The following is a 242,465-nucleotide window of genomic DNA, read 5'->3' on the forward strand; positions in this document are numbered from 1 at the left end:
CTAGGAACGTCCCACTAACTGCAGTCTTGCAAAATATTCCCTAAAGGGATGACCCTGGGAAGCCAGTGCACCGTAGCTTTTAACACTCATATAGCACTCCTTTCCTGGATCCTAATCTGTGGTCATGAATGAGGTTACACAAATTGCCACAACTACGACACTTGTTGACGAGCTTCTCAGCAGAGCTGCCAGCTCCCCTCCACCACGCTGGAGCTGCAAGAGGTGCAAATCCCCACCCTCCACCACCGGATTTAAACTTTTGGGGCTTGGAGCTCATGGGTGGCTTGCAACAGCACTAAGCAAAGAAAATCTGGTTCAGACTCTGATTTGATCAGAGCACCTGAGGAGAGAAAAGCAAAGACGGCTGAGGATATTGCACAGCAGCAGTCTTATTTTACAACCAAAGTAATCCCTTCACACTCAACAAGAAGAGAAAATATTACCCTAATGTTATAACTATTTCTGAGTGATCCACATTGCCTGGAGGTAAACAATACCAGTCTATTTTACTGAGCTTGTTAGGTCCATGTACACCAAACATACAGTGGATGTGTTGTGCCCACTGTAAATACCCCTCAGCTTTAAGATTTGTGCTAAGGAGGCTGAAAATGCTGCGGTGAAGCAGTTTCCCTGGTGCAGACGACTGTATGGGGAAGCTGCTGTGAGGAACCCCAGCCATTCACCATCCTAATTAGGCACTACCTGTCCAACTCCGGCATTATAGCCCATCTCCTGGTCCATTGTGACCATCCGTTGCATTGTCTGCTTGCTTGGTGGGAGAAAACAAGTATCAGGCCAGTGGGAAATATCACTCCAGCCCTGGAAACAGCAGCTCTGTAGCTAGTAACATTGAACAACTGCATTAAAACCTATGAGGCTCTCAAGGAAAATATGAAGGGTAGATGGACCATCTACCGATGTCCAAAAAAGTTTGAAAAGTCTACAGTCTACAGAGTGTGGCCATGCTTTACTGGATTCTGGATCCTGAGGCTGCCAGGGTCCACATTAAAGAAACAGTAGGGAAAAGCATTTCACAGACTCCTCTGATATACACCAGCCTTCCCAGGGACAGCCTTTCTCTACTGTGTGCTTTCCTCATGGGCTGCCTCTGAAAGATGATTTAGTCTGCCAGGCGCCCGCTGCCTGTCCCCAGCCTGCGGTGGTGCGGTGCCATTTGAGAGCGTGGTACCCCACCGAGGCCCACCTCCAGCCGACATGGAGCGCTCCGCTGGGAAGTCTCCCTCCAGGGCTCCTTAGGAGAATGCTTTCCCAGGCTGTGAACCAGCACACTCAGCAGCAGTCATCTGTAGCTGGTAGTCTTTAATGTCTCAAAAAAGCAAATTACATGCAGAAACCAATCTGGAGAACTGTTGGGGGCGGGGGGGGGAAGCATCCTTTTGAGAGTTGAATTGTCATTTTCTCACCAGATGCCTAGTTTCTTTCCTCATGATCTTCACCAATATTTCTAGGAAAAAAATGCTTGTTCTCTATCCTCTACTTGGAGAGCTCTGAAGACGTGAAGAGAGAAGAATACCAGGGAAGTTTGGGGCATGTCTTCTCCAAACTCCTTTCTATATGGGGCTCTATTCTTCCTTAATAAATTGCATGTGCTTCCTCTCAGAGAAGGTAAAATCATTAAAATACACAATGGCAATGTACCATGTTTGTAATGTAACAGCAAGAAAGTGACGAAGCTATTTTCACTGAGGTTGTCCTATCTGCCAAAGTCGGGATGGATGCAACCCCAAGCAATGCTGGAAAACAGGTTCAGTAGCTGTTTGGACACTTCCAGATTATGTGGACGGGAACCTCTGTTAGCATCCAGGGATAATAGTAGTAGTTAATTAGCACAATAGTAGTTGTGCTAATGGTAAATTATAGCAGAATTCCCTTAGCTCTCCAGTAAACACATGCCTCCATCTATTCAGCTACATTACTTCATCCTGACAAGGGGAAACCTTACTTTCCCAGCTCAGTGTCCAAATCACTGAAGACCAGGCTTGAAATATTTAATCCCAAAAGATGTCAGCCCTGCGTATAAACTTGTTTGCAGAGTGAAGAACACTAGAAAGTCCCGAATCAATTTTAAATGGGTCAGACTGCAAATAGATAATTCCACATGCTGTCAGAAAGATGTTCCTCTCTTTTGGACCTGGCTAGCCCATAAACTCTATAACATCCTCCACGCGGGCAAGCATTTTCACTGCCCACGTAAAATTCCTCTGTCTCTTGGTCTGCCCGTTTAAGCCATCGGTCCCCTCTGCAATGCAATGCCAAGGATACAGGATAAAAAGATTTGTTGCCCTAAGTCAGCACAGTAACGGACTGCAGCAGATAAACTTGCTTTATCCCTGAATGTTCTGACTTTGTCTGTCTGTCCCCCCATTTATCGCAAAAATCACAAGAAAGAATGTACAAGATGTGGAGCCAGTTAACTGCATGGGCCTACAAAACTGAAATGAGCTGCAAACACTGGATTCCAGGTCATAGAAAAATCTCTCCTTTGCCCTGTCACCTAATTGAAAATACTTCCCACAAACAATATGGAGTGTTGGCCGCTGTGTAAACTTCAGCTGCACTAAAGGGACACAATGATTTCTCTGCCACTTTCTCCAGCCTTTTGGCCAAAACCAGAACACTAAAATGTTGTAAGCCAAGTTCAAAAGGGTAACGGAGCTTCAGTACGTAGCATTCTCCAAATCCCTCCTTACTTCCCCCCCAAAAGCCCAACAGCTTTGTACAAAGATGATCCTGAAGAGCATCACTGAAAGCACCATGGAGATGCGATCTACGAACATCCAAGAAGATGCTGCAGGCAGACCCAGGGAAGTTCCCTTCTTTGCTAACAGAGAGGCTGCACCAGGTTCCTATCTCCCACAAGCAGCTCTGGAGAGCAGCGGCACAACCATGGGCCAGGATATGTGAGGACACCCATGGCTGAGGAGAAGGTTGGCACTCGCCTAAAACCTACAGAAATAAAGTAGCAATGGGGAGCTGCTTTGGATGTAGAAGTAACGTCCTGTTCCTGGGAAACGGGCTGCTGGGATCCCATCACTCTGCATTCACTATTCAATGCATTTCAGATACATGCTGGAAAAGGTTATCCCTCCTTTTGCCACAGAGGCCTTCCAAAATTGTCTTTCTTCTTCCATATGCACTTCCCCTCCCACTCACACATCCATGTGATCTCCTGCCAGTGATCGGTCATGAGGATTTCTGAGATACCTCTGCAATGAGTTGATCTACAGATATATAAAATATTGGTATCATATAATACATCTAATGAACTATAAACAAATGTCCAGAGAAGGGAAACAGAAAGGCTGCTGGGTTCTGCTTACATTTCCTTGTCTGCCCCCAGGTTACTTAAAATGCACCAACTGTTCTTCCAAGCTTAATTTATCAGCACAATTTTAGGTAAAGAGCTAGCCAGCAACTGTTCAAAACCCTCCACGTAAGATTGCTCTCCTGCACTTGCAAATTTCAGTGGGAATCAAGCCATAGAAAACTTTTCCAACGACCTGCGCTACCTGGCATCCCACCTTTGCATTAGCCTTTCTGTATGGCGTGCTGACCTGACTACCAGCTCCCTTTCAAAACAAAGTGTAAAACACCCCACCTCTTCTTTAGAGAGGACACCAGAAGACACCACTTCGCCCTTGGCATTTCATACAGCTTGCAAGTATCTTGCGGCAGCTCCTAATCTTCGGGATCATATTTTTTTTTCTAGCAGTCACTGCAGCTGAACAATTGAAATCTGTAGAAAGCAGTTGGCAAGCTGTCAGTAAGTGAGGAACAACTTCTACAGAAAGTTATTCCTTTTGTTTTTGATACTATGGACCATAGATGGTGGCACAACAGTAACTCACATCCAGCTAAGAGAAATCAAGTAATAACCCCCTTCCCAGCTGCAGCGCAGAAGAGCAGCCACCATGCTCTGCTGGCACTGCCAGGCCCAGTGGTCTGAAACCGTGGACCTCCAGGTCCTCTGAGCATGCCCAGACATCATGCCTAAAATACAGTCTTCATCACTGCACCCTTCACAGGTGTGAATCCGGTCCTTTGTAAGCTGCTCCTACCTAGGTTCTGTTTCAGTGCCCCAGCAAATCTGCATTGTACATGTTGTCATCTGGCTTGTCCCTGTGAGGTACCCAAATTTCTCCCACTCTCCTGTTTTCCACACTTTTCCCGCATTGACTGGGGCACCTGTCCAAGTGATCTGCCTCCATCTCCTGTGTTTCCCCTGGAAATAAGTCTGGATGAATTACTGACTGTAGTTCTTCCCATGTGCCTGTTTGAGATATGCCCAATTTCTTCGCCTCTCATTCAAGGCAATTCCTCCTTTAGGAAGCATGATGTCTTGGGAATGCCCTGTCATTCAGGCAGCTTAAAGGCAACTTCTCCATCATTGTGACCCTGGCAGGTCCCTCAGCTACTCTCCTTCTCTTTCCAGTTTGAAGAGCTTTTCCATTCTCCAGTTTGCATCCTTCCCAACCACACCATATGTCTAACCTCCTCTTCCAGCCTCACATCTGAGATTCCTGTGCAATGATGAGTGTCTGTAGATGTTCCTCCCCATTTCTCTTTGTCCTGTCTTGTTTTGTTCTCAATCCAGCGGTTTCTCCCCCCACACATGGATTTTATCCTGTGGTCTATCCCATCCCAAATTTCATCGCTTGCCATTCCTTGACATTGAGTCATTCCCATTCCTGGACAAGGGAGGAGCAAGACTTGCCCTTACACTGAAGGGTGGAAAGGCGGATCTCACTCAAAATGAAGCCCTCTTCAGCCCTTCAGGCTGCTTGAAATGCTCTCCCCTTTTAATTCAGGGAAGGAGGAAATCCCTCTGAGAGACTGCAGGTGAAACCTTTCCTTTGAGCTCCCAGAGCATCATCTAGGAAAGTTACCACTACTCATAAAGTATTTAATTTTATCAAAAAGCAGCATTTTTCATCCTTGGGAGCTTTAGATTCTTTACTGGGCTCAGAATTGAGTTTGTGACTATTTATGATACCTGGGGTAAACTTTAGTATCCAGACAAAATGCAAATTTTCCATAGAAGCCACACATTTTCAGTACAATGAGAAAACCAGCAAGGAACACATGGTTCATTTTGGAAAATAAAATGAAATACAAGATTAACAGCGGGTTGAATTTAAAAATTGCTAATGCTGTCAGCCCAGTGCTGAACTTCTTCCTGATGACAGACTAGTCCAAGAGAAATTCCAGCTCAAAAACTTCCAATGAGTTATTTCCTATCTAAAAGGTGAATCATTTTTTTCAGTCGTAGAGGAAAAGTTCCTAAAAATTTTGGTAGGAGAGCCCCAGGCGCAAAATCTTGAGAAACACATTTGTTCATGCCCTTTGCAGAGCCCAGCTGGGTTACACGGGAAGTGGTTTCTCTGGGAGGATCCCTTCCCCATCTCAGCTGGCCAGGACAAATGGGAGCGGGTCCGCCTGTCCAGGCAGACAGCTGGAAGCTCAGATTTTGACACGGTTCTTCCAAGCAACATTTTGCACCTGGAAAGAGCACCTGAAAACTTGAGGACCGTGGCTTAAAAATTACAGTGTAGACTTAGGAAAAAGACCCAGAAGCTCATGCTGGAATCCCTACGTAGGGCAAATCTGGATGCTTTTCTGCACCTTCGCATCAGCCCAGGTGCAATATTTTACTTCTATATTTACCTATTCATATATGTGTATGAGTTCATTTTTTTCCTTTTGCTTATGATACATTGGATCCTAGTTCATGGTGATCCTGTGATGTTTGGCACGCGTATTACCGGAAACCTAGCAGATTGAAATGATCATCTCTCAGCCTAACAACTTGACAGTTGGTTTCTGAAAGTGAAACTGGCACAGAGGTAAAATGTCAGTGATTTTAGGCACAGTTCAAATGACTGTTCCTCCTTTCCACACGGAGTCCAGTTCATTTTCACAAAAAGAGACGCGCTTTCTCTTAACAGCTACTTCTTCCCAAGAGTAAAGACATACGGTCAATAGAACAACTGCTTTATCAAATGCAAACAAATCCAGCTCTTGGTCTCCATCTAATCATTAATACAATGTTTATCCATCCCATGTTGCAAGAGCGTAATATGTTCCAAATGGGAGTTCTTGAGAAAAAAAGGACTTCATCGCCAACCCTTCCCCCTCCTCATGGCGAATACTTTCGTTAAGAGCTTCAGGAATTTCTCTAAGCAATGTCCTATCAACACAATCTAGCTCTCCCCCTCCACCCCCTGCCCCGCACACACATTTCGATTAAAGTTACAGAAATCATGTGTTGCACAATGCAAAGACACTTGACTTCTCTCCTTTATAGTATGTGCGGAGGAAAGCCCCTCTCTTGCTTCCCCTCATTCCAGCTTCAGCCTTAGACATTCCAGTAAATAAATCCAGTATTCACATTGGAAAGGGATATCAAACGTCTTCAAATGATCCACCCTTTTCTTAATTATTTTGTACCCAAAAGGTCGATGAACGCTTTTTTTCTTCTATGGCTTGAGGGGGTGTTTATTAGTTAATGTTTATTGAGTAATACCACATTTCCTGTTCCTGAAATCTTCCCATTCTTGCAATACTTCTCTTAGTATGAGGGTATGTGCCGCCTTTCCTCAAATCTCTATCGGGCAGCCAGGCAGGAGAGACACTGCAGGGTGAAAACCAGTGTATGACAGTGAAAAAAGAAATTTCAAGGTTGAAGGACATGAGCGATACTGAAACAGGACATAAGACCACAGTTTTCCTCCTTCTGGTGGAAGACCTTATATGGTTAGACGGGATTGACTTTTTGCCATTCTTTTCCGTTGCCTCATGACATGGTGCCAAGTGCATGCTCCGAGCAGAGGGAACGGGAGAGAGGAGCTGCTGTGGGTCAGCTTTGCAGAAGGCTTCCTCTTTGCCAAACTATGAAACAGCCTGAGGGGGGACAAAAATCCTTCACTGTTTAATCTGCAAACTGCTGAAGGGTTCAACCCAATAGTTTTGTTCGAGAGGGAATGAAACACAATATAGAGAAACACAAGAGACCTCTTGAGTCACACAGTCTCATCCTCTGTAGTTGCAGGCACCAAGCACAGATTGATTTTCAAAACACGCATAAATCATCTGCTTTTGCTTGCAAGGGAGATAGGAATTACTAAAATGTTGCTCTTAAAAAAAAAAAAAAGATTAATGATTATTTTTCTATTGCAGAGAGGAATGTAATCTATGAATAACACTGCAGTTCCCCAGATTGCTCAAATGAAGTGGATTGTTACGCTTATTCTTAAAAACGTAACCTTTATTCCAGCTTCAGATTCTTAAACTTGACCAGTCAGCCGAGTGTATTAGTCTTGTTGAATAAATGAGAAAAAAAATAATAAATCAATTATACCAGATACTTCCTTTTGATCTAGATTTTTATAGGCAAAGATAAAATCACTTCTTAACCTCCTTCAAGGAGTATAATATTTGTTAAATGGAAAAGTGGGTTTTTCATATTGCAGATTTTTTTATTATTCTAGCTCTTATCCGACCCATCTGTAATTTTTCAGCCTCCTTCAACCTCTCCAAGCACGGCTAGCAGAGCCAGACTCAATATGCCATTGTGATTCCCACCACTGAAGTTCAAAGAAGTGCATCCTCTCTGTGCCCTCCTCTGTGCCCTGATTTCCCCACACCACAAGGACAGTATAGGCCCTTTTTTTGTGAAATTGTCACATTAGGTCATCATATCCAGAAGTTAATCTATAATTATTCCCATGTCTTCCCCAGATTACCATATTTCAAGATGCCATTCCCATGAAAGTGATGCGTTCAATAGGCAGTGATGCGGCAGGAATAAACACCATACAGGTAAATTTTATCTTGGTCACTGAAGGAATCCGCTGGCTAAAGCAAAGAGTTACAGAGTCAATAAAGGAAATCCCAGATAAATCCCTACTTCCACCAGTCTTGTCCAACAGCAGCAGTCAAGAATACGCTAGGAGTCCCAGTCTTAATTCTCAATCTCACATTTGTCATGCTATTGCAGAATTTAAAATTACTATGATCTATTAGATCACCTTAAAACTCAAGCACTTCAGCTAGAGATTGGAAAAATAACATGGTTGAACCCAAAAGGTTCAGCAGACAAGGGAAAAGACAAATCAGTTTCAGAGCCTTCCTCCTAATAGGCTTAGAGAAAGAGGAGGAGTTGGGTGGGACGTGGCTTGCCAAAAGGTGAGCCATGAGGGACAATAGTGGGAAAGGGAAGACTGTGTCTTCTCTGAATAGCACAAAGGCATCGCTTTCCCCCAGGAAATGATGCAACTCTGTACAGTGGTGGTGTGTGGTGACCTGTTATGTCTGCTACAAAAAGGATCAGAACAGTGTTCAACCTGTGTAGGCCTAAAGACACTCACAGTAAAGCACAATCTTTCTCTTGCAGATGATGTAGACTTAGGTTCACCACGCTCATCTCTCTGTCCTCAACAGCCAGTCCAGGGGAAGGATGAACTTTCTAGTGCTGGCATCTATGTCTGACAGGCAGTGGTTGATGTTGATGCCATCGTGGTGCCAAGAAGCAGGAAGACATTGCCAGTTTAAAGCAGGTCCAAGCCCAGTGTAAAGACCAAATTTACTCTTCATCCACACTGTAAATGCACTACCCTGGGAGAAAAGGTCTGGAAGGAGCACTCTGGCCTCCAGCTCACTCCTCACTCAGGGGAGAAATCATGGATCCCATAGGGCCAGCACACCATGCCTTGTCCTGCTCCCATACCTCCTCTCCACCTCCTGCTGCGGCACCAGCCCCAGTGATTCTTTGCCCACAGGTTTCCAGCCAGTCTCGCATCCTCCCGCACAACCCACCTGGGGACCCGGAGAAGCCAGGGTCATGCTGCCAGGGGCCTCCAGAAGGCTGGGGATCCTGGCCCCATGTCCCCGTGCTGATGGATGCCGTGGTAGTCTTCTCACTAGATGGAGCTAGCGGATGGATGCTGGCAAGGCTGTCCTCCCTCCTGGAGGTGCCCCACAGTCAGCACCACATGGAGAGGGGGATGCGATCCCATGCAGAGCCCCTGGCTCCTCAGGGCTCCTCCATGGAAAGGAGAGCTTTTGTTAAGCGTGGAGGAGAGGCTGTTTCGATGACTAATGTTTTGGCTCATGCAAATTCAGAAGAAGATGTGAATGAAGTTTTCACAGAAGTTCTGGAGGCAATGGATTCAAATGAAATTGGGGAAAAAATAACACTGCTGCAAAGCCAGCTGCCTCTGGTACAGGAGGAGCCAGACAGAGGAAGATCCAGAACGGTGCTGGAAACACTGCTGCCCACAAACATCCCAGCAGCAATGAGGTAAAGCTCTGGAGTAAATTTCCATTGTCTTCCAAAAGCAAAGTAAACAACTGGGGGATTGCTCAACACCAGCTCCGCATGGACAGGGAGAGAGCAGAGGTGTGGTACAGGCCCAAACCAACGTATCTGGGGTGTCCAGAGATTGCATGTAAGTTCAGTCACATTTAAACCTGTTGCATATTATGTGCTAGAAGGTGGTGGAGGTGAGGGATCCACGGGCCATCTCCATCCCTGGCTCACAACAGTGTCTTGCGAAGCAGCCTGGTCAAACACCCCAGTAACACCCAGAGTACGCATCCCGCTCCTTCCCCCTTTAGTGACTCATGTCCCAACCACCCCTGCTCAGCACCCGACAGCCAGATGTCCCTCCCCGAGTGCCTGTTCCCTCCACCCCAGGTCCCACCACTGGCCCAACACCCTCCTCTCCATGATGGTGCTGCAGTTACTGCTCCAAATCCCTCACCAGCTGAAACACTTCCATATTGCCATCCCCACCACTCTGGTAAATCCAAAGCTCTGAGCCGTGCTGAGGTTTCAGCCCTTCTGCATTTGCAGTGCTTTGGTGAGCGCTGGACTTTTCACACCTTTTCACAGCTTCTGTTCATCATCTCACAACCTCACTAATGCAGTCGTGGTCTGCTTTGGAAATCAATGCATGATCTTTGTTAAAGTCTATTTGCAGAGGGAAAAATGGGAGTCAATAGACATGTCTTAGCAGAAAGCCATGTGAAAAGCTACAGCTCAACTCAGAAGGATGAGACCGGTAATCAGCTCAGAGAAATCCCACTTCCTACCCAAGAAATCTGTTCTGAACACTGACTCATTTGTTACTGTGGCCTCTGCACATGTTTTTTTGGATGATTTATGAGGAAATGTTAAAATTGGTCAGGGGGCATAAATTGGTGACTAGTACTAAAAATGCAGCACCAACCCCTTGCTGATCATGAAAGACTGGCGAGTACTCCTGGGACTGTTCTTTCTCAGATACTCAAACACCCTTGCGGGTTTCTGAAAGGAGTCGGCATTTTATCAAGGACATATGATACATTGGGTGTTAGCCAGACTTCCGTGAAATGCACATTCAGCTCTGATCATTTTTTAACAGATTTTGGGGGGGTTTTGTTTGCAAGTACATGCCCCAGAAAGGCAAGCAGGTGGGTGGCTGTGGGCAGAAGGGTGCTGACCTTGCTCAACACTGGAGTAGCAGCTTAATTCTCAAGTTTGGCTTCCCTCCCTTCACGGGCGTCTGTGTGCTTTCTGCATCACAGGTCCACAGAAGAAAAACAGGTCACCCCTTGACAGGTTGTCTTGGAAGCAGTGGAGTTTGGCTATAGGAGCCAGTGGCTCTTATTCAGGTGCATCCTGCAGATACCTAACTTGATCATCAAATACTTAAAGGGTGGGTGTCAGGAGGATGGGGCCAGGCTCTTCTCAGTGGTGCCCGGGGACAGGACAAGAGGCAATGGGCACAAACTTGAGCATAGGAAGTTCCACCTAAACATGAGGAGGAACTTCTTTACTCTGAGGGTGGCAGAGCACTGGAACAGGCTGCCCAGAGAGGTGGTGGAGTCTCCGTCTCTGGAGACATTCAAAACCCACCTGGACATGTTCCTGTGTAACCTGCTCTAGGTGACCCTGCTCTGGCAGGGGGGTTGGACTAGATGATCTCCAGAGGTCCCTTCCAACCCTATGATTCTATGATTCTATGATTCTATGATCACTACCAGTAGGTCTCTGCCTCACCTGCAAAGCAAACTCAGGTCTGGCAGCATCTAAATTAGGTGAAGGTGTCTACCTTCAGCAAGGGATCTAAATACAAGCTGATGTGGTTGATAAGCTCAGCCTGCTAAGCCCGCACAGCCCTGCTGGCCTTACCATCCCTGGTTTCCATCACAGAGGGATTCCCACACCATTAAGCATAATGCAGTGCTGATGTGTCCCTAGAAAGCATTTCCTTGTGGTTTGAGTCCAGAGGGTTACATCCCCGGCCTGCCTGCTGCTTCTGCACATCCCTTTCCTCCCCTGCGGAGAGGAGGCGATGGTGCAGTGGCAGCGGGTCGGGAAGCACGGGGTGATGATGCTCCTACATGCCTCTCCCTTCCCCAAGCCCCCCAAAAAGCTGTAACATGAGAGCCAACACTTCCCAGGCAGTTCCCAACACCTGCAGATGGCCGCAGCCCTGAGCAGCTGGGTGCAGTCCCACAGCCAGAAGCACCCGTGGCATTGCTGGGCGCCCAAAACCCACTCCAGCACTGCAACCCCAGCATCCTGCCGGGATACAACAATAGCTGTGCCCTCGGTGCCTGCTGAGGGAAGGCGGGGGCTGGAGCAGGTGACACGCTTCATGCTCCGCTGCCAGACGCTGGCAGACCCATTTCAGGCTGTCCCTTTCCACGTGTCCCCCTCTCCCTCTCTCGCCCGCAGGCCGGCGGGGCGGCGTTGTCCCCCGAGCCCAGGCCTGTCGCTATTAGTCCCCTGGCATATGGAAGCTGCGACGTCCCAGGGCGCCGCTGCCCGCACGCGGGGCTTCCCTTCTGACACTCCTGCATTCAGCCCGGCCCGCGCCGCCGTCGCAGGGGGATTCTTACAAAGGGGAGAATGCTTCCTTTCAGTAGCCCGGGGTCAGCGCAGGGCTGCTTCGCTCACAGGGGTCAATCATTAGGATGCTCGGAGATGGCTGGGATGCTTGGGAAGGGCAGGGTACTCTCCACCCCCCTGCTTCTCCCAGCGCTGCGCGTTGTCACGATGATAAATGAGAGAGCGAGGTGGGGAAGCTCTTGACTGCGCGTGGCCTGGGCCCCTGGGGGTTCACAAACTACTGCAAAGCGGCAGCTGATAAAATGGTAACTAATTCAATTAGTGAAATTTAATTTAGGTGGGGAGCGGATGGTGGCTTTGCCAAGACCATATGGGAAAGCAGTGGTGTTTCCATATAGAAGAACTTAATTTAAACAATGAACTCATGGGTCTTCATAACCCAGCAGCCAAAGAGCCCCCAGGAAGCCCTGGAAGGAGTTGTACTGATTAACCAGACAAAAGCCTGGCGAGACCGGGACAGGCGGGAGGAGGCGAGGGGGAGCGGGTAGCAAAAATGATCCAGCTTCAGGTCGTGAATGTGGCTGAGTTGAAAGAAATCCCTCCCCAAGGCAGAAAACAGTGTTTACCTCCTCACATACCCCCCGCCTGCTTCCTCCAAACAATGTGATCCACGACTGAGCCCCTGCAGCCCAGTGGGAGACGGCGGGAGGTTCGGACGTGCGAGGTGAGAAGGAAGAGCTGAATACGTGCTCCTCATCAGTGGGGAAACCGCTCCGAGGAGAAATGCCAAACTCCTGCAAAGACTAATTAGAGTAAAAGGCTTCCTGTCCGTCACGGCCCCGCGCCGCTGCGCTCCCTCCAAGTGCGCAAGGCACCTGCTTTCAGAGTGCCTGACCTTTCGGGGAGGGAAGGCACTGGCTGGGTGGTGGAGTGAGAGGAAAAGGGGGAACCTCATGTCACCGGTGGTTTTGGGAGGAGAAGGAAACAGCAGAGCCAGAGGGGAAAGAACCAGCAGTGGTGGAAGCTGGGGTGGGGAGAGACTCCTTGCCTGCTCTAGGGGAATCACACTGCAAAAGTCCATAGGTCATAGCAAATCTCACCTTTCCTAACTGGAAAGGGATGCAAAAAAAAACCAGGGGTTTTGGTTTGGTTTTGGCTTGCTTTACTTGGCATCTGGCCTCGTTCTTTGGAAAGAGTCCTGTGATCGAGCCCTGCTAGCAAGAGCCTTCCCGGCACTGATACTGTGGGTGTAAACCTTCATGGAAACCAATTTCTAGGTTTGAAAACCTGGGAAGTCCTGCTGAAAAGGCTGGCTTGCGCCTCCGATGAGGGAACAGAAACACCACCATGTGATGAAAGCCACCAAGCACCACAAGCAGACAACATAAGTAGCAAATATCAGACACTTTGAGAGAAAATACTTACAAAGAAAAGCACAAGGAGTTGCCTATGACTGTATCTCCATGGCACCGACGTCTGTTGGGAGCAATTAGGGCTCAGCAGCAGGCTGGGAAAACTCCAGGAGAAATTCCAGCTCAGTTCCTACCGCAGCTTAGGTTCTTAGGGAGAAGGCACATCCTGTTGCAATACCCGTGCACTGAAGAGGCCCGCTCCAGTGTATGGCTGAGACCCAGTGAGACACGTCCAACATGGGGCAGGAGGACCCGCACACCTCCCAGCCAGCGGTGAGCTGGTGCTCCACTGCTCCCTCAGGCAGGGAGGGATCTGAGCGCTCGCCTTCGTTGGAACGTGAGCCTGAGAAGGAAGCCTTCCACAGCTGAAAAGAAGGATCCAGGACTTCTAATCTTTTTCGTCCGGTTTTGTCTGCAGAAAGTTAAGAAGCAGAGACATCTGGGGTTGCCTGGTAAACTGTGAGACAATGTAAGTGTGCTTGGGTAATAACCACAAATCATGCGTTCAGCACTAATCCTACCCCTCTGTACTCTCTCAGTTCTAACGCTGAACTGTTCTCTTTGTGGGTTGCTGTTTTGGACACCGGTCAAAGGCAATTTTTTAACAAAAACATATCCACTGAAAAGGTTTTCATGGTTTCTTTTTCCTTTTTAAGGGGGGTGTTAAAAAACATAGAAAATTCTGCAATACTTCTTTAATACTTTGCTATTTACCCCCAAAATAGCCAAAGTGAAAAGCTCTTCAGCAATGGCGTTATGCTGCAGAGCAGGGAATGAATGAAGAGAACAAGAGAGCCGCTGGCCTCAGACGTGACATAGGGGAAGTTTAAGTGAGTCCCCGAACTGAGGAGGAGGTGCTGTGTCCCACAGGGAGTTTGGCAGACAGGAGAGGACAAGATGTCCTCAGTGCTCGCAGTACACTTGGCCTCCAGAGGCTCTAACGTGTGCAAACAACATCTGTCCTTTGATCTGTTCGAGCACTTCCCTTTGCCACCCATCCCGCGTGGTTTCCCAGGGACATTTGCTCCCACCTGACACTGACCTGCAATGAGCTTGTGCCCAGAGGAAGGTGGTGGCTGTGGCACATCTCACACACCATGCGTTAGCCCAAGCAGGGCAAGGAGTGTCACTGCCTGTGCCGAGATATTCCTGCAGAGGAAGGTGAGGCTTAGGAGAAAGGTGAGGAAAGAGGTCAAAGAGAGGTACAAAGGGTGAAGAAAGGACTTGTTTGCTTTCCCATTCCCCATCTCATCATTTGCAGAGAGCTCAAGTCATTCAGCGCTGGTGGTGTTGAAAGCTGTGGCAAGGCCTGACCTTGTAGGGAAGATGAGGAGGTAGCAAAGGCATATTGGCCTCAGCCCCAGCATGGCCCCTCCCAACACTTCCATCCCTGTCTTTCCCCCATGGACTACTGTGTCACTGTTGTGGCTCTTCCTGCTACCATATTCCTTTGCCAGCCACATGCAGTTGCCTTAACCCTCCCTGAACTCCAGTCTCGGCTGTTACAGCTTCTTCATCCACCTACTTAGGCTCAGGAGTCATTAGTGGGAAGGATGTACTTAACTTCACATATGCCATGGAGGAACTTCTATGGACCCCTTCCCCCAGGGGCACCACAGAAGAAGATGTACCACAGGACAGCTGAGACCTGAAGTTGTGGAGAAGGACCTGGAGGTGCAAAGGAAGGAGATAAGGCTAAAGATGTGCCACTAATGCCTAAAAGACATTAGTGGCTGAATTATATGAGCCCACAAATGAGCGGGCACACAGCAGAACTGCAGGATTTGTGCTCTTTCGTACTTTGGGATGTTTAGGTACCAGACAGATCGCTATTTGTGCTGGTTACTCATGCTCTCAAGGGCTAATCTGGCTACTCAGACTTATCAGGACACAAAGATGTGGCTACCAATCAGCTACATGCCAGAGAAGCAGAGGAAGTTCTACATAGGTATTACATCCCCAAAGGATCCCTTGCCAGGAGGAGTCTTCCTTTGAGTGAGCTCATCGGCAGGCGGAAAGATGCAATATACCTGCAAAGGCACAGGGTGGGGCAGAGGGTAAGAGCTGTCCTTCTTCAATATAAAATCAATGAAGAGGCGCCTCAGGAAACTGAAATGGGACAAAATGTATTGTGATCATCTGCTGCCGTGTACAGACAATGAGAAAAAAAAGAAATATGTCACTGCAATGGAAGCCCTGCAAAGGAAGTACGGTGAAGTTTGTCTTCAGCTACTCCCTCCTGGGCTTTGAGTGCACCAGCAAGTGAAAGGTGGGCAGCTCTTCTTGGACACCAACAGAACCTGCGTGATAGGAGGGGTGCTACTAACCAATAACATGATGGATTTGAGACTCACAAGAGAGCAAGGGAAAGTCCAGAGCGGGGTTTTCTGGGGTTTGTTTCTTTTATGCACCACTGGAACCAGGAAATTTATCAATATGGAAGTTTAGAAATGGTCTGAGGTTTCGCAGAACTTGCATCAGAGTGGCCCAGTGCCTGATGCTACCATAACTCACAAAGGTCACACACTGAAGTGCTGGTTTCAGACAGTGTCTCTGGGAATTTCAGAGAACTGTTTAAAGGAACACTCCAAGGGTTGGCTGAGGTACTGACCAGACCGTGCGGGAATCTCACTTCACCCCACAGATGCATAAAAAGTCAATTTTGTTGTTTGTGAACTGCTCTGCAACGAATGCAGAATTTTTGTCTGTGCTCGTGAACTTTTTTGTCAGAGCAAGCTGTAAACTTCCTTGGCTTATCTGGAGAGTCATAAACTTTTTGAGATGGCTGTTGATGGAAAAAATTCAAGTTTTGACTGGATTCACTAAGAAGTGAGATACGGGGAAAAGTGAGATGGTCCTTTTCCAGTGTGCAGTATTGACCAGTCACCCATGTTCACACCAAGGTGTTCTTGATGGTGATGCACCAAGACAGCACCTGCACTTGGCTTTCCTGGAGCTCTGTGCACCAGTGTAGGAAAATCTGCAGTCGAGGGACCACGGGCTCCCTACATCAGACAGCTACGTTTTTACTGCACCTTCACATTGAGCCTCGCTCATAAGAAATGAGATGTCAGGGTGCTAAACTGCTGGTGGGCAGCCTGCAGCAGCGCCAGTGCCATTGTTAGCAGAGGGAACTTGCTCTGCGGAAGTATGGAGAAGGCCAGTGCATTCACAGAGACAAGAATAAACTACGCTACAATAGGATTTGGCAACAAATGCGAAGCATTGTTCACTTTGCTGTTGTTGGGGGTGCAGAGGAAGGCACAGTTTCTCATAGAGAAGCAACATTTCATCTCAGTTCTCTGATCCAGATGGAAAACCCACAGCCAAATAATGCTGTACCTTAGCCTCTGGGTTTCTCCAAATTGGGTTGGCTTCGTTTTGTTTTCAGCTGCATCAGAAGCTGACCTTGTTGTTGTTTAGCTTCATCATAATATATTTATTTTAGCTATAATATGAAAATGACAGGTTCTGCCGGTCAAAGCCTCACATTAGGCATTGCTGGCAGCTCTGTCCCACCCTCCAGAGCCACATGTCGTGGGATGCACCTCCTTGGGTGAGAATCCAGGTTCTGCCTGTTTGAACTGCAAATTTGGGCAGACAGGCTCACATGAAGGTTATAGGCCAAATTTTGAAAAGCATGTGCAACTGCAGATGTAATATTTTAGCCTGCTGAAATAAGGAAGAACAGTTTCTGCCTGCCTCAGTGGCAGGAGATAACGTGTTATTCTCTAGTAAGTCTCATTAAATGCACCATTCAGTTGAGTCAAGGCTTATTATACGCTCACACACCTCCAGTTTGATCTATCCGTGTGTCTGCCTTGTTCATTGTTGGGAAAACTAGCCTGTGGGGCTGATCACTCTTGCATGGTGCTTTGCAGGACAAGCACCAGTTTGACAAAACCAGAATTTTCCTTTCATGGAAACTGTGGGCTGAGTAAGAGCCTCCGCCGCAGCAAATTCTGCATTTTTAATGGCCTGCGTGATTTAATGACTTGTTTAAACTGCCCTGAAAGCCTGCGTGCTACTGACAGAGCTAGGAGCCAAGCAGCCGGCGTGGGCAGAGGGAACACACGGAGGGAAGCAGAGGTGGGGCTTTCCCACAAATGCCCCATGGAGGACAGGAACCTTTTCTGATGGGGCACATGCGCTCAGTAGCCTCCGTGTTATGGCCAGGCTGGCATGCCACATATTTCCCCTATTAGTTTTGCCTTAAGATAACCTTTCTGAATGCAGAAGACAAGATTCCTGATAGGCATACTCATGGACGCAATGCTCACACCCTTGCTTTTACTGGTTTTAAAGAACAAGGATATTGCCAAGTCATTGTGTTATTTAAATGGCTACTGATGACGGAAAGCAAGAATCAAACTCAGACATCTTAAGAAAACTTATCTTGATCATTGTATTTTACTAAGACAACAGTTTCCTAGTGGGCAGGACCACGACTGCCCGCAGAGCACAAGCTGCCTGTGCTCTGTGCTTTCCTGGTAATCTGGTTTTCCATACCACACACTCACGGGGAATGCATCAACTCCATCAGCTTCTTGAGCAACTCTGCTCACTCCTCCTACTGAGGAGACTTCAGTACTGCACAGGTTTTTACCAGCGTTTTCCCCGTGTGCCCTGTCTCCCAGGCCTGGTCACTCGTCGCCAGGCAATACAAACCTTGCACAGGTGGCAAAACCTTTCTCTTGAAGTGACCTCACCACGCCAAACAGCAACTGCTCTGGTGTGATGTTCAGAGCATTTCCTGAAACAAAAGGACATTGTCATAACCAGAGCCTTGTACAATGCACTCCACAAAAGGAGGGAAGGAAAGTAAATATAGAAAATTGAAGAGATATTCAGCGTTGTGAGAGACACAACGCGAGGAAAACTGCCAGGAAATGACTCTACAATGAGGCCACATCCAGACTCTGTGGTCCACAACACTTATGCAGGCAACCCCCTCCACTAGCAGCTAAACTGTGAGTGCACAGCACCCTTGGAAATGGGGACAACCCCAGCCAGAGATTAGTGAGAACCTTTCTGCTGAGTTCTACAGCCATGGCTCTTATTTTAATATCTAAGCAAAGCCTTTAGGTTGCCAGCTACAGGCTTTCAGTTTTGACAGTCTGAGCCTGGCTGGGTGCATTTAAAGCATCCTTCTCTGCAGATATTAATAGACATATTCATATTCACATATTCATTTGCACTGGACGCAGAACCAGAGGAGATGTCAATACAGACCAAGCCCATTTACCACCTTGTCATCCGGTCCAGGCCAGTCACCTTTGCACTCTCTAAAGTCAATGGAGAGAGAAAGAGAGGTATTTCCAAAGGATAATTCATCCCTTCACAAGATAAATGGTGTTAGCAGGGGGAGGAGAATTTAAACTGCTATTTGAAGATGCCTCCATGACCTACCAGGAGGCATAGATAACTGACATAGACTAAACACCTATCTGCTAAGCAAAAAAGGGATGAATCCCACTATCATGGTCTAAATCGATAATATAATGCAGAGCAGTAGAGCGGTAAGTGACCAGATGGTGAATTTATCATACTACAGTGTAGTTTCTTATAATATAAACACAGGCTGATGAAATAGTTGATTTGCTCAACAGGCCGCCTCAGCTTCATTACAAAAGCTGGTCTGGAACCATTACAATTTGTCACAGGGCCCTGCGTATATTTTTAGAAAATATTATGGTCTGGAAATAAAAGATTATGTGCAAGCAACAATTTTGGGTCAATTAATCTAAGGTTCTCTGTAATGAAAAAGGATCCTAGCGTCCATTTTTTCCACAATGTGCACAAATTATATTTAATGCCAAATTACATTTAAATGAACAAACCCACTACAAGACTACAATACATTAAGACTACTAAAGATAGTCTCTCCCGTCTATTCCCCTGTGCCTCAGAAGCAATGGTTTATATTTTGAACTAGTAAAGCAGATTTTGCTTCAAGCCTCTTTGGGTCAGGGGGCTACCAAAATGCTTCAACACAGTTATTCCTGGTACTGTGGAGACACTGAAAATAAAGAAGAGGGTGAAAATTAAAAAACAAAAACAACAAACAAACAAGCAACCAAAAACAAAACCAAAAACCATGGGGCCTATGTGAATCACCCTACCTGGCAGGAGCAATTCCCTCACAGCCTGAATATGGGCAGCCCAGAGGCTACATCTCCCAGGGCAGGACATGAATCAGATCCAGGCTGATGACTCACTGCATCTCCCTGGTTGCCCAAGGAAGAGTCACGGCAGATCCCACTGTTTCCCAGTCCTGCAGTGCACATCTGTCCTGTGGCCTCGGCTGCCCCACAGCTCGGAGTAGGCATGGTGATGCCAAGACCCGCTCACCTCTCTGTGTTGCACACAACAAGCACGCGTCTGTGATGCCACCTTCCCCACACAGATACAGGACGGTGCACAGGGACAAGCCTACTGGAAAGCAATGTCCTGGTGTGGATGATCCCAGGGGACTCCAGCATGACCTCATGGGGCTGCAGGGAGACCTTCTGGGTAGGGCACAGGTTGCCTCCAAAATACCAAAGGAGATGTCCTTCAAGAGAAGTAGTGCCTTCAGTGGAAGATCCTCTGTGAACACAATGCCTGGCCACTTGTGGGCAGCTCTTTCAGCAAAGGCCAGCCCAGCTCTGACCCAGACTTTGATTAACCCCTCTGGGCAAGTGATGCAGAGCCAGGTCGCCCATAAATGCACCTTCCCCAGGTCCAGCCTGCTTCTGGGAAAGGCTCTGAAGACGTGCATGCTCATACGGCATCCACAGAGGATCTTTTTTGATATATGCTGTCTGCCCAGGGACTTTTCCACTCAAGGAATTTTTTCCAGCTGTGTGAAAAACCAGTAAGAGCAGGCATTTATCCAGCATTTTCAGAAAAAGTTGTGCCTGCGTTACTAGCTGGCATTGCTTCATAAAAGAAACATCGAGTGGAAAATAGTGTAAAAATTCTTTGGTCTATTAATCATTTAGTTTACATAACTTTGACGCTTTTAAAGGTTATATGCAATGCCAGAGCTCAGAAAAGTGACTCTTCGAGGGGAAATGCAAATCAGTAATTCAGGTAACTGCTGATCACATCTCCTGAGTCATGCCTTTCCACTGAACCAGTGACCCTACTGCTCTTGCTTTGAGTCTGCTCACGAAATAGCCTATCCATTCAAATTTGGCCATTCTTTCATATCTCTCTGTCCCCCCTATGGAGCTTTTCTTCATAATAGCCCAAAGAGGAAGAGCCTAGAGGACTGTCATGGTGGTAAGGATGCAGATGTGTTGGAGATTTCAAAGATAACATTTGAAAATCAGGGGACATCTGGGCTACATAACATGGCTGTCAAAACTAATGCCCTCCAAAAGCCATTCTAGTCCCTGGGGGCAGCTCCCACTGCTACTTCTGTTCAGACCATCTCTCTACTACCGCTGGTGTCCCACGCCTGACAGACCTGGGACTCAAAGGAAAACTCCTTTGGGAAGTTTTTTGTGGACTTTCTTGCTGTGGGATGGCTGGTTTGGGGAAGCAATTTTCTTCTGGCCAGTGGATGCCTTGAAGGGTGAGATCTGATTGTCCTCTTGCCACAGGCATTACCAAAGCAACAAAAGGACCTGGGCTTTGGTTTTTTCTTTTGTATGTGTGTTATCTTGACCTGCAAGTTTCTATGTGGCAGGAGAGCTGCTGAGGGCTGCTCTAAGGGGTGGAATTTGGATGGCAGGAGGGGGAGAAATGCAAAGAGAAGGACGATGAAGAGCCAGAGTCTACTGTTAAAAGCATAAAAGGGACATAAATGGCTGGTCTGAGTATTACTCCCAGTTCCTCCCTGATCTTCATCTGGCTTATGCACATTTAAACAAATGTCCGCTCTTTCAATTACCTCCTGCTACCAAGAATTTTCTAAATTAGAGACAGAAAATATCTTGAGACAAAGTGGCTTAGTCTCAACCCAGTAATACTTCTTTGGACGCTATTTTTTAATATTTCCACCGGAGCAGTTTTAAATGACACCAACACCTTTCTCTTTTTGAAACTGTCCCATATACATCGCATGCCTGATGTCAGGAGGAACGGTTAACCTCCATCATCCATGTCAACACATCCTCTTTGCAGTCTTGCAAACAGTCCAGTCTATATTTACACATCATTTAGCCAAGCTAACAATAAAGTACACAAATTATAATTAATTACTGTAATTGTCTCTCTCATGGCTTCACTCCCCTATTGGAAACTACCAGTGTGCAGGGCCAGGCACGGGGCCGCAGAGCTTTAGACACACCACAGCAGAGAAACACTTCAAATGTGACTGTTTAACCTCATGCAACCTGCTGACACCCCGCTGCTTCCTGCAGGGAATATGGGAAAAGGGAAATGACTCCTGTTCTGGTCAGCCGGTTTCATGAGACAGCCAGCTGCTCCCTTGGCTCTCGCATCCCCACACAACAAGAGTGTGCTCCCAAACCAGCTCCCATGCACCGTGTGCCCAGGAGGAAGGTGAGCAAGGACTGACACCACAGAGGTGGTTTCTCCACCAGCAGCATCCCCTGAGAAAGTCCATGAGTGTCACTCGGGCTCCCTTTCACCGATACCAAGAGGTCATTGAAATTGTTAAAAAACCTATCTGGAGGGGGAAGAAGCGTGTCCTTCTCCATTTCACTTACAGAGGCAGAGCCCAATGACACCTTCAGGATGTGAAGCAAAGCCACCTTTCCTCAGGGCTGTCCTCCTCTTCTTGCTGCGCCATTCCCAGGAAGAGAGACCCCAGAGCACAACAGCGCTGGATGAGTCCAGCTGAAGGCTACAGAGGAAACCTTTCTCTCCAGCTTCTTCCCTCTTCTGTCTTGTTGACCCTTCCCAAACCCTGAAGTGTGGTCTGTGCATTTCCCTTTTGAGATGGATCGCATTTGTATTAATTTTACAGTAAATCACTTCCCCATTTCCTTTGTTTACGCTAGGTGGATTCGGTGGTTTCCATCTCCGTGTGACGCAGCACTTGGCACATGAGCACAACCCATACCATCGCTTCATCCTATGCATTGCTGACACTCCAGCTCTAGGAAAAGAAGGTAAAAGGCCTGGCTCCCTTCACCCTTCTGCATCAGTTTGAATGGAAACTGCAGCCTTGCGTCCCTCGGTCCCTTCTCCCTTCAAGCAGGATGGTCCCAAGTGCTAGTGCAGCACAGCTCAGATGTGTGCCTGCCAGACAAGCACCGCGGCTTACTGAGTACAGCTGCTCCATGTCTCGTCTGCTTCAAATGCCATGAATCTTGCGCTTTGTCTGGGATAGTACTGCAGCTTGGAAAGGAGGAGTAGCTGGTAGTGTGAATATCTGAACCCAAGGATGATGGTTGTACCTGCAGCGCGCTGGCTGTGAGTAAATTTGTGGTTAATAGCCTGGTCTTCTCGCTGTGCAGATACCCCCTGAGACCTCAAAGTAAGCAGCCTGAGTCTCACCCTTGAGCAACCACAGGCTCAGATCCCTCTCCGCTTCGCAGAGCACAATGGCTACAGGGTGCTCAGGCGCGACAGTGGCTGGCAGAGGATGAACCCAAAATATGAACAGGTGAAACGCACACCAGGGCACACATCCTCACTTTCCCCAGGGCTGGAAAGGGAAGGAGGCAGGGAGGGAGGGAAGAACTTCAACTTCAGTGCCATAAAGCAAAGCCATCAGAGCTCAGCTGCAGGTATTAGTCCAGGCCTTCCCCAGGGGCCCAGAGCAGGCAGGGAGCAGGCAGTGGTCTTGCCCATATCCCCGGGCAGAGGAAGAGGTGCTGTCCCTTCCTCAGGGAGAATCACAAAATTGCCATCTAGTCCTTTATCCTCCAGCAAAGTCTCTTTCTCTATTCTCACATCTCTCACACTTTCGAGTATTGCTCCAAAATAATAACAGTAAGTAGAAATGCAGACAGTACTTTCTGCCGCCCTCAGAGAAAAGGAAAGCCACCGCACTGTCAGCCCAGGCAAAGGCAGCATCCCCTCCCTGCCCTCTGCCCACCCCCCCTCCTCCCAGGGCTTTGGGTCTCTTGCTGAGAGCAAACAGCTGGCCTGCACTTTTTTAATTTCTTGGCTTTCTATGGCTCGGGTCCCAACCTTAATGTTGTTTCAATGCCATTTTTCTTGTGCGCTGAATAGCAGGCCTGGAAAGCTCCACCTTTGCAGCGAGGATCCTGCCGTGCCCGTGCCAGGCGCTTTTCTTCCTAAGGACCCCGACAGTGCCAGTTCCCGAGGGCACCCATTGCAGCAGGTTGTGTCTCCATGGAGATCTCCCCAGCTCTCTCTCCGCAACCACTCCCTCCTCTTAGAGCTTTCTGTTTGTTGCAAACAGCATGCCCATCTCGGCTGGAGCTGGTAGCTCTCCACTGCGCCCTGGTCACCTGCCCACCCAAGTTGCCTCGCAGCCCGCTGTTGCCTGGGAAAACAGCAATGCCGCCCTTTGAAAATAACCCGCATGTGACAGAGGGCTCTTTTCATTCCTGGGTTGCTTTTTTTTTTTTTCCCCACCACCCTATTATCAGATTTGCCTGGATCTCTCATGGCAGCTGCAGCATCACGCTGCCAATGAGGACTGTGCGTTTGTGCATGAAGGGAGTGTTCAGGAAGAGCTTTTAGGAGGAAGGTGGGGGGGGGGGTTCTGCAACCTCTAAACCCCGCTCCTTCCTCCAGCCACATCGTCCCATCACAGGAAGGGCACTAGTGTGCCCAAGGCTGGGCTATTGGGTAGCTGCACAGCCCTTCCCCTCACCCACAGCCCGAGCTTGCCTTGATCCACCTGAACAATCAGGAAAGGGGTCAGAAATTTGCCCAAGTCCCCAGGATTCACCCGCTTCTTCAAGTTCCATATAGTCCAAAGGTCCCATCTCCCATCCAGTATCTACCATCCACCCTCCGATGCCCACCAGAGGCGGGGGAGCCCCCATGGGGAACAGCTTTTCTGTCGTGCCTCCCCAGTGGCACTACAACCCTACCTTGCCTCAGTGCCACCATGAAAAGCACCCATGGCTGGGAAACAGTGTCCTCTCCCACAGGATTTTTTTTTAAAGAGATTTGGGGAAAAATGTTGAGGAGTAAATGCACCCATGTTCCTTCCTAATCTATCACCCTCCTCTCTAATGCAGACATCTGGCACGTCCCCAGTGTATTGCTACAGTTCCTCTGCTCCTGACACTATTTTGAGGCCATATCTTCACACCAATGAACCGTTCCAAAACAATTTCTCCAATGTATTTGGCACAAATAGACTTTTCTCTGACATGCCTGTGCAACAGCACCTACTGCTCATTGCCCGGGCATTTTTTGTACTCAACCCTGAGGAAACCTGCCTCTCCCTTTCTGCAGGAATGCCTCTGACAAGCTCGGGTCCCTGCCCTTCTCTCCAAGCAGGGGAGGAGTGCTGGGGTTTGCGACACGAGGCTACGGGAGGCCATGCTGGGAAGAGTACATGCACCTACTGCCCAAGTTGTAACTGGTCTTCAGGTGGCCTTGAATCCATCACTTCATCGCTTGGTGCCTCAGTTTCCCTCACTCAAGCATGGAAATGACACTGATGTCCTTTCAGAAGTATTTTGATGCCTTTAGCTAAACACGATACAGATAAGTCTCTGTGAACGGATGAGAAATTGCATCTGTAGTTTCCTATAACAGCCAAGACGGTCCATCCTCAGAGCTTGTTACCACCATAGCAGAAAGTAAAACCTTTCTAAAATTGCCGTGGGACAGAGTTTTACCACCCAGCTCCTCCTAGAATATCCCAAACCAGTAACATCAAGCATGACTTATCATTCTTTACTGGTTCAGTCTGCTTTGCATCATTCAGCCAGCTCCCAGAGGGACCTTTGCTGCTTCTGACCCACAAGCGTGTTTATCTCACCTGCGCACAGGCCACAGAAGTGCAGATTCACAAAACACGGCTGCAGGAAGACCTGTGCAAACTCCTGCCCAGCAGCTGGCAGGAGAGGGACCCCTCCCAGATCCCTCCTGGCTCCTGGCACACACCACATGTCCCCTAGACCCTGAGTGTCACAGGTGTGTAGGAAGTACCACATGAAACCTGACAATGATAAAATAAAATCTGTGTGACAGGGATGAAGCCCCTCTGGTCACTTCTGAACTGTGACTTGCACAGAAAGACATGCTGACAGACAGAAATTGAGATGGAGGAAGGAGGTGCTGGTGGAAAACAAAGTTCTTCCTATAAAACAGTTTCAGGAGGACTGGAAGAGCCTATCCACCTTCAGCAGCTACCTCCATCTAAGTCAAACAGAAACATTCCTGCTTATTTCATCTCTTTTGTGACCAAAAGATTCAGTGATAAGTTTATGTGCTTCAAAGCTGCAGAGGCCCAAGTGCTGCAGGTCCCACTGAGGTGGTGGGTGCAGATCACAGTCTCCCAGATCACCGTAAGAGGCAGATGATCAGAGTCTGTCACACCACTGACAAACCTGGGGGTAGCTCTCCCTTCCTGCAGCCTGAGCAGTCTTTGAGTACGTACAAACAGCTCAGGTACTCACGCAGTGACTCCACACCCTTTGCCAGACCCGCACATATCCCACTTGTCCCAGGACAGTTGCCCGTCACTTCCTCCATAACATCCACTCTACAAAAGCTACAGATGCTCCCATTCAACACCAAAAGGGCAACCAAGACGACACAGCACCAGCTACAAGTCATGTGGGGAAGCTCCTCCAGATCTTTGGGGGAAACGCAACACTGCTTTTGGAAGAGTGATATATGAAGGTCTCTCTTCCATCTTCCATTCTTGCTCCTACAACAGTCTCACCATTGAGGTTAAGAAGCATTTCCAAAGAGGAAAGAAAAAACCGAGATCTTTCAGTTCCTTTCACCTCCCAAGTCAAAAATAAGCTTCCCTACTTTTCCTGTTCAAGGCAGATTTTTCCTGGCCTTTAACCAAGTCTTTTTGCCTGATCTGTACTCAGATCTATGACGCATGGTCAACATGTTCAGCGAAAGCTGCATTTTACTGTTAACAAATAAAGGCTTTTAAAGGAGAGTGCTTGGGTGTGGATAGCAAAGAAAGCAAGACCCAGCATTCCATAGTGTCAGAAACTGACTTTCTTTGGCATTAGCTGTCCAAACACCTTTGATGGTCTGGGCAGGCCTTTTCTCTCCAGGGAAGTCCAAGTCCATAATGATAGTGCTCCAAGTGCACTCCTAGGGCACCTCGTACAGCATGAGCTCTGCTCAGCCGATGCTCACACAGACCTCAGTAAGCCTGAAGGATGTAGTCCTCCAAGTTCTGTGTGATACTCGGGACAGTCAGAGGCTTTTCTGCACTGGTGCACTGCAGCTTATCCCACAGCCTCCCCTCGGGAGAGCAGCACTCAATGGAGGTGGTGGGAAGCAGGAGAGCCAATGCTGACAAGTACAAGCATTGATGGCTGGGCAAGTCAGGTCTTTCACTTGTTTACAGCAGGCCTGGAATCTGGTGCCTGACGGGATGTGTGTCTCTCCTGGCCAGTGTGAATGGAGGGCAAGTCATTCTGCCTAATGCGCTAGCCTGGTTGATCACACAGGCTCCAAACTGCAGTGTTTCGTGGAGCAATCCCATCTGTTGTACATGGAGAATTATTACCTTCAAGCAGAGAAGAAAGATAAAAGAATGGACATACAAGTGAAGCACAGGTACCAAAAATGGTGAAAACTTATGAGATCATCTTGTCCTTCCCCCACGCTTAGTCAATACAGGATTGTTCCCTGCCGGCCTCCAGAACAATGCCACTTAACCTAGATGCAATCACTCTGCAGGAACTGCCAAACACAATGCAATGAAGAGCAGAGAATGAGCTCATATGAGTTAATCCAATTCCTGCAATAAAACAATCCAGGGCTCTGGTCTCCGTCCTGCACCCTTCTCCCGAGCCAACCCTTCTGTACATATGTGCTAACACTCAAACAAAAGCTGGAGCCACTGGTGGGCCGCTGAAATGACCTGGAGCTGGGAAAATGCAGCACAACAATATCAACAAATGTTCTTGCTACTGAAACCATTGCTTTGTTTAGGTGGAATCCATAAGCCTTGTTATTCACAGATATTTGGGGGGCAAAGCTTTATTTCCAAGAATGCTCGTGGAAAGGAAATCCATTGTGTAGGCCAACATGAATAGACCTCGCGTGTGCAGTTTGTATGGGAAGCATCCAGGTGGCTAGTGAGAAAATAGCTTCTTATCCAATAAAGTAATGCATTACAAACAGCTACCGATGATTCCCAAGCAGTTAGAAGGCATCCCCATCTGCGAAGCATACGTCACCCAAACCGGAGTGCGGAACAATGCCGCATAGCAAGCATTGCAGGAACGGCCAGCCGCAACGCAGCAGGTGCTCTCCATGGCCCACAAAGTCCACCGTCAACCAAAGCGTTCACACTCACTACCTGCAAGGCATGTCTGGAGCACATTCAGACAGTGAAAAGGAACATCCCAAATATTCCTTGGACTCGTATCTTACAGTTGCCTTATAAATAATAGACCGCAAAACAAAGGGTTAAAATGTCAGCGTAGTGTCCACCAAAACATTTTCCTGGAACCAGCCTGGGTAGCAAACCCATCTCCTCCTCCTCCTTAAAATCATGTAGCTGATAAAAAGCAGAAAGGCTTTCATCGCTATTCTGTATGCATAATTAGGTTTAATTTGCAGAGCAATGAGTTCTTAGCAAGTGCACACACACACTCGTACACGCAGAGCTTGTTCATTTATGTGACTGATACCCAGAAACATAATTCCTCAGCCAGGGTTTGGGCAGCAACTACGAAAATGCATTTTGATAATTTTGATACTGGAATGCAATAGCACGCGCAATAATATGTCCACCAAGTGCAACATATTGTAAACAGGAGCATAAGTAAAATAAACAAATACTTGTCATCTCATCTGGGTCACAAGTTGACTCAACATGACATTTCCTTTTGTAGTGAAGAACATTGGAGAAAAGAGAGCCTATTTATACATACTGGAATATATTTGGGTAGGTTTTTTCCTAGCTCTCTTGTCTATTTTTGCAGTTAGCTGGTCAAAGAGTTTAGAGGCTTTTCCCCCTTTCAAGGTCAAGGTTTTCTTTCTACTTGATCTCACAGGATCGTTAAGTCAGAGCCCTGCGTCCTTAAAAACGACATCGTTGTACAGCTGCGATCAAGGCCTTCAGCCATGTGATTTTGCCAGAAAATCAAATAGGAGAGTAGGCTGAAAACAGTAGCTCTGAGTTCAATAGCACCAGCTTTTTAAAAGCATCTGAGACAACCTCCGTTTCTCCCATGTTCGCTTTCTCCTCCTGAATGATGCTTTGCAGCTGTGTCTCTTCCAGCAGCGAGGCAACCAGGGCTCCCCCGGGAGCCCATTTACACTGTTGCTCTTGAACGGCTGAAGTGGGAACACGCGTCCTCTGTGTCTCTAGACACACATGCTTGCGCACACAGCCCTGTGGAGCCCTGTGGCTGGTTTTCATGAAAGACAAAACTTTGGCTAAAGCTTCTCTTGCTTTGCCTGCCTCATATGGAGCGAATGCAGTGCTGATCTCCGATGTGTCCCTCGTGGTCCCTGAGCTGGGCATGGTGCTGTGGTCAGGACTGAACGCACACACGGAGACTACCTACCCCAGAGCAGAAGGGGAACAGTGATGGCTGCTCACCTCCTTGTGCAGGTTTCCATCCAGAGCACTCAAAGCACCGTGCACAGGGAATAAGAACCACAGGGAGGTAAAGGGAGGAAAAGAGATTGACCTAGTTATCCAGCAAGCCAGCTGAATGCGCCTCCTGGCTGCAGGGTACATGTTTTGAGCGCCAGGTCAGGCTAGAAGTGTCACAGCATCCTACGCAAAGTCATTCATTTACCATGAGCAGCAGAGTACGGCAAGCACAAATAACACATGAAATCCTACTGAGAAAGCCGAGCCCTGCTCTGGGCTAGGCATCCCTCCGCAGCCCTTTGGGAAGGTGGCAATGCAAAGCCAAGGCTCACTGCGGAATATCACGTTATCTCTGTGTTGAGAGGGTAGGAGGAATCAAGTAGGCTTTTCTTTTAACAAGGAGATGAGGGAACATTGGCCAAGGCAAGCAACTCTCCAGAGCTCCCTGTCTGCACAGAGTGACATTGCAGCACTGAGCAAATGAGATTATAGTCATCAACGGCTCATCAGTCCTGTGAGAAGGCCAAGAGTAATCAACTTTGCTTAACAAACAAGGGACCTGAGACAGGTCAAGTGCAACTACATCAGTGCTGGGAGCAGCATAACAAGTCTCTGTGCCGGGTCTCCAGAGTTCGCTCTAGGCTGGGCCAACAATGTGGTCCACCAGCTTCGGTCTTCTGGCCAAAGCCATCCCTCTGAGCCAGTCAGCTGCAGACACCTAGCAGAGAAGGATGCTGGGAGCAGGACCTGCACTTCAAAGCCCTTGGCTGTGCATTACCAACTCAGCTCAACTCCTCGCATCACCCTGATGCTTCCTTTTGTGCCCCTGGCAAGGGGCTCCTCAGGCTCACAGCTCTCTGTGGCTGCAAGGTTGGCAGGAAAGGCTGACCTAACCCTGCACCAAGCAGGCCCTCAGACCTATTGTCTTGAAATCAGGGTAATGATGGATGCCTAGGATGTTTCATCATTTCCCAGCACTATTACAAGGCCCACATTTAAACCTCATCAAAACCTTTTTGGTTTCCTTCTGATTTTTATGTGCCTGGAGTGCTGGCCATACCTCCCCCAACCTTTGTTCTCCTGTTACTAAACAAGTGGTCCGTTTTTCAGAGAATGAGTAGTACTGTAGACCAAACCCATTAATTAACCACTTGCATTAATGACGAGACCCCAGTGAGGTGCTTGCCGCTTGGGACGCGTCCTTCGCATCCTCTCCATCCCTCTCCCCTATCCACCCAGGCACCATCACTCCCTTCTCTGCTTTTTCCCACACTTGCCACAGGGTCAAACAAATGAAAGGCTGGATGAGTCAGCAGCAAAAAACAGGGCAATGAGCTTCTGAATGCCTTTGACAGAGAGGTTAAGACAAGAAGGTTAAGAGGCCCTGGGCTGGGCTTAAATAGAGCCCCTGGGCACGGGGAGGCCCCAGGTGAGGCTGGTCAGGGTCACTGCAGCCTGGTGGTACCCTCAGGGGCTGGCATGGTCACCGGGTGGATCCTCCTTTGGACGGGAGCAGTGTGTCCTCCCTGTGCAAGGGTGGCCTGCGCTGTGTGCCCTGTGCACACAGACCGGCACAGCATGATTTTGATATTTGCCCATCTTTGTTTTCCATAATCCCCTTCTGTTAATACGTTTCCCCGCATTTGTGCAGAAATTAATACCCCTGTGTTCCCAGTCTTGACCAGGACTTTTCCATTAGTGCAGCAATAAGAGCTTATAAAAATAGTCGTAGCCATACCAGCATCATTTGGAAAAAAAGACTGTGCGCAACAACTTGCATGTTTCGTTGGCTAACGAAGTAATGCGGCAATTACAGCCCTCCTTTGGGTCTGGTCCAGCTGTTTGTCCCAGAGGTCTCTAGGTACAGCTGTTCTCACCACTAGACCCAGATCCTTTCAGTTACTGCTGAAATTGTGCCACAATCCTGCTTACAGATTTTGTTTTTCTTCCTTGAAAGCACCTGCTCAAGGTGCACGGCCGGTTTTGTTATTATTAGATAGTCAGGAAAGGCAAAAGCTGAATCCTGCCTTCAGGCATTTTGTGGAGGGAGACAAGCTCTCACGTTGGAAACCCCTCTCTTGCAAGCTCTGCAAAGAAATGCGTCTCTGTCTGCTCCCCAAACTTGCCTTCTACCTATGAGACATTTGAAATAGCATGAATTAACCTGCCTCACGTATATGGGCTGGCTTAAGAAAATGAAGATCACTGCAGCAGTGAATAAAATGTAAATATCTATAGGAGCTTTGGCAAATAACTCAGATAAACCAGAGAAGGAGAGCATATACTTCCCTCCAGAAAATGGGATTTTCTCATCCTCTCTGTGTTTTTGACCCTTAGTACGAGTTTGAGTTATTATTTGCACGGGTCACTAAAAACGCGTGAAGGAGGGAAAAACTGGTGAGTCCAGCAGGGACTGGAGCCGCGCAGTTTGGGAAGAACAGTGCTGCCATTCAGCCGAAAACAACCCATGCGCATACGATCCTAACGCCACCGTCGGCGTTGCGGGAGCAGCAGGGCCTCCCCTTTGGAGCGGGAGGAAGCGCGCCGTGGCTGCCGGCGGAGGCAGCGCGCTGGGGTCAGGCGGCACGTGCAAGCCTGTAACGCCGGAGGTCCCGGCGCCAAGAAAAATATCTCGGCCGTGCTTCCTCCGTGCCGTCGGTGGGCAGGACAGCCCCGGGGGTTTCCTCCAGACCGGTGGGTAAGAGGACAAATGGGGACGTTTGTTGCGCTTGGACCCGGCCGCCTGCCCACCTACTCCTGCCCGATGGCACGGAGCTCTGTGGACATTTGCCAAGCAGCGGCCATGGCGCTTGCTGGCAGTGCCTGGGCTTGCCCAGGGGCCAGTGGACCCCTTGTGCAGGGTCTGGGCTGGCCTCAGCCCTCGTGGCCAGTCTGCCCGTGGGCCTGGAGGCTGGGAGCGGTGGTGGGTTCATGGCTGGGAGGGACGTCCCCAGGGGTCTGCTCCTCTGGCAGCCGCTCACCAGTAGTGCACAGCACAGCTTCTGGGGTTTATACCCAGAACAGTCAATTATGACTCCTTTTTTTCCCCCCTCCTATCCCCTTCATAATTATGGCCTTTCTCCTTTAAAGCCCCGCAACCTGATTTCCCCTTGCCTTGCTCACATCCAGAGTAGACCACCAGCCTGAAGGCACCGAGAGTGTTGCTGCCTTTGCAAAGCATTGAATAGTGACCTCAGCTGTGAAGGAGAAGGGGCAGGGTACCCGGGGTCCTCATTCCCAAAAGTGAGCCCGGTCAGCTGTACCTCAGCTGCCCTTTTACACACCTGCACCTCGCTCACGGAGGCCATTTCTTTCTTATTCTTTTTTAAAAGAGAACGGGAGTCACTTCGAACAATCCTCCTAATATCGGGGCTGGATGGACCTACCTTCTTAAAGCTAATTGCAACAGGTTTAGAATAAACAAATCACTTCAAAACCACCAAATAAAGTCGGTCCCTCTTGCAAATGTGGCTGTCGTTGTTCAGCGGACATCGACGTGCCGTGAAGAAAACTCTGTCACGTGCCACGGCTTCAGAAAAGCATGCGAAAACACTCACAGCGTTCCCTTAGATAAGAAGCCACAAACAAATCAGAAACAACAAGTGAAAATTCAATTCAAGGTTTACTCCAGGATGGACGTCTTGCTACGATAAATTAAGGTGTTTTTCATTATTAAAAATAAACAAAGCAATGAAAGTGAACCATGTCACCATTCATACGCTTAAAAAACATCTTTAATCTGCTTGGGAAAATCTTTTTTTCCCCCTAACAGGAAAAAATATTAGTTGTCCAGATAACAAGCAAAACAAAATCAACCAAAGGGCATCAAGAGACTTCCTGAAATTGAAAAAACAATGTTTTGTGTAACAAGTTTAAAAAAAAAAAAAAACAAAACACACGCAGCAAGCAGAATGATTCCTCCAGCTTCTTCAGGTTGTCAGTAGTTTCAGGAACATGAGGAAGAAACACACAAGCAGTCGAACGTTTTATTTAACCTTGCAGCATTTTACAGCTGTCCTAAGCCTCTTCCCTTCTCCCTTCCCCCCCGGAAACCATTTGTCTTTCTAGTGCCTTATTTTTAACAGCTCAGCTCAGCCCCGAAGGGACATGTGTAAAAACAACGAAAGAACCTAATCCGGCAACTTTGGGGTTCCCAGGACTGAAATAGCAAACCTGATGCAAATCAGGATTGAGGCCGGTTTGCAAGAGGCAGCGATACCACCTCCTCCTCCTCCTCCTCTCGCAGAAGGGAGGGATGGAAGGAGGCAGAGCGGCGACGATGGGCAGCCCAGCGGACTGGGAGATGCGGGCAACGCTGGGCTGGGCTAGCAGGGAGGCTCGGGGACCCCATTCATCCCGTGGTCAATCAGCCCCTGGAGATGCATGGGGAAGTTTGCACAATGTCTGCCCAAACTCTGGCTGGATCCCCGCCAGGGCTGGGGAACTTTCATTCTCATGAAGTTCACAAATTCCACCTACAAGAGCCTGATTAAAACAATACGGGAGGCGGCGTGGCGCTCCCCCCCGCGTCCCTCTCTCGGTCACCGCGCTGTGAAACCACAGGAAATCATTAGCTGTGCCTGCTAAGAACTTCTGGATCCCAGCAAATTATTCACATTTGATGTATTCGGAGCTTTTTTTTGTGTTCTTGTTTAGAGTTATTTATGGTTTCCACAGGTTCATTTGTGATGTTGATTTATGCAGTTTCTGATGTTTGGCCATGTAGATTAAGCATAGCAACGTAGGGTTCAAAAGCCTCCCGTGTTACTCTGGTTTTAGGTTTTAAGTAACGCAGTTGCTTGCAATCAGGCAATTAAGCCATGAAATTATATCTGCTCCCTAATAAATACACACAGAAGCAGTTCCCACCCTCACACATTTCTGAGCCAGTGTCGAACGTGGTCTCCAAGATGCTGAAAGACACTTTCTGTGAATATTTACGGCAGAAGTCAGTCCGTTGAATGTTTGCAAAGAGTAATCCCTAGACAGGTGTAGTACTAGCCAAAGCAAATCGATTTAGAAATGTCAACATATATTCATGGGTTATTTGCCCAGCTCAAGCACTTATAGTAAAAGTCAACAGATCTAGGAATAGGCTTCGAATTGCTGGTTAAGGAGACGTCTAGCCTTGCAGCAAACACATGTATCACAACGGAAAAGAAATACAAGCCTGCTGACCGAAGGAAACCCCCCCTGAAGAGGGTGATGGGAGAGAAAAGCACAGTCAAACCCACATCCACATTTTCTGGGGCCATTCCGACAAGGAAAGTTTGGTAATCTGTGGTGCTTTCAGCATATCTGATCTTCCTTGCCAGCACAAGGTCCCTTTGTTCAGCAGGGTGGTTCCCGGCAGCCCAGAGCCAACTTCCGAGGCAGCCACAAGCCACCGGGAGAAAGGGGCACATTTCCCATCTGGACACGCAGCACATGGGCATCTGGGAACATTCCTAATGCTCACATGGCATTAGGTGACGCTCCCACACATTGCCTCCTCCACCAGACACAGCACTTGCCCGTGTTCCACCAGCAGACCGATTCATCACGCCCGTCTGCCGAAACTCTTTAATGGATAAATCCAGCAATATATGCCATGTCTGCGCTGCATCCAGCACTAATGCTACGCTCCAGGGGCCTCCACGCCTGCAAACCAGAGGATTTGCCCCTACCACCTTTTAGAAAAAAACTGTCTTCAGGACAGCAAAGCAGCTGGGGGTTTGATTTCAAAAGCTGCCCAGCACAGAGCTCCCTCCCAAGACGGGCAGCTCTGGGCTGGCTGTGAACTACTCCGTCCCCTCTCCAACCTCTCCCTCCTCAGGCAGCCTCTCCAGGGCAGGCAGCAGCCCCAGACTGGGAACTCATGTGCACAAAAGGGCCGTGTAGGTGGCTTTTGTAGACCTAGGACACATATCCTGTCCTTGGACACCGCTCCAGGAGCACAAAGCTGCCCCAATGCTGCCCGGGGTGCGGGCAGCCGTGCTGATGCCATCCCTGCGGGGAGCAGGCTGATGGCTGCTCACCACCTCACCCCAACACCCAGCAGACGCTTCCCTCTCTGTCCTCCTGAGGCTCGTTACAGGAGAAGAAATGTGCCAGAGGCCACAAACCTCCACAGAGGCCACAGTCCCTCCGGCAGCGCCGCTCTCGGTGTAAGCCAGCCTGGTGCCGATTGTGGCTCTTCCCTGGGCCCGTGGCTCCGATCAGCCACAGGAAGGCTGATTTTTAATCTTACTGACACCCTGTTTACGCCGGGGAACCTGCTTTGATTGCAGCTGGCTTTCAGCTTGCCTCCACCAGGCTTGCCTCCCACCCTTCGTCGCAGATGCTGTGGGAAGCCTTGCCCTTTCCCCTGGCTGCAGCCTCCAGCTGCCGGCAGGGACGGGCCACCAGCGAGCCATGAAGCACCTGGCCAGCAAGGAGATACACGGCCCAGCTCCGCTGGCTCTGTCCACTCGACATTCCCCATTGAGGGCTTCATCCTGCAAAGTCTCCAGGCCCATCTTGAGCCGAAACGCGCTTGCTCAGCCGCACCATATCCTGACAGGATGTCAGCAGTAAACAGTAGGTAAATACTCATGCTTTATCATCGGTTAGTATTTGTTGTTTTTAGAGACCTGGACTAAAATTCCCACTGAAAGAAAAAAAATGCATATGACAAAAGTAGCTTCTATTTTCTTCCCACAGAAGAGCCATGTGAAGAAAGCCATTTCCTTCATCGCTAATTCCCCACACACAAAAAAGTAGTTGGATGATGTTTGCATTGGGTTTTTAGATCTTTTGCATCCATCTACTCAATCCTTGGGAAAAAATTTGATTTATTTACAAACTTATTTTACAGATCAACGAGGAGCTATCCTTGTCCCCCACAAGCGTTTGCCTTGGGCAATGTGCGGTGAAATGAGTCCGAAAGCCCCGCGACCACCACCGAGGGGCAAAGCGGGCACCCACCCCTGGCATGACTATGGCTCACACAACTCAAATTTGCTTTTGGCAAAGAATTGCGGGTGGCATTTGGAAGCGAGCTTTCTTTCTTTCCAAAAACCACATTCCTGCAAAACGGAAGGAGTAAGGGTGTACAGCAGGCAAACCTTTACTCCGGCATGACTAAAGCATAAACAGATATTTGCTGAAAATCACCGGCAGCATTTGCTCAGCAAAGGTTATTGTTAGAAAATATAATTGATATTAATGTCTAGGGTTATCTCATCTGATTGTATCAGCAAAATATGGTATCACTCGGTAATTACTTTTAACATGATTTTCGCAGAAGAGCAGTCGATGCTGGAGAACAGAGTTGTCTTTTTAAACGCAGCAAAATACCGCCTAATTATGAATTAAACCCCGGGCTGAGGCAAGCTAGCAGCCTCCGTATTGAGTTTGAGCAAGCAGCACTTTCCCATTAAACTTCGGATGAGTCTTATAATCATTTCTCCATGGAAGTAACACTTTTCTGAAAAAATAATGTTGTCAGCCTGCAGAACATTGAAATGATACAATAGCTGCCTGCTTGGAGCTCACTCGCCACCTGCTTTTCCTTGTTTTGTTTTCTAGCCCCTAATTACCGAGCAGAGTCAATTCCTAATGAGGCAGTTTGATTTCCTGTTTTTCATACTTCTTGAGCCGCTTAAAGAGCCCCTCCAACATAAAAGGAACCCTTTTCTAAACAGATTTTAAATTAATTATAATAACCTTGGTGGTGGTGGTTGTTGTTGTTGCTCTGCGTGTGTGCCTGTGTGTGTGTGTGTGTGTGAGCGCATCTGAGTTTTCCATGGCTGTGTTTCTCATTTAACATTTCCACACGAAACAACCTTTTTTTTTTTTTTTTTCCTTCCCCCCTGTTCTGTTCCCCCCCCCGCCTCCCCCCAACAATGCAAACTGGAAATTCTTGTCCAGGAAATTGTAGCCACAGAAACACTGTGTCTGGGGCTGAGGAGGAAAAGGTGGTGATGTCATGAATAATTGGGCTGTGAGAAAAAGTGGAGCATGAATAAGGAGGGAAACATTCTGACGTCTGTCTTTAAAGCTGGAAGATAAACACTTGTTGTGAATGGTACATGCTGGCTTCCAAAAGGGCTGGTAGGAAGAAGAGAACGGTATTACATGACCGCTCAGAAATATATGAATGATGCTAATGAGGTCTCTCAGCCCTCTCCGAGCCCCACCAAACACACGTAACGCCTCTCAGTTCGTGTCTCGGCGCTTCCCCTGTGGGTAGCGGTGGCACTGGTGAGCTGCTGCCATAACTGGGATTTACGGAGGTCTTAGTCATCCTCCTCCTGCCTCTGCTCCCTCCTCACTCCGTCCCTGCCTGCTCCCCAGCACCCTGTGGCAGGGCAAGGGGCTGCTGCGGGCTGGGGCTGCAAAGGCTGCAGGTACGAGGTGGCCACGAGCTCTGACCTTGCCCAAGAAGTCCCACTGGACACTGCTTCTCTCTGGCTGGCCACAGGGATCTCGCGGACAAGGTGCCTGGGTGCAAGGATGGTACGAAACACTGCCAGGCAGAGCCTCCTGGCACAGCATCGGCTCCTGCCATCATCCCCCCGCATTTCCCCAGCAGCCCGACACCCCTCGCTCCAGTCCCATGGCAGCATTCCCTGGAGCCACTTGCGGAAGGCACCTAAGGACTTTGCTACGGTGACATCACCCTGCTCCTTCTGTCCTCTGGCCCGGAGCCTTCCCAGGGAAATTTCCCACGGGATGCTTTATGTGGAGTGGAGCCCTCTGCCATGCCTCGGTAACAGGCACCACAGCATTGAGAAGGTGGCCGATGATGGCTGCATGTTTGCCTGAGAGCAGCTCAGAGGACATCCAGTCCAGCCAGGACCATCGTGCTGGGCTGCTCGACAAGCGCACAAGAGAAGGGCACTCCCTGTTCCAGAAGGTTTGGAGGAGAAAGCAATGGGCTTGCACCAGCCAGCCCCTCCTGGACCTGCTACATTTCTGAGCGCTGGAGTTTCACTGTGGAAACTGCATATAAAGCTCATTGGAAAAAAAAAAAACAAAAAAAAAAAACCCAAACACCCACAACCTGCTGCTAGAAACATAGAGAAAGCCAATCCATGCTATAGCTCTAAAAATTCAAGTGAGCCTCGGCTGGGGAGGGCTGCATTCCAACCCCACCCAAATCATAAAGCTGAGAAAACTTCAATGGGCTCTCGCTTCTGGATTATTATTATTATTATGACAGGGTTTTCCTCTCAGGATTCAGACTCTCTCTAAATGGTGGGAAAAAGGGTTTTATACAACCTCCAGTCTCCACTTGACAAAGTGACTGCCTATTCCTACAGTCGTCTGAACAGAATAGACGGAATAAGCTATTGTCTGTGCTCAGAAGTCAGCGACTGCACCGGCACTTGATTGGTCCAGGATGTAGAGGAACAAAAAGGTCATTGAATAAAAGAAGAACAATACTTTTCATGAAACAAATGAGCTTTTGCTAATTTATAACATGTTTGGTTTGGGTATCATATACATCAAAATGATGTAATTAGTAAATGTCATTTTCTGGAGAGAGAGAGATCAGCAAACCCTTAATGATGGGAATTTCCTGCCCCGGACTGGAGTCTCTGGACTACCAGGGCATCATAAAGATGCTGTATTTCACTAATAATTAGAATGGGCACGAAGTGGGACATAGATGTGTGACAAAGGAAAAAGGAAAAAGTTCACCTACTGCAAAGGTTAGTTGCACCGGAGGATTAATGAGAGAAATACAATGGACTGAAGGCTGATTAAGAACTGTCTTGCACATTCCACACCCAGTGTTTGAAACCTGGAATCTGAATTGGTCCTACCTCCAAATATCAACATCGCTCAAAACTGCCACCCTTTGGCTCCGGCCCTGACCACTCGGCTGATGATCTTTCCATCATGGGCACGATCGTAAGTTTAGCTCCCAAAGCACCTCAGTCAGAGGAACTTCCAGACCAGGACAGAAGCTTTGCAGATTGTGCAGCGTTCTGCTGAACACATTAAATTGCAAGGGCGATTTTTCAGTAAGAGACCTCCATACGCTCAATGCAAGCTTCAACTTCGGAAGTTTTGAGGGCGTTGCTCCCCTGCACACACGCAGACGCACACAACACAAGGCAGGCTCACACCAGAGGTTACACTTTCAAGGTCTGAAGGAAAAGCTGCTCTCGTGATGCCCTTCATTCAGAAGGGAGTCAGAAGTACTAGAGACCTCATGTAGGAGACATTTCTCAAGCAAGGTCGTTCCAGGTTGTGTAAGACCATCTCTCAAGGCTCATGATGCTAACAAAGCCATACATGAGGGACCTAGGAACATATAGAACCTTCTTGATAAGGAAAACAGTAAGCATTTTACCCTTTCTTTGCAAATTAGGCTTGAAACTAAGCTGAGGGCAGACTTGTCCAAGCCCACTAGAGAGAGCAGTTGGCTGCAGCAGTGAAAGTCAAAATCTCTAAACCCCCTCCTCAGATATGCGCCTGCCCTCTTCAAATAAGCATATCAGCTCCATCTGGGAGACAGCCAAAGAACCTCCTTGCATCTCTTCCTCCAGGTCCTGAAGCCAGTTCTGAGCTGAATGTTGTTATAGTGACAGAAAAAAAAAAAAAAATTATTTCTGCTTACATTATAGAATCATAGAACAGTTTGGGTTGGAAGGGACCTTTAAAGGTCATCTAGTCCAACCTCCTCTGCAATGAGCAGGGACATCTTCAACTAGATCGGGTTATAAGGGATGAAGAGACATAGCAAATAGCTAGGGGTCTGCCTCTGCCAGACTCAAGGGGTCTGCCAAAAAGGCTATGCCCTGACCTAGCTGCTCAGACTTGGGAGACGACAGAAATCCACTGATTTGTTTTCATTTCCTATGTTGTTGACCCTTTTCCTCCAGGAGTTTTGCACCAGTTTTTGGAACCAAAGCTCCTGCTGATGCATGAAGATCCTCAGGATGCCTCAAGTGCAGTGCAGCGTGCTCTGTTCCGCAGGGCTCGCTGGAGCTCAGCCACCATCAAAGTGACACTGACAGGGCAGGGCACTGAACTGAGTAGCCACCTAGAAAATCTTTTCTCACGTGAAAAATGCAGTAAGCAAGTTTCTGAACAGAAATCTCCTCTGGCAACGGCCACAGCATTCTCTGAGCTGTGCGATAAATATGTTATATTAGTTCATGTTTCCTTCTTTGCAGGAATTACTCAGGCACATGCAAAACAATAACACGATTTGGGAAAACTTCCTTGATCGTTTGTACTGCAACTTTGTTCTTCGCGGCAAATTAAATCTATGTGGGAACTAAACTGAAGGCCCAAAGGGCCAGCAAATACTGATCGCAGAGCCTCTTCTGCCAGTAATGGGCATGTTTGAGCTGGAAATGTTTAACTGTTAGGGATTTTCACCTCTCTACTAGAAAAGGAAGGACACCTCTAAATGTGACATTCTTCTCCCCAGGAAATACCCTTACATTCTCTGCTAGCTGAAAAAGGAAAACACTCCACTGCAAATAATTTACTTCACACCCGCTTCTTTCCTTTACTTTAATTTGCTTTTTCAAAAATTCCTTCTGCTGCCAATTTTTCTATCTTTTATGAAGATTAACCCAGCAATTCCCACATTTGTGAGCAGCTCCAACGGAAATCTGCTAAATGAATAATCTTGAGTCAACAAAACCGTATTCTGACGGGCCCTGGTTGAGCCAACTGCATTTGTGTGACTGCGAAAAGAAAAGCATAAGTTTTCTCCTTGGAGGTAGAGCTAAAAAGCAGAAAAGGTTACCACACATCCATCGATCCACTGTACATACATCACTGTTGCTCTGCTCCCAGCAAAGCAATGTCAGTATAACCCTCTTTGTACAGCTGATGCGCTCGCCTCCCCGAGAAGCTCCACTGTTGGCCGGGGCAGGGCCTGAGGGCACATCAGGCAGCAGCACTCAGCCCTTCTGGCTGTTCCCAGAGGCTGGAGAAAGCTGTACGCTGTGGCTTTCCTCTGGCCATGGGACCATGTTACAGGACACACGTGCAATCCTGCTTATGTGCTGGGCTATTTCATAGAATCATAGGATCGTCTAGGTTGGAAGGGACCTTTAAGGTCACCGAATCCAACCATCAACATAGCACTGACAAAACCACCACTAAACCATATCCCTCAGCACCACATCTACCTGTCTTTTAAATACCTCCAGGGATAGGGATTCCACCACTTCCCTAGGCAGCCTGTTCCAATGTTTGATAAGCTTTTTGGTGAAGGAATTTTTCCTAATATCCAAACAAAACCTCCCCTGGCACAACTTGAGGCCGTTTCCTCTTGTCCTATCACTTGTTATTTGGGAGAAGAGACCGACCCCCACCTCACTACAACCTCCTTTCAGGTACTTGTAGAGAGCGATAAGGTCTCCCCTCAGCCTCCTTTCTCCAGACTAAACAACCCCAGTTCCTAGTTTCCCTAGGTTATTTTCAGGAAAGTGGCTCCAGGTTAATACTCCTGACCTCAGGCAAAGCAGGAAAGCCGGAGACACCGGAGCACCCCGACAAAGGCAAGGGCCAGCAGAATGGCAGTGCTGCAGAGAGCGGGGAAGAGCGAGACACTTGCCCAGCTCCTGCAGCCCTGCCACATACAGTTACACATGTCCATATTTCAGTACTACCAAGCAGTGCCCGTATTTCAGGTCTACCCTGCCTGCTGGCAGCTCTCTTAATCATAAAGGGAACAAGGATGCAGCCTTTCCTGCGCAGCTGGGCAGATACCAGTGTATGACACACCAGGACAGCAGGTAAAGATGTTGACTCACAGGCAACCCACCTTTTTTCAGCAAACTTCTAGTTTACCGTAAATGAGTGCATACAGCCCACTTTCAGTTCCTTTAAGAGGCACTCCAGTTTAACTCTGCCTTGGGCTCCCCAGGTGATAAAAACATGTCCATAATCTCAAGATAATATCAGCTCGCTACAGCTATTATTAAAATAGCTGTATCACGCCACAAGCAGGATTCAAAGAAATCAGATTAATGGGCTGTGTAAGGAGTGAAAGAGAACTTGCTTGTAAAGATGACTGGATGTGGGTGTAGAGACACGTGGGTGGCAACGCACCAAAGAAATGGGTGGCTCTTGTTTATTCCAGTGGTTTCCTATATTTTTGATGTCTGGATGGACAGAAGCAATAAAGATATAACTCCGGTTAAACATTCATTTACTGTCTACTTAGAAAATACACCACTGAGCTAGCCAAACAGTCTCTTCTCATCATATCAGTCCAGCGTCATATATATTGCCAGCAACTGCATTGTTCAAGCCTTGTCTTTGGATTTGGTAGAGTGTATGTTCTCACAGGTCCCTCACCCAACTGCTGGTAGATGAGGAGGGAGCCACCACTCTGCGTCCTCAAATATTTTGTGGCCCTTTCCTGTCCCTTCCCTATGGATGGAGGGACGAGAGCTCTGTGCAGAGCTCCAGACACGACAATATTGACGATCTGAATTGCGAGCAGTTGAGCTTCATCCCCAATCCCTGTGCTAAAAAATCTTCTGACGTTCCACCCGCCCGTTCACAAAGGTAGGCGTGAAAATGACAGCAAGTATGAGAAATCTTGGTCTATCGAGAGCTTCACAGATTTTACGGGCAGAAGTGACCACCTTCTGCATAACACGGGGCCATCAAATGTCACCTGGGATTCAGGCCCTGCCTGTGCACAGAGCAAGGGAAGGACTTTTATAACCATGCAGTATGCAGTAGCATCCTGGAAGAGTAGTGAGCTTTCAGCATGGATGAGTACATGGCATCGATGTGGTGAGGGCCTCTGCATGCTTTTGGAGTAAGAGATCATCGAGAACGGACAGATACTCAGCGTTAGGTGTTACCAGCAAGCTCACAACCAAACTCCGCAGAAATCATCACATACCTATGAACCGCTGACAACTTATTAAAGCAACTCCCTGGTTTGGGGAGAGAGAAATCATACATTAACCACTGTTTAACCAAAAAAAATCTCATCTGAACACTAGCACGCACACTCCCACATGTCCACACATCTGATTTCCAGGGAAACAGCCATAGAAAAGCAGTCATTGCTCCCAGAGTTTTCGTACTTCAGTTTTCTCTGATCTGTGGGCTGGTTTCCTGATAAAGAGCTGGCACAAATTGCCAGCCATTATCTCATCTCTGCAGAAATAGCTTCCTTCACCAGACGAGCTTTCAGCACTCATTCACAGCCACTGGACAGCTAGGTCCCTGTGGAAAACTTCTTCCAAACCTCAAAAATAAACCCTCTGATCAATGCAAAACACTGATCCTGATTTGCATGTTTGAATTAGGCTCACACCCTGCTTGGTGCTGCTCTGTTCCCTATTGTCCCAATGCATCACCTCTGCAAATGTCCCATTGGCAAGCAGTGGCAGTCCAGCACCCCAAACACAGTAAGATCTCACCTAGATGGAGCAAAGTAATAGGATCTACCAGGACAAATCCTGATGGGGAACACTGCCCTGAGCTCAGCCAAGGAAAGTCTTCCCATTATTGTGGCATGCATTAGGACAGGATAGAGACAGGATAAACTCCAGAAAGGAAGAGCTTTCCGGGGTATGGAAAGCTTTACTGGGTATGGATACAAACTTAGCACTCTAAGCTTCAAGGACTTCTAACACAGCAATGACTTCTGTGACTTACTAGCCTTTAGGACAACGCAACGTAGTTTCACTTGCATCTGTTAGCAACTGGGAGCTCCACACTTCATCCAGCCCTGAGGCTTTCTGAAGTACAACCCCCAGCCGCTGCTGGAAATCAACAACTCAGCAGTCTCTGGCAAAATCACCAGCAGGGCCTGCTGGCTCAGGGAACTAGTTGTGGCTTGTGGCTTCTCTCCACGTCACCACCCAACACGTTACTGACCAAGAGTCAGTAGTTGACTATAAGTTGATAGAACAAGAGGGAATGGCTTTAAGCTGCAACAGGGTAGGTTTAGGCTGGGCATTAGGAAAAAATTCTTCACAGAAAGAGTGGTCAGACACTGGAATAGGCTGCCCAGGGAGGTGGTGGAGTCACCATCCCTGAATGTGTTTAAGACTCATTTAGATGTGGTGTTAGGGGATATGGTGTAAGGGAGAATTTTGTAGACTGGAGTTGATGGTTGGACTCGATGATCCCAAGGGTCTTTTCCAACCTAAATGATTCTATGAAAAGTCACTGCCATCTATGTGTACTGCCTGTCTCATATACAATAAATGGGATGGTTTCTGCCTCCCTGACAATGGATACGCCATCCAGAGGGACCTGGACAGGCTTGAGAGGTGGGCCCGTGCAAACCTCATGAAGTTCAACCAGGCCAAGTGCAAGGTCCTGCACCTGGCTCACAATAATCCCAAGCACAAATACAGGTTGGGCAGAGAATGGCTTGAGAGCAGCCCTGAGGAGAAGGACTTGGGGGTGTTGGTGGATGAGAAGCTCAACGTGAGCCAGCAATGTGCGCTCACAGCCCAGAAAGCCAACCGTGTCCTGGGCTGCATCAAAAGAAGCATAGCCAGCAGGTCAAGGGAGGTGATTCTGACCCTCCATTCCACTCTGGTGAGACCCCACCTGGAGTACATGCCCAGCTTTGGAGTCCTCAACACAGGAAGGACATGGACCTGTTGGAATGGGTCCAGAGGACGGCCACAAAGATGATCAGAGGGCTGGAGCACCTCTCCTATGAGGACAGGCTGAGAGAGTTGAGGTTGTTCAGCCTGGAGAAGAAAAGGCTCCAGGGAAACCTTATAGCAGCACATCAGTACTTAAAGGGAGCCTACAGGAAAGATGGGGAGGGACTCTTCATCAAGGAGTGTAATGATAGGACAAGGGGTAACGGTTTTAAACTGAAAGAGGGAAAGTTTAGTTTAGATATTAGGATATTAGATATTCTTTACTGTGAGGGTGGTGAGATGCTGGAACAGGTTGCCCAGAGAAGCTGTGGATGCCCCATCCCTGGAAGTGTTCAAGGCCAGGCTGGATGGAGCTTTGAGCAACCTGGTCTAGTGGGAGGTGTCCCTGCCCATGGCAGGGGGGTTGGAACTAGATGATCTTTGAGGTCCCTTCCAACCTGAACCATTCTATGAGATCAAGCCACATGCAAAGCCTGCAAGCCTCTTTTCTGATCGGTGTAGTACAAGTTCTCTAATGCTACTGGCTACCTCTCCACATTGGCATGAAGGAACATTAGATGCGCAGCACAGAATAGCTTGCATTGCTGCTGCTTGTGCTGTAGTGGATTCATCAGAAAGTATCAGCCTGTAAAGCTGAGTGACCAAAATCTCCCAGCAGCACTGCATTCAAGAAGAATGAGTTTGGGCCATCACAGGAACCTGGTCTGAACTGTGACCCACTAACACAGAATTTGGTGGCCGCTTTCGTTGGTTTAACAGCATCTGATAGGATTATGCGCAGCACATTTCCAGGCTAGCTAAGCTCTACACAGAGCACTACAAAAAATATGGCAGTACTGAGTCTATTAGAGGTATCTGAGGAATCCACAGCCATACAAGGCTTAGACTCTTCAGCAGACTTCTAAGCAACAAAACTTATCAATTTCTGTTATTTTAGGAGTAAACTGAAACCACTTCGGTGTTGATACACCACAAACCTCAGCCATACTGTCATCATTGCTATGTTTTGCTAAGAAGGATCCTGCTCTTTAAGTGTTATACTTGTACAGTGGCTTTTGTTGGTATTTCCTCACCCAGGCTGCAGTCACTCAGAGTACGGTGATTTCTATGAATCTTCTAATCACCCTTGCTGGCTGCCTCTGAATGACTGTACAGGTAGAAGTAACATGAATGAAAGTAATTCAAATAGCAATTTTAAGATGGATCTTGATTTCACCAATTTACCTATCTGGTAAATAAGAAGAGAAACAAGAGTCAGAGCTAAGAACCTGTTCTGAGAACTGATGCCGACCAACGCACAGCAGAGGCATGCAGTTGTTGGTTGGTTTTTTTCCCCAAGCTGTTGCCTTCATAAAAGCAGATACACCCATATCTGGGATATCACAGGCTTATATGCTAAAGCAGGCTTCCTGGGAACGTCTTCAGACCCAACCCCCTGCCCTCTGTCTCACCTCCTTCTCCAAACCATACAAAGAAAGGACCTCCGTGCTTTTTCTCCTTTTGCTCCATTCTTATGTCCTCTTTCAACTTACCTTCATTCCTTACGCTGAGATCTTTACAGCCAATGTCACCTTACCTAGCCAGTGCTTATTCTCCCCTTAAACATCCATCACATCCCACAATCTCTGACCTCAACTGCAACCTCCAAGAAAACTGTACCAGCAACAGGCCAAGGATGAGCTTCTTTCCCATCACACAGCTTGCCTCCCTCCACCTCACCCCTCTTATTCTGCTATAGTGCTGGCTAACGACAGAGCTCAGTGCAGTGTTTTCCGTCATGAGGAACACCTGCACCTGAGCTTCCTGGGCTGCCTTGCCTCAGGTGAGCATAGTGATGCCACCATCGTTAAGAGCCTCACGAGAAGCACAGAAGTCCATAAGCAGGTAGATCTATTTCCTGTCTTAAACCATTTCCCCACTGCTTGCAGGATGAAGAAAGACTTTGGAACAGGTCCATCAGAGAGGATATTTTGTGGGATTGTATGGCTCCTGCGCCACTCCCCCTAAGTGTAATAGTGAAGTGCGTCCCCCCAAGGCAAGCACAGCAGGCAGGAGGGAGCAAGCAGAATTTGCTCTAGCCGTCACACCCCTGCCAGGCTTTTATCTTCTGTCATTGCTTCCCTGCTAGAGCTCCACTGGTGGCAGTCGCTGCTGGAGGACTAACATAGGGGAAGCTGTCCCTGGTGATCTTTCTGCCCTGTCATCTACACTTGGTCTGAGAAAAAGCAGATATCATGGTGGTTAAAATTCAAGGTGACAGGACATAGACCACCCTCCCGTTCCAACACCTGCTACCATGCCTGATAGGAGAAGGAATGGGAAGCAACCAGGAAAAAGGCTCATAAAGGCCTTGCCAAAAATCTCAAATAAAAAAGCTACATCTAGGAATACTTTAAAGCTGGAATTAGCCCTTGCAAATGAATGATCACTGTTTTCATCAGTTTGAAGAGTTAGCAGAAATTAATCAACTGTGAATTGTTTCTAAAATGAGACAAGAAGCAGCACTCATCCGCAGGGGGGCTGCAGCAAGCATGAAATGAAACACAACATGAAAATGTGGCCGAAACTCTCAAACGGGAAAACAGACAGGCACCAAAATAAGCAGTCATACAACATATTGTGTAAAGTGACTTTACTGGACAACTCATCCTGAATAGAATAAAACATTTCCCAGTACATGAGATAAAACATCCCAGTTTGGTGATATTCCCCAAAGACTTGAGCTGCCACTGTGTGCATTTCAAGACTGACGGCTAAAGCCTCTGCTAGATCCTAGATAATAAACACACTGGACGTCGACATTGTTATATATCTTGGCATTTGACCAGCAAAATGTCCATGTAAAACCGTATGCCAGTAAATCTGCCTTCTGCTTTTAAGCTGATTATTCAAGGGTTAACTATGAGATCCCCTAATGAATTAATAAAACCCAGACATATTTTTAAAGCTATGGATTCATCACTATATCTACTTGGGAGCTTTCTGAATGTATAATTTTCAGCTGTACATCCCAAGCACTGGACAGTGGCCGATGCTCAGAGACGCCACCCTTTGCTCCCAGCTCTGACACAGGCGGTTGCGCATCAGGGCAAACGGCACCGTCCCTGCTCTACTCAGGCACTAAGGAAGGGATTAATCCCACCTCGCTTTAGCTTTCCAAAAATTGGGCGCCTCACCTAATCTAGTCATGCGGGTTCCTCTGGAGTCAATGGAGAGAGAGAAGGTTTTCTGCAGGTGATGATTCATCCTGTCTAGCACAGAGTCCCCTCCCAGGATGAGCGATAGGGTCCCATCTCTCAGTGTTGACTCAAGAGGAAATGTAGATAATCGACACAGCCTATTTACCTATCACATGGCTAAAGCAAGGTAAGACAAATCCCATCCTAAGCTCTGAGAAGAAGTGTTTCCCACTCTGGATTTGTGTACGTACATAGAGGAAGACCCACACGGAACACCCCCATGCCTCACCCCAGGATATGGAACAAAATAGCACGTGAGCCTTACCCAACCATTTAATCCCTCCATCATTGTAGCTACATCCCCTCCAGAGTGGGATGGATGCTGCTGTCTGCCCTCTCACAGCTGATCTGGTCACCTGGAGAGACTTTAGTGGTTGTCTCCTTAAGCAGCCTCTGACAAAGGGCACCCAGTGACAGACTTCTTGATCCCTCCCTGCTGGCTACGGGTGGCAGCACAGCCCTAAGAGCATTAAAGAGCCTGACGGGAGTCCCCCACAGTTGCTCAGCTCAAGAGAGGCCCCTGTGTAGGGTGTGAGGGAGCACCTCCATGCCTGTCCGAGGGCTGCTGTCTGGGCGTGAAGCGGGAGGAAGGAGTCGGTACCCATGCCCTCAGTGTACCACTGTTTTGCATCATTTAACACTGACAGATGAAGCGTTTATTGCTCATCCGTTTGGGACTCACTATGTGGTCAAGTACCAGCTTTCTTCAGTCTGATAAATTACCTGATGAAACTTTTGATTGAAAGAATACAGCCGGGAGCCTGGGGAAACATAGCTCTTGCCAGCCAACTAGATCTGCTGTCACATATGACTGACAAGATATTTATGCTGATGGGTCAACAGACAGACAGATTCATTAATTTTCTTCTCCCTTGTCCCATTATCTAAGCCCCTGTGCCATCCACAGCCACGGGAGTGAATGTTCATTTCTATTCCATTGTCATACTAACTACTGCTCTAGTTTAAGTATTCTTTTGAACCCCAAGAACAATGTGCGCAAGGCGCAAATCCATCCCGCTCCTCCATGGCTAAGTAGGGCCATTAGACAGGAGAAACAATAGAAACGCAGCGGGTGCTCTGTGTTTGCTCCCTGCATGGCCGCACACAAAGACAAAAAGCGAGGAGGGCTGGATGGGCCAGGGATGAGTATTGGATACCCTGATGCACTCATTTTCCCAGCATCCCCAGATCACAAAGGAAAAGGGGTTTTGCTTGGGCCTGCAGAGGCTACATCAGTCACTGGGCACAGGACCTCATTGTCTGGTTTGTTTTGTTTCCCTGAACAATATGTCACATATTTACTTTCCTCTTGGAGGGCTGATGCTAGCATAAAATCATCACCACGTTATGTCAAAATGTCAGCATGCCGCATCGCCACATCTCCACATGAGGCTGCCTCATGGGCCCCCACTAGGATTTCTGCATCCAATCATTTCCCATAAGTAGTGTTTGCAGGATGTGAGATCTTCTTAAAATAGGACAAACCCAGAAATCCTGGAGCCGGTGGCAGCCCTCGCTCATGTCTCTGTCTTGAGTGACTCCATCTGGACAATCTAGGATTGCTTTTGATGGGCGGTGGAAGCAGCTGCTCCTGGTTAAAGTCTTTTTTACTAGAAATAAATATAAATGCTACAGATAAAACGCCAGGATGGTCTTTTTCTCTCTTCAGTCATTAGCAAGTTTCACCTCCAGTGAAGGGATTTTAAAAAGGATTTTCTTACTTAAGTGGCCAGCTGCATTTTAAATACCTTTAACTTTTACCAGTGTGCAGCTCCGAGAAGTTACATCTGCCTTGCTGCAGCTTATCGTGGTGCACAAGCAGGTGCAACTCCGCTGAGCCCCACAGACCTTCTCCTGCCAACGCTGGCCTCCACATCGCTCCAGAAATTCAGTCTTGGGCATTCAACAGCTTCTGCCCAACGCTGGGCTACCAGGAGACTGAGGAAAGCAGAAGACCTCAGCAAGAACCCGCCGCAGCCACCACGCTGGATAGCAGCACACCCCCAGCTACAAGGCACCAGCCTCGAGGAGGTAGATACCACCGGGGTGACAGGGTGTCATCGTCCTGTGACAGATGCAGTGTGGGATGCCGTCCACCCCTGGCCACTCCAGAAGCACTTCCCAACACCCTCCTCCGCTCTGCTCTCGGTCCGGCCTCGCTGGGACAGCCTGTGCGGTGCCTGCGCCGAGGCCCTACGCCTCTGACTCCGGGACTTGCTCTGCCAAATCTCACATGCCAGAGGTCTGAGGCTTCTTCCTCCGACTCTCTGAAGCGAGCGGCACAATGCTGGGCCCCTACCAAACATCCCGTGGGCTCGGTACGGGGGGGACGAGAGAGGAGGGACTGGTCAGGCGGAGCGTGGATCCACGCCACTCCCTGGGGGAAGGGTTAAAACTGCCTTTTACTGTTTTTCTGTGACAGATCTCTTTACTCAGTGCTATATAATATAGCCCCAAACATATTCTAAGTAGCCAAGGGCTGCCCGGCCATCTGTTTGAAGACAGAGACCTTCTGATGCAGGAGTTCCCAAAGCCTGGCCCATGGGACATTTACTATGGAGCCTGCAAAAAGGAATTTTTCCCCTTTAAGAAGGCAGCCTCTACTTGTTTTGTTATGCTGCTTCAGACCAGCGTCCCATCCATGAACATCAACCCGTACATGACTTGTGTATGAACAAAAACATGGGAGCCTGTGCTCCAAGTGAGACATCTATGATTCTACGATTCTATCTCCATACTCTCCAACTCTCCCCTGCCAATCTCACCCACAACTTTGAGGTTCAAAAAAAAGAGGAAGATTTGTTCATCTCCCAGGTACCTACTCTCAGTTCCAGCCATAGCTTGCAGGGATGGTTTTTATGAGAAACCCCAATTTTATCCAGCTATCTCAGGAGAACGTGTCAAATGACTGCATGACTTTCTTGCTGACTTTCAAGGAAATCGGGCTTTTACAGCCAGCTGCATTTGCAAATGGTATCCATGGCCTGCACTGAATTAAGAGAGAAACAGACCCACAAAGCATACCCAATGCGTACGTATCTATATTTTTGTATTACACATTTCATTTTATGTATTTATTCAGATTTAAAGCAATAAAGATGCCTTTCAAAGGCACCTTTCAAAAGCTCTAGGCACTCCCAGCACAATAAATGATACAACAAACACAGCCAACCAAAATCCCAGCAGTACCGAAATCACCTCCTCCGGAGGAACTCGGCCAGCCCGGCGCTGCTCCCTTCCTCCATGAGGAAACTGCCCCGTAACTTCCCCCATGCTGTATTACTCGCTCCACTTCCTCATAGCCCCAGCAGTGCTGTTCACCCGCCCCTGAGACCTGCGGGGCGACATCTGGAGCAATCCACCTTTCTCCCTCAGCCCAGCTGGATGCCGCGCGTCGTGGGGTGGTCAGAGGGAAACCCGAGGTTTGTGGGGCAGAGCAGCGTACGGGCAAGCGCCCACCTCGCTTCGCTCTTGCTGCCGGAGAGCACAACATCACTGCAGCTCAGAGGTCGGGGGGGTCGGCAAGGTGGCCCCTCAAAGAGGGCTGCCCCCACCCACCAAGCAAGTAGAAGAATGGGGCTCCTCATCCCACAAGGTCCCCTTGAGGGAGACCCAATCCAGCCTTGCCCCATGCCGTGGGGTGATAAGCCAGGCAGGCAGAGTGTCTTTGTGTCCTTAGAACACGACATCCCTTAAAACACGCAAAGTATGTGTTGGCGGGTAAAATAAAAGAGAAGCAAAAATGTCACAAACTGCCCTGATGCTTGTGACCTGCAGGAATCCCAGAGCCACGTGTACACCTGCCAGTGGGCTGTGGGTCAGCCGGGATATAACTCCCCAGGCGCTCAGAAACCGCAGCGGTAAAGAAGGTGGTGAGATCGGTGGGGTTAGTGTTAAAATATGATTAAATAAATAAATAAAAGTTAAGAAATCGAATTTTAAAAAGCCCTTTTTAATGTTTTCTTTACTTTCCAGCTCTGCACGGTGCCCCGGCAGAGGGTTCCTGCGGAGGCGCAGCCCCGGGCCGGGCGGCTGTGCCGGTGGGGCGCGGGGCTGGGGTGGAGGTTTGGAGCTGCTGTGGCATCTGGCATGAAAAAATGTCCCGGGAAGCTGTTACATTAAATGGCCAAATCGATTTATTGAATGGCAGGTGTTAGCTACAAACAGATGGAGAACATAAAGGCATAAGCAGGCATTTGTATGGAAAAGAAGCCATCGATTTGTAGCGAGAGAGACTCAATAGTGATCGTTATAGCCTTTAACAGAAATGTTCTTATTTTGTACGGGCTGGGCGCGGAGGCTGCGCGGGGAGCGCAGACCCGGCGGTGCTGTCGGAAGGCGGGGGGGGGGGTGTGTGTGTGGGGGGGTGGGGGTGTGTTTCTCCGGCGTCGCCCCGTCCGTGTGCCGCCCCGCGGGTGCGTGGGGCGGCGTGTGCGTGTCCCCCCGCGGCGGGTGCCGCGCAGCGTGGGCGGGCGGCCCGTGGCAGCGCCCCCGCGGCAGATGAGGCACGCGCCGGCCTCATTACAATGAGAATGGGCAGGCTGGAGGAGCCATGTGGCAGCAACAGTTTGCAAATCCCCCCTCCTTCTGTGCAAATCGGGAAACATTTCCAAACATTTGTACCCCAAATCGACCACATTAACACCCCTCGGAGCTGCGCTCCCTGGAGGGATGCTCCGCGCTATGGACATTTAGGCAGAAACAAAACAAGCAAGGGGGATTTTTTTTTTCTTTCTTTTCTTTTCTCTTTTTTTTTTCTTTTTTTTCTTAGAGGCTCTCGGTGTGTGTCAGCGCTGAATCGATGGCAACTTTCTAGCTAAGGGGTTTAGAAGCCATCGGGGAATCCGGCTCACAAAGTAGGGCTGGGCACATGGAAGGGCTGGCGAGCGCTGAATCAACGGGCGAGTCGCTAACTTAAGGGATCAAAAAGGCGATGAGCGGGGTCAGCCCCAAAACGCAGCAGAGCCGGAAAGCAGAAACGCTACCGAGAAGGGCGCGCAAGGTGCACAATAAAATATCCCCCTCGCCCAGGCGCTGGGGATGCTGCGCTGAGCGACAAAATCGTTTTCACAAATTTGACGGAGCGCGGAGCCGCCCGGGGGGCTCCGGGTTTGCCAGCAGCCGCTTTGCGAGGGATTTCTGGGCTCCCCGCAGCCCACGGCCCCGGGGAGGGGGGGACGCGAACGGGGGCGACTCCCTGGGAAAGGCGGCTGCGGGGCATGAAGGTGCTGGCGGGCTGCACCCTGTCCCCGCGGCCCCCTGCTCCGCTCCAAAAGGAGTGGGGAGAAAGGGGGAGGCGGCGGGGGGGGTGGTGTCTCATCCCCCAGGTTATGGGGAAGGGGAAGACGCGGGACGCCCCGGGAGGGAAGCTATGCCAGCTTGGCTGTGGCTTCGTGTGGCTTCCAGCCCTGTTGCGCCCGGCCGTGCGGGACAGAGGAGGCAGGGGCAGCCTCCAGCTCGGCCGTGTCCCCTGCCAAAAACCCCAGGCCGCAGGGACAGGCGCTCTGCGTCTGCGGGACCTCGGAAGCAGCCCAGCAGGAGCCACGTAGAAAGCCCCCCCTGGCTGCCACACCACCTCACCCCCGTGGGAGCTTCCCCCGTGGGACGGGCGGGCACGGAGCTGCCCGAGAGAGAGAGGGGCAAAAGCGGGGCTGGTGGCGGGGGCGCGATGCAGGCGATCCTGGCGGGGTTTGTGCTGGAGATACCGAGCCCTTCGCAGCTCCCCCCTCCCCCCCCCCTTCCCGGGGTCTGCAGCCTGAGAGCAGCAGGACACGGGTGGCAGAAATCGGGCGGCGGGGGGGACGGGGACTCTGACACGTCCCGTGGGGGAGCGCTGGACGTCCCCCACCCCCCCGGGAACGGAGGAGGGCATCCTGGCACGGGGGCTCGGGGGGAGGGAAGGCTTGGGCAGGCTGGCAACTTTCGCCCGCCCGGAATTAATTAACGTTGTCTCGTTAGCGAGATGCGTTTGGCCTGGCCACGCGTATGCTGAGCCGGGCCGGCCTGGAGATAAACCGGCAGCAAATGGGGCGCGAAAGGGCGGGGGGGGGGGCGGGAAGCGCCCTGACCTCGGGAGGGGAGAGATGGGGAGCAGGGTGGAAAAGGATGGGGAGGCGGCGACCAGCGGGCACGTCGGGCCACTGCCCAGCATCCCGGCGGGGGCCGCGGGCACCTCGGCAAAGCCCGGGGCTCTGCGGGTCGGGGTCCCCCCACCCACACCCCGGAGACGGGGACCCCTCCAAATGGGCCGAGAGTGCTGGGCAGACGGAGAGAGGTTGCCTCGCTGGTGCTCTCTGAAGCGACCCGGGACGGTGCGTCGGGCACAGGAAAAGTTTCATAGAATCATAGAATGGTTTGGGCTGGAAGGGACCTTAAAGATCATCTAGTTCCAACCCCCCGGCCATGGGCAGGGACACCTCCCACTAGACCAGGCTGCTCAAAGCCCCATCCAGCCTGGCCTTGAACACTTCCAGGGATGGGGCATCCACGACCTCCCTGGGCAACCTGTTCCAGTGTCTCACCGCCCTCACAGTAAAGATTTTCTTCCTAATATCCAATCTAAATCTACCCTCTTTCAGTTTAAAACCGTTACCCCTTGTCCTATCACTGCACTCCCTGATAGAGTCCCTCCCCAGCTTTCCTGTAGGCCCCCTTCAGGTACTGGAAGGCTGCTATAAGGTCTCCCTGGAGCCTTCTCTTCTCCAGGTTGAAGGAGTTTGCCGGAGTTGTCACTTCTAATCCACTCTCGGTCGACTTTCAGGCTCAGCTGTTTGATGCTATTAATGCAACTTTTTTTTTTTTTATCTGAACTCCGTGTGCGTGTGTGTCAACATGCAGCAGGTGGTTTATTATATTCCCTGGTTATTACTTTATTACGGGCTCTTTTTATAGCTGGAATCACAATAATGCCCTGGAGTTGCGAGGAGGATTTTACGTCTGTTTTGCAGCACTCGCTTCAGCTTCTGAAAATATTTGGTTTGGGGTGGGGGACGACGACGACGACACGTGGAGAGCTGGAGCAATGTCTGCTCCTGCCGTGAACGAGGGAAACTAGGTGCAAAGTTTGACTTGAAAAATAGCGGCCACCCAAGGGCGGCTGAGCGGGCTGGGGAGGACTTGGGGGGCTTGCACCCCTCTTGACAGGTTTTGGAGGTGGAAGTGCTTTCGCCAGCCACCAAGGTGCACGCCGCCAGGATGGCAGAGAGGTTTGGCGGAGCTGTGAAAAGCAGAGATCAGCTTGTCTTGCTTTAACCTACATTAGCTCCGGGTCCATATGGTAGATGCTGCCTGTGGATCCTCAGCACCAAAGCGAGGCCTATTCTTGCACGCCGCCCTGCTTGTGCCAGATGGTGCCTGGACCAAGTGGCCATGCGTGGGGTGGCTCTGGTTAGCCTAATAAACGTCCAATACAAGTCAAAAATCAAAACACACACATACTAACATCTGCTAGAGCCTGCAGTACCCAGCTAGCCTTTCAATACTGAATTAAAGAGCCCCACAGCCCTTCTGTTCCCCTAGGTTAGACACTCATTACCATTTATCAAGCACTGATGTTATCTGGCCTCTCATTTTATTTAGTACCGAAGCTATTAGCATCAGATTTGATTTTGACAGTTGACGCTGCTGCTGGTAAAGCCGGGATCTGGCCGGGCGGATCGCTGCAAAATTCCGAGTTCATCAGCGGCGACACATTCCTCCTTCCCACTTGTTTACGAGGCCGAGACAAAAGAGCTCCTTCGCCTGTGCCTCTGCCTTGCGGTTTCTCTCCATCACGGAGACGGCTCCCCTCCGTGCCCGCCGAGGCCACGCACACGCACGAACATGCACCGCTCCGGACGGAGCCCAAGCCACGGGCGCCCGGCCCCGGGGGCAGCCCCCCGGCATTGACAGCCCTTGTGCTCCCCCCCCCCGCGGCTCCCGCTTTCCCCGGCGCAGCGGGGCCCAGGAGAAGTTTTAATCCCCTTTTGGCGGCGACCTCGATTCCCGGCCTGGCCCCCTCCCCAAACCCGCCCGCACCCACGCACGTCGGTGCGACGGCACCGTTCGCGGCGGCGGCCGTGTCCGTGGGCTTCCCCCGCGGAAAGCTCAGCTGTTTCTCCGCGGAAGCCGTGCCCTGCCCTCCCGGCCCAGCCCCGGGCGTTTGGCCGCACACGGGCCCTCACCGCACCCCGCACCAAAGCCGGGTTCTAGGAAAAGCCGCCGCTTTGCTGGAAGTGGACGGGGAAGCGGGACGGCCGGGGAAGTTTAGCCGGGGTCCTTCCCCACCGTCCTGTCTCCAAACAAGCCAGCCCCCCCGGCTTTCCTGCTTTATTTCCCCCCAAAAAGAGCCTGGGCTGGGGAATTAACGCTGCAAGAAAAGAGCCTTTGGGAGAGGACCGAGGGTCAAGGGCGACTTGCAGCGCGCTGCGCCTCGGCGCTGCTCCCCAGGTGATCCACGCCGGAAAGGTCCACAGCCCTGCGAGGCGAGCGCTGGCATAAAGGTGGCAAGACCTCATTATCATACAGCTGAGGGTTTATCTCTCCCTCCCTTCCCCCCCCCCCCCCCCCCCCCCAACTCACCCCCCTCCGGCCTCCCATCCATTTAACAAGCTGAAATAAAAAGCCACATGAAAGGCCTTCTCTGTGCTTGGCTTTAATGAGGGACACGCGACCCAACAATAAGCGCACGCTGCAATCAGGCCAAGGGCTTTACTGGCACACGCCAGACCGCAGCCCGGCTGCAGCCCGGCACCGGCCACTGCCAACCAGCTTGACACAGCCCCCGGCCCCCCGCGGCACCCGCTCCCGCCCCGCCCGCCTGCGACCCCCCGAGTCTCCCCCTTGCCCGTGTTTTTCGGGGGCCGGGGGCAACAGCCAGGACAGCCGGGCTCCCTCCCCGCCGCCGGCCCGCCAGCCTCGGCCACCTCGCTTCAGCGTTCGTTTGCCACCACCGATTTCGGAAGGCAGACCCCCGCCTTGCCCGTCTCCCCGCCATCACCCGCGCCGCTTTGCCCCCTTCCCTGAGTGCGTTCCGCCGTTGGCCGGGGTCGGGGCTGCTGCGCCCCGGGGGCGGCGGCGGGGCTGTCCCGGGTGCCCGCCTGTCGGGCAAGCACCGTTTTACTTTTACTTTCCACCCAGGGCCAGCCCTCGCCCTGCGGGGCAGGTCCTGCCTGCCGGGACGGCCGCGGCTGCGGGGCGCAGCGCCGCGCTCTCCCGTCCCGTCGCGTCCCGTCCCGTCCCGTCGCAGGGAGCGGCTGCGGTGAGGCATGGGGACGGACGGACGGACGGACGGACACATTGCGTTCGGAGGGGGGAGTGAAAGAAGCAAACGAACAAGCGTGTTTTTTAAACATTTCATCCTCTATTGTTCGGGCGCTCTGGAAAGCCGCTGTGTGGAGGAGAGGCGTCTGATTTTCGAGGGAACTCTCCCAGTGCGAGCGCCGTAAATATCTCAACAGATGCTCGGCTCGCTGGTAATCAGCTCGGCTCCTCGCCGGTCAGCGCGGCAGCGGCGGCGGCGGGGTATTAATTCTGGATATATGAGGGCTCTCCGCAACATTTGGTTCTCTTTTTCCAGAAAGGAAAGATGGAAAAGGGGAGGGATCGGCCGTGAGTCTGACTGACAGTTTACATAATGAGCTTGTGAGGATGCGAGGCAAGTATATAAACAGCGCGAAGGGAAGCAAGTTTTCCATTTACTGAGCGCCGCTAGCACCGGGGAAAGGAGGAGCGGTTCCACGCTAAGCACTCCCCTCCGCGTCCCCCACCAAACCCACCCGGCTTTGGAGTTTATAAAGGCGACGGCCAGCGATCAGAGGTCGGCGGCTGGCTGCAGGATTAATTCCCAGAAGGGGGACGGATCGACACCTGGATTTTACCTTCCGATTTCTGCTGGTGCTGGGGGAAATATTTGGAAGAGCAGGTTGCTACAGGAGAAGCGCCGTGACCGCCTACTCTTTTCTCCCTCGACCGAGAAGCGCTTGCTTGAAACATTTGAGGAATACAGGAGGAAAACTAAATCCACTAAGAACTGGAAGCTTGAATAACACAAGGATGACAGCCTTGCGCATCTTTGGCTTGACGTTTCTGTTAGTGATTTTGCAGCAGGTAATTGCACATCGCAAAAAAAAAAAAAAAAAAAGGGTTGGCGAAATGTAAAGCGGGTGATGGAAGCAAGTTTGCATGGCAAAGCCGGGGTAAGGTCTGATTTGGCTATTTTGTGTGTCTCCCCTTTGTGCAGAGGGTGTCCGGCTCTGGCGTCTTCCAGCTGGAGCTGCACGAATTCGTGAATAGCCACGGGTCTCTGGCCAGCGGGAAGCCCTGTTTCCCCCACTGCAGGACCTTCTTTCGAGTTTGTTTGAAGCATTTTCAGGCAGTGGTCTCCCCGGGCTCCTGCACTTTCGGCAGCATCATCACCCCGGTTCTGGGAATAAATTCCTTCAGCATCAAGGACACGGAGAGATTTGACAGCCCCATTAAGTTGCCCTTTAACTTCACGTGGCCGGTGAGATCCCGCTTTAAACCCGGTTTTAAAGCCGACGGTGGGGCAGGGGGGCGGCAGGGGAAGGCTGGTGGCAGCGCGCTGTTAAGCTGTAATGTAAACAAACTACTTTCGCCTTTAGACTTATTTCCAGAACTTCCTTTAAAGAAAGAAAAAGAAAAAAAAATGTCTAAAAAAAAAAAAAAAAGCCCAGAAGCACTTGGGTTAATAAGTGTTGTTTATTAAGAGAAATAAAAGCAGCGCGGGGTGAGAGGGGGGTGAGATCGGCGGTCTGTAGGAGGGCGAGGGGGAAGGGCGTCGCTGCCGGGGGGGGGGGGGGGGGCCGTGCCGATGCGGGGCCGGGCCGGGCCGGGGGGTGCCGGGGGGAGGTCGGGGGGTGCCGGGGAGGTGGGGGGGGAAGGGTGTCGGGGGAGGTGTGGGGGGGTACCGGGTCTGACGCTGGTTTCTCCCCTCCGCAGGGCACCTTCTCGCTGATCATCCAGGCCTGGCACGCGCCCGCCAACTACCTGCCGGAAGGTGACTACGGCCGCGCGCCGCCGGCAGGGGGCGCCCTTCCCTCGGTGTCCCCCCCAATCCCTCCACACCCCACCCCCCCCCCCCGCATCATCCCCCCCCCCCCCCCCGCATCATCCCCCCTCCCCCCCCATCCCGAGACGGTCAACGGGCGCCCCCCGCTCAGCTGTTTATACCATAACGGCGGGGCCGGCTGCGTCCCACCGTCGGGAGCCAGCCCCCCCCGGCCCCGTTCCGCCCCCCCCCCCCCCCCATCCTCCCCCCCCCTCGATATCCATCAGGGGCCGCTTTGATTCTGCCCCGTCCTAATCTCCAACACAATTGCGTTTCCTCCGGTTTATTTTTGGCGTGGGAAAGCGAGGCGGGCTGCGGTGAGAACGCCGGGAGGCTGCCAGCGAGCCCCGGCCGCCTCTTCCTGTATTTTACACCTTGCTCGAATTCCGCCCTTTGGAGAGGAATAATGGCTTTGGGATGTTTTTCTGAGCGGAGAGGAAAAGGATATTTCACGACAGCCCTCGCTTTCAAAGGCCTCTCCGCTGAGCCCCCCTCGGACGGGGTTAGCACTCCCACCCTTACATACATATATGTGTGTGTATATATGCGCACACACACACACACGTGTATGTATATGCGAGCGGGGGGACCTCCAGCAGGGCATGGGGTGCTCGGGGCGGTGGCTTTTGCGGCGGTGGGGGGGTGGGGGGGGATGTTGCGCAGGGTGTTCGCCGTCTGCTGACGCTGGTCCCGCTCTCCCGCAGGCTCCCGGCCGCCCTCGGAGGACTGGCTCATCAGCCAGATGTCCATCCAGCGGTCGCTGTCGGTGGGCGAGGACTGGTCGCAGGACGTGCAGAGCGGGCCGCAGACCCAGCTGCGCTACGCCTACCGGGTGGTCTGCAGCGAGAACTACTACGGCGAGAGCTGCTCCCGCCTCTGCAAGCGCCGCGACGACCGCTTCGGACACTACGTCTGCGAGGCGGACGGCAGCCTGGCCTGCCTGCCCGGCTGGACCGGCGAGTACTGCACCGAGCGTAAGTGCCCTTGCGAAAGCTCACGGAGGCCTCGGCGCTTTCGGGAGCATCACCCGCTTTGGCTTCCCTAGGCCCTCGTCTGGGCTAACGGGTCGTTGGCCTGGGATAGGGATGACGCCCGAGCGGCCTTCAAGAAAACGCAACACCCCCCCCGCAAGGCATCAGGGAGCTTATTTGATGAAGGGACCTGGAACCCAAAAGCACAGCCTCTTGTCCAGTTCCACCCGACCCTGGTTGTAGCTGGTTTTGTGGTCAGTCCTTAAAAAAAGGGTGGCTGCGACAAGGCTGTAACGAAGCCTTGTGCCCGGTTACCCGGTAGGCGCTTGGGGCCATGTTTTCATGCCGACCTTTCCACTCCCTGCCTGGAGAGAGAAAGCTCCACGCTGAGGACTTTGCCCTCTTTGGCTGCAACTACCAACACTGTTGTTCACCTCTGCGAGGGTTAGCAGCAGAGAAAGAGCTCGCAGAGAAAGGATCCTGGCTGATATCCCTGAACCGGCGATATCTGTTCCATGTTAAAGTGCTAGCAGCTTGCCCACACACATGCGTCCACCGGTCCTGCTGCCAGAGGAGATGGGACAGGTGTAGTGGCGTAGTAGTGGGAATCCTTGCTGTGAGATCAGGGTCCTGTTGGGTTTTTTCAGTCTTTCATTGGTACCAGCCAAAGCTGCCTCCTCTTGCTCCTTTTCTAGCAAGAGTTGCAAGAGTTCATGTTTGTTGTATAAACAGAAAAACTAAAGGACAACTTGTCAAATGTTGGCTTTCCTTGTTCACTTCCTCCTGCTCCAGAACTCCCCGTACTGAGAATTTTTAAAACAAAGCTTTGAAAGTGCAAAACTGGTTTTCAAAGTATTATTTTTTTAAAAAGCTGGCATTTCCCCTTTTAAAAGTGTATTCTGTAGTGCCATGTGTATTTACCTAAACATTTCTGCTTTTTTGCGTTCTCTTTACAGCCATCTGTCTGTCTGGATGTACTGAACAGAATGGATATTGCAACAAGCCGGGAGAGTGCATGTGAGTAGACGGCAATTGCAATCTGAACTTCAGTTAAAATGTCACCTTGTAATAGAAACTTAAACTCTTTTCCATGTCATTAATGTTTTAATTTGGCTTTTCTTCTAGCTGCCGTCCCGGTTGGCAAGGCCGCTACTGTGATGAATGCATTCCCCACATAGGCTGCCGCCACGGGACTTGTAAAACACAATGGCAGTGCATATGTGATGAAGGATGGGGTGGCCTCTTCTGCGATCAAGGTTAGTTCTGAAGGTTGTGCTTATGGCTCTAGGCTGGGTACTCCTCAGTACTGGGCTAAGGAATCTGACCCATTGGATCCACAATTAAATTGCCGCAAAGTACATCTTCACAGGCATCCGCTTGTACCGCCGCTGTCTTAGATGCCACATTTGTAGTAAGTTTGTTGGAAAACAAGCCAACCTTTTTTGGTAGCTGCAGTTTTTTCTCTCAAAAAAAGGCTTTTCTCTTGGAAAAAAAACCCCAACAACCTGGATGAGTATTGAACAGGCAAGTTTTCTGCCTGATCAAGTTAAGTTTAACTTATTCCCTGTCCAACTATAACAATTTACTAAACAGTTTCCAGCAGCAGTAAACACCATCATTTGGGCCTTCCTTATTTTGCATACAAGGAAGTTAACTCATGTGATAAGTCTGGAGCATGAGAGAAAAATCATGTAAGCAAGAATGAAAAGTACAGGTTCCATTTTAAGGTACACCAGACCACTTCCACCTATTCAACCCATTGAATCACTGAACCGTAGCCAGCTGAGCAGTCATGTCCTCAAGGCCATATATGCACTGCTGGCACTGAGATCATTAAGTCCTCAAAGCAAGCTAAGTGTTTCCAAGCAGTTATAAGACTAAGATGGTGAAGTCTGAATTAAGCTGGAAAAGTAAAGTTGCAGGTTTTTTTTTTTCTGCTTGTAGTTATCTATTAACCAGTTGTATTCCAATTACTCTACGGTATTTATAGAGACAATAAAGATTTTCTACTTACGTCCTATGAACTTGTGTGCTTAACCTCTGTCTCAAATTTAAAAAAAAAAAAGCTTGGCAGAGCTTTTAGACAGTTTAAACTATTAACATTCATAACAAGAGAGCATGGTAAATAAACAGTAAAATAACTCTAGTGTTTGTTTAAATCTCCAAGCCAAAACCTCTTTATTTCCTCCCTGCCTCCCCAGAATGTGCCTCGGAGCACACCTTGTAAAGATGGGGCTCGCTGTTTTAGTACGTGACGTTGTGCATGAAGAGCCTATGGTGCCGTCGCCTCTCTTGCAGAGAACTCATGCTTAACAAGTACATTTTCCAACTTGGCACCTAAATCCCATCACAGCTAACGGGTTTATGCATGCAAAAAAAGGGAGAGTACCAAGAAAGTTAAATTTTTGCCAGGTCTCTCAAAATTCAGAGCTCACTTATAACAGCGATGGACGTAAGAGGAATATCTAAAATCAATGAGAGTCTGAAACATCTGATTAGTACTGATAATAACCTGGGCAATCACCTCCAGTATTCCTATTGATAGCAAAACGAAATATTGCATTGAAAATTCTATCTTTTTTTTTTTTTTTTGGTTGACTAAAGGGGTTTTGTTTGAATGTCTTTTCCCAGCTGTCAAAGACGTTTTTCTCTAACTCCTGGTCTCTTTGCAGATCTGAACTACTGCACTCACCACAGGCCATGCAAAAACGGAGCGACTTGCATGAACACCGGCCAGGGCAGCTACACGTGCTCATGCAAACCCGGCTTTACCGGGGTTGACTGCGAACATGAGATCAGCGAGTGCGACAGCAATCCCTGTAGGAACGGCGGCAGTTGCACGGTGAGGGCATTTTAAATGTAAAGTCTTTGTGTGAAGCAAGCCCCGGTATACCTTTTCAGAAATGGTTCTGTAACAACATAATGGGAATTCGATAGTGCACAGGTTCATTACCAACGCTCACAACTACCATACTGAAGCCTTCCCGAGAGGTGTCAGGGGAGGAAGTCTGTTACAGGAGGAGATGTATCATCTAGATTAGAACTGGTCAACTGATCCTTAGGTTTCTGTGGCAGCCATTATGAGAGCCTGGCAAGATCCAAGGCTGGTGAGGCAGCAGATCTGGAAAAAATAAGCTTCACAAACCAAGGTTCATGCAGAAATGTGCTAAGTCTGTATTTTAATAGCAAACGAAAGAAAACTTCTGCTTTCTGCTGTGGGAGCGTAGCGTCAGGCAACATGAGGGCAATCAGCTGAAACGCTGTCTGTGAAACAGGGCGCTGCAGTTTTAGTTTCCTGCAGTCTAGTGTTTCAGTGGGTTTTCGAACCCAGTCAATGATTGATTCTACCTGTTGATAAAGACTCATCGATTATAGATATCAAACATAATTCAATGCATGTTTAGATTAAAGCTAGTGGCGCAAGACCCTAGCTCCCTTCTCCCAAGGCGTTGGACATACAGTACTTGGAAAGAAAAGACAGTTTTGTTGTGATCTAGGTGGTGGGATTTACCCATGGCAAAGCAATGTAAGTCCTTATAAAGAAAAAAAGGGCTCTCATGCCGAGGATACATGGCCTGATCACAGCTGTGTAGGTTGACATGCGCCGTTCTGCTCTGGGAGGACCTCGGGGATCCCATTAGACCGTAGTGGTGTTAGTAATGGTTTTGTCTAGCTGTTTGTAGGCTCCCTGCAACTGCATCTGCTCAGCTTGTGTAGCTGCATGATTACTCCTGCATGCCGAGTACGGCCGGTTCACAGCTCTGTCCCTCACAGTCTGGCCTGCAGTTATTTACTCTCCAAATGTTGCTTTTGCCACATCAGAGTGTGGATGGGAAAGGAATGAACAGCGCGCCCGTGCGCACTGCCGACCAAAAATAAGCGTGCGAGCAGCTATTGCTTGGTGCCATCAAACAACAGTGTCCTGATGTTGTGTTTTGCAGGATATGGAGAACGGTTATCACTGCCTCTGCCCCCCTGGCTACTATGGCACTCACTGCGAGCACAGCGCTTTGACGTGCGTAGACTCCCCCTGCTTTAACGGTGGCACGTGCTTGGAAAAAGAACAAGGGGCCAGCTACACTTGCGTTTGCCCTTTCGGCTTCACGGGGTCAAACTGCGAAAAAAAAGTAGACAGGTGCACGAGCAACCCCTGTGCAAACGGTGAGTCCTTTCCACAGGAAACCTCCTGTCCCTGACGCGTTTGTGCTTTTCAGTGCAGAAGTGATAGAAATCCAATCTGACCTCCACTCTTCCTCTAATACATTAGTCCCTCTCCCCCACTGTATTCCACATCTACCCTAATTTTAGTCTCTTGCTGGGGGGTGGGAGCTTTCACTGGCATTTTCTGTGCAATGAAACAATGTGCAAGGTTTATCATGTGATGGGGAAGATGGCAGAATTAAGTAAATTAACTTTATTACATATTTAGAAGGGGCATATTTTTAAGGCATGGTAATTAGGTAAATGATAAGGAACTTTTAGATGTGCGGTTGTTTTGTAAAATAACCTCCCTCTTCTTGAGACAATATACAACGCTAACTGGGGAGAGGTTTAGGTTTCCGAGTGAAGTGCATTGCAGACTAATTTTTTTTAATTTTATTTTTTTCCTCAGATGGTAATTGCTTTTACCTTGGTCAGATTCGCGTGTGTCGTTGTCGGGCTGGTTTCTCTGGTCAGAAATGTGAGATAAACATCAATGATTGTGCCAGAAACCCATGTTCCAATGGGGGAACTTGTCAGGACCTGATCAACGATTACACCTGCACGTGCTTGCCAGGCTTCAGTGGCAGGAACTGTGACATCAAAACCAGAGACGAATGTGCTTCTGGGCCATGTGAGAACGGAGGCACATGCTACAGCGGACTTTATAGTGCCAACTTCGTCTGCTACTGTCCTTCTGGCTTCATGGGCAACCGTTGTGAATTGCCAGTTTATCCAGTGCCTGTTACGCTTCCTCCTAAACCAGTCCCCTGGATTGCTATATCCATGGGGGTCGGGCTGGTGGCTTTGCTCATACTGTTCTGCATGATAGCGATGGTCATCAGGCAGATGAGGATGCACCCAGAGCAGGACTTGGATCCAATGAACAACCTGTCTGACTTCCAGAAGGACAATCTCATTCCAGCTTCCCAGCTCAAAAACACCAATAAAAATAAAGACCTTGAAGTGGACTGTGGGCTGGAGAAGTCAAACTACAAACCCAAGAACCATAAACTGGACTACAATCTGGTCAAAGACCTGACAAGTAGAGGGACACAGGAAGATAAATATTACAAAAGTGAAAAGTGTTTAGGAGAAAAGTCTCCCCTCAGACTACACAGGTGAGAACGCAGTCTTCCTTCTAGTCTTTCTTAAGGCCCCTCATCTTCATACCAGTCTAGAAGCAGATGAGAAAATATGGGGGGAAAAAAGAAACCTCGAGCAGATAATATACATAACAAAACAGCAAATCCAGGCATCTTCATGCTGGAGTATGCATGTCACGGCCAAGTGGTATCCTTAGCTAAGTCAATGAAATCGAGTGTTTGGGCAGGGTGCTGCTAGTATGGGTACTGTGAGGGGGAACGGGAGCAGCTAGGGGCAGTGGCGAAAGTAAGAAGTGTCTTTTCTTCCTCAATAGATCTTGGAGCAACAACAGTTAAGGCATAGAGTGATTAAAAATAAGTATTTTTGCTCATTAAGAAGGCAAAATGGTCTGCCTACTAAGAAGAATGATAGAGTAAAAATAGCTACTCTTTTTCAAAACAAGAAAAGGGCAGGTATTCGCTGGCTCATCAGTCTCCTGATAGAGGTACTGAAAGTCTTGCCTGGGATCTGATTGCGGCCGTTACACTGAGGGATCCTGGGAGCACGCTATTAGGTTGGACATGGCAGAAGCATAGGAAGACAGGAGCTACTCCTTACATCCACTTTCCTAGTATAATGTCCTGCCATCATATAGAGCACGTGAAACTTCATCCTCTCCGCCTCCCTCCTCCACCTTCGTGGCTATCTCATTCCACCCCTCCATATTCATGGTAGATTTTGAGAGTCAGGCTTGTTAGTAGTCAGCTAATGTTCTTTTCTCTCTGCCCTGCCTCAGTGAAAAGCCGGAATGTAGGATATCAGCGATATGCTCTCCGAGGGATTCAATGTACCAGTCCGTCTTTGTGATAACAGAAGAAAGAAATGAGTGCATCATAGCCACAGAGGTAAGTCAGTCCACAGGTGGACAGGCATAAATTCGCAAAGTAAAGTGGTAAATTATCCTCTAGAATTGCATCTGAGAAGGTCACTTTATTTCCAGGGATCCCGATGCTTACCAGCATTCACCTCTCCTCTTCTGTGGCCCACACAGAACATACAGTGGGGAAAATCAAGAAATTAGCAGCTCTGATTTTATTAAACCAGGGATTTTGAGCTTAGATAAATCAGCGGGAGATGAAAACACAGACCATCAGCCCATCACAATTCAGCACATTGTAGGATTATTTCCTCTTAAATAGGTAGTCAGTAAAAATGGAAATAATAATCGTTCATAGGCCCATTCGTGTAAAGCCACGTTTTTTCCCATGACTACGATGGATAATCTGTGTTCCATGGAAACGGGCAAAGCGATAGATTTCCAGCAGAAGATGGAAGGTGTTAATGGATAGGCATAACAGTTAGGAAGTCTATAATAAGGTAATTTCAACCTCTTGGTGTTTAAGCTCCAGCTATATGTTTTGTGACAGAAGTTAACGCTGTTATTGATAAACACATCTAGATTTTTCTATTATATTGAAAAGTCAGAGAACAGATACATGAAAAAGGAAGGGCCTATTGAGGAACCAACAAACAGTTCCTGAAGAATTACAGACCCTTTGGAAAAAGGCTCAATGGAAGTCAAAGGCAACTTGACGTTAGCCAATACCTGCCTTCTTCAGTGTCACCAGCTTTAGGAGTAGTTTCAGACTCCAGGAAAGAGAAGCTTGCTGTGCCATATAGCACTGATCTGTGAGGTCAGATCTGCACGATTCTGTCTCCCTTGCCAGGGTGGATATCAGATTTCCTCTTGAAGGCAAGGTGGAACACAAGTCAACAAACAATATTAAAAGTTTAAGTGAAAGGATTTTCAAAAATACAAATGACAGCTAGACGCTTCATTCCCACTAAGTGACCTCAATACCGTATCTTCCTTTGAAGATTTTGCTGACCGGTGCTAGACTTCCAGATTTACATCAGGCATCGCCAGAATTGTTTTTATTTTTGGAATGACAGCCCCTGAAACCTCTCTCCACATCATTCAGGCTTAATGCTTCTGAACACAAGCTATCTAACTTTAGGTCTTTTAAAGAGACCTAATGTTAAGCACCCAGATTTGTAAGCGTTCTTCCCCTCGGCCCAGGTAGAGAGACTACTCATCATACAGATGACTTTGGTTTTTTGCTGGTGATTCTTTGTCTCTGGACTCAGCCAAAAACATTGAAGGCTGATAGTTAAACTGCAGTAATGTCTGGCTTAATTTGCTTTGGTTGAATTACAGGTTGTTAGTTCTGCAGTAGTCTGTATGCTGTGCTTCCTTCTCATTCCCGGTATTATTTTCTATCCTGGCAGGTATAAGACTGAAGATCAGCCCATTTGCACCTCAGATTTGGTAATGCCAGTAGATGGACGTTCCTGCTGCATTGTTTACAATTCAGAACTGGATCGGACTGTTTTTAATTACATGCAACTTGCTGCTCTCAGGCGGAGGATGGAACTGGGTGAACTGGACAGACTGTGAATTTACTGAAAGATGCAATACACCTTTTTGTTCTTACTGCCCTTGTTTGAAGTTTGATACCAGAAATCTCATTGGCTATAGAAGAGGGGAGGCAGAGGGAAAAGAGAGGGGTTAAAAATGTTGGTGTTTTAATTTGTTTTTTTAAAAAGATACTGAGGCCAGTTCCTCACGGACAGACCCCTGGCTTTCCAGAACTCTGGTTATGGGAGGTGCCGGTAGATGAGGAGGCACTTAACTATCACAGATGTTGCCATGGAAGGTGTGAAGAAAGACACATTGCTATGCAGATAATGGATACAGTATAAACGAGGTCTCTATATTTTATTTTTTTTTCTGGGTTTAAAAGTGCCTAAAATGTGTCAAGAGAATCTAACAAGCCCAAACAGAGACTTGACTGCTCTTTTTGCAGTTACCTGAACAGTATTGGGCAGGGGTGGTTGATACGTCCTGCTACACATCTATTTGCGTCTCCTCCCTCCTGCTGCATGTACTGGAGACTGTGTAAGGGGCGAGAGGAGGAAGGAAAGAGGAATTCCGAATTTACATGCCATCTCATTTCGTGATGCTTTGGAGAACTGATTGACCCAGGCCACAATATGGGACAGGATCTTTGTGGATTTAAACATTCGAGAGGGAAAAGTTGTGATAAGGAATGTGTTCTGCCTCTTCCCCATTGATAAGGAGGAGGCGTGATCCCAGCTCTATTTAAAGCCTTACAAATGCGTTTAAAATCAATCAGCTCCTAGAACCTTTATGTGCTGAGCTGTCTCAGCTGTTTTCATGCCCTTTGCACTACCAGTGATTGTGAATAGACATTACCTTTCTCTTCTCCTTCCTCATTCTCTCCCCCCCCGCCTTATTTTGACACAAATTTGGGGGTTTACGTTGTGTTTCTGAATTAGGTGCCACCTTCTACTGCAAATAGTCTCAAAATTGCAGCTGTTACTTTCTGAAGGAGAAGCAGCAGTGTGACTCCCCTCCCTATTTCTCCATCTGGTTGCAAAACTCTGACTCCTGTCCTTCATCCCAGTTCCAAATGCCCAACAGCGAAGCACCCACTGAGACACCCTCTGCCAAGACAGGTGGAGATTAGAGTTAGAAGGTTCTAGGCTCGTCTTGTTTCTTTCATGCCCACCCACTGCTAGGCAGAAAAGGGGAAGCCTGCCCCTGGAAACCAGAGGTGTGCAGAAGCTCTTTTCTTATATCCGTATTTACAGCAATAATACCGGACACCCCGGTGGAAAGTGCTGTGATACTAATGAGATGAGACCGTGGGGTGGGGCAGAACGAGGAGGGAGGAAACAAGATCGCTTCGAAGAAACCCAGACCGTGCCGTCTCTCCGATGGCGATATTCCTGCCCTTGTAAATCCTGTTGTTGGACTAGCCCACCTACTGCCTTGAACTGTGCAGACAAGACCCCTTCATAATGTCCACTACTGACCTTCTGCTCTGACCACGTAGGACCATTTTGAAGATGACCTTCAGAAATCAATAATATGGGTTTTAGTTTGTCTGTTTGTAGTTTATTTTGAAGACTAGTATTTCAATAATTTAAAAAAAAAATCAGAAGCACTGAACTTTCTACGTTTTATAACATTATTTTGTATATAATGTATATTTATAATCAAAACAGAAGTGTAAATATGTTTATTACTTCTCATGTAATGTTTTTAATGTGATGACAAAGTTTGAATTTTATTTTTTTTTTCAAGCAATGAAAATACTTTCCTGCTACTACGAAGTTTACTGTGGTTTGTCCTTTTACACTTCGGGTTCCATGAGTCTGTGACAGCCAAGGTTACCCGAAGCCCCAGAAGTAAGCCTGGCTGCCTGCTCCCTGCAGCCAGCCCTACGTTTACATTTTGCACACCAACTGCTGTCGGCTGCTTTTTATAAAACAGTTATACTGTTAACTGGTGTCAACAAAGTTGTTCAGCCGAGTGGCATTCTTCTGACAGAAAAGTTATACATATTTATATTGTGATATATTATATAATATTTAAATTATATATATGCATATATATATTCTCTTGCTACGGAGTGGGACTGAACTCTCAGGAAAGTTATTTTTATTAATGTTTCACATGACAACTTGTGGCATGGAAGATGATACAGATTTAATACCGTTTTGAAGCGACTTAATAAATGTGCTGGCTTGGGGTTCACTTACAGAACAAGACACGATTACTTTTTTTTTTTAATCCCATTTCTTCAAATACTTTCAGTAAGACCCAGATCTTGCCCCCAGGTTAATCCTGCACAGCTTCTACATCTACACTTGCGAGATTGCATCCTTGTTTGTTTGATTGCGATGGGTAAGATTTGTCTTTCACTTGTAGGATTAGGGGGAGTTTCAGGCTTTCTCCTCCTGAGTTCCCTACGTTACACCAGCAGCCGTGTCCTCCCAGGGCATCACGAAGTTATTATCCTCCACAGCCCTTTTGGAGGACACTTCCACCAAAAAAAAGCAGTGTAAAAAGCAGACTTGTATAAAACACTCCCAGCAGGTTTAGTAGCCTTTGAAGCACATACATTTACAGACAATTAAATCTCTCACTAGATCAGGTAGGTGCCATACAGCCAACATCTGAATGCACAAAAGCAAAAACTATAAGAACAGGAAACCACTGCTGCTCTACTTTAAAACCAGACTTTTGTTGTTGTTGATAAAATGCCAAAAAAGCATCTCAGTGTTGGATGCCTTTCCTATCTTTCCCCCAGATAAAATCTAACCAAAATTTTCTAGTTTTTCAAAAAATACAAACCAAAAAAAATCCCACTGGCATTAAAAAAGCACCATAAAAAATTGTTTTTACTTTGTCATTAAAATACTGCAAATAATGGTCTACAAGGGTCCCTCTGAGTATATTATTAAGCTTACATAAACACTATTTACTTTGGATGGTTTTGTTTCTCCCTCTTTGGTTCTTTTCTTAGTGAAATTAACTTTCAAATCCCAGCCAATTTCCCTGGCTACCATAAAAATAAATTTAAGATGAAACTCAGAAATAAAAAGCCACCTCCCCCTCCCCAAACACTCACCCTGTAGAGCAAATTATGAAAAACAAGCCATTGACAAAAAGCCGAGCAGATGCTCCCTGCTTGCAGTCCTTCCTCGGCAATGTGAAATAAACCCAACAGATGCCTCTCTTAATTGAGCACATGGATTACATACACACATGCACTCTGTCCTGCTTAAAACAAAACACACACAAAAATCAAACAGGAAAATAGCCAGAGAACTCTTCCCAAAGCCTAGGCAAGCAGGAATGCTAAGACCAAAAAAGACTCGGCTCTTCCTGCTCAAAACGAGACAGGAAACGGTATCCATAGACAGAAGGGAGTTGAAATCCATTAAAACCCGTGGACCTGATTATGTAGATCCCACAGGGTAAAGCAGGTACAACACATGCCTTTGTGTATCCACACAGGAGAGAGGAAAGAAAAAAAAGCGTCAGCTTACAAGGAAATCTGTGAATATTTACTGGAGGCAGCGCTGCACTACGCGGCTACCAGAATAGATCACAGATCCTACACAGGAAAAACAGGAGCGGTGCCTGCTTCCACACAGGAGGAGATGGAAAGCATATGTGGATCTACGCACGTGTGCACATCCCCAAGTCCTTGCCAAAGAAACTACAAGCAAATTAGCCGCACACATAATATGACCTGGATTTAACCCACATCTTTGGCCAAAAATTTCCTTACCGAGGGCTGCTGCGCACCGACTGCTCACCAGTCTGCCCCTCCCCGAGGTGCGAGCATCTCTGAGACACGCTGTATGAACTCACTAGGAGGAGCTCTGAGAGCCTTCTGGGCTGTAAAGACTCAGCCTGGATTTCAGAGATTCCTCTTGAGGACCACGGACGATGCCAGGACCGTAAACATACCGGCAAATAATGCCTTTTCTCTTTAACAAGCTTACAGAGTTCTCAGACCCAACTCTATGACTAACTTCTCTCAGCATAATTTGCAACAACTATGGCAAGATTCCGGATTTGGCTCGAGGACTGCACCTAAACTTGGCTTTCAGTTTTAAAAGACTGCACGAAACTCACTTAAAAGCAATGTGACAAAACAACAATTTTAAGAATGGACTCCTGACTCTCAGAGACTCTCCGGTGTTTCCTTGTAGTAGCACCTGATAGAAACGATTTCACAGCCACTCAGAGCCCTTCAGTCTAGGCAATTCCAGAGTTGGACTGAGTGAGAGGGGTTGCTGCTCCGTGCGACACTTTGCTCGAGTTCTTCCATGTTCGGCTCCATCCCTTCATCATTTACCTCTTTAAACAGTCCGCTGATGAGGGGAAACAGATGCCGGGATATACCCGTAACTCTAGCACCCACTGGTGCTGAGACAACACGCAGCAGGGCTGTGCTGCCGATGAAAACGCAGCACAGGGCACGGAGTTCCATTAGGTTAGCGAAGGTGAGGGATGCTTGTAGAAATTAGGCTTGATACAGGCGGGATAAAACTCAGAATGCATTTTATTACGGACAATACTTGTCCAGCAACAGCGCTCAGCCTTGAAAGAGCTGCTGAGAAAACCTAGATTGGTTATTGTGCAATTGCAACCATCTCGTCCAACAGATGAAACCATCTCTGTAAAAACGCATTTCAAGTATTTTCATTGCTCCTCAGTCTTTTTTCATTAGTGCATGCTAAAATGAGAAAGGTACATCAGGTCACTAACAAACCTCTACTATAGTGGCTTAAGCGACAGTTACATATGTATGTTTGCCTGTCATTCCCTTATCTCACATACCTGATCCATAAATAAATATGGATTTTACGTAGCAGATATGACAGTCCCAGTACATTTTGCTCACAATCCAAACTGCAGTTGTGGAGAATTGTCATAACTTGGTGGCCTTCCGCCACGCTTCACTATTTTCATAACTTCAATTTTACAGCCTCTCTGGAGAGTCAACATCAAGGTTTCCCTCCCCCCCAGTCCCCCGCCTTTTAAGTTTTGCCAGCTCAGCTCCCAGAGCTTGCAGGCAGTGACCCTGCTGGCTGGTAACGCCCAAAGCAGTGCGATTTCTCCTCGATCGCTCTTGCACCTGCTCTAACCCTGCCTCCCCTGCTCTCAGACCTGTCTGGGCAACAGCGTGACTCAGCACCATAAAACTACCCTTTCTCTTTCTCCTTCCTCTGCTGGTCTTATCACCACCACCGTCCTCGCTTCCACTTCCCCCTGCGCAGCTTTGGGGCACATTTCTGCAGCTCGGTGGTCTATCATGCTGCAGGTAAACGATTCGGATACACCAGGTAAACGATTGTGTACAGAGCAATAATTTCAGGTGCTAAAGCAGTTGTCCCATGCACAGCATTTGATTCTGGGCACCAGCACGTACCTTTGTCCCTTCCCTTTTAAATGTTGATGGCAGACTGTCACCTTCCCAGAGGTGCTCCCTTCTCCACAGATAGACCAGCCTTCACTTCCAATGAGCCATTCAGCCCTTGGGAGACACCAGAGGGAAGAGACACAAAGCTGATCTGCTTTCAAGGCTCACCCAGCAGTCACTGCCACTCAGAGGTCTTCACCGCCTTCAAGCAACCCTCCGCACATGCCCCCAAGGGACTCAGTGGTGACGGGCTCCGTGCAGCTCTCCATGCTGGAGGAACGCACCCCTGGGAGGGAGAAGAGCAGGTAAAGTTTAAAAGTGCAGGGCATGGAGTGGACTGGAAAATAACTCCTGCTCCCAAAGTCTCCATCTCATTGTCCTCCCCTCTGACTGGGTCACTCAGGGCTTCTGAATGACACGTCATGTGAGAGGGGAGACCTAACAGCTAGGGCAAATAGAGTGGTCCGCATCCGGAGATAACATAACCCTGGATGTTACGTGACCTGCATAACACAAATGATCCCACGATTACTTTAGCTCTTCCATATACTGTAGAATAGTGGCAGACTTGCCTTGCATATAGGTAGCAGTGTAGTACGTAACTACTATAGAAGGGCTTAATTCTTCTTCATCTCTTCTGCGAGCGTTGTGTCTTTCCTCCTGCCAACCAAGACGGAGAGAGTGCTCAGACTCTGTCTGTCCCTGCAGCCAACCCACCCTGCAGGCTGCTCTCCATGAAGACCAGGTCATTCCCAGCAAGAGTCCCAGGTTGCGAAACAGCACCTTGATCATAGTCATGTTTTGCAAATACACAGATAAATGAGGAAAACATGCAGTTTGAGGGGAGGCTGTTTGGTGATGGTATCTTTTATCTGTGCTTTACGACTTATTTGTTGAGTCGTTGCTGGCTTCAGAGTGGCTTTGTTGATTATGTTTTTAACTAACTGCCTAGAAGGTCACAGAGGCACCATATTTGTTTTTATAAATTAAATTAAATCAACTAATATTTAACATCCAAACAGATCTGCTGAGAGCTAGGTTTATAGCCGGAGAGGCTGTCACCAGTCAGAACAGGATTCGACCATTCCTGGCACCAGGCAAGAGCTCTGACGATCCCTGCGCTTGGGCACACGGCTCCCACGATGGTTTGTGAGCAGGGTCAAAATTCCCAGTGCAAATATTAATCACCCTGCGTTTGAAATTCCTTTTCTATTAACACTGTTTAACATTTGCCTTACATTTTCTGCTTTGGCAGAAAATGCCAAAGCACTGCCAAAGCATTTTTGTTCCTGCCCATAAAGTCATTTGTTCTCTGGAAGATTGTCAGCAAAGAAACACAAGACAATCTGAACAAAATGTATTGGGGGGAGGAAAAACTCACACAGGATAAAAGTGTGATAATTACAAAAGAAATTACCCTGCTCTAATCCCCTCTTTCAATTCAGCCCACCAGGCCCTGGTGTTAACTTCTTCATCAATAGATTCTCCTCCTCTCACGTCTCCTTATAGCACAGAGGCTCTTTTCTTCCTCCAGACCCCCTCCCTTCATGAAGATTACACTGATTTTCACTCTATTAATGCTATTTAGGTTTGTCATAAGTTGCTTAGGAGGAGGTTTTTGAAGTTCTCCAAAACTCTAGATACAATTCATAATGCATGGCCAGGTTTCCGAAGAAAGAGTTCACTTACATCCGAGGAACAGGTAGAAATGCTCACGTGCTTATAATTACAAAAAGCTCCTTTTTCATGGAGACAGCGCGGTTAAGCCCTTACATCAGATACACATTTTTCATACATGGGGAGGAAGAATTTCCTTGCCGTTCTGGCAGTTGCTCCACAATCTGCTCTCAGTCGTCTTCGGCAGACGCAGGTTCATCTCACCTCACCGCAGCCATCCAAGCGTGAAGCGTCTAGTTTAAGCCAACTGTGCGGCTTATCTTAGGGTTCACAGAGAAAGGCAGACCCTTCCAAGCGTTCTCCCTTGGAGAGGCATCTGAAAGGACTGGGAGTGAAGAGTGACTCTTGGAAGGGTCAATGCCATTAACTGACACCTGACAACTGCCTTTAAGGTTGTGCAAGAGGCATCCACAGGCATGAATTTGAGGAGCAGGCAATGCTTCACTGAAGGGAGTGGGATGCGGATGCTTAACCCCTACGTGTCCTTGAGAAAGCCTCCCTTTTGAGGGCTGCCCGTTCCCCTCTCCTGACACTGGGGTTGTTAGTGCTAATGTGACTCAGAAGGATGTTGTGAGGACTCATTCATATTCTTCAAGACTCCTTGCGGCTGCGGAAGTGCAAATAAGCCTTTACCGGTCTCTTCTTATTGTTTAAATAGCCGCTCAGTGTAAACAGCATCTGTGCACACGGAGCAGCGGTGCGGCGGGCGCGGGAGCAGAGGCCGCTGCCACCGCCTCCCCTCGCGGCGCAGGAGCCCTTTCCTTCGGTCTGAGCCCAAACCGCTGCGCTGTGCTGCCATCATCGCTTCCTGTTTGTTACCTCACGACTCCGTTTCCCGTTTCCTGACAGATTAGGACCGTGCCAACTGTTTTTCCCAAGCCTCAACCAGCTTCCCAGCACCCCCCCTTTTCAGCTCACACAAAAATACCACCAACGACACCGGCCTGGTGGCAGGGGGTGCTGGCAGCCCTCTCCCCCCACTGGCACCTTCCCACTCCCTGCCCCCTTGGGTGCCCAGTCCCAGGCTACAGAAGCAAGCCTCACACATCCCATAAAGTGGGAAGGAGAGAAGGAAATGAGGGGCTGGTAACCCCCGGGGTTTTATTGCGAGCAAGCGCAGGGCAGCAAGGTGCCCTGCGAGGTGCCTGGGTCGGCTGGAGGCAGAGGGTGGTGATGTGAGGGACTCACGGCGCTCACCTCTTCAGACACCCTCCATGTCCCAGGGCTTTCCGTTTACCCTGCAACCTGGCACTGAGCATTCAAAAGGAAATCCTGCGGGAAAGCACATCAAGGCATCGAAGTACGGGGGATTAATGTGTCCCCCAGTAGCCAGTCCCAGTGGCTCATCACCCCCATTGTAGAAACGCTTCCACTTTTGTAGCTGAATTTGCTTTCAGCATCCAGCCCCTTCTGGTTATGCTTTTCTCCGCTCTATTTGGGGCCTTTCAGCGTGTGGTATTTTCTCTTTACCTGTAATCAACTGATGTCCCCAGTCCTGTTTCAGTACGTGAGGCAGCTGAGCCCTTTCAGCCTCTCCCTGAATGGCAGTGTCTCTGACGCTGAGGCGAGCTCCCCCTTCCTCCTCCTACTCTCTACACCCTTCTTTAAGCATCCAAGGACCACACAGACCCCCAGAAGGGGTCCCTTTCCCACACCCCTGGAGGACTGCTGTCTTCTCGCCAATCGCCTGATGGTGTATCCGAAGTCCTAACAGGATCCTGGAGACCTCTGGGAGACAGGGAGCAGCTTACAGGCTGGCAGAAAGCCAACGCTCTGCAGTTCTGATTTTTAAGGGGCTGGGGGGAAGGGACCCACGGGAGAACAACCCGCATTTAACACCAGTTCATACTAAAGCACGCGGGAGCCTCCTAGGAACCATTACGTAGTTCTGGTCTGTGCCTTTACCTGCTCTCCTGCGGTCACAGCAGCAATGACCTGTCACAGCTAGATTAAGCGAATCCTCTTTAGCATCCAGTACCCGGTTCAGGGCCTCACCCAGATAATACATATTACCAGTTACTTACTGTGTCGGCTCACCACCTTTCAAATACGAAGAAAAATAAATAGGCTTTGCAGACATGCGCCAGAGGCACATGCCCATTTAAGCTCAGCAGAATGCCAGCGAAACCATGAGCTGGCACTTTTATTTCCTCACATCTCACCTACAGTGGGGAAAACAAAAAAAGCACCCCCGTTCCTTAACCTTTTGCCTGCCCTGTCTATTTAAACTGTAAACTATCTGAGGAAGGAACTGCTCTTTGCTGCAGCTTTCATAATATTCAGGTGCTTCTGAGACGCAGCACAGGAAAGACCCAGGACATCCTGAACTGCAGAATGAAGACATCAAAGTGGCAATAACCGATCTACAACAAAAAAATGAAAGCTGATTTCCCTGGCTGACCCTAAATGAATGTGACATATGCATGCTTTGAACTAGCTGTTTTCGTACTAAAACACGTGAAATAAGACTGGAAATAAGGCAACCAGTATGAGTTGTCCCATTGCAGTATAAAGCTTTATGGCTATTCCATTTGAGTGTTGGCAGAAATCCAAGCAGGCAATGGTAACAGGGCATTTTCTGTACATTAACTTCATTACAGACTGCCCCACCATGAGTAAGTGTGGGGCACGCTGCTGGGAACAGGCTGGAGAGGAACACATCATACCACGCAAATCCAAACTGGCAGCATGTGGGAGTGGTGAGAGCTCCGGTGTCGAAGGAGCTCTTCACCACGTACCAGCTATTGCGCTCACATTTTGTCTTTGGAAAACCGAGTAGGTTCAGCTGTGCCGGAGGGCAGGGAGAGCAGTGGGAGAAGGGAGTAAGTATGTACACCGGTTCCGAAAGCCTCACCCAGGCATGCGCATAGAGAGTCTCGCAGTCCCTCAGGAGGCAGAAATGCAGCATCCCTGAGCAGCGCTGTTTAGCCAGTAGAGGTCTGTAGAGTAGTCGCAGCCTGAGACTGCAGCGCTGAGGCTGTGAAGGCTCAGGGTAGGTGGCAGACTATGTCTGCCTGTCACAAGAGGTACCTTCACCGAGTCGAGCTGTAGAGTCTTTTGTAACTGAAGACACAGCAGTGTTCTGTCACTGCGCGCTCTGGTTAACGGGGAATAGAGCAGGGGCTAACAGAGTAAAACGCCCTGTGCTGCATGGCCACAGGCACATACTCTTACTGTGAGCATGTTTTGTGGCTGCAGGGATAGCTTACTAATACCGGGAGTACAGGTGCATCATTGCACAGTCACAGATGAAGACGCCTGGACAAAGTGCTTTTTTAACAGAGTTAGAAGGTTTTGCACAGCTCTGGGCCCGCAATGGCAAGGTCACAAGTGACCCTGTAAATTAGAAGTCTGTATCGCCATGGGAAGTGCACGGAGGGATTGCTAAAATGCTGTCTGCAAGGACAGCTGCCAGGTCGGAGTCAGGGGAAGAAGGTGTGCAGCACTGAAACCCACGTTACAGGACAGACAAGGTAACAGAACAGGCCCCTGCAGCCAAGGGGGGCAACTTGGGCGTTTTCAATGAGACTGAAAGCTAACGCCCTCTTCTCCCAAAGCTCTAAGAGACAAAACAAACTCTACCCTTTGAGAAACCCACTGGGACTGGGGAATTTATACCCTGCCCTTCAGTGACTTCTTGCTGCGTGGCACATGATGCAGCACACCAGGTAACTCACATGAATGCAGCGCTGGCGCGCAGGGCTGAGAAGGGCATCTCTCTGACAGTCACTGCTCACGTTTCAGCTTCAGACTGCAGCTCCACACAAGGAGCATGACTGCAGAACAGCAGGCACGGGGGGAAAGCAAACAGCATCGTTTCCCTTCGGTATCAGCTTCCCACCCCAGCAGCCTCCCCCGCTGTTCTCCCCGGACACGAGCAGGATCCCCGGGCTGCAGCTGTAGCACCAAGAGGAGTACTTCAGCGACAACAGACAAGCTAACAAGCAGAGAAAGAGGGTTGTGTGGGAGACAGCAAGTTGCATCTCTCCCCAGCCTGCTATCACAAGACTCACTGAAAGTAGCCGAACTAAAAGGCTGCGGAGTAGTCACCCTCTGGTGGCTCTGCCTTGTGGGGGCAGAAAGCTTTCTGGTTTTCTCAGTTGTCCCTTTGCTTTGGGGGACACCTGTACACCAGGCTCAGCAGCAGCAGCGGGGTCCCTGGTACCCCTCAGGGAGCCAGGGACCAGCTCCAGCCCCCCAAACGGCAGCCTGTTCTGCACAGCATTGTGCTTCTTGTCAGAGGATCGTTAACATATCAATATTTAATCACTGCCACTAGGGCACAAAGGGAGAGGGGCCAGGGAGCGCAGGGCTCTCAAAGGTTTGCAGGAGAGGCAGGAGACGTGTCAGTGGGACCACAGGCTGGAAAGTCTGATTCCCAAGGCAGCCTGGAGGAAGGTGGGGAGAGCAAGCCATGTGCTTCTCTAGGTTTGGTTAAAGATGTCCCTGTGTCCCCTCAGGGACCAGCAGTTAGTCACTTCTGCAGCATTGATGCTTTGGGGTATGGCTGGTTGGCTTTTGATTCCTCTTTCTCAGGCTCACACACACGCTGGAAATTATACCAGCAAAAGGGCAGTTAGAGGAGTTTAAGGGCTGTTTGTAAACCTACAGCAAAAGGCATCAGCACGTCACGGCAAGCAGTTGCACTGCGTATGCTTGCTGCAAAAAGGATTCCGCACCGTCCACCTCTGCTTTTCTTTCACTCCAGCTCCTGTTTAATTTCTCCAGGCCCTGCCACCTCCTTCCTGAGAATAACTAAGTGCAGCTCTCCAACCTTTCTGAGTCATTTTCCAGAGAGGCAGAGGCATTCACAGCACTGCTGTGCAACCACACAGGATACTACAGAAGACCCCACCCCAGACCTGCAGAGATCAGCCATTTCCCAGAAGGGTGGATGCCGTCCTTTGTATCTTTCTAACCTAATTGTTCACTTCCATAACCACCACCTTCATTTGAATGCTGTTAGTCCAGCTGCTCCGCCGTGTCCTGTGGCAGTTAATGCCACAGGGTTGCAGCTGCCAAATGAAAGGGAATGCCTCTTCATGCAGGTGTGTGGCTGCCTTGAGGGTGCTGAATAGCCCCGGCTGTAATTTTCTAGGGATGGATGATTAGATTCAAAATGCCTTTGCATTAATCTGTGCAATATTTGATGCACACAACTTGTGTTTTCCTCTTGGCCTTTGCTGTTTTTTTATATATATAAAAAGCATTGCTGAACAGCTGCAGCATCCAATTTCCTGTAACCTGGATGGAGCGTGTTCTGGAGCATGACGAAAGCTTGTGCAAACAGTACGAAGAACAACTGGTGAAGAGACATGGAGCTCATTTGTTATTTCTTAGCCAGCTTTCCTACTAATGTAACTGCACTGACTCCAACCGAGTCACATGGCCGTAAATCAGGGTTGCAAGAATTCAGGGTGAAACATCCATTCCTTCTCTCCTCTCCCAGCTCCTACAGTTCAGGGCCTGCAGCCACCCTCTGCAGAATTCACCATCTTTCTCTGTCCCTCACATTCTCTGTCAGGTATTTTTATCCACTGTAGGTTACAGCAGCTGTTTGTACAGTGCTTTGAGATCCTCTTTCAGTGGAGGCTGTGTTACCATTAAAGACAAACACCTCCCTTCAGTTCTGCCCTCCGCCTTGCTGTCACTATCACCTTGCAGGATGTGCCCGAATGAAGGGCACGGTTCCTGTATTGACACAAGCTGAAGGCAATACCGAAGAATCTCCTTTTGGCTGCAAAACCAGAGTGCCAGAGCTGATTGCTTGTGCAGAAGGAGGTGTTACCACACCATGGCGCTGTAGGTCCTGTGGGCAGGTCCTCTGGGCACTCCAGTTCCCCCACTCTGAGCTGAAAAACATTTATACTGTAGAGGCAGAAGAATTAAGAGAGAATAATAAGTGTTGGTCTTTTATCTGATGCTCCACTAGGTTCAAAAGGTTTCGGCATGGGTTCATTTTTTGCCCCTTCCTCCCTGGGTCTCAACAAAAGGACTAAAGATCCTCACACGGATATTTTCACATGTAAACGTGAATGATGTCTTCACAAAAAAAGAAACAAGAACTGTGACATGGAGGACTGTTTTGGTGCATAGCCATTTACGCTTGCCTGGCAGGTGAGCAACACACACGTTTCCCATTCACGACTACCTCCTTCAGGGAACGGTTAAGCTATGCTTTTGCTGACATTTTCCTCTGGAGCCATGGGGACTGCTCAGAGGATGAGAGAACGTACGCCTTAGTGCTGTTAAACAATCACACGAGCCTTTTGAACAAGCCTGTAAGGAATTCACCCTTCAGTTCATAATTAAGTGTGTACCGTGGGGTTTCCAACAGGCCGTTCTCACTGCCACAGGATTCATGCTCTCCAAGTCGTGATGAACGCCATACAGAGACAGCAAGGTCTCCTGTATGGCTCCTGTTGGAATTCTCCAAGAACAAGTCACTGCTCAAGTACATAATCAGCTCTCTACTTCTAATGTTCACTTAAAAATTCATCTGCCATAGAGGATGTTCACAGAGTAAAGGGACACCCCATTATTTCCAGCTATGATTTACCATAGACATAGTACAATAAATAGGTACTTATTGGAGTCCACTCCAAGGCGGGAGCAAGAAAACAGGATGAGGTGTGCAGCAGAGGGGTTGTTTGTTGTCGTTGTTTTTCTTTTTAATGAATACCTCATTACTTCCATGCTTCCTCTTCGTATTTCAGGTCAGCAGCTGATGGTGAAGTTTGAGAATGACTGTGAAGGATGAACCTTCATGCTCTTTGGACCACAGAGGAGCTCACTTTTGATCTCTTTAAACCTACCCACTCACACTTTCTTGCAGAGAAATTCCTACTAGCCCAGGACGACATTTCTGCCAGACTCTGAATGTCATCATATGGAGATCTGCTCCCACACAGAAGGGTGCAGAAAAGATGATGTGCTAATGAGCTACCTTCTTATCCCTGCTGTCAGTTCAGTGACTCTCCCTCCTCCTCTTCCCTTCCCTTGAACTGCAAATGTAATTGCTTTCCAGCAGCACTGTGAAGAGCCCAGTCCATCTGCAACCCTGGAATCCCTCCAGAGGGCAAAGTCTTGGCTTTGCGCTTCAAATTATCTTGTCTTTTCTCTAGAGAAGAAGGAAGGAAATACCGACCAGGGCACTGATGCAGCCAGACTGAGCGGTTGAAATAAGGCCAGCATCCCTTTTGCCATCGGACTGCCCAGGCTGTCCTCCTGCCAGCGCTCAGCAGGCCAGTGCAAGCCTGTTGCCATCATGTCACTAGTACTGTTACTCTGCTTGGCAGTGCAACTCGTGCCTCTGAGCCTGCTCCCTTCATGCCTTTCTCGATATATTACCTAGCACTCAGCAAGCAATATAATAGCTAACACAGAATGGATAGCCCAGCGCTTAACTTATCTCCCATGTTCCATAAGGAACTTTACCATTTCTGCATGCACAGGGCTCAGGCAAACAGGGTACTCTCACATTGTTCACACCGGTTGCCTCTTAAACTTGGGCAAACCACTTTCCCCTCCCACTCTTCCGAGGTGTGAAGTGGGGCTAATACTTACTCATCTGCCTCTACAGGGATAGACTCAATTAGCCAGAGTAAGAAGTGTTCTGCACGTTACTAGAGGACACTGATGCAATGTCTGAGCCTGCTCAGGCAAGAAGTGTGCTCAGGCTGGAGGCAATGAACACAGAAGGGTTGATGCTATGGTTCCATGGTACTTGTGGTCTACTGAAGGCATAAAATAATTTGAAGTGTCATGGTTATCAGCATCTTTCTTTCACATCATCTCTCCATATGCAGATTAGCGCTTGCTGAGAGGCAAATGGTTCTGCTTAGCGCCCTCAGAAATGTGTGGAATAATTACTAAATTGGCCAAACAATACAAAAGTACAGCATTGTTCACACATTAAGGAAAGTCATAAAATCAAGAGGCAATGAAGAGAATGAGAGATCAACAGAGGCAAAAAACTTGTGAGAACACTGCATAGGAAGAAGAACAATTTGCCTGCTCAGTTTTCTTAGAGGATCCATAGGTACAACATTTGATAAATAACAGTGTCTAAGCAGTTGCTTTAATTTCTGTCATACAAAGGCAGCACACCAGGAAAGAGACTTGTCTATAAAAATTTTATGACAACCAATGATGGTCTCAAACTGCGTTGTTCCCCAGCTCCCTTGTTTATGAAATCTATGACAGCCCTTTTTATCTTCTTCAGTTTAAAGGATCATATTGAGAAATGAACGCTGTTTTCTGCCCTGACGTTGTTTCTCAGTTTCCCATTTATAGCTGCCTTTTGACTGGCCTCATCACAAAGTATGAAATAATTTGTTTTCAAATCCAGTGAACTTGGGTGCTCAGCAAACACCACAGAAAAGCTCAGGGATTCAGCTTGTAACTGTTGTGATCCAATTTCTTCTGGGAAAAGCCATACATAGCCACCAGCTGACCTTTCCACCTGGATTTCTCCCACTTTAGGGCTCTTTAGATGTTCTTCACTGCTAAAGCTCATCCATCTGATGCAACATATGCTACATAACATATATCACCAAAAGTGTAACATGGCACACGGACCCTTCCACTCCGGTACTGAGTCCTCTCACCTCACAGTGCATTCCAGCATGAGCAATATGGAAAACACGAAGCTATTGCACAACCATACCATGACACCTTTCTTCCATTACCACCAGCACAGCGTCTTGCAATTTCTTTAATTGCCCTCGTAATCTCCTCTACCACATATATATCTAAAGAATAGCCAAAAATAGCTCAGAGAAAATACGCAAATTCCATTATAGAAAAGTGGCTGAAGTTTGACAGGTTACTTCTCAGACAGTTTCACAGAGGATGCTTTAGAGTCTAGTTCTGACTGGTGCAGAACTCTCTGGTGTGAGAGAACTAGAAGACCTCACACCTGCTGGTGTTTGAAAGAAGATGCATGGTAGAACTATACTTACGTTCAACATACACCAAGTCACTCTGGCTCAAAGGGAGGAAGATAAGATACCCAGGTCTTGGCTTCAATTTGCTCTCTCATATTTGTATGTCTTGACTGCAAGAAGTACAGTACATAGGCTTTGCATTAGATGAATGGAGCCCTCTTCAGCTACACATCCATCACCGCTTTGGGCCACTCCATCACCTTACAGCAAAATCTAAATCTGTGCTGCTGTTGCACTTAACCTGCCTACCCATCTGTCCATCCACAGTTACCCATTCATAGCCAAGCCTTTGACATGCCACAGCTGTCTGCTCCCCTCCCCTCTGTCTGCTCAATCATGGATACCCAAGGGCTAAGAAAACTCAGGGGTTTACTGTGCTCCTTCGCACTACATGGCAGCACAAACTTGGAAAGCCAGTTTAATGAGGCAGCTAAGGGGAAAGAGGAACGCTTGAAGTGGATGTGCACTCTAAACTGCTATGCCATCAGGTGTTGGCTTGACCTGTTGAATAGCGGTTTGCTTGCTCTGCTCATTTAGGCTAAAATATATACACACAACCCTGCCAGCAGGTCTGGAGGGGGAGTGAGAAAAAGCTGGCACAGACCGAGTGCAGTGAACTTTCCCACCAGCTGAATCTAGACGAGAATAGCCACCCACAGCCTTCGTTCAAGGAGATTTCATATTATGGGCTCCCATTTCAGCACAGAAGGTAATGAAGTGGGGGATAGGAGAGGAATAGGTGGCCAATGATTCAACTAGAGATGCAGCATTAAACGGTCCCTGGACAACAGTTTGATCACCTCAGCCATCTCCAGGATTGGAGAGAAAAGGCACTGGCAGATTTGGAGGAATTCTTCGTGATTCTGATTCTGAAGGCATCTGTTATGCATAGACTCAAATTGAAGGAATCACTAACTGCTTAATCTTAAGTCTTGCTTTGGTAAGATCCTTATTTTCTTGTGTAAGCTTTAAAACATGATGGGGTGGAATATGGAATAAAGCTAAAGATTTTGGCATTAGCCTGCAGTGACAGACTTGAGGAATAAGCCTCCACCAACCAAGATCCTAGAGAGCCGAACACTACTGTCCTCTCACCCTGCATCCACCTCCGCACTAAGCCTCTCCCCCCGAGACAGTGCCGAGGCGCTCCAGTTGACACTGCAAGCTATCTGCTGCTAAAGGCTGGGATCTTGGCAGCTTGTACCCAAGAGCCACAGGACTGGAGGCTGTGAGATTAGAGGGTGATTTAAAAAAGAGAAAATGATTATCCTAAAGAATCATTAGCCTCTTGAAGGGCGATAAGAGAACAGGCTTCCCATCTTACCTGGCACAGGTTTCCTATAATGGGACTTCTACTAAAGAAAGAAATATATTGGAAAGGCCCCACGCAGCATGACATGTATGTGTACCCCACAAAATTACGAATGGTCTGTGCACATCCCAGCACTGCCGAGAGCAACTTCACATTCACCAAAAGCTGGAACACAAGCAGCTGTACAGCCACGTTGTTATAATTGTCTGAGTGCTCTGAGGTAAGAGTTTCTTTATTTTCTTACAGGAAAGGTGGACTCAAGGAACTGGTGTCTATCCAATAATGCAGGCAACAGGACAGAGAGTCTTTTCTCAACAGTGCAATCTGTACCAAGCTGGGGTTCACACATCTTTGAGGGTTTGAAATACCACGTGTTAGCTGAGAGTTGTGAAATCTTATACCAAGGATACCATCAAGGGAACATTTCAAGGTTTTTCCTTGAAATGAGAGGAGGAAAATACCTATCAAAAAAAAAGCTGACATTGTCAGCTGTTGTCCTGGCACTAGTCTAGTATTCCCACCTCACAAAAATCTGGCTGTGCTGTCCTTAGTCTGATGTAACCTCAGGCTATGTGTAACACCAGAGTTAGTAAACAGGCGGTGACGATGCCTCTGCTTGTGTACAGCATTCCAGTCCAATCATTACATCACGTACCAATCACTCAGGTTATGACTTTGATATTCCACTGACACATCAGCATCCGTGCTACCAGAGTGCCCGCAGCTTTAGTCTGCCTCCGGAGAAGATTCCCCATAGTCAGCACTGTACACAGCTCACTGTACACAGATCTCATGCTGGCCATTAAACAGGGAGGGTGCCCTGGTAAAATCTGGATCCGTATTCATCCAAACTACATCGCACTTCACACTGTGTTTTTATGACTGGATGGGTGGCTCTGGGGGATGAGTGCTACAGATGAGGTACAGGGATGCAGGTGGAATTCAGATTGGATTAATTTAGGAAGATTACTTGTAAAAAGCACATAAACCACATCAACCTCACTTCTCCCTCTTCTCCGTCTCCCCTCAAAGAAGTCCCATTGTTTTTCAAGACCCCAGTAGGCCCAGATGTCTGTATCCCTGCACCCACACTACCCTTTACTCCAGCCAAGGCAGATAAACTGCACTTACATTCTAATCTGGTGACGTTGTCACAGTCACCACACACAGAAAAAACTACACAGGGTATTTGACACTGGGAAGACACCACAGCACCTCAAACTAACAAAAAGCTGCTGAGAGCTGACATTAAAGGGGGAAGAACAACAAGGAAAACTCCAGTCTTGATATAAATAGTTGAGGCGACTGAATTCAGCATGGCTAAGTTTAGCTTCTGCTCTTAGGTCAGTTCCAAAAAGCTCAGCATGTAGCAAGGTCTGAGATAAAACAAAGTTAGGAACATGAGAAGAATTAAAGTCTGCAATAGAGAGAATCACAGAATGATAGGGGTTGGAAGGGACCTCTGGAGACCATCTAGTCCAACCCCCCTGCCAGAGCAGGGTCACCCAGAGCAGGTTGCACAGGAACGCGTCCAGGTGAGTTTTGAATGTCTCCAGGGATGGAGACTCCACCACCTCTCTGGGCAGCCTGTTCCAGTGCTCTGCCACCCTCAAAGTAAAGAAGTTCCTCCTCATGTTTATGTGGAACTTCCTATGTTCAAGTTTGTGCCCGTTACACCTTGTCCTGTCCCTGGGCACCACTGAAAAGAGCCTGGCCCCATCCTCCTGACACTCACCCTTTAAGTATTTATAAGCATTGATAAGATCCCCCCTCAGTTGTCTTTTTTTCCAGGCTAAAAAGACCCAAGTCCCTCAGCCTTTCTTCATAAGAGAGACATTTCAGTCCCCTAATCATCATGGCAGAGATGGAAAGGGTTAGTGCCAGGTCAGGATCAATAGCAGAACCAGAGCAGATGGAGAAAAACAAGCTCATAAGGCATATCGATAGGTCAGTCAACCAAGAGAGAAGCAACATCAGGACATAGTGAGTGCAGGAAAAAGTTCAGACTATGCCACTGCAGCTACATACACAGAGGAGTTACCCAAGCAGACATGAGAACAGGCTAACTATAAATACCTTGTTCTGTCAACACTGGATGCTGGTTTTGGCCACAGGAATTAAAACACTGGCAAAGCATGACAGCTCTTGATGGAGCAGAACTCTATTTCTGGTGCCCAGAGGTCATTGATAGCTGAGGAACTCCTAAGCGGAGCTCAAATGCCTTCACTAGTGTTCTTAACCAGCCAAGAGTTTGGTCGCTGCCAGCCAATATCATCTTGCTGTCTATCTCACAGCTACTCTGTGGCCCAGCGCCTGTCCCTCGAGTCACCATGTTCCCTGCGCAGAAGGGGATGCAATGTCACATGAGTCACTTTCCTGTTGCCTCCCAATTGGCAGAACAGAGAACAAACCACCGAACTGCACTGTCAACACTTCCCACACACAGCTTACATGGCGAGGAGAGGCAGCAGGAACACCTTCCCTGCACCTAGAAAAGCTGTCGAGTTACCCTTCCTTACCATGCATTTGACAAAAAGCTGGCAGTGTCCTTCTCACATTTACAGTGGGAGCAGGGAAGCTGTAACTGGTTAACAGACCACCTGTTTAGGGCTGCAGGAGCCCTGCCTGCTTAGGGGTTCAGACGCAGCATGACGACACAGCTACCATTTCATGCAAAACGCACCCGTGCCTTATTATGCCCAGGAAGCAAAAGCAAAGGACGCTGCCTCTGCGTAGCGACTTCTTGTTTCTGCCTGGAGAAGGGAGGTGAAGTCAGTGCCTCCAGCTACAGGCATGTCTAGATGACACAAAGCTAGGGCAGAAACGCCACCGACCACAGTAAGCCCAGCTGGTACAGCCATGAGTCCAAGGCTCTCTGCATTGACAGTGCCATGAGTCATGAGCAATAGAGGTGGAGCAGCCCAGCGGCTCCTGGTCTTCATACGTGCCTGGAGTCAGCTTCGCCAAAACACACCCCCTTGCACAGTGCAGCCACAGGGAATTCACCCCAATATATGCTAGTGCTCTGACTCACCCTGTTGATCAGCCTCTCTCTTCGCAGCCAGTATAACAGCAGTCTTGGCCGGGCAGTCAAGTGCCTGAAGCCTGGCCACTGGTGTTCCTCCTACCTGCCTTCTGTTACCACCACAGCCTGTGACTTGATGCAATATGGCCTCATGAGCCTTCTGTTTCCATCTAAGTGCAGGACTGCACAACCATTCTGCCATATGGCCCAGGTTTTTCATACGGGGCAGAAAGGAAACTTTCCCTCCCCAAAAAGAGCACAGTAAGACACACGTATGGCTGTTTTTCTTTCTAAAGCCAAACCCAGACTTCAAAGAGACTGAAACCAGAGCCATTGCCAGTCTGGTAACAAAACACAAAAATCATGACTTCTCTTAAAAAGAGAATGCATTTTATTTCACTAGAAAAATTCTGGCCCCACATGGGCTACAGCTGCACTGTCTGGCCTCTCGTTCCAGAGGGCTTGGGAGCATCATATCTCCTAAACTGAACTGAAAGATGTTTAACGTTGAAATGATTTTATCTTCATCATTTTTAATAGTTTTTAAGTATTTGAGAGTCATGATGTCCCCATGATGGAAGTGATAACACCAAGCTTTCAAATATTGCTACAGTGAACTGCCACAAAGGTTATGAAGCATGGAATGCACCAGGACCACCCAGGACGGGTCACAGCCAACACGCACAACAGCTCTGTCCAGGCAGATGCTTCTGTTTTGATCTTGCATGTGGTTGAGCGTAGGAGGACAACGCTCATTGCTAGCCATACAGAAAATCCAACAGCTACTGATTACTTTTGAGCACTCTCAGCTGTCCAGCCATGCAAGTTCTTGGTGTCTCCACATGGAAGAAGGTGGCAGACACCTGACTCCACAGAGCAGCATGACTGGCACCCAGGTCACAGGCAGGAGCATATCCAATTTCGGAAAGATGCTCAAGAGCTGACCGCTGGCCCACAGCATGGAAAGGATGGTCTGGACAGACTGCTGGGCAGCACACGTTACTTATTTGCTTGTGCTCCAGGCTGAACAACAGTGTTTCTGTGGAACCTGTGCATATTCACGCAAGTCCTCCGTGCCTGTTATCCTGGCACTCAGTTTTGTCTTTTGGGGCAGAGAGACAGCCTGATCTGACACACAGATGCTCTCTCTGAATTAAAGAGCTGGCAGAACTCACTTATCATATTTGCCAGGGCACCACAAGGAAGACAGGCAGTGCTTAGCAGGTGTGCGAGTCATTTCTTGGCTTATTAAGTGTTTTTTCCATAACATTTTGTTCTAAATAAATAGCATTGTGCTTTAAGGAAGGTTGTGATCATTGGCATGTTCTGCTCCTCATCTTTGGGAAGAGCACCTGTAATTAATAAGGACAGATCTTCTGATCTGCTGGGATAATCACAATAAGATTCAGCAGGGGAAACTGCAGACCTAGGTTATCAAACTAAAGGGAGAAGAAAGCAGGGTTTTATTTTGAGACAGATGAGAACTAAGGGCCCAAAACCTAAGTGGACATCATTTAGAAAATCACAAAAGGAGTGGAGTTACTGTTGAGCCAGAATCTATCCTATTAATACCACAAAATCAAACAAGTTAGCTCACATACAACACATCTACAGCTATTTTTCAAACCTCAAATAGTTCTCAATATAGGTACCAGAGGTACTAAAATATAAAGAAAAATATTTTCAGCTGTTTATTATAGGAATTCTCCCCAGGACTGCAAATTCCCTCAGACAGAGGCATATCTTACCATCAGAACACAAAATTCTGCCCACTGTGACCATGTTTAAAGCAAAGTCTTTTAGTATTTGTCACTAACAATAATTTGCTTGGTATGAGCCACAACTTCAGGACCATTTAGGGATTTTTGTCACAGCAACCAGGCTTTTAGTAATTCTAGAAATATGCAAATCTCATTTGCTGATACAACAGCATAAAACATTTTGTCTTCCTCTGCGTTAAGCACCACATTAGTTAGCTCAGTTGCTTGCAGCAACACCCAAATGTTCAAAAGAGTGAAATGCAATATAAGCGAGGCATACTTATGCATTAGAAACTGTAATGGAGAAAGGATCCAGCGAAGGCCCAGCTTCTTATCAAGCTAGCTACTTATCTCTCTTTCTCCACACCAATCCATAAGTCCCACATGGTGAGTGGTTGGTTTATTACTTTGATTGGACGGTCAAGACACATCTTCCTGCCCTGGAGCAATCAAGAGTCTAAACAGAAGCACTGTTACTGTCCTCCTTTTGGCCTTGATAAGGATTTGGATGAGTGGGTAGCAAGTGAGTTTCCTTTCCCTCTCAGGTGAGGACTGTTAGTGACTGCTGGAGGTGCAAACCCTTCCCTCTGGCCACAGCAAGGAGGAGCAGGGCTGTTGGGAGACTGGCTGCTCTCCTTACAGGAGGGTGATCTGGGCTCTACCAGCTGGCTGGTAGAGGGAGGATTTGTTACCTCTTTGTGCTGCTTAGTCTCATCACAGTCTTCACCCTTACTCTCTTGCTACAGACCTTCCTCGCATCTCTTTACCTCTGTGGTTTACGGGCTTTGTTCCCAAGGAGAAGCCTCTTCTGCCATTACTCCATTTGGGAACCTGCTGCTTCCTGTCTTCAGAACACGTGCCGACTACTTCTGGTCCTTTCTTAAAGCATAGTGACAGACCTTGTAGCTCACTTCTCTGCTGGCAAGTAGAACATGAATTTCAACCTCCTTTCACCCTTCAAAATTCTAGATGATTCCCATCCACAAGAAGGGCCGGAAGGAGGATCCGGGGAACTACAGGCCAGTCAGTCTGACCTCGGTGCCTGGGAAGGTCATGGAACAGATCCTCCTTAGTGCCATTACACGGCACATACAGGAGAACAGGGTGATCAGGCCCAGTCAGCATGGGTTTGTGAAGGGCAGGTCATGCCTATCAAACCTAATATCCTTCTATGATAAGGTGACCCACTTAGTGGATGAGGGAAAAGCTGTGGATGTTATCTACTTGGATTTTTGCAAAGCTTTTGACACTGTTTCCCACAGCATTCTCCTGGAGAAACTGGCTGCTCATGGCCTGGACAGGTGTACTCTTCGCTGGGTAAAAAACTGGCTGGATGGCCGTGCCCAGAGAGTGGTGGTAAATGGAGTTAAATCCAGTTGGTGTCCGGTCACAAGTGGTGTCCCCCAGGGTTCGGTGCTGGGGCCGGTTCTCTTTAATATCTTTATCAATGATCTGGATGAAGGGATTGAATGCACCCTCAGTAAGTTCGCAGATGACACTAAACTGGGCGGGCGTGTTGATCTGCTTGAGGGTAGGTTGGCTCTGCAGAGGGATCTGGACAGGCTGGACCGATGGGCTGAGACCAATGGTATGAGGTTCAACAAGGCCAAGTGCCGGGTCCTGCACTTGGGTCACAACAACACCATGCAGTGCTACAGGATTGGGGCAGAATGGCTTGAAAGCAGCTCGACAGAAAAGGACTTGGGAGTGTTGGTTGACAGCCGGCTGAATATGAGCCAGCAGTGTGCCCAGGTGGCCAAGAAGGCCAACAGCATCCTAGCCTGTATCAGGAATAGTGTGGTGAGCCGGACTAGGGAAGTGATTGTCCCCCTGTACTCGGCACTGGTGAGGCCCCACCTCGAGTACTGCGTTCAGTTTTGGGCCCCTCGCTACAGGAGGGACACTGAGGTGTTGGAGCGTGTCCAGAGAAGGGCTACAAAGCTGGTGAGGGGCCTGGAGGACAAACCTTATGAGGAACGACTGAGGGAGCTGGGGTTGTTTAGCCTGGAGAAGAGGAGGCTGAGGGGAGACCTTATCACCCTCTACAACTACCTGAAAGGAGGTTGTAGAGAGATGGGGGCTGACCTCTTCTCCCTGGTGACAAGTGATAGGACGACGGGAAACGGGTTCAAGTTACGTCAGGGGAGGTTTAGATTAGATATTAGGAGACATTTTTTCACTGAAAGGGTTATTAAACATTGGAATAGGCTGCCCAGGGAGGTGGTGGATTCACCATCTCTGGAGGTGTTTAAAAAAAGGGTAGATGGGGCACTGAGGGACATGGTTTAGAAGTGGCTCTTGTCAGGGTAGGCTAAAGGTTGGACTCGATGATCTTAAAGGTCCCTTCCAACCTCAACAATTCTATGATTCTATGATTCTATGATGCTATAACGTCAGCTTGAGTGTGGTTTCTCAGTAGTCAGGGGATGAGATGGTGCTTCAGGGTTTGCGTTTGTTATGCAGCTTTTGCTTTGCCATTATTACATCAATCAGATATTTAAGAACTCTCAGTTTATGCCTGCTCGGGGCTTTGTGGTCATTCTCTGTCTAGCTGTGTCTTGGGTTTAGTAGAAAATGAATCCATAACAGCTAGGTTGCAGAGAAGCAATGCTTGTTATGAAGAAACTGTGACGATGTGGGCAAGAACAGCTGCAAGCAAGTCAGGACAAAACCTTATCATTGCAAACTGATGAAGCCTTCCAACACCATAAATCTGTGGAAATTCTGCAGCTTGGCTCCAACTGACTGAGGCTAAACTCCAGCTGTTTCCTGTGATGCTCCTGAAATGGAAACTTTCTGCTCCTCTAACAAGAGCATTGGATGGAAAGGCACTGTAGGTAAAAGATATAACGACATCACATAATCTCTGTTGCAGTCAAATCTACATAAAGCAGTTATCTTTTTGTTATTGGCTCTTCATCTGCAGGAGTAGGGGGTGCAATTTTAAAAACTTGCTGTTCTGCAGGCTAGGATATTCTTTTCAATCTTCAGGCTACGCCACTCATGTCCAGTTAACCCTCATATGCTTTCGTGCCAGTTCAGTTTGAATAACAGTTCCATTCTCCTCCTCTTCCCCCCAGTCACCAGGATAAACCCCATGATGTAAACCAGTCCCATTTCCCTGTTTACATATGTCCGGACTAAGCAAGTGCAGCACCCTCTGGGAGGGAGGGCTCTTCACCCCCTCCATCAGCCTAATAGCTCTGCCCTGTTCTGTCCATGCTTTCAACTTTCTTTTGAACTGTAAACAATCTTTCAGTTGTGGCTTCAGCAGGGCAATGCGCAACAGCATTACCTTGTGTTGATTTGGCAGCTGTTCCCCTCACACAGCCTGGAACCACGCTGGCATGTCTCAAAATAACAGCACCCAGTCCAGTCAGCGTCCCCCAGTTTTCCTCTCTTATCCAGTGCGGTCATCTCCCCTTTAACAGTCCCTGTCTGCATCTCACCTAATAATTTGTCATACATTAAATACTTTGCTGAAGCCTAGACAAACTACATCTGCACATTCTCTTCTCTGCAAAAGTCAATTATCGAAGACAGCTGTGAAATTAGTCTGCAGCAAAGTGTTTTGCTAAGCCCGTTGTGTATTTCAACTCTATTTGCATCCTGAGTTATTCTTTCTGTCAAAGCACATAATAGAAAGATTTATGTGTTATTGAGGTCAGGCTAACAAGTCTTCAGTTTGTTACATTGCATTTTATTTTTCATGTCTCAAATACAGGCACTGCTTGCTATTTTCCAGTCATGTGGTCCCTGTCCAACTTAGATATATTTACATTCCTTGCTAATAAACCCTTGGCTTGTGTCTGTTCTTTCACCTCCCTTGACACAAGCACCAGGAGTTCTTAGAACTGTGCTTTTGCTTCAGATGTGGTAATTTTTTTAAAGCCTCACAGCAATCACCGTTCTGTCTTTTATTGGTTTACATGGTTTACATATCACTGCCTGTTCTCTCGCTTCTTTCTCGGCCCTCTTTTTATTTCACTAGAAAGCTTCTTACTGAGTTTTAAACTCTTTGCAATAAGTAAATTACCCCTAACTCCTGCAGTTCTTGCTTCATTCCATAGCAAAGTGCCAAAACAGAGGTTTCGCTTTTGCATTATTCCTTTTGCATCCTGTATGAGCTCCCTATTATTTCTTAAACCCTTTTTGAAATCAGCTGGTTACTTCCCTAAACACTTGTCCTTCCCTGCTTAGGATGCAGATTGTAGATGGCCCTCTAGCTTTGACTTAAAATTCTGAGGGTCTTCCACATTTCTGTCTTTGGACTCTTCATTCTACCTCCTTGGATCAACCAGTTCCTTCAGGTTTTTCTCAAATCCACGTTGTTAAAATTCTAGCTACAAACCCATTTTTCTTCTCTTTACACTGGAAGTGAAATAAAATCACCTTCTGAAGTGAAACTAAATGACAACACTGAATCAGCCCAGATAAGGTGCTGACATTTACAGTCAAGGCTGAGGTTCCCAGCCCAAGCCATGTGAGACCATGCCTCCTCCGTCTCTGTCTCACCTTAAAGCTGCCAATGTGGACATCTACACAACTCCTCAAAATGCCCTCCTAGGTGTCAGCGTAGTGTCTAGGCAGCGGAGTAAGGCCATGAGGAGTGAGAAGCAGAGGGTTACACCGCACCAAAGGATGAGTCAATCTAGTTCACGACTCAGCCCAGCACTCAGAGGAGCTCCTAGGCTTGGGATGCTGTGGGCTCAAGCAAAAGGGGTTTCCAGCAGGTCTGCACTCAGCTTTTAAAAAAAGACAGAATTCCCTAAGCTCCTGCTACAACCCTCCACGCTGTCTCCTCAGTCTCTACTCACTATGTCTGCCTTTAACCAAGACAAAATCCAGTCTGACATTGGAGTTCTGATGCTTTATGGAAAAATTTTTTACAGACCAGTGTTGGGGGGACCTCAGTATCAGTCAGCAACATGGAGTGTGACAGAGGGGAAGAGTGACCAGAGCACCCAAGGCCAGGTCCTACCAGCAGAGCCAAAACTGCCCACCAGCTTGAAGCGAGAACAGGAGGGGAAGTCAGCAAAAAGTATAGCGCAGCAGATCACTTTGGTGTACAAGACTCAAAAAGATAATGCTGGGTTTTCTTCAGAGAACTTCTCAGTCAACCACCACTGGGGATTAATGCTCTTAGGTCTATGATTTTTTTTTTTTCCGTAACTAGTTCAAATACAAATCAAGTTTGTCATGGCTCAAATCAAGTTTGTTGTTCCCATCTGTGGGTGTTCAGTAGTCTTTGCGATATGAGTATTGAAAAGTACCAACACAACTGACAACAGTCAGAGCTGTAGCAGCCATAGGGGTCCACAGACTGGACATGGAGTGTGGCAGCAGCAGCTTAAGTTCTGTCCTGCAGGACTCCTCAAACTATTAATCCTATTATCGGTGCTGACACGCAGGCCACGTAAACGTGGAGACTGCCTTGTTTCACTGCCTTGTTTGGTTTCCACCTGAATGGTGCTTTGTATGCACAGTTTCGTGTTGTGCTAGATATGCAGACTTTTGTTTTTCAGTCTGGTGTCGCTACAGTACTTAGATTTAGGGTTGTTCTCCTTAAAGTACTAGACTGTCCATTTTTCTCTTCTATTCGCTCGGGACTGTGTTTAACCCCATAAGTTAAAATATCTAACAATGAAAGTGCATTCCCTTTGGACATAGCAAACAATTCCCTGCCTACTGTTCCATACATCATTCCTGATCCCCAAACTTTGACAATGCTACTTGTCTATTTCCATGTTTGAAATAAGGATGACTGCATATTTATATGGTAAGTCTGCACGTCTGGGGGAGATTTGTAAATGCCGTAAGAATTGGATTCAACAACAGAAGTGAGTAAGACCCTTGGTGATGCACATGGACATGGCATCATGAAGATCAAGGAATAATACTGGTTTACATTGCTTTAAAATGTCTGTGGCTTTGTGTGACCTTCACCTCCAATTGCACTAGCTGTAATCTTTGCTGAAGCCTTCGGGAAAAGAGGCAGCTTTATTTTTTAGATTCTCCCATCTGCTCACTATAGAGAGAGGAAAGCAGTGCTGAGCTGTTGGAGGAAGATGTGGTGGTACCTGGAAGTGAACTGGCAATCCTCCTGTCCCCAGTCAGTATTTTCTGAATAGAACAACTTTTGGTAAAACCCAGTGTGCACCCTCAGCAGATTGAAGCAACATAAGAGACTGAAACACAAGATGAAGCTAATGACGGTTTCAATCCACTGCTACGTGTCATGCCATCCCTGTTGTTGGTTCCTCTGGCTCTGGGGTGACTCACCACTATCCTGAAAAACAGGCAGCTCTGGCAATGGGTTAGTCACCCAGCACTAAAATGGGAACGCTGGGTCTGGGGAAGCAGAGCATATACTACTAAAGAGAAACTAGCTCCTCCTCTTCCCGGAACCCGGAAAAACTAGTTTCAGGATGTAACAAATAAAGCTACGATTGCCGCCTTCTCCTTCCTGAAGGTTTAGAGACCAAAATATTCTTACTGCTGTTAAGCATTTTTTTAATTATAACAGAGTATGACCATTATCTTCCATTCCTTTTCCCCTTAGTCACTTTTAAACTGTTGAAGTCCCATGTTTTTTTCCATTTCCTTTAGTTCTACTTCTGAATCTACATCATGTTCCTTAACAGTTAACTCCATTGCCACTCCACATCCTCCCTCACACCTATTTGGGCATTCCTGTGGTTTAGTTTGGCAGGCTGTTCTCCTTGCCTTATGAACGCAAGCTCCAGCAACGCTAACAGACTAATCCTCTCCTTAGTATCCACCTGCTTTACTTGCACAGCCGCATCTATACCGTCTGCAAGCCCTTTAGCCCTGGTGATCCTCTTGCCCTTTGATTTATTTAACCAAAGTACAATGAAGGTACAGTTAATAACAAGAAATGGATTGATGAAAGCTTGAAGCCAAAAAAAATAAAAAATTCTTAACCTCTTGCTGTATATGCCACAAGTTCTATAACCGTCTTCCCCCAGGCTGTGCTTCTAATGATGGAGCAATATCCTGATGTCTTTAAATGAGAAAATCAGGACTGGACTTCAAAAGGAGTTTCTAACCTCATACCTAATTGACCTGGATCTGAAAGCACTGAAGGGAGCAGAGATCCGTAGCATTTAACTGGTGCAGGATCTGAAGCTGGTCCCCTAAGGCTTTTGCTTTAGGCATCAGCTCTCCATTGCAAATCTGGTCTCGCTATGTGGCAGAGTCCTCTGGCAAGGTAGGACATTCAATTGAGACAGCTCTGCAATGGAATGGAGCAATTTTCCTCCCCCCTGCCAGCAAGCACGCAGTCACTTCCTAGTATCATATTCTTTATTTCTTTATCCAATTTTCCTTAGCTTGTAATAGCAGATAAGATATCTAGTGCTTCATTTGTGAGACATGCATAGTCCAGCGCATATCTCAGATGGATAAAATTCACACCCTGGGGACAGCTGAAGAAAGAGGCTAGATTTTTTTTACTGGTATCACTAAGACCAGAACCTAGGAAGAGCTTTGTCAGCTTATCTTTTAGACACTGATTTGTCTCCCCCTGTTTGTGCCCTTGCTTGATAAAGATGATAGAGCTACAGCCAAATGTTTTAATGCTTTTATTAACTACGTATTGGGGTTTTGCTCAAATTTCCTTGATTTTAGTGGGAAAAATCTGAAGAACTAAATATGAAAAATACACACTTGCCGCAACAGGACAGAGACGACTGGTTTGATTCCCAGACAAAACCGGTTTCATTCGATTGAAAGGTCACATTATTTTAGCATTGACAAACTGCACGGCGAAGGCAGGAGTCTTGTATCTTAGGAGCCAGGATCCACAAAATTGAGAATGTAAGACTAGAGATTTATTTCTTGTTTTAACAAGCAGAGGTTTTGATACAGGCAGCTGCTAAGAACACTTTCCAGAGCATGTTCTTGTCTGTGACTAAGGCCTCCAGGACAGCAGCTGTAGAAACGGGATGGATTCACATTCTGCCTGTGGAAAGGGACTGGTGGGGAAGGCTGCAACCCTGTAACAGCACCAGTGTGCAGCATGAAGGGCGGGGAGGATGCAGAGCCGACCCCATACCTTTGAGCCTGAGTAAGACAGAGAAGGTGACGGGGAAAAGTGCAAGTGGAGAGGAAAATTAATGAGCTTTGGGCTCTGTTAAGGCTGACCTTGTGAAGGGTCATCCAAGGTGACAAGTCAGAGAGTCAGTCTCTGCGCTGGGCAAGAGGAAAAGGCATGCTGTGTAAGGGACGGCACGGCACGGCAGATGTGAGTGCCATGCAGGCTGCTGATGTCACCTGCGGTGAATGTGCCAAGGTACAGGGAGCACCCACCAGGGTCTGTGTGCACTGCAGCTCCAACGCCCTGCTAAGTGGAATAAAAAGGTGGGTGCTGGCTGGACGGGACCCAACAGGAAACTGAGGAAAAGACTGTAAATACACTGTTCGGAGTGATTAGATGCAGAGGACAAGAACAATCATGAGAAACACTTCTATAAAAATATCTCAATGGTTTTGCTTCTTATTCTTCCCCTCCCCCCCACTACCAAAAGAACAACTCTGTAATTTGAGCACACGTACTTTAGCAGGGGCTTTTTAGCCATCAGAACCAGCTTAAAGCTGATTTACAGATGGGTCTCCAACTCACCCGCAGACAGCTCTTGGGCCCATCTACACAACAAATGTTACCTATTGCAAGCCCACACTCCAGCCTGGATTTAGTACAAGCGAAAACAAACCCGACGGGCCAGATCCAGCACTGTTTCCTTGCATTTGTGTGGCTTTTCATAGAATCATAGAATGTGTTGGGTTGGAAGGGACCCTTAAAGGCCATCTAGTCCAACCTCCCTGCAGTAAGCAGGCACATCTTCAACTAGATCAGGCTGCTCAGAGCCTCATCAAGCCTGCCTTTAAACGTCTCCAGGGGTGGGGTCTCCACCACCTCTCTGGGCAGCCTGTTCCAGTGTCTCACCACCCTCATTGTAAAGAAATTCTTCCCAATGTCTAATCTAAACCTACCTTGCTCTAGGTTAAAGCCATTGCCCCTTGTCCTATCGCTACATGCCCTTGCAAACAGCCCGTCCCCAGCTTTCTTGTAGCCCCCTTCAGGTACTGGAAGGTGCTATAAGGTCTCCCCGGAGCTTTCTCTTCTCTTTTATTGCTGTTTCACCTATACACCTTACGCCTCAGCCCTCTTGACGGCAGGAGCTGTCGCTTCACCCAGTTTAATATTAAACCGCTGGGTTTTCCAGCGCGGCAGCTCGCGTTTTTGGACGCAGCCAGGCCCGGGAGACCGGTGGGGGGGGGGGGCTGGTCATGCCACCTCAGTTTCTACCTTCTGGGCACGCCGCCGTCTCTTCCACCCGCCCCAGGCCCGCCGGGGCCTGACGGCGGGCGATCCTCCGAGATCACCGTGCGGGAATCTCGCAGCCGGCGCCGCCGCTTTCCCCCCGCCCTTCCCCGCCCGGAGCGCTGACAGAAGCGGCCGCTGCCTCAAGCTCCCACGACCGGCGCCCTCCCGCCCTGCCCCCGAGGGAGGGTCTCCTCAGCCCGGGCAGCCGCACCCACGCGTGGTCTGAGGGCCACGGCCGCCCCCTCTTCCCCCTGCCTGACGCAACCCGCTCCCCGCTTTGCCCCACGCGCGGCGAAACACCCCACCCGCCTTGCATCACCCGCCGCCAGCCGCCCCGCCTCCGCGCCGCTGAGGGGCGGGACGGACGGCCCTTTAAAGGCCGGCGCCCCGCCACACTCCCCAGTGTCGCTACCGTCACCACCGCCGCAATGAAGCGGGATCCGCAGCGCCCCGAGGAGTGCCCCGGCCGGCCGGAGCCGCCGCCGCTGTCCCCGTCCCCCCTTCTCTCCTCGCCCCCGGGGGAGGCGGAGGGCGCCGAGCCGACGCCGCCGGTGTGGATCTTTGGGTACGGCTCGCTGGTGTGGAGGCCGGGCTTCGAGTTCACGTCGCGCAAGGTGGGCTTCATCCGCGGCTACAGCCGCCGCTTCTGGCAGGGAGACACCTTCCACCGCGGCAGCGAGAGGATGGTAAGGGCCGTTGGGGCGGCCGTTGGGCGGGGGGTGGGCCGTTGGGCGGCCGTTGGTGGGGGCTCGGCTTCTAACGGCTGTCGCCTTGCCTTTCTCTCTCTCTCCCTCACAGCCCGGCCGGGTGGTGACACTGCTGGAGGACTGCGGGGTGAGTACCGGGGCAGGTGGAGGGGGGTGGCGGTGGCCTGCGTGGTGATGCCCATATCAGCGGCTGGAAACTGATGTCAGCAGCCGAGTGCCCTTCATCCCTCCTGGGGTCGTGCGTGTGGGGGTGTTACCCCCCTCTGCCCTGTTGTCAGTCGTGCAGGGGCCCCAGAGCAAGCCTGCCTTGCTTTGAAACGTTTGAAATCATCCGCTGGAGTTGCAGCATCCCATAACCACTTTGCTGTTTCACTTTTAGGCGTGCACGTGGGGTGTAGCCTATGAAGTCCGTGGGGAACAAATTGCTGCATCGCTCCAGTATCTCAACATGCGAGAAGCTGTCCTGGGAGGCTACGACACCAAGTTGGTGAAATTCCACCCTCAGGAGAAAGATGCAGAGGAACCCATCCTAGCTCTTGTTTACATTGCAACACCCCAGAACCCCTCTTACCTCGGTCCAGCATCTGAAGAGGACATTGCAGCTCAAATCATTGTTTCAAGTGGTTGTGCTGGTCATAACATTGAGTACTTGCTGAGATTGGCAGACTTTATGCGCTACTTTTGTCCTCAAGCAGAGGACAAACATCTCTTCTCCATCGAAGAGGCTCTTATTTCCATCCTTCCATGCCTCTACTACACAGAGGAGTCTCTAGAAGAAACGGCAAGTGTCCCTGAGAAGTCTAAGGGTTGAAGTGGAAAAACTTTTTCCAAGGTCCCAGTAGAAGGGACATAAGGGAAAAAGCAATGGGGACAATCTTAACTCTGATAGAATATACTGGACTGAGTGAATAAAGGGAGAATTGGCGAGTAGTAGGGGAGGGAGGAAGTGGAGTAAAACACGCTTGCTGTAGGACTTGCAGTTAGTACCTGTTACGCTCCTTACCTGTAGCACCACGATAGCCATCATTGCTTTCCAGGTGGGGAGCAGGGATCTTCACTGGAACTTTGCTCTGCAAGACCTGCTTCCAGGAGTCAAACCTGAAGCACTCACTTTAGAGAGAAAAAAGAGTCTCATCTATGCTGTGCACTTTTCTTTTTTTTTTTTTTTTTTTAAGACTAGTTGAGCAGGACTTGACTGGGTTTAAGCAGTATATGTGTAATTCTACCTCAGATTGGCAAAAAGCTGTTTGTGTGGTGGTGGAGACTTGGGCAGGTTCTGCCAAATAAGATCTCTTCCTCACCCCCACCCTGCGATGTCCCACCTCCAGCACAATGACCTGACACTAAATTTCAGGAATTCTGTGCAATATTAAGTGAACTGGCCTCTGTAGGCTCTTGTGAATCCTACTTCCTTACGTTGTGAAGGATCACAGTAATGCACTTATTTTCTAAAATGTCATACTGTATTTATTATGCATTGTATTCCCCTTAGGAGGGGTATCTAAACTGCTCACGTGCCACAGTGGTATGTAGCCCACATTCAACCTTGCATTTGTGCCTTCTAGTTTTAAATCAGTTTTCTGAGGAGCTAAGCCTGCTTTAATGACAGAAGCTTTTCTCCAAGCTTCACTGACCTTGTGCTGCTACAGACTTAACTGACTCCGTAAGAAATGGTCCTGCCTGCCTGGGAAGTCTGTGCTGCCTGCAGGAAAGCTGTCTGGATGCAGTAGCATTTTAACTGGCCCTGTACTGGATAAACCTCTGGTGCTTCAGGATAAACGTGGGTTTCTGTAGAAGCATGTGAGGGTTCTAGTTCCATACTGGGGTGTGTGTCTGGTATGCTTTTGTTTGATTGCAAAGGACCATTACTGAGCATACTTGCAAGCTTTTGAGCTACTGAAAAGCCTGCCTTGATCATGCTAAGCTGAGGCACTGCTGCAAGCTCAGACTCTTCAGCTTCACATATTAACAGCATGAAAACCCACAGTATTTAGTAAGAAAACTGCTGCTACTGCAACCTGCAGCAAAGTAGCTCTTGAGAGCTGACCCCTGGGACATTTGACTCCTCCCAAATACCATGTGGTTTTTTTATTATAAAAAAGGATAGGGACTGTTTGTATTACTGTGGCTTGTATGTATATGAAGTGGTACTGTGCTGTGCCCAGTAATAAAACAAACCGACAAAGTTAGTCTTCTGTACTTTGATGTTGGTCTTTTTCATTACTGACTTACAGTTAAAACTGATCCTTCTTTTTTAATGGTTTTTTTAATTGTCATTTTTTTTAAAAACAAAACCTTAGCTGGCAATGCTGCTATAGTGCCTATGGGGGTTTTTGGTTTGTTTTTCATAAAAGAAAAAAAAACCAACCAAACAAAAAACCCAAAGCACCTCACTGCTGAGCAGCTTGCCTCTGCTGGATCTACTGGAAGACACCTGTTGCCTCTTTCCCTTTGAGAAAGGGGGATTCAGTGGCTTTCTCGTCTCAGCTTCCAGCTCTTACTGATTCTGCAGTGCTAGTGCTGACAATAGCTAGAAGCCAGCCCTCCTGGGTGTAGAGGGCAGGCACAGAAATTTAATTCTCCTTCGGTGGGTTGAAGGATTTCTGTTCCAAGTGTAACCTGGCATTGCTGTTTCCAAGAAGTAATAGTGGAAGGACAAGAAGCTGCTGCTGCAGCCAGATCTGCTGGCTGCATAAGGGAGATGGTTAATGATATTCTATGTAACTACCAGTATTACCTGCCTCCGGACTTGAGTGATGGAGTGAAAACTAATTGAAACAACAGAACTTACCGCTAATTAAAGGCAGATGCATGTTTCAGGGATAATAGACTAGGGAAACTATGCTTTCCCTGTTCCTGTGGAGGCTCTCGCTTCCAACTGAGCAGCTGCATCTCCCCATGGAGGCTGTATCCCCCAGCTGGAAAATCAAAGGGTTAAAGAATCAATTTACGGCCAGGGGAGCGCTCCCTTACTAGTACAAGACCGGGGTTAGATACCAAAGTATCTCCAGAATAAACAAAAACATCTTCACACCTTTCAAATGTTCAAAGGCACCGCTGACAGGACGCGTGCACTAAGCAACCCGCACCAGCTCCTGACATGGCGAGCCCCCTGCTGTGCTCATCCTCTTCAGCCTGGGTTGGCCCCCTTGATGTTTCGCATCGCTGGTAAGAAACAAGCAGTGAGTGCTTGTGAACAACCTGTATTTTAAGCACAGACACACTGCTTCACCAAACTACCATTTTCTTCCTCATGAGTTCTTCGCAGTGGACTTCCAAAAAAAAAAGGACCCCCTTTTCATTTCAGGAATGGCGAGGATGGCAGCTTGCTGCTTGTCATCCTGTCACTGCGTCTTCAAGTCACTAAGACAAGACAATGAGGTATCACGTAACTTCTTTCTCCTGAGGCTTTTATTGCATCCTGTGAGTCTGGGAACTGGTCACCTTTTGGTCAGATGGTGAATTTAAAAGGTTAGCATCCCAAATTTGAACGCTGGCTGTGTGAGTGTGGAGAGATGACACCCTGCAGTGTTTGCTATATGCCCAGCTTACGTCTGTACTGATACTCACAGACGGGGAACCACGGTGGCTTACCTCTGACAAACCAAACATGAGGAAGATAATTACTGCTTGGAGGCAGTCATACAGCCATGGCACTTGAGACAATGGTGACACACAGGGACAGTGCCCTACCCCATAGATGTTTCGCTGCAGGCTTCCTCTCCCCACGTCATGACTCGCCAGCCCAGGTGAAGCAGCTGGCTGTGGGCGCAGCTCCAGCTTCTGGCAGCTCTACCACTGGCCTGATGACTGGCCTGGGGAAGAGCACTCACCTTGTCAGAGGGGGAGACAACCACCTTCATTTGCAAAGCGCTGACAGGCGTTTCTGGAGATGCTTCTTTACCTAGTGGCTTCCTCTTGCACGTGCCATCTCAGGTCACCTCACGCTACGCTAGAAACCGGTTGCAATGGAAACATGTTCACAAGCGCTATCAATCACATACTTTCCAAGTCTAAACCCAGCACAATTCACGTGATTTCAGTCCCTTCTTCAACCTTTTCCATTTTCCTGCCCAGTAGTTCTCACACAGGCCTGGAACATGGGCCTGAGTCACCATTTCCTTCAGTACATTAGGACAGGACCTACCCAGCTGCTTTGCAGTTGGCACAGCCAGCTAAATAAAGTAGATGACAACAGTTAATCCATCCCCGGCCTTCACGCGTATAAAGCGCTCCTGAGGGCACATGGTCCCAAACAGGGCAGGAGAAAGGATAAAGAAAGTCAGCAATGTTAAAAGGATTGAAAAAAGACAAAACCAGAAGAAAGTCTCTTGTTCTCAGGTGCTACAGTATCACCTCAGTTTCAGGGTGGAGTGTCGAGAACCAAGACGACTTCACACAGGTGAATCTCTACCAAGGTGATTCCAGCTTTAGGAAGAACATAGTTTAAATATAGCATCACCAAAGTGTGAACTTACCTGTGCTGCTGGGTCAGAAAATTAGTGAGACCAAACTTGTATTTGTGGCTCACGGCCATGCAGGCACACAGCTCAGCGAGGGAAGGAGGGAGGTGGGGAGGGAGGATGGCGGCCTGGGAGAGGGGTAGGGAACAGACTGGCATTCCTCAGCTGGGTGCAAAAGCAGTCAGCGGCTTGGTGGAGCCTACTTGAGGAGAACGTACCTTGAGCATCCAAGCAAGTGGGGACAGCACAGGCTTTGAGGGCGGTGGAGGCGGCAGCGTGGGATCTCAGTTGCAGGAGGAGCTGAAGGGGAGAGGCGCAGCTCTGCACGTGTACCCACAGCCTCAAGAGGGTCCCTGGGGCTCCATGTGCGGTGGGGAGCGGCGTGCCGGCGGCGTGCAAGCGGCAGGGAATGGCACATGCTGGATTTAGCAGCTGCTACAGGAGCTGCAGCTAGTGGTACGTAGCACACGTGTTACTCCATATGTGTCTGCTTGCCACTCAAGAGAGAGGCTGAAACATGGATTTAATTACCTTACAGATGCTTATGTAAGGCAGAGGAAAAGCAAAAGATAGAAAACCCAAAGAATGCTTATCTCTGCTCCTGGCCAGCCTCTGCAGGGACAGACCGGCTGAGTGGCAGGTGCCAGCCAGGGAGCAGCCGTTGCGCTTCTGTCGGGGAGTCGGCAAAGGCTGTGCTCCAACAAGCTCTCCCCTCTGCAGGGGAGGCTGGGAGGCACTTCTGCATGCTGTGTGCGGAGTGCATGTGTCCAGAAACCACGTCTGGCTTGGTAACAGCCTGTTCTTCGGCTCCTGCTACCAGGAAGCACCGGATGGTGAAGCAGCAGAAAGAAAGAGGATCTACTGAGTGTCCAGCTGCACCAGGACAAGTGAGACTGACGTTGCATAAAATATCCAGCACAAAACACGCAGACGTGGTCACCCATGCACTTTGACGCTTCTCCATAGAGCACGTTCCAGATAGTTCAGTGACAGAATGGTAGCACTGCCAACATTTAATGGTTGGACTCAATGATCTTGAAGGTCCCTTCCAACTGAGACGATTCAATGATTTTATGATGCTATGTCCCAAAACCTGGGAGTCAGTCTAGGCCTGGAAGTCCTTCATGAAGCTTTAAATCCAGCTACATCACATTCAGTGCAATAACCTCATCCCAAAGGCAGAGGGGAAAACACACGAGCAGAATTTGGATGGGAGATTTTCCCCAAGTCAGGCTTCTTGCTTTGGTGCTGACAGTTTTCATGACACGGCACATACTTCAGTAGCACCAAATCTGAAGAGGTTTTTTTTGTTAGAACTCAAGGACAGATACAACATTAAAAAAGTGCAGTCCTAGCACACGGGTGGGCAGCGATGTGCCACCGGCGTGCAGCCTAGCTCAGCACGGCATGGCTCCCCGCACACGGGAGGAACAGGAAGGGATTAAAAAAAAATAGATTTACAGTCAGGCTATGGAAAAACTACACTTGCAGCAAAACCAGCAGCTGCTCAGCGGACTTTGGAATTTCCTACTAACTAGTTGCCTTCGCTTAAGTGAAAAACCTCCTTCATTTATATGCTGTATTAAAGTTATGAGAGAAGCCCTGCGTGGCTTTGAAAGAGCCTTGGGCCCGGGAGGGGCGGGAGGGCGGAAGGAAGTGGGCATTCTGGGCAGCACTGGGGAAGCTCTACATGCTTTGTTTACAAACCCTGCGCACTTTTTGTTTGGCTTTTGGATGTGTTTTATTCTTTCTCAACTCCCTTTTCATCTCATCGTAGTGCCAGCCACGCTGATGAGTGTTTATGCTTGCGAATTCCTGAAGCACAGCCAGTACCTTGAACTCCAGAGAATGAGACTGAAATAACGTAAAAGGTCAGGGAAGTTCAAAGACAGAGAGGTGCTGTTTTCCTAGCTGTTCCCAGGCCACGCTGGGCTGCTCTGGGGACACAGGAACAAAGACTTCTCTCTCTCATGTCCTCCTGTTTATGCTGCTTTTTGCCTCCCTCACCTCACTGTTTTAACGGGACTCATTTCCATGAAGCTTCAATTAAAACCACCAGGGATCAGTTTGGCCTGAGCCTGACAGCTGAAGAGACACTTGATGGCTACCGGCGCTTAAAACTCCTGTCACCAAAGGAAAGGGGAAGGTTTTATCCCAACTGCTCAAGCCCCTCTGGCTCACACAGTAGGAGCGAGCCTCAGAGGGCGGCTTCATCGGCAAGCAGATATTGGCTATTGCAGCACCTGGAAATCCGTAAGCGCTTCACCCACAGGAAGCCAAGTCAGAGGATGACTTTGGAGAGGAGAGGTTTTCATTCAGCCTTGCTAGTTAGCAAGCCCGTCCTTTGGAAAGCTGGCAAACACCCGCCTGGGCTGAGCGGGCACATGCCGGGTACCCGGCGTTCAGCCGTGCCGTGCAAGGCAGACGGCGCCCACAGCGGCCACAGGCGGCCTCTGCCACATGGGGGACACCACCCTGTGCTCTGCACCACGCCATTGCTTGTCCTTCCAGCTCCATATTTTGGGGTTCGTCAGCACAGGCACGCACACGACACACTCATTTGCACAGCACTGCACCTGCCCCCCGTGCGTACCCTCATTCACAGACTAGGGAAGGCCCAGGTAACGCGAAGGGAGGCTACGGAACGGCCCGGGTAACGCGAGCACTGGTTTTTTGATATGGTTTGCGAAACCCACAACCATTTATTGTTGTTCAGACAGTTATTCTGTCACCTGATGACCCTTCCCCATCCGGGAAAGGGAATTCGGGGAAAAAACAAGGAAACCCAAGGGTTGAAATATAAGCAGATTAAATAGAATAGAACTAGATAATTATCATTAATAACACTAAAGAACCAATATTGATCCCAATACCAATATAAAATATACAAGGATTATACTCAGTCAATTCTATCAGCAGGAAGCTGTGCACTCCCAGCAGTGGACAGCAAATGTCGACACTGTGAGCGCTACGGCTTCGGGAGGAAGGGAAGGGCTCAGGGGTCCAGCACTGGGGCAAGAAGTTCTCTGGATTACAGCCATCAAGGAAGAGAGAGAACTCCTCAGCAAACTTTCTAATTTATATTGAATGTGGTGTTCACAGTATGAAATAACCCCGTTGGCCAGCCTGGGTCAAGTGCCCGGGTCTACGCACCTCCTCATCCCCACACCTGACAAGGCTCGAAAGCACTGACACCTTGAAACCCACATACCATAGCTGGCTACAAAGTAAATATTTTCACAAATTCAGACACTAGAGTCTTCTAAAAGTGCAGTTTTCCCAAGCATTAGAAGAGAAATTAGTCCTGGATCGTCCAAACCAGGACAGTTTCACAAGCTTATGGCCTCAGCAATCTGCTTTGCCTTCAACTGGAGCTATGGACCGAGCAACACCAACAGCACAGACAATATTGAAGTCATTTCACAGACTCGCACCCAACCCACTTACAGCAATTATAACTTCATCTACAAGCAAATCGCCTCAGGGGCAACCACAGCCAGCTCGCTGATATTAAACTCTGTCTACACAAAGCATATGTGACATTTGAAAACATTTAGAAAACAAACCAAAAAAAAAGCAGCCCTTTATCCCCTCCTTGTCTAGACGGCACACCAGCCTTTCCAAACGGCAGCTCGGCACCGACGAAGCGTGTGATGCCAAGGGAGGGAGGGAGGGATGGAGCCAGCACTGCCCTGGCCCCCCAGGAATGGGGAGACATGGCAGGGGCTGCCTGTGGACATGTTTACCTTACCTCCCCTCACCCCGACGGCAGCTCGCACGGGGCAGCGCTGGTGGGTGTGCTCTCACGTGTCACCACAGCCGCCAGCGACCTCCCAGGACTGCGGCTGACACGCTGTTGATCATTCGGAGGCGCGCAGGGGTGGCAGATATGGTTACAGACAACTGGGGTCAGCAGCTTTGTCCTCAGGATGCTTCTACAGGCAGCGTGGGCTGAAATCTCCGTTTTGTTTTCCTGAGAGGTACCCATTTCTTTAAGTGAAATTGACCCGAAAGTATAGTTCAAACAGCTTGCAGGTTTTTAGATTATTTAGTCTTTGGGCCTGCTTTATAAGAGCGTGCTGTTCTCCGAGGCGTTCCTCTCTGCAAACACACAATCCCATTTCTAGAGAGGGAGAAGACCAGGAGTGCCCAGCTCCCCGCAGCCACGATGGATGCTGCTTTTCGTCTTCCCTTTGACAGTGGCTGTCAGAGACTCGATTTCCTCGGGACCTGTTAGGCAGGAGCCAGATGAAACCGTGTCTCTTGCTGCTGCACAGCACAGTCAATTCTGGCAGCATTTGCGTCCCCAAATTACATATATATTGAATCTATTCCTGGAAATACATTCTATAAATTGAGGGCAGACGAGTTCAGGACTGAGGATAAAAAATAACTGTGGGACTAGCTTCACTGACAATAAATATCCACTATTTTTCCCCAGAGGATTCTTGCCTCCTTTCACCCGATGGGAGGAGGCTAAAAATGATCAGCAGTTCAGTACCTTTTTCTCCTGTGTGGTCCTATATTTGTTTATGCACCCCTTGCTCCAAATGCAGGGGGGACTGTTCCCCATTTGGACTTTTCTCTGGCAAATCACTGTAGCACCTTTGCAAACTTTACCTCCTCTTCTCAAGACCTTCGTGACGAGGGATCATCTCCATTATACGGGTGGGGAACCGAGACATCAAGACCATGACTTCAGTGACTCTGAATGCACAGAGTGAAACACTGAGGGATGATGCTTTTCAGAGTACTCGGAACTGCGCGTTGGGTCTTCAGAGATACCACATCAGAAAAAAGATAATGTGTGCTCGTGTAATCAGCAGTAGATCCTGATGCAAACACGCAGGAGTCATCTGAAATTGTCATGGATGCCCTTCTGTTTGCCATCGCCTAATGAGGATCTGTGTGGTTGCAAGTTTAGTAATTTGCTGTCAGTATTCTTAAACCTTCATGTACCTAAGCTTGCATAGTGTTTATTCGCCAACTAAAAGTTAAGCTCAGCAGAGAAACATTTTGATATAGCTCGGGGTGGTTTTGTTTTATACACATCGCTCAAGTTTGTTGCAGTCCCTCAGGCTTTTTTAGCTCGCGGTTGAGGCTCACGGCTGCTGGCAGCTCCAGACTTCTCACATGTGTTTGTCCCTGTAACATCTCAGACATGAGGTCTGTTTTAAATTAAAAATTTAAACAACATTACTTTTCTCATTTGCTATCAATTGTATCACTGCAAGGAAGAGCTGGGCTTCTCTAATCTGTCTGTGAATATTCTACCAAACCAGCTCTCACCCTTAACATTTTAGTGATTTGATTCCAGACAGACACAATGATACATAGCTAAGGACAGCAAGCCGCAGTGTAACCGAATTACATTAATTATACAATATGTGCCTCTGATTGCATGCGCTAATAGCAAGTCATCAAAGCCGGGGAAGCAGTCCCCCTTCTGCAAGGCTCATGATGGTGTGTTTCAAAAACATATAAATCACTTGGGGTTATAGCAGCCCGTAAAAGAAAGCGTCATGACTTCCAGCCCTCAATCAACACCGTGTTTAAAAACCTACTTGTGCGTTACAGATTCGGCATCACAATGTCAGTAACTTTCCAACCAGCCAATAGGACTTCAGCTGAGTGACGAATTACTAAAAAACTAGAGAGCTTTTTTTTTTCTTTTTATGTGCTAACCAGATTAAGAATACATCACAGTAAAATTATGACTACAAATTAGATACAGTAACTTCTTCCAAACTCTGAACATGACAGAGAATGATGAAAGACCGCAGTCACCTGGACAAACAGACATCACGAAGCTGAATTAGTTTCAGGAGCACCTGAAATCCAGAGATTGAAATGTACCATTATGCATCTTTAGAGCTATTTCAAGATCCATTTCAAAGAAATACCATAGTACTATGGCTGTAAATGAGATTAAATCAAAGAAAAATCTGGATTAAACATCAAAAACATCAAAAAAAGAGAGCTCTGTAGGAATGCAGAAGCCGTCCACAAAAAGGCTGATGATGTGAGCTCTAGAGAAGCAGCAAGAGCAACAAGAAGAAAAAAGATGCAGAATAGCCCTCACATCACCACCTGCCACATGTCAGGAGTCGCAAAAAAAAAAAAGGTGTGTGTGTTTCGATGTCAGTTTTCAAGAGTCTCTAAAAGTTCGTGTAGTCCGAACATCCCTTCTGTTCGCCCTGCTTGCAAAGGAAAACCCTGGAGCTTTGTCACGGGCAATGAGGTGTCATTCCAGGGTGTGTCCGGCCACGTGCCATTGCGTTTGCTGGGCAGCCGCACGCAGCTAATTGCTGTCACGTGCCAAAAGCTTAACGTGGCTTAAAAAAAACCCCAAATAATAGAAAGCAACATTCAGCCAACTAAGTGTGAAATTTGCTGACTCTTCCGTTCTTGAAAAAGGAAACCCAGCAGCCGTGGGGCTGAGCGAAACCCAGAGAAGCGCTCCGCATGCTGCCCGTCAAGGCTGACCATGGGCAGGGTAAGGACTACCGACGGGGAATCCTTCAAAGACACCACTGTGAGGAAGCTGGATGGGTTTTAGAGAGACTTTGATATGAGTTTAGGCTCGTCTATGGAGAAAAGTTCCTTGAATTATGTGAATTAGAGAACAGTTGTTCCCAATTGACAGAAATGTTCATTCTCCACCAAGAGCTTACCTAGGAGGGGGGTCATTCAGGAACATCGCTGCACAGCAAGCATCAGAAAGCCGCTTGTCCGCACAATAGCTGTAAAATTTCTGAAATTCACTCACTAACCTGGATACAAATGAGAATTTCTGTGTTTGAACTCTACCCTAACATCAGGGGAAATTGTAACGGCAGAATTTAAAAGGAACCCGAAAGACAGACTCCTGAAAGACAGACGACATTTGATTGCGGCACGGCGAGAGCGAGCTCCCACCTGTGATTTATTCCTTCCTAGAGGAAGGCCCAGATGGGAACTTAAGACGTAGGGATACATCAAAGGAACTGTAAGAACAGACGGGAGGTGAGTTAAACGGGAATGGTTTCTCCTGGTAGGATAGCATTTGTTAAATACATTTTGAGAAAAAGGACACAAGTTTCTTGTTATGAGTAAGAAAATTTGAATAAATTTGACAAATACACATCAGTTTTGTGTGACAGTACACACCAGTAGTAAATTTCCAAATAGGTCCTAATCTCTGAGCAACAATAACAGTTTTTCTTGGTTTTGAAAAAGTGGGTGAGGGCTCATTCAGGGTAGCAATCCCCACAAAATACAGATAACACTGAGATGTACTTTAATTCGCAGTTCTCATAACACTGAGGTGCAAGGCAATACGGGCCATTTGTTTAAAACACGACACCTTTAAACAGAAACATTTCTCCTGCCAACCAAAAGCCCTGAAGACAACACATGGGTCTCGAGAAGAGCTGGGTAAGGCTAAGGAGCAGGGAGGCAAAACCAGGTGCTCGCAAACAAATACCACACAGACGAGGAGGGATACTGTGATCTCTGGATGCTTGGAAGCTCACATCAACACTTGGCTTTTGTTAAGTACGTCGAACTTAAGACAACCAGTGATACTGTCGAAGAAGGAAGAGACAGTCCACGGGGAAACTCCAGAAGGCACAAAAGTGGTGTTTCAATGTTTTCCTCCCCTACCTCATTCTATCCGTGATGCTCATCGGCTAAGGAAAGAAGGAGTCATCGTTTCATACCTGAGCACTGAAACACTTCCTTATGCCTGGGATGCAAACGAATTCCCTCATTTGCCCCTGTAAGAACATTATGTAAATGGAGTTCGGTACAAAATGCCTGGTAACTTCACTTTCCCGAGAGAAGGGGAGGAGCTAAAGAAGGGTGAAGCTAGAGGAAACCCAACTCATCTTATCATGCATTTCTCCATTTCATAAAGCTTTTCAGAGGAGCAAATGCTAATCTGAGCACTACAAGAAAGACTTGTTTACAATACAGACCTGCTGGCTGAAACTGAGAGCTGGGACACCTGTATCATCCTAATAACGATACTCCTGAAAGGATGAATTGCCCCTTCTCCTCTCTCATTCACTGCTACGCACCTGGTGCAGGCTGCAAATCAAAAAAAAATCCTTCACAATTCAGTGAGTGCTCACGCGTAAGATGTGATTGCCTTTATTTTAGCATATATGTCTCGGTTATACTTCACATGCAAGCAGCGACCCTTTGGCTCATGAGCTACAAAGTGTTTTTCCCAGCCGCTCGGGCAGGAATTTCCAAAGGGCAGCAGGGAGCACATCACCATCCCTTCTTGAGCAGGAAGGGGAGCGGAAGACATGCCGGTAAGGCTCCCTCAGGGTTATCGTGTGTGTTTCAGACCAAGTAGTCAACAAAAAAGACAGATGGAGGCAGAAGTGAGAAGCTGAGGGGGCTGTAAGTGTATCTGTGAGCAGAAGCAGGCCAGCTCACTCCACGCAGAGTAGAAGATCAGGACTGGCAGTGCAGTGGTCACAGGGCGACATTTCCCAAATGACACTGATCCACATCCTGCCCCCAAGTGATTTTATCAGTCATGCTCCTCCTCCTCCTCCTCCCAACTGCAACTCAGCTGTTCCTGAGCTGCGATCAAAAGAGTGCAGATCCCTTTTCCTTCGGAATGGAGCTTTTCCCACTGAGCTCTCTGTGCCTCCCCCACTGAGAAATGCTGCGAAAGGAAATACTTTGGGGATATGGGAATAAAGCAAGATATATCCCTCGGCAGACAGAAGGCTTTCCACAAACGGAACGTGAGACAGCAAGGAACAGATACACCGTGGCGGGGAAAGCATGCAACAGAAAGGGGAGAAGGCACAGAAATAACACTACATTTGGACAGTGGAGTATTAACATCCTGAAGTTAAGAATTAAAGCAGTTCTAGGTGAAAAACCTTCTGCAGTAACCTGTTTAACTCCGTGCCAGATGAGGAAGAGGAGATCTAGTGGCTGAACTGACCCATGACGGAAAGAGAAAAGGGCTTGCAGGACAGATTAATTCAGTGGACTTCAAGTGATCACAAAATAATTAAAAACAGAACTTATAAGAATTTTGGAGACACCATGCAGTCAAAAAACTGAACAATTTTCAAGAAGCAGTAAGAGGTTGTTTGGAAATGGACTGTACAGTGGCTGTACAGCTAAATAGAATTTCTGAGGACAGTGTGATGCAAGCCCGTGGCTATCTGATACATGTGATTTTGAACAGGAGTTAAAAGGATACTGGAGTGCTCTATTTTTATAACATAATAATCCTCCATGTTGGCTTTCACAACCTGGCGGCGGTGAGCAAGGAGTTGTTCTCTTGCTCCTTTGATGCATCTTTTGGCTTGCTTTTTTTATTTGTTTTTGTTTTTTTTTTTTTTTTATTTGTATGGTTTTGCCATCCTCCCGGGTGCTGACAATGAACCACATTCAGAGAGAAGATGCAGGGCAAAATGCGTTGGTCCTCATAATGTTGCCTCTTATCAGTGGCCTGGCCAGTACATCCTGTCCACGTGCTTAAGGGTTAAATTCAGCATTACAGGTCAGGAGGAGATCCCTTTCTCCTGTCTCCAACTACCCTGCACTATTTTTTTGAGAGAAGGCAACGGTTTCAATCACTCTTGCTTTCTTCCAAAGGAATATTGCCGGTTTTGGTCTTTAACTTAAGACTTAATTTTGTCACTGCTTGTTAAGACTTTGTTGGCCACCTGTGTCAGTGGGAAGAATGGGTGTTCTGGGGACCCTGCTGAACTAGACATCCCTTGTAGGCTACACTACAAAAAACGTGTCTGACCCAAGAAAATTATCACCTTTAAATGTCTTCAACAGTAGTATTAATCAGTGAATTGTATTTAAGAGTTTTGTAGTAATTAGTGAGTAAAATGCTGTAATCAAATAGCATGAGGAATACACAGCGTTCCCAACATTCCCCAAAACATGCTGACGTGTATTTCACCATTGCAGCTTAAAACACAAACTCAGTTCATTCAATATTCTGTTTCTGCCACTAGCAAATACCTTGAAAGTGACTTTCTCTGACATTAATCCATAAGGCAAGTGCACAACACAGCTGGAGTGAAAATATGCTCAGACTGAAACTTCAAAGACCAAAGCTTCAGTGTGTGTCTTCATTTTATTCACTTCAATAGAAATATTCCCCATTGAGTTGATCACAAAACTACCTCCACCTCCTTAAAAAAATTCCCAGTTTTTGTCTGTCTAGCACTACTGCCTTCCCCAAATCAAGAAATTAGAATAGAATAGCTGTCACGTGAAGTCTTCCTAATTCCTTGATCAATATCACAGAATCTCAGTTCTTCTATGACGCATAATACAAAGAATGCATCTGTTTAACTTTTTACAGCATTGAACGGGATATGATCTAGCAGTTCATTTACTTTACTGCTACGTTAGATCTTTCTGAATTTGTTAGCCTGACACAAGTTTTGCAAGCTACCACTACTTTTGCCACAACTTGTGATATCATTTGGTATTTCTTTTGAAGATTAAATTACTTTAAATATCAGTTTTTAAAATATCAATAATTTAGTCTTCCAAAAGTATAGCACACATTAGTACATATTACATTTTTGCAATCTTTTCAAATTACAAAGTTATTTTTTTTTCTCTCCACTTTGGATTACAAATTGATGCAACTGCCTAGCAGTTTGAAAATCAAGCCTGTGCACAAAAAAGTCCTTTCAATTTCCACTGAAAAAAAAAAGAAAAAACAAAAAGAAAAAACTGTAGAGAATGATGTCCCAAAATGATCAACTGTATTGAATTCAACCATCATAGCTCAAATACTATGTAATTACACATACTGTACTTGCTTCTGTTTTCTTGTCATCTGCCACGTACCTACTCCAACATAGATTATGAGATAATCACTGAATACAGACATGTGATAAGTGTACAGATGTAACTGGAAAAGGTTACAAAGCTGATACTTGGAAGACTACAGACACTCTAGAGTATTAGATTGAACAGCACGTGTCTCTCAAATGCATTTCCAGATGCACATCCACCATGTTCTTTTCCCTAATCCTCTCATTCATACAGCTATACACATAAAAACCACAAAGACACTGATTTACATAAAATTATCTCACTCCATTTTATTTAAGATTTTCTTCTCCAGTTAGTAAAAGAAAGATGTGTCTCTCTTTATACATATGTACAAGTTCAGTTATAAAAATAGACAGCACATTCAAAGAGAAAAAAAGGCTTGGCATTTGTCTGATTCCCTCTAAATATCATATATACATGTGAATAGAAGGGGAAGGGGGAAGTCTTCATGAGTTAATTAAACACCACCTCCCCCTCAATTATCCCCTGCAAATCTGTTTAAAAATCAATCTAACTAAGCTCAGTTCTGCTATTTTCAGGTGTGCAAATTAGAGGCAGAGCCAACAGGAAGCACTCGCTCCACACTGTAGGACGCCAGGCAAAGGATTTGGGGTTGGAAAAAAAATTATAATAATAAAAAAAAGTCATCTTCCACTGTCACAGCCTAGGCCTGCAACTCAACTTGCTTCTCTCTCAAGGTATGAAAGTGCCCCGGCAGAACAGCTTTTTAATTCAATGTGTCAGACAGAAGAACTGCCCCACACCTAAATCTCAGTGCAACGCAGACAACGCTTACAGCAAAGCAAGGGGCTACGGGGAGGGGCGGGGGGTGGGGAGTTGTGCATTGAGAACAAGGAAGGAGCAACCAGAGAAAGAGAACACAGATGGGCACTGGCAGCGCTGCCTTCTATCATCAGCCTTATGGGACACGGCTACCGGTACCCGCACACCGCAGTGAACTCAACCAAGCTAGTATGTGTGATGATCACAAAGATGAAGGGAAAACACACTGGAAGAACAGTCAATGGATGGCTGGGATACGAGACAATTTTTACCTAGGATTTGGCTGGAAGGGGGAATGGCACAGTTGCCTCTCTCTCAGGACTGTTTTTTGTTGCTCCCCTCACAGCCCTGCAAGCTGCAGAACCACGCTCCGCGATGGCACAGTGAGAGGAGCAGCAGCAAACTCTTCCTCGCCACTTCACCTTTCCCTCTTCTTGAGGTTTGTACAAACAGGGCCTTATTTTGTTTCTAAGCTTTTAAGAGTTCTGCACACCTCAAAGGTGAGAAAATAATTCTGAAAACAGTGAGCATTCGTACTGATGAGAACTCTAAAATACAAACTAAACCCCTGTCTGGTGGTTTCCTCCACTGTGTGAAACAGAGGCAGTGCTGCTGCCCTCACTGGGCCCGCCAGCGCTCGCTCTGTGCTGCAGCTCTGAACCTCTTCCTGACAGGTAGTGCTGAAAAGAACCCACTCCCTGGAAGCCACCTGAGACACCTTCCGTTGCATTTCAGACCCTTAAAGAACCCAGAGGCCCACACTGGAAGAATCCAGGATTTTTTTGTTTTGATCACACAACATCTTCAGCTTAGCCCCCAACTACCACTGCGTGTACACTGACCAGCTGCCAGCACAGAAATGTCTTCTGACTCTACAGGGTACTCTTGGGGTTCAGATACTGATTTCATAGGATAAAACTAACGCTGGGTTCCACCTCAAGCTACAAGAGAGAAAGCATATTGGTGTGACGTCATGCACACACAGCTGCAGGATATTGCATGGAGTAGCCGGATGCTTTCTTGGTAATCTTGCTCAGATGCGTCAATATAACACCAGCTGACACTCTACCAGTTACCCCAGACTCCCTTCCCTCCTTCTCGCAGTGTCTGCAAAGATAGTTTTTTGGAATACACATAATCAAAGTGCTCATGTAAACCACCCGCTCCCATTGTGCTTTGATCTTTATTTTCACACACTGGCTGGACAGCAACGAGGCATTCGTTTGCATGCCTTCAACCGGCAGGGTAGTCTACTCTGAAAGCCAATGCAGTTCAGACAAGCTTTGGGGGTTCAAAATTACTACCGACCACCTGAGGTGTGGGCACTTTTGCTTTGCTTCCGAATTGGAGTTTCTGATATGAGACTGCTGGTCAGGTTTAAGCTTTTGGGGGTCCCACAAACACTGTTTCCTTTGCTCAAAGGGGAGCTCAAGGGAGAGGAGGCGCTTGAAGGTCCAAAATCTGCAAGTCCAGAAGGCCGAATAATTGCTGTTTGTAGAGGGCTACTTGCAGACATGCCTAGCAATGCAAAAGAGAATCAAATTCCAAGTGAGAATGTTATTCCACTTGTGGCTCTTCAAACAATATACTAACAATCAGTCCTAAGACCACCATTTATTCATGATTTATGAGAGTTTAATGAAGACGGGTGTCACTAAGATACAAAACATCTTCCAGTTATACGGTGGGACACCTGCAGCTGGTGTAAAGCTGAAGCTCCATCACCATCAGTTTAGCAGATTTTGGGACCTGATGCTATAAACTTCAATGTGACAGCAATGCAGGAAAGCCACAGCCACAGCCATGAGATAAACAACACTATCTGATTTGTCTGGACACCAAAATAAAAAGCAAGAGGAAAAATATTTGGTGTGAAATAATTCAAAGGGCAGATGAAAATTCTGCAGCACCAGCCTCTCAAGGACATCTGCAGTGACACTGTCTATCCCCTCACACCATCACTATGTCACATTGTGTATCGCCTGGATCTCAGAATATAATGGTCAAGCAATACCAATAATAAAACTCTTTTTATCTATTTTTCTGACAGGCTGTAAACAACAATCACAAACTTATGTGGCTGATTCTGCTGTGGGTAGCCTGCTGCCTCCCCCTCCCCACCTACCTTTAGAGACGTTGTACCCGTACGCTGCGTATGCTGCTGCAGAGGCTGCCGCTGCCCCTGCTTTGGCACCTGCCATTGCAGCTGCGCTTCCCGCTATTGATTTCCGGCTTCTGCCTTTCCCAGTGCCGCCTTTTGATCCACTGCCCGAACCTTTAGGACGACCTCGGCTTCGACCTGACTGGCCTCTCCCAGTGAGAGGTGTATCTTGCATTGACACACCTGAACAAAAAAGAATGTTAAAACAATAACTGCTATAGTATTTCAGATGACTCACAAATGAATGCATAGCTACCTACCATTTATACTAATACTGTTCCTATTAACTGATACTTTTCATTTACATTAATATGGACACCGTTAGCAAGCAGAGATCCCACCAAAAGAAATTAGGCATACAGAACTTCACTCTTCATTAACCACATCTTATTATCTCAAACTACTTGTCATTATTATTATGAATCCAATCCACAAATCCTCCACAAATAGGTAGAGGATTTTGCGTTCTACTTCAGGATGAAGCATTTTCTTACTTGGAAAAAACAGAAAGTTTTTTCACTTTGCTGCTTCTAAAGAAACTTGTCAATAACTATGTTTCTACTTATTTCAGTGAAGAAAACTATGGTAGTTAAAAACGTTCGCAATTATTTAAAAATTACAGCTGCTCAAATCACCCACTGGAAATGGAGAACTGATTATTAACCCAACAGCAAGGAAAAGCTTAGAGATTAGTAGTTCTGTGGTTGCCTGTAATTTGGCAATATGCACATAATGGAAGGGGCCCCCTCTATAACAAAGGAACGAAGGACAAAACTTTTTGGAGTAACTAACACAAAAAAGATGAAAGTGGGGTGAATGAGAGACTATAAACAGACTTCCTATCAAGCCAGAATTAATTGCTCAATGAAAAGGCAACTTTTGCCCCAAATCTTGCCAACCATGCCTATACTCTGGTTAAAATGCAGAAAATGCATCGCCTACCCATACAAAGTCAATGTTTAATAAACGTTAGTAAGTCAAGGCAAAAGTACTGACCATTCATGGTATCTGAAACTGAGCCAGTAATGGAAGCAGGAGAGTTTGTTGCCCTTGACTGAGGTGCTGAAGAAGCTGGATCATCCACAATCACAAGCATATCGCTACTGCTCTCATCGGGAGGGATAGAGCCCATATGTAGTTCACTGCTGATGGATATCTAAGCATGACAGAGAACAAAGCCGTTAGCTTCTCAGGTTAAGAAAGGGAAGGGTACAAACATAATAAGATCTTTAAACGACACACAATCACAGGCAATTAACTGTTACTTGTCCTGTTCTCTCTCACTTTCTCTATGGGAGACTAGCAGCATGATACATAATGTGCCTAATCACACCACACCCTCTATTTACATGCTGAGCAGCAGTAAAGAGCTCCAGGAGCTACTTGATTTCAATTCATGAAAATAGATGTTAAGTTGGGAGACTAATGGTCTCAGCAGAGATTTAAGAAAACTGCTGTTAAACTGTGCATCTTCAATTGCAAGACAGAAAGCAATAGGATTCTTAACCTACTACTACTGCTAATAAAAATCTTGGTCAACATGGGAATGATACAACATAGGAATCTTCATCAACACAGTATAGAACAAAATATATTTGCTGCCGAAACCAATTTGCAATTCTTTACAAAAAGATGAAGGAAAATAAGGTGTATGCCACTGAGCATTTAAAATTTTAATTCCAGAGAAAAAACCACACTAATTTAGAATCAGAAGCAAAGAAGGAAGCAAATACGGAGATGTAGATTAGACTAGCAAGGAAGAAACTGACCATCATGGGGCTATTTGAGGGATACTTTGGTTCAACTGCACAAAGAGACTGTTCTTGCTATGGAACGTATTGGTATAGAATGTGGCACACGGTTAGAAGTGTGAGCATGACAAAAACAGGAATAAGGGAGAAGAAAGCAGGAAGAAAGGAAGTGGGACTGCAGGCAGGAATGGGAAAATTTCAGGGGCTTAAAGGGAGAAGCGTCAGGACACGAACTCACTGTAAGGAAAGGGAGGCAGAGAGCAAGTGAAGAGGGGAACAATGGAATGTCAAATAACATCAGGAGCTGTAAGGCAGCTTATTACCAGCTGTTATGTTTCAATAAATTATTTTCATTTCCATGGTTCACCTTTAAGACATCTCACTTCCCCACATACTTCAAGTTCAACACTAGCTAAAATAACAGAAAGCAAGAATCCTACAGAATGTAAGGCTGTAAGGCCACAACTGAAATAGTATATAGTTAAAAGCAGTAGAGTGTCTTACCTCACTGAAAGGGCTGGGCATGGCAGAGTCTACACTAATGAAGGAGTCATCCCCATCAGCAGACAGGTTGGAATTATCAGCTGAGGGAACAAACGGGATCACAAGGTTCATGCCCTCTTTCTTTCTCTTCCCATCCAATTCATCTTCCTTCTTCTTCTGAAATAAATAAAACAATACCAGAAATGAAAAAGACAATAAAACAGAAGAAAAGGAATAAACAACCCAAAATCTCCACATCTAATGCAGTATTATAACTCAAGGCACACCATGTCCAGAATTACCCAAAACAAGTTTCTGAATGACACAGTAACAGATCTCCTAAAGGCTCCTTCTTTGGATTTAAGTAGTATTTGTTGGGGTTTTTTTCCTCCTAAAATAGCTGGAATGATGGAGAATTACTCTTACAGAAGTACTCTGATTTCCATTACCTTCTGAGGGGAGCCTGAAATTCTTTACCGTGACACAAAATTCCAATTAATTAATGCAAAGCCTCCCTGTCTCAAAAATTCGGAATTTTCATAAACTAGTTTTAATGATCTTTTTTAAACAAACTGATCTTCCCTTGTTCCACAGAAGCCACATAGCTATATGGGTTTTATCTGTGTTTGGTGCTTCATTTACATTCCCTTTTTGTCCTTGCAGAACAAACTCTTGATTAAGTCCTCACTTTATATGCCACAGAATGATCAGTTGATTGTTTTGTTTTTTTCAAGCATGAGTCCATAAATTGTTGTCTGCAGACTACTGGTGATCTACAGTGTTATTTGGGCACGCAGTACTTCCTTACTTTTGAAGTTGCTAATGATATTAAAATTCAGATAACTATGCATCACATATTTTGTAATATCCCTCTTCTGTGTAAGGAAGTGCCACAGATTGATGTTCAATGGTGAAGGGAAGAAGGCTTTACTTATGAGACTGCCTTTGCATAAAATGTTTCCACACCACTTAATAGTAAGTTTGAAGCTCTTCTGGCTCTACCATTTGCATTCAAGTACCTTTTCAGCATATTTTTCCCTTTTACGTTTACGTTCCTTCACACGATTTGTTTCTTCTTGCTGACGCTTCTCTTCTTGACGCTGACGCACTGTCAGAAAAGAAATACGAAGTTGTCACCACTGGAAAGGTATTTCATATCCTTTTCTGTGAATCTTACAAGAAACTCTAGTTCTAACAGAACTGTGAAGAAAAGTCAGCTGCATTAAAACTAAAACACCATTGAAAACACTACTGTATTCAAACTATTTGTACTCAAATTACTAAAAAGCCTTACAGTGAAATTCTTCTTTCAAGCAACATAAAAGCATATACCTCTAATATAGCTTCAAAAGTATGACAAAATATAGCATTTTTACTAAAACTTTTCTTGTCATGACCTACATAATTCTTGTCAAAGCTTTGTCATTCAGGAACAATGCAATGATTCTGAATGAGTGCCAATAAAAACTTTATCACATCATCCTGTCTCTCACACAACTTCATCTCTCAGCTCAGCAGTGATATGAAACCAGCTTGTACTAACAAGAGTTGGCAATACAAAAAGAGCCAGGAAACAGAAGTTGTTATCAGCAATACATGTGTTTGTAGAGATAAAAACACAGATTTCATAAGCTAATGAAGTGGAAGATGGGGAAAACGCTGCAACACGGATTTCACATACGTTTCTTTTCTAGTTCTTCATCATCCAGCAGAAGGCTGACCACCTCTTTTGGCTTCAAGGTGTCAGGTTTGAAATTGCCACCTGAAATCACCATTCGTTGGATCTAGAAGGAATAAAACAAAGAGAGAAAAAAGGGAAAAATTACTCAAAGCAGCCATGAACCATTCTCGCTACCCTGCACTGAAAGCCAGCCAAAAAAAGATGCCAGTGCATCTGCCCAAGTCAGAAGTGACTTCTCTATCATACCAAAGGTAGTAGGAAAATTTCAGGGAAGCTTTTAATAAAGTATAAAATACGAGAAACAACCGAGCTAGAAAGCAGGAAATTGCCAGCCCTCGCACAAAGTCGTGCTTCTACAGCACCATGTAATAAACATGAAATTATAATAGTATTAATATACTGCTGAACAAGAAGAAAAAATACAGCAGTACTCCCGTCAGTCCAATTTTTCAAGTAATCTGCACAGAGAATCATGCAGATCACATTCTTAAAGGGCATAACATTTTTAGTTTCCTTGACTGAAAACTAAATCTTAACATTGAGTTGGCGTCTCAGTTTAAGCAATTAATTCAACCTCAATGACTGCAACTATACTAAAAAAAAAAAAAAAAACCAAAAAAAAAAACCCCAAAAGATTGTAACTTAGGAAAAGAGAACAAGCTTTAGCATAAGCCAATTTCGATGATTTGGATCACCATCAAAAAGACTACACTTTATTTTTAAGTTGATTATCAGGTGACTCTAGTGCAGTATCCTAGAGAAGACAGGTAAGTTTCAACAACGGAAACGTGAATGCATTCAGTGGAGATGCTTCAGTTGCTGCAGCACCATGATGAGCACCTGATTAAGACAAAAGCTAAAAGAAACCCCGAGTACACAAAACATATGAATGTTTTATATAGTATAGCTACTGCTACCAAATAACGTGAATCTGCTTAATTTTTTCCTAGCCAATAAAGCGTCACGAGGTTTGAAGTTTCTAATAGACTTACTGCTTGATGCTGCAGGACACTGAGATCTTCTGGCAAGCCTCATACCTCAAATAATTTTCACACAATTACCTTCCAAATTTCTTTCAAAAAACCCCAAACATCCAGCTATGGTATAACAGTATAACCTGGGAGGAATCAGTAGCCCTGACACAGCAAAAACAGAAGCTCCAGTCTTAAAGAAACCTCAGTAGTTCCACTGAGAACTGAGTAGATCCACTGAGATTCCACAGCATCATAAGAAACCGTTTTCATGAAGTCATAGTGTAAGTAATTAGCTTCTTCCTAGTTCATATACTGCAGCTGTAATGCTGCTGTGTTAGGGACACAGATTTTTTTATTTAGTCAAAGACACTCCCTTTTGGCTTCTCTTCTCTCTCCCTGCAGATACTTTTTCTGTTTCTTTACTCATTTTGGTATGTATTTTCTGATACCACTTCTTGTTCCACATGATTTCTTTATTCCTACCTCACTCTTTTCCTTAGCCCTTTGTAAGATGCGCTCCTCAATGGTGCCTTTACAGATCAACCGGTACACGGTGACTTGTTTTGTCTGACCCAGCCTGTGTGCCCGGTCCATGGCTTGCTGGTCTACTGTTGGGTTCCAATCACTGTCATAGAAAATCACCTGCAAAAGAACACCAGAACAGGAAGGATTAAATAAAATCATACACTTAGAGCACCTGGTGATTAAACAAGCAAAAATCCAATATATTGATAAGAATAAAAGTTCTGCTATACACCCCACAGAATTACAGCCCCACTGCAGGCTGTATTAACTTAGCTTTGCCCAATCCTATTGCATTTCAGATGAATTCAAACTAATTGACGCTGTGAATGTTTCAACTTCCACAGAATGTCTTTTATATCTTCTTCAACAAGTGTGCTTTGGAGGTACAAAATTCCTAATTAAATCACTGCCATGTAATTAGTTATAGGCTAACCACATCACAAACCCATTTTAGTGTTACTTACCTTAAGAAGAAAAAGCCCATCAAATTAGAATTTCACATGAAAGGTGATACTCCAATTTTTTTTTCTTTCAAACCTGGATGAAGTCTAATCTAGTCTAACACTTCCAATGCTTTTACTACAAAAAAATGAAATGCCACATAACATTCATATTGCCCTATCATTCCAACACCACTTTATGCACAGTAAGCATACAAAACAAAAACATTTTAAAAAAGCCTTATAGAGAGCAAGGTAAAATATTCAGAAAGTTACAAAAACACAGAACTAAAAATGCTTGTGCAAGGACCTTGCAGGTGCATGTCTATGCTTCCATCTATCTCCTCTGCTGAAACTTCAATTGAGAGAACTTTTAAACCCTGAAAATCCTAGAGATTTTTGCTTTCTTCCCATTTCTTGCAAGTGGCAGCAAGATACGATAGGGTATTTAAGAAAAAAAAAAAAAGAATTATGTAACATTTTTGATTCAGAGATTTTTGGTTTTGTGTGGCTAAGTGACTACAGTCTGTCCTGGGGTCAAATCTGCATGCACACAAGGTATTGGGCTAGAAGCACAAGAATAGCTGTTATTGAAGAGATAAATGATTCATGAAGATCAGTATTCCTTCCCTAATAAATAGTGCCAGCTGCTCCGGAGTGCAAATCCTTGCAATTCACCTAAACCAGAGCCTTTATACCTTGGGTGAGTAGGGGGGAAGAAATGTATCCTTCCTGACTAGCCGATACTCAACTACAAATGACTTTGTACTTTTAGAGGCACTGCTTCATTCTTCTGTGCCCAAAAAAAAGGGTAACCGATACCTGTTCTACTGATTCCTTTGCTGCTGAACCTTAAGAGCAAACAGTCATACATGAAACAGCATTCACTGTATGAAAGTGGCATTTGCAGCTGTAGACCCCGACAGTCATCTAACTCCTTTCTAGACTCCGGTACTGAAGTATGTGGGGAGAAGGAAGATATTTCCAACTGCAACCAAAAACTGTGTACCAAGTGTCCAATATTCTACAACTTTATCATCAAGATAGTACTGCACTGTAAACATGAGCAAAGTAAACAAGGTTATGCAATTTCATGATGTGAATGGCGGTACTAAAAAAAATATTGATTGGCATGGCTAAAAGAGTGCCAACATTCACACAGAAAGACCATTTTTCCTACATAAATCATGAGGCTGGAAGGCAGGAGATGAGCACCTTGGGGAAAATGGTGGCTGGAGGCAGATGAGGCAGGAAAAGCAAATAAATATATACATCAATAAGATGATTTTTTTATTCTGTATTACTTTACCGAACTTCACCTACCGTATCTGCAGCTGTAAGGTTAATGCCCAAGCCTCCAGCTCTTGTGCTTAACAGGAACACAAAAATATCATTCCTGTAGAGGAAAAAGATTAAAACCCCCTTATTTTGTGCATGATGAACAAGAAATAACTACAGATATAAATTTTTTTGACCTATATAAAGTGATCAGGGCTATTTCTATCACTTGAACGCTTCAGAACATTTTGTGCAGTTCATGGTCAAGGAAAAAAAAACCACATATGAATGAGTGAGAGAAGTTAATCTACAGATCAGGACTGCTGGAACACACAAACATTGGATTTGCAATAGCAGCTTATTAATCGCTACCAAAACAAACCAGGGTTTGTTTATCTCACCCACATTGGAAATTCAGATTTCATATGGACAAAGAACAATTTATTGTTTCACAGAACTGATTGATGTTAAAGAAAATCTTGCCTTAATAATGGTCAATTCATAAAGAAAGAAAAATAAATGTTGAAACTGCATAAATCCAAGTTTTGTTCTAAATTTTGTGCTTTGAACAGAACAAAAAACTCGGGGGGGAGGGGAGGGTGAAGAAGAATAATCTTAATATAAAAACAAGCTGGCAATTATAGAGGTACATTAGTAAAGGACAAGGGTCCACCGGCACAAACAGAAGTCCTTCAGTCTAAGAACTTTTCAACTCAAGTCCTAATTGTGTCACTGATTCAAATTAAAAGTTCTAATCTCTTTTGTCCATTTACCAGTAAATGAGGATAAACTGATTCATCTCAAGAGTCACATAACAATTCAGCTGTGATTGACCATAAAATGTTTCAAGGATGACTATGTAGGCAGCACTAATGATCAGATACTGTACAAAAGCATTCATTTCAAGTTCTTTGAAACACACTGTCTGTAAGTGAACTCCATTATTACTGCACACATGCTGTCCTTCCCACCTTGGAGCATTTGTAGTTTGTGGTAACTGTATTACATTTACATTCCATGGGATTCCTCAGACAGCATAAAAGTCGATGACAAACAAGTTGCCTTTGGTGAACGTGCCCCTCCAGATAGAAGGCCCTACTAGAATATGGATGGTCATTCCACAACGCACTTCAGGAAGGCCATGTCTGAACACCTCCTTGGGAGATTCACAAACCCTAATACAGTTATACAAGCCCCAAGGGTTAGACTTGCTGACACCAGATTTAGTGATGCTGGCCGCTGAAAGAGAGATGAAGCATCCCAACACCTGACTTGGAATAATCCTCTAAGCCTAATAATCCTTTATGTAATTGAGGAAGGTGGGGCACGCTAGACAAGTAGCAGTGCATTAAGCCCTAGCTACAATCTGAGGAGTCAGACAAAAGTTGTTGAGATTCAATGGCAGTTCTAATGCTGAGCACACAGAAGACAAAGGAGACAGGTCTGTACACAGGATGACCAAGTACTGATGGAAACTCAAGTGGTAACGGCAAAACCAGGATTTCTGCTAAGGTTGTGAACCTCACTAGTGCTGCTGGGGGGGTCAGCAGTATTTAAAAAGCATTATCACCATACGGATCTGCAAACAGGTTGATGCAAACAAAGCAGACATTACCTGTAAGGGCTCCAAAGAGGCTGACATACTGTACTTTGACAGTGACAGAGCAAGGCCCTCTGCTTAAAAGACAGCACTCTGCAATGCCACGTCCTTTCGGCACCACACTGTCCGTACACTAGTGCATGAAAAAATTAGTAACACACCAGAAACTCTTGCTGAATGAGCAGCACGGGACATTTCCTTCTTGATTAACTATGTGTAGGCAGTCTGTCCTTGGAAGTCCACTCATCAAATCTAAAGGGTCCTTCTTGCCTTTCCTGGAGGGAATGTGGGTGTATTGCATGCTATTACGCATATGCTAATACAACTCAACAAATGTAAAAAACTAAGCTTTTTTTTCTCCATATCCTTGAAGGTCAAGTAGAACTATTTTCTCAGGACTCAAACATCAAGACATTCACAAGTACCTGGCAAGGCTGTATCATAAAATCCAGACTCTCACAAGAACCCGTTCTGGTCCAAGGTAAGATTTCCCCCCACCCCACCTAAAGAAACTACCAATAGACAACAGAAATCGTTCTGAAAACTATGAATTAACATACACCAAAAAAAAGCACCAAGAACTCTAAAATTAGAAAGGTTTCTGGCAGTCCAAAATCTAGGAGTACAAAAATCCATCCCTGAGCTATGGACAGCTGGGAAGAACTGAAGCTGTGCTGTCAACCTCTAAACTTCATCTTGCAGGTACAAAGCCAAAGGAGTCAGCAGGTGCCTGTTAGCAATGTAGGCAACCCTTGGCCAGGAAATCTTTTCTCTCTTGTAACAGTAGTGGAGCATGCATATAGACAGTAACCTGAACATCCAGCTGTGAAATGCTTCTGGAAATGCCATATGGGAAGGAAAGAAAATGGACAGTGCCACATACTACAGGAACAAATTATCATTCCATAGCCGTATATTTTCAGCACCTTGTTAGGATATCCTGCAGGATAGTTTAGTCTCAGGCTTTTTTTTCCTGGAAACGTTTCTCATAAGTAAATCATATATAAGAGGAATTCAACTAACATTTTAATAGGAATTCTTGTTTAGACTGGCTGACCCATATCTCAAAGGGATTTCCTGGCGAAATGATTATTTTTCTTCAGTTGCTCTGTTCATTAATAAAACCAAATTTCTTCACTTCTTTTGGTTAAAGGACCTTACAGGAAGAAGAGTCAGGATTCCAGGAGGATGTCATAACCTGCAAGGAACCTGTTTCTGACACGTGGAAACAGGCAGAAAGGTACTGCATGGTGTTCTCACTTATTTCAGGTGTTTGGCACACACTCTTTTCAAGTTTTATTGCTCTGAGAAGTTCACTAGAAGACTCATCATTGCAACACACTCCTTCAGGTCTTTAAGTCTCACGAACCAGTGGCCTGAAAGGCTGCATATGGCTTCTTCTCTTATCTTCAGCTATGATACCTTGGGACCGCTAACACAAGGAATATTTTTCTATTCTAGAATGCTGCTTTCGCCCCGCAATAAACAACAATCTATGAACCTAACTCCTCTGAAAAAGGAAAGTGACCTTACAAACTAACACCCAGGAAGGGTAAACTTACTGTAAAACGCCATACGAAAATGACATCCTACCAAGCCATATCTCATGGTTAAAAGGAAACTTAATAACCATAAATTCAATCATTATAAATAATGCACCCTAGTGGAGACAAAGTTATAATAAAATATATTAACTTATAATAAGATGATTACATACTCTTCTTTTCTGATGTACTCATAAAAATTGTAAGAATCCATTTTGTTTTACTAAATGAAAAAGAGTTAGCATATCTTACTATCTAATCAAATCCCCATTTTACCACCTGTATATTAGTTTAATGCTTCTTAATAAAACCTGTTTAAATAGTTTGTTTTGCAGAAAACTAGGTCACTTTCAAAGCTCTAGCATATGCAAGATTTTCAGTCTCATCTTCACAGTGTCAATTGTCAGAGCATATAATAACGAACAAACATTTGCTGGCTTTCTACTGAGCTTCTTTATAAGCAATAGCGTATTTAGAACAGTAAAAAGCACAATTGGTGGGTACACTAAAATTGCTTCCAAGACTGTTTCACAGATGACAAATTCCTAAATACAACTGGTTTCAATATCAACATCAGTGACTCCTGGTCAGGAAACCACCTAGAAACTGTTCCAGATAAATGAGGTCCACTTGATATCAGGAAAGATAATTTAAGTGCAAATTTAATTTATTTCCATTACATCTTATAACAACTCTCTATGTACACACAATTTACCACCTAGAAACACCATGCAAAATACATTACCTGTTCTGAAAATCTGCTACCATGTCCCTTCGTTCAGAAATTTTTGAAGAACCGTCCAATCTCATGTAGGTATGTTTCCTATAAACCATGTATTCCTGCAAAGAACACATATCAGAAAAATATATTTGCTCTTGAAACCATTCAGACTTGATTTTTCCAGAAGAAACAATACAAGCAGAAATGGTACTTGAAAAAAAAAAAAATTAAAAAAAAAATCCTTAAATGCCACCAACAAATGTGCTACAAGCAATCTTATGTAAGCAATACTTTAAAATAATAGAAATTCAGAAATTAAAGCTACTCAATCAAGTGTCAGTTTCTGCATTTCATATAAGACATAAATGACAATGTCAGTCCAGAGTTGGGGATGCATTTGCTGCATTGCAGACAATGTTATGGGACATGCTCTTTTGTTATAAATAAATAGGTAAATAAAAATCACTAAAATACAAATTTTGCTTTCACAAAGTCTAAATTTTTACTAAATCCCGAGCTGTATAAGCAAACCTTTCCTAACAAACCAACTGTATCTGCCTGCTGTTCATTTTAAACCATTTGACTAGTGGTTTGAAAAACTCGGTATGGTACACTAAACGTTTGTCGACGCTTTATCTCCCTAGTAAAGCGCCTGTGAATCTCACTGCCTACAAGAACACTTTGAACATTACACTGCTGTGTCAGCCCACAGCTCGTGCCAAGCAGCAGAACTGAAACCATTGCCTGGGACGCAACCAAATGGCATCAACCAGGAATGCTGTAGGTTCCTCATTTTTCCAATGAGAGACATTTTTCATGCTCCAAGGTAGTCGGCATTTTCTGATACCTGTGCCAACTATGAATAAAATCTGAATTACATAGAAAGATCTTCAGGCTATACAGATATCCATAGAGTTTCTCTGGAGAGATACCCACTCATATTTTAACAATGTGATCCTTGGCTGAAGAGACGCAACTCCTACTGGTTACATTCATTAAATTTAACCCTACTGCTGCATGTGTCTTTCTGAGATGTTGTGACTGCAAACGAAGACAGAAAGGAAACAGATGGTGCTTTAGCAGCAAGAACTATTGGATTCATCCTGTTCAAGCTGCAGTGTTCAGCAGACACAGAACTGATGTGCTGAGAGAAGACGTGGCAGTGCTTGCACTCTCATGAACCTTCTGACAGTCATGCCCAGTTCTTCTTTTCACCTATCTATCCTTCGGGGCTCCTCCTCCTTTTTTGTTCTACTTACTACTGCAGAAAAGGTGAAAGAGCTGCCATACTATAAGGAACCTGGGAAAAAGACTGCTGTACTGGAAAGAAACTTCAATATATGGCAGATGAAAGAGAAAAATAGGTAAATAAAATAAAATAAACAACATGGAAACAGCCCAAGTCACGCTTGGTCTACCTCTACAAAACAGAGCTCATGGCTAGCGTGAGTTCTAGAGTACAACAATATAAGTTTAAAGCAGAGAACAGCTACTTCGCCATACAGACACTTAACCCCTCATTTACTATAGATTTATTCCATTTCCATGGCAGGTTTCTGTTACCAACTAAAAGCAGAGAGACACAGTTGTCAATTAGGCACTATGTGACCTTTTCTCAAGATTTGATCAAACCTTTTTCTGTTATCATGAGGGCCTTTTCCTTCCATTTCTTTGTTACCGTCTTTATCTGCCTTTATGATGATTCAACCTTTTAACATCTTGATTTAGTTTTCCCTCATCTCACTATTAGCCATCTCTTCATTACTCTCTTCTAAACAAACTTCAGCACAAACAGAAAACAACTTCTTCCATTCCATCAGGTGCATTTATCCTTATCACAGACCTTAGACGTGTGCACTAAGGCACAAATTACAAAATAAGCTATTCTTTACCTGTAATATTGTCAATCATGGGTTGTTTCCCCACGCCCCACAAACTAGCTCAGTACATTAGCCTTTAGCTAATCATCTCTTCAACACTGCTTAAAAGGTTCTGGTCTACCTCTATCCACCTTCCTTTGATCAAGAAGGATACTTCACAGTAGTGTAACAGTGCTCACGTGAAATATCCTTTTTTGTGAACTGTTTTTATCCAGTATTTTTCCAAATATTAACGGTACACTCTTTCAATTCAGAAGAAAAAAGAGGAAAAAAAATTGCAACTTATACTACACTTGTCAGCAGTTTAGTGCCTTGATCACTTGCAGAAATGGCACATTTTTAGCTATTAAAAAAACCCCACAAACAAACAAAACCCAAACCTTGGTCTCTACTATAATTGTGGAAGGCACTTGATGACTGCTCATTTTTCTTCCTCCCACAAGGAGTGATGGGGTGGGGGAATATGGGGGAAGCCTCATGGGGAGGCTTTAATCTCTTACAGAGATACTTATACTAGACCTGCTTGAAAAATCCACCTGCAAATCTTGTTTAGTCTAGGGGGTCACCAAGCCAGGAAAAATAATGAAAGTGGCCTTGGTAACAGAATACCTACACAGGAAACGAACAACACACAATGACTCGAGTATGGTAAGAATGCAGTGCTCCTAAAATCAGTGCTCTTCTGGCCTTCGACACTGATACTTTCTCAAAAACCATGAAATGTTTTTCCTTCATGTTATTTCATAGTCCAAACTGAGTACTCTTATGTTTTAACACAACTAATAAACTTTTGATAGAACATAACTAAGACATTTTACTTCATGCAGAATATAATTTGAGCCCTCATCACATGAACGTAAAGTGATTCCTACTGAAATCATGAATGATTAATTACTCTTCCATATAGCAATCACATTGAGAAAAACAAACATGACAATCTTAAAAAGTATGAAATACACATCTGCATGACGTAACAGTACTGCAATTATACTTTATCCCTGGAAAATTATTTTCCTCCTTCTTTGTATTTATGTCTGCTATTTTATAATGTCTGAATTAAGCAGCAGTTCCTCAGCTGAAGCTGAATCGAAGAAACATGGTTTTATAACTTTGTAAACAATGTGTTTTGTGCTCTCTGTCCTGCATAGATTAAGTTAGTAAGATATCATAGCAGTTATACTGACACAGTCAAAACACTGTTAAAAGAAATAGGACATCTTATGTTCTTTCATATTCAAGTAGGCAGAGGAGATGTATTTTGCTATCTTAGGTCAGGAAAAAAAATAAATACCTACTGCTACACAACTTTTGTATGGATTTTCTTACAATTTTAGCTTGCTTAACTCCAGCTTCTGTTATATGGGTGGGGAGAAAGAAAAACAGAGGACTTGGGTAGGTGGCTTATTTGGGTAATAAAACCCAGTAAGTGGAGTTGAGCATTTAGGAGGTGGAATAGCAAACTGGTGTGCTCCCAAGCCTTTAAAATGTAATGCTAACAGAAAAGACAGAAGCACTAAATGCTCAGCTTTATGAGCTTCATAGTGTAACGCAGGGTGTCAACAAACCTGCACCACGTCCAAGGCTTGCCAAAAAAGAGGCATATGAAGCAATGCTGGGCAAACAGCCAAAATACAGAATTGCAACCATGCAAGTTCTGTTTTTCCTCACAGCAGCAAAACCAAAATGCAGCCTGTGATTTGTTATTGAACTATTAACTGCTGACCTTAAAATGCACTCCTGCTTATACAGGACTTATGATTTAGGCAGCTACTGAGTTGGGCTTCTCACTTTTTCTCTTCATTTTATGTGGAGAAGACAGGATCCCAAGTCAAACACTGCTGTGGGAGCCCATGTACACCTAGGACTAACAGCTGAAGGATCACAGGATCTCAATGTTTTAGCAGTACTGAAATTATACTGCCAAATGCAAATATCTTCCCACCTACTATGTATTCATAATCAGAAAACTTTACCAGGATTGCCTCTTTGAAACTAACATACATTAAGTCTCCTATTTTCTTACTCAGAATTAGATAGTCATAAAAGTTATTACTACTAATCCTTCACTGATAAGGGACAGAAGCATTGTGACACAAAATATTCCTTTTTTTTTTTTCAGATCCAGCCAAAACCTCAAAATTTGCTGTCTTCAACAGAAGCCCAGAATAATGAAAGTATTTATTTCTAAACGTTAGGAAACGAAATTAATAGCTCTCCTGATACTGTCTCTTTAGAGGCATGGTTGCTAATCAAATACTGTTTTGTTTTTGCTTTTTTTCTTCTGAGGCAGACTGAGTGTATTTAAATAATGAGTAATGACTTAGTTCCTAATTTCTTTCCCATTGTATATGCCTTATTAATGTCTACCAAACTTCTGCACATGAATGAGATGACAGAGGAAAACAGTAAAAGTCTTTGAAATTACAAGCAACATAATGTAAAATTAATCACTGTTCTTCCTCTTCCTTCCAATAAAAAGACACATGGGCATCAAACAAATACAGGAGGAAGCAGTTTGAAACCAGCAAAAGAGGATAATTAAGCCATGCAACCCCTTGCCACAGGGCAGCACAAATGATAAAAGTTTACAGACTCAAGACGCAACTGAACAATTTCATGGAAGAAGAATCCATTTAGGATTAGTGAATATACAGAAGGCACATCTGACTCAAAGGCCTTGAGTTTCAAACTGCTGGACACTGAGGGACTAATTGTGAAGTATCACTATTTTTATACATTTTCCCCATACCATTTGCTGTTGTACACTGGTGGAAGCATAACACTAGGCTGGACCTTCAGTATAACTTTGTATGGCACCTCTTACATTCTCATCCTTCAGTATAGTAATTTTACGTCAGGTTTGCTGCATCAAATTACAGTATTTTCTCCAAAACATGGTTGCTAAATCTGTATCTTCAGAATTTGTCTTCTGTAGGCTATAGCTTTCCTACCTCGAGTAAGTCAATCATCCGTGTCATCTGGGAGTAGATGAGAACTCTGTGCCCTTGAGATTTCAGCCGTGTCAACAGTAGATCAAGAGCATGAAGTTTTCCACTGTCAGTGATCAGACTCTCTTTGTCTAAAAAGAAATGGAAGAAACGCAGGTAACTAATAAAACCAAGACAGCTACGTGGAACAAGTTAACTGCTGAGCTTTCCTAGCACTTCAACTGCATTATAATCCCTAAAGTAATGAGTTGTGATGGAAGAAACTGCAACATCCCTTCTGGATGACACTTACAATCGCACTGCTAACAATAACTTTTGTTTGCTGGGACAGGAGTATATGAATCACAGATTGATCTCCTCATGAGTATAGACTCAGTCCTTTTTTGGACAGCCATTTCCCTCATCTAAGGATTCATTCTGACCAGATCAACAACCACAACGTGCCTTGATAGTTGAAGAAGTCTTTGCTCCACTTGTCACGTTAAAATGCTGTCCTTTGGACATTTGCTGCTACCTGCTGTTGAGCTTTAGACTTATCTTCCACAGATCTAGTTTCAAGATCAAACCCCTTAGCAACACAGAAAGTGAAGAAGTTCTCTAGGTCACTGTAAAATAACAGCCCCTTCACAGCACTGCCTTAACTTTTCTTTTTTTCTTTTTCTTCCCTGCGCTCTGCTTTTTGGTGGTTTTTTTTTTTTTGTTTTGTTTTGTTTAAGAAATGTTTCCAGATTGCGATCTTTTAAGTCACTTCAGATTTTATACTTCATGTCCTCTCTATTTCAGCATTGCTCATGAAGTATTTTTCAGGAAGGCGATCTTCCTGTTTGTACATTCTGTACATAAACTTCAGTAAACAATACATGACTGTTGAAAGAGGATGAAGAGACATTTTCTTCCAAAAAAATTATCTGTTGGAAAGGCCACTGATGATTCCTTATTCTTTGGGAAGTCTGAATTTAGGTTTACAGCCAAAACGGAAAGTTGACAACTGCAGATGGTGCAGGCTAGTACAGAACCCAAATATTTTCAACATGTCTAGCAGGTACCATTCTCTAGTGTCTAGCAGGTAACACTTCTGCATACTTCGTGTTGCACAGAATGAATTAACTCATGGGCTGAAGAAAATCCAGCTTTCTGTAAGGCAGTTAACTGTCTCGCATGATACCCCAATTGAAAAAAACCCAAGAAGGTGTATACAAAAATTAATTAATTCATCTCAGCACCATGCATTTTAATATAGCTAAAAACAAGTTCATGCTAGTGGAACAGAGGAATACAGATCACACAACAGCACTCCTAAAAAGATCTTAAAAGCATGGCAGGCAACGCAGCCCATGAGTACCCGAGTGCAGTGAAGTACCACAGAGACCTAAATTTGATTCTTGCACATACAGCCAGGGGTTTGCCAAGAAAAGCAAACTACTATTCAGTTGTACTACACTGAATTCAAAAGATCATTTTGAAATAACATGCCTAGGTTTTCTACACTTTTCAGAAAGGTTGTAAAAACCAGAAAGCATTCAGGAAAAATCTCCAAGGTTTCAGTGTGTTAAAAAACTTTTCCTGCAGTGTCCAGGGCGTTCAGAAACTTGATCCATTTAATTTTTTCAAATAGCAATTGGCACTATTAAGAAGAACTTAAGGTTCTTCTTTTGGACAAAGTTTTTTAACAACAGATGAGAACTTTACACTAGCAGAGAAAGGCACAGTATCCAGTTATTTGTTAAAACTGTAAAAACAAGGCATGCTTCCCCCTCTTATCCTTTCAATAGTGAAGCAAAAGTAGTCAGCAACACTTTTATCCAGAAAAATGGTGGATTCTGCATCACGTTAGTGTTTCAGTCAAGATCTCTTTCAAAAATATCCTTTAGCTTAAATATAAATAATGGACTTAGTGCTGGAATTAGTGGAATCTACATTAGGACATCAGAAGATGCAGCCAACATCTGCTTTCTGAAATTCAAAAAACTGAGTTGTCAATATCGCTTATTAGCTATTCTATTTGCACTATAAGCCAATGCTGTGAGCCCTCCCTCCTTTGGTAACTTTAGAGCCATGCTCCTGCAATTCACTAGCTAAGAATCCAAGACAAGAGAGTTCTGCTCTTTCTTGCTTGTCTGCCTATCTAGATAGTCATTGTTTTTCTCTAATTTGCTCTCCTTTTTGATGGTTATCTTGTTGCTTTGCCAGGAGCAAGCGCCACATCATTGCTTGAATCGCTAGCAACTACCTTAGCGATCCATCAACTAGAGAGTAAAGCCAAGGAGATACTGTAAGGAAAACTCAAGACCACAGCACAGGCTGGCATTTGTTCGAAGTGCAACATACTGCATAATGACACATTCATCTCTAGAACAGAACTTGGTCTCAATTACATACAAATAGTTAATAGTTTCATGCATTCTTCTAAGGAAAACCAAACTTTGAACCTAGGCAATTAAGTAAAAATGGAAATGACTTACGGTTATCTTGTTTTAAAATACATGTATGTCAAAAACTGCACAGTAGCAATGTTTACTCTTTATAAAAAATGTTATTCTTTCTGTTAAATCCATACAGCCATGACTATCTGCTTTTACTCTAATTGGTCAGCTTGCTATTTCGGACTGAATTAAATTGAGTGAAGCAACATGAAAAGTCTAGATATACACGACAAACTAATATGATTATTAACCAAAAGCCATCTGACTGGCAGGAAACAGAGAACAAACAGGGTCTGTTCAAAAGTCAGTCTCAGCTGGCTCAGATTAACATATTAGAAAGTTTCCAAAAGCAAAACGCTACTACTTTTCTCACACAGGCATGAATAGGTAGAATTATGTTTTGGTAACTGGAAATGATGCATGTCCTTTGCTGCTGGCTCCTTAGGTCTCCATTGTGTAAGTTACTATTTTTAAATAGCAATAAAATTCAAATTACAAGTAAAGAACTTATTTGCAGATGGTCTTACAGCCTGAAAAGTTAGCAACTTGTTAGCAGTTCATCATTTGTCCAATATCTCAGCATCAGAGCAGACTGCACTGTAGAGAAAGTTTTGGGTTTTGGTTGTTGGGATTTTTTTAGGAAAGCAGAACAGAACTAACAACAGAAGATTGATCACCTCTGGAAGACAAAACCATTTGACTTTAACATGGCATCTCTAAGCCTGCTATCTTGATACCATTGTGTTTTCCAAGATCAAATATTTTTGCATGCTTAAAGTCTGCCACCTAGCGCTTCCAAGGACATCTTACAGAAAGCAGTAACAGAAAATGTAATTCTTTATTCATGCCATCTTCAGAAAACACAACTATTCCAAAGGGGGGGGGGGGGGGGGGGGGGGGAAGTGTCTTCCACCTCTAGTTTCTCTCACTTCTATTTTTCATTCCCTTTTACCTTGGGGAAGAAGGTTCCCTCTTTTTAAAATGGGATTTTCAAAATTAAAAATGGAAAATGTAGAATTGCAAATTACTGGTGAAAACTTCCAGTGACAATTTCTGATTTTATTTTTTTTTTTAATAGCATCAAAGAAACTTTCAACATTATAAGCCAGCCAGGAGATAGAGATCCTGGACTGCACGTCAATGAACTCTCCCCAAGATGTAATTTTTGGGTTCTTCATCACTGTATGAAATAAGCAAGAAAACAGAACCAGACCAAAAAGAAAGTAACCGTAAAATCATATTGTATGGCTTTCAGTCTGAAAAAAATGTCCCTGCCTCCAGCCATGCAGGGATATGGATGTAAATTATCTACAGGGGGATACAGTGGGATCCTATGGCCTGGGAAGAATAGTTACAAATTATTATGACTCAAAATAACCCCAGTCAGGAGCTCTGGCAGATGACTGTAGCTGGGCTCACCACTCTCTGGAGAACGAGAAAAAGCGCCTCTGGACATGTAAAAAGCAGAGGAAAGAGAGATAAAGTCTGGGTTCCAGTTGACACCCCTGGTTCCCCTCCCGACAGTCTGCACGGCACAATGGGGTCAGTGAGGAGCTAGCTGGCTCTCACAGTAAACAGCCAGTGGGGCCGGTGCTTTTTATCGATGCTAAAAGGACTCAGACACTTCCTGCCATTTAATCCAGGACCATTTTTCTTTCAAAGAACAGGAAAAGCCTCAAGAGATTCCCACAGTGATCGCAGCTGAGCCTGCTGCCAGGGTACTGGGAACGCTGAATCTGTGAGAGGATAGATCAGGGTTAGGAGAGAAAGGTATCCCCTTTTCTTCTTCTCGCCTATTTACCACAGACCTTCACACCTACTGTTGCACTTGACACTTGATAGACTTCAGCCTCATAAACGCTTCTTCAGCACATCAGTCACTTTCTGCAATGCACTATGCCTGCTCCTGCGCGTATAAACACAGCTGTTCTGTTGTGGTATGTGCCCTCTCCCCTTTGAATAAGTTTAGGTTTGAATGTCACCTTACTACTAATTAAAACACAGCTGTATGGAACAAATGTTTTTTTTTAATCCACTCTTAGCTCCAAGACCTCCTAAATTAAGCCAGCTTCACGTAACACGCTCATCCCAACCACCTTCTCAACTTCTCAAACAAATTCTTTGTTGTGCTTTGACAACAATTTTTCTAACCTTGCACCTATTCACTCACTCCTTTATGGTTCTTGTACCCCATCTTTACTCCTCAAAGTCATTGGCTTAAAACGGCAGTCTTTTCAAGAGAATGCAGGCCTCTCCCTATTCTATCTACATCGACTACTTTTCATTTCTCTATCTATGCCTTCTACCTTAATTAATCCCTTCACTATTTCCCTCCTTTCTGCTACAGCAATTCATTTTCCTGTTTCCAAAAAATTGATGAACAATTCAATGACTTCCTGAAAAAACTATAAAATCATCAACTGTCACTGAACATTAATATAGTGCAAGCTCATGAAAAATGGTTTCTCCATGACATAAGTACACATACATGTGCTTCATATGACTCCAAGTACTTATGAAGTACATTCTTAAACTGGACTGTAGCAAGCAAAAGGCCATTTTCCTTTTACTGTACTAACTTCCCCTGCCAAACATCCTTGACCCAAAAGGGTCTGGGAATAACTTAGCATCTGGCAGTGTAAGCTGTTTTTCCTCTTGGCTATCTCTCAGATCTCTAGTACTTTCTGCAGAACTCTGCTCACTGCTCAAGACCATCTTCCGACAGCTAGACTGCATCTGGCCCATGAAAGTCACCGCAGTATGAGCAATGAAATTCTATCAAATCTTAGATTATTTCAGTATAATTCTAGGAAAAAATTAAGCATGTTTACTTTACTAGTACACTAGTACCTTTTTCCCCACTTTACCAGGAAATATGAATAAGTCTTCTTTATTCCAACTGAAACTCAGTAAATCCCTCATGCCTTGTTTCCCAGGCCAATTTCCTATAAATTTGGTCCCCAAATCCATCCTTCTTATAGTAGACTGCTACAAGTAATGTTTATCTTTTCACTAGGAAAACCAACAAAAGACCTCTTAGGTCAATACAAAGGTCTTCCAACACACTAGGACACAATGTACAACTGTCACTTTTCCTGCAATCTTTGCATCTCCAACCTCAAAACGGTATTTGGTTGTGAGAGTAGACTGTGCTTTAGTAAGCAAATACATCTTTTTACAGTCATTTGGAGAACAGACATGCTAAGAGAGGTTTGTAAGCATTAGAAAAGTTTGTATTAGACTTGTTCAGTATCCATCGACAGCTTTACTCCAGACAGAGGATGTGAAATCACACTGTATTTTAAGATACCAGGGTTAACTTTCACTCAGGACAAAAACCAACCAACTACCCCTGCCCCTCAAAAAGCCCACAACCAAGCATAATTACTACTGAGGAGCAGATGTCCTTATTTATCTCATCTCTGTTCCATGACAACCTCAAACTCACCTGGTATCCTGATAAAAGACCAGCCGTTCTGAGGCCTGATCCCTAGCAGCCCTCCTGGATGCTCTGGGAAGAACTGGGAGCATTGCTTCAGCCACTCAGCTGCTAGCTCAGGGGATCCACTGAGTACACACTGCTTTGCTTCAAGACTTCCTCCTTCCTTTAGTGCCCTGCGCTCGTATTCTGCACTTCGGTCATTGCAGTAGAACTCCAGTGGCACAGCTGTTACCTACAAGTAAAATAACAATCAATATTCTTGTTCAGATTTCCCCTCATTCCCAAATACGCAGCTCAGGTACCTTCCCACAGGATCAAATTTTAAAAGTCAAATCATTACTAACATGTGGAAATGGAAAACAATCTTAGACTGGTTTAAAATAAGCAAATACGCAACATCTCCCCACACCGCAAAAAGACCAGGCATGGACTACTTGCCTTTTGATAAACAATGCCTTATGCCAGTTGCTACACAACTGATAGCAGAGCTGAGAGTAAAAGAATAATATCCCTGCTGACCTCTCATTTTGCCTAGATTTCTTTTTAATTTTTATTTTTTTTTATTTTTGCCCTTCACAATCAAGTATTTACCCAGCAGAGATGAGATTTACATATCATCCTTACCAGAAATTCATGTGATGGTTTAGAATTAGGAAGATATATAAATTAGAAAGGAAAAAAACCGAACAGGAAAATGGCCCAGTTTTGGAACAGCACATTTCTTGGGCTCGACATCCGATTTGAACAGAAACAGTGCAAGTAAACACAGGGTGATCTTTTTCTTCTGGCTGTTCTGTGAATCCGTTGCCCTATTACCTTCTTCAGTACGTACAACCCAGCTGGACAAACCAGTGTTGCAAACACAGGAACTTTGATTTCACGCCATGTGAGCTTTTCTGGAATGGCTCCATCACTTTAACTCCCCCTGCTCTGCCCCATCCACCCAGAACTGGACAGAGAGTGGAAGGTCCACATTAGCCAACGGGGTATATGCCAAATGGCAAGATCCTCAAGTAAAGTGTTCGTTCCAGCTGACAAGATTGTCCTTTGTACAATCTATAGCTTTCTCTCATCTGTCCCTTACCAGGGTAAGGGATAATTTCAAGATACTGAAGTAATAAAAAACAAAAGCGTAACTGAGCCATGATACAGCCAGGACAGCCTACACTACTGGAGGCAGATACTTCACCTAGAGTTAAACTGCATGATCCAAAGCAAATACAATAATTACAACACTTTCACTCAAATATAAATATACAACAATTCACTATGTAGTACAAGAATCTTTCCAATAAAAATGCAGATGGCCAACTTCTTCCTCCTACCTTTTCCGAATCTAAGTCTGTTTTGGGCCAACATTCTGGGATAAGCATTTACAAAAGCTATTTATAACCTAATTTACAAAAGAAAGCTAGTAGAAACTTTCGCATACTATGAAGAGACTTAAAACATACTGTAAACTCACTTATAAATGAAACTAAAAATTAATGTTAGACAAATAACCTTGCAGCATGAGCTTTAAACAGAGAAAAGTTAAAATTTGCAATGCTTTATTGGTTTCTTCACCCATATAGGAAGCAAACAAATCACTACTTTAGCAGTCATTGCTGCTTTTATTTCAGAAGTACAACTAAAAAAAGATCATCCACAGAGATTCATGTAAGTTAAAAACATTATCATGAATCCTAACACTGTGCAAAATGAACACATTACCTAGGGGACTATGAAAAGCAACGTAACAAATGAAAAGGAACACAGAAGAAATCAAACTTGTGAAAGTTTTTGCATTTTAAAAAAGGAGACAGCTGCACAGGAAGAAACGGTATGGGAATCTGTAGGGTTTGATGGTGAACAGTAAGCAGCTGAGTTTCTGGAGAATCAAGAAAGGGTGGGAAATGGTTTGATAATGGGACAATCAAAACATTAAGTGCAGTGAAAGAACTATCTTTGTATTGCAGTCAAAAAGCTTTTATGTATTTGAAGGAGGATGAATTTTTTGTTCCAGCTTACTCTGGCATGACATCATTAACCGCTACATATCAACAACAACATACCTAGCATCATATCATGCAAATAAAAATATTTTAATGGGTTAACTAAACAATAAGCAATAAAATAGTTTAAATATCAACACTTTTAAATACTGTGCTTTAAAAACTGTAAGATGAAGGGAGCAACCCATACCTCAGAACAGACTGTCTGATACTTAGATGCTGGCTGCTCCTCTCTGAACATTTAGCAGCTAACTCAAAGTAAAAGGTATCGAGCAAGATCTTCCTGGTGGGAGCCTGTGGTCCACTCCTGTTTTACAGGAGCTCTTCTCATAGGAAGAAGTTAATCTCACAAAGAAAGACTTTTTTTGCAAGGGCAAATCAATTGTTTAAACAGATTCATAAGCACAGTTATGGTACATATCAAAGTAAAATAAAAAAAAGCCATCTTCGCAATAACGGTAAAGCTATTGTTTTGGAAGATGCCAAGAGCTATTTTTAAACCAGATTGGTTTATAGGTCTATGCACACAGTCACATGAAACACTGCAAATTCAAAGGGACTGTGTTAAGTAAGACTTTGTATACATTCCCACTACTTCGTAGATATTGTTAGAGTTGATGCTATCTTGTACCGCCACCTGCAGTCAAAGCATAGGACTGTCTTTTGTGGGAGAGGGCAAAACCGCTCACAATTCAAGTCTCGTTGCCGGAAGACTGATGTACACTAAAACTATGGTACAGACTTAGTTGTTTCTTTCTCCACTGGATAGAGTGGAACAATTAATCTTTCTGGCACAAACAACCTGTCTTATTTATTTCCAGGACACCTAGGACCAGCATCGACTACACAAAAAACACAGGAGACTAATTTTTGACATAGAAATGTGGCTTGTCTACTGAAATCAATAGATTTGTACACTAGGATTTTTAAAAGAAAAATAAAGTCACATCATAAGATTCTGCAAGTTATATTTCAATAATAGTAGGAGACAAACTCTGTGTGTGCCTCAATGCAATTTCTACATTAAAAAGAACAAATCTTCCCACATAGGAAGTACACCTGTGGAACACTGACTGACATCGGAGGACGTAAGGCTGTCTTTACTGTCAGCTCCGTACTTTTTTAAACGTATACACATACTTCTAGGGTAGAGGTACGCATCTTTTACATGGCCTTAGAAGAAAAAATGACACATTTCTGAAACAGATTAAAAAATTCTTCCATTCAAGCTTGTTCATGCGTCTTCTCTCTTTTTTGTCATGGTGCAGCTTTTTAAGGGTTTTTTTCCCTTTTTTTTTTTGTGGTTTTACTTGTAGCAAAAGGTAGGGTAGTCCTTGGTACTAAACCCTCCTATGTCAACACATTCTTGTCAAACTGATTGAATGTAACAGTCGTGGTTCAGAAATACATCTAAAAAATACAGTGACAGGAATACATGAACACACTGCCACCTTAAATTCAATAACTTTGTTCAATTAGGGTAATCACAAAATGCTTCCTGCATTTATCTCCATGCAAAGCTAATCTTCCAGACGTTGCGAGATGCCCAAAACCACTTCTCACCACAACACCTCTGACACACTGGGATCTACTGAACTGTTGAACTAAACCAAACAATAGCACTCTAAACCAAATTAATGAGCTTCTTAATGAATACAAGAATACAAGATCCATACTCCAAGTTACTTTTTTTTTTTGTGATAGAGGACTGACCGTGCTCCGGAAAATTGCCTGCACAGAAAGAAAACTACAACACTGAAGCCTCCTCTCACAACTACCCCTGGCAGCTGCTACATAAACATACGTTTCTATTTCTATCGTTTGCTCCATTAACTTCCCAAAATTCATCACAGGTCAAACAACAACAGAAGGCTACAGTTTCTGAGAACATATGTGCTTTTTCTGCTGCTTCAGGTCTTCTACACTCCTGCCAAAAGTTTCTAACAAGCGTAAAATCAAGTCTTTGTATTCCTAGAAACAAAAATCCATGCTGCCACTTAATCATTTTTATACACCAGCCAAGCCCAAACAAGCAACTTCTATTCAACAGAATATATGTCAAATATGATCTCTCCTCTTTCTTTTCCCCTTCCTATGTAGCCTTCTGAGCCCCTCTCCTCCCTTCCTAATGTATAGGAAGTATTCAACACATTTATCTGCAATGCAGATTCAAGTGGAAAGGGCGACAAATCAAAGGAATCTGAAGAAGTGGTTTTCACAATATACTCTCAGAATAACTGCTTGTTCTTGAACCAGGTAATATATGTCCTGACTGGGAGGCAATACATGACTGAGAATTCAGTTGGATTCCTGGCCCCTAGAGCTGCAGGCACAGGTGAATTCAGCTCGAGGAGCAGCATGTTGGTGATAAGCAAAGTCTTACTTGCCATCCTCCCTTCTCCAGATGCCAATGTATAATTGCACATGCAGCCCCATTTGATCAAGCCTACAGCAACAACATTAACAGTAACTAAAAAATACAGCATCTGGATAGCCTGCTAATATAAGTACATTTTGTCCAGCTTTGTCAAGATCCAACAACATGGAATGAAAACAATAGCCATACACGTATGAAGGTCTCTTGTGTCAGCCCAGGAAGCTTCAGCTAAACTAATTTCAAAACTCAGTTAATAGTTGATGGGCAATCCCAAGCAGTACCACTTAACATCCAAAAGATTTAGAAAATGCCAACTCAAGTAATCCTTATATATCACAATTTGGTGTTTCTGTTTTGGAGCATAAGCTGACACAAAGAGAGAAAACGAACATCCTTTTCAAAAACACTTTGCTCCTCAGACCCTTTTTGTCATCACAGTTGACCAAACAACCACCCCATTCTGTTCATATCATACCTACATCTCCCCCTTAGATTACTGGGGAATAATCTACTTGACAATCTCTTCTATAATTTTACTGCTCTTGGTATTAGGGGAGAAAGTGAAATCTACATATCACAGAATAACTCCCGTTGGGTGCATCTTACAACTTTCCTTTTCCCTTCGGTACACATTACAGTCACTTCCCCTATGAAAAAACCCCACTATTGAATATAGTAGAAAAAGGATATCCTCACAACAGTTCTACCCAACCGAAAGAAACTAATAGATCATCCTGTTCCTTAGACATAATTCTAACAAGATTTAAAACACAATAGAAAATACATAATTTACAACTAAACTTGGACTTACCCGTGGACTGGCTATGCACAGGAAGGATGGCAGCTCAGTCACCTGGCAGCACCGTACACATGAGGTAGCTGATCTCCTTCGATGTATGACATGATCTCTATAGCCAGTAACTGCTTTACAGTGGCTACTGAACACGAGGTTCTGAAAAAAAAATTAAAATTAAGACACTACTATGACTATAAAGAAAAACTCCTCTTAAATCTTATAACCACCCACAAGAGAGACAGTCAAAGGACATGCACCAAAAATTTCTCTTTGAAAAAGGAAACTCTACGTATCTTCTGCAGTGACAACGTACAGGATCTTTGTGTAATTATCAGAACATTCAAATCCTGAAGTGGTTTAAATCAGAATAGCTTGTATCAATACTTGCCTTTATGCTCAGCTGGAACCAAAACCAAGTTCTTTCTTCTTTGAACCTTTTGACCTTAGCTTTTATAAAGAAGTAAGTACGGGAATATTCTAGTATGTCTGACCATCAAACTGTTTTCTAGCTTCTCCTTCATCTATTCTGAAGCATGGGTAAAATGAAATTTGGCAAAGAAAAAAAATTAAGACTGTAAATGAGACTGGACTCGTATCTTTGGACTTTCATCTTTCCCAACCTTTTCTCTTTTCCTGTGCAAAATGGCTCTGAATTTTATCCTGAAGACTTTCAAGGTGCTAGCATGGTTACTCACACCCATGAACACAGCCACGTGTAAACGTGGAATTAGCCACAAGTGTATTAATGTCCATTTGACACAGAAAAATATATTGACCCAAAAGTGGGGGCACTGAGATGATACTCCACTTAAAAGAAAGGAGAGCTCTTTGAAGAGGCTTAGCTTTATGCAGAAAAAGAACAGAAAACTAAATTTTCTTCTCTTGCATCAGTTATTATACTTCCTTTTTTATTGTAAATATCTCCATCAAACAAGGAAATAAACTGCTTATAGATTAAGCCATTTTTGCTACTTAGTTTCTACTCTGACTCTTCTATATTCATAGCAACCAATTGTTACATATTGTTATGTATAACTGTTTCCTATAGTACGCAGAGCATTATTCTGAATACTATAGAAAACGAGCAACAAAAAAGAAACATTAAGAGGTATACTTCTCACCGACACAGGATCACAGAATGTGCCCTCCTGACAATTCTAGTTTACTTAAGTAAAATGTAAACAGTATCTAAAGCTTTGGCATTGTTGTGCTACAGTTACTAATTCACCAAAATTAATTGCATGCTACTTTTACTCTACATAGCCTCCCAATTTTCTAAAATCCCAGTGTTTGAAGTTCTAAGCACCAGGGTACATAACAGAAGCAGACATCTTGCGTATCATCGTGTCATACACTGGATATACGCATTCCTATGTATGTCAGAAAATGCTAGAAAACATCCAGAGCAGTAGTCTATTATGGATCACGCGTTCTGGGCCCTTTCTGTTTCCAGATGTAGATGCACTGTGCAAGATACAGATGGCTATCACATATCATTTGAAATCTGCTGACTGGGGAGAAAAACAGTCTTACTGTACGTACATGCTAACCCCACCTAAGAAATACAATCAGTCAATCCTAGCATGTAAGTGGGTCTTGCAGCAGCTACCAGTGTGAGTCGTGGGCTGGAGCTGGCAAAAAGAAAGTTCATACTCTCTGACTGAACATCTGCTCCTCTATATAAAAGGTGAGAGCAGAAAGAGCTGACAATAGCTTTTCACTGACACTCAGCAGGGCTAAAAAAGCACAGGGCAAAGCTTGGGCCACACTGGATAGTGTGAAGTGATCCCAGAAACAGGCCCTTACTCAGCTGGCAATTCTTTACCAGCAATGCTAGCCTAAGCAACAACTGCTTCACGTGTTCACTCCTGTCCCTGCAGAGCCCCTTCTTGTTAGCCTAGCTGTCTGTACTCATTAAGATGCTGATGAAGATGAAAATAAACCCCTGCCCCTCCACTCCAAGTTAGTTTTGTGATCTGTTTCACCACCTGGTAAAACAGGCTGTGTGCTGAAAACAGTAGAGTGGGCAACGCAGGGCTGGGAGTACACAGCTGCGGACGCAAACACTGGATTACTCATCTGAGGACCAGAAAAGGTGGCATCAAAGCACCAAAAAGGGGGAGTCCCTTCTCATAGCATAGTTGTGCTACTTCTTGTGCTAGTTTTATCACACCCCAGTCACAGCCCTCCACCAGTGTATTCAGCTACACATCTAACCAGAGAACAAATTCAACAGCTAAGAAAATAGAAAGTTTTCTGTGATCAGCTCCCATAGGGATATGACAGCGCAAGCCCACATCAGCAGAGGCAGGATTCAGTGGTTGAGAGTAACTAAAGGACAGCAAGGGTCAGAGGGGAAAAGTGACTTCCCTCTCAGCAACAGCAGGCTACTAGACCGACTCACAACAACTGCTTTAGCTCAAAGCCTCTGTCTTCCCCACCCCTGGCCCACATACTGGGGGTACAGCCGATTTTACAATGAGGAATAAACATTGCATGCAGTCACAAGGGGTTTCCAGTAAGTCTTACGACAGCAAGCATTGGCATACTGATTGTGGCGCGGTCGTCAAAGGGATTCATTATTTCCTAGAAAGTAAGAGTTCAAGAAATGGACAGAGAGGAAGCTAATTTACTGTAATTCCAAACCTATCTGTTACTTAATTCTCTTTTGGAAGCCAGTATCGAAGATGGCTTTAACCCAATTAGAAGTAACCATGAAGAAACATAAGGGAAAACTTCCAAGAAGGTATCCGAAATAAGAGAATAATATTCTTTTTGTATGTACATAGTATTATAAGGAGTTCTTGTAGATGGGCATTAATCTGATTCTCAGCACCATGCTTTCCGTGTACAAATTATGGGCAGGTCACTTAAGAAACATCCCTCCCTGAATTCCTCGACATTGACAGCCATGAAGTATTCATGAACTGAGCAGACACTAGATATAAGAGGGACAGCGGAAATCAGCTTCCCATCAGTCACATTCATGGAAAGGACCAGGTAAGGTTACAGAACTGAACACGGCCCTGAAATGGATCATATATATTAGTACAACAAAGCCAAGAACCCAAGAGGAGGATTGTTAAAAAGTAAGTATGTGCACATCTACTGCAACCATGCAATCCAAAGTAAGTGTTCAAAGAGGCCTTCCTACATTGCAAACAGAGGTGCACATAAATACACGTGATTGATGAAAAGCTGGACATGAACCAGCAACGTGCGCTTGCAGCCCAGAACGCCAACCGTACCCTGGGCTGCATCAAAAGAAGCGTGGCCAGCAGGTCAAGGGAGGTGATTCTCCCCCTCTATTCTGCTCTCGAGAGACCCCACCTGGAGTACTGCATCCAGCTCTGGGGGCCCCAATGTAAGAAGGGCATGGACCTGTTGGAGCGAGTCCAAAGCTCCACAAAGATGATCAGAAGGCTGGGGCACCTCTCCTATGAGGAAAGGTTGAGAGAGTTGGGGTTGTTCAGCCTGAAGAAGAGAAGGCTCCAGGGAGACCTTATTGTGGCCTTTCAGTACTTAAAGGGGGTTTGTAAGAAAGATGGGGACAGACTTTTTAGCAGGGCCTATAGCAATAGGACAGGGGGTAATGGTTTTGAACTAGAAGAGGGTAGATTCAGAGTGGATATAAGAAATTTTTTACAATGAGGTTGATGAAACACAGGAACAGGTTGCGCAGAGAGGTGGCAGATGCCCCATCCCTGGAAACATTCAAGGTCAGGTTGAACGGGTCAAACTGATCTAGTTGAAGATGTCCCTGCTCATTGCAGGGGGGTTGGATGAGATGGTCTTTGAAGGTATATTCTATGATTGCTACCAGCAACTTAAGCTCGTTAACACTCCTGATTTTTTTAATAGGAAAAATATTAGGAAAACAAAGGAGAAAAGGGTTCATCTCAACAGATCAGATTTTATATTAATTCAAATCAAGGTATACAAATTAATACACATATCACAGAGGTGCTGCTGAGTAAGGGGAATGAACAGACCTCACACTACAAGGCATTTCTGTGTTTACATGAAGAAACTCATACTATCTTTAGACAGATGTTACCTCAATTTCAGTAAGATCTATTAAAAATAAGTGTGTTTTTTTGTCTACTGACTATTTTCATAGTTTGTCTCATTTCGGAAATGCTGATCTGAGCAGTTAAGAAAAGCCTTTCCAGATTTATACCATTTCCTTTTTCCTCTGTTTCTCCCCCTCCTCACTCCCTACATGTTACTATCTTATTAAGCCCTAAAGGAAGCCTTGGGAAATTTTACATTGAAAGTTTCTCAAATTTGGGCTAAGATAAAAGTGAATTAATTTTCACTCAGGATGATGATGCATGCTGCTAAAAGGCATGTAAAAAGCAGTTTGTTTTTCAACCTCTCCCTTTGGTTTTGACCTTCTTTTTTTTCTACACATAAGCTGTACAAACAAAATTCTGCAAACATAGCTTATTTTAAAGTGACTTTAGCTGGTAATTTGTCTAACATGCAGGTTAGAAAACAGTTCTGAAGAATCCGTCATAAAGGTAGGGCTAAACTTCCTTTAGATTTACTGGGGTTATCACAAATGTGCTGTATTGCACACACTGATGAACTTTGCTCCTCAGCTTGCTGTTTTCTATGTAAAAGGTACGAGTTACACCAGTCACTAGTTACGTGCAGTCACAGCACTGGGATCCCCAGAGACACAAGTAATGACTTTCTCAAAGAACAGAAATTACTTGGAGAAACAAAATTATACGTTTAAGTCTTGCCAGGTTGTGGTACAGGTGGGTTGGTAGCCTATCCAAATGCTTCACATTTCATTGTTAATATTAAACCGTACATGTGAATATTCATGTCTCTTATTTAATATCTCTAATGTTGACTCGCTTTCTGCTCTTTAAGAAAATATAACAACTTTCATTTTAATCTTTATACACACTATGTACACAGGCTATGTAAAAATACAGATTTTCTTTCTACATATTTAAAAATGCATGCTACCTTCTGTAAGTGCATACAACTTCTGACACCATCTTCTACTCCTTTACTGTTAGGCTGAAACATTTATGACTCCATCCAAGTTTTCCTTAACCATACCAACAAGAGGACAGAGCTACAGTGTACTTTCAGAGATAAGCATTGCACAGTCCACATACAAAAATCTTAAACAAACTAACTGAAAGCAAAACCACGGACATTGTAGCAAGCTAGACATGGCAACGCAGAATGCACCAGCACAGTCAGAGTTAACTGGCATACATCTCAGCTGGCTTGCTCTTTGTTTGATAACTAGGACTCATTTTGTTGGCTTTGCTGTTAACGCTGCAAAACATGACACCAAGCCCAAGGTTGGTTTCCTACTGCTTCTGCGTCTTCAATTTCAACTTCCTCTACACGCTATTCAATTGAATTTTGGCTATCTCCTTTCCCCTTCCACACTCATGAACAGAAGCAATATTCCCTAGAGAAATTTGGCACAATCTCACTGTTTTAGAAGTTTTTTGTACTGCATATCTGCTAACTGCCCTAAGATGTTTTCCTGACTTTATGCCAGCACTTTTGTGAACTTATTTCCCAGTGAAACGAATCAATGGAGTTGTAACCTAACTCAGGAAACCAACAGCAATCTAGTCACAAAAAGACACAACCTTCACACACACATCCCAGGCAAAAGATTAGAGAAAATGACCTTGCATTACACAGTAAGATGAACACATTTAGAGTCTCCCAGACAGGAGCAGAAGCAAGTTTCAGAGTAGAAAGACACCACTGATAAATGCTTGTCCACCAACTCCGAAACACTGCTAGGCTGAAGTCTCTGCTTTCCCCAGTTGCTGCAACAATGTGTTGAATTTGAGAAGAAAAGAGTTGGTTTCATCAGAAAAAAAGGAAAATTAAACGTAGAAAAACATTACAAAACTCTCCAGTTTACATATAGAATCCATCCCGGACAAATCATGAATCTAGTTCTGTTGCTCCAGTAATATTTTTAAGACTTAAATTAGAAGTCTTTGAGCTGATTTATTTTTTATAGCAAGTTTTGAAATGTATCTCCACGTAGGAGGAAGACAGCAGTCGAACTATTTCTCTGTTCAGCACTGTGAACTTTATTAACTGTATCTAACAAAGCAGATAATAACGTCATCCTGTTTCCAAGTTTGTTTTCCTCTGTTTTATAAAGGTAGAAAGGTTTTCATCATTTCTCACTCCTGAGGATTTGCTACTGTGATGTGATCACCACAGAAATTTCGCTTACCTGCAGCAAAGTGCAGCTGTGCAAGTTAGGGAAAGACAGGGGGAAATTTACATCAAGCAAGAAATCCCTGTTCCTCAGACAACACGACCCCTGCTGTTTCTCCCCTTCAGTATCCATCCAGGAGCGCATGTGATGGAGCCTGTAGGATGCTTTCAGAGACAGGAAAAGAGCTAACCATCTGAAACAAAATACAGTAGATAACATTTACTCACTGCTTTGTGAAAGAAAGGCTTGAGTATATTTACAACATAACTATTTGACACAAATGTTTTTTCAGAACAGCCCCAACTTAAAGGAAATATTTTTTGCTAGATATCTTCCAATTATATTACTCTTATTTTCACTTTTTCTAAGGTGGCTTAACTGAATCTAAATGATTAAATCAGAATACACTTTGAAGCACTTTGTTTAAAAGGGTCAAGCCTGAGTTAGCCACTACTACCTAAAATTTCACTCTGACTTGACTGTATATGGCTCAATATATAAATTATTCATAACAACCTGCATAGTGAATGCAGTATTTATCATAAAGATCATTCAGATAGATCAAGAGAAATTTGTGTTAAGTTAGTGAAACACAGAGAAGAAACAGTGGTCCAAAATAACCACAACAATAAAAGAATATTACACTTACGAAGCCCCACGCAAAATACCTTTATTTATTAATAGACTTGCTTTTAATCTCAAATTTCTTACAGTCGCTACCTAACTTCAGTCAGAGTACTGTCTGTTGCAGTACTTAAACAGGTCACCTCGCTTTCCAAGATAATACCGTTCATTGTGCTAAAAATCCATTATCTGAAGCCTACACATTGGAGTTCCATTCCACATCAAAAATAGCACATGTGGAAAGTAGACAATATGGCTCAGAGCTGAAGAACAACTATCACAGAACAAGCTTATTCCATGTGTGTTAAAACATACACTCAAGTGCGACTGGTAAGCACTGCAATAAACCAACCTTCAAAAGTCTGGATTTTGCTCTTGACAATGCCAGCAACCTACAGTACAAACATAAGCAAACTCTTCTCTTGCCCTTTGACTGTGTTGTGCATTTCCAATGTCAAATCTTTGTAACAGAGGTTTTGTTTTGACAGAGGCATAAAAGTTGCCTTGCATAATGGTGCCCTATACCTGGAGGAACAGTCTAGAAGTTGCTATAATACTAGATAACGATAGACAAGTGATAATATTAGGAAGCATGGAAAATGCAAGTTTACAGAGAGATGCCTCTAACATCACCTTAATCACTACAAAAAAAAAAAATTTGTCCTCACCTGGCTAAATGTCCCTGATTCATGAGGTTTGCCATTTCCGCTGGAGAAACATCAATAAATCGGAGGAAAGAAAAACAGCTTTCTTCATTGATGCCTATGTCACAGAAATGCTGAAGTTAGGCAAACACATTTCATAGACACTCATAGCTAAAAAAGATAAATTTACTTCATCAATTCAAGATACGCATTCTCTGACAAATGACAAATCTAGGTAAATAAACAGGAGATCCTAATTTAACCTAGATCTTTTAGAAATATTGAAAATTTGATCTGAATTGCTATTGCCTGACTCACAAGTTTCAGTTCATTTTCTAGTCTGGGCAAGAAAAGGACATTTACCAAACAGAAAAATATGTTCTAGGCCAGAAAACCATGCAGCCAATACGGACATTGATTTTGCCTACTAAGAATCAATAGGCAGCGTGCACAAACATGAATCCAAACACGTATCTGCCAGACATCTGACCAGAACACACATACGTCAGGATGCCTGCCAAACATGCTCCCTGTCACTGGCCAGTCAGACGGGTTGGAAGGAGATGTAGGAATTGTGGGGGAATGTCAGTATGTGCATAAGGATGCAACAGATATGGTGAGGACAATGGATACACTACCGTGAAGTGTGGGGAGCAGAAAGATATGTTCCACTGCTAATGAAGAAAGCTTTTCAGGCCCACCCATGTGCACTGTGTATCCCCAACACCATTAATATATTTTTATTTTTTAACTTCTATACAAAAACTATATTGCCAAAATTATTTTCCTTTTATGGTATGCCAAAAAGGGACCCCAAGAAAAAGCCTATTATGAATACCAAAACAAACCAGAATAATCAGCAAGATACAGAGAAGTTAGAGTTGCAGACAAGTGCAGACTCCTGTATCTGCTTCTTCTTACTTGAAAAGGGTTTTGCGTAGCTGAAGGGTCTGTGCTAACAGATTTCATCATAGTGATGCAGCCAGCATGTCTCTCGCTTTTTTCTCCCAAAGCTTTTCCCACCCCAGCCGCTGAGCAATCTAGTTAGCTCTTTTAAGCAAAAAAAATTTCAATCATCTATAATAATAAATTATATTTGTCAGTATAAGCAGCTTATGTGGGTTTTTTGCTCATTGATTCTATCCTGGGTTACTTGCATCTCATCTACTTTTTACTTGAAAGATAAGCTGGCAGTTTAATACACAATACAGAACGTAATGAAATGAATCCAAGATTTCTCTAAATTGAATCTGTGAAAAATTCACATTAGACTAAGAAGGCAGCATTAATCCCTTGAAGCAAATTAAAATAAGACAGGAGGAATGGAACAAGAGACTGTGGTAGGATTAAGCAGTGACTAAATAACAAGTTGTCCATAGATTATTCTTCCAGCTGCTTCCATCCTTTCCTCATTGAGCAAATGAAATACATATACAAGTACAAATGCTAACAGAATTCTAACACATTCTAATCAGATAATCTCTGAGGACTAACTGATCTGGCCTCTCAGTCCTTCCCCATGAATAAGACATATTACAAAATCACATGAAGTGTGCAACCCAACTTGTTTCCCAGGACTGTAAACCTACCCTTCCTATGAAAGAGAGACTGCTGGATGTGGTCTGGTGCAAATGGCGAAAGTAAAACCCGTAACCACCTGAAAATGAAAGCAACAAAACCAAACAAAATCACTAAGAAGGTGTTAACACATACAATGTTTAATCACACAACCAGCAGAAAATGTAGAGTAACCATTCAGTTCTTCACTGTCAGTATTTCAGCACTCTGGATATCTGGAATTGCATGACACTAAGAGAAACACATCATCAGTCCACATGCACTACTGTTCATTTGACACTGAGACACACCATTGCTCTGGAACTGCATTTTACACCGTAGAACAGTTAGTCTCATCTTCAGACACAGCTTTCTCATCTCTGCCCTGAGCATTTCTCATAACTGAAGGCACACAAAATTAATCAAGAATTGCCACAGTCAGAGAAAACAGCAAACTGCACTCGTGCAGCATCCACGGTAAGCATTAAAAGCTGTCAAGGCACGAGTAGATGCTCACAATATACCATGTCACAACAGACAGACACTGATAGCTTTCTTAAACATGAAAACTCACTGAAGGGAAACCAGGGTGTTGGGTTTTTTTTAAGAATTCTTTTAAAGCTTAATTCTATTACACATCATCAGCAAGAACTCTAAATGCCTTTTCCTGACTTTCTTATTCCACCAAAGGGATATTTGATGATCAGGATTCCACCAAGAAAGAGCATCGGGTATCAGACACTTAACAGCTGAATGAATGAAAGAAAACTAGGAATGCATCGCTTGGCCAATGTCATTTAAGTACATCAGGTAAGGGATTAATTAGCACTGACAAAGCTAAAATAAGTCTAAGTAATAATACTCAATATGCTAGGCTGGAGAGGAAATGAAGTAGGCTTGCCTGTCCCGTGAGTGGTTAAAGACCCTGATCTGTCCATGACGGTAGATGAACTTTGAAATCTGGTATGGCTTTAGGGAGATGTGAAATGGAGACCAAGTTTCTTGTCGCTCAAACAGCTCTGGGTGATTGCACACCTGTAAGAAAGAAAGCATGTCAAACACTGGAATTAATTAATTTAGTCTGATGCAGCATCTACATCCCAAATCAACTATGACTACTGATCACTAAAACTAAATATTGATTAGTATGCCACAGCTATTTTAGTATACCTACTCAAATTTGAATACTGCATCATATCTTTTCCTATTCACATAACAGCTATTGCCTCTTCTTCCCAAGTGAATGATTTCAACAACTAATTTGGAACCAAATGAGTTAGCAGATGGATGAACAATTTAGCTAAAGCTCTTCTACCCCAACATCATGCTACACTGCACCAGAAACACAACTGAACTGCACGCAAATTTGCTTGGCTATGCCAGAATTTTTTTTATATGGTGTTTTCTAGAAGCCATATTTTAGTTTTGTGCTAATGAATGATTAAAACTTTTTTTAAATTATTATTGAAAATAGCCTTACCTTCCTGAACTGCATGACTAGATTCATGAGACTACTAGTGGTGGTCTGTGCTTGCTGAGTAGTGCCCATTGAGGACTGCAGGAGGTCATCAATAGAGATTTTGTTTTTCAGAGCTTGGTACAACAGCTTCTGTCGACTTGTCTGCTGGCAGTACATAAGAATTTCAATCTGCAAAACAGTAATGAAGATTTAGCCTTTTCTGTCTCTGAGATAGAGGATGGCACCATCAGTACACACAAAGCAGTAATGTACCTTAAGCAAAACACAACTTTCTCAAAAAACACATATATAGGCAGTCGCATTCATATCTGTATTTCAGGATCCAACCTGGAAAGGACTTAACCAATAGGCGTGTTTTGGAAGGCTTAGGTAATGATGTAGGAGACAGACCTTTAAAAGTATGTCAGCACAACTAAGCAAGCAGGTAGGTTCTTAAGAAGCTCTGAAAAGATCACATCTGCAGCTGATCAGCTTAAAATCTGACTTCAGTTCTACTATCCTACTGTTAAAGTGCTACAAATTTAGAGCCATCTTTAACAGGTGTCAGGAGTTCATGACAACTACAGGTGCATCACAGAAAAACAAGTCTGCAAGAAGTTCTAGTTTGGACATAATAAGCCCATCAGAACAAGGTAGATGTCTCTCAGCCAGTGGTTCCAAAACCTGGGGACATCTTGACCACAAGATCACCCAGTATTGCCAAAATTCACATGAAATTAAGACACTAATAAGAGAGAAGAGTATGATGTTGCCACTATGCATTTCTTGCTCTTTACAAGCAAGAAAAAAGAAAGCCAAATCCCTGCCAAATCCTTCACAAAGGCAACTGGAGATGTTTATCACCCAATCATTGCTTTATCTATCTCCTTCACTTCAGTTAATGATTTCTGTCAACTTAATCAGGCTTAATGATTTTTTTTATTTGTAATTGTTAACGAAATGTTTTCCCTAGAAGAAAAATGTATTAATTAGGGGTTCTTCAGCTACACTCACATCTAATGAGGCTGCTGGGGTGCAGTGCCAGAAACTGAAGGTCCGTGAAAGGTTTACAATCAAATTCCAGGTATGCAGACTGGCAAATAAGTTTGCAAAAACCAGATTAGAGAATAGACCTATGACAATAAAATTGAAATACTCATTCCAGATTAATACTTTTTCTAACCTTATCTGACAACTCATTTTCCACATCCTTCTTGATTCTTCTCAACATGAAAGGCTTCAGAATCATGTGCAAGCGGGACAGCTGGTCTGAAATACAGGAAATGGGGAAGAAGGAACAATTACTTCACCAAAGAAGAAAATCATATGGTGTTCTACTACAAATTAAGTCCCTTACTGCTCAGCCATTACCCCCCATATGAGTTCTTACAGCACAGAATTGGCATTTCTCTGTTATTTTTCTCTTTTCAAATGAGTGCTGAGCTACACTGTTGAACTTACAAATCTAAAGATCTGCTTCAAAGAAAGAACTTCTAGAGCATTTTATGTGTTCAACAATATGGGCTGAAATTTATCACTCACTATTAGTGAAGAAGAAAATTTCAGATGAGACATTGCTAACTCATGAAAAGAGATCATTACAGTTTTATGGCTTGCCTTCCAAAATTATAGTATCAGAAAAACAGAGCATACTGCATTGACAGACAACTGCAGGCTTTATGATAACCTGTAAAACAAAGTTTTGTGTATTTGAGAACTCCTAAAGCCTTTACTCTTGTGACAAGTGCCAACTGTGCTGTGTTCTACTCCTATTACAAATCAGCTATTTTACCTAGCTCGATTTTTCCACATAATTATCCCCTAAAATTTACTGTGAAGATTTTTATTTTTTTTAAGAATTTTTATGGTTTTCTTCTGAAGCTCAAAAGGTGTTCAGTGCTTTCTGTCAGAATGTTTATGTCTAGAACTTATAACATGCTCATGACATCTCCAAGATTATGTGCTCTGTAGAAACTTACAAATACTTAAAATAGTTGTTCTCCTGTGTTTGGGAAGGAGGAGTACTGGAGACAAAAAGCAAATCAGCACATTCATAACATGGTTTTCTACTCATTACATGTGCTACTTTACAGCAAGAAACACAAATCTTGACAAAGTATGGACAACAATCTATAACATTCCAACCCCATTATGCACTTTCTGCTTTAGATGACATTTCTCACACAAAAAATGTGAGATAAAGTTTATCCATTTGTAGTTGGAAAAGGCAACAGATTTTTAATATAAAAACTACTGTAGTTTCACCCTGCACTCACTCTCATCAATGGCAGATTTGTTCTCTGCATGGCTCTCTATGTCCTTAGAAAACCACTCATTGAACTCTTCATGGGAATCAAACAGTGTTGGCATGATAAAATGTAGCAGGGCCCACAGCTAAAAGGAGAGGAGAAAACAGTAGATCAGCAAAAGTCATCCTACAGTGGACAAGGTAACTGGGGATCCCAAACCCTTGCAGCTCTTTATGAGCAAAAAAACTTTACTAGATCATGAGACGTGGCAAAATTAAACAAAATCCCAGTCACATCCTCTTCCTGCCCCTCCCCCCAGACAAATGCCAGATATATCAACTTAACAAGACACTATTAGAAAGCAGTGACAAACGCAGCACAATTATTTCAGCCGACAGAAGGAAAAACCACAAGAATTAGATTTCATCCTGTAATTTAGGTATTATTAACCATGATGTATCTTAAGTCTGATTTTTATTTGAATGCATGGCACATTTCCAAATTTTCCCCTCCCAGAGCTGATTCCATGTTTGTTTGACAATGGTTTGATATGAGCATGATCCCACAACCACGCAAATGCAACAGGTTTCTCAACTGTTCACATGTATTTAGTATATATTCTTGTTGTAATGAAAACTCCACTCTTGTGAGCTCCCAAATACCTCAGCCATCGTGTTCTGGATTGGGGTCCCAGTCAACAACAATCTATTTCGACACTGGAACTGTAGTAGGATCTTCCAACGAACACTGATGAATAAAATTAAGAAAAATCATTAAAACTGGTTTTTGTACAAGGATATAAAACATAAGGTATTTTAAGACCAATTGCTTCCAGTGACCTTCCCAAATGACTTTTGGAGGTCACTGGGTGAAACTATCACAGCTACTCCCTAGTCTTTCAAAAGACAATTAGAGGAAGAAGTAGCCTTTTTCAAATTGCAAAGAAATGCACATAATTTATTTTATTTTTCTAAGTATCCTTTTACTCATTTTTAATACAAATGCTTGGATACTTACAAAATCTCATCATTGGAATAATTAACTTCCCAAAAGAAACAGTTACTATGAATCAGAATGTCATGCATTTTTCAGAAGTTACAACACTGAGTGTATCGGCCGCTGCGGCAGGAGTGCTGAGCTATACATTACTATCTTTTTAGAGGGACAGTTTCCAAAGAATGCTGAAGAAGTAGACTTCAGTTAGAATGAGCCTGCATCTAAAGCAGTCTTTAACCTGATGTGTACAGTGGTAACTTGGGCAAAGGTTATGGGAAAGCAATTACAGAAGTAAAGACGGACAAATCTATTACTTCAAAACAATCAGAAAACTTTCTGGCACAAAGTCTTCTGACAAAGATTGGGCTTTATTGCAGCCAACAGCATTTACAGGGTTCTGACCTTCATTTGTGTCTGGAAGTGTCACTGAAGAAGGAATCAAAATAATGGATTTAATGGAGCCAATATAAGCAATACAAACTAAAGACTAGAGACTGTTCACTAGGCAGAATTCTATGGGTAGTCAGGAAGGAAGGTGAACAGCATTTCACGCTGTTTTGTTTAACTGTCCTGTGCTCCATCTAAGCTTCTGCCTCACAATTACGTTTTACACATTTGGAGAAGGAAAATCTAAATGCAAAAAGCTAGTGGATCAATCCAGCATCATGAAATTATACAGATACTTAGGTTAGACACTTAACAGGTCTTATGTGTGTCAATTTTAACTTCTATCAATTTGTGTAATCTTGATGTTTTCTCAATATTCCTTCAAGAGGTTGATAGAGAGGGAAGATCTTGTTTCCAGTTGATTTGTTACCTGGAGCTGCTCTTGAGCGCTTGAGCTTCATCCAGCACCATATATTGCCACTTCACTCGCTGGAAATACTTCACATCCTGCACTACTAGCTGATAACTGGTAATCACCACATGGAAAGGAGCATCCTGAGTATATAATGTTTTCTGTAACCAGAAAATAAGAAACAAATGTCCATATAATGTAAATACATTGTGAAGAGTTCACTTGTGTAAACCGTAATTTCAGACTTCTGTTTCGTAACCTTTTCTCATTATTACCGCATTTTTCCCCAGCTGACTTTTCTTAATTAATTACAGCATCGTTATTCAACTGGTGGATACGGACTTCAGCCCATTAGTCCCTGAACAGTTTCAGATACTTCTTAACGCGCCAGACAAGACCCAAGCACTGAACCCTACAAAATGCTGCTGTTAAATCAGGAACAATCTGACAGGCCTGCAGGGATGTTAGACTTGGGCATCCTGAGTTGATTACTTAAATAGAATAAACAGTTCTTGACACGGAAACTTCCTGCTTTATTTACAGAGTTCTAGTTCTGCACCCAAACTCCATACTGCCCTGAATTTCCCCATACTGTATTGGTCTCCAGCACGAGAGAAGCCTTCTACCTCATTATCTTAATGAAACTGCTACTGCATGGATTAAGAAACAGAACTCTATATCTATACATCATTAAGCTATATGGAGTCTAGCAACAGTTTGTGGTTTACTCTTCACAAACAACAAAAATGGTTGAAGCACGTGGATATGTCATTATTACCTGACTCCAGAACTTTCTGATCACCTTTCTATCATGGGGATTTCCCCAATAAGGTAGCACCTGGAACAGTACAAGAGTAGAAAGACGTTATTTTCAAATAAAGATATACCTGCTCTAGAATTTTATACTATGTATTATACAAAATGAGAAAGACAGACCTCTTTCTCCAAAACAACAAAAAGGGAAATTATCTTCCTTAACACAACAAAAAATCAGAAAGTACTTAAAATTACTCAGAAACAGAGCATTCTGGGCAAAGGTATCAAGTAACTTCCGCCTAGTACAAAGACTAGATCAAGCTATGATGAGAACCACAAAACGCCCAGTAGCGTGTTACATCTTCTAGTCAACTTTTCCTAAAAATTAAAAATGATACTTTGCTCATGGCAGAAAGGGGTCTGCCCTCAACTGCTACAGTGAATCCTAGGGCACTAGTGGACACATCTCCTGTTTAACATTCCCTGTTGTCCCATTGGTTTTGTATTTCAGAACCATCCCCAAAAATATGAGATAAAGCTAAAATATGGCCTGGACATATTTAATATAAGAATTTTAAGAAGTAAATACTACTCACAAAGAAATCTGTTAATCCATTTATAGCTCGCAATTTCATGGGTACTATTAGCACAGATCTTTGCGGTACACTGAAACTGGAGTTATGGGTTAATAATATTGTACTGCCATCATCTGTCTGATGAAAGGACTACACTCAACTAAGTGAGGAATGCTGGTTTGTGAGGTTGCGAAAGGTCTTAAACACCTTGATCTTTAACTGACAAGCTCCAAATTTCAAAGTGCCTTTAGCTGAATATTCTTCCCACTGTTCTGAAATAAGGATGCTAGCAAAAAAACATCAGACTAACCAAAAAGGTGATTTGCCTTTTGTTTGCATATTCTGACATGGACCTGAAAAAATTAAGTCACTGTGATTTATTGACTACACACTTCTGTATGATTAGAAGCACCAGTGTATGATTAGATGGCTGAAAAAGATGGCTCAAAGTTGTAAACATGTAACAATCATAAGAAGTTTAGGAAACTTCTTTTTAAAAAATGTTCTGTTCCATGGATAAGGTAAACATTTTATGCAATGAACACAAAGAACAGCTATATAATGACAGAAACAGCTATTTTTTTTAATCATAAAAGGGAAAATTATCTCTTTATAAGCATCCTGACTGCAACGTTTTCTGTATTTCATTCATATGAAGGAGAAAGCACAAGCAGTCGCTCGTCTATTCTATACAATGAAATGATTAAAGGAAATGAGAGTAAATGGGTAGAATGGCCAATTGCTCTAATGTTTTCTACTCCAGGGTTTTTAATCAGGGCCCCTATTGTTATGGGCTACGCAAATACATAAGTGGTTTATTATTAGGTTTGTTGTTTTTTTCAAAGTAACTCCTCACTAACTTAAGCATTTCTATTTCTTCATCAGTTTCTTTAAAGTCTCAGTAACCCCAGTTTATTCCAAAATATAAAACACTCGAATCATCCAGTATGGAACTGTGTTCTAGCACTTCTCCTCATACAGATACCTCAAGCTATATGCCACCATAACCAACATACAGTCTCATCAGGGATCTGCAGAGCAAGCTATGCGGTTAAAGGCAAGTCCTTTAATACGGCCCTACCCCAGATCAAGAAATCAATATTACTTACAGTAATACTTCCACGTCTTTTCCTCCACCTTATTAAGTAGCTAAGAGTTTCAAACAATTAGCCTGGATGTTACTGGTATACTGGTTACTTATAACTAAGTGTCTTTTACTGCTCTTAGATTTTCTTTGTGAAATAGAAAATTAGATGTTTAAAAAAACCCAAAACTATCAAGACCTAGTCATATCAAAGGCTACTACGTTAACAACTCAAATATTCAAACTATAATCTATTCTTCTTTGCAGATGTAACTGCAAGCTTCTGAAACTTTTGTCTATCTTTAATTCTAAAATTTCAGCAGTACACGTTCTTTTCAAATCTTCCTTTGCAACACTCCATTTTTTTTCTGCTGGGCAATATGTAGGCAGCTTGCTTTTCAGTAACTGGTTGTTCCTTCCTTTTTACCTTACTATGTTTTCACATTCACAATATACCTGAAGAACTCCATTTATTTTCTTCTAATCTTTTTGTTCTTATCTATTTGTGCCTCACTTCTCTCCTTTTTCTTGATTACTGGTTGCATGTCTACAGTTATTCTATTTTTCTATATAATAACTGCATTCTCTCTCCCTCTAATCTGTTTAGAGTTCAGTTTTGTTCACGTACAATCTTTATCTTATCTGAATTGATATGAATGACTGAAAATACTGCTCTAACCCTAAAGACAGTACATAAGACTGAAATATTTTTCTTGTATCTGCTGCCAGGCCCAAACATTAGAACTGAACATCTGTTCCCTGCTGCACTTAAATTCCTTACTGAGAAGGTGTCTTCAAGTTGTTGCAAAAGGAAAATAATACGATTCAAGTAAGAACGTTTTTAAACACTAGATAATTGAATGCTCCAGAAAAAACAGGATTACAGAAAAAAAATAAATCTCAGAATCGAGCCCATTACAGTTTCAAATTCCAAGGTAATGAGGCATCCACATGTGGCAAAGAACTTAGGAGAACAAAACAGTTTGCTTTTGAGAAAACAGAAATAAGTTTCTTGCACATGCTTATTACCTTAAATTTAGGTACAAATCTGGCAAACTCCTGGTGCCAGTTGTTAAGAGTGGAGGCAGGTGAAATTATTAAAAAAGGTCCCCAGATGTTCTCTCTCTGGAATATACACATTAAAAAAAAAACACCCAGAAATTAATTGGGGGGAGGGGACATAGAGACAGTTTGATACAGCTTTACAACTACTACATGACAGTGGCAACATAAGAGAGGAAACTACGTGCAATGTAACAAAACTTCCTCCCAGTACAGCAGGGTGATACAGAATCAAATAGAGCAGATCTAATGTTTAACTAAGACATATTTCATAACAGCAAACAAGAACAAACACCACTGTTTCAATCTGGCTCGCTCCTTTGTTTCTGCAAGTTGCCACCTTCACATTACTAACAGCCCCTGTCATTTTGGGGAGGAAAAGAACTTCAGGTGGCACTGGCAAGCTTCTTCGCTCCATCACATCACATTAGAATGCCCTCTGGTGAATAACAAAAGTTGGGCCATTAGTGTATCGGTAGTTACAAGCTGGCCTGCAGGAAGGAGAGCCAGAAAAAATAAAAGCCCTGCGTAGGCTGCTAAGTTGCAGTGCAACAGGGAGACAAGCCTATCTGTTCTCCCTTCCATACAGATGGGCTGAAGAGCCTTTGGCTCTGCACAGTCTTCCACTGTTGTGGCTGATAGTGCCAGTGAACTGGTATCAAAAGGAACATAAACAAATGCACATAATTGTCATTTGGTCACTACTGCAGCTAGATCTGTTCTCAGTATCACTTGGTTGATCTCTCCTATTTAAGGCAAGTGACTGGATGCCAATCAAGACTTTTTTTTTTTTTAAATAAAAATACATATTTCTGCTTAGAGAATTAAGATCCCATTGCTTTTTCTGTTTTGTTTGTCTACTCTGGCACAGAAAAATAATTATTCTTCCTGAAAAAAAAAAACAACCACGAATACGGAAATCCATACCAATTGCCATTTGGGCTTCATTTCTACAAGTCTCTCTGATTTGTAAAAGTCAGTGGACCAGAAGTCCACAACTTGTTCTCTTATCAGGCTTTCACATTAATTGCAAGTGAAAAGATATTACTCTGTGAATAGGCGAAATTCCATTTTTATTTATATTTACATATACATACACACACACACACGTCTATATAAACACACACCCTTTCAAAGGTGTAGCTTTAAAACAAAGGGAAATGCCATAGCTAAAATGCCTTTTAAGACATTTAAGTTTTGTAATCTATAATTCATTTCAAGCATGTGAAAAGTACGCATCTTCTACCAAGCATACTGACCAGGAATAAGCTATAATCCACCTACCTCAGCCAGATGCGCAAGGAGAGCAATACTTTGTACTGTTTTACCCAGACCCATTTCATCTGCCAGGATTCCATTGATACCCTGCAAAAGATCCATAAACGAACATTTTTCACCGTACTACTTTTTAATCCACACAGGACCAGCAGAACGGTTGCCACTGAATTTAGGGGGAGCAGCCCCAGCATAACAAATCTGAAACACCTTATTGTCTCTTACGCCTTCTATTAAGATAATTTCCCCCAATTGCACTTTCATTAATTTCTTGGGCTGATTTTTTTCCCCTCAGTCTGTCTGCACTTTGCAAACACGTTGCCAACTAGGTATGTCCACAAGGACAAGTCTGCCTGCAGTACACTAGCTGACCAAAGCCTGAAACAGTACACAGCTCTGAGCAGCAAAAGTTTCCTCAGTGTATAATCTAACTGATAAACAGTTGTATAAACAGCCACATAAAGAATCTCGAACTTAATGTCCTGAAGTTGTTATCTCCTCAATAGTCAAGAATACTGATAGGTGGTTTACATAACATTTTCCTTTCTTCTAAAGACATTACAGATTTACTATACACGGTTTATTTTTAAAACCATTACATTTTTCTACCAAGTTTACTCTAGTGACTTAAATAATCCTAGAAGTTTTAAAAATTTGCAAGATGTACTAAGATACCTGCTCATATAGGTTGGCCAGCCAATTCATGCCTTTCAGTTGGTAACCTTTCAGTTTTCCGTTGAAAATAGTAGGCTGTGGAATATCTTCTCCTGCCCGGATAGACGGGTTTGCTAAACTGTAGCTCTCTCCAAAGCCAGTACCAGACTTGTTAGCAGCCCTTAAAGCAGCTGCCCGGCTCTCCTTTGCATCTTCATCGAATGATCTGGTCTAAACAGGAAGAGAGAAGTATGCATAAGATAATTTATCAAGAAACTGTACGGTAAAAGGCTTTACATTTCACATTAAGACACAGGTTGTCTGCCAGAAACCAAAAGGAAAAAAAAGCCTATTCCTAGAGTCCAAAACTTTATATTCTGTTTTATGAAAGATCCTGGTTCTGTGGACTTTACCAATTACTCAGCTTTCTCTTCTACTTCACGGATCCAAAAAATACATACCCGGGCCTGATGAATCTGGTAAGCATCCTCAGCATTCTTCAGAGCTTGGGCCTTGTAATAGTTACTATCTGAAAAACAACATTTCCATGTCAGAGCTCTGCAGCAGTAACCGCCCAAATTAACACATAGGTAAATTCCAGTAATATAGCAGTGCTTCTTACATAGAAAGATTTCGTGCTTGAAATATTAAGTTTGCATGATAACATGCAGAGTATGGTAAATTTCAAAAGAGCGCACAGGAAGGATTGTAGATGAATCGCTTACCGTAATCTTCTTGGGTGATGTTGACCACCACTCCTCCGCCAATATCAATCTGCCTTTGGGTAGAGCTGTCTTCCAGTTTGCGTAGGATTTCCTCCTGTATTCCATCATGTCCAATATCTCGTTTACGACTCATAAAATGGGCATATAATTCAGTTTGTGTGATCAGGAAGTTAAGCTTTCGCTGTTGCCTCTTAGCCTAAGAGAAGATCATTTACAAAAAACAGATGAAGGGAAAAAAAAAGACAAAGGTTTAATGTGTAAAATATAATTAAGGGAAAAAAATTAATCTAATAATATAGCAACAACTTATCCGTCTAGATTCTATTATGCACATCACTGTGATATCAAAATGCTAGAATACTAGTTGCACATAAGAACACTGACCACACCTATAAACACCTATATTAAAATGTTATATTGTTATAAGTGAAAAGTTCTTTTAAATTCAGTAATCGTGGCAAAGAACACCATAATCTAACAAAAGAAAGTTGAAAAGTTTTGTTTACACTAAAAAATTAAAAGAAAAAAAATAAAAAGGATTTTAGTGGTCTACAGTAAAAGAACTGAGCAGTTAAAAAACCTCTCATGACAACCTAACTCCAACATTCGGTTATTTACTTGTAAAGGGAATTATGGTAGACTAAATGAAATGCATCACTAGGTAATACAGCTGAGATACCATCATGGTCTGGGGTTCAGCAAGGCGTAGAAACTTTGTTCATTCTTAGGTTCTGGTCAAAAAAATGCTGCAGTTAGAAGTTGACTATTAGTCTAAGTCATCTGAAACTTTCAAAAAAAATGCTTATGAACTTTGCAAGAATGACAGAAACACAATAAATAAAAGCATAATTTGAGCATAAAACTAAACAGAAGGTATTCTAAAGATTCAAACTTAGCTCATCACCACACATGTAAGGTAACAACCATAAATCCACTAGAGAGCGCTTTGGCAAGAAAGCTTTTTCTTAAGTTCAACCCCTATTACTCTGTATGGGAGTCCATGAAGCTGTCACTTGCCAAACAAAAAAGCAATCACAGAAAAATTCTGTGCCCTGTATATAAATTTCGGTATCAGTTTACAGCAGGGTGGGAAAAAGGGAAAAAAAAAAAAAGAAAATTCAATGCGAATGAAAAGGTGGCTTGCCGTCTGCACCCAAAATGATGTGCGAACCATCACAAAAGCCTGGCCCTTACTAACACTGAGTTATGTATGTCTGAGACATGCTGCTTGTCTAATCCCTTCCTCCATTTCATTCACTTGTAAAGAATTTACACAGTTTGAAGGCTTTTTTTATCAGCTCTAGCTAACATTAGAAGAATTATGTAAATAATTTTAAGATAGCAGTAAAAATACATGGAATACCGCTGAAACAGAACAAATAACTGAGTTTCATGACCTGGATTTAGAAACTTAAATTATCTAGACACTTCTGCGTGTCCTCAACAGATTAATTATCAGCAATGTGTGTTTTTGTTGTACCTCTCTCATCTCCTCATCCAGTTTGCGCTGCTCCAGGGCCTCTTTCTCAGCTCGTTTGCGATGTTCTTTTTCCACCTTTTCATACTTTTTCCAATAGAGAAGCATCTCCTTGGTAAGACGACGCGCTCGTGGCAATGTTTCCTTACAGTTTTTCTGGGCCTGGATAGCAGCTCGACGTACCTCTCTCATGCACTGATGGGCAAGCTGGAGTGAAATAACATTTTGGAAAAAGCTGAAGTCGGTTTCATGTGTACTTAAAGGATGGATCTGATGGGTAGGTCCTTTAAATGGACTCAGGAAACCAGAGTTCAGGACCTGCCTGCAACTCCGACTCATCTATTCTACACGCTTTTTTGTGGTACCCAGCGCTTTCTCACTGTTTTAATAAGGCTGCTACAATAGCAGTATTGGTGGAATACAATCCTATTCACATGTTAATACACTGAAAATTTGAGGAATATCCTCTACAATTTTCCTACCATCTCATAAAGAAGCATCATACAATGCAATTTTTCATTCTAGTATGAATAAATTAATGCTATTGTCATAATGGACAAAATTGCTGGGTTTGATATTTGTGACAGGTTTTTTTCCCTCCACTAAAATTTGCACATCAACAATACTAACACACAGATTTCAAATGATCAAACTAAACAACAACAACCAAACAAAAGTGCAATTTCAAAACATTTAAGTCTACTGCATCACTCACTTGCTAAAAAGCAGTTTGTGACACCTACAAATACAGGCTATTTGCCCAGACATCAAAAAGAAATCCACTCTATGCTAGCTACGGAGGACCACAGCAAAGAACCCATCTACAGCGAAGTTTCTTAAATACGTACATGTAGGTCCTGTTTTCTGCATCCCTTGCACAGAAAATTTTCCTTTTCTTGATAATGCATACATAGAACGGAAAATTTCCTACTTTATCTTGTCTCTGATGATTCTCAGCCATACACTTGATTACCTTTTCATTAGCTGTATAAATGAATCACACTTGGGCGTAGTAACACTTGAAAAATGCTCAGAAAGCAATTACCAAGTGTTCCTAAAGTAAAGCCTTCTAGGTAGAAACAATGACACTTCCCAGAGAAGACTCTGATGAGTTGATAAATTCCTTTTGCAATCACTTAAGCAGAAAATTGTTCTATTTTTAATCTCAGCTCCTATATGTATTTATGTAAATTAACACTTTTGTTATTCCAAGAGCCCCTTTGATTTAAACAAAAATGCTTAAACCAGCAAATTCTAGCTAATGGGGGGCAGTTCAAAAGCCAACGAACTGTACCAAAGTCATTAATTTATTCTATCAAAGATCAGCAAATTAAAAATGTACAGACTAAATCTTATGAAAGCCAAAAAGATCTCAAGGAAGAAATTTGTGTTGCTCGCTTCATCTGTTGCTTATTAAACACAGCAAAATGACACATCTGAAAAATGAAAAGCCTTGTATCAAATGACAAATGACTTTACTATAGAGTGCTGCTTCTTATACTGCCCTGCTGGCACAGCCAGTATTACAAGAAACAGAAGAAATACAAAGAGGTTACAGTTTGCTTATTACATCCAGTACAAGTAACAGTATAAAGCTAAACAACACTTACCTTTTTGCTGTTGGTTAGGAAAAGGTTGCGGGCTGAGGCTTTTTGTTTGTATGCCTATAAAAGAATACCATCTTAAAATTAGCTAACAGGTAATGGCTTCGCAGTATTTTAAAAGAGCACAATGCAGTCTTCAGCAGATATACGTGCCAACCTCAGCCATGCACACTATTGTATAATTGGATACAGGTACTGCAAGTATTTTTTATTTTGACTGAAACAGCTTTTCATCCTTAAGTATTGAAGGCATACATAAATGTATTCCAACTCCTGAAGGAAAGATGTAAAACAGCTCCTTTTCAGGATTGTTTCTTTAACTATTACTATTGCAAAGCAGAGTTCTCATATTCCACTGTTATCACTGAAGTAAACAATGAAAATTTCCACAGTTCCCCAAAGATGATAAGAATTAATGTAAATCCTATGTTCTTCATATGATCAAAATCAGTCTTCTGAAAAAATAAGGTCTACTACACTGCACATATCCTTTGTCTGGCTTAAAAGTTCACAAAGGATACTATAGCCATCATTCATATTCAACTTCCTAGAATTCAAAGCCTGTCAACTGTGAACTCCAAAAAGCAAGCTAGTAAGGTCCACTCTGATCACATCTCAGAAAAATTGCAACAGTGAACCCAGCTTTCTATTTCAAATGTGCCTGAAGATCGTCCTGTACACAACACAAATGCTTTTCCCTAGACTGCTTGTGAAATAAGCTTCAAAAACCACCCATGCTGCAATGACTGAAACTCTCCTTTCCTGAACTTCATTTAAAACCTAGATATTTTAGTTGCTCTACATTGCCATCCCGTAGATCAGCAGGAGTACCTGCTAGCGTTTACTGTACTATTCTTAGAAAAGGGTTGGATAGCCAAATGAAAGCAGTGGCAAAGCACTGCACAATCCACCTAGATATCACTGGTGATAAGAAATCCAAACTACACTTTCCTTACAGATTACAGAATATGTTTGGTCATTAATGATCACCAGAAAAATAAGGTCTTACTTCACTTTGTTTTTCCAAGTGTCAGATCCCCACTAAGTTAATTTTCTATTTCCCTTTCTTGCCATCACCACAGATCCAGTGCTGTTAGCCAAGCTCACCTTTGGCAACTCCTTTTTAACAATGCTAAGCCACACTTTCCGCCGACGTGCATTAAGTTGCTCAATAGTCAAATGCTTTTTCTTGGACCCAGGTGGTGGTGTATCATGAGAAAACTTGGCAAAAACTTTGGTCTGGTGATGGTGGCGTCGTGGTGACTCCTCTGAAGAGAGTTCCTCATCCCGTCTCCTCTTTTTCTTTACTTTTTTCAACTTGCCTGCATGGCAACAACAATCACAAAAATCAATTTCTTTTTTTATTTTTGGGATACATTTAGTCAGGTATCTTTCCTGAGTAAACTATCCTAGTCAATTTATGTGTGGAACCAACAAAAAAGCCAAACTTATCCACATTTACCAATTCTGTTAGCATCCATTTATCGTATTAGATATTTCCTCAACGCTTCATGATAGAAAGATTGTCCTGTTTAATAGAGTGGTGAAATGCAATTTTTCCACCCAGGGAAATATGCCTTAGGAGTTAAAACGTCTGGGACCTGATGCAATGTTTCTTGCTTTGTGGTAAAATTCTACTTAAAGAAATGTAAAGGTAGGACACTTAAAGATAAAACCACTAGCTTTTGGTACGCAAACCAAACTTCTCAGCAGTTGAAAGAAACTGGCATGTTATCATGTATTACAGACACCAGCTTTCAGAGGAAACCGATACTGGTTATCAGATATTAAAAATATTACTTATGAGTATGCAAAATCATGGATGCTGGGAGATTAGTGGAGGAAAAAAAAATACACAGTTAAAGGAACTTGCAGAAAGATAGGAAGGAAGGAAGCCCAAAATAGCCTCCTTAAAACGCAGCTCAAACTTAAGTACTTGCACTATAGAGGAATTCACCTTACAACGACAGTTCATAGCCTTTTCTTCCTGCTTCCTTACAGATTTACAGCTGATGCCAGCTCAATCAAGAAAGGAAACTGCACTTCCTAGCAAACACGCATCTGAGAAACTCCAGCTGAGAGGTTACAGAAGTAATTCTATTTTAACTCACATTGGACATCAATTCTGAGTTCCCTCTAATTTCCAGAAAACACTCTCAGTGCCCATAACTTCTTGTTCACTAGAATTACACATTCAGAAATAACTGCATCAGGTACTGGGTAAGTTCTTACATTTTTTCAAGGAACTATCATGTTTTCAAAAAACTCAGAGTAAATGGACCATGATACACAACCGTATTTATGGATTCTGAAGCAATGAATAAACCTATAAGGCTTATGCTGGAAGTACCTATAAGGTACTTAAAGCATAACTCTTTCATTCTAAATTCTGAATTCAGAGATCTACAAAGAAAATCTAGACCCATGAACTCTCAGTTCACGTTCATGTTTTTCACCCTAGCTTTCCAGAAGCCAGAAGATAAAGCACAGTATTTTCTGAAGAATTTTTCTTTGACAGAACTGGGTATTTCCATGCAAAACCCAGAAGTTTTGAGTATTTATGTTTATTCAAAGGAAATAACACAGGAAAGAAGTTTAATCACAGCAGCCATTTAAAAACACAAGGTTAGTGACTTTACCTTTTAATTTTTTCTCCTCTTTAAACTTCCTTTTCTTGGGCCCTAGCAGGTGGCGCTGCTGCTCGTAGTAAGGATCATGTGTAGACAGCAGTCCTGCACTGTAGTACTGATATTGCTGCAACTGCAGTGGATGTAAATGAGCACAGCAACAGAAAACAGACATAGCAGGTAACAGAGACAGCAGGCAAACAAGTTCAGATCTTGATAATAAGTATCAGAAAACATGCACTTCTCCATATTTAGCATTGTTATCAAGGATCATTCAGTGTCCAAAGCAAAACCACTGCTCCCAGAGGTGGCCTCCAAGTTCTACACAGGGAGCCAAGCCCGCTCAGTTACGTAAGAGGGGAAGAGTGGGCAGTGAAGCTTACGCTTTCAAAACATACTGCTCTATCTTCTCCATATGGGTGCTGCCCAGCAAGACAGCATGTTACATGAAATGGACCTCCTATTTGTTTTGCTTGCATTCCCAAATGACATTCGTGTTCTATTTTATCATTCCAAAGGACGTAAAAGGACAGGTTTAGATAAAAGGCATTTAAAAGATTTACACAAGGACAAACAACTTGAACATTCAGATCGTCAAGTACAAATACAGCTGCCCCAGCATTTTTTTTTCCAAATTAACAAAAAAGTCAGTATATTCCATGCATTATTCAACTAAAATATTGAAGAAGTATACACAGGTTACATATAAACAGTCAAAATAAAGACAGTATAGGTCAGAAATTAACTATTTAAAACCTAAGCATACTATTAAGTTACTAAAAGATTTTTGGAAGGTGAGAACATCAGCATAAACAAACTTTTTTGGACAGATGTGTTTCCCCCCCTCATAACTGTATACTGCTGATTTCACAATACCCTAGTTATTTCCACTGGATATTATTTCTTACTAGTCTGGAAATAAATATTTATGTAAAATCTAACAAAAGTTAAGATCTGTGCAAAAACTGGGTGTGTAACTCTGCAGTTATGTTATATTTCAAGAACCTAACACAAGACTGGTTTAGAATTTAACAAGTAAACGAAGGAAAGAAGTAGACAGAAGCAAAGACCTGGATGGGAAATATTTCTTCACTCTTCTGGAGAAATTTCAAAAGAATAGGAAACAAGAAGACAAATTTTAATTTCAGACACATCCTCTGACAGCAGAATAGGATGACTTCCTTTATCTCAGACTACTTTCTGGTGCAATTCAAAACAGAAATGAAAATAATTCCTGAAAAAGCCCTTATTATTAGAAAAGATATATTATTAGAATCAAAACTGTCATAGAATTTGGCCTGTTATTAAGAAAAATGCAGAAATGCAGCAGACTATTTTCTTACAAGAGGGAAAAAAGAGAATACGAGATGAAAATCCAAAATAAAAAAGAAAAGTAAGAAAGAAAAAAAGAAAGTCAAGTAAACCCCCAAAGAATGACAGAAAACAGTCAGGAAGAAATCTAGGAACTCCCTGTCCAGAAGGTAAGAATCACCTTACTACTTGCCACCTCAACGATGATGAACGTATATTGCTTTAGGTTTAAATATGCAAGTTTAGCCTTGACCAGCAGCTACTACCTATATTAAAATTTAACGAACAGCACCTCAGTTTTCGTATATATTACCAACTCTTGAATTCTAGCACCCTATATTTGTTATAGTGACTGGAACAGAGCATTGTGGAAGCTATATATAACACATGTGCCAGTACTAACTACATAAATTATTGACAGATTCTCAGCATAAGGCATCAACAGCTTTTCAGTCTGTATGTAAGTAATTAAATAACCCTTGCCTGAAACTGATGTTAGACTGCTCTAGTCTACCAAACAACAAGATATTTTCCAGTCCACAAAACATTATGGTTTTTGATTAAAATATAAGAGCAGTTAAAACAATGCAGTTAAAGAATAAAAATCAAGGAAATGTAAAAATTCTGGATTTTTACCTCTTTGTCTTTGCTATATTTACTTTGATGCAGTTTCTTGTATTTGTGTAATCGCAGCATGTTGTGAAGTTCCTCCCTTGAAAGAGAAAATTCTTCCTCATCTCCGTCCTCATCACTTGGTGAATCTGTGTCACTGGAGTCATCACTCAGAAGGATACTCTAAATGGAATAAATGGAAACTAATTTAACAATCACGAGTCCCTATACTGAATGGTTAATTCATGCAAAGCACTCTTGAGCCTTTAACTAATAAAGGGCTGTGGCTCTGTCTCAACAACAATACCTAGCATTTACAAAGTGTCTTCCATCTGAAACGCCTCAAACGGAAAACACTTTTCTGAGATACAGTACTGCCTACCAATGAATCCAATACACATTTTCTGATTTGGGGGGGAGGTAGTTTTCTGTTAGTTTGGTGATAGCTGAATCATTTTAGAATCTTCTTGGTCTGTCTGTTTGTCAGAAAAGCGGCAGTGAGAAAATCCAGGATACCAACAGGGGCATTTTGTCATGTATGGTTGCAGGTACCTTCCTACCCCATTTGTAGCTTGTCCCACTGTTGTACCACTTCCAGCTGCATCTGTTGCAGCAGGTTTGGCTCTTGTCTGACCTTTCTGCAACCTGATTTTGCTAATTAGAGAAGGCTACACTACAACAAAAATCCAAAGATGGCATAAAGCCACCATTCCACTCTCTTGTTCCATCCTCATTTGGATCTTTCTTAGTTCATCTCAGAAACAAATTTTCAGATGAATCCCGAATCTCCATTTAATATATTTCATAATAGTTCGTTTTAATTTGGACAGTGTACTAAAATTCCTTCAAGTTTCTGAATGCATACTCACTGTGAAACTTAACTAAAATGCTGCTGCTCACCAAAATTGAAATGTCTACTGTCCATTTTGCTACATGAAGAAAATGAAAACCTCAAATCAACAGAGACTCTAATTCTATCTTGTTCTACCCAAAGACTAATACAATATTCATTATCAATTGTCACACACTCTTCTTTCTTTCCATTTCCAACATGAGAAGCCTCTGTAGAATGTACGTTTTGCTTTGGTAGGTGTTTTATCTTAATGTGTAAAAAAACAAAAACACCAAAAAAAACACCAAAAAAAAACACCACCAAAAACACTCTTTCCTTTTTTCTTAGCAAGGGATGCTAGCTCCAGTTACCTCAAAAAAACATAGTGCAGCAAACAATGAGACAATATAGAACAAGACTAAAGAATTCATTTGGAGCCCTCTTTTCAGCAACACAGAATGTTACCACATCTCTGTATCACCTTATGCCTCCTTTTCTTGTGTGTGAGATTTTGCACTAATTAAATTGCACCACATGATTTAGGGCAGCTCTTAAAACACAGTAGTCTGGCTTTCTGCTCAGTAGCACATGTAAAGTAAAATTAAACTTACTGTATTTGGAAACTGCATTCATGATATTTTTTTATAATGCTCTGATCAGTGCTCAACTTATTTTCTTGTTGCTATCTGCTTGCTTACATGTTTCTACACCATGATCTACGTCAGATGACAAGAGAGAATCACGCACCACTGTGTACAGGGCGTTGATTGGGATTCTACTCATAGATTTCGTAACTGCTGCATTTCTTTCCAATATTCTTACCTTCAGCCACTTTCTGCTTTTCTTCAGTTTGGAAAAGTTATACAGGCTCCCTTTTTCAGACTTTGGTTCTGTTCAGCAAAAAAAAAAAAAAAATAAAGTTCTTCAGAAATAATGCTTTTCCCAGCTTATCCCAAAGAAAGCAGAGATTCAACCCAGTGCATCCCTACCTGGCTGCAGTACTCCATTCAGGGAATGCGTGTTCAGCATCCCAGAATTCCCTGCTCCAGAAGACTCCCCAAGCAAAGAGTTTGGGGGCTCTTCCTTAACTTGCATCAGGGGATCCCCAGACTGAGGCAGCAAAGGATTGTCATCCAATCCATCTTCACTTTCATCGCTGCAAGAAGATACGTAATACGATGACAAGAAAAAGGAAAATATTCAGAAGAGGAGATACCTGTGCAGCTTTCTTACATGTGGCCGTTAGTCTAAAGGTTTGAGAATTGAGACAGCTTCAGATGTAATTTTACACATGAGAAATACTGCTGTTAATAATTTCCTGTTAACCCCTAAACAGTAGTTAATCATCAGACCAGCCTGGCTATGCTATCAACCTGCACCTTCAGTCTTCTACTCGGTACCTAATCTGAGAAGCACAAACTAAGCAAGAAAATACTATCAAGTCAAACCAAAGCACAATATCGTCACCCTCAGCACTACTGTATAACGTGCGAAATACAAAGCTATACTTCTACTCGGTGTGTGGATCTTACTACATGGTTGTAAATATACCTGTTACCATCCACACAGTGATCAGTTCTGTAACTCTACAATTCCAAAACACTGATGCAGTTGAAATGTAAATTGTTTTGGGACAGAAGTGTACCCTGTTGACTCACTTCTCATTGCAACAACTTACTTACATATAAATTCTGCATCTGACAACAGTCTTTACATTTCACTTACGGCTACAGGCCATCTTCCTGAAAAATCAAATTAGTGCTTCTTCATCCTACTTTTTGCAGAAAAAGAAAGTTTGGGCCACAGCTACAAAAGACAGCTTTAAAACATCGTGCTAATTTGTATGTGGGCTGGCAACACACCGAATTATCAGTGTGAGCTAAGTGCAAAATCTTTAAAGAAGAGTTTATAATGAAAGAGTCACCACTAAACCCTTAATATGGTGTTGCCTGGGAACAATATAATAAAAATGCTTGTCTTTCCTTGGTATTTCCAACGGAAAATGCAAAAGGTTTTGGTACCTGGATATACTCCTGTTAAAGATGGCAGACGTCTGTCGTAAAAACTGATCCAGTTGCAGAGCTTTCTCCAGATACTGCAGATAAAGGGGCTTTGCCAGCTCTGAGCAGCTGCCATCCTCCCTGGCACCCAGCTCTGAGGCCATAGAACAAACTTCTCCTCATGCACAGGTGCCTCTGAACACACAGCTGCTAAGAGGAAACAAAAGTCATCAACACCACGACCACCGCCTCTAAAAGGAACGAGTGCGGTGAGCAGGCAAATCTACTGCACGCTACACCAAATGCTAGTATTTCGCAGAACACCTAACTGAGGTAGTTCTGGGCAAAAAAGCTTAGGTTGCAGTTAGTAGGTATATTAAACAAACAAACACAAATTCACATTAAACTTTCCACCACAATATTACCATAGCCGAACACTAGATTCTTAGTTTTCTGGTTTATGACTTCAGGGATGGCGTTTGATTAGGAATGGGCACTGCACTGACCTAGTATGAGAATTCAAGTGGTGACATAGAAACGCAAAGTAAAACAAAGCCAGTCCTTGAACATCTAAAGTAAACTTTCATCACTATTAAAGATAACATGTTTAACTCTGAACAGAGGGCAGCCGCGTATCATGAAAGTTGAATGAAAGCAACTTATTATTAAAAGAATTATTATTCTTAAGTTTAATCATATTTATATATAAACTTATATATACTCCAAAAAGGACGTACTACTGAAAATACTGTTCATCTGTTGTTTTGACCATTCAGTTCACAGCTGTAGTCTACAGAATACTTGTAAGACTTTTCCTTTACTTTAAAGCAATGCTACTCTTACAGCACCCAGAACATAGCTGTTACCTGTTGACAAACAAGCCACAAATACTTGACCAAAAATATTCCATGCTAAAATTCTACTGTTATCTTTATTAAAGTAGCACATAATTAGCAATTTATTAACCACTTTTTACGTTTACAAATTTAGAACGTACTCTAGCTTTATGTTTTTCCAACTAGTAAAAATAGCCTGCCTGATTTTCATTTTTTATTTGTTCTCAGAATTTTAGTTTCTTAAAAAAAACCCCAACAATTAACACCCCCCCAGAATATTTGCATAATACATACTCTAAAAGAGAATCTATCAAAACATTTCATTGCTGTCAACTGCAGTTTTATTTTCCTTCAACTACAAAAGATGTCATAACAACTGTTACAGTAATAGCTCTATAAACTGGAATTTATTTTTCTTCGATTACAAAAGATGCCATCAGTGTTATAATAATAGTGAAAAAGGTAATTTTAAATTATTACCAAAGTCACAGTTGTTACTGTATAAGTGGAAGTGCTGTCAATACCCTAAATATGATAATATTTACTAATAAATAAATGCCTTAGGCTTTTGCTTCTGGTGGAGGACAAAAATAAAACCAGTCAGCTTTTGGAAGACTTAGATTAATTGTTCTTCTGAAGGATTATTCTGGTTTCTATCACTTCTTAAAAATACTACAAAGTGTAAAGCAAACTTCACATTAATTTATTGCAAAACTTTTTATATTTATCAATTATTAAATTGTTAATGACTAAATTGTTTTAAGCTTATATAAGTGAAAACACAGATTGATTATATGGTCTTCAAATTGTTTCCTTTTTACATATGCAGTCTGAAAACCAGAATCCAACTTTTTCCAAGTCTTTTATCCTCAAAAATTACAGAACATATTCACAACTTCTAAAGTTACAAAAAATTGTGATAAGTGATTACCACCTTGAGACTACTGGCTGTGGTTGAACAAGAGCAACTTTTATTATTTCTTAATAAACACCTAGCCTTGAGTTAACATCTTTACCCATATAGAATAAATAACAGCATGCCAGAAATCATTTAAGACAGGGCAACAGGCCCCATGTAAAAATTATTTTTAGACTGAAGCTATCTATGTTCAGCTTTCTATATGCTAGATTTTCGTACACTTGACAGCAATGGAATGATCAACCTCTGTTAGCAAATACCCATTTCCAGCAGAGGTTAGTTAACAGAATAATGCATTGAAAGCTTTCCCAATAATAAGGGTATTAAGATTCATATTTTCCAAGTAACTTTCAAACCACCCTAAAAATCAAAAACTGTTTTACAAGAGAGAAAAGTAAGAGAAGAAAGTAAAGAGGTTAGAAAACGACAGGGAACGTGAAACTTGTGTCTCTGATGGAAGAGGTCATTCAGGAGGAGACAGAAAAGGACACCAAGAAGGTGAAAATGGTTTTCTTTCAGATCATCAATAAAAATGATATATATTATTGGAGCAAGCGTGAATTTCTAGTATCATACCAGAAAAAGTACGGTGATCCCTTTTATCACTCCATTTCAGAATGTAGCCATCAATAACAGCACATGTTATGTAAACATGATATTATTTTGCTTTCCCAGCCAAAATATCATCTGTAACCATTGTTCAATGATTTTGCTCAGAACCACAAGGCATCTTTCACCTGCCTCCTCTTGGCAGAAAACCTTCCCAGAACTCAGTATTTGGTATCAGGGCCTGTCCTCCAGGCACTGTGGAAAAGAAACCTGCCTCAAGGGGCACAAAGCACACAGGACTTCATTTGGATTCACCGCCTCCGAGGAAGCTAACAAACCAAATGTCATCTTCTGCACTCCAATGAGCCTTGCCCTCACAAAACTATAGAAGCTTAGCAGCAAAATGAAGGGAAAAAATTAAGATAGGTTTGAAGTCAAGTTTTTAATCGCGGGACAGCAAACAGGCCAGAGGCAAAACAAACACAATCATACTCCTGATCTAAAATGAGTAACTGGATGCTTTTCCAGCTGCCCAGACACACTTGCCTAACCGCTGGTCTAAATGGATCCACCCGACTGGACCAGTGCCTCTCCTCCACACAGACAATGGTGCTCATCTGCCTCCATGCTCACACAGCTTAGGACATAACCCAGCAGAAGACTGTTTCTTTACTTGTAAGATATAAATGACCCTATGAAAAGAAGATGCTATGTGATGTGTTTAGTAATTAGAAAACTAAGCTATTTTCTCAGGAGTGGCTCATTACTACTGCACAGAGTTCCCAGGCAAATATGAAAGCAAGTTCATAATACCCTCTGCCTGCAATGACTGCAGTAACTGCAAAGAGTAAGTTTCATTCCATATTTTAACCCATTAATCCCCTTGTTGTGTACAGTATGCTAAGCACATACACTTAGAATGTGTATACATGCTAAGCACACACTTAGCACATGACACTCTTAGCATGTGTACATGCCAAGTACCTGTCCCATCCGTACTTTTTTCCAGATACCTATGTTCTTAAATATTACTTTCCAGATCAGGAAACCTTACATTTCTGCATTTAATAAAGTCTTCTTTGTGTTGACATAGTATTCTACATTTCACCCATACAAAAAGACAAGCTTTTGCTTGTCTTCCAATTTTAATTGTCCCAAGAGGCTCCTGTACATACAAAGTTAATTACTCTTGTCCTCAAAACAGTTACTTCTCTATCCCGCCTACTGAATAAACAAATAAATATAGCAGAGCTTAACAATATTCCTAAATGTATTAACAGTGCCCAAAACAAATTTAATAAACGTTACACAAGCACACTGAATAGAGAATACTCAGTCACTGAATTCAGCCTTTCATTTATTTATATGCTAACAGTCATACACTGCTTCTTTGCTGATCAGAGTAATAATACAGGAAGCTAACTGACACATACTTCTTTATTCTCTGTTCTTTTGTTCCCAATTCTAGGCTTTAAGAAACAAAGATTTCCAATGGCAAAAACTGTTTGGATACCGAAGTGAGAGAAAACGGGAACAAGTGAGAGGCACACAACACTACAGCAGGTAACAGTGTTCAGGACATCAACAAGACATTGCTTCAGTGGATTTACATGGTGATGATACTCATTCCACTTCAGTTTTTGAAATAAACCTATCCTTTGCCTACTCAGTTTAAGGAAGCTCACAGAAATACAGATTTTCAAAACATTTTCATTACTGATGGTAACATTTAGGTAAATACGTTACAGGTGGTAAAATGACTGAATGCTGCAGTGTAATCCTTCTGCCATTATGACTTTCTTACTGATATATGCCAATTTTATGCTACATTTCAGTATCAAATTCAGTAGTTATTTGCTTTCTCCCTTTATCTCCCCTAGAGTAGTAACAGTTTAGAAAATTGGCATTTGGAAATAAATAACTACTGCATTGCCTAGCTGGCACTTGGAATCCTCTAACATTCTCACTTAATCAGAAGCTCACACTGAAACCATTTAGTTGTATCATGTGGCCCTTTGAATTATTAAAAGCACAAATGAAGTATCACCAGCAGGATCTGAGTTTAGTTATATATACGTCAACTTCATACAAATAACCTTCATAATCATATATATTTTTTTAAAGATCTAAGTCCAGTTCTGAAGAAGCCTTCCTTATCCTGCTTTAAATCACATTGCTTAGTTCAGTGTTAATGTAGATGTGGGGTTTCTTCACTCTGTTTTTTCAAGTCTGCCCATTACAACGTCTAGTCAGTAAGTAAACACCCAGCATTGGAAAAGAATCCTCCAAGGACGTCCTCAGAGAGCAAAGTTATGTTTTATAACAAGGTTTCTAAGTTTTATACCCACCAACCCACACCAAGCAAACAGGAAGAACACCACTCTCATGAAGCAGCTTAGCTTTAAAAGTAGATTCTCCCAGTTTAAACAAATATACACTGGCTACTTCTGAATGAAGTCCAACAAGTTTTTGCTACCGGTATCAGTTTAAAGCAGGAGCCTTGTAAGGGGCAAGCGCAAGTTCGGCACTTGTGCCCAACTGCAAGCTAGAAAGGATTTGCTTTGGACAGCTGTTTGAAATAGTTCTTCCTCCAGGAGTCTCTTGTTTTTAATTTTTTCCTTCAGTTGATGGCATCTCTACAACTCAGGTAAGGCCCAGAGGATTACTTTTTCTCTCTTTTTGCCTAACACTAACATCAAACATTACAGTAAATAATAACTATACTCCTCGCTGAGGGCACATACACAAACACACGCTGCCATGGAAGTAGAAGGTACAACACAGCAGCTAACCCACAATACCCCTTCTTCGCCTGTGAAAAATGCAAGGCAAATCAGGGAGGTAAAACTAATTCAAACTGTCTCGCTTGCCACACACTAAGCACACGTATATAAAATGTTACCAGCCGGCAGGTGAGCACACTTGTTTGGTCAAATATTTCAGCCCACAAAAGCAGAGTTTCTTACCTCTCCTCCGTCCAACCGGTGTAAGCACACTGACAAAACATGCAATTGGACAAAAACCTGAAATCCCAGTTTACACACACAGAACATATGTATTCCTCATATCCCTGTGTGTAGCATTGAAAGTTTTATCCATAAAGCAGGATTAAAAAGTGGGAGCAAGAATACAACCTTCTATGCTATGTTAGCTCTCTCACAATTTTAGCAGTTTTGTGGGTTTTTTCCACACATGGTCTTTTCATGCTTTGCATTTTGACACCAACTTATTAAAAGAGATTTTCCAAACTGATACAAACACCTAAGATACTTTTCTTTCTTGAAGAAAGTTACAATTGAAACATACAACTCTCATTAGAATAGCAGAATACTGCAAGGATTTCCTGTAGTAACATCTCCAGTGTAACCCCTGACACAAACATACATCTCCACACAAAAGATTAAGTCAAGATCTATATGGAAAACTTATATCAGTACAGTATTATCAGTGAGGTATATTTTTCTCAGATTTCCTTATAAGCATATAATCCCTAATACAGACAATTGTGGTGGCATAAAAAAGCCTGAAGGGGTATTTTGCTTGGAGAAAAATTACACACTCGTCTTTCCCCTCTCACGCTTTAGCTTGCTTTGATTAGTTACACTGACAACCATTTTCCAGAGTATACCATGTGCCAGGTCTTAAAGCAAAACATAATCCCCATATAGTCTTTTTTATGTCAGTACCTTAAATATAACTTTGATACGTAAGAGATTATTGCTTTAAAAATAAACAGGTAGGAGGATATTTCATGTGAACCCAAAGCCCTCCGTCTCCTCTAAACTCAAGCTGAATGAATAAAAGACACGCACATACAACTGAAGTGTGAGTTCACACCATTTCAGTTTGAAATTAAAAAGGAGCCATTTTAATTGCTTTTCTGAGTAATGAAGTCTAGTTAAAAGCAGATAGCGTCCTATATACAGTACTTTACTTTGCTGTTTTGCTTGTATATTAAGGTTTTATGTTGTTTCCCAAGGAATGAGACAGCATTTCGCTGATCTCTCTTCCACATTTAATTGCTTCTAAATACAGAGAAGAGCCAGTGGGGCACAAACTCTCAATTTTCTAATTGCCAAAATCACAATCACAGATAGGGCCTAATTTATTATTAAAAAAAAAAAAAAAAAAAAAAGAAAAAGAGCAGCTATACAGCTCTACAAAAATTTTATCAGAAGCACTTATGTACGTAACTTGGCATATCACAGCTCTGCTTCCATGTTTAAATTGACAGAAAAATGACTAGCAGAAAAACAAACCCATTTAATTGTTCAATCAGAGTAAGTCTTGTCCCAAAAGGGTAGTCAACAGTATTTATGGAGACCTCTGACGATGAATCCATATTCTCTGCACTACATAACAGCACCAGCTGTTCCCCTCACACGTTGCCATTGCTTCACTCCTCCTCTCTCTGTGCACACAAAATACAAACTGCATGGAAGTTTTGGTTTTTTTTTGCTTTTTACTCCCTCCACCCCAGCCCACAAAAAGGGAACTGTGTCCAAGAAAGCTCTAAGCTTTAGACAGCGTTTTCTTCTTGCCATCTAAATCAATCCCTAGCATGTAATTTAGCTTGTCAAATAGCATGCTTATTACAAAATTTACAGCTTATTACATTATACCCCAATGGAACAAAACTTGATCGTTTAAACAGTCAGGAAATGCAAGGCAATATTTTAAGCAACTTGAACAATATATGTATGAGAGATGGACTGGAAGTAAATTACAGGGAATATCCTTAAACATTGGGAAAAGGTTCAAGCTACAGTCCTATTTCTTGTATTTTTCCCTCACTATCTTACCGACCTCTAGATGTCATGATGTACTCTTATACGTACAGATTAAAAGAATGAAAACACAAATACATCATTTCTGATTCATGTAAATTAAAAAAAACATCAGTGTTGGGTCACATACAGGCGTATCAGATGCGCTGCACAAATCCATTTGCTCATATGAAAGAAAACTTAAAATTCTAATAGCGCACATAAAGGCACTTCACTGTAAAAAAGGGAACTCGACTTGCACCACATTCTACATGCAAAGAAGAAAATAACCTAAAGGAATCAATTATTGTCACCTACGACACTGCTAAGAGGGAAACTTGCCACACAAGATCAGCAACAGGGCAAGAAAAAGAATGTACGATGCTAAATATTACTAATCACAGCAGAAATGGCATTAGCACAGGTGTTTGCAGTGAAACGGGATTAGACTTTGTAGCTCAGCTTCAAAGAGGTATTTTTTAGTGCCCGTGACAGTGCAACCATAACATTAAACTATGCTTTCATGTACACCTAGTGGGGCGCTTCCCATCAACGACGACACCGAGCTGGCACCCAGCACCTTCCCTCAGACGCCGGCGGCTGTCGGGACAGGGCCCCTTACAAGCCCGGCCCGCAGCTCGCACCGAGCTGAAGTCCCCACGCGCAGCCGGCCGCATTGCATCATGCGGCCGGTCCGCGCACGGGGCCGCTGGCAGCGCCCCGCCGCCCACAGGCCGCCCTCCCCTCGGTGGCCGGGGGCGGTCACGGGCCGAAGGCCCCGCTCCGGGTTGCAGCCGGTGTGGCGGCTGCTGCCCATCCACCCGGGGAGGGGGGTGGGGGGTCCCGTCACCCCCAACGCGTCGGCCGCGCTCCCCGTCAGGCGGCTCCGGCCCAGCCCGGCCGCCCGTCACCTCACCGCGCGCCCCCGCCCCGCGCACGCGCCCCCGCCCACCCGCGCGCACGTGCGCCCGCAGGTGCACGGCGGCGCCCCCGCCCCACCCCACCCCACCCCCCCCGGTCCGCCGCCGCGGGCTCCTCATTCCCCTCCCCCCCCACTCCGGTTCCCCCCTCCCGCGCGCGCGGCGGGGGCCCGGCGGCCCCTCGGCTGCCGGCGGGGGGAGGGGCGGCTCCTTGCGCCGGTATATCGGGGCGCATCCGGCGGGCAGGGCGGGGAAGGGGCCTGTCCCTTTAAGAAGAGGCCCGGCTGCTACAGCCGCCGCTTTAGCGGGGTGGTGGGGGGTGGGGGTGCGAACCCGCGGCCTGCCCAGGCCGGGCCCCGTTACCGCCCCTGGTAGTCCCGTCTCGGCGTGCCCTTGCTCGGTCGGCGCGGTGGCTCACCTGGGGAGCGGGGCCGGCGGCGGCGGTGGGGGGCTGGGGGTGTCTCCCGGGCTCGCTCCCCCGCTCGCTCCAACCGGCCTCTTCGCTGCGCCCTGCCGGCGTTGCCGCTGCCTGTCTCCTGCCGCGGGGCCCTCTCGACTCCTGCCTCGCCAAGATGGCGCCCGCGCTGCTGCTGAGGAGGAGGCGGCGGTTGCGGGCGCTGGGACGGCGGCGGCGGCCACTTTCGCTCACTGAGAGGAGAGGAGCAGGGACACGGGGAGCCATGGCGGGGGGGAGGAGAGGCGCCATGGCCAGGCCTGAACAATCGAGCTCCGCATACCCCCCCGCCAACCCGGCCCGGCATCTGATCCCCGCCGACCCTCCGCCGTCGCCGCTGCCGCCTCACGGCCCCGGGAGCCCACACGGCGGGCGTCGTCCCCGCGGGAAGCCCGTGGGGGGCCCGTTCCCATCGATGCGCTCCCGCGGCCGATTGGTCGAGCCTGGCGCTGACGGAAATTGCCGAAGGGACTCGGCCGAAGCGGCCGGGTGAGCCAGCCAGTCTCGCGTGAGGCGGGGCCACCTCTCGCGATAACCGGCGCGGGGTAGGCGGGTGGGGACCGGAAGCGACGCGCGCTCGCCCTTGAGCGTGCCGGAAGGGCGGCGGGGCGGTGAGGGGAAGATGGCGGGCAGAGCCCCGGGGATGTAGGGCGACCAGCGCCCTCTTGGCGGCTAGGCTGGGCTGCGCTGGGCGGGAAGGGGGCTGCCAGGGGGCCCGGAGCGCGGGTTTGCTGCGCTCCCGGCCCCCTGGCAGCTCCCTTCCCGCCCGGCCGCCGCCGTGACTGAGGAGAGCGTCGAGGCACCGGGAACTGGAACCGGGGCAGTTAGTTTGTATCCTGCGCAGAGACACCCTAGATCACTCTTCACATCCCAGACTTGATGCCTTCACATGCTGCTTCCTCTTTTCTCCCTCCTTCCATTCTCGTACCGCCATTTTCTCTTTCTCTCTACTTGATAGGACTGGATTTGAGTCGTGGAAATACAATCTTGGGCTGTCTCTGGCTCAGGAGATGCTTTGTCTTCCACATCGTAACTCACCAATTTGTGGTAAGTCCTCACTGCGTGGGAGAACCTTGCTCCCAGCGACTGACATGAGCTCCAGTGCAAGGCAGGGGTCTAGTCCACTGCCAGCAGTTCTTGTCAGACCAAGTGAAACACAGGCTCAATTTCCAAATAAAGAGTTGTAAGATAAACTTGTTTCAAACCTTTTTTTATTTTTTCTAAAGTGAACTGAGACACAGGCACTATACAGTTTGATTATAGAATACTGTTAAGGGTTTCAAACAAAACAACATAGAAAATGTAAAGACGAAGAGCAAACCTTGGAAGTTTTTCTTCTATTTTTTTTCTGCCATTCACAGAAGTGAGCAAGTCTTATCTATAGTTTCAAGGAAACTATATAGAGAAGACCTATTTAAATGCTAGTCCTCTTTGCAGAGAGAAAAAACCCCAAACAAACAAACAATAAACCCCCAAACCAACACACATTTCCCCTAACAGTATTTAAAAGAAATGCACACGGATACATCCTAAGCATTTAGTCACACCAATGTACATCCAAAGCTAAACAGCTCTAACAGGTATCGGTACAACGGCAGTGCCTGGCAGGAACAGTGACTGTTACCTCTTCATTCTCCCCTATTTCATGTTGTTCATCAGCATTCACAGATACTCACAGGCACAACCCTGAGAACAAAACCTTCCTTACACTTGAATAAAGTGTTCCCCACCCTGTCTGAAGCATTAGAATGGCAAAACATGCTGTATTTTTTAAGCATTTAAATACATACATGGGTGTGTATACAGAATTTCAAAAGCAAAGAATTTTCAACAGTCCTGTGCTTGCAAGTCAAATATAGTGATGTGCCAAAAAACATGTTCCAAGACTCAAGCATGGCCTGCATTAATTTTGTCATGTGGCAGACGAGTGCTATCAGTTGGAGGAGCTTTACTTTTTGTGTATACCATCCAAAGCAAGTATACTGGAAATAAACTGGGTTTGCCTTTACATCTTATTTTGCTTGTGTGGGAATACTAGACATCTTTTAAACTAATTTAACTTTACCCCCCCTGGTTTATACACACTTGTCTGTATACACACCACATTCGTGTTCCAGCCTTATCTACACGAGTTTGATACAGCAGTGCTGACAAACAATGGTGGCGTGCAGCTTTCAGCAGGGAGCTTCTTTTCTCAGCCTAAAATAACTCTGACTTGGCAGAAAAGTCCTTTTCATTCGTACACCTCTTTGCTGTTCTTGCCAGCGTAGCGGTTCGTTATGGTGTGATCTTTTTCACTCTCCTATCAGACTTGTATAGCTATGCCAAGAGACTTATCTGTATATAAACCAAGCCCACACGGGTTGCCCAGAAGGTTGGGGTTTTTTTATTTTTCCAAGCAAACCCTTTCTAATCTCAATGAACAGGCATCTTATAAACTCCCCTGCTTACGTATCTGGATTGGATGAGTTTTACATATCTGCAGCAGGTAACAAAAGAACCAAAATACAATTTAAGACATTGGTCTGATAATAATGTAAGAAAAATAAAAGTCACTTGTTTTAAAATCAAAAATAGCTCTTGAAAGAAATGGATCTCAAAAATAGACTTTGAGAAGAACAGTCAGATACAGAAGGAATTTCCTTTGAAGAAAAGGCCATCGCTATTTGCATTTAACAATGGGTTTACCTGTCATTGTAAATAAAGGAGCTTTTGTTTGACACTTCTGCAGGGGGAATAGCCCCTTTTTTCATGTGAATGTCTTCAAATACCCAGTCTAAGCTCATCAAGTCACCTGTATTAGAAATTAGATTTGGTCATCTGAGGCTGGTTTAAGGTCCTTGATTTTGATTTTCTTGACCATGTATGTCCTCGTTGTAGAAGGATGTAATTTGAAACACTGCTTTATCTGTGGGAAAGCAATCCCTGTCATCTCTGTAGTTTCCATCCTTCTGTGGATCGTTTCTCTCTTTTAATTCCATGGCTGGTCTGATCAAAAGCCCATCCTCATTCATTCTATAGTCTTTTATTGCTTTCTCCCTTCGCAGCTTCTGTATGTTTGTCAGCTGACGCAGCTCCTCCGGCAGCTCCATGCAAGTGGGCTGATAAGGAAAAAAAGAAAAAAAACCAGAAAAGAAATCAAATCAATACATATGCATACACATGCTCTACTTTTGCTAGTACCAGATAAGAGCTCCCTCTGTAATTATCCAATGGAACAGAACAATCATCTCTCATTAGATCTGTGGAACTATTAACTACCTGCTTAGACAAACAATGCCTCAGGTGAAAAAAGTCTCTCCACTTCTAAATCTCTCCACTCCACTCCCCCCTTTCTTTTAAAGGCAACCCAAAGGGAAAAATACTAGACTTGCATTTATTGTTTACTACTTTATTATGAAGACCTTCAAGATTAAGTAATACTTCACATGTGGGATTTAGATGTCTCCTGAGAAACCTTTTGCACTATAAAGTTGTTGAAAACCCCCAAAAGAGGCATAACCAGTTCATGTTTGCTTGTAGGAGCCACTGCAAAGACAGCTTTCCTGGCTTTTCATTTGAAACCATGTATTCTATCTATCCTATGGGTAGAAAAGAACCAAAAAAACACCTTATGGGGGGAAAAAAGCCAACATAGTTAACAAATCAATGGAACAGCTGCTTAGGGAGTATGTGAAAAGAGATACACTCATTGATTTGGTCCTGAGCAGTGCATGGGACACTGTTCAACGTATTACATTCAAGGAGCTGCTCCTTAACAAGGACTGCAAAACTCACCATCTTTGTGGGAATAACAACAACAAAAAAATCCACAGTTGTGTTCAGCTGTAGAAAGGGGAATTACACAAATAAGGAAGCTTGATAAGAAATAGTAAGAGGCAGACAAGCAAATTCAATCCTAGCAGGTAGCATGGAGACAACTTCAAGACAACACACAAGCAGCATAGAATAAACATTACCTAACAGCAAAAAGATCACAGAAAGAGTGAAAGGAAACCACGGGACTACAGCTGAGGGGAATGGAGACTATTAAGCATCCTTCAGGAAAGCAAAGCCACATCCAAGTGAAGAAAATGGTAAGGATGAAGTTACAGAAAAAAAACAAAGGGCAGGCCATAATAAGTCTATTAATATTTAACAAAATTATAACAGAACTAATAAAAAAAATCTTTAAACATGAGAGGAGGACAACATGTCAACCATGCTGCAGGACCAAGTGATGATCAGAATACAAAAGCAGCATAATAAAAAACACAACATTTTTTCTCTTCTACATTCAGCATGGAAAAAAAACCGTGGAGATTCCCATACCATTCGTTATGTACCCAGAATCTGTTTCAGATTGTCCCATATATATTTAATACCACTACCTGAAATACAGACAGCAAGATGGATTTCACCTGAAATTCCTAAACAGTGAAAGATGAAAGGGCTGAACTAGTAATTACAGTATCTTGCTTAAAACCTGCCTTGATACCCACGGATTGGAAGATGGGAAATGTTTAAAGAAGGCCCCAGGAAAGATATGGGAACCAACATGCTGTCAAGTCCGATGTCTGTATGAGCATACTGGTAGAAACACTAAGAACAGAATGAGTGCCTATATAGACGTGATGCGCTGGAAAAGAGTTACTGTGGCTTTTGTAAAAAGAAGCCATGCCTCACAAAACCCATGTCTAGAAGTTTGCAGAGATCCGGAGGAAGGTTAAATAGTTCAGACAGGATTACAGAAAAAAGCAAAGCAAGCGCTTACTTGAAAACACTGCACCTTCAGTTCTGTTTAACCAGAATAATTTACAGCCAGCTTCCTAACTGCTACAGTATCCTACAGTGAGAGGGAATCCACGCTCTAAACCACCTAAAGCCAACTTGCACAAAAATTCAGGCTGTATGTTCATAATGATTAGTATGCATTGCGTGCAGTCCCAACTCACCTGCCAATTAGGAAAACTTCTGGCACGCAATTATATTTAGACAGAGGACAGAGCTGATGCCACCATATGTCATGAACATGTTATCTGGTATTATATACTGCATCGCACCTTAACTGCTGCAGCTTTACCTTAAGTGCACTGGGAAATCAACTCTGCAGCACAGGAGCGTGCGACTCCCCTGTGGTACCAGAGCTCTGCTTGTGAACTGTCACCACTTAAACAAGAAAACACTGCACTTCTAGGAGAACGTTTTCTTCATTACACTGATGGGCTCCCAGGCTGCATTTGCTTCTTTGAATCTAAGTCCGAAATAGGAGAATGCAGCTGCATTTCCAAGTACCTAACAACACACGATATGTATCTACAAGAAGAGTTAGAAATGTAGGACATATAGCTCCTTTACCAGCAGTTTCCTAGTGACAGAGCTGCAGAGGCACAGAAGCCCATTTTACTTGATGTCTGCATCCACAGGAAGAACAATTACTCCTTGCAGAGAGTTATGCTGAAAATGCAGGAAACTGCAGAGACCTTCAGGGTGGGAAGTTCTTGTTAAGTTCTCCCCCTCAGCAATAAGGAAGATCATCAGTTTGAGAAAGATGCTGAAGAGGGAAGCTGAGGGTTTTGATAATGAAGTGCTGGGTCAGAGGTTACCATTTTGCACCTGGTTTGTGGGTAAAAAGTCAATTGCTTAGGAGGGAGGGTCCACTATTCATAAGACTCAACTACTGCTTGCAGGTAATGACACAAGGCGCCACAGAAAGTGTCAACATACATTTCCAAAACTGTCAGGATCAATGAGATGCCTTTCTTTTTATTTCCTTTTTTTTTTTTAATATTTCCTTTATTTTTTCTTTTTTGCTCCATTTCCCGCTTCATTCTCTTCTCCCAGTACTACATCAAAAGGGTGTTGCATTATCATTTTTGACTGCTGTGGACCACTGGCAATACTTCACTGTTGCTAGCAACTGCTAGGATGCATGATATCCATGTTTTCCACAACCCTTTCCTGAAGGAAGCTCTAATCCATGGAGTTGCATCATGCCACTTTCACAGCATGTCTCCCACCTGCTGTACCACCTCATAGGCCAGCTCCTCATTACACGTTTTGTTACTGCTGAAACAACTATCAAATGACAAACGAATGTGTTTGCCTGTCCGGAGGCAAGGTGGAAGTCTTGCTGGAAGGGCTGCCCATTGGCAGATCACAAGGACTCTGTTTCTTTGCAATTTCCGGCAAAACATCTGAAAGATCAAGGGGAAGAAAAGATGGCTGAAACCTCAGGTGAAACTAGGACTACCACCAGTGACTGCTGCAGTTTCTCATGAGAATTATGACATCCAAGTCAGACTCAAACATGCTATTTGCATAAAATATAGAACTGCTGTTTCCTCTGCTCTTACCAGTTTATTGCTGTGAAAGCAATAAACTGTCATTAATCTCCATTTCTACGAGCTTATCTGTGGCCTCTGACAACCTAGGACTTTGTTCCCATCAAGTTATTTATGAAAACTTGTCTTAAGTAAAGGGAAAGTACAAGCTTCTTTTGAAATAAGCTCCATCAGAACAAAACCCCCAGCAGTCATTCACATTCAAGAAACACGGCAAACTTAGACACAGGTATGCAATTATGCATAAGTCTGAAGTCAAGCATTCTGGAACATACTGAAGGCCACAGGGATCATCTGACTCTAGTAGGAGCTGTGCATTTAGCGAGAAAGTGATGCGTATGTTCTGCCACTAAAGGGGTGTGTTAGAGCATAGAAAAGCTTCTCACTGAGGAACAAAAAATGCATGTGGAAAACTGACTGCAGAGACTGGGAATACAGAGCCCATGGACAGGGGGTGAAAATTACATTCATCAGCCTTATTCACACTTGCCTTTCCTCAACTCTCAGTGGATGCAGTGATCCATAAGGGCACGTGAACATGCTTGTCTTTTACTCCACCATCATGCATATTCATGTTTTCTTGCTGCTATTTACAAAAGCAGAAAAAACAGGGTCTGGTCCAGATCTGCTCCTAGAGACTGAACCCCCTGATTCAACAAGAGGAGAAAGTAAGAACTGCCCCAGTAGTTATTATTCACCATTATTGGTCATTACTCAGCATTATTCAATTCACAGGCAACCTGAGACTGGAAAGCCGAAGCATCTTTTTCACTAAGTATATCCTGATACTGTTATTACACACAAAAGCTGTTAGAATTATAAACTTCTGGATGTGGCAGTGACCCAGGAAGCATTAGGAGGATGCTACCATGCTAGTCCAAGCTGAAGTTCAATGTTGTGAATCCTGATCCAGCTGCTGAGATTCAACATGTGACAGCTGGAGATGGGAAGGGATGTGGCTATGTATTCCATCCAGCTTCAGTACTTAATTTTTGATGAAGCCTCGTGATTGAAACTGTGTCTGTATCTGTGTTTTGCAAGTATAGTTTCCATGGGAGCATCATAAGTTTGGGGAAATGGGAGAAGGAAACAACAAAAAAAAGCATTCTTCTGTGACACGATGTCACTCAATAAGATCAGAGGAAATAAGAGCAGGCCAGGGAATCATGTCTCTGTTCACTGCTCTAGTCAGGTACAACTGTACTCAAACACCTTTGTAGCCCATAGGCACAACAGACGGCATGCCAACATAACTAGCTTTACCTTTGTCAAAAAGCTGAAGACCTGGTGGTTCTTTTTTAGAGAGCACGAGCCAAGAACTAAAACAGAACAGAGAAGGGCCCAGAAGAGTCTCCATTAACTGGAGTGATAGAAGTTAGTCAGCCTCCAGATCTGGTCATCTTCTCCAAGTGCCTGTAAATCAAAGAGGCTGTGGTAACTCGGCGACTCTCTTCTAGTGGCTTTCAAGTAACTTTCAAGTAAAGGCCTGATGTAGCACAGATCATTCCTGTTCACTCAGGAATTATGTCCACCTTCCAATTTAGAAGCCGAAGTAGTGCAAGATATCTTTATAGCCCTGGAGCACTTACTGTCTTTGGCTTTGCTTGCAGTCCTGCTTCAGCAACAGAGGTCTCTCTTCCAGTTCTCCAACTTGGAGAGAGCATAGTAGATAACACATTTCAGGTTTCCAAAATGTTTCCCTGGCATGGTTATTTACTTCAGAATCCAAGGAGATCCATTACTTCTGATGAAGTAGTGTTGGAACTGCACCAGATCATGTCTGGAGAAGAGAGTCATCAAGCATAGAGTCTCCAACAACAGCAACGCTAGAGTCCGCTCCAAGATGAAGTCAAGCTCATTGGACCAGACTGCTGTTCACCAAGGGTCCAAGGTGGAGCACAAGTGTAAATTGTAACTGGTCAGTGTAAAAACTAAAATAATACAGTAAAAGCATTTTCCAGGTAACTTTCAACTGTAGCTCTACCAAGTGCACAGAAAGCATAACACGGACCTTAGCAATGGATAAACTTCACTTCCAAATATCCATGAAAAAGCACTAGAATAAATAAGGGAATATCTGGAATGTGTAAGTATCTTGACTATTACTCCATTCTGAGAATCAGATCTGAATAAAGGCTTTTTGATTCAGGGAATTAACACAGACCTAGCCAGAAAACCTAGAAGTTGTACAAACAAAGGTTGGGTTATGGGTTTTTTTGCTGTTTTTTTTTTTTTTTTTTTCCTTAAAACAGATTCAGCTCATCAACTTGCAAAAGAGTCCCTTAAAGTTAACTTTGTTTACTTGGTGAAGAAACTGAAGTAACGGACCAGCTTAACTAAACCAAACTCCATATTTGTAGTTCAAATATGTATTACAATCAGATTTTAAATAAAGTAGATGAAACATTCCATTTGTGTGATCTCGCAAGATACAGAAACAACAGAAAATTATTAACAGTGAAATGATGGTGAAAAAGGCTACTTTTACTATCCATACTACAACATTTCTAAAGCAACTGCAAGAAGTATCATTATCAGATGTGATCTTAACTAGATCTTCAAAATGCCATTTGAAATGCTCAGGATCAGATTAATCGTATAGAATCTTATGGAATAAATGTATTTACAAAAGCACTGGCTTCAGCAACCGGAGTACCACTTTAAAAAAACCCTACAACCAAATAGCCCAATGCAAAACAGAATTTGTACTCTTTTCACTTCAACGGAGTATTCTTTTCCCTTGGGTGATGCCTACTTTTGCATGCATTTCACATTGGAAACTCACATGTCAAGCTCATTTTTTTCCAGGAATTATGAACAGCTGCCTTCTTTTTGGCAGTTCTCTAAAAAGAAAAGGTTTTCAGATATGACCTCTCCTCTTCCATCTGTGAAGCAACTATGACCTCTTGTGGTTATCTAAACTAATCTCCTCTTAAATCCTCAATAATGGGATTTACTGCTCTGAGCCCTTAAGTAATTTCCAAAGGATTCAAGTCTGTGCTTGAGTGCTTTGTTAAACCAGGGCTAAGAAAAAGACAATTTCTTCTGTGAAGATAGACCTGCATTCTCTTTTCCTAATAAATACTTCAAGACAGCTGCAAAAATGATATGGTAACAGGATTTAATAATGTTAGTTCAGTGTCTTTGTGATGAATGAGGATGTTTGACTATTTACTTTTCACCTGAATTTAATACCAGCAGCATCTTACAGAGTTATTGTAAGCCCTCCTAAGATTAGTTCATTGAGAAGACAGAAAAAGACCACACCAATACTTCCATTAGACCTGTTCTTTCCACTAGAGCAGGAAGTCGAGCTCCTTAACCAAAAAATCTAATTTCCAAAAAATCTAATTTAAAAATTAAAAAGCAATTACAGAAGTAGCCACCATACAAGCACCACTACAGGATATCTGGGCAGGCAATACTACCAGTTCTATGTAAACAAAGATGAAAAGTGTTACTTGACTTGTTTGGTTTTGGTTTGTTTTTGTTTTTGGGTTTTTTTTTTGACAACACAGGTGAGAACAAATTAGAAAGGTAAGATAACCCAGAGATTCTTTTACAGAAATAAAAATCGTTGGCCAACAAGAGACATTACTTCTCAGAGACAGCCAGTATATGCAAAACAGCTCAGCGGTAAAGATGACAGAATAGGAGAAAAATAGAACAAAATTTGGGGACTAAATGCTCTTACCAAAACAAAGCAACTCTGGCAGCACCAGGTACTAACGCTTCGCAACTGCCTGTCTCTCTTCATGCCCTCACACATACACCACCCCTATTGAGCCCAGAGGTTCTAAGTCTCAGATAAGAGTGAACAGGAGGCACACGTGCTTGTGCTCATGTCTTAACAGCTGCAGCTCACCATCCACAGTACTAACTCAAGGTGGACTTGTGCTAAGGGACTAACATGAAATGCAGCTAGGTAGATACAGACACCATCACTTCTGCTGCTGCACACAGGAAACAAAGCATGTGGCATAAAGTAGTGTGAAGAGTTGCAGAAAAAGAAGCTACTGTAGCTAGGTCCTCCAGACTTTATCCATCAGAGCCTTAGGTCGAATCACTAACCAGAGAAACAACCAAAGACATACCTACCTTTGTGCTCCCAAGGTGATCTCCAGACCCAGTCCTATAAGCATTTAAATAATCATGTACGACAGCTTTTAGGTCAGACATCAAGTTATCCATTAGAGATGAGTGGAGCAGCAGAAGGTACATAGCCTTCAGAGCAAACGCTTTAAGCAGAGAAGCTGGAAACGGTCTCGAGAACCATATGTCAGGATTCTCCTGTGTATTCCAATGCAAATGAAAACAGTTATTTAAGTAGCCAAAATTATAACAAAGCTTTTCATCACATTATTCTGCAGTTTACAACATATATCTCCTGATGCTGATCTCAATTTTCACTGCTACTGAATGCTTGCAGCTACTAAGGCCATTTGTGTGCAAGCCTGCAGATGTTAGAGGAGGAGGAGTTTGGGAGGAGGGATTGCTTCTTTAAAAAAAGAAACAAACCAGAACCTAACACGCACCTATTCCATCATTTAATGATGGAAAACTCTGAAACTAGGTTTGATTCTTAAGAGCTGAGCTGAAAGATCTAAAGGGGAAAAAACCCTCCCATCAAGGGAGCTGGGGAAGCAGCTGAGGATAGTAACTAACATCTTCAGCCATCACAACTGGAACCAGAAGAACATGAAAATAAGCCCCAGTTAAGCAGCATGACCATCATACCCTGAGCAAAACTGCCACTGCAGAGCGGCTTACACTGTGCAGTTCTGGGCCCCGCTATTTAAGGATGTGAAGGTCCTTGAATGCATCCAGAGGAGGGCAACATAGCTGGTGATAGGGCTGGAAGGAATGTCCTATGAGGAGCAGCTTGTCCCATGAGGACTTAGGACTTGTCCAGTTTGAAGAAACAGAGGCTGAGGAGTGACCTCACTGCTCTCTACAGCTGCCTGAGGAGGGGAAGAGGAGAGGAAGGTGCTGAGCTCTTCTCTCTGGTATCCAGTGATAGGATGTGTGAGAATGGTTCAAAGCTGCATCAGGGGAGGTTTAGACTGGACATTAGGAAGTATTTCTTGACTGAGAAGGTGGTCAAACACTGGAACAGGCTTCCTAGAGATGTGGTTGATGCCCCAAGCCTATCAGTGTTTAAGAGGCATTTGGACAATGCCCTTAACAATGTGCTTTAACTTGGTCAGCCCTGACTTGGTCTGGCAGTTGGACTAGATGACCATTGTAGGTCCCTTCCAACTGAAATAGTCTGTTCTATTCTATTTATTAAGGTTATGTTTCCCAAATCTTATGAGCTCCTGGCCTATTACTTTTTCCCTGCTTGTCCTCCTCTGAAAGATTAACAAAAACAAGGGCAATACAGAATAATGATTTGGAAAAATGCTACTGAAGTACACAAGCAAGAAAAAAAATTGCTACTCTCATTTCTTCATTCTAATAGTGCTGGCAATAAAAGTTTCCTCTTTCACTACTTGACTCAGGATTCATTTTAATCAACTTGTTCTGTTGGAACTAGGTTTCAGAATTAGTCAAGTATATCAAGATATCCAGAACACTTTTTAACCAAGTTTTATATATAAATCTTCTATTGTACAAGCTTTGTGGTTCTTCAAAACCTTGATTTCAAATAAGCTATTGGGAAATACCAGCATAAGCACTGATGCCAACTAAAGCTTGCATCTGTCTCCCAAGTCAGTGTTACAAAATGTCTTTAACTACAGCAGTTTGACCACTGCATAGTGCCATTGCTCTTAAAAAAACATGACAGAAATATCTCAATATGGGCAAAGTACAGCTCACAACTGAGTCTCCAGAAAGTGCCTCACTGAATCACTCACTGAAGCCATCTGCTGCCCGTACTTCATGATGGCATCCCATTTGGAAGGTATCTTCAAATGCTGCATCAAACACTCCTGTAACGTGCAGACACGGTGCGGAAGGAAGCCACCTGTTGCCATTGAGAACTGCAGAGCATCAGCAACCTGTGATGGAAAGGATTGATACGCCATGACCAGCATCCGTTAACACAAGGCAAAGAACGTGGAGGTTTGACAGTGGGGATGCATATTAGAGGTAAAGTACACTACAAACCAGTTAATCCTCATTTTGACTGCATGCAGTTGCAGACCTAGTAATCCGATTCCTTAAAGCTGTTAAGTTACACAAAAGGGTGAATTAAGTTACAAGAATGATTTATATAAGTTATATGTTGTATTAACCTAAGGCTTTTTCTAGCCCTGTACTCATCTCCAAAGGAGCAGTATCAGAAGAGAGTAAACATACAGTGGTCCTCCCCTGGAATACTTACAATTTTGCCTTTTATCTAAAACCTGAAATAGTGATGCAATGTAAGGAAAACATGAAAGAATATTTAAGTTGTCAAAAAATCTTTTGCCAGTAAGAGTCATCTTTGACAGCATACAGAGCCAGAATGGACGCAGACAACAGCCTGCAGCAATGACTGCGTGGCATGGTGTTTGCTTGTTTTTCATCCTGGTTTCATCCCTTTTGCCCTTCTGCAGCAAGAGCGGGAACAGCTCTGACTTGTCCCTAACCAAGGAACACAAAGACGAGTGGGACTATTGCAGCAGGTGCAGAGAGGTGACAATGGTCAAAGGGAAGCCTGGAAGAAAGTACACTTACCAGGGGAATGGGGAGGAAAAAATAAGAAGTCTGAATCCACACTCAAAATCTGAGACTGAGCTGTCTGTCATTAGAAGAACATACCCTTCAGATTTCCTCTCCTACTCAAAAGCCCAGATTCCCACTGTGGTCCCCCGAAATCCCCACTGACCTCTCATAGCCCTTTTCTCCTTACTAAGAGATCTTGAGCCACTCAACACAAGTATACACAATCCTGCCAACAAAACCATGAGCTTACAGGCCAGCCCAGTTTTATTGCAAGGGTTACAGCTGAAGCCGCTATCCCAGCTGTTCTGTGCTATCGAAACCAGTCCACATAGAGACCAGTCCACATAGTGCGTGGCAGCACCAGCAATGGTGACCACAGAATTGTAACTAACTTCTTCTGGACTCTTACAGTGAGGGTAAATTTCAAGACCAAACCCCCATTCCTAACTTATCTATAAAGTCTTTGAAAAAAAACCCCAAACACCTCTTCCTGTCCAATAGCAAAGGCAAGCAAGTTGGTATGATTTATTAATGACTAAAGCTGCCTCTAAGGCATCAGGTAAATAGCTAACTGCTGCCTTCTCTGGGAGAGAGGCAATGTATTTGCTAAGCCTACCAGAAGAAAGTGCTAAGCCAATCCATTTACTGAATTCCCAAGGAATAAAAGATCATATGAAGGTATTACGAAGAAAATGCAAAACATTGAAGTACCACAAGTAGAACAAGCAATCTTGAACTAAGGAAATAAATTATGTCAGACCTCCTATGCTCTGTGGTAGGACAGAGAATCTAGGACTGCCTGTATTTTTGCTAGGCTGAGTACACTGCTGCAGTCCAAAGAAGTCTACAACCACCAGCTGAAAAGTAGCAGGAAACATACCTGGAGAAAGCAACTGCAACAATTCAAACTGATGAGTCCACTGAAGACAAGAAAATGGAGAAGACCCAGGTGAAGCTGACCTTCATTGGATTGTATGCACAATACAGATAAAGAGGAATTTTCCATCACTCATTACCGAACAGCCCTTTGTATTGTACTTCTGATCACTAAAACCTTCTCTGGCTTTTCACCCTCAGTGGCCAAACACAGAAGAATTACCCCAGAAAAGATCTTCTCAAGCAATCAGTTACTTTTACTCAAAGTCAAGACAAAGATGATGTTCAAACCTACAGAAATATATTCCATTCATCTAGAAGGTTAGTGAGAGTTTCTAGTAAAGACTTTCAGTGCTTTGGAAAGAAGGAGAGAAAAGACAAAAATGAAAGAATCTTTGCAATCAATATTCATAAGACATCTAACCTGAATGAACAAACTTGCCCACAATGAAAACAATGGCTTAGCTTTCACTGTGAAAATCTTTGTCCGAAGTCATTGCATGCTAAGGTTTGAATTGAAGGGCAGAAAAACTACGAGATGCTAACGAGTGTGTGCATTTACCTGTGGAACCAGATGACAACAACAACCAGACAATAATTGTTTAATCAAAGAATATATGATTAAATGTTGATTAATCGTAACGTTTTATGATTAAACCTTGCATGGACCTCTGTCTTATGGAAAGTCTCAGGCTGTCAGATTTTCTTTATTCTTTCAGCACACACCTCTAGGAAGAATTGTATTATTTCTTCTGGTAGGACACAGATATGCAACCAGCAACATTTTACAGTCAGCAGGAATTTGCAGGTTGCTATAGCCCAACAGGGATACCCCCTCCACTACACCCAAGGCAGTCAAAGGTGAAATAGCAGTATCAGACTTCCACAGATGCTATCATTAGAAGTTACTTCAACAGGTGATGCTTAAGTGCTATAAGAACATAAATGGGGTAACAGCCAGTGAACATCGGAAACCTTTCACTGCCGTTCTGTGTGTTGTGTTCATTATATTAGGTTACTTATTGCAAGGAATAAACAGTTGCAGCAACTGGCCAAAAACAGGGATAAGGAATACTTTTCAAATTATGCAGGCAGGATGCCACCTAAACCAGAGTTCTTCATTCCATTGCTGTGTTTTTTAAGCAGTCTTACTTGTGCCTACGGCCGGTTGCAATTTTAACAACACTGGGAAGCTGTCTCTAAAAAGTGCTTCACAAAAACCATCTATGAGAGTTTGCTCAGAGGTATCTCCCAGTTACTTGCTCCAGTAGTACGAAGTAGAAGACACGACAGCTTAATTCCACAATATCAGGGGCATACTGCAAGGTAGCCAAAATCAGACTTCACTAGCTTACTTACATTAGGAGTAGGATTCAGGCCAACGAATCAGAGTAATTGAATCTAACCCTACAGATCTACCAGTGCAAGAAAAGCACACACATCAGCTCATACCAAGACAACAGAACAATGAGTGCAATTCTGTGTACCTTAGACACTAGGGTGGATAGTTCTGGTTAGCTATTTCCACTGTAACAGTTACATGTCCTAGCCAGTACGTTTGGGAGCACTGGTGGGAATTTTCACCCCTATCTTTTTCATGCAGTCAAGATTTAACACTGACACTGCTATTTGACCTGTAATGGAATAACATAATTTTTAGGGGCAAAGGGCCAAACTAACATCAGAAAGGGACTGAGAGAAACCTCTGCTGTATAAAGCTTACCACATAGCCCAGATTAGGGCTTTGAAGAGGTACTATAGGCAGTCATATCTATGACATGAAAAGTCAGTATAAAGGCAACGACAAGTCATACATAATTATGCATAACATATCCATGCCCATTATGAAAGATCATAGCCACTGTGTTATTTTCTTCTCTCTTGAAAGGCTCTAATTCTCCTGTTAGTCACACATTAATTACCACAACTACCGGGGCCAGCACCAGCAACCTGGTAACCTGGCCTGTTCCCTCACATCCACCACTGTTTTATTAGCAGGTGCTTCCCAGGGCTGGATACCTGTAGCCTTAATCTGCCTGAAAGAATAACAAAGAATGTAAAGCACAAGCTGACCTGGCTTCTGTTTAAGTCACAGGAGACTCAGGTTGTGCCAAGTTTGATCAATACCAGTTAATATATCTTAAGAAAAAACCAAAACAACACATTAAAGTTGCTGCTAATATTAGATATTAACTACCTTTTGAAATGGGTCTACACAAGACTCTAAATAACATTATCAGCCTTGCCTGCTCGTTCTTTTTAGATAGAACATAAATGCTACATTTATGTGGTTCAGCAACTGTCACATTCTAGTAATGTTAAACCTTCTCTGAGACAATGCCCTGAACAAGGCTGAAGCGTTTCTTGTTGAAACTTTTATTCCCAACCACAATATTTGAAGGGTACCTGTGTATCAAAGACATTGAAGAGAAGGACACCGTACTGGTGAAAGAGGCAGTCTGAGATCCAGCGGCAGTCATGCATGACCTGAAGCAAGAAAGAGCTGTCAGACAAATTTGTGTCCAACTGTGACTTTTTGGTGCAACTACATCATTATATATATATATATATATACACGACCTCTGCCACCACAAATGTCCTCACACAGTCTCTACCCTTACCTTCAAGATGTTTTTATCTTCCAGCACCATTTGTAATCCATTTTTGAAAGCCTGAGGTCCCAGAAAGAAAATATCAAATAGAAAAATACGGCTCTTTGTTGCTATCTACAACAAATGGCAGAGAAAATGAGTGAGGGACAGAAGAACAAAGGATTTGACAGTAGGAGAGTGTGCACTGTTGCCCACAAGCCATAATCTCCTATGTACATGCTTATGTTGGGGAGAGCAGGTTTAGTTTCCTTAATGCTAATTCATGAACAAGTCTTGTTTTTTGAGAGATGCTCAGAGACTCTCAAAATAATTAGAAAGAATGACCCAACAGTCTACTATATACAGTTAAATACAGCATTTTAAGACACATCAAGAGCAACCCTATGCATGGTACTTCTTACACCTATTATGGTGATATTTTTAAAGAACCACTTCAACAAAATCCTTGTGCCCATGACATTCCTTTCCTTGTCAAAGGCCACTACCAAAGAAATAAAGGACATAATTTTCCATCCTACCATTTCATATGGGATATAAAATTTAGGTTTTGCCTATGTTCAAGTTCATAATGGTTTAACAAAAGATGTTATTTGAAAGCAATTTAGGTATACCAAAGCAAACATTTTGTGGACACTTCTGCATAAATGAGTTAAGTTTGATGCATGAGCTGCCACACAAGTTTTTGCTTTGGATAAACACACTCACTTTTAAACCTATTTAAGAATAAACTAAGATGATTTTGAGCTAACACATTAAGCTGTTCTCCTTTCTGTTCCTTCCTTTTCAGATGCTGATAATATCACAGCTAATTACAATACTGTATCATCTTCAGATGGATTTCACTCCTTCAATTATATTGGCATTGTGATTAGGTCTAGCGGTTTTTCAAAAGGTAACAGCTGTACTAGTGTAATACCTCTACCTGATACAAGTATATAAAGATGGCAAACCAAATACGGTACACTGTTATATACAAATGTATATATTACATACAAGTTAAAAGTAATTATTATATTGCCTTATAATAGCATAATTCTTTCCGTAACAGGTCCTTTATGAAATACCTGATCTGTCTTGAAGAACATTATACCCCTTACCAAAACAGTTACACAAGTAAGTCTTAAACACAGGCTAATCCCCAAACGTTTCTCAGTTATGCCTTTGTTTAATGGCACATTTTGGGAAATATCTGTCTCTTACCTCAAGCCATGACAGTTTTCCATAACGACACAAATTAACACCTTCTCCTGCTACACTTATGACACACTGCTGCTTCAGGTACAGCACCTAATGAAAAAAATAGGGATAAAACAGATAGTGCCAGAGAATGACAGAGGGACAAATAGTAAACTGCAATTTTTATGGTCATGATCCATATTTTAAAAGGTAAATACAGATCAAAACCACAATGAATCTCAGATATGTAGTGATCCAAGATAAACAGACACAGTATCAGTCCAGTTACAGACAGACAGCTGGAAATTCCACAACTAGAAACATCAATGACAGATTTAGCAGAGATTATGGATAACTAAAGAATATAGACTTCCCTGATCCCCTCATAAGAAATTATCCTACGGAGGTTTTAGGAACTTGCTTAAAATCACATAAGGAAGGTGTTCCTTTCAGATAAAAAGGATAACTAATTTTCTAAGATATAAAAGAAAAACGCATTACTCTCACAGACATGAAAATTTTTCAGCCAATTAACATACAGCAACCTGTAGTACACATGCAATACAAGAGTAGAAGGCATAAACAGAAATAAAGCCAGCTTCTCTTTCAATCAACAGTTAAGATTCCGTTGTAAGCAGGGAAATCTCTTCCTGTGGGGAAGAGCTTTTCCTCTGCATGTGCAATAGACTAACATTATAACAGCCCAAATCCCAACTGATGTTACTGCAAGATAAAATGACATGGAGGGCCTACAGTATTGCTAGTCTAATTCAGGATTTTAAAAATACTATTCAATCTAATAATAAATCTATCATTGGCTCCAACTTCTGAAACAAAGCCTTTCTACCAGGTCCCCTTATGTTATTACACATGATTTAAGAGAAAAAGGTCTAGGCATGTCTAGAGTTCCAAACACCTACAAAACCAACACAATCGATTCCCTCTCCAAATGCCAACAAAACCTCAGGTTGTTCCCTTCCTAAAAAAATAATTGTTCACTAAATAGTAATACTGACCCTTCACCTCAGTTACTGGTGACACAGAGTATGCAAACAGCAACCAACACACACTGATGCAAATTCACACCCACCCATTGCAAACTCACATGCATTGCACTCTCCCTGCACATACACACACTTTAAACATACCTTGATGCCACCAGAGATGCTACTTGACTTAAAAAAGCCAGTTACAACCTATGACTCGAGTTTCACTACAGTCTGCAAAAGTGATTTCCAGTATAAGACGTCATGAAGCAGTGCTCACAATCCTGCCACCTAGGGGATCTACTGACAATTAGGATGGAACAGGCTTAGAAAGTCATATACGCTGTGTAAGAACTTTTTCATCAGTACTTACTGCTGGGCCAAACTTCTGGAAACAATTAATAACTGTGTACTCCACGTTCTCTTCCTCCTTCTTCTCTAAGAGGAAATTAAAAAATAATCATTAGGCACTTCCTCTACTTGAATAAACTTTGCACAAGGTACGTGATAGTTCTATAACCACTCTACTTTTCTGGTTTAGCTGTTCAGTTCTTCCCTCTCTGCTTCCTGAACACACCCAAAGAGATTACTGAATGATCTGATTCATATGTGTATAGTCTAGAGCGTGAGCCAAAATTCTGGTTTTTGACAGAAAACCAGGCTGTTTAGAAGTGAGTTGTAGCGTTACTTTTTGTCATTACGATGCTTAAAGGAAGGAAAAAGGCTTCCACTTTAAAAGTTACACCCATTAAAAAAAAAAAAAGCACCCTAATTCCCAGTGAATTTTCCAGGGAAGGACAAAGATTGTAACAAAGACAAAACTAACAGACAGTGACACCACAGAACATGGATAGCTAAGGGATCAAGGGGGCAAAGAGAATTTAAGCCAGATTTTAATATTTTTTAACACCTCCTTAACAATGGCTAATGAACATGTAAAGAAGGGTTCTTTCTCCCTTCTCTTTAGGTAAGATGCAAATGTTAATAATGTGCATCCGTGACAACACAAGGACAATCTTCTAAACTCTAAAATAATAGTCAGTTGAAAGATCATAAGAACAAGTGTTTAAAGGCTCTCCCAGATCACATCAGCCCTTGCTCATTTTCTCTCCCACTACCCAGGTAAATGCAGTTAACATTCCTTTAGCCTACACAGGTCTTGCACTCTTGTCACGGCTCTACGAGAACAGAATGAGCCGATCACATTTTGTGATACACGTATACAGCAGGAACCACAACCAAATCACTGCAAGCACGTGACAGCCAGCACAGAACCAAAGGGCAAGCGTCTTATTAAGCTTTGCAATATCTATCACGCCACATATATTTCACAAACAAGTATAAGATTAAAACAATCACCAGAGAGGAATGCTCACTGGCAGAAGCACTTTGATTTCGCCAAAAGATCAGTTGTGCTGCTCAGCCACTTTTACAGGAGATGACAGGTACAGGACAAACATTCTGGAAAGTAGATGAGTTTCCTTCTGATGTCATGACCTTTCTGCAGGCAAAGAGCATGTCTGCAGATAATGAGCTCTGTACCTATTTTTCTGTGATCGTTGCTCTTTCAGAATACAACCTGTCCTGATATAGCAAACCAAGAGATCACAGCCTCTGGGAAAGATGTTGTCTGACAAAAACTAACTACATTGCTTGACTAATATTCACATTACCTGAGAGGGAGTATTTCAAGCTATTTGAGGCTCTGAGCTGGCTTTCTAGGGAATCGCAAGGAGAACTCCATGGGCCGCAATATGCTGGTCCCGCATCTGCATGTTTGTTCCCTTTCACAGCTGAAGTGCCCCTGCACAAGCAAGGCAACCATACATAGCACAGAAGTCAAAACATAACACATTCCACCAGCATGGACATTTCAATAAAGAAAATTATTTCATCCAGTGCCATCTACCCGTGCCCAGACAATTAACTGCTGCATGTGAAGCAATTTCCTAATCCAGTGTTCATGTCTCTTAAGATCTTGAAACTACCCAAAGATAAGCTTATTTTGTACAAAAGTGCCTTTATTTCAGTTAAAGTTTCACATTTATTCTGAAAGCAAAAGGTGAAACAGATGTTCACTGCAAAGGTCAGCCATAGTTTCAAGGAAAGAGAGTTCAAAATACAAAGAATGAAGCCCAAGAACCACGCAATTTAAATATCTCTAAGTCTTTACACTGAATGAATACTATTTGATCCATTAGTTAGTTACTGTAATTGGAGGGTGATTTAACAAGTTCACCAATATGTAAAACAGTTATATCCACTGAAACTTTACTGTAATCAAATGGAAGCTATTAAATCATATAAAGTGGTGGCATGTCAGGAACAAAAAAAAAAAAAAGGGAGTGAGCAAACATTCACCAGACTTAAAGACATCACACAAAATGTTTAGTTTCTGTGACACGACAGTCTCAGGTCAAGAATACTTCACTGGGAAATATGACTTACTAGTATAAATTTCCTTATATTGATATAAAAACATCCCATTATGATTATAGAGCTCCAATCATGTACATCTCTATGTCAACAGAATAAAGTGTAAAAACTTTATGATTAGCCTTTAGATGTAGCTGAAGAATCTTGTATCTAAAATTGCATATTTAAAGGATTAACACAGGAATCTGCTACTGAAGCGAGCATATTAAAGTATGTGTGCACACAGGCTTACTTAACAGGGAGAAAGAAGACAAGACAGCAGCAAGAGTGCTGCTAATCACAATTCTACGTGCTTTTAAGTTATTCAGCAGACACCACTTCATTCCTACTTCTCTTAAACTATTTAAATGTGGCCTTGTGAAAAGACTCAAAGCAAAGCTATCTAGGAGCTGGGTCTGCAGGCGTTTTAAACATACTTTTACCAGCTTCCCAAAGCCACGTTTATATGCCCTCCCTGGAAGGCTAATTGTCCTGGAACTGTTCCACCACAGAAGAAATGCTTATGGGAAATCCTCCCTGAAACTACAAGCTGGCAAGGAAACAAACGAAGCAAATTTTTCTATCTAGGAATATTAGTGGGAAGAAGAAAAAAAAAAGAAAAAAGAAAAAAGAGAGAAATTGTAAGTAACAGCTTGAAAGAACCGTTTACACAGTGGAGGTCTTCCACTCACCACCTTGTTCACCTCTTCAGAGCAGAGAAATTCAAACTTGGCACGGTTAAGTCTGAACATCTTTATTATACTAAATGTAGGTGGTGGCCCCCCTAGCAAGTGTATCCCACCCCTTCTCCTACCGTGAAAGGAAGGAAACATTTCAACGTACTCAGGGAGCATTGCTGTTCCCTTCCCTGAATCTGGTTCATCCAGCAATTCCACTGCAATAGAAACAAATAATTTATACTCTAGTGCTGACAAGCAACTTTTTTACATTTGTTATCTCCCCAAAAAGGAGAACCATAACCAATAGTAACCACTACAGGACATGGCCATAAGTACAAAAAAAGAAACTGAACTCAAAGTGTTGTTTAAATAATTTTAAATTCACTCTGACGTACAAACCTACATAAAATAACTTACATCGGTAGCCTAGACAATGTGTATTTCAGAACTCTAGCATTTAAAAAAGACTAATGACTTAGCATTCCACCAAAAACAAAGTCAGTATTGAACGGCAACTAATTACTTCACAAACTATTACATATAGAACAAAACAGGTACAAGGAAAAGGGCAGAACGGAGACAAATTAATCGCTTAAGTCCAATAGCTGCCTTCTAGCTATTTCCTCCTCAGCACTTCACTCCTTGTCCCCACAGCAAAGCAGATGCCAACAGAAATGCACAGGACCTTTTTACACTGGAAATGTTTTTCTTAAATAACCCCATATTCTTATCACTAGTGAATCAGGGAAAGAGGCTGAGACAAACAGACCATTTAACAGAGATGCATTTGCCTGTGCAAGTAAAAGCAAAACCAAGTTAAGTAGAACTTTAAGCACTTTAACTTCCCAGCACAGCCCATCAGTGAACACCTTGCATATATAAGAACATGCACGATGACTGTAACTTACCTTCAAGACATAAAGAGGGGTCACACTTAACTGATTACCTTCACAGCAATTACTTTCATTAGTGGTCTTATTAGACTTCATTCTTTATTTAACTAATAAGCTTTAACATATTATAGTCTCAAGACCTTCACAAAGTGAGGAATTATTCTTTCACTGATAGATAATTGGGGAACCAAAGTCGTGTGATTTATACAACATTCTAAGTCCTACTGCTTTTAGAAGAAAGATGTGCAACTGGAAAATGCAGCAGAGCAACCAAAAAGTGGATTTAAAATCCTGACCTAAGAACAGGTACGATCCCTGTGCTCTGAAACGCAGTAAGAAAAGCCTCACCATTGATTATTTCATGGTCAAAAAACATCTTTACTCCTGGAGTGCTTCTGCCAGTTTCCAAGTTCTTCACTGAAATGAAGGAGGGGAAAAAAACCCAAGACATACATCAAGCTCCACTGTTTGGGTTAAAAGCTTATCATTTACAGAACTAAGCAAGACCACAGGACTGAGTAGTACTATTAACTAGGAAAAAATAAAAAAATATCAACAAATGGGTTATTTTAAGTGACAGCTCTTTCACCCTTCAGGAGGGGGTTTGTGTAAGATGGCTGTGCTCCGAGTTGGACACAGCTCGGGGCTGCCGCACCTACACAGTCGGGAGCACGGGCAGGTACCGCCAACTTCTACTTTAAGCTTATTTTATTAATCCCGGCACCCGTTTGGGCTCCGGGACGGCACCCACGGGCGCCCTCCCCTCAGCGAGCGGGCCGGCAGCACTGGCTTGGCCCGCCCGCTCCCCTCACACAGGCCGGGACCGCCCCGAGGGCCGGCGGGGCGCGGCGCGGCCCGGCCCTGCGCCCCGACCTCTCCGCAGGAGGAGGCTCCGGTCGGGATTCACATGCTGCAGCACCCCTTGGAAGACGCCGCATTTTAAGGTGACTTTAACGGTGCTCCCCAGAACAGCACCGAAGCGTTCGCTGCTGAGGGACATGCCGCAGCCAGCGGAGATGGGGCTCCGGCAGCACACCACCTGCGGCACAGCGTGAGGGGAAGGACCACCAGTGCCCACGCCCAATCACGGGGCGGGGGGAGAATTTACAGGCAGAGGCCGACAGGAACCGCCCCGCTGCCTCAGCTTTACTCGCCGCCGCCATGGCGCCTGTGCCGTGCGCATGCGCGCGGGTGTCGGCCGGCGGCCGCCGGGCGGTGGGGGGCGGTTGGTGAGGGCCGGGCCGGGCCGGGCCGGACGCGGCGGGTGGGGCGATAGGAGTCGGTGTGAGCTCGCTTTCCGCCTTAGTACGGCTGGGCGAGTGTGGTTGGGAGCGTGCTGGGGGTGGCTGTGGTACTGCCGTCGCTGTTCGGCTGCGTAACTCTTCCCGGCGCGGGGTGCGGCCCTTCCCTTCCCCTCAGGCCCAGCGGCGGCGATGGGTTCTCGGGCGTCTACGCTGCTGCGGGACGAGGAGATCGAGGAGATCAAGAAGGAGACAGGCTGTGAGTACGGGGGGGTGAGGCGAGGCGGGCCAGGAAGCGCCGTGGGGGCTGGGTGCCCGGAGCGGGGCAGCGGCCTCGTCCCTCAGGCCGGGGAGGCGCCTCGGCCGGCCGCGCCGCCGCCTGTCCCCCCGCGGCTGCGCGCCCAGCCCTGCCCGGGGCCGTCGGCCCTGCCTGGCGGGGGGGAGACGAGCGCGACCGCTGCCTTCCCCGCTGGACAGTGCCTGTCCCCGGGCCAGGACCCCGCTGTCGCCAGCGACGGGGGGCGGACGTGTCACGTAGGCCCGGGAAGCGCCTCTTGGTTCGCCCCCAGCTGCCGGTCGCCGCGAACGAGCGGCCCCGGGGGGACGGCGCCCGCGGCCCGGGGCTGGCAGAAACCCGCGGGCAACGCGTCTCCTTCGGTGCCCTGCCGGCCTCCCGCTCGCTCGGGACTGGCAGCAGCCGCCGGCGGTAGGTGCAGCCGCTGGTAGTCGAGGCGCTCCTTAGGCTGGCCTGAACGCGGCAGCGGCGGCCGCGGGGGGCTGGTGGTTGCCCGGCGCACTGGGGAGCGAAAGGTGACATCCAGCCAGCCGGGATCTGCCAGCCCCTTCGTCTCCCAGCTGCGCTGGGGTTGTGGGGGAGACCTCGCGTGGGGGCCGTGATTGTGGCTGTACAGCGGCAGCGAGATCCGAGTGGGAAGGGAGAGAAGCAGCGCTGCCGGTAGCTGTCGTATTGTATTCGGTCAGAGCGAGCTCGATGGATTTTGGAGAGGTGTCTGTTTATGGTGCTGGAGTTGTTCTTCAGCATCTGTTTTTAGCCTGAAAAAGCTCTCGTTTTATAGTAATTTATTTTTTTTTCTGCAAATGTTGTTTCATAGGCTGTGGCTAAAGTTGCCTTAAGGGTAGTCAGAATGAGTGTCATTTAAAACATGGAGGGAACGTAACTTTCGGAAGTTGGGTATGGTTAACTATAAAAAGTGAAGATTCCTGCACAGGTCAGCAATTGGGAGAGCATTGTTCAAGCTGGACTGTAGTATATAGCTAATTTACTCCATAGCATTTGATTAAGTTCTTCATGAAGTACCTTAGAAAAGAGAAAACTCAGTGTTGTTAATTTGGCTAATTAGAATGGTTGCCAGTCTGAGAACTAGCAAATACTGAATTATAGTAAATGGAGGGTGGCCTTCTAACTAGTTGGAGAGAGGAGGTCTTAATATTACAGGTATTGCTTTGCTGTTTAGGTTGTTTTTTCTTTTTTTCCCTTCAGGTAAACAAGGTCTTCCCAAATCATATTTTTTCCTGCTTATGCTTGCTGTTCTGTTCTTGCTACGTGAAAATACGTTTCTCAATTTCTCCAATGGAATTGTTATCATATATTCATTTTAAGTGATAGTTTATTTGTGTCAGGAAAACAAGTGACCGCAGAAAAGGAGTGGAAGAAAATTAAGGCAGTACTGGCTAGCATAACAGACAGCTGAGTGAGTTAACATACTTTCCGTGATCCGTTTTCCATCTGTCAAGGGAACCTTTTACAGGAGAGCTGTGATAAACAAGTAGGAATGTCCAAGCCTGCTTATCCAGCAAGAACTTACTGTGGTTTTTTTCCTTTTTGATCATAAAGGTCATAAAGTAAAGGTAGCCTTACCTCACTTAGTGCTTTAAAAAACAAACCCCGAATCTGGAATGTTCTTCTAAAAGGTTTTACTTTTTTCCTCCCTGCCAATATTTGATTTTATTGTCAGTGGTGTTTCATTTCTAGAATTTTACTTATATGATGGTTAAATAAATGCCATTAAGATGGCTATATAGGTATTCTAAGCAATACCCTCTTGGCTCTAGTTAGCCTCTAAATGCTTTTCTTATATCTTCACAGTGGGGAGCTTGAGGTTGTGAACAGTGGGTTTAAGCTTGGTGGCCTGAATTTGGTAAATTTTCCTGGGTTTTTACTGGTCAGTTTTATAAGTAATACCACTTTCTTAATCAAGTATTGCTAATCTTCTCTGACTCATGCTTGCTTGTAAGTCATCACAGTGTGTCTTGTTGGCTTTATCAAATCTTTTTTTTTTTTTTCCCCTCCAGCCTGTAACCACAGTCTAGGAATGTGATTTTCCTCTGCCTTTTGTACTACTTTAGGTAGATGGAAAATTCCACCTCATACAGGTGCAAATATTTATGCAAGGTATGAGGTGGGAGGAAAAAAAACCTAAACAACCCAGGATGCTGGTTTATTTGGAACAAGGTTCACAGGGAGAATGCTAAGTTAGTGTTACTGAATAGAGTATCCTGTAGTTTGTTAGAAACTTGATGCTGATGATACTTTACCTTTTACCTAAAGAGTCTGAGAAAGGGACTTCGTAGACGTGAAATAATTTGACAGTACTACATGTCCATTTTGAACTGATTGTTCTAGTAAGTGCTCTTAAGGATGCTTTTTTTGGCCTCCTTACTGTGAAACATGACTTACTCGGTTCATCTGGGATAAGTATGAAGGACTGAATAGAACACTTAACCAATTTGATTGAGTTCAACTATGGAATTACACAATTTTTCTCTTGTAAGTTTTACGTAGCACAAAATGGAAACGCTGATGATACTAACATAAGTGATAAGTCATGTGTTAATATTCTTTAGCTGAACAGATTAAAAAGGTATCTTTTAGGAGACTTGAAACATAGTCTTTCAAAAGCTATACAATGACACTTAATCTCTTGAATGAAATCTAAGTTTGGATTAAAGTTCTATATTAATTTTTATTTTGTGATAAAAAACACTTCTTAGCATAATAAGTTTAGCAACATCTGCAAAGGAAATATTTCCAAGAACCAGAGAATAACATGTCCACAGAAAATCATATGACAAAAAATCTCCATCAAGTTCTCAGTAGCAGGTGTTAAGCCTGAAGTTGACAGTCCTAAATCTTATATGATGTTGTACAGAGGTTGTTTGCTTTGCATATAAGCATTTTGAAATTTGAGTTTGAAAAAGCCTTCAAGTAGTCCTGATTGCTTTTGTATTTCATTAACAACTATAAGAAACAGATGAGAGGTCCAAGATGTTGCCTGTCTGCATTCTGTTCCAAGCTTTTGGAAAGCCATTGGAATGTAACAGTATTCAAACTATTTGGTTCACACCCTTTGTTCCCATGCTTTGAAGCAGTCTACCTAGGGATTAATAACAAACTAATCCTCATATCAGAGTTTAGGAGAAAAAATATTTTAGCGTTAACAAGTGATGGATTTTCTGATGGATATCCATGTGTTTTCCAAGTATATAAATATCATATACGACCTTCTGCTAATGTTTTAGACAAGAGTTTCAGAGTGTCTAATTGCAAAAAAAATCTAATGATTTAGCAGAAGTAAACTAGAGGGTAAAGCTCCTGTTCTAGAGGTTTTGCCTTTTATTTTTAGCAGGACCTTAGTTGGATAACAGAATAGATAAAATCATGTTTCAGCTACCTTTAAGCCTTAACCATTGATTTTTAAGAAGCAGTCATAAATTGCAGATCTTGGTTCTGGTTCTCTTATGGTCAGCAGGAAATGTCGAAATCTTTATTTTGCATGAGAAGGCTCTGAAAAGTGTCTAGTGATGCAGCTTTCATGAGGGATGAGAGCCAAAAAGGAAATTAAGAAAGAATACAGTGATGGACCTGAATCATCTTCCTTTCTCATATAGCCATGATATGCTTTTTGTCTAGTATGATGTTAACAAAAACATTTATTCTGTCAATAGCTACATACTATTTATCACACACTAGCTGTTATGGAGGTATTCCAAAAATGGAGTTGCTGACATTAGTTTGGAAATGGTAGCCGAGTAGAATTCTTACCACCCTTTACTTTCCAGGGAGGAGTGGGAGTAGAGGGTTTCTTACCAGCGATGTAACTCCAAGCTATTACTTTTTCATCATCAGTTACTGTTACTGCATATCATATCTAAAACACTAAATTGGAAACGTAGAAATTTGAAGTCTTTAAAATACTGCTGCCTGCTTTCTATGTGTGTGTTGCTTAACTTGAAATTGAGCAAGCTGCCAAGTCTGATTGGCAGCTTTAGGTTGCCTTAGGTGGAACTGAGCAAATTGCTCAACCCCATGCAAAGAATGAAAGTTGCCGAGGAGACAAGGGGGGGTGGGGGGAAGAGAACAAATCACAGTTGCTGGCAGGTCATCCTAAAGGAGGGAGAGTTGAAACAAATAGCCTGTAGAAAGAACAAACCTGAAAAAAAAAATAAATTGCTTCAGTTGTCACAGATCAGACAACTGCTGTGCCACCTGTTCCCAAATAAGTTTTAGCAAGTAACAAAGCCATTGTACATGTGCTGGTGAAGGCTTTTAAAACAATTGAATCTGAAAATGACATCAAGTACTAGTTTAACATTGTAGAAAATTACACCTTTACTGAGTAAACATTGAAATTCAATTCAGTCTTATTTCATGTATTTATTAACTTCATCTGAAGAGGCTCTGAAAAGCCAAGATCTTCTGTAGGAGATTCTTTCAGTGTTAAAGGAATTGCTGTTTAACCCCCTCCCATCATGGACTATTCTAAAGACCTAGGTGTCTAGTATCTTGGTAATGTTGACACCATGATGCTGAATTTAATACTGGCTTTGCAATTGCTGTTTCAAATTGCAGACTTTTAAAAGTCCAGTAACTTTCTACTTGCTTTGTGTCCTAACTCCCTCCCAAACTTATTTAGAAATAGGCTTTTTAATTTTTAACTTGGTGTTCTAGAAGTCTGGAAGTGACTTTAGCGAACCCCAAAATGAACAAGCTGTTTAGATTCAGGCAGTCCTATGAAGGAAGAAAAGTGATCAGATGTAAAATCTCTCTGACCACTTTCCAGGTGCAGAGAAACTGAGTACACTTTCCACCTTTGGATGGAAAAAGGCAACAGGAGTAGTGATAAGCAAAAGAGAAGGAAAGATACTCCAGCAGAGGTCTGCATTGTCATGAATGATGTAGAGGCGGTGAGTGGAGGCTGTGTCTGGGTTATTTCTAGCCATAAAGGAATTAAGGGAGCTGTGAATCAAATCTTTTTAATTGCCATTTACTGAATCAGATATAAGCGGGTAGAGGCAACATTAGACAAATTTTTGAAGAATAGCCTTATTTGTGGATTCCTGCAAGGTCCACAATTTACAGGTCAAGGAGTCCCCTAAACTGCTGATTGCTGTGTGCTTCCAATGTACCTTGTTTTGTGTAATCTTTTTTTTTTTTTTTGAGCACTGCTTCTGGCAACAGAGTAGTTCAGTGTAATGTGGTCTGCTCCAGTGAGGAATCATTGACATGCTTGACATGCTAATTTGTGTTTCTTTTTTTTTTTTTTTCAGTCTCCCACAGTCAAATCACCCGCTTGTACAGTCGCTTTACCAGCCTAGACAAAGGAGAAAATGGCACTCTTAGGTGGGTATTGTCACTAATTTGGCTGTCCTTGCATTAACACCTATCTGTAATGGTGGCTTGCTGTTGCAGACTGCCTGCGTGTTTTCCTCATATGGTGAATCAGTGAGACTATTATAACAGGTTCTTTCATACCTACTGTCTACATGGACATTCAAGTTTGTTCTCTTTTATGAAAGGTCAGGAGAAATCTGATTGTTGAACTGAGTCAAGGTGCTCTAAATACCAGTTGTGTTTACTGTAGTGCTGAGGATTTGTAGCAGTTAATGCAAGAAAGGTCAGATTTGATATTGACGGTCTTACAACAAAGGTTCAGAAATGTTAAATCACGTTTTTAGATTGTTATTTCTTACCTTTCTTTATATGTTGCTTCTAATAATTATTACAAGAATGGTTCTGTTATGTCTTTTTCATCCTGACTTTTGTAACAAAAAGATCATTTATATTTTTGGAGCATGGGCTCTTAATTGTTTCTGATACCCAGTGTCTTTTAACACTACTTTGATCTGCAAGCCCTTTACTATTCTTAACTTTGCACCTCCTGTTGAACACCAGTGTCTATTCGTATGCACAAAACCCGCGTGGCAAGGGGGTTGGAACTAGATGATCTTTAAGGTCCCTTCCAACCCAAACCATTCTATGATAAAAAGAAAGAGCTGGAAGTAAGTCACTGTGACTAAACAATACACATTTTATTCTTTAAAGTAGTAGTGCAGGATATTCCAAGACCTTTAAAGTGTTTGTCTTCTGCCTACAATTTGAAAACTACAGAAGTGAATCAGTTTCTTACAGCTTAATTACAGAAAGATGACTTAAACTTTATCTGCAAAACATTTTTCACTGATTGACTGAGCCTGCTGGAAAAGAGTATTCTCAGCTGAAAAGTAAACTCTAGCAGGATGATTGCCTGTTAGGTGTGTCTCTGTGTGCTATCTTTGTTCTCTAGCCTTCCCTACTCTGGTTATTGTATTGCACATTGGTATTGGTTTATTCACTGAACTAATTATGAATTCTGATTGTGTTAAATTGCACATTATTCTTCTCTTTTGATGTTGCCTATGGATTACATTAATATTACAGAACCATATGACAAATAAGAGCTGTCCATGATTGCACCAGGGCTGCAATTTTGTAACCAACATAGTTGGTCTGAGACCACAGTGCCACTGAAAGTCTGTTGCTTTTTTGTGTGGATGCTGGTACTCAAGGCTCATCTTTGGAAACTAATTACAGCTGTGAAAACTTACCAAGCAAAACAACAAAAAAGGAATCTGATCTGTTTTCAGGTGGATTTTGTTTCCCATTCACCATATAGCTGCATATGCCAGAATCAGTGTGAGGAAGCTGGAGAGAATGCAGGAGAGAGTAGGAAGGGGAAAAGGATGTTGTAGATTAGTATACGGGGTCTGGCTGGCATGGAGTTAGTGTTTTTCATAGCAATTCTATCCGAGTCAAACCCAGTAAACATAGATTCAGACATCACCGGGGGTTTTTGTATGTGATCTTGCAAAATGTGATTGTAGGATGCACTATGAACATATGAAAGCTAGACCTGTCCATGAACCAACCCCAACTACAAAGCTAGAATCGCTGCTTAGAAGATGAAGGTGACAAGTTGTAAGGTACACTGCCTTTGGCAGTACTGCTGGCTTACTGCAGTTTCCTTTCCTGAAGGAAATATGCAGTTCCTTCTGGTGCCACAAATTGCTGACTTCTCAAGTTAACATTTAAGTAACTGGTTGTGGAATAGTATTGTAAACAGGACTACCAAGTGATTATTTTTGGTTAAAAATACTCTCCGTCCCCTTTTGGTTTGTGTAGATATTTTTAAGTTGACCGACTCAGTGATTTGGACTGTGGCTGTGCTGTAAATATCTAGACTTGCATAGCTGAAGGGATGACAAAATGGATTGTGGGTGAGGAAACAATTGGCTTGGGATGGGATGGGCAGGAACTTCTTAAGCCCACTCTGTCACTGAAGCCAATATATCATATAAATTGTAGCATTGGTTAATTGGCAATTGTGACAGACAGATCAGCTGATGATATTGTAGGTAAGGTTAATACTAATTATGTCTCAAAATTAAATTACCTGAAAGAAGAACACAGCCTCTTCAGACTTTGTGTGTGGATTTAGTCTTCACTGATGAATAAAGGTGACGGCTGCCAGTCTAGCATAATTTAAACCTAGCACACACTTTTCCTCAACTCCTCCCTCCAACTTTAAATTCACCTATTGAGTCCATAAAGTCTTTTTAAACTTCAAAGTGATTGTACTCAGTTTACGTAAGAGGAGTAATTAATTAAATATGCTATGAATGTCAGTTGCCCAATGCTTAGTTTCATAGTGTTACGTATCAGGAGGAGTTTGACTTTTGTTGTTGATAATCACATGGTACATGGGGAAGGAAGTGAAGTTTGTTTGGAAAAATCACAGCAACTGTGCAAACTGTGATCCATTAACTTGCAGTCTTGGCTTCATCATAGCCGTCTCCTGAACATGGCTGACTTAGTGGCATTCAAATTTTGAAACCTGTCCTGGCACTCACGATATGTGGAAACCATTAAGTTTAGGTAATGGAAAACTACTTCCTGAAAAAAAACAATGAGGGGGAGAGTGAGAACTACGGCTTGGAAGGTCATAAATGTTGGTTCCTGAAATACCAGTCAAAGAACTTGCTACTTTGAGATGAGCGAGATGATGTTATCGCTTGCTTATTACCACCAGTGTAGGAGACATGTCTTCTGTTTGTTTCCTGTGAGCAAGAATGATCATTTCCATAAGGATGTTACACCTTTGACTTACAAATCAGACGTGACAGAAATCACTCATGTGACTATGATCAGGAAAAGAAGTGTTAGGCAGTTCTTTATGGCATGAAATAAATCTTTGAATGTGTACCACACTTTTGAAGAGGGGAAAAGGTGTGTTGTCCTTATCTATGTATTAAAAATGGGGAAGGTAAAGAGAACTTTGTACAGAAGATCTGGTAGATGACGATTAATCTTGGTGGTTAGAGAAGATAGGTACTTCCTTCTTGAACTATTATCGAAAGCTGAAATCTTTCCTAGGCAGATGTTTCTATCCAGTCTACCTATGTGCATTTTCAAAGCACTTTTTTTTAGAATTACATAAATGGGATGTAAAAGAACAATATTGATGGAGAAAAAACTTCATATGCCTTGTTTTGGCTTATTTCTCCGCGCCCCCCCCCCCCCCCAGATGACTACAGCCATAGTTACTAACTTCTACAAATTCTTTAAAAGTGTAGAAAAATGTTATATTTTTTCCTTAGCTTCACTTTTTTGAAACGAAATGAGTAAACTCCCTCAGACTTGCACCATCTGAAGGAAACCAGTTTGTAAAAGCCAGGACAAAACTGTTCCTTTGAAAAATCCTTTTTTCAACTTGGATTTCAGTATTGTGACATGCGGAGTTCCCAAAACAAAAGTGTGATACCCTGGTATGTCCATAGCTACATCTAAATTGTAAAATCTGAAACATAGTTATTCTGCCTACATCCTAACTATAGGTCAGGAGGAAACAATGTGCATGTTCTCTTCTTTACATTCTGATTTCCAAGATGAGGAAATTGAAGTGTATGACCAGGATAAGTATGTGCTTGCTTCAGTGAGTTTTCTTGTGTTGTTACTGAAGCGTACACTGTAAAAGAATACATCTGCTCCAAAATTTATCTACCATAAGTGGCTCTAGATGAACACATATAGAGCTATAAAAAGGAGATTTACTGTAAAAAGGAGGTTACTTTTGCGTGTAACACTTGCATGGAGCCTCCCATTTAAGGTAGTTTTCTTCTGTGCTGGGGAAATGACGGGTTAAGCATTTCAGAAGTGTTTTTTACTGTACAGCAATTGGTATAGCCTGGAGTGTGGAAGAAGGAAGGGAGGGTAAGTATTCTGAAAGCTGATACAGGAGGAAAACAGACATACTGAGCTGTTTGTGCATATCTCATGCTTATGAAAGCTGTTCACAAGGTGGTGTCTCCTGGAGAGCTACAGAAAACCTCTGATCCTGAGAGAAGGGTAACAAGAGCTAGCCAGGCCATCTCTTCATCTTTGTCAGTGAATTGAATTGTCTCAGTCTGGAAAGGTGTCAGGCTTTTTCTTACTGTCAAATTGATATTGCAAGATTTCAAAGTGAAACATAAAAGAGCAGTCTGAACCTGGAATACTTTACCTTTGCTTAAGAAAATGCAAAGGATTTTTAGCTTTATCCAAAGCAGACAAGACAGGCAGGATATGGGTTTGGATTGGAGAATGATAGGGAACTAGAACAGTCTAAAGCATGATTGAGGATGGAAGTATATTCGCACTGCTTCCCCACCACCACCACCTTGCTCATCTAATTATCATCTTTACTTTTAGTGTACTTCTTGGCCTAATGTTAATAAACCAGTTACCCCTCTGATAGTTGTGTGACTCTTTATATTTGTCCAGAGCACGTGTAAGGATGAATTTAGATGAGATGGCTGACAGAGCTGTGAAAGAGGAGGATGTCCATCCTCTTTCTATATTGTTTCTCCAGGTTTACAGCACCTCTTCTTCAGCCATGGTGCTGTTAGATTTTTGAAGTTTTTTGAACTGCTTCAAGTTGCTTATTCAACAGAAAGATAATTGGTAGGATGGGGAGGAAGAAGGCGGGGAGCTTTTTCGGGGGATTAGTGAGATACATGGGACCACCAAAACGTTTGATGAAGGACAAAGCTAATGTTAGCAAGGGAGGGGAGAAATGAAACCTTTTTAGTAGTAACCTGTTAAATCTGTTTGACCATCTTGCATGATACACCATGCTTCTTTTAATTACTTCCCTTTTCCAAGTAATTTCTTGTTACCCATGTCCTCTGGAAATTTTTCCTTTCCTCTAACGCTTCTGTTTCGCATATGGTTTGTTTTCTCTCCATTGTTTTACTTTTCCTCAGCTCTACACATCCCTACACTCCTCAGTCCTGTTGAGGGAACGGTACTACTCTCTGCTGCTGTCTAGAAGTAAAAGGATATACAACCAGAAATAATGGAAGAAAAATAAAGGGTCTAGTAGGTTTCTTGCAGCCTTTAGGGTAAGGCAGAGCCACCTTTACAGTAGGGATCTGCTACATGCCTTGGAGGGTATACTCATGCTTAGAAATGCTTGTCTTGCTTAAAATCTACAAATTCCTTACTGCAAAGTATGTCTAAGTGTGAATGCACTGGCATATACATTAAATGGCTGGCCTGCATAATGATAACATGCAAAGGTTGCTTTGCATGTTATGTTTAAGCAAGGGTTTAAGAGAAGCCAGGTTCCGGGAAAGGTATGTTAGAAGAGCCTTGTTGCTATGGCGCATGAACACAAAAGTAGAGGGCATCAGATTTCCTGTAAGCTCCAGCCTCAGCCAGGTGAAGTTGGTCCCTAATGACTGCAGGAAGCCTTGGTTTATAAAGTGGAGAATAAATTACATTATGCATTCATTTACTTTTATGGCTGTTGCGGCTATTTCAATTATAACACACCCTCAGTAATGTGCTCTTAATAAGCAAAAATGGTCTACTGCAATCCTGATAATGACAGGACAAGTCGATTTGAAACCTGGGGAGTTATTTGTGGTTAATTGTTAATCTCCTGTTAGAAAGCAGAACAACTGGAGGCTGAAATGCCAAGTGTAAATTGAGGCTCAATGCTAAGAAATAGTGATATGCAAGTTAAAGTTCTGAAGCATTAGGATTTTGCTCTAAATGGAAGAGAGGGCAGTTTCTGATTTTAGCTCGTGAATATTAGCATTGATACTGAAGTCCTGTTGTTATAATTTTGTTAGTAGGGCATAGGTTTTCTGCATCGCTGCATCTCCTGCCTAAATGGCTAATGCATACTTTGCCCTTCAGCTATAGCTTAAAATGCAGCAGTCCTGAAGGGTCTGGTAACAAGTTGATCATGTTATCATGTTATACAGATGTTAACTTTGCCTATTAAAAATAATTCAGACATGGTCAGAGCAGAAGTTTGCTGGGATAGCTTAAAAATGTGGCCAAGTTGCTCTATTAAAAGGTCAAACAGCTTAACCATGTTCTAACAGATATAATTGGGACTGTTAACAGTGCTATGGTGTGCCTGGGTGCGAGGAGTGCTTTAGAATGCATTTAAAACTAGAACGTCTTGCTTCTATGCTTTTCCCAGGCTAGACTAGTAATAAGGTTAGCCAATTCCTTTTTCCCCTGCCTTTAAGATCACAGTATTATAAAAGGCCAGTATACTTAAATAGATATTGAGATTATTTACGTTACTCTGCCATTTTTTTGGTGTAAGGACATCATGAATCAAAGCTTGTTGCTAATTCATTTAGTGAGCATGGGTTTCAAAAGCAGCAAACATTTAGTAACCGAGTTTGAGACTTTGACCGAAGCTTCCAATACAGCAGGATTGCATTTGACTCAAAGGAAATAGTCAGTATTTCTAGAGACTGGGCAGGAAATGTCAAGTTATCCACGCAGGCACAATTGGACTTTTTATAATCTTACCCCATTGCTGTTTTCTTTGCCGTTTAAAACCTAAATGATTGTGCAGTACATCTTGTACTAACTGGTAAATTGCTGTGCTCTGTTGTAGTAGTGGAGGGGCCAACAACCCCAAAAACCCCAAAACCAAACCTGTTGACCAAAGTATTCACTAAAACACACTTGGTGTGTCTGCTTGGTCACACCAAGATTATTCCGCTTTCCTGTCAGTGATGTTCTATTAGGTTGAAAGAAAAGAAGCATTATTAGTGCAACTCTAATAATAGAATGAACCCTACGTTCATGTCATGCTGATCTAAAATGTATTTACATCAGTACAGCTCATGATGTCTTCCAGATCAGAAGAAGCTATAAGAATGTAAGCATAGCTGTGCTTATACTATATTGTGTATATACAATCATAAGCAGAAAGGGGAATGGCTGGCAAGAGCAGTGAGTATTTGCAGTGTACTGGTGAAGTTATATCTGCTGTACAGGCCCCTGTCAAAGTCTAAATTTACCACTTCAAAATTGGGCAGTGCATGGTTGAAGCTAAAATAATCTGAAATTTGTCATTTATAATAAGATACAAAATTGTTGCTTTAATTAAACAAAATTGATTAAATTTTATTAATTAAACAAAAATTAAACAAAAAAAATCAATTAGAACATGCAGATCACCTGTGTTATGTTTGCAGGAATATGGTATTGTCCCAGAATCCGGAATGGGGTAATCTGGAAAAATCGTACCAACTCAAGTGATTCAGTACCAAAATAATTTTTTAAAAAGTTAATTTTCATTTTTGAAGCCATATTTTCTTTCAAAGCTATTTCAGATGCTTTCTTTTCCTTAAATTGCAAACTAGTTGGCATCATTACAGGAAGGTTTCTAGCATGAACAATGTTAGCATCTGAGAAGTGCTGTTAACATGATAAATAAACACTGCTAGTGAGTAATGTAATACAGGCTTGGCATTGTCTTTTGCTTTGTTTTGTGTCATTAGTCATAGAGAAAACATTATTTAAAGAGTTACGTTTTAAAAATCAAGTGTCTTGCTGCAGAAATAGAACCCAATAGATGTTTTAATGTGAATTCTTTTTACGCAACTTTCTCTCCTCTGACTTCAACTTTATGCAGAGTTCTTGTGTTCTTGCTTTACTTAGCCGTGAAGACTTCCAGCGGATTCCAGAGCTTGCCATCAATCCACTGGGAGACAGAATTATCAATGCCTTCTTTCCAGAAGGGTGAGTTCCGATGAACTGAATTTGTGACCAGGCACAAAATTTGTAGCTTGTCAGAAGTTTTGATAGGAGTGAAATGCTGATAACTGAAGCATAGAATTTGAATTTACTGATAACTGAACACCTCAGACTTGTCATGAAATGTCTGGGGGTACATTGTTTCTTCAGCATGTTTTTGTTCTGCAATGAGAAATACTTCACAGCCTTACAAGAGCTTTGTGTGCTGTATTCATTGACAAACTCAGTCTTCATGTCACAGTTTTCCATGGTTTTTCTTGCTATGCTGCTGAACACTTCTAAAGAAGGTCAAGGGCACGTATGGACTTTGGTTCTTAAAGAAAACTTGTAGCAATACTGTTTTATTTTAAGTAGTATTGCAATTAACTAATTCAGTCTTGTTTTTCACCTTTTATCCTCTAAGCGTACCTTTCTTATTAGATCAGCTTTTTCGTTTGTTTTTAGTTTTTCATCACATTCAAGACATAGGTTATAGCACTTCTAACAAATCCAAAGAGATGATCAGATTTGCAGTACTGTCTCTCTCTGTTATACCTCTAGATTGTTCTGTGGAATCTGCTGCTGCTATTGAACACATTTGTCATTACTGATTGATGAAGACTGGACTGTCTAATCAAGTCATAATATCAGCTAATGCCAGGCAGGGTTTCCTAAATAGAAAGCAGGAGTCCTGGAAAATATGTAGCTGATTCCCACAGAAACTCTAGAAAAGAGAGCCATTTGTGAGGAAGCAGTGAGCGACGGCTGCCTTGCAAGCAGGAGGAAGGATGACAGCAAAGCTGTCTGGGGCTATGTACTCGCTGACAAAAGGGCACAGCACTTGAACAAGAAGAGCAGAGCAGGTCCAGTGACTGTTGTCAGCCAGCAGTCCAGTGGTTGACAGACAAGTTGGCAGTGGTGAAGCAAGTCTCAGGTCAGTCCAGGGAATCGGGGTCCAGATCAGCAAGATAACATTGCCAGACTCGGGCATAGCTGCAGGATAGCTCAGGCAAGGGCCAAGGGTGAGGGCTTGATCTTAAATAGAGCTTGCAGGCAATGGGAGGGGAGCTCTCTACAAGACTTACCACAGCTGCTTTTTCTTATGCATCATACTTCACAGCAGTGTGATCCCAGTTTGCAACTGATATGAGAGCTGGGTTTGAGCATAGGCAGCCAAACCCTGGGGAGGTGGGAGTGTCTGCATGGTGTTAATGCTTTAGACATTCATACTCTTCTTTACTGAAATAAAGGATTTGTATAAGCTATGCTAAAACTGACCTGCTGAAATGCTTACGCAGAGAGGACCAGGTGAATTTCCGTGGATTCATGAGGACACTAGCCCACTTCCGACCCATAGAAGATAATGAAAAGAGCAAAGACCAGAATGGACCTGAACCACTGAACAGCCGAAGTAACAAGCTCCACTGTAAGAAATGTGAACTTGCCTATAGAAGCAGTTATTGTTCTTTTGTTTTTCTGGGAAGGGAGTGAAAGGGGCTTGGGGTCTTCCGGACGGTTATTCCCTGGGGAATGATATCCTCTAATACCTGATTTTTAATTTTTTTTTTTTTAAATTAACTTGCAAGCTTCCCTATTCAGAATGTCAACAATTCACCCATTCTTGTATTGGAATTTGGTGGAATTAGTTGAATCTTGAGTAATGTAAATGCTTTTCAAACGTCTTGTGTTTTGAAATGCTTTACATCCAAAGTTATTTCAGATTTAGAAGCCACATCCTATACATGAATGGGCTTTTCTGCTTCTTTCTCCAGTCTTCCATATAATATAGGGCTTTTTCCTCACCTTCAGCAGAGTACTTTCTTGAGTATTTGGACATCTGCCTACAGTATATGAGCAGAATGCTCTTGCTCGCTAATCAAAGTTGGCAACAATCCTAAGAGCACTTAGAAATTTCTGTCATATCTCATGCAGAATATAGTCAAAGCGAATTAATGGTGATGTAAAAATTGTTGGCTCTGAAGTTGAAGGATTGAATGTATCTTAGTGGTAATTATACTTCCATGACTTGGGCCTTTGAAGAAACACCTCTGCAAGCAGAGTGCTTCTGAAAGTACTCATATATGGAGTACTTAAGTAAGATTTTTCACTTCTTGGCAATAATGTTATTCCGGTATGTGGTAATAACACTTTATGGAAGTGAATATGAATTTTATGGTGAATTAAAATTCTAAGCTAATTATCTTAAAATAATTTATGAATACTTTTTTTTTTAGAGAAATGTATTGTTATGAAGAAAAATGATAGCATTTGAATTAAACTGCTCATTCTTTTCTTCCTTGTAGTTGCTTTTCGGTTATACGATCTAGATAAAGATGACAAGATTTCCAGGGATGAGCTTCTTCAGGTAAATAGCACAGGGCTGCTTTGAATGAGTCCATCACGACCTTCTCTGATTTCACACCCGTTTGGAATGAAGAGGGGAGTTACAACAGTCTTCTCAAAAGAGCTCCTGGAGGAATTTGGTGGCTAATTGCTTATCTCTGGTTTAAAGCTTTAGATATGGTATGAGACTTTAATCTCATTTGGTAGCCCAGGCTATTCTGTCAGACTGGGAGTGCTAGATTCAAATTTAAACCAGAGCGTTAGTCTAAGCAGATCCTACATATCCAACAAATACACTAAGCCCCTTAAGAACTACCTTCTATAACTTTCAGAAGTGCTTTTAACGGGACTTCACAGGGACAAGCCTTGAGGCTTGTTTACCTGATCCTCTGTGCATCCTCTCAATAGAATAAAACTTACTGAAATTGCAACAAAGGTAATCAAAGTTCATCAGTGCTGCATATATATGAAACTAGGCTTAAGCTAGGAGTAATTACATACTACTAATCCTGGGAAGTAGACATGGCAATTTGTGGTTCCTGATCTAGGAGAAGCATTTGCTTTTGACTGAAATTGCCCTCTTCTGTCTGCACAGAAAATGCTTTACTAACTGTAGAGAGTAACGTCAGTTATCATTTGACCATATATTTACAAGCTTCCTGTAGGCAACTATCTCAAACAGCAGACAGTCAGTCAAGTGTTGGTATGTTTTGTGTGGGGAAAAAAACAGACAAAAGCATTGCAACAAAACTTACTCATTTCTAGTTTCAAAAGCTTTCTCATACTTCTACCTCTTCCTGCTGCCTAGTGAAAAAGCAGGATTCTTTGTCAGAGGTGGTACAAAAGGAAGCTGTCTTTCCTGAAAGCCTTGATGTACAAAGGACAAATATAAGTCTGTATAGAAATAACTTCCATGGAAATCCTCCTGGGTTGTTCTTGTATGGTGTTATTTTGACAGTATACACAAGAAAAACAGCACTAAGAATACTTCTGTTCCTATATCAATAATGGTTATATTGTTTTCTTTTTAAAAAACAAACACACACATCCAGAACAAAAAAACCCCCAAACAATTATCTGGGGACTTCCGTATGTTACAGGTATTACGGATGATGGTTGGTGTAAACATTTCAGATGAGCAGCTTGGCAGCATTGCTGACAGGACAATCCAGGAAGCTGATCAAGATGGGGATAGCGCCATCTCCTTTGCAGAGTTTGTAAAGGTTGGTAAACTACATTTTTAATGACTAATTGAAACTGCTCAGTAATGGGCAAGTCATTCAGACTTAAATGCAAATGGAGACAGAGAGGAAGTCATTTGGATAGTCCTGTCTGCCTGCATTTGGGCAAAGCAAGCCTTCTGCTAGCTCTTTTTCTTGCTTTCTTTATCAGGACATTTTTTTTTTTTTGTACTAATAATTAGTCCATATGTTTCTTCATATTCCTACATAAGCTACAGCACTGAATATACCAGAGAATTTTCACTCTTTTCTTTTGCAAGCCCTTCTTCTTACACAAATAGCCAGACTAGCACAGTGACAACAGAGTAGCAATTCTGCTATAAGGGTGCCAATCAGTTTTCACTTGTAGATTTTTATCCATTAGTGACACAACTAGTATGAGTATTCAAGTTCCTAGCTCTAGTCCTTTGAATGACATCTTTTGTTAGTCAGAAATAGGTAATATTAAGGAGTCGTCATATAGTCAGTGGAAAAAGTTGTCCTATAGCACAACAATTTCAGCTACGTAATGGGATGGTATTGACAAGAGGAACCAGACTCATCTTGGAGGTGGATGATGACAGGACAAGAGGCAACAGAAACAAATTGCAACATTGGAAATTATGGTTAGCTCTAAGGGAAACTTTTTACCAAGAGGATGATCATGGCTGCTGAAGATGTAACACCTCGTTCCTTATAGATATTTAAAACTTAACTGAGGCCCTGAGCAACCTGATCTAGCTGGCCCTGCTTTAAGCAGGAGTTGAGGCTAAAAAAAATCTCCGGAGGTCTCTTCAAACTTAAGTCACTGTGATCTTGGAACACGGAAATCTACTGCCTGAAACAGCCTGGAGCAGACTAATGTCTTTGTACCTCAGTGTTAACAGCAATTTAGTGAATGAACTTGCCACCCCAGTTTTACAATGATCTGTGTTAGCAATGCTGTGATCTTGATCTTAGCTCTTCAATGACTGCTCATGCCCCTTCCTCTACTCCATTCTCCCTTCTGTTTCCTGGCCATGCATTCCCATGCAATCTAATTTTGGGGATCCAAGCCTTTCTGGGCTGTTGGCAGACTGAAACTGCATTAGTTGCATTTTGTTTGACAATCTTCTTCCAGCTTTAGTGGCTGAAGTTTCTTTCCTTGGAAGGCCCTTAGTCCAGAATGAAAAATATCGGTCTCTAGATGAAAGACTGGCATGCCAAATTGAAGACATCCCATGTCCCCACCCATTTCCTCTGTACTAGAGTAAGAAACCTTGTAGAAGAGAAGTATGTACAGTAACTTAAGTAGCTGTTTCTGAATTTTATTGCAGGTTTTGGAGAAGGTGGATGTAGAGCAGAAAATGAGCATTCGATTTCTTCACTGATGGATGGAGAACCTATTGCTTTCTACCCCACTATATAATAAACTTCATTTTCTCCTTAGCACCTTCCCACAGAGCATTGCTACTGGTGCATATACAGTACATCTCCACCCCCTCCCTGATTTGTTTTACCAATGTGAACATTCCCTGTGCATCAGGAACAAAGGGAAATGGCTGCCATGCAACTTGGAAAGGAGCATTATTTTTTTTTTATATATTTCCCTTCCTTTTTTTTTTTTACCCTTTCTCCCTTGTCTCCTTCTGCACTGCTGTTTCAGCAGAAATGTCTCTCCGTATGTACTGCTGTTTAATCTACAAGCTGATTCTTCTGAGCTTTGAATCTGAGAATGGAAAAAAGAACATGCCACAGAAGCACCCTCTGAAACACTTCGGAGATAAGCGTCTACTCAAATACTAAGTGCCATGATAATGATTCACTTTTGCTTGCAGTAGCAACACTACATTACACCTGTCTTTTTTTTTCTTTCCTATTTGGCTCTTTACATGCAGATTTGTTTATTCCCTGCTTCCAAATCTGCCATTTACTTGAGGACTTCTCAATTTCTATGTCTTCATTGTACAACTAGCACTGAATGCATGATGATAGGCTAGAGTGCTTTAAAGTACTGTGAATAGTTTTTATTCTTTGTGGGATGAATTCATAGGGACAATAGGGGAGTCTGTGGTGGATACAAGCTCTGGTGTCCTCAAAAGGAATAGGAATTCTGCACTAAGTCACTTAAATTGTTCCAGTAGCAGATGCAGAAACTTGTTTCCTTTGAGTAGCTTGCAGGCTTGACTGCCAGTGGACCATGAAGTGCCCTCTTCAGGTTGCTTTGCCCTAGGATCCCTCCTCTCATCAGGGTGGTTTTGCCTCTGAAAGTGTACATAATGCAAGAGAACTAGTCATGCCAAAATCTGTACTTGTAGTTCTGTCACTGACCCCTGGTAATAGTGTCATGAAACATAGTACTGACTTCTTTTTTCTTTTAAGTCATAGTGGCCCAGATAATCAGTAATTACTTATATTTTCCAGTATGGAAGTCCTGGTCTTTTAGATTTGTGGCAAGGGTGGTAGCTGTATATATGAAAGCTCTGGCATAAGAATATAATTTGGGGAAGTACCTACTATCCCAAATACTTCAGAATCTATTTCTACACAAATCTCTCTGCAAGTGGAAGATGATTAATACCATTAATGTAATGCTGATGATGGATTCAAGAGATCAAAATTATTGAAGGTTCGACAGTAACATAATTTTCTGTGGCTAGATTGGCAAATGGTCTCATCTAGTTCAGCTGGAGCATCCTACAGTCTGGGAGGTACTGATAAAACCAAAAAAATGTGGGAGCTACTTTATTGAAGAATCAGTGTTATAACTGCTTCTCTATGTCATGTGTTAATGTTTCTATAAATACTTAGCAGTCTCAAACTACCCTCAAATGTGCATTTCCTTTTTTCTCAGTTCCTTTAATTATCACTTGTGTTAAAGAATAACATGCAAGTCTCTGAAGGATTTTTGATTTGTTTTAAATGAAGGAATTGCGAAGTCAAATGTTGCACTTTGTTTTGCAGAGTGCAGCACAATTCCAGAAAGAAATGTAAATTAAAAACCTCTACTCTGTATGAGAAAGAAATATTATAGTTTTATGTCCATGTAATGTAAAATAGGAATGTAACAATGTTAACAGATTGAAAAGTAAAAAAGTGTTTGTAGGCTTTGTGGTCTGCTTAAAAGTAGGTGTTGCTCTTTTCTGGCTATATAGTTGTAACCTACAGTTGTGCCTTATTGTCCCAGTGAGACTGGATATTGTATTTATCAATCCATAAATAAACCTTCCACTGTATTAAAAAACAAACAAAAAAAACAAAAAACCACAAACAAAACCCCAAAACTATTCCTGTATGGTCACTGACTATCTGTTAATGACTGGAAAAGTTAAATACCAGTAGAATGGTGCTAGCAGGCCTTACAGATCAACTTCTTTTATAACTGAGCTTGTTTTCAGAATATTAATAATCCTTCATTCTGCTGGTACAGTGGAGGAAACTAGTGCAAAATTTGAGCTTCAGAAGAGGACATGCACTCGTAATACTGCACTATGGTTCCCATAACAACATGAGCTTTACACCTCTCCATAGTTCCAAACTAGGCTTTTTTTTTCCCTTTCCCATAGTGTTGTTCTAATTAAATGGTATATAATACCAATGCTAGTTTGTGAAGCAGGTCCTCTTAAGGTCCCACCTTAGAAATCAAGTATTTTTGCTAATGTGCTTTAAGGCAAACACACATACTCTAATAGATGCACACCAAAAAACACCCAAAACACCAAAACAAAACCCGATCCCACTATCAGAATGTAACTTTGCTGTTAGCTGTATAAATCGCTTGGAAGCCACTGAGTATCTTATTCAGTGTTCTGAAATCTACGTATTTACATATGTATCTACGTATGTTACTTAAAAAGTGGTAGTAAGAGAAAGAATTTTAATGAGCTGAGATCTTAAATTTATGTTAAATTTAAAACTGTTCAGAGCTAGGCTGTACAGATATAAGCAGATCCCCACAAAGGTAGTATTTTTAGCATACATGATTGCTTGTTGAAATTAAATCTTAAGTTGTCTTGAGAACAAAGGTCATCTGTGAAGGTTGAAGTCTGGAAGAGTGATAAAATTATCAGCTCAAAGGCAGAACTAGTTAATATTTAATCTTTGTCTTTTGAAAAAGCAGTACATGGGATGGGTATTTAAATACAAATGAACCATTTTCCAGTCTACTGGCAAATAGGAAGTAAAGTCTATTTTCAGATCCGCACACTCGAGTTAGCTATATTGAAAATCTCTGGATGGTTGCCTGCAGAAATCTATGGTTACAATTACATTAACTGTTGAGAGTATTATGAAGACTACAGAAAGCCTAAGTAGGTTTGATAGCTAATCAACCTTGAAAGGGGACAAATGAGTTGCCAAATAGCTGTAGGCCCAAGTAGGGTCTTGATGCTGTAGGCATCAAGTCTGGGAAAAAGATTCGAAGTACTGGATTTGACTTGTGAAGAGCAGGAGTAAAAATAAATGTTGGTGTCCATAACGTCAGGGTGGAAAGTTACTTGAAAGGTCTGCTTCCAGTTCTTTGAAACTACAACTTTGGTCGTAAATAGTGCATGGATATAATATTTAAGTTGGCAGAAGTGTTTCATTTAAGCTGACAATCTGCATGAAGACACTAGGTAGTAGAAAAGCGTGCATTAAACGGATCAAGAATTCAGCTGAAATGGCTTGCAGTAGTTGTCTGTGATGAATCACGGCTAAATGGGGGTGTTTCTCGAGAGTTTTCTGAATGGGTAAGTACTCCTCTTCACGCTGTTCAATACACTCACCCGTCAGCCTCAAGTGTAATTTTACTGCTGCTAAAAAAAACACCAATTTTTGCAGCTGACACAAAACCCGGCAGAATGAATAAAGGCAGTCATTCAGAGCAATCAAGATCCCTTGATAACAGCGGCGGTGCTGGCTCACCCGGGTTCCACGCAGGCAGGGGGTGAAATGGAGGACGGGGAGCGGCGGCGGCAGCCCCAGCGGTCAGCAGCGGTCACTAACGGTCGCTAACGCTCGCGCCCCGCGGCTCCCCTGAGGAACCCCCGGCCGGCCGTGCCGTTCCGTGCCTGTGAGGCAGGAGCCGGGTGCGAGTGGAGGGGATGACCCGGAGTCCCCGGGACGGCTGCAGGGACCCAAACCCGCTCCCCCCGCCTCGGGCGCCGGCCTGCGCGGCCGAGTCGGGTCGGGTCGGGCTGCGGCCGGCGTGGCTGTCGGAACGGGGTCCCCTGCCGCCCCTCCGCCTGCTGGGATGGGTGGGTGACCTAGGGCTGGGCCAGGCCGGGGTACCTCACCCCGCCGCCCGCCCCCCGGTGGTGGGGTCAGGTGTTGCCGCCTCCCCCCAGCCCCCGGTCGCAAGCGGCTCCTTTAAATTCTTGTGGAGGTCACCGGAGGATTCGCCGCAGGCCAGCCCTGCTCGCGCGGCTTGAGCCAATCCCTTTCCAGGCGTGAGCTCTCCTCGGGGCCAATCAGAAAGGAGAGCCTTGGAGGCGGGAGGCCAGCCCCCGCGATGGACGGCGCGGGTGACCAATCACCGCCAAAACTGGACGGCTGATGCATACGAGCGACACCCAATAGGCTTGCGGCCGAGTGGGCGGGCCCGGCGTCGCCGGGCGCCGCGAGCCCCCCGCCGGGTGGCCGAGGTAAGGAGGGGAAGATGGCGGAGTGAGAGGAAGAGGCGGAGAGGCCGGGACCGGCCGCGGCCCCGCGGCCTCGGCCGCGCTCAGGTGAGCGCAGCGGGGAACAACAGCCTCCGGCGCGGGGCCGCACCCAGCCCGGTGCCCGGTGCCCCGCTCCCTGATTGGGCTGGGCCCGGGCGCCCGCGCACCCGCGTCCCCGTCCTGCTCCGTGATTGGGCTGGGCCCGGGCATGTTCGCGCCCGCCGCTTCCTGAGGCGCTCTTCTCCCGCCGCCGCACTGGGCTGGTTCGGGTCGGGCCGGACCGCCCAGCGCCACCAGCACCGGGTGCCTCCACGCCCAGCAGCGCGGCCTCCACACCGGGGTGGCTGGGGGTGTCCGTGTGGGGACGGCCGGCGCCCCCCAGGGACAGCTGCCGTGGCGCGGGTGAGGGGTGGGAACCGGGCCGGTTCGACCCACCCGCCGCCCTGAAAAGTCTGAGCAACTTCGGAGCCGGGGGCCAGGCTGTGCCGCAGCTCTGGTGGGAGCGGGCGGGCGGGCGGGCGGCGGTACCGGGCTGCAGTAGGTGGCCGGGAGACAGAGGCTGGTTCCTGCACAGCGGTGCCCTCCAGCCGGCTTAGGAACAGCCGAGAACACGCTTTCGGTGAACAGCTGCGGCTGACAGCGTGCGGACGTGGAGAAGAGAAACCAAAATATATCACCAGAAATTAGTCGTTTAATCTTCGGCTACAAGCGTAGCAGTCATTATAGCTACTCCTCTGTTGTCGTTGTTATTCATAGAATCTGTGTGCGAGATGGATTTTGCTAATCTGCAGTTATATCCTTTTCTGATGTCTTTATGTCATACTGACACAGGAGTGTACAAAGGGGATGGCTTCCAAGTCATTTGACAAAACTGGAATGTACAACTAATCTCCAGTACAAACTAAGTTTTGTGGAGAGATTATATTAATAGTGGAATTGATTGCAGCCTTATGAATTCATTTGACTTGATAATAAGGTGAAAAGGACTTTACACATGATGAAACATGTGAAACTATTACTAAACCCACCATGTCTCCTTTCCATGTTAGTAACATGCAGGTCAGGTATGCCATAAATTTTTCAAAATTATTGGAGATATTTTGTACTATAGAATGATACATTGTTTAAGTTAAAAAAAAAAAGGATGGGGGACTTTTTTACTGAAAGTAAAAGGATTATGATCACTATCATGAGATTCCTTGTGTTCTATATACAATGACAATTCTTTAAATCTCGAGTTTATCATAGAATTCTAAGTGACTGCATGTTCAACGTGCATGTCAGGTAAAAGGTAAAGAATTGAAGTGGTTAAATGAGAAGCACAACTTTAGATCTTGTGGAGATGTGGCATGTTATCTTACATGACCTAATAATGAAGTAGTTGTTTGTAACTCCAGAAATAACTCAAAAGAAATATGATAGGTGTGTTTGTCATTACTAGCTCTGAAAGCAGTAGCTGCTTTTGCAAAAAAGGAACATTTTAGCAATTTCATGTGCTATATTATTCATGTAGTAACAGTAATAGCAGCTTATGAGCAACATAAGGCACAGTATGCTGCAACTGATGAATATTCCTACTTATACATGTCTATGTGTGAATTGTTAAAATATGCCAGCCAGGGTGTTTGCCTTTGACATATTACATATAAGGATAATTCTGCTTTATATTATAATTAAAAGAATAATAGGCAATCAGCTTTCTTTCACATGAAGTTGTACGCTATTTTAGAAGTAAATTCAATTAGATCAATATTTGTTCTTAAATGTACAAGAGCTGTGAAAAGTAGTATCTTTAGAAAAACTAGAGTTTTCTGTTGCCCTGATATACGTCAAATTAACTATATGCACTGCATTGCAATCTTGCCCACAGTGCTGTGAGTCTGCAGTGTGTAGATCTACATGAACAGGCTATGTATGTATCTTATGATTGTGATCTGACAGTCAGGGGTGTCGAAAATTGTGGACCAACAGGCAAAATTCTGAAGTCTGTAAAAAGTCTAGAGTATGTCTTGGTATGTCTTGAACACCTCCCACGTTCATTCTTAAAAACTAGAAAAGGAACAGTGTTTGAAACCAATCCTGACATGCTGAGGGTGATGTGAATGCAGGAGGATTTTAAAAAAAAAAAAAAAAAAAAAGAGGATTTCCTAAAATGGGATGTGGAGGAAGGGATGATTCTTTGCCTAAATAGTATTCAAGGAGCACATTACTATGGTGTGCGTATCATGGAATACAAAGCTCATCTGTAAAACAGTCTTCCCTGTTTTGTCTGCTACTATTACAATGTTGTACCAATAATACAGCAGATATCCATTGGAAACTTCATAGGAGAGAAAGGTGATTTTATTTAAAATACAAAGTGAAACAAAACAGTCACTCAGGCTTGCAATCTCATAAGCAGCAGAATGTGTACAGTGCCCAAGATGTTTGTCCAGCAGCCAGGCACCATAGCAGGGTTGTTAAAGCTGCGTGTCCAGCAGTCTGGCGCTATGTTGCTCATGTCCAGATATAAGTCCAGGATCCCTTGTAGGGGCCAAGGGACACCAGCTGTCAGGTCCTTATGTATTCTGGTTTCTTCCTAGGTTGGCAACCGTTTCAGGTTTCAGATATGCCCTTGTGTATGTACCCTTTTGGAGGTGACGGTGGTCTGTGTGTCTGCCCTGTCCCACTTTGTGAATTATCACTGTTCTTTGTCTCCAGATCTGGGCGTCTTCTGAAATTGCAGGGGGATGAGCTGGGGTCTTGATGATCTGCCAACCTGGACCTGAGTACCATTAACACAAGCCCTTCCAAGAGCCCTGCTCCTGCTCTACGTTCCTATTCGTGCCTCCATGCTGAGGCACTCCCTTTCTTTCTCCAATCGCATCAGTCTTAGCCTTTCTTATTACAGTTCACTGCGTTGCCTCATAGATTGGGTTTAGATGCCTTTTTAAAAGCTGCCTAGAAAGTGAAAGGAGCATGAAGACAGTTATTTTTTTTTACTGGACTGTAAGCTACTTCTGTTGTATTTTGTGTTTATGATTTAAGCTTTTGTCGTCAGCTTTCCAGGTTAAATTTGACACTTTTAAGCCATCGGAAAGACCTCGGTGGACTTGCAATCTGTAGCGCTAACTTTGCTTTCTGTATCTTCACACATCTCCACCACATTTAACTTTCAAGTTTTTGTGTATTGGTCTTTCTACATAAACATGTTTCTAGGTCTTTCTTTCCTCGCCTACTTCTCAGGCTCTAGGGAAGAGGAGAGGAATTCTCTTCTATATCCCTGTTAGTTCTGCTTGTCTCCTGGAGTCTTTGGTGTGTATGAGAGAGAAAGAGACAAAGGTAATATTTTGGAAAGCTAGATCTGATGGATCTGAATTTTTGCTGACTGGTCTAACTAAGACTAAGGGTACCTAAAAACAGAGTGTGGGGGGTGGGGTGACACTTGGTTGCATAGCTGTGTACTATTCGTTTTAGTATAGCTTCCAATTCCAGTGTGCTGATTATGTCAGAACGCTGACACTTCCCCCCCCCCATTGGTATATTGGTAATAAGGCATATTGATCTATATGAGAAGACAAATACTACAGTTTTTCTGGTAAATTTATTTATGAGATATTTCTTCATCTCTTTTTGGCTTTCAATTTCCAGAAGTTGCCTGTATCCAAGAAATTATCTATCTGAATGTGAAATGTAAAGTTCATGGAAACTAACCTTTAGTTACAGTAGAGCAAAAAAATACGAATAGGCAATAGGTCAAAACATAATAAAAATAGTATTTTTCAGAATTTTTAACAGAAAAGGATTAATACATATAATGTTAAGTTTTACAGATATTTCTTGTTCCAGATCAATTGATTGTATGTTCAGTAAGTAAGGTATGAAACAAGAAAGATTTTTTTTTTCTTCTTCTTCATAATTTCCACTACATTTTAACTGTAGACTTGGTACTATCGACATCAATTTCACTGCCTGCTAATTTTCAATAGCCTTAATTTATATCCAGTTACATTTGCAAATTCTGTTGGTACTAGTGTGAATGCTGCTCCCACATACTCAATGAAAGTCAGATAGAAAGTATATCAAGCAGAGCAGTTAAAAACTGGGGCATCCAAAGTCAGTGAATTTGTTAAAATAAAATTTAAAAAAATAGGTTAAAGCAAACTGAATTTCAGTATTAGATGATACATTCCTTTGTATGAGTTGATTTAAGTGTCACCTGCTGCTTTTTTATAAGAAGACTTACTTTAGTTTAGTTTATATGTAGTTTTAGAATAAGTGAAAGAAACCTCAACTTTTCAAAGTTTTCAATGTTTCCATTATGATAAGCAGGTTTGGGAGAGTTCCTGATAACTGTTCCTTATCAAGTTAATTGTTTTGTGAATCATTTCCTGTTTGTTCCTTAATCTCTCAAAGTCCCATAGTGCTTGGCACGTTCTTGAGGGAGGACTTGAATAGGAAGGGTCAGAATTGACAACATGAGAATGGAATAACTACCCTGAAATTACGGGGCTAGAGATCATCTGCTGACTGCACATTTTCTGAAGGTGCAGATCCCTGGTGCTTGTAGACATGCTGTGTTGTGCAGGAGGGTGGAAGCTAGTAATACTTTGAGGATACTGGGAGTTTTTAATAATTTAAGTTCTGTGTGATGAGATAGTTCTGCTTATAGCAATGCGTTATTCTTCCAGTTAGGTTGTCAACTCAGCATCCTTGAGAACAGTCTTTTTGCTTCCTTGCTCCAGTGGTTTGTTATCAACATGAAAGAGTTTCTTGCCTTCCTGGAGGCTGTAGCTGTGTCCATCTCAGTTTATATGAAACTGGAACGTGTGTCTGTTGATGATAGCTTACCATAACAAGGTCGTTTATCTGCAAAATTAAAAATAAGTTTTTGGTAGTGGTGTATAATTAATGCTCCAGGTACAGTCGGTCGAGCATGGGCTGCAGGCTGTTCTCAATAAAGTAGAAACCAATAAATTCCAGGGAAAAAGGTAACTCAGTATTGTATAAACTACTTTCTGTGGAATCAATGACACACATGATTTTACTCAAGGAAACAGAATGGTTTCAGGCGTGTTTTGGGTAGATGCTGCTCCTCGCCAGCCTGTTCTTAGTTAAAGTTTGCCTATCCTGGGTCTTCCTTACTCTGTCCCAATTCACTTTACCATCTTTTCCCTTAAACTGAAGAAAGGGGGTAGTTGTGATCATTGGAAAAGTAACAACGGCATGTTTTATATAGAATGTCTAAAAATGCTATTTCCTGGAAGGTACAGCTAATCCTTTGTGTCTTGTGCAGATAATCATGTATGATCTGAATAGCTTCCTAGAAGGAAATTTAATTTCATTTGTTCGTCTCTCTCTCTAGGCTCACTGAAGGGAATGAGGATTGATCAAAAATAATGGTGAGTAAAGCCATAAGGTTATTTAGGTACTAAGTATCAGATACTAAGCTTGATGGGTTTGTTGGTTGATACAGGTTTTTTTCATTCTTCTTTTTTTTTTTTCTTTTTTTCCCATCCAAAGAAATCAGCCATTCAGATTTTAATTTTTCATAGGATACTTTCAGAGAACTGGCATGTTGCCAGCGTCAGCTTTCAGCTTGGGCTTTGCTTGAAAGAAGCTTTTATTTAACTATATATTCTAACAAGAATAAATGCTTTTAAAGTTATAAAATTCCTGTCCAATGATGTAATTTTGCTCTGGTAAGATACACTAATTGTGTAATTGTATTAACTTTGAGTAGTTATCTTCAAAGTTGTGTTTGTTAAACAGTAGCATTGGAAGAAAGATAACATAACCAAATGTCAATTATCAAATAGAAAAAAAGTACATTCAAAATTTCAAAAGATGACAATCCATTTCTGGAGTTTTGATTTTATTTCCCCCGCACCCCCCACCCCGTGAATGAAATAAAGGTATTCTGGTATTTAAGATGTGTGACAGTGTTGCATTCTGTTTTCAGCTCTCCCACAAACCTTTGGCATGTTTTGTTGCAGGTCTCCAGATCTGTTTTTCCCCATCTTCGTAATAAGACTTTCTCAACAGTGTGAGCATGGATGGTCAAGCTCATGATCAGCTGAAATGTTTGAGTGCCTCAGAGAGAAAGTGATGGTGACATGTGCTCTATTTCCATTTTCATGATCTGCTCGCTACTGCTAACATAGGAGTTGAAAATTGTCACTGGAAGATTATTGCTGAACTTGATCAACTAGAGGCTTAAGGTAATTAGAATAAGATGAGAAATACAGATAGAGAAAAGAGAGGAAGGGGTTAGAAAATATGGCGTATGTTTTTGTGTGTGAGAAAGAGAAACCAAAGAAAAAAAATCTCTCTCGTGACTCATTGTAGTACAGGAGAACGATAATAAATGTTTCTGGCATTAGCTATGCAGGAGCGCCCCCACCTTACCTTCCAATCCAGGGTGGCATCAAACTTAAAGCAAAAAAATCATGTCTTAACAGCTACTGTGACTAGGTGACACCAGGTGAGTCTCACTGATGAAAGGCCAGGAGATCAGTGACAAGATGACAGTTGTTGAAGCATGTCTATACTGTGGATAAGTGGGGATAAATGAGTAAAAGTACGTACCTAATCTGTGTGGTCTTACAGCTGTCATAAGTGCTTTTTTCCTCTACAGCATTGGCAGTTTAGTTAATTAAGCGATAGTTTACAGTGTCTCTCTGAATTGTGACCTGCTATAACAGAATATACTCTGTCTGTGTGCAGTGTGCATTCTGGTACTACTTCAACATTCGCATGCTGTATGGTGGAGCTACAGTTAAGAAGCCCCATAGCTGATTAACACTAGTATATTTTTGGATGCATTGCTTCTGAGTAAGCGTACAGTTCAGCATTTCTCTAGTATTTCCTTAGCCAGCTTATCGACATCTACAGTTAGTTATAAAATCTTACAGAGCAAGGGATAATTGCAGTTTGTGAAGCCAGCTAATTTTTTGTCCATTAGAGTCAGGCTTTTAAAGTAAGGAACCAGTGGGCATTTTAATGTCGATTGTATTTTATTGATTCCTAAACTACCTCTCCTGTTTTGGGGTTCCAGATCCTCTCCTGACCTTCAAGAAGAACGTGGGTCTGTTGCTTGCTCATAGGCTGCGAGATATGTATGTTTCTCTTTTAGCAAGCAAAACCTGCCCTTCACTTCCATGGAGCTGAATGAACAAAGACCTCTCCACTTCCTATTTCAACCATCTCACCCAACATTTGATTCACCAGATGACTTCTCCCACAGAAGTACCCTGCTGTTTTATCAAAACTCAAAAGCAGAGTAACAGAAATCAGCATTTGTTTCCTGAAGAAATGTCTTCTGTACCAGCTCTTCATCCAGCTTTTTGCATTCTGTTTTAAAATGAGAAGTACTTTGTAATCAGATGCAATTGGAAGCTGGTGTTCTTCACCAATATCTCCTTCTTCATTTTAGGAAGGTTAAGTATTTCACTGTGTCACATTGGAATTCCTAGCAGATAAAGTGTCTGCATGCATTGCTATGTCAAACTCTCTTGACATGTATGAAAAGTTGCAGCAGGAAAACCAGAACATATTCTTTGCTCTGACATGAGGAGGAAACTTAGCAAACAACTGGGGACATCCCATACAGGTATTTTCTAGTCCAGGACCGAGGCTTGACTTTGTAGATAGATGTCTTGATGTCAACTCACGTAAAGCAGCTAACGCACAGGAACAAATGCAGAATCACTTTGTCTGTAGCGTGTAAATGCATCGTCCCAGTCTGTGATCAAAATGTATATTTGCATGTGTGAACCTATGTAAGTGCTGGATATGAAGAGCTTTCACCAGAAGGAGAAATTTCTCTGCACCATTTCATTTTTAGCAAAGAAAAATGAAGCTTTAAAGGCCTCTGGGGTAACACGATAATGATTAGGTTTACATTAAATCATTCTCTCCCTCTGGCTTTCTATGAATACTTAGCAGCAAAAGAAACAAAAGCATTCTACAGTAGAAGAGATGGGGCAGTACTTTATTAAAGAAATCAACTTCTGGTAGGATGGAAGAGACCAGAGGTGTAAAGTTGCAGTTTATCTACTCAGCTTCCTTGGCACAGTTTCAGCTTTTCTTACTGCTGATGGAATCACCTTTTTGATTCTTCTGTGACTGAGAACTGAGATGACCTGTATGTTTCCATCATCTAGGTGGAAGTCGGCCCAAGAGAAATGGACTGTTAGCAACGTAAGAGGGGTGAATTGAGAGAGAGCAGAAGTACTTAGGACGGGCCTTTTTCTGGTTCCTTTTATTACTATCCAAACTAAGGCGCAATCTGTTGTTCTTATGTTTACACAAGATTCTTTGTCTCCATAATTTGTCATTATATAGGATGTTTTCTGTCATTCTGAGATGGGAGCGTGTATTGTTTACATGCTCCCCGCTATGGTATTCTATATGGCAAGTAAGATTTCTTGGCAAAAAAAAACAGAACTGGGATGTTTATTCTATTCCACTTCAAATCTGGAGCTCTTCTTAGCGCACCTTATTCCAAGCTTGTGATTTAGAAAATGTGACTTACTAGCTTAAAATAATATTTTCAAATCTGGATCAAATAAAGGTATATCGGTTCTGTTAATAGGTTTTGGGAGATAATAGCATGGTTGGGGGGAGTGTTTTAGATTTCTTGTTTTGTTCTGCTTTTCTTTTTAGATAACTCCTGGAGACAGCCAGGCAACCTGAAAACGGCTGAAAAAGCCAACAGTTTAAATCCTTCTTAAATCTTAATGATAGATTGCAAGGGCAGCATTCTGATATTTAAAATGAGGTGATGTTTTATGGGACCAAGTTCCATAGCGGAGTAAGGACAAGTGTTGATGTTGATCCTAGTCTTCAGAGTAGAGCTGAGTTAAGTCTGCGTTTTGACTTGCATTGTAGGAATAAGATTTAATGACAGCTTTACCCATTTTTTGTTTCCATGAAGAAAAGATCAGACACGTAAGCTAAAGAGTGGTGGGCAAGACACTGCATATCAAAATAATGCCAACTGTAATGAGCAGAGGGGTGCACTAAAAATGTGTGTAACATTGTGATGAGCTGTGTGATATGAGTTACACTGATCTTGATGAGGCAACCACCAGCTTAGCCTGACTTCTTTTAAGAACACAGGATTTCTTTGCTGAGTATGGTCTGAATTTTCTGGCACTGGGGACAACTAGAAAAGCACACTTCCTTCTAGGGCCTCCTTACGTTGAAACCAATAGGATTTAATGTAGATGTTTGTAGAAGCAGGATCCATCTCTCAGTGATGGAAAACACTGTCACTATCATAGGATTATAAGTGGTTCGGAGGTATCTGATCTAAGAAACATCTGATTTTTAGATCTGGGAATTTCCTGTTCTTCCTTCTGCCCGTACTTAGCCTTCTGATATTAAAGCTAGCAGTTGTTCCTTGCATAGCTTGATGACAAAATACTTGGGGGACAGGAAGATATTTTTGCTTTCTGTGGACATGTACAAAAACTAAGAATTTGTCTGATTAGAGAGTAGACACTTTAAGCTGATTTCTTTTTCCATAGGAAAAACCCTCAATATTTTGTAACCCTGCGTTGTAACAAAAAAAAAAAAAAAGGAATTGCTAATATTTCTTGAGTCCTATCCATGACAACGTAAAACTGCTACTTTTCAAATTTAATTTTAGAACATTATATTTTTAGGAGGGCTAAGGATCTGTGACTTTCGCAGAAGTAATACTCCAATAGTGCATGCCCAGAAGACCCCCATTACCGTACCTTTCCTGCCAGCACCTTTATAAAACTGCTGTGTTAGGAAATGCTGCCTCAGCCTACTTACTTCTTCTTGGTCCACTTTTTCTCTATGTTGGTTGGAAATCTTCCCATGTGAAAGATTACAAAAACAAGGGGCATGTGCAATAGATCATATATATATACATATATATATTTTAATACTTGTGGACAAAATGATGTTACAAGTTGTTTGAAAACAACAAAATCACCAATGTCTTCCATTTTGAGATGTGTATAGTTCCATAAGCATTAGTGCTTTGTAGCAAACTGTAGTGCCATGTTAGGATCAGTGCATGAGCCTAGTAGTATTTTTACAATTTCAGAGTGACAAATTTATTAATAAACAGTGATGATAATGTAATTAACAATAGAAAGGATACAATAGAAATGTCACAAACATGGTCTAAACATGCAGTATCCTCCCTTTGACAATAGCAACGCTATCTTTAGAAATGGACTGTGTTCACTTAATGGGCTTCATATAATCATAGTTGACTTTTTGTTTTTAGTTTATCTGCCCAACTGCAATAGTAAGCTAGTGTATGTAAGCGTCCAGAATTCTTATCTCAGTGGGATTCTTTTCTTTTTAGTCTGTTGAAGGTGTTTTCTTCCATGTGCAGCATTTTCAATTTTATTATTACCCATTGTGATATACTCAGAAAAGTATGAATATGCGAAGGAGTTTGTGTGCATTTTGTGCACATCTCTGTCACCTTAAGATCATTTACAAAATTTGTTACTTAAGTAATTTTTCTTTCCAGATCTGACTATATAATTGTTATAACTACTGAAACATTATCCTCGTTATATAATAAGTTAATGGTTGCAAAATGCTATCTGCTAATTATACGTAGAAGACTTTTATCCATTTTTGCAGGAATGGGGAACCTTTTTTGGCTGAAGTCCTATTGAATCTTTTAACAACTTTGTTGGATCCTGCATTTACATACATCTTAATGTTAATAATAATAATAATAAGAGAGACTATAATAAGGTCAAGGGCTGTTGAAAAACAACATTGCAGACTGTAGCTGTGCAGCAGGCTATCTCTAGCCTATGGATCAGAGATTCCCCACCCATCCTGTATTTTAGGTAACTTCCAGTATTGCTTGCCAGTTCTAAGCTCAATTTTAATAATTTTTGTCTCTCCCTCTGCTTTTTTTCAGAAGGAAAGTTTAGACCAGGGAAGGTCCAAATGATTTAGCACTCAATGGGCAGCCTAGACTGGTCAAATAAGAGACTGGTATGATTCTTGAGATGTGTGATGCTCTGTGGATGGCATCCTCTGATTTTCTAGGAATAAGGTTTTTTATTTGGTGCCAGTGTTGCTCTTCACCCATTTCTCTTTTACAAGAACAAAATTCTCTTTCAACTTAGAGAGGATACTGCATCTTTTTTTCCTGAGACCTGCCTGTAAATGGCCATTAGGGGGAGGGAGGGAATGGGTAGCTTGGTTTTGTAATTTTGATATGATATATCTCTAAAGTAATTAATCAAGAAGCATGTACTTTGCTGCAAAACCAGTAATCTGAGAAGAGCTGATGTATGTAACGGGAAAAAAAGAAAAAAAAGAAACCAAACCCAAACAAACAACCCTCTGCATCTAATAAGTTTCCAAGAAAATTGAACAGGTGGGCCATTTACAGCAGAGCTCTGGGGGACCTGTGCTGAGAGTTAGGTTCAATTCTAAATGGAAGTAGCTGTACCATTGAATAAAGTAGTTTAGTGCTTGGGAGAATCAATTGAAAAATACCTCTGAAACTGGAATGCAAAATAGCACAGTATGTAGGGGGAAGAATCCCTGATGCAAATAAAGCCATAAGATGATTTAATAAGAAAATAGAACTTTAGTAGCAATAACTGTTTTGCATGTGATAGTAAATAACTTGCATTAGCAAGACTGTACAGTAGAGTAAGTGGGTAATAACCAAATAAGTTTGTGGCGTTCTGTGCTGCAGGGAGTCGCGTGAAGAGTCTCTTCCTGAAAAAATGAGTGAATTCCTCTTATGTTCCTGTCATGGGA

General features: G+C 43.8%; 5 protein-coding genes and 2 long non-coding RNA genes across 12 annotated transcripts; 4 read left to right on the top strand and 3 right to left on the bottom strand.

Moving 5' to 3' along the window:
• The first annotated feature begins 57,402 nt into the window (after positions 1-57,402).
• DLL4 (delta like canonical Notch ligand 4) lies at positions 57,403-69,232 on the top strand. Of its 2 annotated transcripts, XM_074584573.1 has the most exons (11): positions 57,403-57,818; positions 57,952-58,215; positions 58,671-58,728; positions 59,484-59,753; positions 60,707-60,767; positions 60,876-61,006; positions 62,423-62,592; positions 63,692-63,911; positions 64,363-65,071; positions 65,833-65,941; positions 67,326-69,232. In XM_074584573.1, exons 1-11 carry the CDS (start codon positions 57,765-57,767, stop codon positions 67,329-67,331), a joined length of 2,052 nt encoding a protein of 683 aa, XP_074440674.1. In that variant the 5' UTR covers positions 57,403-57,764; the 3' UTR covers positions 67,332-69,232. The 2 variants fall into 2 exon arrangements, with proteins under 2 accessions (XP_074440674.1, XP_074440673.1); XM_074584572.1 differs by lacking the exon at positions 67,326-69,232 and having other exon boundaries at positions 57,404-57,818; positions 65,833-65,986.
• Positions 69,233-98,954: 29,722 nt separating this feature from the next.
• CHAC1 (ChaC glutathione specific gamma-glutamylcyclotransferase 1) lies at positions 98,955-101,821 on the top strand. Its single transcript, XM_074584574.1, has 3 exons — positions 98,955-99,601; positions 99,714-99,749; positions 100,002-101,821. Exons 1-3 carry the CDS (start codon positions 99,344-99,346, stop codon positions 100,431-100,433), a joined length of 726 nt encoding a protein of 241 aa, XP_074440675.1. The 5' UTR covers positions 98,955-99,343; the 3' UTR covers positions 100,434-101,821.
• LOC141742394 (uncharacterized) lies at positions 100,771-105,829 on the bottom strand. The gene is made up of 2 exons (XR_012586688.1): positions 102,657-105,829; positions 100,771-102,540 (listed from the first exon to the last, which is right to left on the bottom strand). It is a non-coding gene; the product is annotated as an uncharacterized LOC141742394 (long non-coding RNA).
• Positions 105,830-115,742: 9,913 nt separating this feature from the next.
• Positions 115,743-184,662, bottom strand: INO80 (INO80 complex ATPase subunit). 2 transcript variants are annotated; one of them, XM_074584576.1, is made up of 36 exons: positions 184,264-184,662; positions 175,877-176,062; positions 174,845-175,011; positions 174,678-174,745; positions 173,048-173,206; positions 171,113-171,233; positions 169,581-169,795; positions 168,480-168,533; positions 166,873-167,076; positions 165,393-165,588; positions 165,129-165,196; positions 164,689-164,898; positions 164,023-164,103; positions 162,706-162,801; positions 160,040-160,099; positions 159,280-159,422; positions 158,129-158,213; positions 157,494-157,611; positions 156,401-156,486; positions 155,239-155,406; positions 154,660-154,793; positions 153,791-153,858; positions 152,226-152,319; positions 150,949-151,126; positions 144,726-144,866; positions 139,550-139,775; positions 133,682-133,809; positions 128,875-128,969; positions 125,031-125,103; positions 123,226-123,384; positions 121,769-121,871; positions 121,107-121,195; positions 120,109-120,264; positions 118,850-119,009; positions 117,818-118,036; positions 115,743-117,210 (listed from the first exon to the last, which is right to left on the bottom strand). In XM_074584576.1, exons 2-36 carry the CDS (start codon positions 176,017-176,019, stop codon positions 116,993-116,995), a joined length of 4,683 nt encoding a protein of 1,560 aa, XP_074440677.1. In that variant the 5' UTR covers positions 176,020-176,062; positions 184,264-184,662; the 3' UTR covers positions 115,743-116,992. The 2 variants fall into 2 exon arrangements, with proteins under 2 accessions (XP_074440677.1, XP_074440678.1); XM_074584577.1 differs by having other exon boundaries at positions 175,877-176,065; positions 184,264-184,502.
• Positions 184,663-185,499: 837 nt separating this feature from the next.
• EXD1 (exonuclease 3'-5' domain containing 1) lies at positions 185,500-207,982 on the bottom strand. 4 transcript variants are annotated; one of them, XM_074584578.1, is made up of 11 exons: positions 207,785-207,982; positions 207,260-207,328; positions 206,182-206,233; positions 204,597-204,727; positions 203,297-203,361; positions 201,962-202,048; positions 200,771-200,875; positions 200,556-200,636; positions 196,481-196,624; positions 194,721-194,912; positions 185,500-187,400 (listed from the first exon to the last, which is right to left on the bottom strand). In XM_074584578.1, exons 1-11 carry the CDS (start codon positions 207,909-207,911, stop codon positions 187,131-187,133), a joined length of 1,323 nt encoding a protein of 440 aa, XP_074440679.1. In that variant the 5' UTR covers positions 207,912-207,982; the 3' UTR covers positions 185,500-187,130. The 4 variants fall into 4 exon arrangements, with proteins under 4 accessions (XP_074440679.1, XP_074440682.1, XP_074440683.1 ...); XM_074584580.1 differs by having other exon boundaries at positions 187,183-187,400; positions 194,717-194,912; positions 207,785-207,976; XM_074584581.1 differs by lacking the exons at positions 204,597-204,727; positions 206,182-206,233 and having other exon boundaries at positions 207,785-207,976.
• A 22-nt stretch (positions 207,983-208,004) lies between these two features.
• On the top strand, positions 208,005-228,186 carry CHP1 (calcineurin like EF-hand protein 1). The gene is made up of 7 exons (XM_074584583.1): positions 208,005-208,411; positions 213,721-213,793; positions 221,444-221,524; positions 222,817-222,944; positions 223,822-223,883; positions 224,962-225,084; positions 226,398-228,186. Exons 1-7 carry the CDS (start codon positions 208,345-208,347, stop codon positions 226,449-226,451), a joined length of 588 nt encoding a protein of 195 aa, XP_074440684.1. The 5' UTR covers positions 208,005-208,344; the 3' UTR covers positions 226,452-228,186.
• Positions 228,187-230,623: 2,437 nt separating this feature from the next.
• LOC141742399 (uncharacterized) lies at positions 230,624-239,274 on the top strand. The gene is made up of 4 exons (XR_012586689.1): positions 230,624-230,768; positions 236,047-236,083; positions 236,678-236,902; positions 237,739-239,274. It is a non-coding gene; the product is annotated as an uncharacterized LOC141742399 (long non-coding RNA).
• The last annotated feature ends 3,191 nt before the right edge of the window (positions 239,275-242,465 follow it).

This window comes from Larus michahellis, chromosome 4, assembly GCF_964199755.1.
Source record: "Larus michahellis chromosome 4, bLarMic1.1, whole genome shotgun sequence".
Taxonomy (NCBI): Eukaryota; Metazoa; Chordata; class Aves; order Charadriiformes; family Laridae; genus Larus; species Larus michahellis.

Bases quoted from the DNA above. Each gene is read 5' to 3' on its own strand.
- DLL4 (XM_074584572.1), top strand. From the start codon at position 57,765: ATGACAGCCTTGCGCATCTTTGGCTTGACGTTTCTGTTAGTGATTTTG. The intron at 57,819-57,951 runs GTAATTGCACAT...CCCTTTGTGCAG, and splicing joins TGTTAGTGATTTTGCAGCAG to AGGGTGTCCGGCTCTGGCGT. The intron at 59,754-60,706 runs GTAAGTGCCCTT...TTCTCTTTACAG, and splicing joins CGGCGAGTACTGCACCGAGC to CCATCTGTCTGTCTGGATGT.
- CHAC1 (XM_074584574.1), top strand. From the start codon at position 99,344: ATGAAGCGGGATCCGCAGCGCCCCGAGGAGTGCCCCGGCCGGCCGGAG. The intron at 99,602-99,713 runs GTAAGGGCCGTT...TCTCCCTCACAG, and splicing joins ACCGCGGCAGCGAGAGGATG to CCCGGCCGGGTGGTGACACT. The intron at 99,750-100,001 runs GTGAGTACCGGG...TTTCACTTTTAG, and splicing joins CACTGCTGGAGGACTGCGGG to GCGTGCACGTGGGGTGTAGC.
- INO80 (XM_074584576.1), bottom strand. From the start codon at position 176,019: ATGGCCTCAGAGCTGGGTGCCAGGGAGGATGGCAGCTGCTCAGAGCTG. The intron at 156,487-157,493 runs GTGAGTGCAGGG...CCTGTATTTCAG, and splicing joins CAAATCTGCCATTGATGAGA to ACCAGCTGTCCCGCTTGCAC. The intron at 133,810-139,549 runs GTGAGTTTGAGG...ATTTCTTTTTAG, and splicing joins GTCTTTTATCAGGATACCAG to ACAAAGAGAGTCTGATCACT.
- EXD1 (XM_074584578.1), bottom strand. From the start codon at position 207,911: ATGTCCCTCAGCAGCGAACGCTTCGGTGCTGTTCTGGGGAGCACCGTT. The intron at 202,049-203,296 runs GTAAGTACTGAT...TTTTTTCATTAG, and splicing joins TCCAGAAGTTTGGCCCAGCA to GTGCTGTACCTGAAGCAGCA. The intron at 196,625-200,555 runs GTACCCTTCAAA...TTTCCATCACAG, and splicing joins TCAATGTCTTTGATACACAG to GTTGCTGATGCTCTGCAGTT.
- CHP1 (XM_074584583.1), top strand. From the start codon at position 208,345: ATGGGTTCTCGGGCGTCTACGCTGCTGCGGGACGAGGAGATCGAGGAG. The intron at 221,525-222,816 runs GTGAGTTCCGAT...ATGCTTACGCAG, and splicing joins AATGCCTTCTTTCCAGAAGG to AGAGGACCAGGTGAATTTCC. The intron at 225,085-226,397 runs GTTGGTAAACTA...ATTTTATTGCAG, and splicing joins CCTTTGCAGAGTTTGTAAAG to GTTTTGGAGAAGGTGGATGT.